The following is a 249,090-nucleotide window of genomic DNA, read 5'->3' on the forward strand; positions in this document are numbered from 1 at the left end:
ATGCTTGGCTGTAATGAGATTTTTTAATTGACAACACTAAAGAACTAAAAAATGGAGCAATTCCACTACCAATGGGCATTTTTCTGTATGTTAATTGCTTGTATGACCCCCATGTTGTGTGAATGAATGACCAACTTTCTGTTTGCAAGTCTAAACTCTTATCACATCACCAGCATAGCACTCTGGCTGTTTATAAGGTAATACTGTTATTTTTCCTTATATGCATCACCTTGACAAGTGCAAGGTGATGCCTATAGGGAAAAATAACTCATGCTGTAGTTACACAATGTTAGGTTACATATTAGGAGTTACCACCCAGGAAAAAGGTAAAGGCATCATAATGGATAATACATTGAAATTGTCGGCTCAGTGTGCTGCAGCAGTCAAAAAAGCAAACAGAATGATAGCAATTATTAGGGAGGGAATGGTGAATAAAACAGAGAATGTCATAATGCCTCTGTATCGCTTCATGGTGAGACCGCATCCAGAGTACTGTTTGCAATTCTGGTTGCTGCATCTCAAAAAAGATATAGTTGCACTGGAGAAGGTACAGAGAAAAGTGACCAAAATGATAAAGGGAATGGAATGGCTCCCCTATGAGAAAAGGCTGAAGAGGCTAGGGCTATTCAGCTTGAAGAAGAGATAGCTGAGGGGGGGGGGGGGGGGGATATGATAGATATGTATAAAATCGTGAGAGGACTAGAACTAATAAATGTGAATCGGTTATTTAGTCTTTCAAATAATAGAAGGACTAGGGAACTCTCCATGAAGTTAGCAAGTAGTACATTTAAAACAAATTGGAAAAATTCTTTTTCACTCAACGCACAATTAAACTCTGGAATTTGTTGCCAGAGGATGTGTTTAGCGCAGTTAGTGTAGCTGGGTTAAAAAAAGGGTTGGATAAGTTCTTGGAGGAGGAGTCATAAACTGCTATTAATCAAGCTGACTAAGGGAAAAACCACTGCCATTACTGGCATATGTAGCATGGGATGTATTTAATGTTTGGGTACTTGCCAGGTATTTGTAACCTGAATTGGCCACCGCTGGAGACAGGATGCTGGGTTTGATGGACCCTCGGTCTGATCCAGTATGGCAATTTCTTATGTTCTTAAGGATATTGATAATGAAAGCAGAGTTTTGAAGCTCAACTGATTTTAATATAGATGGAATTTTAAAAAGAAAATCAGTGGAGCAAAAAGATCTGATGTCAAGGAGTAACTTGGTATTTTCAGTAAATACTAAAAAATGACCCCTCCCCCTCCATAATAGATCTTATTACAGTGAAGAGGTAAAAATCTTTTAGATCTGTATTCATTGCACATTGTTATTGGATCAACATAAGAATTAACCAAAAAAAAATTGCACATAAACTTTCAGAACCCATGTAAATTCCTTCCTAAGAAGGTGATGCCACAATCATAAATCAGCAAACTAAAATGTGTTTTAATTTACTGCTTGAGTTATAAAGATGTATATTAGGTAGATATGGCAAAAATGCCTATAAAAATGACAGTGATTGACTATGCTATGTTTCTCTTCCTCTGTTTTCTTAAAATGATGGGACATGCTCTTAATATTTCAGCCACTCTGATTAGAATAAGTTTAGCTTTGACAAATGTGCTTCTTGGCTACAACTGGAATTACTGCTGCTACTCGCATGTGTCCTATTTTCTCACTTGGGACCTTATCAACTGCCAAAGGAAACACCTGTTCTTACCCCTGCTTTTCCGTTTTAAAATTTGGCAAAAGAAAAGATTCCTGCTCCAGCTTGGATATAAATCACTCCAGTCTGTAAAACCATTATTATTATTATTCCTGTTGCAATAAATATAAAGTAAGACACAAACTTACTAGGAGGACAGCTGTATACTATAAGAAGTGTGAATCAGTTAATTTCTTGGGTAATTCTCTGACTTGAACTTTTGCTATCATATTAATAAATAATAGTGTTGTAAAAGAAATAACCCATAACTGTTCATGGATAAATCTTTCATATAGATTAGATTTGACTGGGGTTTCAGCTTGTTCTAGAAAATTTCACTAAAACTTTGTAAAACATGGTACACTTTAAGGGGCACAATTCTGAATAGCCCATTGTGTTGCAAGGGTGTGCATTTACTTAATATGCATAAACCTTGTAGTTAATTTTCAAGGAAACACTACCCAAGCAGATTCCTTTCTAAAACTGCATACAAGACATGCATGCTAAAATCATTCATATACATTTGTACCTGGTATTTCAAGAGGTGTGCATGGAAAAATACATTTGTTTTGGTTTCCTGTTTCATTCAGTTTGTTTCTTTCATTCAGGATATGCATTGCATTTGTTTCCATTTAAGTCAGTTGGGAAAACAAGGCACTTTATTTTTGACTCTAACTTACCCCTAGATTTATCAAACTGCTATAAATATAGCAAAAATATAGCACCTGTGATTAAAAAAAAAGGGGGGCATGGTTAGGGAAATTTCTCAGCTCCCACATTGTGTAGCTATTTTTCGCATTGAGAGCAATGTTATTGTGTCGTGCGTTACATCAGCGCATTCCGCAATGCATCAACGCATCATTAGCCAAGGCAAAACCTACTAGCCACGTCTCATGTTGTTTTATGCAAATTGCTAAATATCTTTGTTATATATATATACCCACTTGCTGCAGCTGCTTCTTTGAGGGTCTGTCAAGGTATGGGTTAGAGGAGCGGAGGTGAATTGTGGTTCAGTGGATTAGGAGTTCTTATGGTGATTTCTGAGTGCGTTGTCCTGTTCTTCACTGTTTTTCCTTGTGTTTACCTTGACCTTTGTCTTTTGTCTGTGTGTGAAAATATTTGTTTATCATGTCTGTCTGTTTGTCTTTTTCATGGAGGAGGTATATGGAGGAGGAGAACAGGAGTGAGGAAGTGTGTGGAGGAGGTATGTGGAGGAGGAGTGAGGAGATGAATGTAGTGGAGGTTGTGGAGAAGACGGAGTGTGAGAGGCATGGGCAGAGAGGAGAGGAGAGGTGTGAGGAGAGGAGGGAGGAATTAGGGCAGGAATGCTAGGGGAAGGAGGAGTAGGAATAGGAGTAGGAACAGGGCCAGGAGTAGAGATAGGCAGGAGGGAAGGGATAGGAGGAGGCAGAAAGGGGAAGGGGATAGGCAGGTGAGGACAAAGGGAGGAGGATGGCAGGCTAGGGATTGAGAGAGGGGGATAGTAGAAGGGAGTTTGCAAGCCAGGGACAGGAGGCAGGGGGTGCAAGGGAGGGGAGATGGGAGATAGTTGTGGGAGTGAGAGAGAGAGGAAAGGGAGGACAACTCTCCAGAAGAGGAAATGGCACCCCATTCTGGTAGCCAGGCAGCAGGATGCCCTCAGGTGAGGGCTTTCAAATTCAGCATTGAGGACAATGAGATGATTATTGGTGGTGTTCTCAAGCATTATCCATTCCTGTTTGGAAACCATGCATCCAGCACCTCCAAGGCACCAAAGAGCCAGATCTGGTGCAACATTGCACAGGCAATATGCAGGCGGAGCAGTGTCAAGCGCTGTGCTGAGGAGGTGGCCCACAAGTACTGGGACATAAAGGCACAGTTAAAGATGAAGGCCAGCAGCCGCAACAAATACTTCTGGCAGACCGGCGGAGGAGCCCCGTGCCCAATAGTGCTTATGCCCATGGAAGAGCACCTCATCTGGTGGCTGGGACTGGACATGTTCGAGGGCATGGCTGAGCAGCTAGACACAATATAAACCAGAGCCGGTAAGTTCACCTCAACTGTTAATGGCAAGGGTGCTACATTTGTGCATAATGTGTTCACATTGTTTGAGATGCTAAGTGCACGTGTCATGGCAAATGTTCCATGTACGTACCTCTTAACTTTGGTACTTATGTTTTCTTCTTTGTTTCCACAGCTCTCACCCAGGCCTCTGCCAATCCCAGCCATCAAGCCCCAGGGACCCAGCAGTACAACTGCAATGTTAACTGCACCCTTGCTATGGATGCAGAGACCCAGTTTAGTGAGAAGGAGCAGCAGCAGCAGTATCAAAGCCCACTCCTGGATGTCCTTGTCATCTGCCTCCATGCTGTTGTGCTTCTTGGTCCTGGTTGTCTGCCTCCATGGCTCTTAGGCTGCCCCTTGAGTTCACTTTTTCAACATGGATTGTCTGGGTCTTCACTTGAACTCTGCTGCCTTGGCCCTTAGGCTGTCCCCTTGAGTTCACCCTTTCAACATGGACTATCTAGGGCCTTTGGGTTAATAGCACATAGTTGTTAGCTTTAACATTAGAGCTTTACTGTAGCTATTGGGGTGCCACTTCTGCTTTCTATATTCTTTGCTGTAATCAAGAATGTGCAAAAAGGATAAGATGCAAAGCCTATATATATAACGATGCCATATCTAACAATGTATATACAGGTCAATATGCAATGTGCTGTTCATTTAATTTACAATGTCATATGTTATTTACTATCTTGTCCTTGCAGAATGTGATTAGCAAAGATGTTGACTTACTTTGAATCTGTTGACTAGATTTGTTCAGTAATAAACTGGTCACAGGTTAGGTTAGAAATTTACATTTTCTAGTTGTGTCTTGTCATTGTGTGTTTTTTTCTCAAGAGTTGAGGTGGTCAAAGTTGTGGCCTCCATATGACCTTGCATACTAGCATGCCCTTGCACATTATATGTAGGCACTTATCTGACAGGAACAACCATATGGCCTACGCCATACAACTCAAAGTTTATTGTATGCTCCCAAGGAAGATGCAAGAGCTAAACCAGAAGCTCCTTACTGGAACTTCACTCTTTGTTCCTGTTGCCTCCTTCACTCAGCATACTAAGTATTGGGTACACGGGCCTGTATGTGAGAAACATATGGAGCTAGTGTTCAGCTCCATATGCTGTCAGATATAATTGGTGTCAAAATGTTTAGCTACAGGTGCAGTAGCTATGTCTTCACTCTGCGGGGGCCCAATTGGTGGTGAAGCTATGTGGCCTTCATAGTGCAGCTACAACAAATAAGTGTCCTCTTCCATTGTCAAGATATCTCACCTATGACCTTTCAATGGCCCTTCTCTTTGGCTCTGAGCCTGAATGCTCTCATTATATCACTCTTTTTTCAGTCCAAGGTTTTGTTCTTCAGTAGTAAGTTGAAAGGTGCAACTGCAGGGGCCAGGGCCGGAGAGTACATTCTTTTTTTGTTGTTGTTGTTGTTATTATGCATTTCAAAATAATTACAATAATACTTTGTACAGTAATATGAGGTATGCAACACTAGATACAGGTAATACGTAGAAATTAACAAATGGAAAAAAAAAATCAAGCATCCTCATATAATAGTAGGAAAATTGGGGGAACAAGAGAAAAATAAGTGAATAAATAACACCATGAAATTAAGAAAAAAATAGAATGAGAAGTTAAACACCAGTATCACTTTATAAGACCAGTCTATAAGAGTGACTATTGAGGGTGCAAATCCCGAAGTTGGGATGATTAAAAAATATATAATTAACATCTAGATACCTGATAGAACATTTACAGGGATATCGCAAAACAAATTGACCCATCTTAGACAATACATCAGAGCACATTGAAAGAAATTATTTTCGATGAAGTTGGGTAGCTCTAGTGAGATCAGGGTATATCCAGAGCTTTTGACCATAATATAATAAAGACCGATTATGAAAGAAAAATTGAAGGACATTATTTCAATCAGAGGAAAAAACAAATGACACAAGCAAAGTTCCTCATTGCAAAATATCTGTTGACTGCGAATTCTCAAGAATATTCGTAAGGTCCAAAGCAGTTTCCATTCCAAAGGCAGATTGCCACCAATGACTTCTTCAGCTTGAGGCAAATAGTATGCCTTAGTTATTACAGGCATCGCAGCATTAGGAATTTTCAAAATTTCAGAAATATAATTGCTAAACAAATCTGCAGAGGAAATCAGTTTAATACAAGAAAATTTAGAATTCTCAAATTAAGAGATTGCAAAGCATTTTCAATATTCTCAAGCTTCCTGGAGTATATCAAATCAGACTGAACCAAGTTTTCCTAAGAATTTTCAAGGGAAACAATCTGAATGTGTAATGCCAAAAGCTTAGTTTCCTGGGACAAAACCATATTTGAATTAAGTACAACTCGATTGTTGGTATCCAAGATAACCTTAGTTAATGAAGATATAGAAGTTTCTAAAGTCACTAAGGCATTCCATAAAACTTCTAGAGGGGGATTTACAGAGTCCAAGCTTACCAACTGGGATGTTCACCGCATCACCTCCACTCTGAAACACACCTTCCCCCAGACCATCAGAAGGGGCCAATGTCAGGGCAGAAGGCAAATGGTCAGCTGCTTTGAATGCCCCTGAACCAGGGGTATTCTCTTCAGCACTTAACAAAGCCATCTTTGCGGAGGAAAACAGAGGGCTTCCAGCCTCCTCCACAACTGCCCATGACAAAGTCGAGGATCCCCCAACTCACTTCCAGGAGAGCTGACGATATGTCTGGCGGTAGCAGCAGTCCATGGTGAGGGGGAGATGGAGTGGCCAGCGCACCCTGGCTAAGAGAGATCTCTTCAACCAGAAGGGGAGACTTCTGCTCACCGTCATCCTCTGCAATGGCCATAGCTACTGGGGTCAATGCAGGCATTGCGGCAAAGAACCCCTCAGTCCTGGGTTGGGATAAGTCCAGCGAGGGAGAACTAGTAATATTCTCCCTCAATTTGGCCTTCCACTTGGCGTGAGGAATTAGGGAAAGAAGCAATCCAAAAAGAGAGGTAAATGGAGAGAGAGAGGCTCCAAGTGCATGTCTCAGTTGGCGGCCATCTTGTCCTCTCAGAAAGTACATTATGAACCTGTCAAGCTTGTGTGGTGTAACTTTACCTTGGGTCCCCCTTACTTGTGTCAGTACAGTAAAAATGTTATGTGTTCTCAACCCTTTGTCTGTTTTACTCTACACCAAATAGGTCAGCAGTAGGGGTGTGAATCGTGTAATCGATCGTCTTAACGATCGATTTTGGCTGGGAGGGAGGGAAATCTGATCGTCGTGTTTTTTGTTTTTTTTTTTTTTAAATCGTTAAAAATCGTAAACCGGGGGAGGGCGGGAAAACCGGCACAGCAAAAAAACCCCTAAAACCCACCCCAAACCTTTAAAACAAATCCCCCACCCTCCCGAACCCCCCCAAAATGTTTTAAATTACCTGGGGTCCAGTGGGGGGGTCCCGGTGCGATCTCCCTCTCTCTGGCCATGGCTGCGTTAAGAGAAATGGCGCCGGTGGCCCTTTGCCCTTATCATGTGACAGGGCAAAGGTAGCACAGGCGCCATTTTGGTTCCTGGCTCCCGACGTCATGCGTGCAGGAGATCGCTCCCGGACCCCCGCTGGACCCCCAGGGACTTTTGGCCAGCTTGGGGGGGCCTCCTGACCCCCACAAGACTTGCCAAAAGTCCAGCGGGGGTCCGGGAGCGACCTCCTGCACGCGGGCCGTATTGCCAATCTTCAAAATGGCGCCGGCGCTACCTTTGCCCTCATTATGTCATACGGGCGACTATATCATGTACTCATCTGTAATATATATAAAGCTATCTTAGAGATACCCTTCAAAACATTTTCTTTTTAATAAACTTTAGATGGAGGCACCGAGAGGAGCGATAATTACTCGGTCAGTGTGTTGCTGAGTACTAGCAACTGGATCAAAACTTCTTGTATGCTGTGAAGCATAAATAGGTTTTAAAATCTGACTAAACTGCAACCTGAAAATACACATTTATAAAAGATTAGAGATGTGTATCGTGTGATCGATCGTCTTAACGATCGATTTCGGCTGGGGGGGGAGGGAATCGGATCGTCGCGGTTTTGTTTTTTAAAATATCGTGTAAATCGTAAATCGGGGGAGGGTGGGAAAACCGGCACACTAAAACATCCCTAAAACCCACCCCGACCCTTTAAAATAAATCCCCCACCCTCCTGAACCCCCCCAAAATGTCTTAAATTACCTGGGGTCCAGTGGGGGGGTCCCGTTGTGATCTTCCACTCTCGAGCCACGAGTGCGTTGATAGAAAATGGCGCCAGCGCTACCTTTGCCCTGTCATATGACAGGGCAAAGGTAGCGCCGGCGCCATTTTGGTTCCTGTCCCCGATGTCACGAGCGTAGAAGATCGCTCCCGGACCCCCGCTGGACCCCCAGGGACTTTTGGCCAGCTTGGGGGGGCCTCCTGACCCCCACAAGACTTGCCAAAAGTCCAGCGGGGGTCCGGGTACGACCTCCTGCACTCGGCGCCATTTTTCAAAATTTTGCAAAATGGCGCCGGCCATATGGCCAGCGCCATTTTTCATTACAGCAACACGATTCGAGTGCAGGAGGTCGTACCCGGACCCCCGCTGGACTTTTGGCAAGTCTTGTGGGGGTCAGGAGGCCCCCCCAAGCTGGCCAAAAGTCCCTGGGGGTCCAGCGGGGGTCCGGGAGCGATCTTCTACGCTCGTGATGTCGGGGACAGGAACCAAAATGGTGCCGGCGCTACCTTTGCCCTGACATATGACAGGGCAAAGGTAGCGCCGGCGCCATTTTCTATCAACGCACTAGTGGCTCGAGAGTGGAAGATCACAATGGGACCCCTCCACTGGACCCCAGGTAATTTAAGACATTTTGGGGGGGGTTCGGAAGGGTGGGGGATTTATTTTAAAGGGTCGGGGTGGGTTTTAGGGATGTTTTAGTGTGCCGGTTTTCCTGCCCTCCCCCTCCCCTCCCCCTCCCCCTGATTTACGATTTTTGACGATAAATCGGGGGAATTCCTATTAAATATCGCCTCTAACGATTTTTGACGATTTAAAATATATCGGACGATATTTTAAATCGTCAAAAAACAATTCACATCCCTATAAAAGATGTCTGTGTTGGGTGAAAATAATTCGTCTACTTACCTTGGAGCTCTTTTCCCATTCTGATTATTGCTCCCCAAAAGTTTCATCAGAATTGATAAGAAAACCCCAATTCTGCAGCCAAAAATAGGCTGCAAATACTTCCCCCATTGACTTTAATGGGAAAATGGAAAATGAATAAAACGAATCAAACGAATTGGTTTTTCCCCCATGAAACGAATGCAACAAATTTGGGTCCTGGCAAAATGAATAAGAATGGAAACAAATTTTTTCCTTCTGCACATCCCTATTGTTCCATACTTGGTTGAATCAAGCCAATCTGCATTTAAAATTTACACTAAGGAGCATCTACCTTTCTTAGATATAATGATTAGAAAAAATGCACATGGTCTACAGACTTCTTTATATAGAAAAGCAACAGATAGAAACAATCTGCTTCGTTTTGAAAGCCATCATCCCCACCGCTTCAAAGAAGGTTTACCTGTCGGCCACTTCTTCCACATTCAGTGAATCTGTTCTGATAAGAATGAATTTTATGATCAGTTATCTTCACTAAAGGAGAGACTTCACGAGAGAGGCTACTCATCATGCACCATCAATCAAGCATTTAAAAGAACCATTTACTCAGACCAACAGGAGCTATTACGTTACAGAGTCAAAACTCCAGTTCAAAATTGAATCTGTGTACTACAACACACTGAACTCACACAACAAATTCCCAAAATAATCCTTAAAAATTGGCAAGTGTTGAGTCCACATACTATCTTCCAAGACCCTCCAACATTTGCCTACTCAAGAGGCATCAACATCAAAAAGCATGTTGTGAGGGCTGCACTTCCTGAAAAAAACTCCATTCATATAGAAGGACAAACTACATGTGGCAAGTGTTTGTTATATGCCCAGGCATACCTTGGTATAGAATGGCAAGATCCATGCAGACAAATTGCAGACATAATGTCGATTGTGACATTGACATGTATTAAAGAAATTCATCGTTTTGAAGACTTCACATGGATCATCTTGGAACACATTACTCCACCATGGCAGGGGGGAGACAGAATAAGCATGCTTAATTTCAAAGAGAATCTATGGATTTTCCGTATACAGTCTATTTAACCTAAGGGTTTAAATGAGAAGATAGAGTGGTACTCCCTGATTTAGTATTCATACGTCCATCACTTCCGGATGCCTGTCTGTTTTGGCAGGGAAATTCCCTTTAAAAATGGCGATCATACAACGCGTTCTCCGTCAGGTACAATCAGAACATTGCACAGCAGCAGGTAGCTCATAACACAGTGCTTAAAAGAAGTAGACTATTTATTTTCACCCAACACAGACATCTTTTATTAATGTGTATTTTCAGGTTGCAGTTTAGTCAGAATTTAAAACCTATTTAAGCTTCACAGCATACAAGAAGTTTTGATCCAGTTCCTAGTACTCAGCAACACACTGACCGAGTAAGTCTCGCTCCTCTCGGAGCCTCCATCTGAAGTTTGTTAAAAAGAAAATGTTTTGAAGGGCATCTCTAAGATAGCTTTATGTATATTATAGATGAGTACATGATATAGTCCACATACTAAGATGCAGCAATCCGAGCGAGTTGTTCCCTGAAGAAGGAACACATCCTCTGAAATATTGCAGTGTTGGACAGTAGGGATGTGCAGCAGGGACGGATTCGTCCCATTCCGTATTCATATTCGTGGGGAGCAAATACATTGCATCCATTCTCGGGGGACCCCGATCCGTTCATTAATTACATATTTATTCGTTTCTCCCCCAAAAACCCATCCCATTTAATTAACTACAACCCCCACACTCCTGACCCCCCAAGACTTGCCAAAAGTCCCTGGTGGTCCAGCGGCAGTCCCAGAGCAATCTCCTGCACTTGGGCTTTCAGCTGCCAGCATTCAAAATGGCACCGATAGCCTTTGCCTTTACTACGTTACAGGGGCTACCAGTGCCATTGGTCGGCCCCTTCACATGGTAGGAGCACAAGATGGTGCCGGCCTGTGCAATGCACCTGCTGTATTCCAGAACATGATGAATGACATTCTGCGGGATTTGTTGTACAAGAGTGTCGTAGTGTACCTAAATGACATTCTGATATTTTCTCAGAATCTGTCTACTCATCTAAAAGACGTCAAGCAAGTTCTACTAAGACTCCGAGAACACCGACTCTACGCCAAGTTATCCAAGTGCGAATTCCATAAAGACTCTGTGCCTTTTCTTGGCTACATTATATTAGGGATGTGAATCGTTTTAGGACGATTAAAATTATCGTCCGATAATTTTAATATCGTCTTAAACCGTTATGGAACACAATACAATACAGATTCTAACGATTTATCATTATAAATCGTTAGAATCGTGAGCCGGCACACTAAAACCCCCTAAAACCCACCCCCGACCCTTTAAATTAAATCCCCCACCCTCCCGAACCCCCCCCAAATAACTTAAATAACCTGCGGGTCCAGCGGCGGTCCGGAACGGCAGCGGTCCGGAACGGGCTCCTGCTCCTGCATCTTGTCGTCTTCGGCCGGCGCCATTTTCCAAAATGGCGCCGAAAAATGGCGGCAGCCATAGACGAAAAAGATTGGACGGCAGGAGGTCCTTCCGGACCCCCGCTGGACTTTTGGCAAGTCTCGTGGGGGTCAGGAGGCCCCCCACAAGCTGGCCAAAAGTTCCTGGAGGTCCAGCGGGGGTCAGGGAGCGATTTCCCGCCGCGAATCGTTTTCGTACGGAAAATGGCGCCGGCAGGAGATCGACTGCAGGAGGTCGTTCAGCGAGGCGCCAGAACCCTCGCTGAACGACCTCCTGCAGTCGATCTCCTGCCGGCGCCATTTTCCGTACGAAAACGATTCGCGGCGGGAAATCGCTCCCTGACCCCCCGCTGGACCTCCAGGAACTTTTGGCCAGCTTGTGGGGGGCCTCCTGACCCCCACGAGACTTGCCAAAAGTCCAGCGGGGGTCCGGAAGGACCTCCTGCCGTCCAATCTTTTTCGTCTATGGCCGCCGCCATTTTTCGGCGCCATTTTGGAAAATGGCGCCGGCCGAAGACGACAAGATGCAGGAGCAGGAGCCCGTTCCGGACCGCTGCCGTTCCGGACCGCCGCTGGACCCGCAGGTTATTTAAGTTATTTGGGGGTGGGGGATTTAATTTAAAGGGTCGGGGGTGGGTTTTAGGGGGTTTTAATGTGCCGGTTTTTCGATTTTTCGATTTTTTAACGATTTTCACGATTTTTCACGATATTTTACCCCCCCAAACGGCAACAATACGATTCCCTCCCCCTCCCAGCCGAAATCGATCGTTAAGACGATCGAGGACACGATTCACATCCCTACATTATATCTCAAGATGGCTTCCAGATGGATCCCCAAAAATTAGAACGTATCAAGAATTGGTCCCAACCTACCAGCCTGAAGGCCCTGAGATGATTTTTGGGGTTCACCAATTACTATAGAAGCTTTATATAGAACTATTCTTCTTTAACTGTGCCCTTGACTGCTATGACCCGGAAAGGGGCCAATGCTTCTAAATGGTCTGCGGAGGCCATTTCCGCGTTTGAAGATTTAAAGACTTCCTTTTCCATGGAACCATGCTGGACCCCCAACAAGCCATTCATCATAGAGGTCGATGCCTCTGATGTCAGTGTGGGGGTTGTACTGAGCCAGACTGGAGACTCCAAGTCCTTACGTCCCTGCTCTTTCTTCTCACGACATTTCTCTCCGGCAGAGAAAAATTATGGGATCGGTGACAAAGAGCTCCTGGCTATTAAGTTGGCATTCAAGGAATGGCGGCCTTGGCTCGAAGGCATTCAACATCAAATTACCGTGTTTACGGACCATAAGAATCTAGAGTATCTCTGCCAAGCGCAACGTATTAACCATAGACAAGCTAGATGGTCCTTATTTTTCAAACGCTTTGACTTCGTGCTCAAATATCGCCCCAGAGACAAGAATACCAGAGCTGATGCCTTATCATGCTCCTTTTTCTCGGAGGATATTCCAGAAGAGCCGCAGCTCATAATTGACCCAAAGAAAGTTGTCCTAGCGCCTACTCATTCTGTGCCCACTGGTAAAACCATCGTGCAAAGCATCTCAGAAAGGACGTGCTCTATTGGGCGCACAATTCCAAGCTGGCTGTCCATCCTGGTCAACGCCGTACCCTGTTGAAACTACAGAAGTATTATTGGTGGCCAACTATGAAGGAAGATACACTCTCCTATATGGCTTCTTGTGCCAACTGTGCCAAGCACAAACCTACTTCTGGCCAACTGTAGGGGTTGCTGCAACCGCTTCCAGCTCTGGAACAGCCCTGGATGCATATCGCTACTGATTTTGTAGTTGATCTACCTCTTTCTGGAGGTATGAATACCATCTGGGTCACAGTCGACCGCTTCAGCAAGATGGCCCACTTCGTGGCACTACCTGGCTTACCCTCAGCCTTGGAACTTGCGAAGCTCTTCATAGTCCATATCTTTTGCCTCCACGGCCTACCAAAGCACATAATCTCGGATCAAGGATCTCAGTTCATGGCAAGATTCTGGAAGGCCCAGTGCAAACTCTTCGACATCGCTCTAGATTATACATCTGCCTATCATCCTCAATCTAATGGCCAAACAGAATGGATGAATAGGACCCTGAAACAGTTCATTCAGGCCTATGTGAGTTGCTGTCAGAATAACTGGGCCAAACTGTTACCATGGGCTGAATTCACCATTAATTCTCATCCAGCAACATCAACTGGATCAACACCATTTGAAGTGGTATATAGACGTTAACCATCACTGCCACTTCCACTGAAGCTCTCAGTGACGTCCCCATCAGCTCAATCCACTGCTGAAGAAATCCATCAGTTATGGACTCAGACAAAAGCAATGCTACTCAAAGCGAGTGATCGAGCCAAAAGGTTCTATGACACTCATCATTCCAATGCGCCTTTCTTTCAACCTGGTGACAAAGTCTGGCTATCCACTGAGCACCTTAGACTGAAGTTACCCTCCTCTCGATTTGCTCTTCTCTACGTTGGACCATTTCCAATCCTCCGACATCTTGGCAATGTTACCTACAGTCTGAAGTTACCACCTGGATTGAACATCCATAATGCTTTTCATGTTTCACTTCTGAAACCACTCATCATCAGTGAATTCTCTTCCAAATCTCAGGAACCATCTCCTATCAATGCAGAAAATGACCTAGAATACAAGGTCGAAGCCATTCTTGATGTCCGCAAATGAGGCAAAACCTGGGAATACCTTCTTTCATGGGAAGGTTTTGGCCCCGAAGAAAATTCTTGGGAGCCTCTGGCTAATATCCTTGACAAAGAGATGCTCCATCAGTTTCATCTCTCCCATCCTTGGAAACCAAGACCTGGTACCTGCAGAGGAGATCGCCCTTTGAAGGAGGGTACTGTTGCAACCGTCCCTTCCTGACGGCTTCACTCCACCTACCTTTCTTTCTTTGCACCTCCTCTCGCTATAGATGGACACCTGGCTGCCACGGCGTCTGTCTGCCGTCTCTCCGGCATCCCCGGACCGGCTTGGGCGCTGCCTCCCGCCATGCTCCACTGGTAATTTAGGACGCACACACCGCGTGGCCCTCACTCTTATTTCCTACTTGGGGCGAACCTCAGGGGCGTCCCCCTGTGATGATGTCACGCTGCCTGGATATTTAAAGCCTACGATGTTTGCTAGCCTTTGAGTTAGCAAGGGGAATCTTACGGATGGGATTCTCTCTCTGTACCCAGCTACTCTGCCTCTCCTTTAGGAGGTTCCGTGTTTGGTTTCAGCCGAATGGCACAGTCATAAGATCTGTGTGGAGGGAGGAAGTCAGCAGCTTCTTTGGAAAACATATCACTGAATGATTCGTATTGAGGCGGCAGTCCTGCCATCACTGGAGTTGTAGGCATGCAGAGAACAGGAGAAACTTCCTTGAGGTAACTGCCATGACAACCTGAGCCCCAGCGGGAGAGCTCCAAGGAGAACCAGTCGAATTGAGGCTGATGCAACTGCAACCAGGGTAACCCCAGAACTCTTAATGCTAACAGGGTACCTGCTCCTCGGGGGCCTCACTTGCTTTTCAGGTCGCTATCAGGAAACTGGTACTCGCTCCTCAAGGGCCCATGTTCCCTGACCCGCTGCCTGCTCCTACCTTCTCTTCTGCCTGGAAGGATTCGCTATCTTCAACACCAGTGAGTAGTACCATCTTCACCTCAGAGCTGTTCCCTGGAACCAGGTACTCGCTCCTCGAGGGCCTGCCTCCGTTTCAGCCCTAGTGCCATCTCCTACGTGGAACCGCTGTGTGAGTACATTACCTTCAAGCCTCTTAGCATTCAGGGATCAGGTACTCGCTCCTCGAGGGCCTGCTCTCCCTATCCTGGGGTTCTCCATACTGGGGCTTTGTGCATTTTTCACTGTACTCATTATTATCAGTTCTTTCCACTACAGCACTGCTACCGGAGGAGTCGCTGTTCCAGCGCCTGAGGGATACTAACCCATCTGGGCTACTGCTCACTACTGCCACCTCTGGTGGCTTCATCACATTGTCTAATAAAAGATCAATCTCTGTGTTTGTGTGTCCTAAGCTGAGCCTGACCTGTGGCCCCTCATGGGACTTCCCCCCATGGGTGTGGTCAGCTGCCACAGTGCCCAAGGGTCCACCCAAACCTCACTAATTATAACACAGTAGAAGGCTTGACAACACAAGTGGACTAGAAAGTGGACTTTAAGCAGATAAGTGTGATAGCTTTTTACACAAGCATTTAATGCATCTAAGAAATTCCAGTAGAGTGACTGATGATTATAAAGCCCTAGCGCTCATACAGAGCTTTCACAAAGAAAAGCCTTTGAAGCCTGTCATGCTATATGATGGTCACTCTATTAAAGAATGTTTAATGCTCTATATGGTTAATAGCAAAATATAATTACAGAGGACATTTTTTAGTTTCATGCTACTCCGGGTATTTTTGAATTGGTCCCAAACAGCAGCATCTGATTCTGTAGTCCTCTACACCATCTGCTCTTGGCCTGTGGCCATTCTGTACATATCACAACTCCCTTACTCCTCCTCAGTTGTTACATGGCAGAAGGCACCATGTTCCAGCAGCCTGCAACAAAACAGCAGTGCATAATGGCAAGTTAAATGCCAAAGGTTTAAAGATAAACCTGGCCCCTACATTGCACAACAGATTGATGCCACCACCTCTCTGTCTGCAGAGTAAAAAAAATTTAGCTACATATGCCTGATTTCAGTTAGGCATACCCTGCCAGCGTATACAGATGGTGAGTATGAGTCAAATGATGTGGCCTGCTGTTCCACCCTATAGGTCGACTGTACTTTTTATGATCTACAGAGAGGAGGCTAAAGAGGCCACTGTCCTAAAAAAGGGACCCTGAAATCTGAGTCGTGGCAGGCCTCATGCACCTGCAAACCCCCCCCCCCCCCCCCCCACACACACCCCACAGGTCTCAGCAACATGCTGCCACTTTATCCCTCCAGAAACCCAATTCTCCAGATAAGAACTTGAAACTATGACAGCATGGCTATCATTTAGGCATGGCCTTTACAAGGAACGACAATTACATGAGAACATTTAAGAAAATAAACAGAGGTACAGATTATCTGGTTACAGGTTATAAAATTAAGACAGAAAAATACTATGTACAAATTTAGGGTGGAAGGATAATTGGATACAATGATTTTGAGGGGGAAGAAGGGGGAGTGTTACGGGAGGAAGGGGGAGGAAGAGTAAGAAGGTTAGGAGAGGCTGAGGGGGGAGGACATAAGGTGCAGATTATGAGGGAGACACTCAAATGCAAAAATATCTCCTTTATATGTATCAAGGGCCATTGTAACTGAGATAAACCAGCTGACCTTGATCCTGAGCCCTTGCCGTTTGAAGTGCCGGCTGCTGACATCATCAACGGGCGACCGCGGACCCTTTAAATTTTGCGGCAGAGCAGTGCACTGCAGCTGCTGGCGCACCTCTTAAGCCGCGCTCGCCGAAGGGGTGTGTGGCTTTGTCCAGCTTCATCTGACTTCGGCTGCTTGGCTGGGTGAGACTGGCTCCTTTTTTTTTTTTTTTTTATTTTATTGATCCCTAGAACTTTGGTTTTATGGGTAAGCAAAGGAAAGCTAAGATCATCACCTCTTCTCCTGCTTCCCTTGGGAATATTGGTCCAATGGATACTCACATTGAGAGACTAGTTACACTGCCACAGGAAGACTGCATAGGGGGCACTTTGAGTGTCTCTTTGAGTCCTGGCAACGGCCCTATACCTCCTCCACCCTCAGGTATTACAGCTGCGGAGTCTTCCCCTGGATCTGAACCTTCTAATTTGAGTGGGGGTTTGCTTGAGTCTTATCTGGCGAACTCTCCTGCAATTGTCCATCCAGCTAATCATCTAGGGAGGGTATCTAGCGGGAGTCTCCCTGTGGACATTGGAAGGCTTCAAATGAATATTGAAGAACCACCCGATGTCACACTGAGGCCTGGATTCTCCATTCTCGCACAGAATGATGAATCCAGTGGTAACGGGGGGTGGGGGGGGGGGGGGCGAAGGGGGCGGTTCTGCAAAAGCCGGCAGCCATCGCACTACTACGGTGTTATCACTGCCGGCTTTCGCACCCAATAGTGCCACCGTGAAAGGTGGTGCTATTGGGCGTGCTACTGGCAATGATAACGTTGCTTACCTTATCGCCACCAGCGAAGATACCGCGGCGTCCGCCTCCTCACTGCTCTGACTCCTCCCCTCCCCATCACGACTCCGCTCCCAGCAAGCTATCGCATGCGAAAAGGGACTTAGAAAATGACCCCCTGAGTGATTTGTGGAGGATGCTATTGAAAGTGGACTCTAATGTATCTCAGGTTAATACTCATCTCTCTTCTTTGGTTAATATTAATAGATTATCAATTGAGGAACAAAGTAAAAAGATATATGAGCTAGAATCCTCTGTCGATGTTTTGTCTTCTAAAGTCCAGGGTAAGCAAAATATTGAAAATATGTATATTAGTGATAGTTTAGCATTACAGGCAGAAATTGAAAATATTGAGAATTTAATGAGATCAAAAAATCTGAGAATTAACTTCCCATTAATGAGATTATTGTCACCCTATGAGATGTTAAAAATTTTCTCCAAGAAATAATTTTATATGAAGAGAATAAGGTTCCCCTTGTTTCGAAAATTTTTTATTTTCCTAGTCAGTCTAGTAAAATGTCTGGTATACAAGGTGTGTTAATGAGAACAGCCCCGGCTTTTCTACTTTTTTAGAAGAGTCATTGGATGTTATCAATAAGAGGGCTACATTGTTTGTGTCCTTTTCCTTGGAAAGAGATAAAGAATTGGTCTGAGAAATTTTTTAAAAATAAAGACATATTTTGCGGATAGAAAATTAATATTTTTCCTGATGTCTCCAGACCTACTCAGGCCTGAAGGAGACATTTCCTGATCTTGAAGAGTAGAGTTTTGGCTATAGATGCGACTTTTTACTTAAAATTTCTTTGTAGATGTTTTATAACTTTTCACGGTAAGAAATTTATATTTTCTGATCCAACTCATCTTGAGTCCTTTTTGGTAGATGAATCTGAGATAAAAGTAATTCCTTCAGTAGCAACTAATTTAGGACCATAATTGATTTACTTCCTCTCTTCCTTTAGATATTTTCCTTAATTGTCCTCCATTTTTATTGGGTTCTTGTGAAGCAGTAAGTGTTGCGGTCCGGTCCGTGAAGCTCACATCTCGGTCCTTACCACGAGGTTTCTTGCTGGCTGGGAACAATGCAGAGTCGGGATCTGGGTGTCCCCGCGGGGGAGACACCATTGCTGGCCTGCCTCTAGGCGCGCGAGTGCGAATGCCCCGCGCTTTTCTAGACAGTTTCCCGCCGGAGGGTGGCTCCACCCCGAGTCCAACGTCAGACGCCGTGGCCTACTTAGGGTCACCGCGGACACCCGATCAGTGCCTTGCAACTGGGTTCCTTCGGTCCCCCGTTGCTCCGAGCTCCGGAGTCTGCCAGCATCTTGGTTCCTCCGTTCCTGCCTGCCTGCCTGCCGGTTCCTGTCTGTCTGCCTGCCTGCCTACAACTCAAGCCGGATTCCTGCCTACCAGCTCAAACCTGCCTGTCTACAGCTCAAGCTGGGTTCCTGCCAGCCAGCTCAAGCCTGTCTGCCTACAGCCCGAGCCGGTTTCCAGCCTGTCTACAGCCCTAGCCGGGTTCCAGCCTGTCTACATTCCTGCCTGCCTCAGCCAAGCCTGATACTCGCCTGCTTCTTCTCCATCGATCGCCTCGCCTAAGCCCCAGCGGTTGGGCCCCTACAGGCTCCTCCCGGGGGGGCTCCGACTTCCAGAGTGAATCTCCTAAGCCTCAGTGGCTGGACTCCAAAGGGCTCCTCCAGGGTGGGTACAAGCTTCCAGGGTGAAACCGCTTCGACCTACCTGCCTGAAGTCTGCCTCCCAGCCTGGTCAGTTGAGACCACTGAAGTTCTTCCCAAGTCTCCTGTAGGCCGGCCCAAGGGTCCACTAGCCCGTATCACAACAGTAAGTATATTGTTTGGATATTTTCCTTAAATTATGAGTATTGTACACATGTTTTCTTTTGTATTTCTTTGTGTATGTGAATAAAAAGCTAATAAAGAAAAAAAAATGGTTGACACTATTCTTAAAAACAAAATTACTGACCACATAGATAGTAGGAGGGATGCAGGGAAAAAAATTCATTTTTGTTTTTTGGTTTGTTTTCGTGAGGTTTGGTCCCCAAGAATTTACAATCTGTTGGCCTTATGATGATCCAGCTTCTCCAATGCAACTTGAAAACAATGTCTCCTATTATCAAGGAAGCTTGGCGAAAGCGATACATGCAGAGTCCAGACCAACAATATAACAACGTTTATTCAGTTCAAGCTCGCTCCATCTCAGAACTGATAGAAGAGCGAGTGGAGATAGCTCTTAATGAACCCACCCTGCAGTTCAAGGAGATGGTGAATAACCAAAATAGGAGTGGATGATTGAGGTACCTTAGGGGTACCTGGATGATATCCTAATTAAAAGTATCACTTTGTAGGAACACATAAGAGAAATTGAACCTGTTTGGCCCACTTCAGTAAAGCGCTCATTGTCCTCATGGGGAAAATTGACAGGCACATCCAGGAAAAAGTCTGAGAAAGCCACTCTACACATAAAATATCCTATGGGCACTGCCCTTCCAACCTTTGCTCAAGCCTCATGCTGCTATGCCAGTGCCCCTTCCACAGGAAGACCCCATGTATTTGGGCTGATGTTGCTGTCTCCCGAAGAAAATAACCAACTCAGACAACTAGGCCTCTGCTTATAGTGTACGGCTGAAGGCCATGTCTTGGCTCAGTGCCCGGGGAGAATGGGAACTTTACCACTTCCTGTCACTTTAAATGTGAAAGGGAGCCTTAGGACCCACATTAGGGTCCTGGGCCTCCCGTCTCATATTTACCACTTTCCCAAGAGGTGTAGATATTTTATCACAGTTGACCATCTTCTCAGTCTGCGCGATAAAATATTTACATAGGATTGCCTATGCACGAACTTCATAGCATGAATTAACATTATTCATGCATGCAAATTATATGCTAAGAAGATCATTGTGATAGGGGACGAGACCTGGGCAGGGAGATGCAAAAATCACATATCACATAGAAAATGTGATAACTGAGAGGGCTTAAAAGGAATATGGTACATTTTAATGCCCTCAGGGGCAATTCATTCAACCAGGACTTGAAATGGTCAATGTAGAAAATATCGCATTGGTTGTCTTTCAACTTGTCTTTCTGCTCGTCATTTTGGATTTAATATACACTGAACGCTTTTGACTCCATTGCTGGTATCACATAGCATCGCTATGTGGATAAGAGAAAATCTAATTGTTTCGGTGTGAAATCATCTACGCTGACAACCAATGCGATATTTTCTACATTGCCCATTTCAAGTCCTGGTTGAATGAATTGCCCCTGAGGCAGCTCTGTGCAAGGGAGCGAAACTCGGCCAGAGTCGGGCATTTTAATAAAGGGCTTGTTTTTATCCGATTCCCATTGTCGTCACTGTTACACAGCGCACTGGATCGGCTACCGCTTTGTTTCTTGGGTCCAACCTAGACCATGGCCTAGGGCACAGTAGTCAGGGGGGCATATATACAGCAGAAATAACAATCAAACATTTACATATTTTTCAGTATTATTTTGAAAAGGCCATATAAAATGCTGTTTTTTAAATTTACATCCATATACTTTAAATAAATTGAGTGGTACATTTACATTGCCCATTTCTACAGTTTGCGCTGTCTTGCTCAGCCACAGGCAAAAAGCATTTGCTATTTCTCTCTCACAAACTCAGCGTAAACCACGTGTTAAAGAAAAATTCCAGATTTGGCGTTACAATAGTGATTCCAAGTAATTCATTACGCTCATATTACTTGTCTTCTACATATCTACTGATAATAGGTATGTAAAATATATCGTTACTACTTTTATATACTGTTTTGTTAACTCAGGGCTGAAAGCCATAAGCAGAAAAAGTTGATGGGGCTGTTCGCCAAATTATAAGGGGGCTGCGATTTTTATTACAAAACATGAAACATACACAACTTATGGCTTGTTTATGCAGCATCATTTAATGTGGTGTAATGTAAGTTTGACACAAAATGCAAAACATTTCAATAAAAATTCTATAATGTCAGATGAGAATCGATGTAAATCTTCTGGATTTTATGTCAATTTTATTCTCTGTTTTTTGTATCGAATACACCATCTGGGTGAATAATTTGAACTAACTCCATGGTGAGACCGCACCTTGAATACTGTGTACAATTCTGGTCATCGCATCTCAAAAAAGATATAATTGTGATGGAGAAGGTACAGAGAAGGCTACCAAAATAATAAGGGGAATGGAACAGCTCCCCTATGAGGAAAGATTAAAGAGGTTAGGACTTTTCAGTTTGGAGAAGAGACAGCTGATGGGAGATATGATAGAGGTGTTTAAAATCATGAGAGGTCTAGATGTGAATCGGTTTTTTACTCTTTCGGATAATAGAAAGACTAGGGGGCACTCCATGAAGTTAGCATGTGGCACATTTAAAACTAATCGGAGAAAGTTCTTTTTCACTCAACACACAATTAAACTCTGGAACTTGTTGCCAGAAGATGTGGTTAGTGCAGTTAGTATAGCTGTGTTTAAAAAAGGATTGGATAAGTTCTTGGAGGAGAGGTCCATTACCTGCTATTAATTAAGTTGACTTAGTTTTTGGGTACTTGCCAGGTTCTTCTGGCCTGGATTGGCCACTGATGGAGGCAGGATGCTGTGCTTGATGGACCCTTGGTCTGACCCAGTATGGCATGTTCTTATGTTCTTATGTATGGGTTATATAGGCAGACGTCTGCATTTTGCGGGCTGGCCTGACCCGAACCTCGGGTCGGGTTCAAAATATTTCAGCGCGGGTCGGGTTGGACAGAAGAACTTCCACGGGGTGATGCGGATCTCGCGGGCTGAAATTTTTTTTACTGATTTTGGTCTGTTTTATTTTGCTTCTGGGTTCACTCATCGCAAGTTTAAATACGTTTCAAATAACTGGCTGGGAATAGTTACAGGAGATTTCATATTTACAGCCTGCTTCATGTTATGACTCTGAAAAAATATTGCCTTCATGATATATGAAAAGATGGTTTCTGTTTGTAGACGGCGACTATAGAGTGCCATTCATAACATCATGCTGACTATTCAAATCAGCCTAAAAATCAGAATCCTCAAAAGTCTCTAAAATGCTGGGTTCAGGAAACGTCGAAAAAGTATCCTGAACCGTATCCGGACATTTCAGTCCCGTAGAATCATCAAAATGTACGCACTGATGAACTACGCCTCAACTTTTGAGGGGGAGGGGGCGCAGAATTATGCTTTGGCCTAGGGTGTAGAAATGTGTAAATCCAGCCCTGGCCATCCTGATTTCTTTCCTTGACTCTTCCAGTTATTCATTCGTGTGTTCCTCTTTTTTAGATCCTATTTATTTTGTACTTTTTGAATGCCATTTTTATAACTTCTTTTAGTTTATCCCATTGTTCTTAATTAACTCCTCCCAGTACATTATTATAACTTCTTTTAGATTATCCCATTTAACTAAATCCTCCCAGTACCTCAAGGTACTTTTCCATTTTAGTAAAGTCTGTATTTTTGAAATCTAGGATTTGGAAGTTCATGTGACTTCTGTCCACCCTGGCCTTTATATCAAACCATACTTTCTGATGATCACTGGTGCTCAAGTGGGCACCTACACAGACGTTAGAGACACTGTATCATTTTGTGAGTACCAGGTCCAGTATCTCCCCACACCATTCATGGCTTCATCACATTTACAGAAGACTGTGTTTGGTGGTATTGTAAGATTGAAAGGAGACTAATGTGGCAGAGAAAAGAGACTGGATAGGTGCTATGGAGGGAAGCCAAGTTTTCTCACAATCCAGGCAATTTAGACACTTAAGTGAGAGTCATTAGGCTAATGTTTAGACTATGCATAGTTTGTCAAAAGCAGTGATTATTCCAAGATAATGAATTGAAAGCATGTACTTACCTAAAAGCCATCCATCTCTAATTTGGCTTCTCTCAAAAAGCTGATGTAGTCCTGACTGTGTGACAATGAAAGAATCATGGCATGAGCCGAGATATTTATCTACCACATCAATAAGACTTCTGGCAGTGAACAATACCTGCATGTTGAAGGAGTGCACAATTTTCCTGCTCCTCTGAGTGTACCTGATGGTCTGATTACAATGTCAGTACAATTAATTGCCACAAGACTGATGGGAAATGAGCTATTCCATAAAGTCTCTCATAGTTTACTGTTGGTGCTTTGTTTCTAGAGAAAAAGAAATATCTTCTAACAATAGCATCAATAAATCATTCAATACAGTGAGAAGTGGTTGACTGGCTGACCCCTGTGGTGTCCCCCCATAGTGGTCTAGAAACTGCCTGAAGATAGGAAGGCTATGACTGTGATGACCTTTTGTTGGATTCTCTAACACCCCCCACCCCTTAACTGCTGATAGAAAAGTAAAATAGTTTGTTTGTCAAATCTATATCTAATTAACTCTTGCTCACCAGTTAAACTCAATAGGAAAATTTTCAAAACCCCTAAAAACTACCCACCTTGCACTGTTACAAAATTTGATGATTTACATGTGTAAAAGCTGACAGGTGCTAAGGAAAATATGCAAGTTAAATTTCCTCTTGTAACTGATTAAAATTAGGAGCACAAATATGCGTGCATAGCAGATGTGCGCTATTTATCTGGATACATTTTGATTTATCCGGCTAAGTGGCAGCTATGCTGCCTCTTATCTGGATTTAGCTAGGGCTGGGGGGTGGGTTAGTTAGGGGAAGGGAGGGAAAGGTGGGGGGGATCGAAAAAAAAGTTCCCTCCAAGGCCGCTTCGATTTCGGAGTGGCCTTGGAGGGAACGGGGAAAGCCATCGGGGCTCCCCTTGGGCTCGGCACGCGCAAGGTGCACAAGTGTGTACCCCCTTGTGCACGCCGACCCCAGATTTTATAACATGCGCGTGGCAGCGCACACAGGTTATAAAATCGGGTGTACCTTTGTGCGCGCCAGGTAGCGCGCACAAATGTACCCCGCGCACGCTCCTTTAAAAATCTGGGCCTAAGTCTTTACTGAAGGATTTATCAATTAAACATTGATTCCTTTTACCTTTTATCAAATGTACAATATATAAAGCAGTTGCTTTAGAAATTCAAACTGGATACTTTCTCACAGTTTCTAAACTGGCACAGCAGATCAATCAATTGTAAACCTTCACATACATCACCAATAAACAAATCTTAATAGCTAACTAGCCCCATATTACGCAGGACCAAGTACCTGAACCTTTAACATAATTAGGAGTTAAAGTCTGTTTTTCTTAGCACACTGACAGTCAGTGACTGAAACTCAGTACGGTCTTTTTTTCTCTACATGGGCGGAGGTCTTTATGTCTTAGACAGCAATATCAGCTTCCCTAACTAACCCACCGCCCAGCCCTAGCTAAATCCAGATAAACCTTCAAACACTAGTTATCCAGCTCTCTTGCTTATCCAACAAAGTAGGACTTTTCTTTACTTATCCAGCTATCTTATTTAGCCGGGTAAGTCTTAAACAATGCTACTTAGCCAGATAAGTAGTATTTTTTGAGACTTTTCTATCTAACTGGTGGCTTCTGAGCTAGCTGGCTAAATACTTCTGAATATGGACTTCTACATACCTAGCTGTCTTTCAATTTCATCATATTCCAGTAAAGAATTTTTAACACACTATAGCAGAAACTGCAAACAAATACTGTAAAATTGGAGGAGCTACCTCTAGTCTGGACAAACTGGTGGACTAACTGGTCATGGAGTGGACGTGTGCCTGATATAAAATTTCCCAACTTGCACAGCTCATACCCCAGTGGGCATGGCTGTGTGCACCCAGTTGCAAAATATGGTACACATAGGCCCATATATGTGCGTACTTTATAAAATAGCTTCGTCCCTGGGTGCACACTGATGCACATTTAGCAGTGTGTGCCCGTGCTTCCCTTTGAAAGTTACTGTCATATTTTACAAGCATAACACTCAAAATAACATGTAGAGGCAAGCATTTTATAAAGTATCTGCATTATACCATTTTGCACAAGTAGTTGGAATCACCAATTCGCTGATACCTCCACCAGTTAACCCAGACCTCCCACCCAAAAATTGCAGACAACAGACTAGTCTGTTTTCAATTCTTAAAGTTAATTAGCAGGGATAAAAATGTACGATTAATTTGGTGATGTATGTGTGTATAGATCCTACAAAATAGCAACTACCATGAGCACCTCTGAACCCTGCCCCTGAATTCCCCTAGACTGCCCCCTTTTCTTCCATCATAAAATGTATGTGTGAAACTGAAAATACATATACCCTGCCAGCAACAGACACATCCTTGAAACCAGCATTGCCACTGCAGGAACTCAAGTAGAAGCTGTCTGCATTCTTGCCTTCTGACCAGAGATCTCTACATGAAAACACTGGGCTGCAGTAAACCTGTGTCGCTGCCTATCCTTGGCGACAAACCTACAGTTACAGAAGCTGATATTGCTGTCTAAGACATAAAGACCTCCGCCCATGTAGAGAAAAAAAGACCGTACTGAGTTTCAGTCACTGACTGTCAGTGTGCTAAGAAAAACAGACTTTAACTCCTAATTATGTTAAAGGTTCAGGTACTTGGTCCTGCGTAATATGGGGCTAGTTAGCTATTAAGATTTGTTTATTGGTGATGTATGTGAAGGTTTACAATTGATTGATCTGCTGTGCCAGTTTAGAAACTGTGAGAAAGTATCCAGTTTGAATTTCTAAAGCAACTGCTTTATATATTGTACATTTGATAAAAGGTAAAAGGAATCAATGTTTAATTGATAAATCCTTCAGTAAAGACTTAGGCCCAGATTTTTAAAGGAGCGTGCGCGGGGTACATTTGTGCGCGCTACCTGGTGCGCACAAATGTACACCCGATTTTATAACCTGTGTGCGCTGCCACGTGCATGTTATAAAATCTGGGGTCGGCGTGCACAAGGGGGTACACACTTGTGCACCTTGCGCGTGCCGAGCCCAAGGGGAGCCCCGATGGCTTTCCCCGTTCCCTCCAAGGCCGCTCCGAAATCGAAGCGGCCTTGGAGGGAACTTTTTTTTCGATCCCCCCCACCTTTCCCTCCCTTCCCCTAACTAACCCACCCCCCAGCCCTAGCTAAATCCCCCCCTACCTTATTTGACGGAGTTATGCCTGCAGAGGCAGGCATAACTTGCACGCATCGGTGCGCCATCCCCGGCACAGCCGCTGTGCCGGAGGACTCGGTCCCGCCCCCGGACCACCGCAATGCCCCCGGCCCCGCCCCCAGACCACCCCTTTTTCAAAGCCCCGGGACATACACATGTCCTATGCAAAATAGGCTCAGCGTGTGCAGGGGTAGGTTTTCAGGGGTTACACACGTATATTACACATGTAACCCTTTGAAAATCTACCCCTAAGAGGATAACTTTCAAACAACTTTGCATGGCCACATATATTCGCTTATATGGCCAAGCAGAGATCTAAGATAGTATTTTATAACCTACGCATATCATATACATGCTTGTTATAAAATATGCGTATGTCTACCCCCCAAGCATACGTACATATGTATGCTTACGTGTGAACATACGGAATGCATGGAAAGTGAATATTTCAATGTATTGAACATATGTACCTTTCCTACTAATTTAAAACAAAATATGTGCACATATATTTTATGTGCAAAAAAAAAAGGTTGGACTTGCTCACATAAAACTTGATTTACACATAGAAGTCAACATATTTTAAAACATGCACATGTAATATTATTTACCAGTTTTCCGATTCCTTTACTAGTTCACCCGGTCCTTCTCCGGATCATTGAGACCCTCCTGGTTCTTCAGCCTGAACTCCCTCCTGTTTACCCAGAGCTCCCATCCAGCCAATAGTACACCTTAAACAAGTCTGATTTCAATTATGCAAGATAATTAGCAGGTATAAAATTACATAAATTGCTAAATGTATGTGCATGTCATATAAAATAGCAACTTATTTAGATAACTGTTTGCCCTGCCCCTGAATGCTCCCAGATCACCTTTTTTTCACACATATATTTGCACATGAAATGTAAAGTACGCACATACTTTTGATGTTTATAAAATAGTGATTGTGCAAGTGCAAGCTACTTATTCACATACATACCAATTTTTACATGTGTATCTCTGAAAATGTACCCCTTACTGTATTTAGACAAATCAAAGAACAAATTCTTATTTAGAGGTCAATCCGGTAAATAATAAAATCCTAAGACTTTTTTTTTTGTAGGGCTTTGTAGTTTTCCCTGCAGTGTCCAACTCTCACAATCTGACCTCACCTTCACTTTCTCTTGATCATACAGCAATATATACACTGTAAACAAGCATATATACTCTTGCAATCAAACTTATCATTTATGTTCACACACAAATATACCTACAAGAAACGACACCACACTATGGGGCAGATTTTAAAAAGTTGCGCAAGCGCGTACTTTTGTTCGCGCAGCAGGCGTGAACAAAAGTACGCCTGATTTTATAAAATACGCGCGTAGCCGCGCGTATCTTATAAAATCTGGGGTCGGCGCGCGCAAGGCTGTGCAAAATCGGCAGTCTGCGCGCGCCGAGCCGCGCAGCCTGCCTCCGTTCCCTCCGAGGCCGCTCCGATTTCGGAGCGGCCTCGGAGGGAACTTTCCTTCGCCCTCCCTGCACCTTCCCCTACCTAACCCACCCCCCCGGCCCTATCTAACCCCCCCCCCCTTACCTTTGTCGGCAAAGTTACGCCTGCTTCCAGCAGGCGTAACTTTGCGCGTGTCGGCCGGCAGCCCTACTCCGTCCTCCGGTCCCGGGGGCTGGTCCGGAGGCCTCGACCACGCCCCCGGGCCGGCGCCACACCCCCGAAACGCCGCGTCAGTAGGCCCTGCCCCCGACACGCCCCCTTACAAAAGCCCCGGGACTTACACGCGTCCCGGGGCTTTACGTGCGCCGGCGCGCACGGGCCTTTGAACATCCGCCCCTATATATTTACTGAAAAAAATTAAAATGCATTGAAAATATGTAAAGAAACACATCTCAGATGTTCTTCCTTTTTGTCACTAATTTCCAGGGGATTGGTTCCTATTGGGGGCTTCAATGTTCATAAAAAGAGAGAAACAGAGAATATAATAGCAGATAAGAAACATAGTGCCAAGCTAGTCCGCCTAATTAAATTCCTATTGCAATGCCATAATTAATTGAACAATCACTTAAGAAAGCCCAAAATCATTCACTATCTACTGAGAAATAATAGTAAAGCCTAAACAGAAACTATATATATATATATATTGCACTTTTTAGTGTACATTACATTTTGAAATTTTATGGGGTAATTGTTTCTGTTTTGGCAATGCCATAATCTCCATTCGATATCTGGGGTTCCCTTATCTCTTTACTTCTGCACAATTAAGGCTCCCCGTTGCTTATCTCTTGCCTTCTTGAATTCTAGAACTACTTTTGTTTCTTTCCAAAACCTCCACTGAAAGACTTTTACATTCATCCACCACCATGGACGTGAAGAAATGCTTTCTAATGCTTCTTTTGAACCACATATCATGAACACTCATCCTGGAACTTTATTTCCAGTGGAACAGGTGGTATAATATTCATATCTCTGAGGCATTTGAATATAGTTGTCATATCCTTCCTCTCTCACTTCTCCTGAGGGTATACATATTTACTATTTAGGTCCTTAAAGGACCATTTTCAAAGTTTTTTTACATGAGCAGATGTAAAAGAAAAAATTGCCTTTTGAAAATTGTCTCTCATCAATGAACATACTTTTACCTGTGGGGAAAAGGAAGCATGGTTAGGGCAGTGGAGGAAAATTATGTGCGATGATTTCACATTGAAATTGCTTCACATTCCTTATGGTGCATTCTTTGATCCTGCTGCCAACAGTGTGCATACTTTTGGAAACTGAATGTACCAGTGGTCTTTCTCTCCCCCAACTGAAACATGTTATTTTTATTTATGTATTTTAAAGTTAGCTCACAGCTTTTCATTCGTAGCCCAAGGCAAGTTAAATTCAGGTACCAGAAGTATTTCCTCTTCCCCAGAGGACTTACAATCTATGGTTGTAGCTCAGGCAAAGGAAGGTGATACGACTAGCCCAAGGTTCAATGAGTGTTGGCACAATCTGAGCCCTGGATTTCCTGATTCTTGCATTAGGCTGCTCCTCCATACCCATGTCCTCAGGAATGCCTCATTTTTCCCCCTGCAGCTAAAAGTATGCTTGTTGTGGAACTCATGCATACTTTTAGGTGCATTTGAGGAGGGAAATTTTTAGTCGGGCCATTTTACCGAAATAAATATCTTTGAAAATTGCCTTTTTAAAAATTGTAGTCTTAGAAACCCTTTTAACAGAAACAAGGAACTAAGTATTAAAAAAAAAAAAAAAAGGAAACTTGGAAACATTGTCATGTGTTTACAATGGAGCTCCAATAAATCAGAATAAATGCTAGACAAAACCTAATTTCAGCAAATGTATTCCAAAGGTCACTGGACCCTGGACAGCATCCAGTTAGTTATCATATTTGTGGGAAAAGGCATGTTCAATAAACTATTCTGAATTGGAGATGAATCTCAACAGGAAAGAAAACCTACTAAAGTTACTTGCAGATTTGAGAAAAGGGTGTGCAAGGAAAAAAAATTATTTTCATTTTTTGGTCCATTTTCAGAAGGTTTTTTTCCACAAATTTCAGCTTATGGAATTTTTGATTCATTTCATTCGTGTGAAAGAAAACAAATCAAACATTAAAAAAACAATCCAAAACAGACAAAAAAATGAAAATGGAGCCTTCAAAGGCTTTCCAGCCCTCACTCTCAGCATGTATTTACCAGGTCAGGTGGGGATCTGCCAGAAAGGCCTAGGCCCAAGCCCATGTCACCACGACCTCAGCTTTGACAAAGCCAACACCTTGGCCTAGGTCAGAGGCCAGGCCCAGGACCAACAGTAGGGCCCAGCCTGGAGGTCAGGTCCCGACACCTGGGCTGACAGTGCAGTCTGGCCAAGAGGCCAGGTCCTGATGATGAACCTCAGCCTAGGTCAGGGCTCGGTCCCAGGCCCAATGCCATGACCAGGCCCAGAAGACAGGTCCTGATGCTGGGGCTTTGACCTGACCCAGGCCCAATGCTGAGGCCCGTCCTGGAAGCTGGATCACAATGCCTGAGCCTCAGCCTAGGCTAGAGCCCAGGAACAGATCCGATGCTGGGTCCAGATGCCTGGGCCTCAAACTAGACCAGGACCCGGGCCCAGTCCCGATAACGTTGCTTGGCCTGTAGACCAGGTCCATGTGTTGGGGCCTCAGCCTGGACCCTAGTCCAATGCCAAGGTATAGCCTGGATGCTGGGTCCTGATGCCTGGACCTCAGCCTAGGGTCAGGCCCAGGCCTTGGAGCAGTTTTGGTGAAGTCCTCCTCTTTTCTTCTTCATCTAATACAGTCCTCTGAAGTCACACTGGAGTTAATTAATTCTTCCACATTCACCCCATGTACAACACGAGTTGAAGAAGAAAAGAGGACCCAAATTGTTCAACCTAAGTCCCTTAGACAAAAAAATCCCAAAATGACCAAATCTTTTGCAGCAGCATTTATTTCTATTAGTCAGGATCTGAAATGAATCCAGACAACTTCAGAAGCTGCGATTTCAAAATTAATGAAACTTATTTATGTAACCCCAATGGAGGGTACTTAAAATATAACCAGTTGCTGGGAGTCCAAATCATTCATTGGTTCGATACTCTGCATCTCTCCTACTCTGAAATATATATGTGATCTATAAAGTCCCCATCCTTCCTCATAGTTCCTGGCCAAGGTTTGCCCCCACTCCTCCTAAATGTTTTCACACTGGCTAGGCTCCCTTAGATAATCAAAGCTTCTCCATTCACTAGGCATGTAATCTGACCTCAACAACCAAGTTGCAACCTGAAAGACAAATATACAAGGAACATTAATGGAGACTTGCTATGTGTTCTTAATGTGTTTTGGCAATGCAGGTAAGTCACCTGCTCATCCTTGCTGTTTTGTGGATGTAGTTTCTGTGGACTCAGGAAAGCAGCCAATACCAACTGAACCCAATGTTTCTGTAAGGTGCTGCTCCAGAGGTTTGAGGTGAAATGAGCAGACATGAATCCCTACTGTCTTCCTGAGATAGATTTGGAAGTTCTGTGGACTTTTCTTGAATGTGTCTTATGATATTTTGATAGTAATGTTTGGTGTGTGTGAGGGTCCTCTGGGTGATTTTGAGGCAGCTGACATCTGATGCTATTCTTGCCAAATGAGCTCATTGACCACCAGGGATTTCCTGGTGCAGTATCTCCCAAAGAGCACAGGTTTTTTGAATAGCTGCTCCAGGATCTTGCTGTTTTCTTGTTGATTGAAGTGAAACATCCATTGAGGTGATTGCTTCCCTGACTGTAGCACTTTGTCCAGCCTCTGACTTATTCCTCTAGCAGTTCCTCAGCAGTTTCCTCTTGGGATGTGAATCGGGCTTTGGACGATTGAAAATATCAGACGATATTTTCAAAATCGTCAGAAAGCGGGGGCTCCCCCAAAATGAAAAGAAAACCCCACGATATTGATTGTGGGGGTTCTCTTATCGTTTTGGGGGAGGGCGGGAAAAACGGCACACAAAAATAACCCCTAAACCCACCCCGACCCTTTAAAACTAATCCCTTAGCTTCCCCCACCCTCCCGACACCAGCAAAAACTTTTTACAGGTACCTGGTGGTCCAGTGGGGGTCCCTGGAGCGACCTCCCCCTCCCGGGCCGTCGGCTGCCACTAATCAAAATGGCACCGATGGCCTTTGCCCTTACCATGTGACAGGGTATCCGTGCCATTGGCCGGACCTTGTCACATGGTAGGAGCACTGGATGGCTGGCGCCATCTTGTGCTCCTACCATGTGACAGGGGCTGACCAATGGCACTGGTAGCCCCTGTGACATAGTAAGAGCAAAGGCTATCGGCGCCATTTTGAATACTGGCAGCCGACGGTCCAAGTGCAGGAGGTTGCTCCCGGACCCCTGCTGGACTTTTGGCAAGTCTTGTGGGGGTCAGAAGGGTCCCCCAAGACTTGCCAAAAGCCCCTGGTGGTCCAGCGGGGGTCCGGGAGCGATCTCCTGCACTCGGGCCATCGGCTGCCAGTAATCAAAATGGCACCGATAGCCTTTGCCCTTACTATGTCACAGGGGCTACCGGTGCCATTGGTCAGCCCCTGTCACATGGTAGGAGTACAAGATAGCGTGGGCCATCCAGTGCTCCTACCATGTGACAGTGTCCGGCCAATGGCACGGATACCCTGTCACATGGTAAGGGCAAAGGGCCATCGGCACCATTTTGATTAGTGGCAGCCGACAGCCCGGGAGGGGGAGGTCGCTCCAGGGACCCCCACTGGACCAGCAGGTACCTGTAAAAAGTTTTTTGGGGGGTCGGGAGGGTGGGGGAAGCTAAGGTATTAGTTTTAAAGGGTCAGGGTGGGTTTTTTGTTTATCGGCTCGGGCGCAGCCGTTAAACAAAACCGTGATCGGGCCCGATGAAAAAACCCCCACATGTGAATCGGAACCGGAATCTGAACCGGTTCCGGTTCCGATTCACATCTCTAGTTTCCTCCTTCTACCCCTTCTCTTCCTTTAACTCCTGAGACATTTGAAGTACTCGTGTTTGCTCTAATTGTTCTTCTCTGTTCTTCTTTCTCGTCCTCTTCTGAGGTCCATTAGTTCTGCTGTTTCTCACATTCAACACTGACAAACAGTCCCATGTGCTGGGCTTACGTTTATACTGTTTCAAAGCAAGTAGATGGAGCCAAACAAAATAAAGAATTGAACATGAGAGATATGGACAGTGAGAGTGTGTTGGAGGGTAGTTTAGAGAAAGAATATGTATACTGAGCCTGTGGGAGTGGAGAGATAGTTTGTACAGTAGGCGGCAGAGTAGAGAAAGTTAGAAGGTACTCAGAGGGTGGGGAGTGGAGAGAGAGAAAAGGTTCTGAGCATTTGGCAGAACGGAGTAAGAGAGAGGGTGCTCAGTGAATGAGTTTGGGCTGGAATGAAGGATTATGCAGACACTGTAGAGAGAAGGCAAAAATATTATGGTGATGCTGGTATGCTAGATGTGGAGGGGAAAGATGAGAATACTGTTGGAAGATCAAGAAAAGATGCTGGGCAGGAAGAGACAGAGGGAATGCTAGGTACTATGGGCAGGGGGCAAAGGGGGGATGCTGGGTAGAGGGTGAAGATCCAATGCCACCATATAAGGGAACACTGTGCTACAGCAATCACCAGTAGGTAAGTTTCATGTAACATGTAGTACAGAAAAGTTGCAGAGTTTTAAATATTTTGAGCAGTATTCCCCTAGAAGTACAATGTAAGAATGTCCCTTTCACCCTTCTGCCCTATCCTCTGATTAGACCCCTTTCACTCTGCCCTCCTCTGCTTTCCACTGTCTTTCCCCTCCCTCTACAGGGTCCACCCCTTGCACTCTATCTCTACCCCTAGCCCTCCACTCCTAGAGTTTGAACTGTCTCTCAAATAGACCCTCATACAAGATCCCTCTAGCCCTCTCATACACACACACACACACACACACACACACACACACACACACATATAAGCACACAACATCCCTCACTCACACATAGAGGCTTCCAGTCTCTTACTCACATACACATTCTTTCACACAGGCTCCCTCTCCCTCTCCCACCTACACACCCCCTCACGCTATCTTTCACTTAGACTCATGTGCTCTCATTCTTGGCTTCTCTGTCTTCAGCTTCAGGCAGGAAAGGCTCCACTCATGGACCATTGGGCTGCCAAGATCTTCGGCCATGAGCAGGATGGACTAAGCTCGCGGCATGCAGGGCCTCAATGATTTTCAGCTGCGAGTAGGATGGACTCTGTTCTCGGATCACCAGGCCTCCCTCGATCTTCAGCCATGATCAGGATGAGCTCCTCTCCTCTTGCGGCCCACCGAGCCTGCCCAAATTCTGCGTCAAACATAAGAATTCTGCGCAGGAGGGGAATTCTGCGCAAATTCTGCACTGTGCATTTGTGCAGAATTCCCCCAGAGGTAAAGCCTTTGGCATCATCTACTAAAATTTATTTTGAAACCTTGCCGTACTTTACATAACCTTCCTCATCTTCATTCAAGTTCCAAATTTGTACTGAAAGAATTGAAATTACATGGCGATCCTTTTGAGGATTTATGTCATTACTGGACTGGAAGTAATTTGGTTGAAATAATAATTAGCAGTATGTTAACGATGGAAAAACTATCTGGAGCAGGTTTTCAGATGCTCTTGCATCATATTCTGCAAGTCTGTTTCCTTTCATACGTCCCACAGACCGAACATCTGAAACTGATAGCCTCAGTGAAGTTCCCTAAGCCAGTGGTAGTCAGATCAGTCTCAACCAAGAACTGTTCTGGGGGAAGGCAGGAAACATACCCAGCAGGAAGGTGAAAAGGTTTCCCCACTGTGGACTGGTAGGGAGACAGACTATTACAGGCAAACAAGCTCATCATATTGCCTTAGACACATTAGCAGTGCAGCTGGATGAGACTCTCGCCCTTTCACAACAGAATCTATTTACTCTGTGGAAGATCTTGTACTTAATCAAAACTTTTCTGTGGCTTCAAGCCATATGACTCAGAGACTGTATCTCTTCTCCAAAGAACAGCCTCAGGGTCTGAAATCATATGATTAAGAAAGAAAAGCAAGGATTAGCATTCTTCTTTTCCAAACTAAGACAATTGTTTTGTCTGTATATACCATAAAACAGGAGTATTCTGTTGCTGTATTGGTCCCAGAAAGTATAGGAAACTTTCCAGGCTGTGATATCTTTTTTAATGGGCCAACATAAAACTAAAATAAAGCTTAAGCATTGGTTGGGATGGATAAGTTTATTATTGGGATTGCTGCACGTCAGCTTAGGCCAGGGGCTTGTTTTCTCCTGCGCTTCCATTTTCTTCCGCAACCAGCGACAAACCAACACCAGATGTTCTTTCCAATCCGAAAAGAGAGAATAGAACATGCAGTAGCCGAAGGTTAGGCCCAGGCAGATATTCCTATTGACAGGGCAGGTTGCTACCATTCCAAATGATACTGAGCAATTGCCATTTGATCTTCAGATTTCATCAAGGTTTCTGCAACAATATTTTTCATATCACAGCACCTGACATTATCTGGAAAAATCTCTATCGGAGGCAAACTACTGGGAAAAATTAAGATTTAAAATTTCAAAAGATATTGTTCTTCCATCTAAGGACATGTTATCAGCTTCACTGTTCATCCTGCTCCGAGGAAGAAACCTCCACAAGGGGTCCCTCTTCAGCTACTGCCATGGCCTCTGCTACCTCCTCCTTTTCTGTTTTTTTTTAGACTCACGCTCAATCATCGCATGCCATGGAGATCCAATTTGTGCCCCCCTGGAGCAAAGTTAATATTTAGGAGGAGAGGTGGGGCCCCTGCAGGGCCATCAATGCAATTTGGTGGGGGTGAGGTAGGAAATCGGGTCACAGGCCCCTTTTACTTCTTTTTTTGTTCTATATTTTAAAGCATTAGGTACCCAGATGTCTTATGAAGCTATCCGGATAAGTAGTAAGTTACTGGTTACACAAGGTTGGATACATTTAGACTGGCTCTGAAGCAGGTCTAAATTTATCTGGCTAATGTAGCCGGATACTGTTCAAAAGCTGCTAAGTTAGCTGGATAACTAAACCCCTCCTAGAAATGCCTCTGGAGTGCCTCTTTTTATCCAGCTAAATTATAGCTGGATAATGACCACTAATTTAGCCAGATAAGCGACTGAATATTGCAAAACTTGCCAATTAGATGAATAACTTGTAAGTTGTCCGTATAAAAGACTTTGAATATTGACTTCCCAAATTTTAGCATATATGCTAAAAATAGTCTTGCTGTGCACTAGGGATGTGAATCGTTTTTTGACAATTTAAAATATCGTCCGATATATTTTAAATCGTCAAAAATCGTTAGAGGCGATATACAATAGGAATTCCCCCGATTTATCGTCAAAAATCGTAAATCGGGGGAAGGGGGAGGGGAAGGGGGAGGGCGGGAAAACCGGCACACTAAAACAACCCTAAAACCCACCCCGACCCTTTAAAATAAATCCCCCACCCTCCCGAACCCCCCCCCCCCAAATGTCTTAAATTACCTGGGGTCCAGTGGGGGGGTCCCGCTGTGATCTTCCGCTCTCGGGCCACGGGTGCGTTAATAGAAATGGTGCCGGCGCCATTTTGGTTCCTGTCCCCCGACGTCACGAGCGCAGGAGATCGCTCCCGGACCCCCGCTGGACCCCCAGGGACTTTTGGCCAGCTTGGGGGGGCCTCCTGACCCCCACAAGACTTGCCAAAAGTCCAGCGGGGATCCGGAAGCGACCTCCTGCACTCGAATCGTATTTGCCGTATTGCAAAATGGCGCCGGCCATACGGCCAGCGCCATTTTGCAGTACGGCAATATGGCCATATGATTTACGATTTACACGATTTTAAACAAAACAAAACCGCAACAATCTGATTCCCTCCCCCCCAAGCCAAAATCGATCGTTAAGATGATCGATCACACGATTCACATCTCTACTGTGCACTAATAGCCTCTAAATAGGAGAGTATGAAGTAGTTTGAAATGTTTTGTGCCATTTTTTAAATAAAAGAAAAAAAAAACAAATGATAAGGTTTTTTTTTCATTTGTCATTTAACATACAGTATTTGCAAATAGCATACTAAAACCATTTTGTGTGTGCTGTTTGTGAATAGCATGTATCAACATTTTTTAGTGCATGCTATTTGAGAGCAGTATGTACTAACTAGGTATGTGCATTTGTTTAAAACAAATAAGGAATCCAAATTGAATCAGGCTGTTTTACTTCAGTTTGTGGAAAATAAATATAAATTGCTAGTGCCCAAAAATTAAAAAAAAATGTTTCTTTGTATTCCTATTCATTTCCCTATAAAGTCTATGGGACAAGCAAAACTGCAGGATGTTTTTTCTTCTGAAGGTAGCTAAGCAATTCATAGCAGGCAGAGGTGTCACATTTGACCCTAGACCAAGGATAGACAACTCTGATCCTTGAGAACCACAAGCCAATCAGGTTTTAAGATATCCATATTTAACATTCATGAAATACATTTCCATGCACTGCCTCCATTGTATGCAAATGAATCTCATGCATATTCACTGTGGATATCCTGAAAACTTGACTGCATGCAGCACTTGAAGACCAGTTGCCTACCCCTACCGTAGACTTACCAGAGCTGGGCAGGAAGGGAGAGGGAGCAAGCGAGGAAGCAGGACCAATAAAGGTCAACCATTGTTTGAACCAGCCTAGCCTAACTGGCATCTGCAGAGATTAACAGTGTCTTCTCTTTTGTTTTTCAGACTGAAAGTTAGATCAGATAGGCAGTACCATTCTGAGCTCTTTTGCTCTGGGTTGGAAGAGAGTAGGTGGATGGAGTTTGAGCTCTAAGAGTTGAAGAAAATTTTAGAAAAGAATGAGAATAGAATGAGACTAGGAGAAGTGAAAAGTTAGGTGGGCTCCAGCTCTGCGGTTTCCTTTCAGACGAATTAGATTAAGAGATTTTTTTGGTATTCCTGTAAGTGAGTCTACTTCTGAAAAAAAGTTGTATCGGGCTTCCAAATGGATGCCTCCCACCCCTCCTCATCCGTTGGTTCTAGCTTTTGAGTCCTTAGTGATGAGAGATTTGGATGTTATAGAAACAAGTGTAGAAAAACTTAAGTATAATTTGAGTATAGCTGAACATCGGGCTATTAAAGAATTGAAAACAGATCCCACCATAGTTATATCAGCAGCCGACAAGGGGGGTGCAGTAGTTGTGTTGGATTCAGTATGGTATAATCAGGAGGCCATGCAACAATTAGCAGATACATCCACTTACATTGAGTTAATAGGAGATCCCACAGATGAGTTGTCAGTTCGGGTTAAAGATTTGTTAGATACAGCTCTGCAAAGCCATGTTATTTCATGTCAAGAGTTTAATTGGCTATTCCAACCACATCCCACGGTTCCGTATTTTTATACGGTTCCAAAAATTCATAAATCTCTGAAACAACCACCTGGCAGGCCTATCGTGTCTGGTATTGGTTCTGCATTTGAACCCATTGCTAAATAAATTGATCGGTTACTTCAACCTATAGTCACACAAGGTCAGTCTTATGTTAGGGATTCTATGGATTTTTTGGGAAGTATGACTCAGGTACAAGTTCATTCCGTTCAGTGGTTAGTCACGGCTGACGTATCCTCCCTGTATACAAATATTCCTCAATCACAAACTTTATTAATAGTTCAAACATTGTTGAAAGAGGTTGCCATGTCCAGCAGAAAGTATCATTTGTTAATACAATTGGTAAAATTGGTGTTGACAGAGAGTTATTTTTGATTCAATAACATTTTTTATAGACAAGTTAGAGGCATTCCCATGGGTTCTCCATTAGCACCTACAGTAGCAGGATTATATGTGGCACAGTACGAAAATCAATATATATATCCCTCCAAATTTTTTGATTGTATCATGATTTGGAAGCAGTATATAGACGATTTGTTTTTTCTTTGGAAGGGGGATGAGAACTCTCTATTAGATTTTCAAACATATATGAACCAATGTGATGTTCATTTACAGTTCACTTTTGTTAGAGATACAACTTCTGTTGCTTTTTTGGATATAAAGGTGATTAAAGGTGATACTCATTTTGATACCTCGGTGTTCAGAAAGTCCACGGATAGAAATACGTTGCTTCATGCCACTAGCTTTCATCCTAGAAAGTTGAAAGAAAATATCCCGTGTGATCAGTTCTTAAGATATAGAAAACTGTGTTCTTCTGTTAAAGAATATAGATTTAAGGCCCAAGAACTCTCTGATAGGTTTGTGGAACGTGGTTATGATAAGCGACTTGTCAAGAAGGCGTTTAAGCGAGGTCTCTATGCAAATCGTGAAAACCTTTTGAGGGTCCAGCATAAAGAGAAAATTTCAAGAATAGTCTGTACACTTCCGTATTCCTCTAAGACTTCGGCCATTAAGCAAAGCATATTGAAACATTGGACAGTTATATCAGCTTTACCTAGTTTTTTGGAATTACCGATCTTTGCCACTAAGAAAGGTAAGAATTTAAGGGAGAGATTGAAAAGAAGAGATCCTTCAAGTGTTGAAGTTTTGACTCCCGGCCAGTTTCAATGTGGCCATTGTTCAGTGTGTTCAAATGTGTTACAAATACATCAGTATCAGTTCAAACCCTTTGCACGTCCATATGTATTGTCAGGACATTTCACTTGTTCAACAGAATGTGTCGTGTATGCCATTGTGTGCCCTTGCACATTGGTATATATTTGCCATACTAATAGGTCCATAAGACAAAGAATAGTGGAATATAAGAGCTGTGTGAGAACTAGAAAGAAATCACCCCCCCCAGCCCTATCTAAACCCCCCCTACCATTGTCAGCAGAGTTACGCCTGCCTGAAGCAGGCGTAACTCTGCGTGCACCAGCGGGCTGCTGGCGTGCCATCACCCGACCTGGGGGCTAGTCTGGAGGCCTCGGCCACGCCCCCGGGCCGGTGCCACACCCCCGGACCCACCCCAAACTGCCCCTTGACCTCAGACATGCCCCCAGACATGCCCCTCCCGCCCCTCCCGCCCCTTTTACGAAGCCCCAGGACTTGCGCACGTCCCGGGGCTATGCTCTCGCCGGCGCGCCCATGCCCTGCGTGCGTAAATCCGGCCAAATTTATGCGCACAGGGCTTTTAAAATCCGGCCCACTGTGTAAGCTGTGTGTGTAGACTCTGCCGATTGTGCGCATCCATACGTGCATATATATGTGCACAGTCAAGCACAAGGGCGGAACTTCCTGTTTTCCCCGCTCTGCTGCACTGCACAACTATTTTAATAGTGACCTAGGCTATTAGGGCCCCCTTCATGCAGGCTGACTTTTCAGGTATATTTTGGGTGCAGGTGACATCGCATCATTTCTATGTACAGTAATGGAGTGCAACGAGCCATGCTACCCACCTCAGATATCATTAGGAAACCTTTATGGGAGTCCCTGTTTTAGTTATAGTGCATACTCAATTTTTTCATCCTATTCCTTCCTGTACATTGAAGAGCTAAAGATGAAGGCCCGGTGGCTGCACCTTCATTCGAGAAAGTGTATGGACCAACTGCAGGCGCAGCGAGCTGGGGTTGGAGGTAAGTTCTTCTCTAGCCATATTCACATGGTCTGTATAGGTCCTGTTTCTATCAGCGCACACACATGGGCCTGTTGTTCTGCATAACCCTGTCTCTTCTTTCAGTTTACCAAAATCCTCGTTCACACATGCTCTCAGGATCACAGGCAGCACTATCATGAGGTATTCATTGAAAGGTACCCTCTAGCCTAGCAGGGAAACCTTCAGGTTTTTCACAACCACTTAAACATTTCTTTGCCTGCAAATGATATGGGCCCTATCCAACACAACTGGTATGTACAGCCTCGTGGTCCTAGATGCCTTGCTATTTAGACCACTACCCATCACTTCAAATCCTGTCACAAACACATAGTCCATTGCACATGCAAGGCAGCATCAAACAACATCCAGCTGAAATAGTTATTCTGAATGACCAAGGCTTTATCTATCAGTTAGGCACCACATTGTAGGATGTCATAGCCTCATACCTTGTCTTCATTCCATATAGCCTCATACCTGCTCCCCTCATTTAGTCTCAAGAGTAGACCAATGAGCTTCTCACTTTTGTGATTTTTTTTCCACAATCATCGGGAGTGACAGTCTGAATCCATCAGCTTCCATCCATCACCTTTCTCTATTCCAGTGGTTCCCAACCATTTTTGTTTTGCGGCACACTTGGCACAGGGTTCACTTTATTATGGCATATCAACCACATTCCCATCATCACTTTCTCTTCTCTTCCCTCTCCCCCCATCCCATTGACATCATCATTACCTTCCTTCTCCCCCCTCCCCTTGCACCTTCATCTTACTTTCCCTCCTCTAATCCCCTGCCATCATCACCTTCTTTATCCCTCTTCCCCCATCCCCAGCATCATAATAATTACCTCTCTTCCCTGACATCATTATATTTTTCCCTTCCCTCCCCCATCCCTAGCATCATCATCATCCCTTTCTCTATCCCTCCACTACTCTCCCCAATCCCTGCTATCATCATCACCTTCCCTTTCTCACATCTATCCCCCCTCACATTATCATCACCTTCCCTTTCCTTCTCCCCCATCATCACCTTCCCTCCCCCCACCCCATCATCATAACCTTCTCTCTCTCTATCCATCTCCTCTCCTCACCTATGGCATCATCATCATCATCACCACTTTTCCTTTCCCTCTACCCCTTCTCCCCCTTCTCCCCCACACCCTGGCATCATCACCTTTCCTATCCTTCCATTCATCTCTCCCATACTCAGGCATCATCATCACCTTCCCTCTCCCTCCACCTCCCATCATTCCCACCACCTCGTCTCCATCTCTTGCATCATCATCATCATCACCTTCTCTCTCCCTTCACCCCTCTCCCTTCACCCCCGGCATCATCACCTTCTCTCACAACCTCCTTGCCCCCAGAATCATCGTCACCTTCCCTTTCCCTTTCCCCCTCTTCCCCACTCCCTGGCATTATCATCACCATCTTCCTTCTCCTTCCATCGTTATCCTCCACCCCCAGGCATCATCATCACCTTCCACCACTTCTTCCCCCCAGCCATTCTCATCATCACCACATCTTCTCCTCAACCCCTTGCATCATCTCCTTCAGTCTGCCTTCACCTCGTTCCCTTACCCCTCTATCTGAACTCTCCCTTCACCCCCTGGCATCATCACTTTCCCTTCCCTTTCCCTCCATCCCCTAGTATAACTTCCTGACAACATTATCATCATTTTCCCTCTCCCTCTGGCATCATCGTCTTCCCTTTCTCCCATCTCCTCTCCTCCACCAACATCATTATCATAATTTTCTATTTCCCCACCCCCATCATCATCTTCTCTTCCCTTTCCCTCCCACCCCTGGCAACACCTTTCCTCAACCTTACTCCTTGGCATCATCATCACCTTCCCTCTCCCTAAACTCTCTTCCTCACTTCCTTGAAGCATCATCATCCCTCTCCCTCCACTCCTCTCCACAACCAATGGCATAATCAACTTCCCTGTCTCCCATCTCTTGACATCATCATCTTCCCTTCCCTCTCCACCACACCTGGTGGCACATTGAACTGTCTCTTTCCCTACCCCACCCCCAATCCTTGAACAGCAGAAGTTTGGGAACAGGCTTACCGAGTGCATGCTGTTTCTTACTCCTTTGCCAGCTTCCGTCTGCAATGTGAACTGCACAGGACCAGCAGGTCTGGCAAGACTACAAGGTACCATGCAGTTTCTACTGCAGAGGAGATCCAGTAGAGGGGAAAGCAGTAGGGGTGTGCATTCGGATTGACCGCATTAGTAAAACGCAACTCATATTTTTTTTTTACTTAAAAAATTGATTCGACATAAACGATCGGATTTCCCACATATCGAACATAGATATGTTCGATATATGGGAAATCGCGATTGTTGAGCCAAAATAAAAATATAAACCCCCTCACCCTCCTTAATCCCCCCCCCCCGACTTACCACAACTCCCTGGTGATGGAGCGAGGAGTGAGGACGCCATTTCTGCAATCCTTGGCGAGAAGCATGTGACGTCGGCGGCACATCGAGTGACGCCGGCGTCACGTGATTCCCGGCTCGTTCGCGCCGGACGGCTCGTTCGGCCCAAAAAGAACTTTTGGCCAGCTTGAGGGGGTCAGGAGGAGCTTGAGGGGGTCAGGAGGAGCTTGAGGGGGTCAGGAGGCCCCCCCAAGCTGGCCAAAAGTTCTTTTTGGGCCGAACGAGCCGTCCGGCGCGAACTTGCCGGGAATCACGTGACGTCGCGTCTGAGTGACGCGGCGCCACGTGATTCCCGGCGAGTTCGCGCCAGACGGCTCGTTCGGCCCAAAAAGAACTTTTGGCCAGCTTGGGGGGGTCAGGAGGCCCCCCCAAGCTGGCCAAAAGTTCTTTTTGGGCCGAACGAGCCGTCCGGCGCGAACGAGCCGGGAATCACGTGACGCCGCGTCACTCGACGTGCCACCGACGTCACATGCTTCTCGCCAAGGATTGCAGAAATGACGACCTCACTCCTCGCTCGATCACCAGGGAGTTGTGGTAAGTCTGGGGGGGGGATTAAGGAGGGTGAGGGGGTTAAAATTTTTTTTTTGCACATATGTACATATACCCAACTCATTGGATTTTTTTTATGTCCATATTGGCCGCAAGTGGGACCCCCTTTCGGACATAAAAAATATGAACATAAAATTTTGCTCTGCACATCCCTAGAAAGCAGGAGCATCTGCTGCTAAGCAGTGCTCTCTGCCACCCCCTGCTGGCCCTGTAGTTGTGCCACCCCCTGCTGCCACCCCCTGCTGGCCCTGTAGCTGGCCCTGCTGGCAGCAGGGGGTGGCCCTGCTGCCACCCCCTGCTGGCCCTGTAGTTGTGCCACCCCCTGCTGGCCCTGTAGTTGTGCCTTCTGGCCCTGCAGGCCAGAAGGCACAACTACACTTCAGCAGCAATGCACCGGTTGGGAAATGCTGCTCTAGTCTGCCATCATATAATCTGAACTCCTCACTTGGAATCCTTTTACCACATACAGAAAGATGTAGATCATCACTACCGTATAGTCTTTCATTGCTTGAAACATGTCCCAGCTACCAATATATCTGAAAACCTTTTACTCTGCACCAGATTTTGAGTTACAAATTGAAGTCAGAGATACAACTAAGCCCTTCCTCTCCCGTGCCGGAACAAGTAATACCTCTAAAAATGCTATGGTCTGTGCCAGGTGCCTAAGACCATCCCTTAAATTGTAGGATCGCCTATACTACTCTGACTTCATTTCCTTTTAGTTCATTGTTCTGCAAATGGACTATAACATCAGCATCAGAAGAACCCTTTTTTTTCCCTCTGATAATACCAAGAATCTGGTTTGTATTCCTTTTAGCTGAAGATCCCAGAAGGCATTTAACATTTTGTTTCCTCACAAATGCATCCCAAAATGAATGCCTTAAATAAGGAAGTATACTAGAAGAAGGAGATTTCTGCTATTATAAAATATTAGGGATGTGAATCGTTTTTTGACAATTTAAAATATCGTCTGATATATTTTAAATCGTTAAAAATCGTTAGAGGCGTGATACAATAGGAATTCCCCCGATTTATCGTCAAAAATCGTAAATCGGGGGAGGGGGGAGGGGAAATGGGGAGGGCAGGAAAACCGTCACACTAAAACAACCCTAAAACCCACCCCGACCCTTTAAAATAAATCCCCAACCCTCCCGAACCCCCCCAAAATGTTTTAAATTACCTGGGGTCCAGTGGAGGGTCCCGGTGTGATCTTCCACTCTCGGGCCACGGCTGTGTTAATAGAAATGGCGCCGGCGCTACCTTGCCCTGTCATATGACAGGGCAAAGGTAGCGCCGGCGCCGTTTTGGTTCCTGTCACCCGACGTCACGAGCGCAGGAGATCGCTCCCGGACCCCCGCTGGACCCCCAGGGACTTTTGGCCAGCTTGGGGGGGCCTCCTGACCCCCACAAGACTTGCCAAAAGTCCAGTGGGGGTCTGGGATCGACCTACTGCACTGGGGCCGTATTGCAAAATGGCGCCGGCAGGGCAAAGGTAGCGCCGGCGCCATTTCTATTAACGCAGCCCTGGCCCGAGAGTGGAAGATCACACCGGGACCCCCCCACTGGACCCCAGGTAATTTAAAACATTTTGGGGGGGTTCGGGAGGGTGGGGGATTTATTTTAAAGGGTCGGGGTGGGTTTTAGGGTTGTTTTAGTGTGCCGGTTTTCCCGCCCTCCCCCGATTTACGATTTAAACGATTTAAAAAAAAAACAAAACCGCGACGATCTGATTCCCTCCCCCCCCCAGCCAAAATCGATCGTTAAGACGATCGATGACACGATTCACATCTCTATAAAATATTTTGACAGTGCCTTGCCTTTGGCATTTTATATGCAGCCTGTGTCTCCTTTCAACTCTGATACCACTTCAGATGCCCTTTCTGGAGAATGATTTGTTTCTAAGGCCGTGAAGGTATTTTATATGAGTATCATTTGGGAGAGGGTGAAGTGCCCCTGTGTCAAAGGTTCTGTCCTATCAGAGCACACTTTAATCCATCTGTTCTTGGTTTTGAATCCTTTATGAAAGTAGGAACATATTTTCTGGATGTTGTGTAGTAGTGGAGTCATCAAATTTTAGCAAATTCTTCTTTATGCTGACGCAATTCTTTTTTCAGTGCAGAAAACTACATTCAGATTATGCAAGATCTAAGCTTTCAGATGATCTACCTTTAGACTACAGCCACCACAGTTATTGCACTGAATCAGTTATTGTTTCAATTTATTTCTATGTGGAACGCCTGTATTTTTTAAATTATAAATAAACAGAAATTCCAAATCACATTGATTATCAAGTGATTTATTTGAATATCTGATCTGTGCAGTTGCAAAACTATTAAAGAAAATCAGGAACTGGGGTAGGTTTGGGGTTGTGTGGGAGGGATTTAAGTAGCAAAAAAACCTTTAGATTGGACTAGCTTTTCTGTGTTCATTCAATCAAATACAGAGTCCCCTCAAAGGTTTATAGACGCCATCACATAAGTATAAGAAATAAATTACCCATAAACAAAAGAAGAAGTAAGAATAAAACAGGCAAGAACTGAGAGAAAACACATGTATTTTATCGATGAATTTAGGAAGCATACTTATTGATCATGCCTCCATTTCTTTTTCTGACTGATTATTCAACATTCTTATAAAGAATATATCTTCCAACTGTTATTGAACTGTAATTTATTTTTAATTCATTGTAATTGCTTGTATAGAATTATGTCCTGAGAGCCACTTTAATAAGACCAATAGTATTTCATCTATCTGTCGCCTACATTTTACTGCTCAGAATGAAAGTCTACACTGAAGCAACAAAATAATCAAATTCCTTAACTAAAATAATCCAGTTGCTTTAGATTTGGAAAAATTAAAATTGTAAACAGCATACATCAAATATTCAGGAAGTGTGGGAAGGAATCAAAAGATTTAACTTAAGAGATTGCTGGTACTTACATCAGTGGATTGAAAAAAGCTTACCACATTGGTCTTGCTGTAATTGGTGTAATAGCATAGATCCCACTCTGTGACTGTAATACAAGGCCATCTATCATCAGACTTGTCATGCACAAAGGCTGCAGCACTGCATTAATTAAGGCTTTTAGCTAAATGGGAGGATTTCCTTTCCTAGTATTTGATGTAGATTGGTTAAAGATGAAAGATTTAAAGGTTTAATTCAAAAACAATTCTTGTCTTTGACAACTTAATTGTGTTTGCAGAGAACTTTTAGGCCCCTTTTTACTTACCAGGTCATAATAAAAAGGCATCACATCTTAAGTTTACCAGGATGCTATGTGGATTAAAGGGGGTAGCCTGAGGAGGAGTTCTGGCATTCTTTTCCTGTTGTTTAAAGCAAAGAATGATTTCCCATCATTCTTATAATCGCCATTCTTTTCAGCGTGCACTTATAATAACATTGTACAATGCTTTTATATTTTAAAGCTAGTGTTCTTCCTGTTCCTAAAAATGTTCTACAAAAACAATAACTGGATTGTGGGGAAACAATTTAGGGCTAAGTTTAGGGTTGCAGATCAGATAATTTCATGACACAAAATGTACTATGAAACCATAAGTCCTGTCGTAATGCATGATTGTTTGGCACCTCTTTCCACAGTAGCTAGTCTCATATACAAGAGGCTGTTCTTTTAGTTTCCTTTTGCTGCTTTGGGCTTCTAGATCCATTGGAACCTGTCTGCATTGGACTATGATGCCATGAGCCAAGGATTTTATGTCCCCTCCCAACTTACTTGGTCCAGTCATTGCAGTAACAGTCCTAGGCCACTGGGTGTCACTTGCAGCATTTTCAGCCTTGGCTGGCCTGGGAGCAGAATCTGGGCCTAGAAAATGAACCTAGGTCTTCCAAATGGTAGTGTGCATCATCTGCCAGCTGCCACTAATCTATTGGGTCAACTCAGGAAGTGCTCATAACCAAATTTTTGAGAATAAAGATGCTGCTTCTTGATGAGATAGCAGCCTGCCACCAGATTATCAGCAATTTAAATGCAAAACTAAATTATATAAATCTAAAGTACTACTTATCTGGGTTATTGAAAGTACACATTTTGGGCTTTCAAAACAGGTCTGAAACAGAACATTGAAATAGTTAATGAAGACTTACCGAAGATATATTTCAGACTAGTTTTGTGCATTCACAAATGTAGTACTCATACTTATTTCTAAAGGACAGAATACCTGTGGCCATTTTCAGCAGCCTTTATTCTTGCAACGGATATACAAAATAGGAATTTTAAATAACTCCAACTTTTGTTAGCTTAGGCATCCATTCCCCCTGCAATATTTGCTCAGCAAGAATATTCCACTTCTATAAAAAATCTTTCAAGTCAACCCCAAAGTATGTTAAGAAGATGGGATATCTCTACTGATTGTTGAAAAATATCTGCTTAAGACTTCATTAGCTGTTTAACATTATAGGTCAATACTATGTTTTAATAATGATTAGCATAGACAAGTATTTAGTATATACATTCAACTGGAATTTACTTGCTTTGATTTTATTTGGTTTCTCCTTAAAGAAGCTGGACAAATGCTTTTGAAAACCAAAGTATTCTACAAAAATAAATTACTTCAGTCTGAAATCTTGACTCTTTCTAATATTGCATTTCATTTGGATTGCCTGTTTTGACAGAACAATGTTTTCCTAGAATACACAATGGCACAAGGCAATTATATGAAGGCCAAGAGATCAAGGATCTATTCAATAATAAACCATGTTTCTAAAGTTACATCTTTTCTAAGAGTTAAATTGTAAAATGAACTGGCAGACTACATTAAATAGCAATGTGTTAGTTGGCTAAATTAATGGGCAACAATAACCCATCTGTGTAAATAAACCAGTTTAAAGATCTTCTGGAACTTAAAATTTGAAAAATATCCTTTACAATGAGAATCTGGTCACTCTTGGCCTGCATGTGGTAACTGTCTTCATTTGTTCTTTTATACATTGGCTTAAGTAACTAAAAGATACCAGTTCCAGTGGGTATATTATTCACTGAAATAGCAGGCTTGAACTCTATCTTAACACATACCATGTCACCTTGAACAATTCACCACACTATGATTAGCCTTTCGGTAATAAACAGGGAGGTTTACATTGATTTTGTGCCCCAATCCCATATAAATTATTATTAAGATTTTGGATTTTCTAGTACATGTTGACCTCGCTGGGAGATTGACTAGGTTACCTGAGATCTGCAACAGCTAAGCTTAAAAATATAACTTTATGTAACTTTCCTCTATAATTATTCCTAGATATGTTGCTTTTCTTTACTGCTAATTTGAACCTATTTTTGAGTGGACAGGTGTGATGTTTCTTTCAATAGAGATTGGGGTTTTTCTGTTCTGTTGAAATTTGTATGTGTGGTTGTTTGAATTAAGTCTTTAAAAAAAAAAAAGCTCTTTTTTTTCTCCTATTGTTCCTCTTGGGTGTTGCTAGAAATTTAAACTGGAGGTTTCCAGTTAGTAGCAGAATTTCTAATACATGCTGACCTTGCTGGGAGATTGACCAGGTTACCTGAGATCTGCTACAGTTAAGCTTAAAAATATAAATTAATCTAACTGTTTAGTAATCTCATATATTATAAGGCATTTAAACCAAAGAATGGGGGTGGCAGGAAATGGCCAATGAAATTGGCATGTCACCCCCAAGCAATACAGGACATGGAAGGAGAAAATAACAAAATCAATCAGCCCAATAAAGCAGAAAAGGTGCCTAGGAATTGCTACAAATCAAGGGAGGAAAATTGGAAAGCTATGGGGGAGGCAGACTTGGGCATTGTTGCTGTTACAGAGACATGGTTCATGGATTCTCATGATTGGGATAGGGCCATACCAGCCTATAACGTTTTAAGGAAATACTGAGAAGACAGAAAAGGAGGAGGAGTAGCTCTTTATGTCAAAAACAATATCCAGGCTACTGAACTGCAAGGAATGTAGAGTAGGGAAGAATTATTATGGGCCATCCTAAAAAAAAGATGAGGATGCATCCATTTTTACTGTTGTGGTTTATTGGCCTCCAACTCTAATGGAAGAACTAGACAGATCTGGTCAAAGACATCCAAAAGATGGGAAAGAAGGGAAAAGTGCTGATTGTTGAAGACTTTAATATGCCAGACGTACACTGCAAAATCCCTTCCGTGGAATCGACCAGAAGTAGAAAGATGGTGGGTGGCCTGCAAGGAGCTCTATTCAAACAAATGGTAATGGAACCCATGAGGGAGGGAGTTATACTCAACCTAGTGCTCACTAATGGGGATAATGTTTCAAATGTCTGGGTAGGTGCCTACCTCAGCACCAATGATCATCAAAGAGTATGGTTTGACATTGCAAACACGATACAGAGAAGTCATACGAAGACTCGAGTTTTGACTTTCAAAAATACAGACTTTGTCAAAATGGGAACATACCTGGATATAAAACTAGAAAGCTGGGAGAAAATGGGAGAGGTGGAACAAACAGTGGATCAAACTAAAGGGAGCAATCACAAAAACAACAAATCTATATGTTAGAAAAGTAAACAAAAGTAAGAGAAATAAGAAACCAATCTGGTTCTCAAAGGAGGTGGTTGTTAAATATGTATGGTGGTGAATGTGTCCTATGGTCTTGCTTCTAAAACTTAGGTTTGGTTTTCTCAGTGGTTGCAGTCCCCCTGAGGAAGCAAACGCATGTGAAACAGGGGCCGCTTGTCGGGGTCAGACCACGTGAAAAAGAATCAATAACGAAGTCAAGAATGGATATTCCAAAGAGAAGAAACTTACATCAGGAGTCAGCTATAGAATGAATAAGCGCTATGCAATGTGTTAGTCTGGTATGTGATGTTCATGAGAAATAGGAAAAAGATATGGGGGTTGGGTACACATAGATTGTAAGTGGGCACATCCACAGGGAATGTAAGTAAAACATTGTATTGAAAGTGCATTGTAATATTGTATAGACTCGTTGGAGTCTTACATGCTGACTTCCATTGCACATTTGGATGATTTTAAGGTGTGAATGAGTGAGTGTGTGAGCTTATATTTTATGGACACATTTCCAAAACATTTTTGAAAATTTATGATAATAAAGCTGTATACTTTTCTCTTATGAATTGTTATATCTTTTGAATATATCCAGGTAAGTAGAAAGTTATCCAGCCATACAAGGCTGGATAATTTAAAAACCTAAACAGCTATATTCAAACATAGCTGTTTATGTTTTTAAGTTATTTGGCTAATGTAGCTGGATAACTTTAAGCAAGTATATTCTGTAGGACATTTATGAAGCTGAATATACAGGACATTTATGAAGCTGAATATACAGGACAGATATATATCCAGATAATTTGCCTACTAAATGGCCTACTGAATATGGGTCTCAAAGTATTTAGAATCCAATGGATTGTAGAATCTAAGGCACCATCATTTTATTAGAGGGAGATCATGTCAAACAAATCTGATTGCATTCTTTTATTGGACGACTAGAAAATTAGATAAAGGGCAAGTGCTGGATGTAATTTACCTAGATTTCAGAAAAACTTTTAACAGTATTCATCTATACAGGTTGCTCAATTTATTTTTGAACCTCCTATGTGGGAAGGTAAGATGGCAAACATGATTAAAAACTAGCTGATTCATAAGCAACATAAATTGAATTCACTCTTGAAGAAAGAAAGGTGATTAGTTGAGTGCCTCAGGGATTGGTCCTGAGGCCTTTCTGTTAAGTGTCTTTGTGAGTGATATTGCAGAGGACTTATGAGAACACTAGGGATGTGCATTCATTTAAAACAGTGGTTCTCAACCCTGTCCTGGGAACCCCCCCAGCCAGTCGGGTTTTCATGATATCCACAATGAATATGCATGAGAGAAAATTTGCATGTTATGGAGGCAGTGTATGCAAATTTTCTCTCATGCATATTCATTTTGGATATCATGAAAACCCGACTGGCTGGGGGAGTCCCCAGGACAGGGTTGAGAACCACTGATTTAAAATGAATGTAACATATGAAACAAATAGGTCCCTTTTGTTTCATTCATGAACAGAGATAATCCCCTGAATGAAGCATATTCTATTTGTTTAATTAATCTCATCCCCCATTCATTTCTATGGGCCATTGAAGTCTATGAGCCATAAATCAATGGGGAGCAGATGTCAGTTAATAATTACAAGTTAGCAGCCAGTTCTTCCCAGTGAGTCATATGTGAGGCTTTGATCTGTTATCAAGACCACAGTACAGAGAAACATATCACAGTGATCCAGCTTATCACTGCTCTCCAGATCGATTGACAATGAATGACACCAATCTTGAAGACTGAGCATGAGATGTATTGTGTATTTCCTCTGTAGTCACTGGCTTGAGAGGATGCTGTTACCTGCCATATGGAACTTGCTGCTACATGTCTACCTGCTATACCCCTTATTCCACTATAGGGGAATTGTTGCCTCATACCTACTTGCCATACCCCTAATATCTCCATTGGGGACTTGCTGCCATATGCCTACCTGTCATACACCAGAAAATCAAGAAATGGAAGACCCTGAGTTCAACTAAAGACTATGAAAAAAGTAGACAAAAAAACCGCAGTCAGAAAGAAGAAATATAGGCACAAGAAAAAAGATGCTGAGGAGAACTATTTTGATGTTCAGAATGTGATAAAATCTTCAATAGACAGAGATAACTCATGCAAAACCAGAAAATCAAGAAATGGAACAGCCTCAGTTCAGCTACAAAATATGGTAACAGCTTTTTAAAATACAACAAATCTTACAATTTGCCAGGAAAACCATATTGAATAGAAAGTGAAACCAATATATGTTCTGAATGTGAAATAGGATTAATTTAAAAAGCCCATTTCACAAGAAACCCATATAATTCCTCTGACTTGCAAGATCAAGCTCAAGTAGAGAATGTTATAAAAGCTTATGTCATAAAAATATTTATCACAGTACATTCTCTTCTACTAAATCTGACAAGTGGCAATTGCTTCAATAGAATGACTAACATCTCCTATGACACTCAGGCTTGCTTCCATCCCCAGACTTTAGCCCTTGGGGTTCATTCTGCCACTCTATGTTACTACCATAGCCCAGAACTTAGACCATGATGTGTTCCTGCCTCTCTGGGGAACTGCTTTGCACTTCTCATGTGTTGTGATATTTCAATGCCAGTCCTTGTGCTGCTTAACCCCTTTATCAGTGCCTTATCAGTACCTGCCACCTTTTCTGATTCATTCTCCCTTTATGGCCTTAGGATGATGATGCCACTTTTGGTGCCACTAGTGCTGCCTTTAAGGGTTTGTACCATTGTTGCTGGTGTCCTCTTTTGAAGACTTTGGATTTTCTTCCCATTGTAGGTGTCTGCTTTGTTTGCTATACTGGAGTGTTTTGTCCCAGAGCAAAAATGTGAAAAAAGTCAAAAGCTAAGTTTCTCCTACCATGACAACCTTTTTTATAGTTCTTCTTTTTCTTCTACTCCTCCACAATCCCAGCCTTATTCTTCTACCCTGCTTGTTTGTTGATTATATGGGATGGTTTGCCCACCAAAGCCCTCATTCAGAAGGAAGAAATACAGGCCCAAGAGAAAAGATGCAGAGGAGAAAGGAACCGTTTCAATGTTCAGAATGTGGCAATAGCTTCTATAGAATGTGTGTACTCATGCAAAGCCAGAACATCAAGAAATGAAACAGCCTAAGTTCAGCTACAGAACATGTGAAAAGCTTTCTTAATAAAGCAAATCTCACAGTTTACCAAGAAAACCGCACTGAGTAGAAACCTTTTGCATGTTCTGAATGTGATAAAAGTTTCATTCGGGAAGCCATTTCACAAGAAACCCATAATTTCACATAGTAGTAAGTTCAAGCTTAATTAGGAAATGAAATAGAAGCTCATATTGCAAAATTATACTGATGTCAAATGTTTGCCTTGCACTAAATATGACAAGTGGCTAGAACTTCCACAGGAAGACAGACATCTCTCATACCAATCTGCCTTGCTGCTAAACCCTCATGCTATACTTTAGGACTCTATGACACTTTACCTTGCTGCTATACCCAGACTTTATACTTTGGATTGCTTTCTATCACTTTGCCTTGCTGTCATTCCACAGACTTTTCATCTTGAGGTGTTCCTGCTATTCTGGGGCTACTTTGCACCTCTCATGTTGCTTTGGTCTTGTTACTATTCTGCTCATGGCTAGGGCTGTGAGCAGCCTCTCACCTTTCCACTGCCTGCTTTCCTGCGCTCCGCAGTGGTCAGAGCTGCTGTTGTTTGGTCTGCACGGCTGGAGGCCGCCGATGCCGTTGCTTTTCTCATGGCGGTCAGTGCCGCTGCTGTTCTGCCTATGTAGCCTGGAGGCTGCCGAAGCTGTCGCTCCTCTAGCGGCAGTCAGTGTCGCTGCTGCCATTCTACCTATGCAGCCTGGAGGCCGCCAACATCACCTTCTCCCCTGTTCATGGAGCCTCCGTTGTCAGGTTCCTCCTCGCGGGTTGGAGCCGCCCCCAGCCTCCTTTCCGCGGCCCGGAAGTTGCTGCTGCGCTGGGATCTGTTCCTGCGGCCTAGTGCCATTCCTGCTCCTCTTCGCAGCATGGACGTCGCTCTCCAGGGTTCTGCTCCTAGGCACGAGGCCGTGCCTCTCCTGCCTTTTTAAAGGGCCCAAGGTGGGAGTAGTCCTGCGGCCCCTCCTGATGATGTCATCCTGGTTAGCCCTATAAAAAGCATCCTTCTTCAGTTCTTCAATGCCTTTGCAAGGAGCCAGTCTGCTCCTGTTGGATTCGTGGACCCTTGGGCCGGTCGGAGCCAGAGGATGGATTGCTGAAGAAGATTGCAGCAGTGGCCCCGGCCAGGAGGCGGCAAGGACAGGCTGGTGGCTGGCCGAAGGTGGAACCCTGGGAGCCCTATGCGACCAAGGGCTTTGGCGAGGAAGCAGGAGATGGTGGCCCTGGCACTGTGGTGAGAAGAACTTCGCCCTGGAAGCCGATCCTCCCCCGAGAGGAGCTCGTAGGAGTTCGGCCGCTGGGACTTAGGAGATTCACCCTGGAAGCCGGAGTCCCCCCAGGAGGAGCCCGTAGGAACCCGGCCGCTGGGACTTAGGAGGACCCGCGGGGGCCTGGTCGGAAGAAGTCCAAAGTTGAGTGCCGAAGAGTCGTTGCTCGCCCGTCCAGAGTCGGGAACCAATGGATCACCGTAAGCCAGTCCAAGGTCAGAAGCCAGAGAATCAATGTAAGCCGGTCCGGGGTCAGAAGCCAGAGAATCAACGTAAGCCGGTCCGGGGTCAGAAGCCAGAGAATTACCGTAAGACAGTCCGAGGTCAGAAGCCAAGAGTAAACGCAAGCCAATCCGGAATCAGGAGCCAAGAAGAAGACAAGGAAGCAGGGACGCAGCAACTGGATACAGGAAAACCTGGGAAACTCGTTGCAAGGCCAAGTCTTGGTCCAGCTGCAGGGCTTAAGTACCCTGCAGCGTCTGATGTCATCAGGAGGCGTCCCCGAAGATTCCCGCGCTGGCCCCTTTAAATTCTGGGCCGAGACGCGCGCGCGCGCGCGTCTAGGGGGCGGGGCCTACCACCGCGAGGCGCCGGCTGCTCCGGCGCGGCAAAGAGGCAGCAGGAGAAGCAGTTGCAGGCCTGGGCGAGGTGGGGAGACGCCGGGCCTGCGGCAGCCGAGGTCCCCGGAGGCCCGGGGAGCGCGGGACCCGCGCGGACTGCCGATAAGGTGGGTGGCGATTCCGGGGGCGACCCGGAATCGCAACAGCTCCTGGACTTTTCTATGTTGCCAGTTTCTTCAAGGCATTCCGTTCCTTGTTGGGAATTCCCTTGTTATCTTCTTCTGTGTTCCTGGTCTCTTGTCGGATTCTGTGCCTCTGTCTCGTCAGTTCCTGATGTCATTGCCTTAAAGTCCCTGATGTTCCTGATGTCCTGTTCTCCAGATGTTCTGTCTCTCGGCGCCTCCTTGATGCTCTTGACTGAGTGTCCTAGGGGTCTGAGGTTCAGATGTCCTGTTGTTTCTAGATGTCCGGTTGTATCCAGATGTCCTGTCATATCCAGATGTTGATGCCTAGATGTTCTGTCCCTTGGCGTCTCATTGATGCTCTTGACTGAGTGTCCTAGGGGTCCGAGATCCAGATGTCCTGATGTTCCATGTCCAGAGGTGATGCTCTGCCTTCTTCAGTCAGCAGTGCTAACCTCCAGAAGACCCTTTTTTTTTAATGCCTAGTTCCGAGTATCCTGAGTCTTGAATCCTGTCCTGGTCATCAGAGTTCCTGGTACCTGCTTCCATCCATGCCTAAAGACTATGTCAGAGTCTGCTTCACCTTCAGCATGGTCCGCGACCAGCCACGAGCGGCTGTGTAGGGCGCGCTGCGATGCAGTACTCACCCAATACTTTCTCCATAATCCTGAACCTTGCCTGAAACCTCCAAGCAACCTGAATCCTTGTCTGAGTCTACTGAGTATTCTGAGCCCTTGTCTGAGTTCCTTGAGTATCCTGAGTCTACGTCCGTGTCCATTGAATATCCTGAGTCTTTGTGTGAGTCTTCTTGTTTCTGCCCTCAGCCTCTGTCCATCCTGTCGCATCTGCCGTACCGTGCGGCAGGTCTGAAAGGGGCTAAGTGGCTGGAGGGCTACTCCAGAGACCAGCATTACGTTGTTGGGTCTCTTTCGATGCGTTCTGCTTCAGCAGAGGCCAGGGCTCCTGATCTTTAGCCTGTCCACCCATGCTTGGACACATCTCACCTGCCTCGGCGCTTCCCCGGAGCCCCTCGTCATGCCGTGGTCCAAGGGCACACTACCTCTCCGGAATTCAGACCGCTTCCCAGTGCTCCCATAACAGGTCTGTTGATAGCACTCTTTGGGCTGCTTTATCTTTTTATCAATACCTTGAGATGTTTACCTACCACCTTTTTTTTTTTTAATTTAATTTTTATCATTTTCAACAAACCTACCTACCACCTTTTCTGCTTCATTCCCCCTTCATGGTGCCTTAGGATAGTAATATCATTCTTAGTGCCATTTTGTTTCTATCGCTGCCTTCTTTTGAAACCTTGGGGTGATCTTCCCACTCATGCTACTTTTTTGCTCATTTCACGGTGCCTTGGAGAGTTCCTGCCATTTCTGGTTCTCCTTTCCCCATTTATGGAGCATTAGGCTATTCATTGCAGAAGGGATAGAAGGTGAAGTTTGTCTATTTGCGGATGATACTAAGATCTGCAACAGAGTGGATATGCCGGAAGAAGTAGAGAGAATGAGTTGTGATTTAAGGAAGCTTGAACAGTGGTCAAAGATATGGCAGCTGGGATTCAATGCCAAGATGTGCGGAGTCATGCATCTAGGGTGCAGTAATCCAAAAGAGCTGTATGTGATGGGAAGTGAAGGACTGTTATGCATGGAGCAAGAGAGGACCTAGGGTGATAGTGTCTAGCGATCTGAAGACAGCGAAGCAATGTGACAAGGCGATAGCTAAATCCAGAAGAATGATTATCTGCACAGAGAGAAAAAAGGAGGTGATAATCCCCACAGTACTCCTTGGTGAGGCCTCACCTGGTGTACTGTGTTCAGATCTGGAGACCATATCTCAAAAGGAACAGAGACAGAATGGAGGTGGTTCAGAGAAGAGCGACCAAAATGGTGGGGGGTCTCTATCAATTGACTTATGACGAGAGGTTGAAGGACCTGACTTACCCAAGTCAGGGAATGAGCATTGTCCTTAGCAGGACCCATACTAGGGATGTGCAGAGAGACCGCATACGTTATATTTGGTATTCATATTCGTGGGGGGGGGGGGGGGGGCAGATACATTGCATTCAGCAAGGGGGGCCCCGATCCGTTAATGTGTTCCATTCTTATTTGTTTCCCGGCTAAAATTTAATTAACTACAACCCCCCACCCTCCTGACCCCCCAAGACTTGACAAAAGGACCCAGCGCGGGAACCCGGTCCGCGGTGCCTGGTGATGACATCATGTAGTCCCTGCATAAAAGGCAAGGTCCCCAGAACCTCGCCTTGGCAATCGGGTCGACACTCAGTGTAGCTAGTTTGCTTTTCCTTGTTCCTCTGCCTGATCCAGTCTCGTTCCAGTGTTCCTGTATTTCTGCGTTCCTGTTCATTCCAGTGCTCCTGCGTTCCTGTGTTCCCGTGGTCCTCCTCATGTTCCAGTGTCTCTCCTGTTTCCTGCCTTCGTTCCTCCTCTTGTCGTACCTCCTTGGACTGATTCACAGTACTGACCTCTGCCTGCCTCACTGCATTGACTGCTGCCTGGAACTGATCACTGCCTGCTTACTGACCACGTTGACCACTGCCTGCTCATTGTCCATGTTTGATCGCTGCTGGAACCGACCACTGCCTGCTTACTGACCACGTACGGACTGATCTCGGAACTGACCCTTGCTTTGGCTGACCATTCTCGGACTGATACCCTGGCTTTTTGACCCTTGCGCTACACTCGGATACTCTAGTCACTCCTGTGACAACTAGACCAGCCTGCTTGGACGCTATCGGTGGTCTACCTCCTACTAGACCCATAGGGACTGCCTACCTCGCCCGGAAGACCTTCATCTCCAGTGATCCAGATCCAAGTCTAGTGCATCCATTCCTCATCAGCCGCGCACCTTTGCTAGTGGTGGGCACACTTCTCCGCTACCTCTCTGGGAGACCCTCTGAGGACCACCTAAGTCCAGGCGGTCCGGGTACCCAAGGGCTCAACCTGCGGAAATCCTGGATTGCTATTGGCGAAGCTCCAGCTAGCCTCTGTCTCCTAGTGTGTTCCGCCTCCTGGTGGCAGGCGCTCTCTGGGTCCGACCAGAGAGCCATTCCAATCCTGCACCAGGCCAAAGGTCCACCTCCAGTGCAACAGATAGGGAGGATATGAGAGAAGCATTTAAATAACTTGAAGGTATGAATCAGGCACAAGAATCAAATCTTTTTCAGAGGAAAGAATGCTTTAGAACAAGATGTCATAGTATAAGATTCTTGGGGGTAGGCTCAGGCATAACATCCAAAAATATTTCTTCATGAAAATGATTGTGAAGACCAAGATGCCCCATGACCAAGATGGCATCATATCCAAGATGGTACCATAGAAGCGGTTGCACTCACAGACATCTCTGACTGTCTATTATGATTTTCCTTTATGTTTATTTCTCTAACTTGAAATAGAAAGAGGAAGAGAAGACAGGTATCCACGCTGTGACACTGATCTCTTCCATACTTGTCAGACCAATTTGGCTTGTTTGTGGTGTGGAACAGAGTGCTGTCATTGAGGAATCCCAGAGCAGAATTGTGTAGCAAGGGCATAATATCTTCCTCTGTTGAGTAAGCAACAGGCTGGGGGCTCTAAGCCTGAATTGTTGCAGATATCAGAAGATAGTTTGGATTTAACATCTTTTCTGGAAACCTTTGATAAGATCTTCACCAAGTCCTCAACTTTGATTACTGGCACTGGACCCTAATTCAAAACTGACTACTCAAACGGTTTTTTAAGCATCATAAATAATTGTTTCATCAGATGAAAATGAGAATATGTGGATAAGATGACTCAAAAAGAGAAGGCAGTTTTTGTAAATGAGGCCCAGTGTAACTCAGTTGGCTGCATTGTTTTTTTTCTCAAGTTTTCTTGAATTTATTTAAACTACAATAAATTTTTATTTTTTTAACCCTCTCTATTAATATTTTTTCTAAATGACAGGCTGGAACAACAGGGATAGACTCTGTCTGTAGTTTCTAAGATTCCATTTTGTCAGGACTCACTCCACCAAGGGCAGGTAGAGAGGTATTATACATGGGTAGGGGCACACTTCATGGAAGTCAAGCACTCTGGAGCAGGTGATTTTCTGCCTGAAGCAGCCTCTGTTCCCTGTGGGTTAGGCCCTTTGTTGCAGATGGCCACCAGGGCCTACCAGGTAAGCAACAGGAACCAATTACAAAGCAGGAATGAAGCAGAATCCAGAAATAAAGCAGTAACCAGACCAGATAAAGTGTATTCTCAAGAGTGAACTCCATGAAGATTGTTGCATCAGCATGCTAGGACTCCATATATCTAGTCTGGGACACTGCTGGCCCAATAGGGATAATCAGGAGGCAGGCCTAATTGTGCTTTGCTTGATAGTTCTTGCATGATTCTTGATCTACCAGAGTCCCTGTGGCTCCACTGCAGAATCCCTTGGCCATGAGGATTTGATCCTTGCTGCCCCTAACAGAATACCCTGCACCCTCCTGGAGCTCTCATTCTTGGTTTTTCAGGATGTGTTTGGGCTACTCATTCTTTGGCATGGATATTTTGGGCAAGTTCCCAACAGCAGTCTTCTGGGTCATAACCTTTCCAGTCTATCAATTAATGCAGGTGTCCTCAGATGAACAAGTAAATTGGCTAGAAGCTGTACCTTGAATGCCAATGATTTGTTCCCATATAAAAAATGTCCCATAAAGTTTTGCTCGAGTTTACTCAAGGGTCTCTTGTTCCTTATGTGCCTTGTAGAGACCCAGAGCTTGTTCTCTACTCTGAATTTTGGGGTTTCCCTGGTATCACCTCTCCATGAATCTTTTCTGTGACTTTTTACCCGTTCCAATTTGCATTAGACTTGCACATGTACATTCATTAAGACTTTTACTCACTGCACTCCTGCAGAGATCCTGGACTGCCAAGCTTCCTTTAAGTCAAAATGAGAATGGATGCAATAACTTGTAAAGAATGAGGAGGCCTTGGTTGCTGAGTAACTCTGCCCAATTTGTCTGGTGGAGATATTTCTCCAGAGTCTGATTTAGCCATACTGTCTGCCTGGTAGATTGCAAGTGGTAAACTAAAGGCAATTGGACATCCAAAAGCTTGGTTATCTCCCAGCAGAAGCATGCAACAAAGTGGGATCTGTGGTCAAAGATAATATGAGATGGCAGGCTGTGCAGATGCACCACTTCTCGAGTTAGTAGGTCTGCCATTTCATGGGAAGAGAGAACACCAATAGTGACTAGTAAATGGGTCATCTTGGTGAATGAATCCACCATCAGATTCATGGCTTCCCTTGTGATAATGGTAAATAGGTAATGAAGTCCATTAATACCCATTCCCATGGTCTTGAGGGTACTAGTAATGGCAAAAGTAATCCATGAGGGCAGTGACATGGTACCTTATTACAGACACATACTTCACAAGAAGTGACATCCTCTGTTACATCTTGGCTCCATTTTTGCCACAAGAACTTGTGGGCAACTAGTTCCTGGATCTTTGGGCAATTGGGATGACCTGCCAGTGTTAAGTCATAGTAACTTCAGAGGACCTCCCGGTGTGAAGTGTATTGTCAATTTTCCCTATAAAGTAAGGTTTCCTGCCAGCTCCATTCAGTGTCCTTTTCCCCATTTTCTAGTTCCTGTAGCCGGGTCTATGCAAACTCATCTTGGAACAGGTTGCCACATATTATCTCCATAAGATCAGGATTTCTGGTTCTGAGGATGAAGCCCTCCAGGTGGAGGATTGTGGTGTGAGATTCCATCTCCAAAGATTTTTATCTTTCTCTTCGAAGGAGGAAGGCATCTACCTATTTCTTAGAGCTTAGTTGGAATGTTAACATGAAGTCGATCTGAGAAAAGAAAAGAGACCACCTGGCTTGTATGGAATTCATGTTGTGCATAGTCTTAAGAAATTCTAATTTTTGGTGGTCTATAAAAATCTGGACTTGATGATGTGCCCCTGCCAGAAGGTGCTACCACTCCTCAAGGTGGTCTTTATGGCCAGGAGTTCCTTGTCATAGACATGATAGTTCTCCTCTGTGGCTGTGAGTTTATGAAAGTAGAAGGCACATGAGTGGAGGAAGATTTTAGGTTCTCTGTGGTGAGATAGTATGGCTCTGTTAGTTACCCTAGATGCTTCAGCCTCCACAATAAATGGTTGCTGTGGTTTCTGTGTGTTCCAGGACTGGGATAGTAGTGAAAGCCTTCTTTAAATGATCAAAAGTCAGTTGCTGTTCATGGGTCCACCTTGGACAATGGAGTGGCCAATTTGGAGAAGCCCTGGATAAAACACCAGTAAAAATGTTCAAACTCCAGGAAATGCATTTCCTGGACATTTTTCAAGACAGGTCATTGGGCCACTGAACTGATCTTGCCAGGATCCATCCATATTCGTTTGGGAGAAAGTATGTGCCCCAGGAATTCCTCTGATCACTTGTTGAATTTACATTTCTTGAGCTTGACATACAATTTACATTTGTAGAGATGGTACAGGACATAACAGACCTGCTGATCATGCTCTGCCAGTTCTTTGGAAAATATTAAGATGTCATCAACATATATGACAATGCTCTAAGTCAGCATATCACAGAATATTTGATTCACCAGATTTTGAAAAAGTAGCAGGAGCATTTCTCAGCATGAATATCATCACCAGATATGCAAAGTGGCCATACTATATTCAAAACACTGTTTTCCATTCATTCCTTTCCCTGATCTGGGCAAGATTATATGCTACCACAAATCAAGTTTGTTAAAAATGTGGGCCACCTGCAGGCATTCTAAGGGTTCATTATGAGGAACCGGCAAGGCAATTAATAACAGTTATGGCATTAAGGGCCTGATAGTCAATGCAAGGTCAGAGGGAACCATTCTTCATTGACATAAAGAAGATGAGCACCCCTGTTGGTGAGGTTGAATGTTGAAAAAATCCTTTCTGTAAGTTTTCCTTTAAGTATGCATGGAGGACCTTCAGTTCAGGCTTTGACAAATAGTAGATTCTCTCAAAAGGGATTTCTGCATCTGGTTGTAAGTTTATTGGGCATTCATATAGCCTTTATGGAGGAAGAATATCAGCCACCTGCCATATATCAGCAGCGGCAAGGCACCATAGAGCAAATGGGGTGGTGTTCTGCAGCACTTTCCCAGGGCAAGAGGCAGGAAGTTTCAAAGGTCCATGATAAGTGTGACGGGGTCACTATACCAGTCCGGGTAGGTAGAATAAAGCTAGGAACATAAACTCCCTGGAACCAAAGTTCTAGAAGGAGGGGGGGAGAGGATGGACAGCCAGGTGAAGTGGCTGGGGAATCCAGGCCCCTAGGTTCAGAGGAGGGACCAGGTAAAGGGGGAGAGGATGGACAGGCAGGGAAAGAGTATGAGGAAGAGTGGCAGTCTGACTGGGTAGAAAAACTGGAATGGGAGAAGGCAGAGAAGGTAAAACAGCTTCAAAAGGATCTAGAGGGGGTTTCTGAAGAAGCAACATAAGGTACTTCAGGTAAATGATTGCCCTGGATAACCAGCCCCTGCTGGTACTGGAGAACCTGGGCTTAAGGCATCTGCTACAAGTCTTAGCCCCCAAGTATAAAGTGTCTTCTAGACCTACATTTAGTGGGCAGGTTGCCCCCCACTGTACAATCAGTGTAGTAGTCACAGAGAAAGGCTGCTTGTTTCTGAAGCTCTATCTGAGCCAAAACATTTTTAAAAATAGATTTTCTAAAGAACGAGAAAAAAAATTTGGGCAAAGAGCTTTGTTCGTCACTGTTGCTGTCACCAAGTGTGAGAGAGAGACAGACAGAGGCACTGCAATTCTGACTGTTCAGTAGGCTAGGGTAGTGGAGCGAGAAGCAGTGACAGGGATGTGTGAAAGGGTCTCTCAGCTCACTCCTTACAGTGCAATGTTCTAATCTGCAACTGCTATTAGCTCCAGAGACAGACTGCAGTGAACAGCAGCCTGAGCCTTGCTTGTTTCTTCTCAGATCTTGTGTCTGGGTGTATATCTGTGTGTGATTTTTGCACATACTGTGAGAGATACTGTACTGTAATACAGTACAGTACAATACTGTAATATACTAAATAAATATATCTAGCCAGCAGACAGTGTGTGCCACTGCCAAGCTTTGTAACTCTGCTTGCTAAGCAGTGTATTACAATCTGTTAGCATGTTTGTATCTGTGACTCTCAGTATTACAATAGTATTGGTGAACATTACAACAGTTCATTAATAAATTATGCTGTGACATCAAAACCCATGTTTTTTTCTGCCTCAGCCCTCACTCTGTATCTTGGGGCCTTGATGCTACTTCTTGCTGTGTTGCTCTGCAGCTCCATTTGTAATTTTAAACACTGCTGCTGCTCCAAGCCTCTCTTGATACCTTTGGATGGTTCTATCTCTACTCCGGCTTTCTTCAAGGTTCTTTTCAAATTCCCTTATGGTACTTGCCAACTATTGGTCTTGAGATGGAAAATCAATGCTTTGCACACTTGCTACATCACTCATAAACCTTTGGGCTGTTCATGCCACTTTTGGTACCTCGGACATTTAATGCCATTCTTTTTCTTATATCATCCCATTGTTCCCACTCTTCTTGCTGCTTTCTTCTGCACCTTTCTTTTGTGATTTTGTCAGTGGGGTTCTGCCTCTTCTCCAGTTGTCTGAGGTTCTTTTCAAATTCCCTTATGGTACTTGCATCTATTGGTCTTATGAGACAATCCAGTTACCTTTAAAGGTTTCATGCCCTCTTGGACTTTTTCTTTAAACTCCCTTCCCATTCAGTTCTTAGTAAGTGACTATTGGTTTCATCCGATATTTAGCTTTTGAAGGATTTTATCACATAAAGGGGAAAACAAACTCCAAGCCTGAATCCCCAGAACCTTCCCCAAATTATGCCTAGGGAAACTATATCAGGCTTCCTCCAGAGATTTCCTCTGGCTTCTACTTGCCCAGGGATAGTAAGTTTCCCATTTGTAGCTTCAAGATATTTTGATTAGTTTTTTTGCCCTATATATATTTATGTATTATTTATTTATTTAAAGTTCTTATATTACACCCAATTACTACAGCTCTGAGTGGATTACAAATTAAAACACACATAACTGAATTAAACATGGGGCTAAAATAGTAAAATTAAAATAACATTAAACAAAGAACTAAAATAATACAAAACAACAATGAATAAAATGTAAAATCAGGACAAATTAAAACAGAATAAAATAAAAAAACAATGTAAAACAAAAAAATAATGACAACAGAAAACAGCTCATACCATTTAAACATTGGAGAAAGCCAAATTTTCAGCATTTTTTTAAAAGACTTGACACAAGTACACAGCCACAATGATTCAGATAAATTCCATAGCTTGGGTGCTTCAATAGAGAATGACCTCTCTCTTGTTTCACATAATTTGGCAGAATGGATATATGGTTCATGTACAGTATTTCAAGAAGGCTTCTTCGAAAAGATATAAGAACATAAGAACATAAGAAAATGCCATACTGGGTCAGACCAAGGGTCTATCAAGCCCAGCATCCTGTTTCCAACAGTGGCCAATCCAGGCCATAAGAACCTGGCAAGTACCCAAAAACTAAGTCTATTCCATGTAACCATTGCTAATGGCAGTGGCTATTCTCTAAGTGAACTTAATAGTAGGTCTGAGGCCTGAATTACACATCAAAACCTCTATAGCTCTCCTCCAGGAATTTATTTTGTCTTCTCCCTGCTCAGGAATAGTAAGATCCCCGACTTCTATCTTCTATCATTTGATTGGTTGTTTTCCCTAAATAGAAGCAGATGTAAGATCCAATTTGCACATCAAGACTCCAACAGGCCTCTTCCAGGGATTTTCTCGGGCTTCTACCTTACCAGGTCTTTGTATCAATTTGGTCGGTGCCCTTTGCTCTTCCTTTGGAGTCTTGGCATGTTCTAGCCACTGTGGGTAGCTACTTTGCACCTCTCATAGTGGGTTGGGTCTTCATGCCATGCTTTGTGCTACTTTGATTCTTTTTTGGTGCCTTTGGGGTTTTTCAGTCACTTTTGCTGCCTTGTTGCTCCTTCATGGTGCCTTAGGCTGTTCATGCCCTCTTGATTCTGCTTTACCCCTCTTTTGGTGCTTGGAGTATTTTTGCCACTATTGTTGGTGTCCTTTACCCCTCTTTTGGAGCTTTGGAATATTCTTGCCATTCTTGCTGTTGTTTTGTTCCTTTCATGATGCTTTGGAGTACTCCTGCCACTGTGGTACTGTTTTGCCCTTTTATGGTACTTTAGGCTATTCATGGCACTTTTGATGCTAGTTTGACACAGCCTTGATGTCTTGGATTGGTCTTCTCTCTTCTGATGATGTCTACCCACAAGATTCATTAGAATTTATTAGAAGACACAAATTTTGGAGATTAAAATAGGCTGCATTGATTCCTCCATTGACTATATTAGAAAATGAATGAATGGAACAAATAATTTTTTGTGTGATACAAACCTAATTAATTTTGGTAACCTATGAAACAAATTAAAGAACCAAAATAAAAAAGTTGTCTCTGCACATTCCTATAGTGTTTATTTGCAATGAGGCAGAAACTGAAGAAAGCAAATAGGAATACTTGCTTTACTAGTGAAAAACAGACCCCCAATAAAAATGAAAAAATAAGTTATTTAAAAGTGACATTTTTCGATCCTTGAAAACTCTCCTTCTTGAATCATCACAAGCCAAAACATCAGTTGGGTGCTCTGCAATATAGAAAGGGTAATTTTATAACTGTGTGTGGTAGGGTAAAATGTGAGTATACCTTTTATTACATCACTTTACCCCAAATTTTCTAAGTCAACTTATGCATATAAGTTTTCTTTGAAAATTCACACAGAAGTGCCCAAGTATGTGCATAAATCCACCTGCACAGAGTTACACCAGCTCTATCGAGAACATAACTTGTATAGATAAACGTATGGGCATACTTTTTTAACATTTAAAAGTATATGCCTCTTGGCAGTTCCGGTCAAAGTATGTGTGAAACTAGTAGGTTATTGTGAACTTTTATAGAGACTGAGCCTTGGATTATTTTAGTACAGCCATTTATGTGCATAAAACTGGGTTTTATGCATGTAAATGACTTTGAACATCACTCCCTTAAATGAGAAAATGATTGCAGTTGTTATTTTTGAGAGAAGGGGATGACTACATTGCCCGTGAGCGACAATATCATATGCAGTATACTGTACTAAATGTATAATTTATCAAATATCTAGGAGTCTGTTTTAAAGATACATTCTCTATAATTAAAACAGTTCATCCTGACTTCCTGTTCTGTGAATTCCTCCAAGAAGGATACATGGGTTTTCTTGAAAGCAGAGCCAAACGAAACATCCGGGCCTGCAGATGTTAGTAAATGGAACAAATGTCAAAAAAATATGGGCCCTGGGTTGAAAGTTTGTTGGTTTTAGTTTCAGAGGCAAACAGAAGTAATTAACTTTCAATCATCAGTTTAAGAAACCTAAGTTTAACATAAATCTGAAATTTAGCTTCCAAATCTATCTGATCAATAAGAAAAATTGTATTTATTCTCACTACATGAACCTTACTTAATGCCTTTAATTAGCCATTATTCCTTAATAGAATATTAAGCTAGAGCTGTGAGTACAGTAGATTGTGATGTGATACACTGAACAATTATTACAGAGAAAGAAAGTATTCCTAACATTTGGGAAAGAACAATCATCAGAACTATGTAGCGGGACCCCCAGATCGCTGGTATGCTAAATCTGAAGGGGGCTACAGGTTCCAGTGCCTTCTTGGATCACTCATTCTCTCAGACTTCTCCGTTTGTTTTCCCAGGATACTGGGCTCCTCTGGCAGGGTTCAGGTTTTCACCTCCGGGGTTCTTGGTGCAGTGATTAGTAGCACAACTCAGTCTAGAATTCACACGTATGGTTCAGTGAGTACTCACAGTGGATGATAGTAACAGAGGTCAAAGGCATCGTTAAATGAAGTATGGAATCCAATAGTGGTGTTCAACTGAAAAAAAAACTTTACTTTGACTTAAAAAGGCTGATCCAAGAAAGTAAGGCAAAAATCATAAATAGAAAAATAAAAATCAGAACCAGGAATACAATGGTTTCTTTGTCCATGGTGCAGTAGTTAGCCACTCTCCTTCCTGGAACTGGACCAGTCTCCACTATCCCTTTCCCACAGAGGGTGGGATGATTGTCCTCATTAACAAATATAAACAGGGGGCAACAACAACAACCCCCCTTCCAGGTCTTCCAAAAATAACTGTATCAAAAATATTCCTCCAAACAGTCCTCTTCAAAAGTCAGCAGCTTCACCAACTATTCATTGGCCATGGGTAAAAACCACAGCCAAATTCCATTGTCCCCAGCAAGAGGAAACTAACCTCACCAGGGGGAGATTGGCCTATTGGGACTTCGGGCATGCCCCGGTGGGCCGGTCACTCCAATCACATGGTTGGTGTTGGTCACAGCGGCCCCATGCCTGCGGAGTTGCTGTGCCCAACACCACCCTGCAGCAGCTCTTCTCTCTGCTCAAGGCACCTTTTCATTTTCATCAGATAGGCAGCATGGGCCTGGGACCTGCTCCCTGTGCTCCTTCCCTACGCAGCACCCACAGCAGAGGAAGTGACACTCTGGTCACTTCCTCTGTCTTCTATGTTGGTGCAGCATTGCTCTGCTGTGGACTGCCGGTAGGGACTGAAGACACTTGATGTGGGCTGCCGCAGGAGTGGGGCCAAAGCTGGGAGCTGCTCAACTGGAGGCTGCCACCAGGCCCCGCAGCCGTTTTATGTATTTTTTTTCAGTTCCCTGATGGCAGCAGTAAGTGGTTCCATGGGCCTGATCTCTCTACTCTCCTTTCCGCCCCTATCACCACCGTGGTTACGGGAAGTACTTCTGTTGCCTTCCTCACACCGGCTTTGCCCTGCCTCACCTGGTCTTGAGTTTCCTCAGCTGGATACATGAACCCACAAACCTCCTGGGGCTACCTCTCCGCAGGCTGAGCATTTCCCGTTTCTCCCAGTCATGACAGCTACCAAACCCTTGATGGACCCTTGGTCTGACCCAGCATGGCAATTTCTTATGCTCTTATGATGAGAGTGGATTAGGTAAATGAAAGAAGTGGATGAGAAAGAGAATGGAAAAGAATGGGAATGGGAATGGGGAAGAAAGGGAGGAGAATGGGCTTAGAGAGAGTGAGGGGAGTAGGGTGAGAGTAATTAAGCTAAGTGAAAGGAGGGTAAGAAAGGGAAGGGAAAAAGAAAGGGAAAAGGGGAGGGAAATTGGGTGAGAGGAGAGTGGGGTGGGGAGGGGAGGGGAGTAGGATGAGAGGAAAGTAAGGGGAGGAAGCAGTAGGCAATAGGATGAGAAAAAGGGGGATGAGAGGGAAGGGAGGTGAGTAAGGTGAGGAGGGAAAGGGTGAGAAGAGAGGGGATGACTGATGGGGAAAGCAAGAGTGAGGAGGGAAGGAAGTAAATTAAACTGGAAGGGAAAAAGAAGGGAGGGGTAAGAGTAAAAGTGAAGGGAGGGTAAGGATGATCCACACACATACACACACACACACATACACACACATATATCTCATGGGGGCAGATGCAAAGGAAGGTGAAGTCAGGGGGCAGGGTTCTCGGGGGGGGGGGGGGGGTGTCGGGTTGACAGGATTCCCAACTTCCATAAAATACAGAAATAGTTTTACTGACATGTTATCTGCTACATGTTACTGACATGTTATCTGCTACATCAATTACTCCTATACCAAAAAAAAAAAATCAAGATCCTTTAAACTTATCAAACTACCGTCCAATTGCCACTTTAACATCCATTGCTAAAATAATCGAATCCGTTGCGCTTTACCAAATTTCATCATACATTGAAGAAAATAACATTTTACACTGTAACCAACACGGATTCAGGAAAGGACATAGTACTGAATCTCTCCTCATATCTGCTTTTGACACCATTATAAGAGGATTTGATGCAAATGTAAATTACATTCTGGTAATGATAGATATATCTTCTGCCTTCGATACTTTAAATCATACTATACTCCTGTCTAATCTACAGCAAATTGGTATTTCAAACACAGCCCTACAATGGTTTACTTCCTTCCTACAAAACCGCCCACAGAGAATATCCCTAGGCAAAGCAAAATCCGACTGGTATACAACCAACACAAGTGTTCCACAAGGCTCATCATTATCTGCATTACTTTTCAATATTTATCTTTTACCCCTTTGTGGACTTCTAGATGGTTTAAATTTAAATTTCAAGCTTTACGCAGACGATATTCAATTCATCTTACTATTCACTGAATCATGGATCAAAACACTCTCGTTACTTCAAATCTATTTAGAAACAATAAAAACCTGGTTAGCTCATAACAGACTCAAACTGAATACAGCGAAAACAGAACTAGTCTACTTATCTACTGTCCCCGACTCCACCCAACGCCCTCCAAAAATATTCACTTTTGATGGACAATCCATACCCATAACAAACCATGCCAGAAATCTTGGTATAATAGTAGACTCTAAGTTATCTTTATCAAAACACATATCAGAAACTGTTAAAAAATCATTTTTCAAGACACACATGTTAAAAAAACTAAAACCACTTTTGCTATCATCAGATTTCCGAACTGTAGCACAAGCATTAATATTATCAAATTTGGACTACTGTAACGCACTTTACATTGGTCTTCCACTATCATCTTTACACCCACTTCAGCTCATTCAGAATGCGACTGCCAGACTGATCTTCAACCTTCCTAAAAGAGAACATATCTCCCCAGTACTGCAACATTTACACTGGCTTCCCATTACTCACCGTATAAAATACAAAATTCTAACCACTATCCACAACCTACTCTATAATCCCAACTCTGTATGGCTTTGCTCTATTCTACACATATATAAACCAACAAGACAACTCCGACCTACAGACAAATGTCTACTGGAAATTCCGTCAGTTAGATCTACCAGCTTAGCTCTAACAAGAAGAAGAGCCTTTTCAGTTTTTGGTCCATCTTTGTGGAACTCTATACCAGACAATATCCGAATGACACCTAACCGAAATGAATTTAAAAAGATGGTCAAAACCTTTTTATTTAATGATGCATACAATTACAGTACTATCACCTAAACGATTTTCCTGATTTATCCATATCTGTTTGATACCTGCTAACCAAGAATTACTTTATTTTGTTTATTTTATCATGTATGTGAATAATGTTTTATGTTTTATATTGTGTATGTAAACCTGTAAACCGCCTAGACGGACACGCAAGTGACCCCACGTGCGGTATATAAAAAACTTTTAAATAAAATAAATAAAATAAATAAATACATTCCTGGGAATCCTGTTTTTTCCCTTTCCCAATATTTGCAATTAATCTAAAAGACAAGATATTCCTCCCCTCCATGACCTACCTCCCCCACCCAATGAGCAAACTGAGCTGGCCCACCCCTGCCCCCCATCCACTCTTGCTTAGGAAACTCCAAGGCATTTCCCTCCCCCCCCCCCCACCACTTAATTCTCTTGATTATTAGAGACTTCCTATGTGGCCCTTGCCTTGAAAAATTTGGGGGGCCCTGCTCTAGATTATCATGAATTACACTGGTATGAAGGGAAAAATAATTGTAGATTATTTCACTTTTTTTCAGAGTACCAACCGTCGGAAAAAATGAGGTGAAAAAACTTCAACTTTTGTCTGTAGTCTTCAAGGCTTTCCTGAAATAATGTGCCTATACAAAGCAATATATCCTTTGCTATGCAAAGCTTTTCTACATCTGCACAGAATTTGGATGCAAAATAGCAGGGGTTGATTATCGGTTCCCTTATAAGGTAATACAACTAAGGGTAACCAAGATTAAATTGTAATCCTTGGTTCTGCTATCCTCATCTAAAATCATTTAAACCCTGCAAACTTCCTAGTGCTTGCTAAATTCAGGCTAGACATTTCTTGATTAAACTTCCGGCTTAGACACTGCTTCATTTTTTCCTACTTGAATTGTTCTAACCAAAAACCTTTATAGAGTGGGAATAATTGATTAAGAAGGCATTGCTTTGATTGGTGTGGTAACTGAATCATTTGAACTTAGTGCAACTGCTTCAACTCAAGCCAGACAATAATGAAGGTATAATGTGATAATGCTATGGAGTGGAACATGCGTTACTTTTTACAAAATAGCTGAATGGGAAACACCTTTCTGCTGGAAATTATGCTTGAATAAAGGGTTGTTTTTTTGTGATACAGGTTTCATCTGCGTTCTTGCACATTTATTTCTTTGAATCGTATACTTATTTGTACACTTCAGCAGCAACAAATTAATTCTCTGGAGAACAGAAGTGTAGTGAAGTGATGATGATAATGACCCTACAAATTCCAAAAGGTGTGGGCATTGGCCTAGCGGGTAGAGGAGGGAGCTGATAACTAAGGCCATGGAAAGGGAGGAGTTCTGGGTATGAATGAACTAAATGGGGGATTATGGCACAGTACGACTGATCTGTGGCTGGCTGGAGGACAGATTACAGTCTGGACTCCAGCATTTTCTTGCATAACTTTTATTATAATCATTAGTATTAACCTTCCAGAAAAAGCGTATACCATCTATGTGGCCATCATAATAGGCACTTCCGATACAATTTACCTTCCTTTGCCTTATATATAATCATCAGCCAGAGGTAAATAATTTTTAAACTTTTTTTCAAATTTTTAATTAGCTTCCCCTAGGAGCTTCAGGATGTTAATGTGCATCATGAAGCAACTGAGGACTTGCCTTAAGCCTCCAACCCTGAAATTGACTCCAAGTAAGCCCCCACCAAAGTGCTCATAAACACTGGTGGGGTTTCCATAGACCCTCTGTCCCCCTGCGACCCCTGATAGGGACAAAGGCCAGGTAGTGCCATTTTGCAAAATGGCCGCCTCTGGGCCTGAAGCATAGGGGTGCTCTGGCCCCCACTGGACCATCAATGCAACTTTTGTGAGTTGAGGGTGCCAGGAAGTGGGGGTTCTGGCTTCATGACACTGGATTTTTTGGTTGAAGGGTAGGATTGTGGGAGAGGGCTGGTGATGAGTTTAAAACAATTATTTTTTTAATATTTGGACTACGGGCTGCATCCAGGGGCAGTGGAGGAAGGTAAGACATAGGGATCTATGGAGTCTTCTGGGGTTTTTGAGCACTTTTAAAGGGGGGCTTACTTGAGGCCATAGGTTGCTTTAAGCGATGATGGTCCCACAATCCCAAGCCACCATAGGGATTCATTTACGACTGTGGGATTTTTCCTCACGGTATTTTAATGTGGGGAAAAAGAATGCATAAGTCACAAAGCATCAGGGTTATTTATTTACCGTGGCTTTGTGGCTCTCATGGTAGTTTTCCACAAGGAAAAAATACCACATGTTAATTAATGAGCCCTTTAGATTGTAAGCTCTCTTGGGTCAGGGAAATGCCTACAGAGCTTGAATGTAACTTGTCTTGAGCTACAAATGAAAAAGGAATGAGGTAAATAAACAAAAAAAAACAAACCCCTTTTTTTCTCTGCTGTTCCTGAAGAAGGGTCAGGATCCTCAAACTCAAAGGTCTAAGCACTGATGTGAATCCCTGGGTAAGAGGGATAAATGCATATCAGCACATGGCGGTAGTAGAGACCTCAGCTAGTATTGCTGAATTCCTTCCTGATCTGACTGAGAGCCAGCATTCTATCTTGCCCCCAGTGCATCTGAATGTGTGCCCGTCGGGCCATATTGATTGTTGCTGCTGTGACTACTTAATAATGGAAATTACCAATCTGTGATATTGCACTGTGACTGTATGTCTGGACATTTTGCAAGGTACCAGTCTGGGGAGTAAGAGCACCTTCAAGTTATTCTGAGCCAGTTTCTAAAGCAGGAGAGCTAACTTCACCTACAAAGGGGTCTGACCCATCCTTTTCAATGAAATAATTCACCCTCACCCCAGGACCACTACACCATGGGGTGGATTTTCAGAGCCCTGCTCGCCTAAATCCGCCCAAAACCGGGCGGATTTAGGCGAGCAGGGCCCTGTGCGCCGGTAGGCCTATTTTACATAGGCCTACCGGCGCGCGCAGAGCCCCGGGACTCGCGTAAGTCCCGGGGTTCTCCGAGGGAGGCGTGTCGGGGGGCAGGCCCGGTCGTCGCAGCGTTTCGGGGGCGTGTCGGCAGCGTTTTGGGGGCGGGTACGGGGGCGTGGCTACGGCCCGGGGCGGTACGGGGGCGTGGCCGCGCCCTCCGTACCCGCCCCCAGGTCGCGTCCCGGCGCGCAGGAGGCCCGCTGATGCGCGGGGATTTACGCCTCCCTCCGGAAGGCGTAAATCCCCCGACAAAGGTAAGGGGGGGGCTTAGACAGGACCGGGTGGGTGGGTTAGGTAGGGGAAGGGAGGGGAAGGTGAGGGGAGGGCAAAAGGAAGTTCCCTCCGAGGCCGCTCCGATTTCGGAGCGGCCTTGGAGGGAATGGGGGTAGGCTGCGCGGCTCGGCTATACAAAATCGATAGCCTTGCGCGCCGATCCAGGTTTTTAGCAGATACGCGCGGCTCCGCGTATCTACTAAAATCCAGCGTAGGCCTATTCACGGAGTATGAAAATCCGCCCCCATGTGTTCAACCAAGTCCACTGTAATTGGTACATACCTCCAAAATAGGGTTTCATCAAAATAAATACAAATTGAAAGATCCAAAATGCAGGTGCATGAACTAACCTATGTGTGCTTCTCAGCATTCTCAGGGTCTTTTTTAAAAATATATTTTCCCTTGATAACCGATGAATAACAGAGGTCTATTATCCTTTTCCTGATCAAGAAGGTATGTGAATGAAAGCCATAGAACCAGCTCCTCCCATCTTAGCCGGATCACCCCATGTATCAAGGATCTCCTATCTGAATATACTGCAACCTTCCAAAACAATTTGGCAAGTTTTACCTGATTCTGTGGTTCTTCACAGAATATTCTGTCATGAGGGCCACCAGCACTGCAAGAATACTGTGACTTGAGGGCCACCAGCACCATTTTTAAAGCACAGAGCATGTGGGCAGGAGCAAGTGGGCGTCACTCTTCCCCTTTGGACCTTGCAGACCTCCATGGATGAGGTAACTGGGGGCAGGAAAGCTCCCCAGCCCTGGCAATTTTATATAGGCTGGGAGAGGGGATCAAAAAGGCCCAGGGAAGCACTCATCCTAGCTAGGGGGTAAGCTTAAAACTCTGCAAGCAGATCAAATTGAAAAATCTACGAGGTTTGCTAGACAACATTTCTATGAAAAAGTTAATAAATCTGGGTGTCTTCCAGCAAGGACAGTAAAGCAGAAAGTATCAAATTTGATTATCAGTGGGGTTCAGGACCCAGCAGGGACCATGCATCATATACCTTCCGAGACTGCAAGTCTTTTACAGTTCCATTTTCAATCCCTATGTGCTGAAACTGGGAGGCTGGATAATACTCTTCTAAACACTATTTTTTTTTTTAACTCTGTGACTTTGCCTTGAATAGGGCTAAATGGTCAATTTTCTCCTTGGAGAAAAATGAGTAGTGGGGTGCCCCAGGGACCTGTGCTGGAACCACTGCTGTTTAACTTATTTGTAGGGATGTGAATCGTTTTTTGATGATTTAAAACAATCGTCAGATATATTTTAAATCATCAAAAATCGTTAGAGCCGCGATACAATAACAATTCCCCCGATTTATCGTCAAAAATCGTAAATCGGGGGATTTGCCCTCACTATGTCGACATAGTGAGGGCAAAGGTAGCGCCGGCGCCATTTTGAATATTGGCAATATGGCCCGAGTGCAGAAGGTCGCTCCCGGACCCCCGCTGGACTTTTGGCAAGTCTTGTGGGGGTCAGGAGGCCCCCCCCCCCCAAGCTGGCCAAAAGTCCCTGGGGGTCCAGCAGGGGTCCGGGAGCGACCTTCTGCACTCATGACGTCGGGTCACAGAAACCAAAATGGCGCCGGCGCTACCTTTGCCCTGTCACATGATAAGGGCAAAGGGCCACCGGCGCCATTTCTCTTAACGCAGCCGTGGCCAGAGAGCGGGAGATCGCACCGGGACACCCCCCCCCCCCCCACTGGACCCCAGGTAATTTAAAACATTTTGGGGGGGTTCGGGAGGGTGGAGGATTTATTTTAAAGGATTGGAGTGGGTTTTAGGGTTGTTTTGCTGTGCCAGTTTTCCCCCCCCTCCCCCCTCTCCCGATAAAACAATTTTTTAACCTAAAAAACTAAGACAATCAGATTCCCCCCCCCCCCCCCTCAGCCAAAATCGATCATTAAGATGATCGATCACACGATTCACATCCCTACTTATTTGTAAATGACTTAGAGATGGCAATAATGACGAGTGAGATGGTCAAATTTGCTGATGATTCAAAATTATTCAAAGTTGTTAAATCACAAGAGGACTGTGAGAAATCGCAAGAGAGCCTTGTGAGATTGGGAGACTGGGCATCCAAATGTCCATTTAATGTGGACAAGTGCAAAGTGATGCACATAGGGAAAAGGAACCCAAATTATAGTTACATGATGCAAGGTTCCACAGTGGCAGTGAGCACCCAGGAAAAGGAACTAGGTGGCATTGTGAATAATATGTTGAAGTCCTCTGCCCAGTTTGCAGCAGTGACCAAGAAAGCAAATAGAATGCTAAGAGTAATTAGGAAAGGAATAGAGATTGAGAATAAAACAGAGAATATCATAATGCCTCTGTATCACTCTATGTTGTGACCCCATCTTGAGTATTGAGTATTGTATGCAGTTCTGACCTCACATCTCAAATAAGATATAGAGGAATTAGAAAAGGTATAGACAAGGGCAAAAAAAATGATAAAGGGATGGAATGATTCCCTTATGATGAAAGGATAAAAAGGTTAGGACTCTTCAGCTTGGAGAAGAGACAACTGAGGAGAGATATGAAAGAGGTCAATAAAATAATGAGTGGCTTGGAACGGGTAAATGTGAATCAGTTGTTTACGCTTTTAAAAAGTACAAAGATTAAGAGACGTGCAATGAATTTACAAGGAGAAACATTTAAGACAAATAGGAATCTACTGAACTTATGAATCCTGTCAGGTTCTTGTGACCAGGATTGGCTTTTGTTGGAAACAGAATGCTGGGCTTGAATAGACCTTTGTTCTGTCCAGCATGACAAAACTTAGTTTCTTAATGCATGATTTTACAAAGCATTTACATGCTTAAGGGGTAATTTTCAAAAAGATTTACATAAAAATGGTTTTTATACATGTAAATGTACTTTACCTGTGTAAGTGGGCTTTTGAAAATTGCTACTATATATACCATTAATTTGTCAATAGGTTTTACACATGTAAGTGCATATTTCACACATAAATGGCTTTGAAAATTGCTACATTAGGATGTAATTTTCAAAGGCGTTTTACATGTAAATGTAACTTACTATCATAGCAATTTTTCAAAAGCCCATTCACATGCTTAAAGTGCACTTACATGTGTAAAACCTACTGATGATGCAATGGCATATATTATAGCAATTTTCAAAAGCCCACTTACTCGAGTAAAGTGCATTAACTTTTGTAAAACCCAATTTTAAGGGGACATTTCCAAAGAATTTACCTAATTGAAACTGGATTCTACAAATGTAAATGACCTTGACTCGTGTAAATGACCTTTATTCGTGTAAGTGGGCTTTTGAAAATTGCTACAATTATGCGATTGAATTATCCACAAAACTGCATTTTACATGGTTAAATGATTTTTGAAAATTACCCCTTTTGTTCTCATGTTCTTATGCCTTCTATCCCCCTGGAAATGCAGGAGGCTTTAGCAGCTTCTATTAGGGAAGTGGAAATCCTGCATGCCTTCAGGTTGCTGGTGTCTGGAAAAAGCCCGGGGCCTGATGGGTTCCAACTTGAGTTTTATAAGCAGTTTCAAGCAGAATATTTGTCTTTGTTGCATGAGTTATTTAATTCAGTGAGAACAGGCAATGCTATTTCTGGTTCCGCGCTGAATGCTCTGATTACCCTGATATATTAAAAGGGGAAAGATTCATTGAAATGCAATTCTTACAGTCCATTTCACTCAATAATTCTGATGTTAAATTTTTAGCCAAAGTTCTTCAGCAATGATTGGAAAACTTAATGATGATATTGTTAAATAAGGATTAGACTGGCTTTATTAAAGGCCAACTTTCAGTGAATAATGCAAGGCTCCTGTTAATATTTTGCATCTGGTAAAAAAAAAGTACAAGATTCCTGGTCTTATTCTGTCACTTGACACTGATAAGGCCTTCAATAGGATATCTTGGCAGTATATGTTTGCTGTTATGCAGCGCATGCCCTTTCCTGATTCTTTTTTTTAGCATGGATCAGGTTTCTTTATGTTAACCCAAGAACCAGAGTTATAGCTAATGACGTGTTGTCAGATTTTTTCCTATCCGCAAGGAAGCTAAGGAGGGCTGTCCCCTTTCACCATTATTATTTAACTTATCTTTAGGGAGACAGATGCTATCAGGGGCTTCCAATATAGTGATATTACAGAAAAGATTGCAAAGTTTGCAGATGATGTCTTTCTGTTTCTTAGCAAAAGCTTCCACACCGGCTCTACTCGAACTACTACTACAAGAGGATAATTTAGTATCTGGTTATACTGTCAAATAAGTCTCTGGTGGTGAAAATCGGCCCTGAAATTCCCATGTGTTTGGATGGCTTTATTGTAACTAACTCTGGGTTTAAGTATTTAGCTCTCCAGACTCCTATCAATTTCATAGAGCTCTATGATTGCAACTATCTGGAAATCATAAAGAGGCTGACATCAGAGCTTTTTAGCTGGAGGTCTCTCCCAGTTTCTTTTCTTGGTAGGTGTTATATGGTAAAGATGATGGTCCTGCTTCACGTGTTATATTTGTTTATGCATCTTCCTTGCAATGCCCCCCCATAAGGTTTTTCTACACTATGAGGGAGTATTACGTAATTTCTTTGGGGGTTACACTCACCACATATTAAATATTCTGTTCTTCAGCAGTCTGTGGACAGTGCTGGTCTAGGTATCCCAGATCTTTTTCTATATTATCTCTCAGGTAGGCTTGCAGTTGTACGGGGCTGGTTGTTACAGGATATTACTTTATTTCCTTGGCTAACATTAGAAGAAACTCAATCCCAGGGTCACCATCTGGCAGCACTGTTGAGCTGACCTCCCGGATCTCCAATTATTGCAAGGGTTGTCAGGACCAGCCTGATTATTTCCCATATTCTGAAGGTTTGGCACTTCACAAATAAATTGTTGCACAGGAATGTTACACTCTGCTGTCCTCTCTCCCCGTCCTGCATATTCCCTCTTTATCTCATTCTACCATGCTGTTGGATGTTGGTAGCTGGAGGGACAAAGGATTTCAGTTTTTGAGTCAGATTTGGAAAGGGACTTCCTATAAATCATTAGAAAATCTAAAATCTGAATTTGGTATTCCAGTTTATAATCATTTTCTTCATTTACAGTTAAGCAGGGATAGTTTCAAGTTACGAGGATAAAGAGATTTCTTATAGAACAAAGATGGTTTAGAAAAAATACTTTTACAACAGTTTTTAAAAAGTTCATTTCTCATATTTTGGTTACATGATTGAAGAGACAGTGGCTGGAGAAACCAGAGGTTCTTTGATTGAAAAATGGAATGCTGATCTCTCTTTGCGGCTTGATGCAGATGACTGGCGCTCTGTGTGCTGTTCTATTTTGAAATTTTCTATCTGTAACAAAAGTCATGAATTAATTTCTAAGTTATAGCATTGCACACAAAAATATCCCAAATATTTTTTTTTTAATTCAGTACGTCTAGTCCTCTGTCTTGGAGGGGTTGTAGGAGAGAGGTGTCTTATATTCACATGTGGGGGGAGTATAGATTTGTTGAGGGGTTCTGGTCTAAGATTCACAATTAGGTGCAAATGATTACTAACTAATCATTGTGCTTTTCTGCTCAGTTGTGTTTATTAAACAGATGGGAACAAGATGGGGGTTAGTTAAAATGCACACTCTCATTTCTCATATGCTGCAAGCTGCTCATCTAACTATAGCCCTTTTCTGGAAATCTATACCCTGTCCGAATCACTGGCAGTTGGTGGAGGATGCTACTATGGAAAGGATCACCTATCTTTTGAAAGAGAATGTCTCCTGCTATAATCAGATCTGGGAGCTCTACTGGACTTGGTGCAGATATACCATTTGAATCTGTATGATTTATATTTGGGGAAATCTATCCTGTTAGAGTGCATATATTACTAGGTTATTTGTATATTACTGTGCTCTCTTGAATATTCGACTGCCACAATGAATCTGTATCTGAGGTCTAATGGAATGCTATTATTGTTGTACCTTTTGTATTGAAAGCAAAAGAAAAAGTTTAAAAAGAAAAGAAAGGCCCAGCGAAACCTTGGCTGTGGCCAAGCTCAGCCCAACTAGGCCCAGTAGAGATGTGCAGCCAAAAAGTTTTCGTTGCATATGTGATATGTATTCGTGGGGGGTCAATTCCGTTTCATGCGGAAGTATGAAGAATTCCATAAGTTGTCGATCTGTAAATACGTTACTACGGCGAGTTAAATTAGTGTCCCAGCTAAAATTAAAATTAACTACAACCCCCCACCCTCCTGACACCCCCCCCCCAAGACTTACCAAAACTCCCTGGTGGTCCAGCGGTGGGGTCCGGGAACTCACTCACACCCTCGGTGCTAGTTTCATCATGGCGCCGATAGCCTTTGTCATAGGGGCTACCGGTGCCATTGGTCAGCCCCTGTCACATGGCCATCGGTGCCATCTTGTGCTCCTACCATGTGACAGGGGCTGACCAATGGCACCGGTAGCCCCTGTGACATAGTATGGGCAAAAGCTATCGCGCCATTTTGAGTCCTGGCATCGGATGGCAGGTCGCTCCAGGACCCCCGTTGGACCCACAGGGACTTTTGGCCAGCTTGGGGGGGCCTCCTGACCCCCACAAGACTTTCCAAAAGTCCAGCGGGGGTCCGGGAGCGACTTCGTGCATGCTGGCCGTCCACTGCCAATACTCAAAATGGCGCCGATCTCCTTTGCCCTCACTATGTCACACATAGTGAGGGCAAAGGCGATCGGCGCCATTTTGAGTATTGGCATCGGACGGCGATTTTGAAATAAAAAGGAACAGTTTGCTGGGATAGAAGAACAGTGCTGCTAGAGTTTCAGAACACTGAAAGTTAACAGTTTTCTGGCTCATAGAAGAGCACAGAAGAAAAAAAAATCTGAAAACTGCCTTTAAACCAGAGACTGGTCTGTGGGGCCTGGAGGCAGGGTTAGGTATTTTTCTTTACAGACTAAGGAGAAAAGCTCCTTTTGAAGTTAGGACTGCTACACTGTTTACTTAGTGTCAGTGTGACAGGATTTTTAAAAAACTTTTTTCCTTTAAAGAATTAAAAAAATAGGGAAAAGCAGTTATTCATTGTGGCTAGAACAGCGTGTGGCATTGGAAAAAAACTACCAGAGTTGTCTGTGAGTGCTGTGTGTGGGGGCAGGTTGTGTCCCTCTAGAAGTTAGCAAGTTGCTCTTCAGCAAGGCATGCAGCTGCCAGAATTCTGGGCAGTACAATTGAAAACTTGGTTGGGATCCAGTGGATGAACTGCAGTGCAGGTGAAAGAAGAAAAGGAAGTCACACAACTTAAAAGAAGTGCATAGCCATGTACTTATGTGTAATGGGAGTTCCCCAATCTCAAGACCTGGGTGAGAGGGAGAAACTGATACTGGAGATGTGGCAGTTGGAAAGGCCAGGCAGGCTAGTGGGGCTAGTGAAGTCACTCCCAGATGCCATAGATACCCAGAGAAAGGAATGGTTACAGATGTTATCAGAAATACAGGCATTGGCTGCAGAGATGGACCAATTAGTAAGTGAGATTTGGCAATCTGTTTTGAGAAACCGGTGGACGGTGTTATAATTGGAGATGCTGCTGGGAGCCAAGAAACAGGTGCCTTGGAAATCCCAAAGGGAGGGGCTGGATACCCCTGAAAAAAGTGTCATAGAGAGCTTGGAGGGAGTACAGCAACTGAGTGAGTCATCTGACTGTGGCTCAACACTTCAGAAAGACTTCATTCCAGAGATGGCTGAAAGCAGTGAAGGAGCTAAAGCCAACACAGATCCTGAATGACAAGAGCCCACAGAGAAGAACCCTGGAGAGGGCAACATAGACTGTCCAGAAGAGGACAGTACTGAGTGGCCTGTGAGAAGCAGTATCAAGTGAGGAAGGCAGCATGGAGGATCCTGAGAGAGGTGCTACCAAAGGGCCAGTTGAAGAGGCTACAGAGGCCATGGAGCCCCCAGTGAGAGGGACTATAAAGAAGCTAGATGGAGGCACTGCCATGGAGATCCCAGAAGGTGGGGCCATGGAAAGCCTGAAGAAAGAAAGTGTAGCGACCCCATTGAGAGATGCTATAGAGAAACTAGATGGAGATGCTGTTGTGGAGATCTCAGTCAGAGAAGCAGCTGAGAGCCCAAAAGAAGAGACCATAGAGAACCCCATGAATGGGAACATACATAACTAAGCGAGAGGGGCTACAGAGAAACCAATGAGTGGCATTGACGAGGAATCAGTGAGAGCTGTAGTAGGCACTGATCATGATGGTGCAGAGGAGGCATAAGTAATCACAGAGATGAGTGAAGAGTACTCACTACAAGTCCCACAGACAGTCCAAGGAGTCTCGCTAGGGTGGAAGTGGAACCTGGAGCTACAAATGGACTCAGATAAAGAACTGTGGGTAGACTCTGGGCAAAGGGTGCAGTGGGTGGTACAAATAGTACCTGGGATAACTCTAATGTATGGGGGTGAGCTTGAACCTAGATCCCTGTGCCCAAGTTTAGGTGGTGAGAGGGCAGATGAAGGGGAGTAGGGGGTGTGGTACTTCCCTGGATGGGATCCAGGGGGGAGTAGTAACACTCAGACCAATGGGTCCAAGCTGAGGGGGAGGTGGGTATGTGACAGATTGACCCTGTTTTCCCCCTTTTTATGTGTGCAGGACTAGGCTAGATGCCTGGTCCACCTTAAATCCCACAGATGGAGAGAGCTCTGTAAGCAGGACACTGTGGGGCAGGGGAGAATCTTGAGGGTGGGACCAGCTGGGGCAGGATAAGAGCTGGGTTCAGGAGACCCCTGTGTCTCCAGGAGATGCAGCTCCTGTAAATCTATTCTGACTAAACCCAAGGGAGTGGGACATGTACTGCAAAGGTAGGCAGTCATTCTTATTGTCGAAGAACTGTGAATAAAGTGAAAGCGCATTTGAAAGGTCTGGAGTCGGTGAGGCTTTCTATTCCAGCCAAGGTGATTTTCTCGGTCACCCTCACAAGGACTTTTGGAGATTAATGCTATTATTTTATAAACTGTGCAGTGGCAGCTGCACAGTTTATAAAACACCATGTAGTTCTGCTCCAAAAGTATGTGCGAATATTTACAATACAAGAAAATGCATAATTTATTTACCTATTTTATAAACATATGTGTATATATATTTTAGGTGTGTAAAATAATATAACACGTATATATAATGTTTAAAAAGGCAAATTTTTAAAAATGTCTCTTTTTAAACAAGTACATGCTGCAGATTTTTAAATGTGCTTCAAATATGTATAATGGTTTGTGATAAGATAATGATTATGTATGTTTTATGTTGTGAGCCACACAGATCAATGGCATTGGATGCTGCGGATTCTACATGTAAGAAAAAAATAAATAAATACATAAATAAATAAATAACCCTGATTTATATGTGGAGTCGGGTATTTTGTAAAGTATGTGCTCATGCCATTGTGAAAATACTTACTTGCGCATGTACTTGAAATCACCAGTTTGCCAATAAATCCACCAATTCAGCTAGACCCTCCAGACTTCACATTGAACCCCCCACCAGTTTGTTTTATTTATTTATTTATTTATTGAAAAAAAAATTATAATGCGCACTATCAACATTACTAGGTGGAGTTTGCTCAGACCTCCATCCCCAAAACCTCAGACAGCAGTCTGATTTCACTGGCACAAGTCAATTAGCAGGTGTAAAAGTTTATGAACAAGTTCAGTAATGTATGTGTGTATTTCTTACAAAATAGCAACTACTGCATGACCACCTGAACCCCACCCTGGAATGCCCATAGCCTGCCCTTTTTTTCCACTGATAAAACATAAGTGGAAAGTGGAAAGTACACATTTATATACTACTTACATGCAGGGCCAGCTTAAGGCAATCTGCTGCCTGAGGCGAAGGATGAAATGCCCTCCCCCCCCCCCCCCCCCCCCAATGGACAGTGCAGGTAAAATCACAGAGGGCCAGGGCAGGGGGAAGGCAATGGAAGGTAAAGTGACTTGCCCAAGGTCACAAGGAGTGGCAATAGGATTTGAACCCTGGCTTCTCTTACTTCCCTTGTTTGCAGCCCACTGATCTAACCACTGAGTTTTTGGGCCTGTTATTGTTTTGTTCAGTCTTCAGCATCCGCACTAAGGGGCGCCGGAGAAATGTTTAATAGGGCGGGGTGGCTTTTGGCTGCCCCACCTCCTGTGTTCCACTTTCATGCAACGAAACACTGCACGGAGCGGCAGTAGCCACAGAGGCATTCACGGAGTGGGATGCCAGTGGCCAGTGGTTGGTGTTCCACCTTCACGGAGCGGAAGGATGGAGGGCTGCCATCTCAAAAAACAAAAAAAAAACCAAACAAACAAACAAAACAGGGGTGGGTAAGGGGCAGGGGTGTGGCCTGCTGGTTGCGGCGGTTGCTACCCCTGATTGAGCTGGATGTTCACTAGGATGGCGCTGCTCTCTGCATTGGTGGAGGGGTGGAAGGGAATTGGGGCCGGAGGGTGCTGGAAGCCAATAGAGATGGGTGGGAGGGAGAAAAAGGGGGAAAAAAAAAATGGATAAACTGCGTAGCATGCTGGGCAGACTGGATGGGCCGTTGGTCTTCTTCTGCCGTCACTTCTATGTTTCTATGTTTCTATGTTTCTAGAGATAGAGCTCCTCCATTCCCTGTTGCTTGCCTCCCACCCTTCTCCAGGATCTGCCCCCCTGGGGGTGAGAGAGGTTGATGAGTCTGTGTGTGTGACACACTCTCTCTTAGGGCTTATACAAGGGTATTAGATGCCCTAAACAAACCTTACAGCCTTTCATTCCCCCTCCCCCTCCCCACATAATTAAAACTTATGCATTCTTTTCCATTTTAAAATGCATTAACTTCCCCAACCTAAACATGCAGTTTGCATATGGAAAATAGACATTCAAAATACAATCTTCTGAAGTAAAAATATCACTTACAGCATATATATTATATAGGCATACACTGCAAAAAAACCACGCTTTCAATAATAATAGTTTAATAGACTTAATAAACTACCTTTCTCATAGTAATAAAGGCGGTTTACAGGATCCCATATGGTATTAGGCCTATGGTAAAATGCACTGGGTGTGGACTTGGTCAACAGAAAGCCAGGAATAAACTGAGCTACAATTCTAATATAGTGAGCCTTCCATATCATAATTGTCAGCACTCAACCTATGAAAAAGCCATACTGCAAATATTACATCAGGCCCGAAATACCAATGCACCTCCTATTAGGAAAACAGATAAAACCCAGATTGTTGCAAATCCCTACACAGAAACTGCATACTAGCAAAATACATAATGCCTCAGTTACACAAGCAGAACACAGATAAACTCTCATGAAATACAGAATAAAGAGATCATAAACTATAAATTAAAGCGTGCAGACAAAAATTGAACTGGAAATCACAAGAAGCCAAACTCTGTGAGCACTGCAAGCACAATCAAGAAATATAAAACATTAAACATGCAATAAATCTGCTGATAAATTAGCCAATTAAAAGCATGTGTAAAAATGTTTAAAATATTACCAAACACTAATAAAATATTTCAAAACAGCAGATACATCACATTCAATAATTAAAACTAATAAGGTTAAAAAAAAAATCCCATTCTCCATACCTGGGAACTAGAATTCCAGTCCTCCTGAGATTGATGTAGATTGGAGGAAGGTGCACAAACTTTAACCTCTCTCACACACATATATACAGGTACTCTCATACATACACACATGTGCGCAGGCACTCTCCCTCATAGACACACACAGACACATTTACATATACAAAAGCCCGCTCATATATACACATACACATATACACACATACAACCTCTCATACACACAAACATACACACACAAACACCCGTCTCAATCAAGAAAACACTGATTGGTTAAACACTGCATTAAGACTACATATTCCCCAAAGAAATCTCAGATCAGCAAATAAAGCCTTGCTGACCATACCCTCTGTAAAGACAGCTAAACTGACACAAGTAAGGGAAAGAGCACTATCATTAGCCGGCCCTATATTATGGAACTCAATGCCACCCGAAATAAGATTAATGAGAGATCAAAAACTCTTCAAAAAAAGCTTAAAAACATGGCTTTTCAAAAAAGCTTTTCAAAGTGAGAATGGGGAATAGGTAGTACTAAGAAACAAGAAAAGGACTTATACACACAGGCAAAAGTCACCAGAGAACATATATGCGTTCTTTATTTTTATCACACTTAAGTATTAAGTTAAAGAATTACAGTATATCGCATATATGGATAGCCCATAAAGGGAATTTCAGTACTTATTACATATAGCTTAGAATATTTTGAATCATGTATCTGAACAAATTCGGCACCCTCTGGTTAAAGTACAAACTATTTCAAATGTATTCATGTGCCTATTTGTAAACCGTTGTGATGGTATATCACTAAACGACGGTATAGAAAAGTTTTTAAATAAATAAATACAAATAAATATATACACATAAACAAACCCCACCACCCTCTCATACACAACACACACACCCCCCACCACCCTCTCATACACAAGACACACACACAAGCAGGCTGCCTCACACACAACACACACACAAATTGCGCCTTTCCCCATTCTTCTGCCACTACTGACCTGTGCTCTGGCAGCGGCCCATGGCCTCCTTTCCTTTTCTTTGACTGCCACTGACTAGGGTTTTGGCGGCGGCTCGCGACCTTTTTTTCCCCTCTTGGCTGTCACTCTCCCGAGTTCCGTCAGTGACACTTGGGCTTCTCTTCACTTTCTTCGGCCGCCGCCAGCTTGGGCTCCAGCAGCGGCTCACACAGCCCGGCACTGCCATTTCTTCAGCCGCGTGGCTTGGGGTCCGACGGCGGCTCACGGCCCCACACGGCTTTCTTCTTGTCGCGGAAGGATGGCTCTGCCATGGCTCTGCAAGTTTCACTTTGGGCCGCAGCACCAACAGCCCCTCCTCTTCGGCCGGGAGCAATCGGCCCACCGGGAAAAACCTGATCTCCCGATAGGGTAATCCTCCTTCCCCCCCCCCCCCCCCATTTTCAAATTCTAAGAGCAGGCATAATAAAGTCAGGGTGATACGGTTGTGGCCGGAAGGTTTCAGGGGGCAATTTTGCTGCCTCAAAATCTTGCCGCCTGAAGCGGTCGCCTCCCCTTGCTTCATTAAAGAACCGCCCCTGCTTATATGAGTATATGCTATTTTTACACGCAAGCCCCTTTGAAAATCTACTCCAAAGAGCAAACTTCCCTGAAGCTGTGCATGAAGCCTCAAGGTGGCAGAGCTCTGGGTGCATGGGGCTACCGGACCCAGAAACATAAAAATGGACTGTCGTAAATAGGAATACATTACTTTCTTTCCTATACATCTTGTAATAATTTAGCAATGTTTATATATTCTGGTACCATATGGTTTCTTTTATCTGTTTGGTTCAGTTATCCTTTAAGCTGACCTCAGAGGAGTATTGGTGTGCTAGTTTTTGACTCAGGTCATGGATCCCAAGGTTGCTGGACGTAGGAGAATGGGCCGTTGATCTTTTCTCCATTGCAATACTGCCTGTAATTTTCTTGTGTATTCCTTTGCATTAACCTGCTTAATTTATTTTAACCTGATGAAAGGAATGTGTAGCTCTTGAAAGCTAGTCACAAAGGTATTAAGTTAGTCCAATAACAAGGTATCACTTACAGTTGTGTTGCTGTCCTTTTAGTTTTATCATGTATCAGTTTTACAATAAGCCTTCTAGCAGGGGTCCAAGTCTAAAGTCAGAGAAGAGGTGTTGAATGTGTGTCTTTGGATATCCTTGTGTGAGAGCAGGCAGAAATTGAAGGGAGACATAGAGAACGTGATCTGACTGGTATATCCAAATTAAGTACTTGGAGTCAAATGGATTATCTGCCTCATTAAAATATGCATTCAAGTAATTGTTTTTTTTTATAGATATGCATAATTTCTCCTCTGACTTCAGTCTCCTGTGCACAAGGGCAGAGGAAACACCTGGATTAAGCTCAAGGAGTGATGCAGTGTGTTGTAAGGGAAAAAAGTAAAAAATATTTGCCCATACTTCAATCATAGTACTGCCTCATTTAAGTGTCATCTTAAACACTTAGGGGCAGATTTTAAAAAACCTGCGCGTGTAAATCCGGCTGGATTTACGCGCGCAGGGGGGTTACGCGCACCAAGCCTATTTTGCATAGGCCCAGCGACGCGCACAAGCCCCGGGACGAGTGTATGTCCCGGGGCTTTGAAAAAGGGGTTGGAAGGGGGCAGGGGCATGGGTGGGGTGGTGGTCCAGGGGTAGTCTGGGGCGGTCCGAGGGTGGGACCGAGGCCTCCGGCACAGCAGCCACGGCTGTGCGTACATGTTATAAAATCGGGCGTAGATACTAAAATCTGGCCCTTAGAAACATGACAGAAGAAAAAGACCATATGGCCTATCTTGTCTGCTGATCCACACCAACAGCTCAGCCTACAATCCTTACCACTCCCTCAAAGATCTTCTGTGCTTGTCCCATACGTTCATGAATTCATATTACTACTGTCCATGTTTCCACTTCTACTGGGTGGTCGTTCCATGCATCTACCACCCTTTTTGTAAAGAAATATTTCTTTAGATTACTCATTCTACTCCCTTTTACCCTCATCCCATGATCCCTTTTATCAGAATCTCTTTTCTGTTAAAAGAGGCCTGCCTCTTGTGCATTGATACCATTGGTCTGTCTTTATCATAGTTCCTCTATCTAGCCTTTCCTCTAGGGTATACATGTTTAGATCTTCAAGTCTTTCCCCATCTACTTTATAATGAAGACCATCAACCATTTTAGTAGCAATTCTCTGGACCAACTCCATCCAGTTTTTATTGTTTTAAAGGTGCGATCTCCAGAACTGTTTACAGAATTCCAAATGAGGTTTTACTAGGTTCTTCTACAGGAACAGCATCAATGCTGATCATTCCTCTCTCTATGCACCCACGCATCTTTCTGGCTTTTGCCATTATCTTATTCACCAGTTTGGCCACCTTAAGTTCATCAGATGTGATAACCCCCAGATCTCGCTCTTGTTTAGAAGAATTTTACTCCCTATATTGTGTCTTTCCCTTGGGCTTTTGCAGTCTAAATGCATGATTCTGCATTTTTTAGCATTAAATCCTAGCTGATGGACTCTAAACCATTACTCAAGCTCTGCTAGATCACTCCTCATGTTTTCCACACCTTCCAGGGTGTCCACCCTGTTGGGGATTTTCCTATAGTCCTTCTGCAATATCACTTACAAAAATGTTCAACCAGTCCAAGGACTAATCTCAGTGATACAACATTAGTAATGCCCATCTCTTCAGAGTGAACTCCCTTTACTACTACCCTTTGTTACCTCATACTCAACCAATTTCTAATCAGTCAGTCACTTTAGGGTCTATGCCCAGTTTATTTATAAATCGTTTATGTGGAGCTTTGTCAAAGGCCTTACTGAAATCTAAGTACATTGCATTAAGCAGTCTCTCCTGATTGAAATCTCTGGTCACTCAGTGAAAGTAATTGATCAGATTTGTCTGACAAAACCTACCCCTGTCTAACCATGCTGCCTCAGATCTTATAATCCTTTGGATTCTGAAAACTATATTATCCTCTCTTTTAGAAGAATTCCATTAATTTACTCACCACAGAGATCAGATTAATCAGCCAGTAGCTCCCAGCCGCCTTGTTACTTCCATATTTGTGAAGAGGAACTCCATTCATCTGTTTCAAGTCTTCTGGAGCTACTCCTGGTTCTAAAGAAGCATTGAAAAGATCAGACAGTTGAGCTGCCAGAATTTTCCTAAGTTCCCTTATTAACCTCAAATGTTTCCTAACTAGAGATGTGCTTCGGTTTAAATTTTGTGTCGGGTTTCATTTCGGGGCCCCCCCCCCCCCCCACGGGAATTTCATTATTCTCACGGTTTGGGTTTTTTTTGGGGGGGGTTCTGATTTTCGGGTTAGTGCGTGCTAACTCCCCGATAGTGCGCGCTAACTATGCCATGTTAGTGCGCACTATTGGGGAGTTAGCACGCACTAATGGGAGTTAGCGCACTCTAACCCGAAAATGAATTTTTTTCTGAAATTTCAGAAAAAGTTCAATCGTTTTTTGGTTCCCCGGAACCATTCCGAATTAGGCAATTTTGTTGAAATTGCCTAATTCAGGAAAAATGATTGCACATCCCTAATCCTAACTGGTTCCATTGCTTTATCTACTTTAACTAGCCCCTCACATACATAATCTTCTGAAAATAATTCAAGGTTTATCTCATTTCCAATCCTATATGTTTCCTTCTTCTATGGTTCTATTCCTGGCATTTCCTCAGTGAACACTGAACAGTACACCAAACAGAAATATTTGTTAAACAATTCTACTTTTTTCTTGTCACTTTCTGTGTATTCTTCCCCTTCACTTCTGAGTCTCACAATGACATTTTGGCACTTTCTCCTATTACTAGTTTAAATAAAAAAGGTATTTCCCCCCCCATGTTATTGTATTAGATATTTTTCTTCCATTTGCATCTTCACTCTCCTAACTACTTTCCTATCTTCACTTAGCTTTCCCAGATATTGTCACTTGTCATCTTCTTTCTGCAATCTTTCATTGTTTATGAACAGTATCTTTTTTTTCTTACCTTTTCAGTTACTTTAAAAAATCAAAGCAGACTCTTATTTCTTAGCTTTTTTTTCCTTTCCTAACAGAAAGGTTGATTTCTCTTACATTCGGGCCAATACAGTAAAGTCCGCGGGAGAGCGGGCAAATACCCGCTCTCCTGGCGCGCGCACAGGCTACTCTCCTGTGCACGAGATTCAGTATTCAAATTAGGGCCGGCAGTAAAAATAGGTAAAAAGAGGTGCTAGGGACACTAGCGCGTCCCTAGCGCCTCTTTTTGGACAGGAGCGGCGGCTGTCAGTGGGTTTGACAGCCGACGCTCAATTTTGCTGGCGTCGGTTCTCAAACCCGCTGACAGCCAAGGGTTCAGAAACCGGACGCCGGCAAAATTGAGCATCCGTTTTTCAACCCGCAAGCCGCAGGCCAACTTCAAATTTTTTTTTTTTTAACTTTTTGTAACTTTCGGGACCTCCGACTTAATATCGCCATGATATTAAGTTGGAGGGTGCACAGAAAAGCAGTCTTTACTGCTTTTCTGTGCACTTTCCCAGTGCCCGGAGAAATTAGCGCCTTCCTTTGGGTAGGCACTAATTTCTGGAAGTAAAATGTGCGGCTTGGCTGCACATTTTCCTTTCTGAACCGTGCGGGAATGACTAATAGGCCCATCAACATGCATTTGCATGTTGCGGGCGCTATTAGGTTCGGGGGGGTTGGACACGCGTTTTCGACCCCTTACTGAATAAGGGGTAACGCTAGCGCGTCGAAAACACGTGTCCAATCGCGGGTTAACAGTGCGCTCCACCGGAGCACACTGTACTGTATTGGCCTGTATATCTCTTTTTAGTTTTGCCTACTGCTCTTTTATTTCCACTAGATTTTCTCATCCACCTAATGTTCAGTAAAAAATAAGGAAACAGTGTGGGGAGGGGGGAAGGGGAAAGCCTGCAGCAAGACAAATATAATTTTATTTTATTTTATTTATGAATCACTCTCCTAAGTAAGCCCAAACTGATATACTGTATGTCAAATAAAAACAATTTACACAGAACATAAGCACATAAGGTTTGCCATACCAAGTCAGACAATAGGTCCATCAAGCCCAGTATCCAGTTTCCAATAGTGGCCAATCCAGGTCACAAGTACCTGGCAGGATCCCAAAAGGTTCTTAGATTCTATGTTGCTCATCCCAGGGATAAGCAGTGGATTTCCCCAAGTCCACCTTAATAATGGTTTATGGTCTTTTCTTCCAGGAAATTGTCCAGACTTATTTTAAGCCCATCAATACTAACATCTTTCACTACATCCTCCGGCAATGAATTCCAGAGTTTAATTATGTGTTGAGTAAAAAAATATTTTCTCTTATTTGTCTTAAATGTATCACCTAGTAACTTCATTGAAAATCCCCTAGTCCTTTTAGAAAGAGTAAACAAACTATGTGCATTTACCCATTCCACTCCACTCATTATTTTATAGACCTTTGTCATATTTCCCCTCAACCATCTCTTCTCCAAGTTGAAGAGCCAAAACCTCTATACCCTTTCCCAAAGGGGAATTATTCCATCCCATTTATCATTTTTGTTGCTCTTCTCTGTATCTTTTCTAATTCTGCTGACTTTTATGAGATGCAGGGACCAGAACTGCATACAATACTAAAGCTGTGGTTGCACCATGGAGTGATACATAATCATCATAATAAACATACATAAGAATAGACAGTTTAAACCAGTGTTCTTCATTGCAAGGCCCAGGAGCCAATGATGGCTCCCACTGGCCCTAAATGGAGTTTCCTGACTCTTTTCCCCCTCAAATACTCTCTTACCACCTTCACTGGAAGCTTGCTGCTGGTGGAACCTGCTGAATATCTATTTTATTTTCTTCTGACACTGCACGGCTCTCAGTAAATTTAAGCCATTAAGTGTCCGAACTCCCACACTATTCTCAGTCTTGCAAGAACAATGTGGGAGTTCCATACAGGCTCAGTGAAGATCTCAATGACCTTCCCGGGTCATAAGGAACCAGGCTGTCTCTTAACTATTCAGGACTAATAGTGTTAATGACCTGAAAAGCCAATGTAAGTAATTTAAATTGGTAATGTTAAACTGTGGCAACCAATATAAATTCATTAATATTGGTGCTATATGATTTTTAAAATCCCATGATTTATGCAGTAGAAGCGGCATTTGGGCACACTCATGTTTGCCTCTTAAAATTTGGTGCACATGTGCACACGGCCAGGCTATTTTATAACATGAGCTCATATATGCGCACAATAGCCATGTCATTTGGTGTGAGCCAATGAATGGTTACTTTAAAATGAATGCACATCTGCCCAGTGAGTTAAACCAGAAGGAAATTGAAGGGCTGTGTGAGTGTGTGTTTGTGAGTGTGTGTGTGTTGGGGAAGGGGGATTCTCATTGGGAGCACCCGCTTAACATCAGTACCCGTGCTCTTGATGGTGGCAGCAGTTTAGCATGAAGGAAAGAGAAACAGCCAAGCTATTAAAAAAAAGCACCAGAACTGGAGAATAAGAAAAGTGGAGTTTCACAGCAGAGAGACAAATTGTGGTTGAAAAAGCAGGAGAAGATTGGTAGAGAATTGAGGATAAGCGGGAAAAGAGGGCTTTGTGGGATTAGAAGATAGACAGAGGCTAGGCTGCAGGATGGTAGAGCCATTGAGGGAAGGCCAGAGGTTGAAAAAGTGGAGAGAGACAGTCAAGCATAAGTTAAAGTAAAACCACACTTGGTAATGATAGAATGGGAAGTGGGAGGGACAGAGATAGCAAATGGAGTTAACAATTTCAAAAAGGAGAAGCGAAGAGACAAACAGGTGGCTGGAAAATGGAGGGGATATCTTAAAGTAATAGGGAAATACTGAAGAAGAAAAGAATAGAAGCAAGGAGGGAAAAAGAAATAGGCTGAAAGAGACATTAGGAGAAACTCGGACAGGAAAGACACGGACAAGAACCTCCAAGAAAAAACTGAGAGGCTTATATTCAAAGGCATTTAGACAAAACTAGTTATCCAGCTAAATGAATATTTGAGCAATTGTCTGACTAAATATTAGCCAGATATCTTACTATCCACCTATAATGTAGCTGGATAACTTAGGGGAATTCTGGGAGAGTTTCAGGGAGGAGTTATGTTAGCTGGCTAAGTTATCCGGCTCACTCCAATATTCAGAGTTAGTTGGATAACTTAGGGCAGGATTCATCATTCCTCGCGGAATGATGAATCCCACGAAAAAGGGGGCGGAGGGGCAAGGGGGGGCAGGCCTGCGAAAGGCCGCAGCCGTTCGCACCGTGGCAGTGCAATTTCGCGGCCGGCTTCAGCCTTTCATGCGAATAGCGTTACCATAAAAGGTGGTGCTATTCGCCAAGCTACTGCCAGCAAGAATGTTCCTCACATTATCGCCGGCAGCAGTGCTGCGGCCGACTCCTCCCCTCCCCGCCCCAACTCCTCCCCTCCCGGTCATTTACTTCCTAATGCGCGCGATAAACTTTAGAAAATAACCCCCTTAATTGGCTAAATCTAGTTGCACCAAAGCTATGTTAAAGTTAGCTGGATAAAGTCATCCAGCTAACTTTAAGACAGCCGGTTATATCCAATAGTGTGACTGCTAACTTTACTGTCTGGACAGTGATTGAATATGTATCCCTGAATGAGTACACAAAGAAAGACAAAAATAGTTAAAATAAAATTGATAAGATTGGAGACAAGAAAGAGGAACGAACAAATAAAATACCAAAAGAGAAGAATGAGATGAAGAGGAGAACAGGGAAAGAAAAAGAAAGGATTAAATATGAAATAAAAGTATAAATCAAAGCCAGAGACAAATGGGAAAATTATTTGTGTTGCTTGAAAAACAGTGTTAGGTAAAATAGAATGGCCAGCTTCCATCTGCTACTTTGAGGGACCTTATAAAATGCATTGAACTGGATCTTTTTTTTAGAGTAGGAAAAGGTATATATATATTTTTTATCAGAATATGAGAAAGATCTTGCAAATACAGGACAGTTGGTCACCCTGTATATCACTGGCTTTATCTAAATGTTTATGGGATTGTGTGCTATATGATGTTTAAAAGTATTCTCTTTATAGTTCAGAAAATTCCTATTGTTTATTATTTTCTTGGCACAGATTTGTCTAATCTCCTATAAATGACTTGTTTTCTGAGTTACTAGTCCTGTGTTTTTAGTTTTGACAGCTTTGCTATGAGTTACAGTGCTAATAAATCTCTTACATGACATATATGTGGAAAAGTTAATGGTTAACTGTGCATATGAAAAGTTATTCTTCAAAGAAATGTGTGCACTAATAAATTATTATTCTTTAATTATAAAGCCATGTGATGCAAAATCAAGCGTTTTTTTAGGCTTAAAACATAATAGAAATTGGCTTAGATTCTATTTCTAGTCATCTAAAACTGCAAAACTTTGAGAGCATAAGTAAGCCCCAGACTACTGACTTTTTACATTTGATCCCTTACTCCTTGTAGACTACAACTCCTTCTCCCTCCTTGCCCTCCAAAAATACTGAAGCCAGGCTTGACCAGAAAATACCGAATGAATTCCCTTCTCTCCCGCCACCCTCTAATATTGGATGGTCAAAATCCAAAAGTTCTCCAATACTATTGTTGACACCTAAATGTTTGCCAAACAAACTGTGCTGATGTCTTCCTTGGCACTGACAATCTAGTGCTGAATAGGCACAGGATGTCCATCAAACTGTTAGGAAAACAGACATCAAAATAAACAGTAACCCGAGACTACCAAGAGGCTGCTTGGCTTAGCAGAGTTCTGAGACCAGTAGTTCAACGGCTTCCTGTTTCAGGGACTGCTCACCTTTCAAACACAGAACATTTCTGGTTTCTCAGTTATTGGTTTGCAGTTTAAACAGCTGTGTTTTGACATGGGAATGTCAACAGATTCTTGCAAAAGATAAGATGACCTCCTGCAGATGTGTGACATTTGTAGACATAAGGCTCTTCTCATAAACAGTCAAGTTTAATTTGGATTGTTTATGAATTTGTCTGTTTTTGCAAATGAGAGCACCTTGCTAAATGAATGGAGGTCTATATTCAGATACTGGCTGGCTGGCTAGCTCGTGCAAGCTGAATATACCCAGCAGGATAACTTTACTTGGCTCCTCAGCAGTCCTAAATATCTGACTGTTAGTTGGATAATGCTGAAAATCCTTCCTGTCAATGATATCTGAGATCCCCTACCCATAAAATTCCAAAAGAAACAAAATAATCTATGCAGACACATAAGCTAGATTGGAAAACTATTTTGCTTTTATTATGCAAATACATTTAAATTATTTAAAATTCAAAATGATGCACATATATCATGTGACAGGGTTTACCTACCATATTATGATGGGAGGCCAACGTCATTTTAACTAGAGCGAGTGGGAGCTCAGAGTCCAGGAGACATTCCAGGCTCCACTAAACCACCAGACATGCTCAGTGGGTTCAGAGGGTAGTGAGGAGTAGTGTGCACCATCACTGTCAGGGGGGAGCAGTATTTGGATCTGAGGGGCTTTTTTTGACAAGGGAGTTGGGTTGAGGGTGGGATGTTGTGGCACAATTAATTTTTTTTACAATTTTATGCACTTGACAGCCAGATCTAGAAGTGGCAGGGGTGAGTGTGGATATCATAAGACCCTTGGGGGGCACTTTCACAGGTTGGGGAGGCTATTTCAAGCCATCATGGCCCTTTAAGAAGATGGCGGCCCCAAGCAAAGGGGATTACCATTGCATGACTTTTGTTTAATTTCCCTCTGGTATTTTTTCCCATGGAATTTTTCCACAGGGTAAAATATCACAGTTTCTCCTCTGAGGAAAAATATTGTGAGTTAGTAAACACTTCAGCACAGAGACACTACTTACTGCCCTTTCTGATACAATTATAAGGGGTTTTGACAAAGGTCAATGCTTCCTCCTTATCCTTCTTGACCTCTCAGCAGCCTTTGACACAGTCAACCATAATAGCTTAATAAGTAGATTATCTGAAATTGGTCTCATCGAAACAACCTTGAATTGGTTCAAATCCTTCCTAAGCAATAGATCCTTTCAGGTAAACATCAACAACACCAAATCTGAGCCAACCATCCTTGAGACAGGAGTCCCTCAAGATCTGCCTTGTCAGCCATACTGTTCAACATATATCTCCTGCCTTTATGCCAACTACTATCTAGTCTCAGCATCACCTACTTCATGTATGCTGACAACATACAACTACTAATTCTAGTCTCCGACACATTTGAAAATACCCTCAAACAATCAACCAACTACCTAAACTCATTAAACAACTACTAAACAATATGAAACTCTGCCTAAACATGGATAAGACGGAATACATACTTCTGGAACAGAAATCCACAATAAACAAAAACACCAACACTAATACCATCAACAATTCAACCTCCAAACTTAGTAATAGAGTAAGAGACCTTGGGATCTGGATCGACCCAGAACTAAACTTTAAAAAACACATTTCCACGAAAATAAAAGAAGGTTTCTGCAAACTACTAACTCTAAAACACCTTAAACCCCTCCTAAATCCACAAGACTTCAGAACTATCCTAAAATCACTGATATTCACATGTTTTGACTACTGCAACTCCCTTCTACTGGGCCTCCCCAAATCAACCATACATCCACTCCAAATACTGCAGAATGCAGCGGCAAGAATTCTAACTGCACAGAGAAAAACTGAGCACATCACACTGGCACTAAAAGCCCTCCACTGGCTACCTATCGAAAAAAAGAAGTGAGTTCAAAGTGCTTACTTTACTACACAAGTCAGTTTACAGAAAAGAAATTGAGTCGCTAAATGCTGTAATAACTTATACACCCCACAATACAATATAAGATCAACCAACAAAGCACTACTATCAATACCCAGAGCATTTTCACTAGCAGGACCCCGCCTTTGGAACACCCTGCCGGAAAACTTACGAAAACAAAACAACATAAGGCTCGTCAGAAAACTACTAAAGACTTGGCTCTTTGAACAAACATATAGAGAAGGTATAGAGTAATATACATCTCCACTACGCAATGCAAAGTCCCCTACATGCCCCAATTCTCTCAATACTATGTACATAGTTATTACCTGCCCGACGTAAACAGTTTTAATCTTATTACCAGTTATTAACCCCCTCTCAACTCCCCTACTTTAATTTATTGTCATAATGTAATCAGTTAATATATTCTCTGTTTAATTCCAGTTGTTGAAACCCCCTCTAACTCCCTGCCTTGCTTCTCGTTATAATGTAATCAGTTAATATGCTCTGTTTAATGTATTCTGTTGTTATCACTGTAAACCGTGGTGAAGGCTTGCTCCAAACTACTGTATATAAAAACCGTCAAATAAATAAATAAATAAATAGATAGTAACTGACCTAAGTTAGCTGGATAAATATCAGTTTTCACCATTCATTTGTTTATGTTTCCCATTCAATCTATGGCCCACTGAAAAGTGCTGCAATGAGACTAGTAAGTATAGCAACTAAGAAATTTCTGAGTGAGGTAGGGCTGAGGTGAGTGAAGAGGGCAAGTAGACAAGATGGAGGACCAAGGTGAAACTTACCTGCTCTTGACAGTATACCTTGGGGGCCTTGCTCCCACTCAGCCTTTCTGCCATTCTCCAGACTCTATACATTAGGGGTCTTAATGCCACTCTGCCTTGCTGCTATACCCCTTATGCTACACCTTGGTGGTCTTTCTGCCATTCTGCCTGGCTGCCATACCCCTGCTGTACCACAATGGAGTTCTTTCTGCCACTCTGCCTTGATGCCATACCAATGACTTTATATCTTGGGGGACTTTATGCTACAGTCTTGCTCCTATAATCCAGACACTACACCTCAGGGGTATTGCTGCCATATCTCAGACTCTATACCTTGGGTGTTCTTGCCACTCTGGGTGATTGCTTTGCACCTCTCATGGTGTTTGTGGTCTTCTTGCCACTCTTTGTGCAGCTTTGTTCCCCTGTCAGTGCCTGGTTTTTTTCTGCACCTTTGATGCTTTGCTCCCCCACCGTGCATGCTTTGTTCCACTTCATGTTGCCTTAGGATGCTCATGCCATTCTTGGTGCCATTTTGCCTCTCTTGTGCTGCTTTGGGGGTTCATGTTACTGTTATTGGTACACTCATTTGAAGCCATGGGGTATTTCTAACACTATTGCTATTTCTTTGCTCCTCTAATGGTCTCTTGGAGAATTCCTGCCATTGCTGGTACCCTTTTTCCCCTTTATGGTGCCTTAGGATATTCATGCCACTTATAGTGCCAGTTAGCCGCAATCTTGTTCCCTTGGAGTTTTCTTTTTCCTTCTGATGTTGTCTCACCCACAGTTCATTAGAATTGATTAGAAAACTCCAATTTTGAAGCTCAAAATAAGCTGTATGGCTTCCCCCATTGACTTTAATGGGACACCAATGAAATGAATAAACAAATTTTTTTTAAACTAATGAAACAATTTGAGATGACCTACAAAATGAATGAATGAATAAATTAATGAATGAAATAAAACACAAATTTTGCCTCAGCACATGCCTGAATGTATGAGAGACAGAGAGAGCCTACAGATGTGTGTGAAAGAGACATTGCCTGCATGTTTGTATGAGAGAGCCTGCATTACTGTATGAGAGAGAGTGAGCACCTGCATGTGTGTAAGAGAGAGAGAAAGCCTATGTGTGTGAAGGGGAGAGATAGAGGATAAAGATTGTGTGGCCCCCCCCTTCCCCCAAATCCACAACAATATCTGAGTGAGTGGAAATTAAAATATCCTGGTATTTCTGTCTTTATATTATGGTATGGAGAGCTGAAGATTCAATTCCTTTTTAAATTTTGAGATGTTATTTCATGTGTCTACTGTTTTGAAACATTTTATTGGTATTCAGCCTTCCTGTGACTGCTGTCCTGTCACTTTGCCTTTAGAGTCAGCTGAGGCTTGTCTCCAACTGCACCTGCCTGCTACTAGTTGCTGTATCTCCACGGACAACCTGCCGTGCTCCCCCCCCCCCCCCACGAGGGCTAGCCCCTCCCATCGGTGACATCATCTCTCCGTGTGGAGTTAAAGGAATGAGTGCTATGCCGGAGGTGTCTTGCACAGTCGTCGTGCTCCAAAGGGACTTGTCGTCCCTAGTGCGCCCCTTTGTGCACTCTTTGGGCACCCTTGTTGATAAACTGAGTGAGTGTCATAATGAAGGAGTTCACAATTGAGACAATTTTGAATAAAGGGAGATATGGATCCTTTTATAAGAACTCTACTATAAAAAAAACCTAATAAGGTCAGAAATATCAAACCCTTGTCTCTTGCCTTGAATTTGCATATGTTTTTTACTTCAATGCTATCTCTTTATTTAATGAATGCTCAATCGTTAGCAAAAAAAAAAATACCTATTATAAATGATTTGGTAGTTGATGCTTCTCCTGACGTTATTTACATTACTGAAACTTGGTTTAAGAGCACAGATTTAGTGTTAGATGTTAATCAACTTTCTCTTCCCAATTATAACGTAATCTCCATCCCTAGAGAGAAAAAGAAAGGAAGGGGCTTACTCTTATTAAGTAAAAAGAATCTAGATTTAATTCATCATATTGACATAACTTCCCCATTTGAAACTGGTGTATTTAAAAGTAAACAGCTTCAGATCTTTTTGATTTCTGCTCCTCCTGGCTCACTAGATCACAATTGCTTTCCTCTCATTGAAGCTTTGTCCGCTGCATTAGACCCTGGCATACCAACTCTGGTACTAGGAGATTTCAACTTATATGTGGATGCGAACCCACGATCAACTACTTGCGAAAACATTTTATCCTTGTTATCTATGCTTGGTTTTTCTGAAATGGTAGATCAATCCACACATAAAGCTGGCCATATATTAGATCTTATTTTCATTATTGATAAACTCATAAATATATCTTCTCCGTCGTGTGATCCAGTACTTTGGTCGGATCATTATTTAGTTAAAGTTTCTCTTTCAATTACTTTGATGTCAATAACTTCTCTTTTTGTTTTGACTATCATCGCCCATTTGCCATGGAAGATTTAGTTAATATACTACCCAATGTTATTTCATCTATTCAATATGGGCCGCATTTTCAAAAGGTTATGCGCGCCGAGCCTGTTTTCAAAAGGCCCGGCGACACGCATAAAGCCCCAGGACACGTGTAAGTCCAGGGGCTTTACAAAAGGGGCAGTTCAGGGTCGAGGCGTGGCCAGAGGCCTCTGCAACAGCTGCTGGGTGGGGGATCACGAGCCGGCAGTCGGCCGGCACGCGCAATTTACTTCAGCCCCAGGGCTGAAGTAAGTTTTAAAACAAAAAAAAAAGAAAGCAACAAAGGTAGGGGGGGAAAGGGTGAGGGAGGTAGGGGACGAGAAGGGAAGGTGGGGTGGGGGGGGTAAAGAAGTTCCCTCTGAGGCCGCTCCAATTTTGGAGCAGCCTGGGAGGGAACAGGGGAAGGCAGCGGGGCTCGGATAGGGCTCAGCGTGCACAAGGTGCACAATTGTGCTCTCCCGTTGTGCACATTGACCCCTGAGTTTTGTAACATGCTCGCGGCTGCGTGCGCATCTTATAAAATCGGGCATACATGAGCGCGCGCCAGGTAGCGCACGCACATGTAGGTCACACACGTATGTTTTAAAATCTGGCCCTTTGATTCTATTGAATCAGCCGTTAATTCCTTGATAGACTCCACTACTTTACTAGGAGAGCAATTAAACTCCATCATAAAAGAAGCAGTTAAGGTACGGGCGAATACAGAGAATCCCTGGTGTAATAGTGGGCTGAAAAATCTTAAAAGATTAATAAGATAGAAGGAAAGGGCCTGGAGAAGAAATCCCACCACTTAATCTATATCAAAATATAGATTAAAGATTTCTGAGGCAAAAAACAATTTTTATGGAAAGTTCATGAATATATTTTTAACCCAAAAATGTTGTTTAATTATGAGCATGACTTAATTAAACCTTGTCAGACATCCTCTCACATTTCTGTTAAAGAATGCAATGTATTCGCTATCTTTTTTAAGGATAAAATAACAAACTTAATTAATGATCTGACACCTCTGTCACAACAAAGAATTATATTCCCTTCTGCGCCAGATATCAAATGTTGCAAGTTTGAGATGGTATCTTCTACAGAAATTGAAAATCTTGTTAGGAAATTGAATCCGGCAATTCACCGGATTGATACAATCCCAGTTAAGAGTTTAAAAACTGTTTCATGTATTTCAGCCAGACCCATTGCTAATATTGTCAACTTATCTTTAGAAGAAGGAAAGTTCCCTGATATTTTAAAATGTGCTATTTGTTAAACCTATTAAAAAAAAAACCCCAAATCTTGATTCCTCCTGCTTAAATAATTTTAGACCTGTGTTTAACCTTCCATTTTTATCAAAAATAATTGAAAAAGTGGTTCAAAAACAATTATCTGATTTTTTAGATGAAAATCAAATTCTCTATCTGGCTCAGTTTGGTTTTTGGAAGTTTAACAGTCCCAAAACTCTTTTATTATCATTGACAGATCTGTTTTTAAGAGGTCTAGACCAAGGACAAAAATATCTTTTAATTATGTTAGATATTAGTGCTGTGTTTGATACAATGGACCATGATATTCTGTTACAATACTTTAAAGAAATTGGTTTGATTGATAAAACCTTCAATTGGTTTGAATCTTTTTTACAAAATCAGGGCCGGACGAGCTGGATTTATGCGCGTAGGAGCATTACGCGCACTGAGCCTATTTTACATAGGCCCGGCGATGCACACAAGATCCGGGACGCACGCATGGGGCTTGAAAAAAGGGGTGGGGTGTGGGCCTCTAGACTGGGGGATTGCCCGGAGGCAGGCGCAACTTGCAAAACAAAGGTATGGGGGGGTTTAAGTAGGGCTGGGGGCGGGTTAGGTAGGGGGGGAAGGGAGGGGAAAGTGGGGGCGCAGAAGGAAAGTTCCCTCTGAGGCTGCTCCGATTTTGGAGCAGCCTCGGAGGGAACAAGGAAAGCCATCGGGGTTCCCCTAGGGCTCGGCGCGCACATGGTGCACAAGTGTGCACCCCCTTGCGCGCACCGACCCCGGATTTTATAACATGAGCGCAGCTGCGCGCGCATGCTATAAAATCGGGCACAGATTTGTGTGCGCCGGGTTGCACACACAAATCTATGCCTGTGCGTAGGTATTAAAATCTGCCCCAAAGTGCGTGAGAGAGCCCTGTCCTTGGCCAGCCCTTCTATTTGGAATGACTTACCTAGTCATTCCAAACAGATGTATAACTTTACGTACCGCGGTATATAAGAATCTATAAATAAATAAATAAAATAAATAGTGAGCTGAGATTGGAATCAACCTTCTCAAGCTTTAAAGAGAAGCTAAAAACACACTTATTTAAACTTGCATTTTGAGACTGAGACAATGAATGAGAGTAAATTAATACATAAATGACATTGGAAGCTGTTTGGTCACCATTATTGATAGTACGATTGTGGATGTTAGAATATTGAATTTAATTAATTTTATGAAATATTTTTGAATTTTTTATTAAGTGAACCCCGATGACTTAGATTTTTTTTATTAAGTGAACCCCGATGACTTAGAATTGTAAACCGGTATGATTGTACCAGAATACCGGTATAGAAATTGAAATAAAAAAATAAAATAAATAAGCGACATTTTAAAATTATTAGATGTTTATGGCCTGTTTTGACATGAGGAAATCAGATACCCCATGGATCGGTTTTGAAAAAAATCCTCCGGGCTGATATTTTCCTAAACTCTGCCCTGATAAGGATCTATATTTTTCAAAATTCTTTAAAAATAAGGATATCACCTTTTGTGGACAGAAATTTTGTGTATTTCCTGATGTATCCCGAGCTACTCAAGCCCGAAGGAGACATTTCCTCTCTCTGAAAAGTAAAGCTTTAGCCTTGGGTGTTTCTTTCTTTTTAAAATTTCTGTGTAGATGCTTTATAACTTTTCATTCTAAAAAGTTTGTTTTCACAGACCCTTTGCATTTGGAGACCTTTATAGTGGACAAAGATGCTGTTTCTGCATCTCTTGCTTAGCTTTGAGGTTATCAACATGACTAGTTTTTTCAGATGTTAGACTCTTCCTTTCTCTGTTTGATTTCCTATAGATTTATTCTTTTCTTTGAGGTCCTCACCCATTTGATTATCTGTTATGGGTGCATATAGATATGATTATGATGTATTGCTGCCTATTTATAGAAATCTATTTTCCAGTTATTATATCCTGTTTTCCTTATTTTTCTTTATATTTAATGGAAAATGAATAAAAATATAATTGAAAAAAAAAAAAAGAAGTAGCCATACTAGGTCGGACTGAGGGTCCATCAAGCCCAGCATCCTGTTTCTATCGGTGACCAATCCAGGATACAAGTATCTGGCAAATAAACAAACATTAAATAGTAGGGATGTGAATCGTTTTTTGACGATTTAAAATATCGTCCGATATTTTTTAAATCGTCAATAATCGTTAAAGAGTGCGTTACAATAGAAATTCCCCTGATTTATCGTGGAAAAATTATTAATCGGGTTAGTGTCCACTAACGGGAGTTATTTGGGGGGAGGGCGGGAAAACCGGTACACCAAAACAACCTCTAAACCCACCCCGACCCTTTAAAACTAATCCTTTACCTTCCCCCACCCTCCCAACCCCCCCCCCCCCCCAAAATGTTTTACATGTACCTGGTGGTCCAGTGGAAGCCCCGGGACCGATCTCCCGCTCTCGGGCCGTCGGCTGCCACTAATAAAAATGGCGCCGATGGCCCGATAAAAAAAAAACCTGAAATAAAAAAATCCAAATTTTTTAAATTTTTGGGCATCAATAGAGATTTGCTTCATTTAAACAAACTGGCCTTTTCAGTTTTCATTCCTTATTTATTTATTTATTTGTTTATTTATTTTGAATTCTTATATACCGACATTCTTGTATAATTTACAAATCATATCGGTTTACAATACAACAGAACAATCACGACTAAGGCATTACATTAAAACATAGCGTCTAATAGAATATAAATATGAAAACATATGAACAATTCAAATAGAACGTAAAGGGAACCCTAAAGAACATTAGCACATTAAAATTTTAAAGCATTAATAGTAAACATTAGCATGATCCGTAAACCTTAACTTTAACACCTAAGTATAATAGTTCGGGTTACCTTGGCATAAAAGATGACACAGGGTGTGAAGAGAGGGACAAGGGAAAGGGTAGAGATAAGAGGGGAGGGGGGAAGAGAGGAAAGGGCTATTGGAGAGGAACAGGCTAAGGTAATTAAGGAAGGAGAGATCCTAGATCCCAATTATGTCCTGTTATGTCCTTTAACCGGTGTCAGAATGGTCTTGGGATTCCAGGAAGGCTTGTCTGAAAAGCCATGTTTTGAGGTGTTTCTTAAATGTTTGATGGCAAGGTTCTTGACGAAGCTCTGGTGGCAGAGAGTTCCAAAGGAATCCACAACCCTAGCATAGAATTGCTAATTATACTGGTTGATACATCCATGAAGCAATGTTAATGTTAATGCAATGTTAATACCGACAGACATTAACATGAAATAGGTGGGACAGTGGTCATTCCCATAGTCTTCCTCCCTCACCCAAAGAACACACATAACACCAAATTGGAATACAAACAGGCCGCAGTATATTGACAATATACACATAACCCAAACCTAAACCTAACACATTATCCTTTAAAATCATCATTCCTCCAACCTAGTATGCTACCACGTCCCAGTGACATACCATGCATGCCCCTCCTTCACATCACCTCACAGCAGCCGCCATTCACAGCTCCCTTGCCACATCCCAACCCAACAGCTCACGCAGCAACCCCCATTGTGTCTGTCTGACAAGTGTAGCAGCCCCCCAGCTACACCTGTCCTGTCATGACCTCCCCACTACCAACTGAAAAAATTAACAAGACCAAACATTAGGTTCAGGTTACCCAGCACAAAACAAGGCCACCTATGGGCCTTGTTCCCCCGCTGCAGCCCACTAAACAATAAACCTCTCCTAAGCCTCTTGGTTAGAATTATTATAAAGATCAAGTCCAATCTCTGAAAGATGCACACCATCTGACCTATACAAGCCCTCACAACCATCCCCCACCCACTTATGCTTGATCCTAAACCCCCCTTGCCTCTCCAACAAATCCCCAACCTGACATTTGACCTTTTAATACCCTTCTTCCAAAGAGGCTGTTCCCGTAGCTTAAAATGCAAAATAATATCCGACCATCCTAATCAAGTAGCAGGCATTAAATTCATCATGACACTCAGGTCCTTCCTATCTGTCCCCACATATTCCCTACAAGTCCAATCCCCCAAATCATTACCACCCTCTGGCGCCAAATAGGCCTTCCCCAAAGCCTTTACCATAGGCACCAACCAATCCATCGCATACCATGCTGTCCAAACCACCGCACTCTCTTCGCAGATGCTGCCAGTCCCAAATCTGCTCCATAAGGATGATGCACCACCCTGTAATATGCCCAATGTACAAATGAATTGCCCACAACCCAGACACATCCATAATCGATTCTACCCTCCTGTGACCCTGAAAAATAAAAAACAAAATATAAAACCACCCCACACCACCAACAATGCCAAACCCTGCTAACAGTCATGGCGAACATAAGATGCAAAAACTTTAGAATACTACCTTCCAATACCCTGAATTTGACCATCAGACAAACCTGCCTCTGCAGCATTAGTTATCGCACCAATTCTAAAAGAATGAGTCTTGTAAACACCAGTGTCACACCCCAAATGAACAATCACTGACCTCAAAACACTAGCAAACTGGTACTGGGACAAAGGAGACCCATCTTCATGCACCAAAAAATTTCCCTCCACAGCTGGCCTAATCCCCCCAAAAAAGCCTGGGCACACCAAACCAGACACATCCAAAAGTGCATCCCATGCAATAATCATGTGACCCTTCCCAGACCTTAGACCTGTGAATCTGCAAGGAAACCTGATCCCCAAAACTGACACATTGTACATCAACAATCCCCCAAGACCCTGACATGCCCAAGACTCCACAAACAACTCTCCAATACCAACACCCCAAAAAATACAAATGAAAATGCTACCCTAAATAATACCACATCATAATCTGACCAACAAATCTCTGACAAGCTCTGCGAGATTAATAATAATTCCCCATAACAAATTGGCCTCCACCTATCCTTCATCTAAATGGGCATCTAAATGGCAGATGAAATTTGATGTAGAAATTTAATGTGGACAAGTGCAAGTTGATGCATATAGGGAAAAATAATCCATGCTATAATTACACAATGTTAGGTTCCATATTAGGTGCTACTACCCAAGAAAGAGATCTAGGCGTCATAGTGGATAACACATTGAAATTGTCAGTTTAGTGTGCTGCGGCAGTCAAAAAAGCAAACAGAATGTTGGGAATTATTAGAAAGGGAATGGTGAATAAAACGGAAAATGGTGAATAAAACGGAAAATGTCATAATGCCTCTGTATCGCTCCATGGTGAGACTGCACCTTGAATATTGTGTACAATTCTGGTCGCCGCATCTCAAAAAAGATATAATTGCAATGGAGAAGCTACAGAGAAGGGCTACCAAAATGATAAAGGGAATGGAACAGCTCCCCTATCAGGAAAGACTAAAGAGGTTAGGACTTTTCAGCTTGGAGAAGAGACGGCTGAGGGGGGATATGATAGAGATGTTTAAAATCATGAGAGGTCTAGAATGGGTAGATGTGAATCGGTTTTTTACTCTTTCGGATAATAGAAAGACTAGGGGGCACTCCATGAAGTTAGCATGGGGCACTTTTAAAACTAATTGGAGAAAGTTCTTTTTCACTCAACGCACAATTAAATTCTGGAATTTGTTGCCAGAGGATGTGGTTAGTGCAGTTAGGGTAGCTGTGTTTAAAAAAAGGATTGGATAAGTTCTTGGAGGAGAAGTCCATTACCTGCTATTAATTCAGTTGACTTATATAATAACCACTGCTTTATTAGCAATGGTAACATGCAATAGACTTAGTTTTTGGGTACTTGCCAGGTTCTTATGGCCTGGATTGGCCACTGTTGGAAACAGGATGCTAGGCTTTATGGACCCTTGGTCTGACCCAGTATGGCATATTCTTATGTTCTTATGTTCACTACCCCTTTTTTACCCCACCCCAGAAAAATGCGCTTCACTGCAAAACCAAACATCATATTGCCCCAGTCAATAATTTTCTGAAACAATGAAAACCCCACTAAATGCATCCTTACTGATGCCAAAGAATAAGAATAACCTCTCTTTTTAGCCCATAAATATACTGCAACACTGCAGCTTCAGAAAAGGTCCCCCCACACCACCCACCCGCAGCCAAAACACTAGACACCACACTTCTGCCCCCATGTATGAAACCCAATTTCTTGGTGCAACAGAATTCCGAATCATGTCCCATGTTTCTTCCAGCCAAACTTCCAAAGATATTCTGTAACCTCTGCTCCAAACGCATCTGCCTGTGGAGCCCATCTGTGAAAATCTTCCCACTTAAAACAAGAAATAGCATCAGCAATTGAGTTATCCACATTAGGTACATGTCTTGCTGAACCAAAACATTCCAAGTCAGACATAACAATACAAATTCCCTCAAAAATGCTGACACCCTATGACATTTAGTCGACTGATGATTAATAACTTCCGCCACCCCACAATTGTCACACCAAAACACAACCTTTCTGTCCTGGAGGCGGTGACCCCACAACACCAAAGCCACCACAATGGGAAACACCTCCAGGAAAGTTATGTTCCTTGCAACACTGTTCTCCACCCACCACTGAAGCCATCTACTAGTGTATCATTCCTCCTGCTAGTACACCCCAAAACCACATGCCCCCGCCGCATCCAAATACAACTCCAAATTCCTATTGGACACCAACTCCTGCTGCATTATACATACCCTATTAAAGGATTCCAAAAATGTCTCCCCAAACTTCAACTCCTCCCTAACTCTCCTAGAAACCCGAATAAAATGATGTGGCCTCAATACCCCCATTGTAGCAGCAGACAAACACCTTATAAAAGCCCGCCCCATCAGAATCACCCTGCAGGCAAAATTCAATGATCCAATTAAAGACTGCAACAACTTTAACGTTACTTTTTTGGCTGCATCAACTAACCCCACCAATTCCCTTAATTCCTGCACTTTTTCAGCTGGTAACCTCAAGACCATAGCACCTGAGTCCAACTCAATCCCCAAAAAGGTATGCCTCCCCATCAGACCCTCAGTCTTGTCCATAGCAATGGGGATTCCAAATGCCCCAGCCAGCTCCATGAATCCCGCAAGCAAATCAGCACATACTGTCGACTACGCAGGACCCACAAACAAAAACTCATCCAAATAATGTAACTTGGACAAATTACCCGTGTACTGCACTACTACCCATTGAATAAATATACTAAAACTCTCAAAACTGCGCACACGAAACCGCACACTCCATTGGCAAACAACGATCAACAAAATATCTTCCCTGAAAGTAAAACCCAACAATGAAAACCAGCTGGGATGAATTGGCAACAAACAAAAATCTGATTCTATATCGGCTTTTACCAAAAGAGCCCCCTGCCCTGCACTCCTCACCACCGCCACAGCTTCATCAAAGGAAGCATAATGCACCGAACACCTGGACCTGGGAATAAAATCATTAACCGAAGACCCACAAGGAACTGATAAATTCATAATCAGCCTGAATTTATCCACCTCCTTCTTCGGAATAACTTATAAAGGAGACAAATGCATACGTTTAAAGAGTGATGACACAAATGGCCCAACTATATGCCCCAAACTCAATTCACAACCCAACTTGTCACTCACAGCTTTCACAAAGTGGTGAACCTATCTGGCATTCTTCATCCCACCCCTTCCCCCAGCCCAACGTAAAGAATCCGAAAACCCAACTTACCATCCAACGGCCTATCCACACTCTGATCAGGTCCACCTGAAACCAATGGCATCTTCGCACACTCCTCCTACTGAACCTCCTCCTGATGAGACTCCAGCCTGTCCTCCTCTGGCTGCTGACTCAGCTCCTCATGCTGAGATGTCCCAAGACCCGCCTCATCCACCACCGCAGCCACAGATACCAGGCAGGCACCAGAAGCAGCCCCCTGAAACCCCTCCACAACTGGCCCATCCCCAGCTGCATAATGATGGCTACCCTCTCCCACCCCAGATAGGCCCTCCCAAAGAGAAACACTCCCCATCTCACCCCATTAAGGAAAACTAGAAACACCCCAGAAAGGATCCTAGCCCCCAGGACCCCACCTATAAAAATTTCCCTTGCCCCAATCCACCTGATGCCCTCCCCGAGGAAAAATCCCCAAGGGTGGGCGCTTGCTACTTAGGCTCATATCCACCAGGAACAAACTCCCCTTCCCTTTACCACTCATAGACCCGTCCCTCAAGACACCTTTGCCGCCCCTCCTACCAGGCCCGGGTGGGGCCCAATCAGGAGGCGGCTCGACAGAGGCTGAATTCTCCACCTCTGCCCCCCAAACACCACGGGAAGACTCCAGGATCGCCGCAGGAAGAAAGTGGCCTACCTCTGCAGCCCTCCCCACCCTAGGGACAGAATGCGACGGTGGGCATGGGGCACCCCCTCACTGCCGACTGGCCAGCCGAAAGAGCTTGTGCAGCTGCAGGAGCCACTCGAGCTCTGGGGAACAACAGCAGGCTGAGGAGGGCTCCTGCAGCCCAGCGATGAAACACCATCACTCACTGTGGCCAAAACTTCATCCTCCACAGTGAACCCATGATCCTCAGGAAGTCGCGACTCTACTCTCCACTCCGCCATGCCATCAGCCTGACCAACTAAAATGGAAAAAACGGGGGAAAAAATTGAAACCTCCCTGGAATGAAAAAAACACCGGAAAAAACAGGAAACCGCTCCACAAACAACAAACAAGGCCTGAAAAAAGCCAGGAGGAAAAAATGGGGGAGAAAAGAGAACAAAACCGCCAAACTCAAAAACCCACAAGAAAAAACAGCCCCAGCAAACCAGACGTCGAGAGACCTTACAAGGAGCTCCCTCCACAGTTCTGGTAAGATCAAAAAGGCACCACGCAACTGACGCACACTACTCTAACCTCTTCTATTCCCATCAACCCCTGCTCCCCCAACCAATCCTGATGCCCTGTGGATATTTAAAAACTCTCACCACCCTCTCATCCTCTCTAACCAGCAAATCTTTCTTGCAATGACTGCCCTTCACCATGTTAATGGCGCCATGCGGGACCGGGCCCTCCTGCCTCATACTTATTACAGGTAATGAAGAAGTGAGGCTAGAGACGGGATTTCAAAAGGAAGATCCTGAAGGTAAAGATACACTGGTAGGTTACATAAGAAAGTGTGCGGTGAAGCTACTACAGTTGCATCAGAAAATTGCAAGATGGCATGTAAGGAGTTTAATATTAGCTATTTATTATGCACCTTCATCTTCTATACATACAATAGCAACTCTGATAATACTAATGATTGGTAAGCTCAGAAGAAGCATAAAATATACTAAAACATATTTTTTATACTACTGCTGCTTTCTAAATCATTTTTTAGATAATTTTGAATGTTTGTAATGGGTTTGATTTTCAAAGCAACTTACGTTCAGAAAGCCCTTTTTTATGCATGTATCAAAAAATGAGTGCAGCTTATGTGCTGTGCACATGATTATAATAATATGCCCCAAGTGTGTCAGCTGGTACCATCTGTGATGCCTAAAGCAGTGTCTGTGAGACTGTGACAAGTCAATAGGCAGCCAGAGGTGGTGCAAAACATTGGATAATTACTATTCCCTTTTAGGCATAGATATACTCTTTATATATATTATTGACAGCAATAGTCACAGAGGCCACATCTGTTAAACAGATTACAAAATTCTCCATTTATCATCACCGTTGCAATAAAAATGCCATCAATCGGGATAAAATCTCAATTTCTTTCTAGTTCCAGTTCATTGAGTTAATTGGGCTATTGACTAATAAATTGTGGGTGTGCCAGTCTTTTGTTAGTCATCCTTGTTCTTTCTCCTGGTAACCTCAAATTAAGTCACCCAGTGCCATATTACTGAATGGATCATGGGCAATAAATTAAGGAAGCAGCAGGCAACTTGAAAATAATATTTGGAGCTAGCCTAGAGACTTAGTGGCAGAGCTGTGCACTGAAATGTGGTTCCGTTCCCAAGTCGGTGGCCCTATTCCCTGGGCTGGCTGGGGTGGAGGGTGCTGTGGAGGTAGTGCAAATAGCTCTTGCTTATTCTGCAACTGCGACACCTAGTTCCTGGTTCTAGGGCCCATCATTGCAGGCTGCCAGAGGGAACCCTGGTGCTGGGCCCCATCTGAGGGCTGTCACTGCAGTGACTGGGCTGAGTGAGGAAGGAGGGGAGATAAAATAAGGGAAAATCCCCAGGTAGCTGTGACGGAAGACTCGTGGTGCCATAGCCCAACAAAGGCCAGTTCTGACTGAGCTGGAAATGGGCAGATTGGCCTATCGGGGCTTCGGGCATGCCCCAGTGGGCCAGCCAGACTAGTCGCATGAATGGTGTTGATCACAACGGCCCCATTCCTGCGGAGCTGCTGTGATCAACATCAGGCCCGCCACAGCATGGTTCTGGTAAAGGGGGGAGTCTCTCGAGGTTCTCTGCTCATTTCTGTTTTCTTGCTTATCCTGCAGCTAGGGCTGCGGTACCTGGGCCTACTTTCCCTGCAGCTGTAGCCACAACTCCATGAAGCTGCATTTTTTGTTTTTTGTTTTCCATTCCCCGTGGCATCACTGATGCTCTGTGGGACTGCTTCCCCCTCCCCTCACGTCCATGGTGGTGGGAAACACTTCCATGGCCTACCCCCATACCAACCCATTTCTCTCTGCTGTGGGAGGTAGCCAGCAGATCTCCCACTGCTGCTTTACCACAACTGAATGCCTCTCACTGATCTCTATCACCAGGCCCCCTTATGTTGGGACCACAGCAAAAAGTAACCCTCCCCCCCCCCCCCCCCCCCCCCCCCAAACCTGCACTGGGCCTTTCTGCCCATGTCCTCCCACACCAGAAGCATAGCAGATAACCTTGCCTGGATCATAAGAACATAAGAACATAAGAAATTGCCATGTAATGTAATTAAAATCATTTCTAAATATATTCAGAGGTGGCAGGGGAGAAGAGAGAGTGAGAGTTTGCGAGAGAGCATGCATGTGAAAGAGAAAGAGAGGGCGTGTGTGTGTGAGTGTGTGTGTGTGTGTGTGTGTGTGTATGAGTGTGAATATGTGCTGATTGGTTGGAAAGAGATTTTAATAATTATCCAGGAATCCAAGATATATATATGTGAGATATAACCAAACTTCAGGAGGGGGAGATGTGGTGGAGGAGGGGCAACCTATAGCATGGATGGAAGAGGGCCTGTAGCTCTGTTTGCTCACCCCTGATCTAAGTTGTGCTCTACTACTTAGTTATTTAAGAAAAATGTGAAATTTATTTTGGAGATTTTTTGGCTCAATTCTGTCAGGTTCCAGTTCACATGAGGTAGTTCTGAAGGGTCAGTTTGGCATGCTTTTAGGAACTGTTGAAATACATGTTGCAGAATAGCGCTCAAGGGAGTCAAACAGATACCCCATGGGCCGGTTTTGAAATAAATCCCCTGGGCTGATATTTTCCTGCAATTCACTCCTGATCATACAATATCAGAATAGCAGGTTCCTGATCCTCCCTGAATCAATCAAATATCTGTCTGAAAAGGCACTTCTTCAGCATAACTTTGAATGTCTTTGTACAGCTCATTTGATGCAATTCTTGGGGAATATTATTCCAAAGGACAGGAGCATCAATTGAAAAAGCCCCTTCGCTCATCTCACCAAGCCATGTCTGATGAATGGAAGGCACATGTAGGAGTCCTCTTTGTGAAGATCGTAAGGCTCGAGATAGATTATATACAGGGAGTAAGGCATGTGCCCACAGTAACAATTCCATTGCCATTGGTTACTGAAATAACAATAGAGGTTTGTATAGAATCCTCGAGGCAGTCGGTAGCCAATGAAGATCTCTCAATATTGAGGTGATATGGTCTCTCATTGGTCTAACAGTAATCATTCATGCTGCAACATTTTGTAATATTTGTAAAGCCTTTAGCATGTATTTTGGTAAACCAAGATATAAACCATTGTAGTAATTGAACAAAGGCAGGATTAAAGTCTGTACTGTACCATAGTGCGAAAATCATCAGCAATGGTTTCAGATTATGAAAAATACCCAATTTTTAAAAGCCGGATTGAACTACAGATTTAATTTGTGCATTGAAAGTCAGACTTTGATCTATTATAACTCTTAAACGTCAAAATTGCTCTCAAACTAACTATACTAGGAGCTACAGCATTGCTCTGATCCAGAGATATTCAAGCTTTAGCTAGAATAAATATATTTGGATCTGAGGTCTGACTCAAGTGACAAAGGATCCTATGAACTATAGTAAGCATTTTTCCCATAGATATAGTAAGAATTATTTTCACATGATTTTACCTGGGTAGCTAAGCAGTTAACTGGGTAAAATCTGTGGCTAAAAAATAAATAGCTCTCCCCCTCTGCAGCTCCTTTTAGCCATGTCTCAAAGGGCAAGGCCAGCAAGCGACATAGTGGGATTTAATTTTGAAAAGCCCATGTTCACTCTACAGCACTGACTTTGCACCTGCTGTAAAGTAGGGATACAGTCCATGGGTAGAGTATGAAAGTACCTGCAGTGCCAACCAACCCCTACATTTTCAAAGGGAAACTCTTAGTACATCAGCCCCTAAAAAGTGCAGATATCTGGGGCTGAATAGGTGTTTCTAGGAAGGTCCATAGGTGGAGCAAGGATGTGTCTATGGTGGCTCCTCCTCCTGCACCTCTAAAGATTTATTCCTGGCCTGATAAATATTTTTTGGAACACTCTAAACATCTCCTATATATCACTTTTTATGACAGCTAGTATTCATGAAATCCCAAATATCACCAGATATTCACCTTTAAAGACCAAAATTCAGTGAGTGAATTAAGCCATATGAGATTAATTGTCTCGAAGTTCTACAAAAACATGAACTAACCTTTTAATATCGATGTTAGATGAGTTTGTATAGCTATAATATAGCTTGAGCTGATTTGCTCCTTTCCCTTAGAGAAAACAAACTGTGAATAACAAAGAGTTTTGCACAAGTTATATTTGCTGAAGGCACACAAAATGTGTTGATAGAAAAATCTGACACAACATTCTCATTCAAAGTTTGACATCCCATACTTCCTCTTGATCTAGAGCAGGGGTGGGCAATTCCGGTCCTCGAGGGCCACAAACCAGTCTGGTTTTCAGGATATCCCTAATGAATATGCATGAGAGAGATTTGCATGCACTCTGCCTCAGTTGTATGCAAATCTATGTCATGCATATTCATTAGGATATCCTAAAACCTCGACAGGTTTATGGCCCTCGAGGACTGGAATTGCCCACCCCTGCTCTAGAGCAATCTGAAATACACTAAAATATAATGAATTTTCTAATTTCAGAAAAGTATAACTTAAGAACAAAAGAATTTGTCATACTGGTTCAGACTGAGGATTCATCAAGCCCAGTATCCTGTTTCCAACAGTGAGCAATCCAGGTTGCAAGTATCTGGCAAGTTCCCAAGCATTAAATAGATCCAATGTTACTAATGCTAGTAATAGCGGACTGGCTATTACCCAAGTCAACCTGATTAATAGCAGGAACTTATCCAAACCTTTTTTAAACCCAGCTACTCTAACCGCCCTAACCACATCCTCCAGCAATGAATTCCAGAGCATAATTGTGCATTGAGTGAAAAAGAATTTTCTCCAATTTGTTTTAAAGTGCTAGTTCCTATCTTTTTAGAATGCTTCCTGGTCCTTCTGTTATTTCAAAGAGAAAATAATAAATTCACATTTATCTGTTCTAGTCCTCTCATGATTTTATTGACCTCTATCAAATCTGTCTCTTCTCCCAGCTGAACAGCCCTAACCTCTTTAGCCTTTCCTCATAGGGGAGCAGTTCCATCCCCTTTATCATTTTGATCACCCTTCTCTGTACCTTTTCAGGTGCAACCAAATCTTTTTTGAGATCCAGCAACCACAACTGCACACAGTACTGAAGGTGCAGTATCACCATGAAGCAATACAGAGGCATTATGACATTCTACGATTTATTCACCATTCCCTTCCTAATAATTCCTAAAATTCTGCTGCTTTTTGACCGCCGCAGCACACTGAGCCAACAATTTCAATGTATTATCCACTAGGATGTCTAGATCTTTTTCCTGGGTAGTAACTTCTAATATGGACTCAAATATTGTGTAACTACAGCATGGATTATTTTACCTTTTATACATCACATTCAATTTGTTCACATTAAAATTCACTGCCATTTGGATACCCAGTCTTCCATTCTTGCAAGATCCTCCTGCAATTTATCACAACCTGCATGTGATTTAACTACTCTGAATAATTTTGAGTCATCTGCAAATTTATAAGGACATAAGATTTGCCATACTAAGTCAGACCAAAGGTCCATCAAGCCCAGTATCCTGTTTCCAATAGTGGCCAAGCCAGATCACAAGTACCTGGCAGGATCCCAAGAGGTAGATACATTCCAAGCTGCTTATCCCAAGAATAAAAGGTGGATTTCTGCAACTCTACCTTAATATAGTTAATGAATTTTTCCTCCAGGAACTTGTCCAAACCTTTTTTAAATGCAGCTACACTAATAGCTTTAACTGCATCCTATGGCAACGAATTCCAAAGTTTAATTTGTGTTCAGTAAAAAGATATTTTCTCTTATTAGTTTTAAATGTATTATTTGGTAACTTCATTGTGTGTCCCCTGGTCTTTGTACTTTTCAAAAGAGTAACAACTGATTAACGTTTACTCATTTCATTCTACTCATTATTTTATAGACCTCTATCATATCTCCCCTCAGCTGTCTCTTCTCCAAACAGAAGAGACCTAACCTCTTTAGCCTTTCATCATAGGAGAATTTTTCCATCCCCTTTATCATTTTGAACATCCTTCTCTGTACCTTTTCTATTTCTGCAATATCTTTCTTAAGATGTGGTGACTAGAAGTGTACACAATACTCAAGATGAGGTTGCACCATGGAGCGATACAAAGATATTATGGTATTCTCTGTTTTATTCTCCATTTCTTTCCTAATAATCCTTAGCATTCTATTTGCTTTCTTGATTGTAGCTGCAAACTGAGCAGATGATTTCAACATATTTTCAATGATGACACCTAAACCTTTTCCTGAGTGGTGAGTCCTAATGTGGAACCTTGCAACATGTAGCTATAATTTGGGTTACTCTTCCCTAAGTGCATCACTTTGCACTTGTCCATATTAAATTTTATTTGCCATTTGCATGCCCAGTTGCCCTGTTTTGCAATGTCCTCTTGTAATTTCTCACAATCCTCTTGTGATTTAACAACTTTGAATAATATTGTGTTATCGGCAAATTTGACCACCTCATTTGTTGTTCCCATTTTCAGGTCATTTATAAGTATATTTAAAAGCAGTAGTCCCAAAACAGAACCCTGGACACTCCACTTTTCACCTTTTTCCATTGGAAAAATTAACCATTTAGTCCTACTCTCTGTCTTCTATCTTTTAACCAGTTGGCAATCCACAATAGGATACTGCCCCCTATCCCATGACTTTTTAATTTCCTAAGATGTCTCATGAGAGACTTTGTCAAATGCTTTCTGGAAATCCAGATACTCAATATCAACTGGCTCATCTTTATCAGCATTATTATTTATGCCCTTAAACTGATGTAGAAAATTTGTGAGGCAAGACTTCCCTTGACTAAATCCATGTTGGCTTTGTCCCATTAAACTATGCCTATCTATATGTTCAACAATTTTGTTCTTTATGATAGTTTCTACCATTTTGCCTGCCATAGACATCAGACTCACTGGTCTGTAGTTCCTGGATCACCCCTTGATCCCTTTTTAAAAATTGGCATTGCATTGGTAACCCTCCATGTTTCAGGTACCCTACAGGTTTATAAAATCCAACAAAGTATAAGAAAACACTGGAGTGTATTATAGCTTCATCCAGATTTTCAAGATGTGCCTATATTTGCCTTTACAAGGGGAAGCAATATGTGCAATAAATTGGTACATTCTGTATTTGAAGACACTGATGTTATCTTTGTCACAGGGGTTACATATGGTCACCATCCCTGTGGGAGTTGTTCTGTATATGCGCAGTCTTTTAATGGTGATGTCCTTTGGCCCAACTTTCTAAGCATAAATTTACTTTCCTGTACGTACCCGGATCAGCCCAGACTGCTGGGTTAGGCATAACCAGGCAGACTGGGCTGATCCGTGGTACTGCAGGAATGAAAATTAGCAGATAAGAACCAATTTTCCTTTCTCAGACCACTTGTGCTTCATGTGGGGTTGTTTATAATTTATGGTGCACTTATCCACTTATTTAGGTTGGGAAAACCAGAAGAGTTTTGAGGACAAGGATGATAGAACATCATAGCTCTATCATGAGAGAGTGGATTTAGGCACCTTTATTTGCGCATTGCATGTCTCAACAACATTCATTTGTTAATTTCACATTTGCAGTATTAGAAAAGGTGTCCTTGGATAGACATGGGGGTGACTTAGATGCCCTTTTAATATGTAGAGAACAGCGATGGATTCAGAGATTAAATTATGTACATCCATTTGGTCTTAAAAAAGAAATTAAGTGGGATGCTTGCTGTTGATTCTTTTTTTTTTTTAACTTTATTTTTATCATATTTGAACAAAATCCAAGAAAAACAATTCTTGTTAAGAAAAGTGTAAATGACAAATAAATACATTATCTTGTATCACACACAGGAAAAAAAAAGAAATACACAAAAGTTCAGAAATATAGAGGGGAAGGATTCACAATTTAAAGGAAAAAGAAAAGCCTCACCAGCCTTTAAATATATCGCAGCTATTTACCCAAGGGAGCCCAAGAACATTAAGGAAAAATTCAAACACATAGATGTTATATACCAGGATGGCGTGACGTCAGTAAGGGGGAACGCCCCCGAGGTTCGCGCCAAGGGTTGCATAAAGACGTGGGTGGTGCAAGCACACCCTAATAGGTACCTGGGAGGACCATGGCGGGAGACAGAACCATACCCATTCCGGGGACGCCAGAGATGTCGGCTTGAAGACGCGGCAGTAGCCATCTTTCCTAGGTAAGCGGGAGGAGCCATGAATAAGGTGAGGCAAATGGGGCGAAGCTGTCTAGCAACACTATCTAAGGTCTAGTAAGCAGATAAGGTATAGCAAGGTAAATGGATATAGTAAGAAAGTAGGCAGTTGAGCCTTCTGGACTTCTTCTGCTGCAAGGGGTGCAGGGCCTCTGGAAGCTGGGGCTGTGGAGATTGAAGCCTGGATTGCTGCTGCGACATCTGGAGCCCTCTCTCGGGGGCTGCTGGGAACAGTATGCAGATGATCCCTGAAGCACTCCACTGTTTTACCTTTTTCCACTGAGAAAACTGACTATTTAATCCTACTCTGTTTCCTTTCTTTTAACCAGTTTGCAATCCACGAAAGGATATTGCCTCCTATCCCATGACTTTTTAGTTTTCGTAGAAGCCTCTCATGAGAGACTTTGTCAAACATCTTCTGAAAATCCAAATACACTACATCTACTGGTTCACTTTTTTTAACCCCTTCAAAATAATATAGCAGATTTGAAAGGCAAGACTTTGCTTGAGTAAATCCATACTGGTTGTGTTCCATTAAACCATGTCTTTCTATATGTTCTGTGATTTTGTTCTGTAACCTTTACCAAGGATTTTAGTCCCAAGGACACACAAACAAATGTATTTTCTTCAGGGCTGCTCTGGCTAGCAATTTACATCCCTGCTTAAACTCTCTATTCCATGGTGGATTCTTTTTCTTAGGGGAAGGTCTCGCTTATGGCCTAGCCCATGGAGTTTTGTTTTCGGTGTATGTATAATAGGGATGTGAATCGTTTTTTGACGATTTAAAACAATCATCAGATATATTTTAAATCATCAAAAATCCCCCGATTTATTGTCAAAAAATCGTAAATCGGGGCAAAAGTAGCGCCGGTGCCATTTTGAATATTGGCAATACGGCGTGAGTGCAGGAGGTCGCTCCCGGACCCCCGCTGGACTTTTGGCAAGTCTTGTGGGGGTCAGGAGGCCCCCCCAAGCTGTCCAAAAGTCCCTGGGGGTCCAGCGGGGGTCCGGGAGCGATCTCCTGCACTCGTGACGTCGGGTGTCAGGAACCAAAATGGTGCCAGCGCTACCTTTGCCCTGTCATATGGTAAGGGCAAAGGGCCACCGGCGCCATTTCTATTAACACAGCCGTGGCCCGAGAGCGGGAGATCACGGGAGATCGCGCCGGGACCCCCCCCCCCCCCCACTGGACCCCAGGTAATTCAAAACATTTTGGGGGGGTTCAGGAGGGTGGGGGATTTGTTTTAAAGGGTCGGGGTGGGTTTTAGGGTTGTTTTGGTGTGCCGGTTTTCCCGCCCTCCCCCGATTTACGATTTTTAATGATTTTTAAAAAAAACAAAACATGACGATCAGATTTCCCTCCCCCCCCAGCCAAAATCGATCGTTAAGATGATCGATCACACGATTCACATCCCTAGTTACAAGGCTTCCCAAAACAGATCCCACTGATCTCTAAAATGTCTGTGCTAAATAGGGTTGAGGTGGGAGGGACTGTTAGGGGGATGGAAAGCTCATAATATTAAGGCTTTATACAGGGAACTAGTGATATCTAGTGGCCAACATTTAGGGGTGTCACAGTTCTTTAGAACAGTTTCCACTATTTTTCCTGGCACAGGTCAGGCTCACCAGTCTTCAGTTTCCCAGATCAGCCCTGGAGCGCTTTTTAAATATTGGGATTACATTGGCCACCCTCCATACGTCAGGTACAATGGATGATTTTTATGATAGGTTACAAATGTTTACCAATATATCTGAAATTTCATTTTTTAGTTCTTTCAGAACACTGGGGTGTATACCATCCGGTCCAGGTAATTTGCTTGTCAATCTGACCCACTACATCTTCCAGGTTCACCGTGATCTGGTTCAATTCATCCAAATCATCACCCTTGAAAACCATCTCTGGAACCAGTATCTTTCCAGCATCATCATTAGTAAATATGGAAGCAAAGAATTAATTTAGTGTTTCCACAATGGCCTTATCTTGTTCAGCGAGGGTTCCGGCGCCTCGCTGAACAACCTCCTGCAGTCGATCTCCTGCCGGCGCCATTTTCCGTACGAAAATGATTCGCGGCGGGAAATCGCTCCCTGACCCCCGCTGGACCTCCAGGAACTTTTGGCCAGCTTGTGGGGGGCCTCCTGACCCCCACGAGACTTGCCAAAAGTCCAGCGGGGGTCCGGAAGGACCTCCTGCCGTCCAATCGTGTTCGTCTATGGCCGCCGCCATTTTTCGGCGCCATTTTGGAAAATGGCGCCGGCTGAAGACAACAAGATTCAGGAGCAGGAGCCCGTTCCGGACCGCTGCCGTTCCGGACCGCCGCTGGACCCGCAGGTTATTTAACTCATTTGGGGGGGTTTTGGGAGGGTGGGGGATTTAATTTAAAGGGTCGGGGGTGGGTTTTAGGGGGTTTTAGTGTGCCGGCTCACGATTCTAACGATTTATAACGATAAATCGTTAGAATCTCTATTGTATTGTGTTCCATAACGGTTTAAGACGATATTAAAATTATCGGACGATAATTTTAATCGTCCTAAAACGATTCACATCCCTAGCCTCTATGGCCAAATTCATTTCAAATTCTCTCTTCGCCTGTCTTATCAAAGTTTTACATTTAACTTGACAATGCATGTGTTTTTTCCTATTTTCTTCAGATGTATCCTTCTTCCATTTTTTGAAGGAAGTTTTTTTGGCTAAAATAGCCTCTTTCACTCACCTTTTAACCATGCTAGTAAAAGTTTAGCCTTCCTTTAACCTTTTTTTTTTTTTTTTTGAAACCTATTTTTATTAAGTTTCCGTGCCACAGTACAACGTAACAGTTCACACTTCATGATAGGCATAACAGTCATAACATTTACACCAGTGCATACTATGCATAGAAAAAAAAAACAAAAACAGCAAAGCTGAACAATACAATTCTGAACAATACAAATCCGTGTGATAGAAATATAGAACACAAGAACTGGCAACAATTTCGTACCCCATCCCCATCCCCACCACCCCTATCCCTTCCCCCCTTCCCTACCCCTTCCCGCTGATCATACCAGTATATAAGCACTAAGATTGATGTGTAAGGGTCAAGTCTGATAACAAAGGAAGATGGAATAATAACAAAAAATAAAAGAAGTAAGAATAATAATAATAATAACAGTAAGAGCAGCAAAGGCCAAATCAGTCCGCGTGACCGAATCAGCTGGCATGTGAGGGCAAACGTCAATAGTCCACGTATCAGGTCCGAGGCTTTGCAGGAGTAAGCGAGAAGTCAAGAGAAAATAATCTCCAGAAGTGTGAATACTGCAGAAATCACACTATAAAAACCCAAGCGACATCATACCATTGGGTCCAAAATCATACTGCTGGCTTTAGCATTTAGTGCCAATAAGTAGGGATTCCAAACCGCTAAAAAGTCTGAGTATTTTTTCTTCGATAAGGAAGTCTTTGCTGTCATGTGTTCATAAACCACCATCCTATGCAGTAACAGTCTCCAGTGCAATACAGTTGGTGGATCCGTACTTATCCATTGTGTCAGAATCGTTTTCTTGGCAAGTAACAACGTCTTGCGCAAAAACCAGGCCTGTGCCCTAGTAGGGGACCATGCAGACGCGGTGTCCATAACATGAAGAAGACATAATTTTGACTCATGTGGAATAGTTTGTGTCAGCAAATGACCCAGATATCCTAGAATTTTTGTCCAAAAAGCCTGAATTATTGCACACTCCCAGAAGTTATGAAAAAAGATGCCATGGCCGCTGGACATTTCAGACATGAAGTTGAAGAAGCAAGGTGCCACTTGAAAGCTACTTGGGGAGGAATGTAAATTCTTTGCATAACTTTGTATTGCGTTTCCTGAAGAAGCACATTCTCTGTGCTTTTTGGAATGAATTGAAAACATTTTGCCAAGTGTGCTACTGGGAGATCAACGGCCAAATCTCGTTGCCATAGGTCCGTGAGTTTTTGTAGACTTGATGCGGAGTCCAACTGTTGCAAGGCTTTTACTATCAATGCACAGGACACCTTTGTTGTTGGAGACGATTTCCTGAAGAAGCGTTGCAGAGGCTCATGAGCATGATCTGTAAGCGGCATGCCCGCCCAGTCTCGCAGTGCATGACGAATTTGCAAATAGCCGAAGAAACTAGAAGCCGAAATATGATAAGTAGACTGCAACTCTGCAAAGGAATAGAGGTGCGAACCCGTCGGAGCCAGCAGCTGTTGCACATGCGTTAAGCCCGCAGTTTTCCAGTGCTGAAAGGCAGAGTTTTCCCAACTTGGAGAAAAGGTGGGTAGACCCACAATTGTGGCCAGAGTCAAAGTTCTCCAGGATATCTGCAGAAATGAACAAAGTCTCTTCCATGCCGTACGGCAAGCTATTAGATAAGGAAAATTTCGAACACTTGCAGGTAAAGAGAATCTTGGTGCTACCAGTATATTCCCCAGGCTCCATGGCGCGCACCAGCTATTAAGCAGCTCCAGAGGTATGAGACCTTCAGTTGTTCCGACCCAGTTACTAATGTGGCAAAGCAAAATAGCAAGATTGTATTGGTGAAGGTTCAGACACTTAAGTCCCCCAACCGGTACAGGGTGCATCAAAGTGGTAAGCTTGATCCTTACTTTTTATTACGCCAAAGAAAACGGCATAACGTTGTATGAATTTCAGCAATATGTTGACGGCTTATCCAAAATGGTATCATGTGCAGAATGTACAACCATTTAGGCAGTTCAATTATCTTGAAAAGTTGTATCCGGCCAGTGAGGGAAAGTGGTAGCTCCTGCCATTCAAGTAACTTTTTCTTTGTATTCTTGAGCAAAGGTAAGATGTTAACAGCATATAACTCATTAATATCAATTGGTATGTGGACACCCATATACTTCATAGTAGATGTAACCCATCTTAGCGGGAAAATTCCCGGCCATTGACCATGCATACTACCAGTGACATCAATGGCCTCAGATTTATCCACATTGATTTTTAACCCAGAGAATATCCCAAATTGTTTCTGAAGGTTCATCATTTTTGTCAAGGAAGTAAATGGGTTGACCACAAATGCGAGAACATCATCTGCAAAGGCGGCGACTTTGAATTCAACCGTTCCAATTTTTACCCCGGCTATATCAGAGTTAGCATGTATGGCTCGTAACAGTGGGTCCAAGGAGAGTATGTAAAGCAGTGGGGATAAAGGACATCCCTGCCTGACTCCACGAAACAGTGGAAATGGGGCAGAGAGTAAGCCATTCGCCACTATAATAGATTGAGGGTGCTGATATAATTGCATAATATTTTGCAATATGGGACCTTGGAAACCAAATCTTTGTAAGACAGAAAACAAATATGGCCAGGCTACCCGGTCGAATGCTTTCTCCGCATCAAACCCCACGGCTAAAGCAGGTATGTTATGAGCCCTACAATGCGTCATAGCCGTCCATAAACTGAGGAGGTGCCGACTGGCTTTCTGGCCTTGCACAAAACCCACTTGGCTGTCAGAAATTAAACAAGGCAAAATGCCACTCATCCGGGTTGCTAAAATCCTGGCAAACAACTTAACATCGTAATTAAGTAACGATATAGGTCTATAGGATGCAGGATTTAAAGTGTCCTTGCCACCTTTTGGGAGCACCGTAATGTAGGACCTCATAGCTACCGGAGTGAAACCTTCCCGGGATACTACTGAAAAATAAGACTTAAGGGACTCCCCAATGGCACCCCCCAGAAGCTTATAATAATCAGCGTTTAGGCCATCTGGACCCATCGCCTTATGCACCTTACTAGACTTTATACCTTCCATAATTTCTTGAGTGGTAATCGGGGCATTTAAGAACTCTAACTGCTCTGTAGTCAAAGTAGGTATGGCCAAGTCTTTAAAGAAAGTGGGCTCCACTTTTCGGGCATGTTCCTGGGAGTCTGCTGCATATAATTGCTCGTAAAATTCTCGGAATACTTCACAAATGTTTGGTCCCTTGGTTTGTCTTATCCCACATTTATCTATGAGGGCAGCAACGAAAGCGTTACCCCTCTGAACCCGAACCTGATTTGCCAATAATTTCCCCATTTTATTCCCAAATCTATATAGTTTATGCGAATGGTATAATAAGTCTTGTTGCGTCCTACGATGAATAAAACTATTTAGAGTAAACAGTAAATCTCTATAGTCTTTCTTAGTTTGGGCCATAGGATGAGCTATGAGTCTACATTTCGCTTTTTGGACTGCAAGCCCCATGTCAATGAGTTGTTTATTCGCCTGCTTTTTTTGCCTTATAACATACGCAGTAATTTCCCCCCGCATCGTGGCCTTCCCCGCCTCCCAGAACAGTGATGGCTCCTCCTGGTGCTGCACATTATGCTTAAGATATTCCTGCCACTTATGGTTAAGATATGTTTGAAAAGCTGCATCCTCTGCAAGATGTGCCGGGAAGCGCCACTGAGGCTGCGTCCTCCGTGGTCCCCCCATGCCTACATCTACCCAAATCATCGCATGATCTGAGCATTCCGTTGCACCTATCTCCGCCCTTCCAATCTTGGAAAAACAAGGGGACGATACCAATATATAATCTATTCGTGACATAGACAGGTGAGCCCTTGCTACGTGGGTGAAATTAGTTACCTCTGGGTGGAGTATTCTCCAGGGGTCTAGCAATTGTAGTTGTTGACACAAAAACGGCAGACCCTTATGAGGGGAAGCCCGCACGCTTGGCCCCGGATTCGAACGATCCAAATGTGGATCCATCACCTGATTGAAATCACTAGCTAAGAATAATAATCCACGCTGATGCAGAGATATAAGTTGAACTAGATTAGTGAAAAATTTGTGTTGGTAAACATTCGGGGCATAGATACAACAGAAGGTGACCATTTGTCCAAAAAGGTGCCCAGTCACTATAACATAACGGCCCTCCGAGTCAGCAAGCACATTAGTATGTTCAAAAACCACATTCTTCCCTATCAAGATAGCCACTCCCACTTTCTTATGGAGCGCCGGGGAGTAATATACCTTACTAACCCAATCTCTGGATAATTTTTGACTCTCCGCATCTGAAAGATGCGTTTCTTGTAAAAACGCAATTTGCGACTTCTGCCTGCGTAGTGACTGCAAGACCTTTGCCCTTTTTACGGGTGAACTAATGCCTGCTACATTCCATGAAATGCAGCGAACTTGCTCAGCCATATCCTTGCACAGGTAAGTATAAAGGAAAACGCTGAACGACTGTACAAGTCCCCAACATGGTGCCCTCCTCCCAGCCTAGGAGGGACATATTAGGGCCTCTTATGTAATCCATCCAAACTAGCTGCTCCTCATCACATGCTCCACGGGTTTGACCTTCAACCATAGACCCATTCACATGAACCCTAGCGTAATACATTGCTATATCCCCTTCCCCTTCCCCACCTCCAACCCCCTCCCCACTGTCATTCACCACACACCCACGCATCTCCCCCGTAAAACGGAGGCTGAAGTTCACCTATGTACCTGTCCGGCTCCCCCGCCATAAGTAGACTAGCAACAGGAGTAAATACCCAAGGCAACTAACAATACATAAACCTTATGTAGAAGAGTAACAGACTCAATGTCCAATATAGAACTGAAAGCGTCATGGTGCCGTGTAATTTAGCTTCAAGGCACGTCCCCAAGTCCGGTAAGAAACTGTTTAGCTGCTACCACAGAGTCAAAACTTCGCCATGCCCCTCCATGTTCCAGCCGGAGCTTAGCAGGATATTGCAGCGTGAACTTGATTTTCCTATTAAACAGATCTGCACAAATAGGAGAAAACTCATGGCGTTTGAGGGACACTGCTGCAGAATAGTCTTGGAAAATCATTATTTTGTGACTTTCATATAGTAATCCTGTGCAACTCCTATAAGCCTGTAAAATTTCAGTTTTGTGACAGAAATTAAGGATTCGTGCAATTACCACTCTGGGTTTTGGGCCATCAGGTTTCTTGATCCCCAGACGGTGCGCTCTTTCAACTACCATCTTGCCAGCTAATGCTGACATGCCCAACTCTGGGAGCAGCCATGTTTCCAGTAATTTCGCCAGTTCTCGATCCGGGATTGATTCAGGTATCCCCACTAACCTTATATTATTCCTTCTTGACCTGTTTTCCAGGTCTTCTACCTTGTTTTCCAGGGTGGACACTTGTTTCAGTAAAGTTTCCTGCTTCTGCAGCAGATGCTGCGCTTCTGTCTCGACATTCGCTATCCTTTGCTGTGTATCTGCCACTTGTGTTTTAATCTGTTGCAGCGTTTCATTCCCGGAGTTGATTTTCTGCAGTAAGTCACAGAATCTAGGCTCCAAAGCGAGTACCACCGCTTGAGATACTTCCCCTACCAGATCCGCGGAGTTTACCGGTGCCTCTTGGCTGCTAGCGCACGGGCTCGGCGGCCCGGCGGCCATTTTGGAATCGGGTTGCTGGCCCGTAGTTTTTTCTTTCCTTTGCGGCTTTGCGGACATCCTGCGTTCGTTGCGGGAGAAAAACGACACTATCGTTTTCTGGGCTGGCCCCGAGCAGTCTGGCGTCACCACGGTGCGTTGCAGAGGCTCAAAAAATGGTGAGTTTCGGCGGGGGAACCGGGAGCGCGGTCTGCAAGCAGCCTACCCGCTCTTCAGGTCACATGGACTCCTACATGCATCTTCCTTCCACCTTTTTTAATGCATGGAATACATCTGGACTACACTTCTAAGATGGTATATTTTTAAACAATGTCCGTGCCTATTGTGATCTCTTTGCAGCTGCACCTTTCAGTTTTTTTCTATTTTCCTTCTTTTATCAAATTTTCCCTTTCAAAAATTTAGTGTTAGAGCTGTAGATTTACATATTATCCCCCTTCCAGTCATTAGTTCAAATTTGATCATGTTATGATCATTATTGCCATGTGGCCCCACCACTGTTACCTCTCTCACCAAATCCTGCATTCCACTAAAAATTAGGTCTATAATAGCTCCCTCTCTCGTCCGTTCCTGAGCTAATTGCTTTATGAAGCAGTCATTTATTCCATCCAGGAACGTTATGTCACTAGCATGTCCTAATATTACACTTACCCAGTCAATATTGGGGTAATTGAAATCTCCCATTATTACTGCACTGTCAAATTCATTAGCTTCTCTGATTTCTCTTAGCATTTCATCATCCTTCTCATTGTTTTGGTCAGATCGCTGGTAGTATACTTCTATCACTATACTCTTACCCAACACACACAAGATTTCTACCCATAAAGATTCTACTGAGCATTTATTGTCTTAAATGGTCTTTATCCTGTTGGACTCTATGCCCTTCTGGACATAAAGCACCAACCCCCCCCCCCCCCCCCCCCCCCCCCCCCCCCCCCCCCCCCCCCACCACCACCACCACCAAGTTGATCCTCCTAATCATTGTAAAATAATTTGTACCCTGGCATTTATTTATTTATTTTTAAAATGTATTTATTTATTTAGAAGAGTTTATATACCGAGGCATAGCAAGCTGCCTTCACTCTGGTTTACATACCGGAGTGAAGGCAGCCTTCACTCCGGTTTATATACCGAGGTATAGCAGTGTCCCATTGGTTATTCTCCTTTCTCAGGTCTCTGAGATGCCAAGTATGTCTATCTCATCATTCATGCTATACACTTAACTCTTCCATCTTAAGGGGTCATTTTTGTACCGTATCGCATGCGAAAAGGGACTTTTCGCATGCGATAGCTAGATCAAGGTGGAGTCAGCCCCGGAAGAGGAGGAGTTGGGGCATCGTTGGGGCGGATGTGGTGGAAACTTCGCTGGTGGCGAAAAGGTAAGAACCCTTTTCGCTGCCGGTAGCGTGCCCAATAGCACCAACTTTTACGATGGCGCTATTGGGTGCAAAAGCCGGCAGCGATAGCGGAGGTGCAATCGCGGAGGTGCGATCGTTGAGGTGCGATCACTGCTGGCTTTCGCAGGCCCTCCCCCCATTACCATCAGATTCTCTAAGGTCTGCGACCTTAGAAAATCCAGGCCTTAGTTCTTAGACATCTGGCAATGGCATACAGACATTTCAGTGTGTTTTTTGGTTGTATTAATAACCTGTTTTTCAGTTGATAAGGATAATTTGGCATTCTTTAGCTCAGGTGATGCTTTACTTATAGACAAATGGGCTACTTTTGCTTTTATTGGAACCTCTTTGTTGGGATGCCCTAACTCTCGTTTCATTAACATCCTTTGAAGATAGCTCCCTCCGAACCATGCACTGTTGAGTGACTTTCCCCCTTGTTCTAGTTTAAAAGCTGCTCTATCTCCTTTTTAAAAGTTAGTGCCAGCAACCTGGTTCCACTCTGGTTAAGATGGAGCCCATCCTTTTGGAAAAGACTCTCCCCTTCCCCAAAAGGTTGCTGAGTTCCTTACAAAACTGAATCCCTCTTCCCAGCACCATTGTCTCATCCATGCATTGAGACTCTGGAGCTCTGCCTGCATCTGAGAACCTGTACAAGGAAACTTTATGGCTCGTTTTTCCTAAGAAAAAGGAAGGGGCAGCTGGGGAGGGGTCCTAGTAGCATGCTATGCCATCACACTCCTGTGCTGTTGTGTCCTTGGAGGAGGACCCCCTTCAACCAGTGGAGAACAGCTTAACCTTGCAACACTCCTGCTGATAGTCAATTCTAGATATCCATAATGCTTCCTGAGACCCATTCTTTTTTTTTCTGTGAAAATATCCAAACAATAATACATTCTGCTGCAAGTTACAGTTTTTGGAACTAGACAAAATGGGAGTTTCAAGAAATGGGAGAAAAATCATTCCTTTAGCTACTAATTTTTTTTAATTTTTGCCCACAAATACTTCAACTGAAAAACCCTATAGATGCAAGTTGCAATCAGTTCATTCAGTTCAAGAGGAAGAACATGGTTGAGAGGAAAAGACATTTCATCTCCTTCTGAAATGGATGTGTGTTCCTCAAAAATAAAAGTTATTCTAGTATAGTTTATTGTCCAGATACTCTGTTTATAGAGAAATGTGAGGGCATGTTAAAGGGTGTTTCAGAAACACTGCCAGATCTCGCTGTAACCGAAAGCCATTTGTCAGTCACCAGTATTCCCTGGAAAAGACTAGCAAGAATAGATTATTATTAGAAATGTGATTCGGCCGAACCTTTTGGTTCGGCCTTCTTTATCGGCCCACCGTGGGAAATTTCATTTTCCCGTGGTTCAGGCCGATTTTATTTTGTCTGACCCCGAACCGATGCCCTAAACCCGCCCCAACCCTTCAGATTTAAAAAAAGCAAAAAAAACCCAAACAAACCCCAAACCCTACTCAACCTTCCAAACTTAATTAATTGCAACTCTCCACCCTCTCGACCCCCCAAGACTTGCCCGACCCCCCCCCCCCCAAGACTTACCGAAAGTCCCTGGTGGTCCAGCGGGGTCCCAGGAGCAATCTCCCCCTCTCGAGCCGTCGGCTGCCACTAATCAAAATGGCGCTGATGGCCCTTTGCCCTTACTGTGTGACAGAGCTATCGGTGCAATTGACCGGCCTCTGTCACATGGTAGGAGCAATGGACAGCCGGCGCCATCTTAAAAAATGGCACGGGCCATCCATTGCTCCTACCATGTGACAGGGGCCCAAAGAACTTACAAATAGTTTTATGGCCCCACCAATACAAGACACGCATACTGGGGTGGGGTTACATCTCTGAGACCAACGGGGTTTGCATATTATTATGGCAAGCCTTCACAAATCATATCTTCTGAGACTACTGCTATTGTATCATGACCCAGCCACGTTTATGAGAAAAACAGAAACAAGACTGATGCCTTGGAAAGATTTATTCACTATAACAGTACCCGCCGTGGCTACTCTTGACCGATTACCACTTTGCTTTTTGGGTCCAGCCACGTTTATGCCATGTTTGATTTTGTGTTGAGAATTCCACACAGCTATTCTCAAAACTAATTAGGCAATCTGAAAAAAATTGAATCTTTTACTGTTTAAGCTAATTTCCTTAACAATTAATCAGTTGATTTAAAGCAGCTAATCAGGGCTTTCTTTGCTGTAGGATGCCGAAATAGATTCTTTCAGCATTGTATATTTCCTATTGCAGGACAAGAAATGTATTTGCATTTGCTGGACTCACTCGCATTTTGAGTTTGTTTTTCTGTGAGGGAAGTAATTGGTGATTGCACAGAGGGAAATTTATGTTTCTCCTTTTGTTGTCAGTAAAATCTTCTAGCTGCTCTGAAAAGGCTGGCCAGACTAATTTACATCCAGGCTCTTTTCACTGCTCTTGTAGAGCCTGTTTGGCAGCCTTTTCGCTGCCAACCATGGCATGGCCGCAGGAAGAAGACGTGCAGCTGCTCACATCTCTGCACAATAGACAGGGCTGCCTACAGCCATTTTTTTGAATGATATCTCTGCTTGCAGTCCAATAATAACAGCAGGATCTCCACTGTGCACAGAACTGAATGTGAATCATTGAAAAATATCAGATACATGAGAGGAATCACTGCTGGGACAGCTGGGGGTTGGCAAAGCCTTTCCTGATTTTCCACCTGTCTCCAAACGTGGGTGCAGGGTGGCTGCTAAAGTTCTAGGTGCACCAGAAAATTGGCTACTGCTGTGTGGCTCAAAAACAAATTCACCACATGCTAATTATCTAAATGTGGGGGATAATAGTTTCGAAACACACAGCCTACGTACGAAAATGTGTTAACTTAATAACTTTCTCACAGCGACATAGTTGAGAGAAGATTAACAATATGGAGGGAGGGGGAGGGAAAAATAGGAAAGGGCAGTGGAAAAGGCTAGTGTGCTGACCTTGCATCACAACCTCAGTGTGCTATCTTCTTCAGCAACCTCCAACCTGTGCCTGCCCAACATAACAAGGTCACCCTGACACTGTTCTCCAGCTGTCATGTCAGAACAAGAAGCCTGCTTGGATCGCAACTCCCTACCTCTCTGCCAAGACAGCAACATGGTTGCTCAGAACTCAGGAAGCCCAACTGACACCACCACCTCTCCCCAGTCTTCCCTGATTCCCTGTACTCAGCTGCAGGCCCAAGAGGAGGTGCTTACCTCTTGTTGTCTTGTGCCACATTACCAAAACCATGGTGGCACAGCACCAGCTCACACTTTGACCATATGTGAACTAAAGTGTGAAGCGCTGAGCCAACCACATTTTAACAACAATGGGCAAGACAGCAAGAGATAAGCAGCACCTCTCCTCCTGTCAAAGGGAAGGGGAAAGCATGGGCCGAGGAGAGGTTGAGGGGTCTAGGTGGTCTTGTTGCAAATAGCTCATCTGATTTGTGAACTTCAGGGAGGGAAGGAGCTGAGATGGGGTAGGGCAGGGTTGTATTTAGATGTAATTATTTGCCTTTCCAAACCCTGCTGCTTTGTCTCTCACAGAGCCTTGAGATGTTGATGCCACTCTTCTTGCTGCATTACTCTGCAACTATGTTTTGGGGGTTTAACACCAGTGCTCCTGTTGTTCTGAGCCTTTTGTGTATTTCTGCTGCTGCTCTCTTCAAAATTCTTTTCAAATTCTTTTATTGTACTTACTGACTTGCCATGCTTTACACACTTGCTGCACCTCTCATTGTCTCTTGGGATGTTTATGTATTTGATGGTATCACATTGCCTCTCTTTTGGAGCCACGGGGTTTTGATAACACTCTTCTTCTTCCTGCCTTACTCTGCTCTTAATGTCTGAGGTAGGGATGTGCACTTGTTTTAACCAAATTAGCAAAATTCAACGAATAAGGGCCAATTTGTTTCATTCAGGTGGCCCTCATATAAATTGATCATCCTTCCCAATTAAATCCGAATTAAACAAATCTTATTCATTTAATTTGGTTAAAACTTCTGGTCGGGCCTTTGCCTAGGCCCGTAGTTAGGGCCTTGCCTAGGGCATAGGCTGAGGTCCAAAAAGGGACTATGGTCTAGGCCCAAGCATGATGCTGGCCAATGCTAGGGCCTCAGCCAAGACCCAAGAAAAGGCCCAAGTCCTCTCTGATCCATCAGATATCCAAAGTGTTATGTGGACCCAATGATAGAAAGACAGCCTTACCTGAGCCCAAGCCAAGGTTGGATGCCACCAAGGAACAGAAGGATGCAGATCCAACCAAAGTTGGAGTCAAAGCCACTGTCTCCACTGAATCCCAGTCTGAGGTTAGCGACAGGCAGGAAGTAGCAGAACCAAATCCAGTCCAGGTCAAGGGCGGACAGCAGGCAAGAAGAATCCAAAATCTAAACTGGGTCAAAGGCAGGCAGCAGGCAAGGAGAATCCAAGCCAATCCGGGTCATAGGCAGGCAGACAAGCAAGAGAAATCCGAAGTCCAGTCAAAGGCAGGGAGCAGGCAAGGAGAATCCAAGACAATCTGAGTCACAGGTGGGCAGGCAAGCAAGAGAAGTCCAAAGTCCAGTCCAGTTCATGGGCAAGCAGCAGACAAGAAGAATCCAAGGCAATCCGGGTAAGACAAAGGCAGAATCAGAAAAGAAACAGCACTAGCATAAGCAAGCCTGTAGCTGAGGCACGGCTTGTGCTGGAACGCCGGGTAGATATAACCAAAGTTTCCTGCACTACCGTGGTGAGCATCAGAAGGCACACCAACGTGCCGAGGGGGGCATAGTCAAAGTGCCACATGGGTTGGGCAGCATCTCGTGGGTGTGACGCCGCTGTTGCTTCGCACTGCTTCGGGGTTTTGATGAGGAAGTGTAAGCCCGATTCGCAGCGGTAACAGTACTTCCCCCGCAAGGCCCTCTCCCCTGTCTTTTATGTCTGGATTTGAGAGGGAAACATAAATGAAAGTCACGGATTAACTGAAGGGCCTGAATGTTGCTGGCTGGTTCCCATGAGTTCTTTTCTGGCCCATAGTTTTTCCATGAAATTAAATATTGAAGTGTCCGTCCCCTTTGTCTAACGTCCAAAATTTCCACAACTTCATATTGTGTATCCTCCTCCACTATCGTGGGTGACAGTTGCTTAGGTTTTCTAGACGGCCAAGACAAGACTGCTGGTTTGAGGAGGGATATGTGAAACACATCATGAATTCACAGAGTTGGAGGTAATCGCAACTTATATGTAACTTCCCTGAACCCTTTTTCAACTAGGAATGGTCCCACGAAATGAGGGGCAAACTTAAGGGAAGGCAAACGTAGTCTGAGGTTATGAGTGCTCAACCAGACCAGTTCTCCTCGGTGAAACTGAGGAACCAGTCTTCGTTTTTTATCTGCTTGCTTTTTTGCTTTGGTAGCTGCCTGCTGCAATAGGACCCGAACGTTTTTCCATAGTTTCTTTAAGTTTTGGGTAGCCAGATCTACTGCAGGGCAAGATGAAGATGCAGCAAGGGGTAAAGGTATTCGCAGATGACGTCCAAAGATCAGCTAGAAGGGGGACATCCCTGTAGCCTGAGTGATGTGGTTGTTGTGAGACATTTCTACCCAAGGAAGTAGCAAGGACCAGTTATCTTGTTGCTGGTTTATGTAACAATGCAAATAGGACTTACATGACTGGTTGGTCCATTCTGCCAATCCATTAGTCTGAGGTGATAAGCAGAAAAAAGTCAAGTTGCATTCCAAATGAAGCGATCAGTGAATTGGACCCCTCTATCTGATATGCTGGGGAAGCCCATGAATTTGAAAAATATGTTGGAGAAATAGACGAGCTAATTCAGGTGCTGTGGGTAAGCCAGGAAGAGGAAGGAAATGGGCCATTTTTGAAAATCGGTCGACCACGACCCAGACGGTATTGTTTCCATCAGATAGGGGTAAGTCTGTAATGAAATCAGTCGCAATATGAATCCATGGCTTGTCAGGTATGGGCAAGGGTTGTAACAAACCCCAGGGTCGCATTTGGAGACTTTTGTGTGCAGCGCACGTAGGCAGGACTCTACAAATCTCTTGGAATCTTCTTTCCACTGGGGCCACCAATAGTGACGATTAATGAGTTCCCTGGTGCATTGAAGTCCTGGATGGCCTGCCACATGAGAATCATGATCCCAATGTAGAACTCCCCCCCCCCCCCCCCCCGCCCTTAGATGTTTGGGAATGACAGTCTTACCAATTGGAACAGTAAAAGTAGTGTTGATCATAATCCGAGCAGGATCGATAATATGATGAGGTGGGTCTGGAGTGTCATCAGAGAGAAACTTCTTGATGGGGCATCCGCTTGTTGATTCTTCTCCACTGGACAAAAGAGTAATTTAAAGTTAAAACGGCTAAAAAATAAGGCCCATCGAGTTTGCCGAGGATTCAGGCACTGTGCATGCATGAGGTAAGCTAAATGTTTGTGGTCTATATAAATAGTGATCGAATATTTCGCCCCCTCCAATAAATGTCACCACTCCTCAAGTACTAACTTAATGGTCAAAAGTTCCCGATCACCAATGGCAACATTTTTTCTGCTAAAGAAAACTTTCTAAAACATATGCACAGGTAGCAAGATTCCCCGCCTCCAATCGTTGCAGAAGGATTGTACCAACTCCTAGGGCAGAGGCATCTACCTCTATAATAAAGGGTCTTGTTGGGTCTGGATGTCACAGACAGGGATCCTTAATGGCATCTGGGCCCCAGTTATGAACATTGGCCCCTTTTTTGGTCAGGGTGATGAGAGGGGCCACCAAAGTTGAGCAGCCAGAGATAAATTGTCCATAATAGTTTGAAAATCCCAAAAAATCGTTGTAAGGCTTTAAGGCCTACTGGTTGAGGCTAGTCCAGAATTGCTTTGAGCTTCTCTGGATCCATTTGTAACCCAGTCTGAGAAATAATGTGGCCCAGAAAGGGAAGTTCCTGCTTATGGAACAAACATTTCTCCAGTTTGGTGAATAGCTTATTTTCTCAGAAATGTTGAAGTACGTAGAGGAAGTGCTGGTCCAAGGACTTAGAAAAGATGAGGATGTTGTCCAAATAGACAATAATGTGTGAGTAAAGAAGATCCCGAAAAATATCATTAACCATGGCCTGAAAAATTGCTGGTGCATTGCATAAGCCAAAAGCATTACTAGATATCTATAATGTCCATCACGAGTATTAAAGGCCGTTTTCCCCTTGGCCCCTTCTCGAATTCGCATGAGATTATAGGCATCTCGAAGGTCTAACTTTTTAAAAATCTGTGCTCCTTTGAGTCGGTCAAGCAACTCGGTAATGAGGGGAATAGGTTAACAATTCTTCTGAGTGATGGCATTCAGACCACAATAATCAATGCAGGGATATAGAGAGACTTTTTTTTTTTTTTTTTTAAGCAAAAATGAACCTGGCCCCTGCTGGAGAAGAAGAAGGCCTGATAAAGCCCCAAGCCAGATTTTCTCGAATATATTGGTTCATGGACTGTGTTTCTGGTTCTGACATTGCATATACTCTGCCTCGGGAGGTGGAGGAGAGAGGGATCGCTGCTGGAGGGGTTTATTACCTGGAATTTAATTTCCTTTTTCTACGGAGCCCTTTCGAGTCGGAGGAACAGCTGCAGAATTGGACTTCCGCATCCTGACGTCAAGGAGGCGGGACTTACCTACGAATAAGAAGCAACGTCCAGCAGAGACCCGGTGAGGTGGAGGAGAGAGGGATCGCTGCTGGAGGGGTTTATTACCTGGAATTTAATTTCCTTTTTCTACAGAGCCCTTTCGAGTCGGAGGAACAGCTGCAGAATTGGACTTCCGCATCCTGACATCAAGGAGGTGGGACTTACCTACGAATAAGAAGCGACGTACTGCGGCATGTCGACGTCACTGGCACGTCGCCGAAGCCGCGCATGCCAAAGGGGCGCGCAACTTTGATTTCTTCAAACTGTTTTTGAAAGAAGTTACTTGACCGAAAGGAGCAGGACAAAAGTGAGTAACCCTCGAGATTTGGGTATTCCTTACCTGAAGCCTCCTCTTGTAAAGTTATCATTTAAATAGATTGAGTTTGGGCTAGGAAGAGGACTCTCTGGCAATATTGCCAATTTACCTTCTATAAATGCCTCATACAAAACGCAAGGCTAAAGTCAGGGAGATGTCTGAATCCTCCCCTGTACTCGAGCCTTCTCAACCTCAGATTCCATCCTTCTTCGCTCCTCTAGCAGGCTTAGAACCAGTGCATAAGGTCGCTGGAGGGGGCAGAGAGCAACTGTCATCCTCCCTGACTGAAACCACCTTAAGTCCCGGAGCCCCGAGCACTCCTCCTCCACCGCTGCAAATTACTTCGGATTCTTCAAATTTGCAAAATGATTACCTGCAAGATGGAGAAGGAAACTCAGTCCCGCTGGGGAATTTAGAATCTGGTTTGCAAGAAACTTCTTCATTAAATTTGGTAAAACCTGTGGAGATAACTACGGACACACTTTGGGACGCTATAAAAGCATTGGAGTTATCAGTGTTGAATTTGACAAAGATAACATTGGACTCGAATCAGAGATCTAGAAATATTGAAACCTCCTTGTCCCAGACGGATGTTAGAGTTCAACAGACAGAGAAAAGGCTAGAAAATTTGGAAGTATGGCAACAGAAGTTTGCTCATGCTGAGATAATATATGACAAAAAATTAGAACTTTTGGAAAACTCATTTAAGTACTTAAATCTCAGAATAATGAATTTTCCCAAATATGATATGATATTGCCGTATGACATGTTTAAAGAATATTTGGTAGAGATTTTAAAGATCCCACAATCTATCATTCCAATTGTATCTAAAATGTATTATGTAACACCTAAGAGGTTGATTACCCAAGCAAATAGTGAAGAGCAGAATTCCTTAAATGTAACCGAAGTAATTGAATCAAATGTAGATACAGTTATCACTAAGAGATCTGTTCTTTATGTGTCTTTTTCCTTTGCGACAGATAGGGACGTTGTCTTTAAATCCATTATGAGAAATAGACTGATTCCATTTCATGGAAGCAGGATCTGGATTTATCCCGATCTATCCAAGCAGTCTCAGGATAGTAGAAAGAAGTTTCTAGGTCTAAGATCTGAGATTGAGGCTAAAGGGGGAAAAATGTTGTTAAAATGTCCGTGCAAGTGCGAAATAACTCTTCAACAACAGAAGTTTATCTTTTTTGAAGTAACACAATTACGTGCATTCTTAGATTCACATCCCCAAGAGAGAGAGACTGTAGGCTGAAACAAAATAGAATATACCTTTTAAACTCAACATTTCAATTGTTCTTTTTCCTCTGGTATTGCTCCGAATACGGATAACCTTATGAGATATTACCTGTTATATATTGCACATGATCAATTAGACAGGATAAAAATTAGTTTTGCTTGTTGTAATATGAATTGATTTCAGACAGTCTAATGCTCATTGTTATTTTGTTTTATTGTTATTTTGAAATGCATAAATAAAAAATAATAAAAAAATAAAAATATGCGAAATCCTATCCAGTAGAGGTTGTACAGAAACTGAGGAAATAGTAAGGGGCGTTTTGAGTGGTTCTATAGGAATCTGATAGTAGTGGACCAATTGTTCCTCAATGAAGTTCTCTGCTGCACCAGTATCCAGGAAGGCCTGCAGGTGAATAGGGTTTTTGATGGTGGATACAGTCATGGGAACCAAGATCTGAGGAGAGGAGATTGCGTGACCTAGGGAGGCCGCTCCTCTCGGAGAGTTTCCTGGCTTTTGAGGGCAGTACTTGGCATAATGACCGGTTCCTGCACAGTAGAGATATAAATTCTGCTGTCGTCGTCACTGCCATTCCTTGGAAGAAATCCTGAATTGATCAATCTGCATTGGTTCTTCTAAGGAGATAAGGATTCAGATGGACTGAATCAAATCACGGTGAACCTAGAAGATGTGGTAGGCCTGATTGACAAACTGAAGAGTAGTAAATCACCTGGACCGGATGGTACACACCCCAGAGTTCTGAAGGAACTAAAATATGAAATTTCAGACCTATTAGTACAAATTTGTGACCTATCATTAAAATCATCCATTGTACCTGAAGACTGGAGGATAGCAAATGTAACCCCAATATTTAAAAAGGGCTCCAGGGGCGATCCGGGAAACTACAGACCGGTTAGCCTGACTTCAGTGCCAGGAAAAATAGTGGAAAGTGTTCTAAACATCAAAATCACAGAACATATAGAAAGACGTGGTTTAATGGAACAAAGTCAGCATGGCTTTACCCAGGGCAAGTCTTGCCTCACAAATCTGCTTCACTTTTTTGAAGGAGTTAATAAACATGTGGATAAAGGTGAACCGGTAGATGTAGTATACTTGGATTTTCAGAAGGCGTTTGACAAAGTTCCTCATGAGAGGCTTCTAGGAAAAGTAAAAAGTCATGGGATAGGTGGCGATGTCCTTTCGTGGATTGCAAACTGGCTAAAAGACAGGAAACAGAGAGTAGGATTAAATGGACAATTTTCTCAGTGGAAGAGAGTGGACAGTGGAGTGCCTCAGGGATCTTTATTGGGACCCTTACTTTTCAATATATTTATAAATGATCTGGAAAGAAATACGATGAGTGAGATAATCAAATTTGCAGATGACACAAAATTGTTCAGAGTAGTTAAATCACAAGCAGATTGTGATAAATTGCAGGAAGACCTTGTGAGACTGGAAAATTGGGCATCCAAATGGCAGATGAAATTTAATGTGGATAAGTACAAGGTGATGCATATAGGGAAAAATAACCCATGCTATAATTACACAATGTTGGGTTCCATATTAGGTGCTACAACCCAAGAAAGAGATCTAGGCGACATAGTGGATAACACATTGAAATCGTCAGTTCAGTGTGCTGCGGCAGTCAAAAAAGCAAACAGAATGTTGGGAATTATTAGAAAGGGAATGGTGAATAAAACGGAAAATGTCATAATGCCTCTGTATCACACCTTGAATGCTGTGTACAATTCTGGTCGCCGCATCTCAAAAAAGATGTAATTGCGATGGAGAAGGTACAGAGAAGGGCTACCAAAATGATAAGGAGAATGGAACAGCTCCCCTATGAGGAAAGACTAAAGAGGTTAGGACTTTTCAGCTTGGAGAAGAGACGGCTGAGGGGGGGATATGATAGAGATGTTTAAAATTATGAGAGGGCTAGAACGGGTAGATGTGAATCAGTTATTTATTCTTTCGGATAGTAGAAAGACTAGGGGGCACTCCATGAAGTTAGCATGGGGCACGTTTAAAACTAATCGGAGAAAGTTCTTTTTTACTCAACGCACAATTAAACTCTGGAATTTGTTGCCAGAGGATGTGGTTAGTGCAGTTAGTATAGCTGTGTTTAAAAAAGGATTGGATAAGTTCTTGGAGGAGAAGTCCATTACCTGTTATTAAGTTCACTTAGAGAATAACCACTGCCATTAGCAATGGTAACATGGAATAGACTTAGTTTTTGGGTACTTGCCAGGTTCTTATGGCCTGGATTGGCCACTGTTGGAAACAGGATGCTGGGCTTGATGGACCCTTGGTCTGACCCAGTATGGCATTTTCTTATGTTCTTTACCTCTTGTGGTTTGGAAGGAATGAGGGGACACTGAAATGATGATGCCAATCGAAGTGTATCCTTTCTCGCGAACATTCCTGAAACTGAAGTTCTAGGCGAATGGCTAGGCGGATAAGGTCCTCAAAGGAGTCTGGCGGGTCTCTAGCAGCTAACTCATCCTTTATGGAGTCTGAAAGTCCTTGACGGAAGATGGCAATAAAGCTCTCCTCACCCCATTGATGCTTGGCTGCCAGGGTGCGGAATTGAACCATCTTTTTGCCCACAGACCTGGATCCCTGACGGATTTGGAGCAAGTTTAAGGCTGCAGAGGTAGACTGGTAGTCAAATACCAAATGAAAATCCTTGAGGAAGTGGTCCCAATTATTTGGCAGTGAGTCATCACGATCCTATAGAGGGGAAGCCCATGCCAAGGCTGGGCCTTCTAAGAGGGAGAGGATGAAGGTAACCTTGGTTTTATCAGAGGCGAATAATGGAGCTTGTAATGAGAAGTGCATTTTGCATTGATTTATAAATCCATGGCAGATCTTTGGATCATCATTAAAGCAGGGAGGAGGAGGTAACCGCAGCACAGAACTGGGTGGTGGAGGGGTTGGTGGTACTAGAGGAGCTGCTACAGCCAAGGCATCTATAAAAGAGCTAACCTTTCTAAGACTCCCGTCACTTGATCCAGGACTCCCTATTGCTGTTGAACTAGAATGGCCTGCAAGGCTGTTAAATCTACTGGGTCCATGGCCTTGGCCATCTGTTACGTTATGTGGACCCAGTGATAGACAGACAGCCTTACTTTAGCCCAAGCCAAGGTCAGATGCCACCGAGGAACAGAAGGATGCAGATCCAACCAGAGTTGGAGTCAGAGCCACCATCTCCACCGAATCCCAATTCAAGGTTAGCGACAGGCAGAAGGTAGCAGAACCAAATCCAGTACAGGTCGTGTGAACAGTAGGTAAGAAGAGCCCAAAATCCAAACCAGGTCAAAGGCAGGCAGCAGGTAAGGAGAATCCAAGACAATCTGAGTCATAGGTGGGCAGGCAAGCAAGAGAACTCCAAAGTTCAGTCCAGTTCACGGGCAAGCAGCAGACAAGAAGAATCCAAGGCAATCCGGGTCAAGACAAAGGCAGAATCAGCAGAGAAACAGCACCAGCACAAGCAAGCCTGTAGCCAAGGCAAGGCTTGTGCTGGAACACTGGGTAGATATAGCCAAAGTTTCCCGCACTACCGTGGTGACCGCTGGGAAAGTTGCCGAGGGGTGATGTGCCGAGGGGAGCAGAACCAAAGTACTGCACGGGTCAGGCAGCGTCGCGCGGCTCTGACACCGCTGTTGCTTCGCGCTGCTTAAGGGTTTTGATGAGGAAGGGTAAGCCTGTTTCACAGTGGTAACACAAAGCCACAGCCAGAACAGGTCCCAAGGCCTAGTCCTCTGCCTAGGCCGGAGCCTGGACTCAGGCCTGATGCCAGAGCCCAGTCCAGAAGCCAGGTCCTGATGCCTGAGCCTTGTCCTTCACCACAGCTTGGATCCAGGCCTGACGCCAGGGCCCTGTATGGTGGCCAGGTTCCAATGCCTGGGCCTCAGCCTAGGCTGGAGCCTATACCCAGTCCCAAAGCTTGGGCCTGGCCAGGAGGTCAGGACCCAATGCCAGGGCCTCAGCCCAGGGTCAGACCCAGGCCTTGAGGCTAGAGCGTTGGCCAGTAGGTCCCCCTCTTGTCTTTGTACTTGACAAATAACGGTATCCACTGGGGACTTGCCAGTGGATACCGGTGCATCCTTCTCAATGGAGGGTGCCATTTTGCTCTTTGGCACTGTACAACATTGCTGTACAGCAAAATGATTCCCTCCACTGAGGAGGATGCATCAGAGTTAATTTACTCTGGCGTGTCCCCAGTGAATGCCAACATTTGCCAAAGAAGCATGGCAAGAAGAAGAACTATCAACCAGTGCTCTGGCCTCACGGCATTGTGCTGGGGCCTGAACCTGGCCTAGACCAAGGCCCAGGATTCAGGACTGGCTCTCCGGACTGGGCTCAGTTGTTTGGCCTGTGCTCGAGCTTTGGCCTAGGTCGAGGCCCAGGAGTTGCTACCTGGCTGAGACCAAAGCCCTGGTATCTGGCTTAGGCCCTGATATTGGGCCTAGGCTAAGGCATCAGAACCAGGTCTCCATGCCTCGGCCTTCCATAGAATCTAGGCCAAAATTTGCAGCAATCTACTGTGGCCTTACCCTACCTAAGGGTGAGGCTTCGGCCTCGCCAGCAATCCCCATTGGACCAGGTAAGTGGGGGCTGGGGGAGATTATGACTCTGGCATTTTTCCAGCTTGGAGGGATGGGTGGTGGGATGGGAGGCCTTGGGAGGCCCTGTTTCCTTTTTTTTTTTAATGTTCGATTTGGTTTTTTTTTAATGAAAGAAACAAATTAAACATTAAATGAAACAAAATTCATGGGGAAAAATCATCTGAAAAATGAAGCGAAAAACAAAACAAATTTGTTATCCCTGCACTCCCCTAGCCTGAGGCTGTTGTTACTAGGGATGTGAATCGTTTTTGAACGATTAAAATTATCGTCAGATAATTTTAAAATTGTCCAAAATCGTTAGAGTGCACGATACAATACAAATGCCCCCGATTTATCGTCAGGGGCATTTGTATTGTATCATTAAATAGGGCGCGGGAAAACCGGCTCACCAAAACAACCCTAAAACCCACCCCAATCCTTTAAAACAAATCCCCCCCAAAATTTTTAAATTACCTGGGGTCCAGTGGGGGGGTCCCGGCGCAATCTCCAGCTCTCTGGCCACGGCTGCGTTAAGAGAAATGGCGCCGGTGGCCCTTTGCCCTTATCATGTGACAGGGCAAAGGTAGCGCCGGCACCATTTTGGTTCCTGGCTCCCAACGTCACCCGTGCAAGAAATCGCTCCTGGACCCCCACTGGACCCCCAGGGACTTTTGGCCAGCTTGGGGGGGCCTCCTGACCCCCACAAGACTTGCCAAAAGTCCAGCGGGGGTCCGGGAGCGACCTCCTGCACGCGGGCCGTATTGCCAATATTCAAAATGGCGCCGGCGCTACCTTTGCCCTCACTATGTCATACGGGCCCGTATGACATAGTGAGGCCCGTATGACATAGTGAGTCCAGCGGGGGTCACGTATGACATATGTGACCCCCGCTGGACTTTTGGCAAGTCTTGTGGGGGTCAGGAGGCCCCCCCAAGCTGGCCAAAAGTCCCTGGGGGTCCAGCGGGGGTCCGGGAGCGATCTCCTGCACGCGTGACGTCAGGAGCCAGGAACCAAAATGGCGCCGGCGCTACCTTTGCCCTGTCACATGTTAAGGGCAAAAGGCCACCGGCGCCATTTCTCTTAACGCAGCCGTGGCCAGAGAGCTGGAGATCGCGCCGGGACCCCCCCACTGGACCCCAGGTAATTTAAAACATTTTGGGGGGGTTTGGGAGGGTGGGGTATATGTTCTAAAGGTTCGGGGTGGGTTTTAGGGTTGTTTTGGTGTGCCGGTTTTCCCGCCCTCCCCCGATTTACGATTTTTAACGATTTAAAAAACAAAACAAAACACGACGATCAGATTTCCCTCCCCCCCAGCCAAAATCGATCATTAAGACGATCGATCACACGATTCACACCCCTAGTTGTTACCATTGTAAACACTTTATTTTCTTTCAAAGGTAACTGCTGTGTGTGTGTGTGTGTCCATACTATTGAATGTTTTCTTTGTAAAACTAACTAAAATCCCCTAGTTTGCTATCATTCCACTTATTCTAAGCCTTGAGGCTTTGAAATCACTCTTCTTTCTACTTTGCTCTACACCTGTAGTTTGGGGTTTAACCAGGGCACCAGCTATTCACTGTTACCAGAGAAATTGTTCAATAAATGCTGGCGTGGCAGGCCTGGTAACTGACAATCATGCTTAATTACTGTGACTTTATGCTCCTATAAGTGGATGACATAACTACTTTTCTTTATCTAAGGTGAATTCTTTTTGCAGTGTCCACACAAGAAATAACTTGAAGATGAATAGGCGTGATGCAGTGTAGTGTAATATGAGACATTTGTAAATAAAGATTATTCAATTTCTTCGCTTAGATGCACTTTGACAACCAAGTGTTGTCTCTGTTCTCCATGCTGACATATCATTTCACAAAAACTGGAGTTCTCACAGAAGAAAACCTTGATGTTGCTTTGGTTCTTAAATTTCAGATACAAGGTAGATAAATTTTGCATTCCATAGTTACCGGTAAGTCTGTTCCAATATTTTTTCTGAAATCTAAACTGGATATTTCGCATGATGCCTACAAAAAATAGTCAAAGTTTCTAGGTTATCTATACCATTTTTATTGTTAAGTAGATTTCTTATATTTTTTTTCAGGCTGTAGTATCTTTTTATAAGACCAACATAAGAATTATCAAATGATGATTTATATCTGCTTTCAAACATACATAGGTCCCTGTAACTTTCTTGGAAATGTGTACACACAAAAGGGTTGACTCACTGACGCAAGCTATGGTTGCACATGAACTATAGCAGTTTAGCAAGCATTGCAGTCATCACACTGATCACGATGGGTCAATATTCAACAATATTGACTGGACAATTTATCCAGCTAAAGTTAGCCAAATGGCATGCCATTCAATATAGCTAGATAAAGCCCTAGTTAGATGAATATATTTATCCAGCTAGCTTTAGAACTGTTCTCTGGTACTACCAGATAAGTAATCTCTGGCTAACTCTAAATATCAGAGTTAGACAGATAACTTATCCAGCTAACTTAACTCCAGCCTGGAAAGCACTTAGAATGTGTCTAATTTATCTGGCTATCTTTTATCTTGTTAAACATTTAACCAAATAAAAGTTAGCCCATTATGTATTTATATAATATGCATACAATCCCCAATATCCACAAAATAGTCAGTGCAGATTTCAAGAATATATTCATAATAAAACAAGCAAATACATACTAAAAACATAAAAAACAAAACATAATAAAACATAAAAATAAAATACATAGAACTCTAATGTCCAACATATTTGTCAGACTTAATCAAAAGCCTTATAAAATAACATAGGTTTAAGGTTTAAGGTTTATGGTCATTTATATACCGTTGTCTCAGCATAGCCTTCTCGGTGGTTAACATTTCAATAAAATACATAAAAGCAATGAAATTACAATCATATCATAAAAGAATTGACAGCTAACATAATTAAAAGATCAGAAATTACAAAACACATTAGCTGTTAACATAAAGAGAAATTAAATTAAAGTATACTAAAATAGATATTAAATAAATAAAATACTAAAAGCACATATTTAGCATTGAGAAATAATAGTTAAAAAAGAAAATACTGTACATAGCCTTTATCTTCTCCCTAAATGATAATTAGTCTTATTTTGCAACTGTTGAGAACCATTCTTCCCTGGCAATTCCAATCCATGCTCCTACCAGCACCAATCGATCAGCATCCAATCCCCAGCATGCCAATCTATTAGCAACCACCCCAGCCCCTATATGCTTCTAACCACTCCTCTTCCTGATGCTCTTCCAACCACTCTCCTTCTCACCTGATACATCAGCAACAACTTCCTTTCCAGGAGTCAATTCAATCCACACTAAATCCCAATCTTCCTGGCCCCCCCTCCTCCTGGTTTACTCAAACCTTTTCTGACCACACTGACTCCCTTCATCTCAAGGGTCCCAGTTCCTGGCAAGAGGAGAGTTTATCACCTTCTTCAGTTTATGGCCACTTCTGGAATGGCAACACACTGTACCACTTCACACTTTGACCCACAAGGACATAGAAACTCAGAGCCAGTATAACTAGCTCTACTTATTGACCCAAATATGAGGTGAGTTAATGAAACATTTACTTTTGCTTTTGATAATTATTTAAATACCTTTTAAACTAACTGTATCATGACTGCTTGTGAGACATGCACAAGTGGAAAGCAGCTAGTGTTAAAAGTTTGATAATTGGCACTACTTATTACGGTTCTGGCCGCGAGCGCCGCGACCAGACCCTTACCTCCGTGTTCCTGGACCTGTTCCTGCTTCTGTTGGCCTAGTTCGCAGCCTGTTCGGCGGCGTCCCCGCAAGGGCCGCACCACCGGAAAGCCTCCCATGGACGCCCTGCCTCTAGACGTGCACGCGCCACTTGGGTGCTTTTCTAGGCCGTTTCCCGCCAGTGGTGACTCCACCCAGTTCCTGACGTCAGTCGCCGCGGCCTTGATAAGCCGGCCGCGGACACTCAGTCTTCGCCTTGCAACAGGCTACCAACCGGTTCCCTGTTGCTCTGTGCCCCGGAGTGAGCTCCCTTTGGAACTCGCTTCGTTCCTGCTTGCCTGCTACAGTACTTGCTTGGTTCCTGCTTGCCTGCTACCGTACCTGCCTGGTTCCAATACCCGAGTCTTGCCACAGTTCCTGCCTGGTTCCAGTATTCGAGTCTTGCCACAGTTCCTGCCTGGTTCCAGTATTTGAGTCTTGCTACAGTTCCTGTCTACTGTTCTAGTCTGGTTCCAGTTCTCAGTCCTGCTCATCAGCCTGCTCGCTCCAGTCTCAAGATCATCAGCTCGCCTAAGTCCCAGCGGCCGGGCTCCTACGGGCTCCTCCCGGGTGGACTTCGGCTTCCAAGGGTGAAGCCTCACCTAAGTCCCAGCGGCTGGGCTCCTACGGGCTCCTCCCGGGGGAGCACCAGCTTCCAGGGTGAAGAGCATCGCTACGTCCTGCCTGAACATCTGCCTCACGGCCTGTGGTGCACCAGAAACATTGAATACCTTTCCCAGTCTCTTGCAGGTCGGCCCAAGGGTCCACTAAATTGAGACTTCATAACAGATTGCAAGGCCATGGACTCGGCGGATGCACCTGCTCCCTCGGACCTGCCTGGAATGGCCCAGCAGATGCTACAGCACCAGAGCTGCATTGATACCCTGGCAGCTACAGTGGAATGGCTGTCCTCTCGCCTGGAGTCCCTGCCTCCTGCTGGCATGGTTCCCGAGGGACACAGCTCTTTTGTGACTCAGCTACCAGCATCCTCTCACTACGCTGGAGATTTAAGGACCTGCCGCAGCTTCCTGAACCAATGTTTCATTCGGTTCTCCCTGTTGCCTCGGCAGTTCCCCTCGGATGCGGTGAAAGTAGCTTATATCCTGTCCCTGCTTGACGGGAAAGCCTTAATATGGGCCTCTCCCCTTTGGGAATACAATGATCCCTCACTAATGGACTTACAACAGTTCATCTCGAACTTCCGACAGGCTTTTGATGAGCCAGCCCGAGTAGCTACGGCTACATCTGAACTACTACAGCTCCGTCAGGGGGCTCGCTCCTTGGCAGAATATGCTATGGAATTCCGGACTTTAGCCCAAGAGGTAGGTTGGCAGGATGGTAGTCTTAAAGCCATCTTCTTGGAGGGTCTATCCGGGTGCATAAAGGATGAGATGGCTGCCCGAGATCTGCCGGAGGACCTCAACGCCTTGATAGAGATGGCTGCCTGCATTGACCGCCGCCTACAACAATGGGCCAAAGAACAGCACTCCTCCCGCCACAGTCCTGCTTCTTTATCGGTGAGATCCGCGTCTTCTCCTAAGACTTCTCGTCCAGACGCTCCCACCTGCGAACCCATGCAGCTGGGACGGGCCCCACTCTCTGCTGAAGAGAGGCTACGTCACCATTCCTTGAAATTGTGCTTGTATTGTGGCCAGAAGGGCCATTTCTTGGCACGCTGCCAGGAGCGTGCGGAAAACGCCAAAGCCTAGGAGGTTGGGAGGAGCTCCTCTTAGGCTGTGCTACAGCTCCTCAATGTACCGTGCCTGTTACCCTGGAATACCCTGGAGGATCCATCGAGACGATCGCGTTCCTGGATTCTGGAGCCAGGGGTAATTTCATCCTGCAGGATTTAGTCTCCCAGTTGCAAATTCCTATGCATAGACGGGAGGTCCCGTTACGAATTACCTCCATCCAGGGGATGCTCCTTCCAGGACCTATCGTGATGTCCACGGCACCCATTACAGTCCGCACCGGGGCGATCCATTCGGAGGAGATAGCCTTCCTAGTGTTGGATAAGGCTGTCCACCCTGTGGTGCTAGGGTTGCCGTGGTTACAGAAGCACTCGCCCACGATTCAGTGGGATACTCTACAGATTGTCAAGTGAGGCCCTTTCTGTCTAGCCAACTGTATGAAGGTGCCTTAGGCTCCTGGACTTCCGTTGATGCACTCTGCCCTAGGTCCTCCAGCACCTTATGAGGACTTCACGGATGTTTTTTCCAAGACCAAGGCAGAGATCCTTCCGCAGCATCGCCCGTATGACTGCGCTATAGACCTGCTACCTGGAGCTATGCCCCCCCGAGGAAGGGTATACCCCTTGTCATTACCTGAAACCCAGGCCATGTCTGAGTATATTTCAGAGAATCTGGCCAAGGGCTTTATCCGCCCGTCCAAGTTGCCTGCAGGGGCAGGCTTCTTCTTTGTCAGCAAGAAGGACGGCTCGCTGAGACCGTGTATAGACTATCGAGGCCTAAATTCTATTACCAAGCGGGATCGTTACCCACTCCCACTAATCCCGGAGCTCCTTGATAGGCTCCAGGGATCGAAGATTTTTACAAAGTCGGACCTACGAGGTGCTTACAACTTAGTCAGAATTTGTCCCGGAGATGAGTGGAAAACTGCTTTTAATACCAGAGACAGGCCATTATGAATATCTTGTGATGCCTTTTGGCTTATGTAATGCTCCGGCGGTGTTCCAGCACCTTATGAATGAGGTGTTACGGGTCCTTCTGAACACCTGCGTAATTGTCTACCTCGACGATGTGCTAGTCTACTCCCAGGACCTCCCTTCACACCGTCAGCATGTCCTTCAAATGCTCCAAATACTTAGGGAGCATAGTCTGTACGCGAAACTGGAAAAATGTAGTTTCGAAAAGACGTCCCTGCTGTTCCTGGGCTACATAATCTCTGCAACAGGTTTCCAAATGGATCCTGAGAAAGTGGCGGCAATTAAGAATTGGCCCCGGCTGAGGAGTCTCAAAGCGTTGCAACGCTTCCTCGGCTTTTCCAATTTCTACCGTCACTTTATTCCCAACTACTTCCGTATTGTGGCTCCGTTGACTGCCCTCACCTGAAAGGGAGCCAACGTGGTGGATTGGCCTGTTTCCGCTTGCCAAGCCTTCAAGGCTCTCAAGGAAGCGTTCTTGTTGGACACCTGCCTTCATCATCCTGACCCTAGCCGGCCCTTTGTGGTGGAAGTCGATGCCTCCAATGTGGCTGTGGGGGCCATCCTGAGCCAGTACTCTGATTCTGGACAATTGCTACCCTGTTCATATTTCTCAAAGGAATTTTTGCCGGCAGAAAGCAACTACTTTATTGGCGATAAAGAGTTGCTAGCCGTGAAACTTGCCCTGAAGGAATGGAGACAATGGTTGGAGGGGGCCAACCATCCGGTTACGATTTACACCGACCATAAAAACTTAGCATTCTTGAAGCAAGCCTAGCGCCTGAACCCAAGGCAAGCCTGGTGGTTGCTGTTTTTTGATCACTTTAACTTTACCCTACGCTACCGACCTGGCTCTAAGAACGTTCAAGCCGACGCGCTCTCGCGCTCCTCTGAGGTTGAAGAAACTTCTGACACTCCCCAGACACTCCCCAGGATATCTTGGGAGCACACCTCACAGCAACTTCTGACACTCCCCAGTACATCTTGGGAGGACACCTCGCAGCAACCTTGGTGTCCTCCCAAGGAAAGACCTTCGTTCCACATCGCTTCCGGAGAGCAGTCCTCACTTGGGCACATGACTCCCTCACCGGGGGTCCTGCTGGCTGTAAAGGGGCCTTAGACCTGTTGAACCAATTCTACTGGTGGCCGACAGTGAGACAGGACATCCAAGCCTTTGTGGGCTCTTGCCCTACCTGCGCCATACAGAAGCCACTCATCGGGAGGCCCAGGGGCCTGTTGCAACCATTTCCCGTCCCAGTGGAGCCTTGGACACACATCTCCACCGACTTTGTCATGGACCTTCCCGTCTCAGGAGGTAATTCGGTCATTTGGGTGACTGTAGACCGATTCTCCAAGATGGCACACTTTGTCCCCTTGCCAAAATTGCCTTCTGCACCTGACTTGGCCAATCTCTTCGTTCAACATATCTTTAGACTTCACGGACTTCCACAGGACATCGAGGACCACAGTTTACTGCTCGATATTGGAAAGTACTTTGCAAACGCTTCAGTGTGCAACTTAGTCTTTCATCTGCGTTCCATCCCCAGAGTAATGGGCAAATGGAACGGACTAACCGAACATTATAGATCTTTCTCTGTTTGTTCGTGAATGAACAACAAGATAATTGGGCCAAGTTACTCCCGTGGGCGGAGTTCTTGCATAATAATCATACGCATGCCGCTACTGGAAGTTCACCTTTCCTCGTTGTCTATGGGAAGCAACTTCGACCGCCCTTGCCTTCACCTGAACCTAGTGCACTCCCGGCAGTGCAACTTTCAGCCCGCCAGCTTCTTTCCTTATGGACCTCTATCCAGGGAAAGCTCTGTAAAGCCACCCAGTCCGCCAAGAAATGGGCGGATAGGCATCGTCAGCCAGCGCCTATCTTCCTTCCAGGAGACCGCGTCTGGCTTAGTACTAAAAATCTACAGCTACGAATCCCGTCTCGAAGACTAGCCCCGAGATTCTGTGGGCCTTTCCAAGTTGCCGAACGAGTGGGAGCAGTCTCATACCGACTATGCCTATCCTCCTCCATGCGCATTCATGACGTGTTCCACATGTCATTGCTGAAGCCTCTTGTTTTGTCTAGATACCACTCCCGGGCTCTTGAACCATCAGATCCTTCAGTACCGGACGATATTACGTATCAAGTACGTGAAATCTTGGATGTACGGTTCCATCAATGACGATGGAAGTACTTGCTTGCTTGGGAGGGTTACGGACCGGAGGATAATTCGTGGGAACCTGCCCATAACATCCTCGACGAGGACTTATTACGGCAGTTCCATCTGGATCACCCAAGTAAACCTGGACTTGCTAAGAGGGGGCATAAGAGGGGAGGTACTGTTACAGTTTTGGCCGCGAGTGCCGCGACCAGACCCTTACCTCCATGTTCCTGGACCTGTTCCCGCTTCTGTTGGCCTAGTTCGCGGCCTGTTCGGCAGCGTCCCTGTAAGGGCCGCGCAACCGGGAAGCCTCCCGGAATGCCCTGCCTCTAGGCGCGCACACGCACCACTTGGGCGCTTTTCTAGGCCGTTTCCCGCCAGTGGTGACTCCGCCCAGTTCCTGACGTCAGTCGCCGTGGCCTTGATAAGCCGGCCGCAGACACTCAGTCTTCGCCTTGCAATGGGCTACCAACCGGTAGAGATGAGAATCGGAACCAGAATCGGTTCGGATTTCAGTTCCGAAGCGAGTTCCAAAGAGAGCTCACTCCGTGCCCCGGAGTGAGCTCTCTTTGGAACTCGCTTCGTTCCTGTTGCCTGCTACCGTACCTGCCTGGTTCCAGTACCCGAGTCTTGCCACAGTTCCTGCCTGGTTCCAATACCCGAGTCTTGCCACAGTTCCTGCATGGTTCCAATACCCAAAGTCTTGCCACAGTTCCTGCCTGGTTCCAGTACCCGAGTCTTGCCACAGTTCCTGCCTGTTCCAGTATTCGAGTCTTGCCACAGTTCCTGCATGGTTCCAGTATTTGAGTCTTGCTGCAGTTCCTGTCTACTGTTCTAGTCTGGTTCCAGTTCTCAGTCCTGCTCATCAGCCTGCCCGCTCCAGTCTCAAGATCATCAACTCGCCTAAGTCCCAGTGGCCGGGCTCCTACGGGCTCCTCCTGGGGGGGGGGCTTTGGCTTCCAAGGGTGAAGCCACCTAAGTCCCAGCGGCTGGGCTCCTACTGGCTCCTCCCGGGGAAGCACCAGCTTCCAGGGTGAAGAGCATCTCTACGTCCTGCCTGAACATCTGCCTCCCGCCCTGCAGTGCACCAGAGACATTGAATACCTTTCCCAGTCTCTTGCAGGTCGGCCCAAGGGTCCACTAAATTGAGACTTCATAACACTACTGTTCACAAGTTTCAAATTTATAAGAACATAAGAATTACCATACTGGGTCAGACCAAAACTCCATCAAGTCCAGTATTCTGTTTCCAACAGTGGCCAATCCAGTTCACAATACCTGGCAGGATCCTAAAATGTAAATAGATTCCATGCTGCTTATTCCAGGGATTAGCAAATAGATTTCCCCAAGTTCACCTTAATAATGGCTTATGGACTTTTCCTCCAGGAACTTGTTCAAATCTTTTTTTAAATGCAGCTTCATTAATAGCTTTCACTACATCCTCAGGCAATGAATTCCAGAGCTTAATTATGTACTGAGTAAAAAAATATTTCTCTTATTAGTTTTAAATGTATCATTTAGTAACTTCATTGTGTGTCTCCTAGTCTTTGTACTTTTTGAAAGAATGAACAACAGATTAACATTTACTTGTTTCATTTCACTCATTATTTTATAGACTTCAATCATTTCCCCCCCTCAGTTGTTTTTTCTCCAAGCTGAAGAGTCCTAACCTCTTTAGCTTTTCATTATAGGGGAATCATTCCATCCCTTTATCATTTTTGTCGCTCTTCTCTGTACCTTTTCTAATTCCATTATATCTTTTTTGAGATATGGTGGCCAAAACAGCACATGGTCAAACCATGGAGCGATAACAGAGGCATTATGATATTCTCTGTTTTATTCTCCATTCCTTTCCTAATAATTCCTATCACTTTATTGGCTGCTGTTGCACACTGAGTAAAAGATTTCAAAATATTATCAATGATGATGCCTAGATCCTTTTCCTGAATGATGACTCCTAATGTAGAACTTTGCATTGTGTAGCTATAATTTGGGTTACTCTTCCTTATGTGCATCATTTTACACTGGTCCACATTAAATTTAATGTCCTAGTTTTGCAAAGTCCTCTTGCAATTTCTCACAAGCCTCTTGTGATTTCAAAACTTTGAATAATTTTGTATCATCAGCAAATTTGATCACCTCACTCATTCCCATTTCCAGGTTGTTTATAAAGTAGTGGCCCCAGAACATATCCCTAGGGTACTCCACTATCAATCTTTCTCCATTGGGAAAATTTTCCATTTAGCCCTACTCTCTGTTTTTTGTCTTTTAACCAGTTCACAATCCACAATAGGCCACTGCCCCCTACCCCATGAGTATTTAATTTCCTAAGATATCTCTCATGAGGGACTTTGTCAAATGGTTTCTAGAAATCCAGCTACACCATATCAACTGACTCAACTTTATCCACATTTATTTATACCCTCAAAAAATGTAGCTGATTGCTGAGGCAAGACTTCCCTTGGCTAAATCCATGTTGGCTTTGTGCCATTAAACTATGCCTAATTATATGTTCAGCAATTTTGTTCTTTATGATAGTTTTTACAATTTTGCTTGGCACAGACATCAGACTCAATGGTCTGTAGTTTACTGGATCACCCCATGATCCCTTTTTAAAAATTGGCATACATTGGTACCCTCCATGTTTCACGTACCATAGACAATTTTAATGATAGTTTACAAATTTCCAATAGCAGGTCTGTAATTTCATTTTTTCAATTCTTTCAATACTCTGGAATATATATAATCTGGTCCAGGTGATTTGCCACTCTTTAGTTTGTCAATTTGCCCTAGTACATCTTCCAGGTTCACTGAGGTTTGTTTCATCACCTTTGAATATAATTTCTGGCATAGGTATCTCTCTTACATCTTTCTCAGTGAAGACTGAAGCAAAGAATTCATTTAGTCTGTCTGCTATGGCTTTTGTCATCCCTAAGTGCCTATTTTACCCCTTGAACATCTAATGGTCCAACTGATCTCTTGCAGGCTTTTTAATTCAAATGTACCTGCAAAAGTCTTTATTTTAAGTTTCTCAAATTCTGCTTGGCTTTCCTTATCAATGCTTTGCATCTAACTTGGCAGTACTTATGCTGTTTCCTGATTTCTTCATTCCGATCCCTTTTCAATTTCTTGAAAGATGTTCTTTTTGCTATTATAGCCTCTTTCATCTCACCTTTTAACCATGCCGGTAGTCATTTAGCCTTCCTTCCACCTTTTGTAATGCATTGAAAAATTCTGGTCTGTCCATGCCTCATCTAAACTCTTAACTTTTGCTGTTACTCCTTTCAGTTTTTTCCTAATCATTTTCCCCATTTTATCATAGTCACCTTTTTGAAGGTTAAATGCTGTCACAATAGATTTCTTTAGTGCCCTCTCTCCAGTTATTAAGTCAAATTTGTTCATGTTGTGGTCACTATTGCCAAGTGGCTTCAATATTGTCACCTCTCACACAAAATCCTGTGTTCCACTAAGGAGTAGGTCTAAAATAGTTTCCCCTCTTGTTGGTTCTTGTACCAGCTGCTCCATGAAGCAGTCATTTATTTCATCTAGCAAGTCTTGATGTGCCATCCACCCAGTCAATACTGGGTATTGAGGTAATTGAAATCACCCATTAGAAAAGAATCAGGAGAAACCATCAACTCAATAGCCCAGTCCCATAATATGTGAGTTCAATTTCTCCTATGTAGTAAAAATGCCTGGAGCTCAACACAAGCTCAGAGGAAGTACAGAACCTTGCCCTGTGAAACACCACAACTGAGTACTGTACAATTCAATTTCCCCGATCTGCCAAATAACCCAAAAATAAAGCAGCCGGCTATCCCAGGCCAACTGAGGCTCTGTGTGGCGCTGCAGTATTATTCTGTTTAGGGCGAATTCTGACTTAGAAGCATTCAGTCATAATTCTATAGATGGTAAGCGTTACCCCATCGACTTCTCACTTTATTCAAGTCCTTGGGTATGATATCCTATAGCCAATAAATTCACACATTTATTTCTTGGAAATGTATGGAATGTTTAGCACCCCTTTCTCTTAAGATCCAGGTCCCAGTGAAGATTCTAATTAGTTCTGGTATCCTCATGAAATCTTTCTTATAAATATTTCTTTAGAAATTTTCTTAATGAAAAGATATATTGCATAGCATTGAAGATTTTTTTGACATTAGAAGAACCTTCTATGCTACAACATATCTAATATAAAGCTACCCTCCAAGAATTATCAATTGTAAGTATGACCTCGGTTTGTGCACCAATAGTTTAAGATGCTCATTTTTCTTGAGTATGTATGCATTCATTCTCCTTGTCTGAATCATGTCAAGGTTGCCATCCATCAAACTGTCAATGTAAATAAAAACCCTTATCAGTTTTCCCAACCCTTTCTCTTCTATAGTTACAGCGAGGACACTAATTAATTTAAAGGTTGATCCAGAGTACATTGTGTCATTCCATGGTATATTATTACAGTAATTCTACCACTGAGAAAACTTTGTGATATGTTGTGACCTACAATACTATAAGCATTAATGTTGTGATCACCTGCAGGGATTCACATACCACAAGCAATTCCACTGATTTCAAAGTGAGTGCTCATACCAAGACTCACACATGATTGTTTTTAAAGAAGACAGTAGTGTATCACAAGTAGTGATCAACAAAGGAAGAATTTATGATCAATAGGACACAATGAAAATATCATACAATGAAAGAGAAAGCTGCAAATAATATCCCAACTTGCAGAAAATATTTTTGGAAATCAGATGAGAGTGAACATGAAACTCCATTTCAACTGAAAGATGCAAGAAGCTTGCAGTAGGTATCTTTGCTTGCATTGCCTCGGATTTCTGTAGGGCCAGTGTTGAGCTCGTCCTAAGCAGTGTTCATTCTGAAATTATGTGCTACATCACAACCTGATCATATCTAGTCAAACACACAAAGTATAGAAAATGATATGTATGTATGCAAACATAGTTTACCTACAGGAACAGAAGTTATATGAAAGAGGTAAATGTTTTTCAAGTGCTTTAGTTTCAGACATATCCACCAATGTATTTACTATTCACACCCCATTCTACTATTAGTTTTTAATTTGTTATACCCATTTTCAATTAGATTATTCATTATTGCATATATATATATTTGGGGTAAATAATCAAACCACCAAGGTCTTGAAAGTCCTGTGTATAATTTTAACACATGGTTTGATGCAATAATGAAAGCAAAAGTACAAATGTTCGTTTGGTTTCATTATTGCCCCCTGAAAAAGTACCAGCAGAGATTTGTGCATACTTTCTCTGTAAGTTTCTGTCATAAATAATACGGATAGTTTTGATTCTACAAAATTACATGTGTTGTTCCAACACCTGACCCAATGAATACGTCATAACAATGTGGGTGAAATTGAGGGTGGGCAATTATAAAAGCCCCTGTTTTACTCACCAGTGACTTTCATTAGTGCCCTCATTAAGCTTTGATCCTTAGAAATTACATCTCATAACCCCTCCAGAAAAGAGAGAAAATAAATACTCTAATTAAAACACTTTAATAAAAAAAAAGAATATCTATCTAGTTCATTTTTAAAACTCCACTTGCCTCTGTGGCAATGCTTCTCTGCTCACCTCTTTTCTTGTTAGGAACCATAACTGTGAGGAACTGCAGGATGATCTTACAAGACCAGGGAACTGGACATCTAATTACCAGATTAAATTCAATGTGGGCAAATGCAAAGTGATGCACATAGGGAAAATGTACTCTAACTGTGCGTACATAATGCTAGGTTTTATATTAGTAGTCACCACTTCCTTGGAATCATTGTGGTCAATCCTTTGAAATTCTCAGCTCAGTGTAACTGTGCAACAGTGATTTAAAAAGCAAATAGAGAGCACAATATTTAAAGCTATTTCTCAGGACAAATACTGTATCCCTTGTCCTGGCTTCTGACTGAAGATTGACATTGGGAAAAGGTAACATCTGGGGTGGGGAGTGGGGGAGAGGGAGGGAGGTACGAGGCATGACGGGTCAATCTTTAAACATAATGGGGCGGATTTTAAAAGGAGCGCGAATAGCCTACTTTTGTTTGCGCTCCAGGCGCAAACAAAAGTACGCTGGATTTTAGTAGATACGCGCGGAGCCGTGCGTATCTGCTAAAAACCTGGATCGGCGCGCGCAAGGCTATGGATTTTGTATAGCCGGCGCGCGCCGAGCCGCGCAGCCTACCCCCGTTCCCTCCAAGGCCGCTCCGAAATCGGAGCGGCCTCGGAGGGAATCCTCTAACACCCTCCCCTCACCTTCCCCTCCCTTCCTCTACCTAACCCACCCGCCCGGCCCTGTCTACACCCCCCCCTTACCTTTGTTGGGGAATTTACACCTCCCGGAGGGAGGCGTAAATCCCCGCGCGCCAGCGGGCCTCCTGCACGCCGGGCCGCGACCTGGGGGTGGGTACGGAGGGCGCGGCCACGCCCCCGGACCGCCCCGGGCCTTAGCCACGCCCCCGTACCGCCCCCAAAACGCTGCCGACACGCCCCGAAAACGCCGCGATGACCGGGACTGCCCCCGACACGCCCCGACACGCCCCCCTCGGAGAACCCCGGGACTTACGCGAGTCCCGGGGCTCTGCGCGCGCCGGTAGGCCTATGTAAAATAGGCTTCCCGGCGCGCAGGGCCCTGCTCGCCTAAATCCGCCCGGTTTTGGGCGGATTTAGGCGAGCAGGGCTCTTAAAATCCGCCCCAATATGGAACTGGGGAGTTGGCAGGAAGAAGGGGGGGCCAGCCCAGACCCCTTCCACATTTACATGCAAAATCTTCTCAGAGGAGTCTGAGAGGGGGAGAGAAGCTCATCTCAGCAGGGCCTATGCTTTGGAGCTTGGGTGATGGGCAGTGATTGGGTCACTTGGCTGCCAGGTGGCTCTTTGTTTTAACTGAGCAGTGTCACTTAACCAGCTAAATTCTTTTGAATATAGCCGGTTAAGGCTAATGTAGCTGGATAACTTTAATCAGGGATATTCAGCAGAACATTTATCCTGCTGAATATCCAGGATAACTTGTCTGGTTAAATTTAGCCAGATAAGTTATCCGTTTTATTTTTTAAATATTGGCCTCAAAGTCTTTTTAAACCAAGAAAGCCCTTTAAAAAAAAACAATCATATCTTTTTATCTTCAAACCCTTTTGATCTGGGTATGTTGTCATCATCTTCTTTAATAAAACTTCAAAGTCCATAGACCCTGTAAACAAACTGGAAAGACAGCCCAGATGCACCTAATCACAAGTGCAGCTTTATCCCACCTCTTCATGTTCAGCAGCCCTCAGGAGATTTTTACAACTGAGGCTGTCTGGACCTTTTTGGAAAGTTAAACCAATAGGCAAGTCACTTAGATTCCATCAGCCCCATGAGAAAAAGCAAACAAACAGAATAAAACAAAAGACAATAGAAAGACAAGGCAACTCTAACCCAGATCACTTGATCTTCTTGTCCTCTTCAAAAATAAACAGGAGCAAAAGTAGCCAATTTCTCCTTCTGGAACAGTCACATTTTTCTGATTCTTCAACTCCACTTGCCTCTGTGGCAACGCTTCTCTGCTCACCTCTTTTCTTGTTAGGAACCATAACTGTGAGGAATTGCAGGATGATCTTACAAGACCAAGGAACTGGACATCTAATTACCAGATTAAATTCAATGTGGGCAAATGCAAAGTGATGGTACTACAAGCAATGATATTTTACGGGAATAGACTATTGTAATCCGATGCTTCTTGGCCTACCAAAAGTCAAACTTTGCCCCATACAGAATACTGCGGCATGTATACTGACAGGCACAAGAAAGAGAGACCATATAACACCAGCTTTGAAGGGTTTGCACTGGTTGCCAATACAACAGAGAATAATCTTCAAAGTATTATGTATCATCCACAAAATTCTATACGGAGATATGACAGATTGGTTGAATACCACAATAAGACTACACGTACCGCAACGTGATCTGAGATCATCTAATAAGGGTCTACTCACAATTCCGAATACCAGATCAGCCCACTTATGTGAAGTAAGAGAGCGTGACATATCAATTGCGGGTCCTAAATATTGGAACAAGTTGCCACCAGAACTGAGATTACAGCCAGATAAGAGACAATTTCAGAAAGGACTAAAAACATGGCTGTTCCAGCAAGCGTATGCAGACGAGAAATTAGCATAGGAGCCTATATATTTTAATGTGTCTTAACTTTTTACTTATACTGTTTTTACTTTTTATCTTTTACTTTGGTAATTTTATAGTTTTAAAAATGTAGATATTTAGATGTTTATTATTTAGATAATATAATAATTGTATTTTCCATTTTTTCCACCTATTTTAAACACTATGATTAATTGTGAACCGCTGAGATGGATTCGTCCGTGCAACGGTATATAAAACTGTTTAAATAACATAAATAAATAATACTGCAGCAATGCGGACAGGCCTTTGCCATAACACTTCCACCCAGCAAAATCCTGATTACAAAGTATCTGTTAGATGACTCTCCAGTGTACAGCGTGACCAACACAGCTTGCTTTCATATATTGCAACCCCACCTCCACATGTCTAGCTGTTTAGCTAGGGTATCCTGCATCATGGGATAATCTTGTGGGTAAACCCTATAAATGTGGTCTTGATACAGGTGCTACAATATTTCTAGATTCAACTATTCATCCCATTTACACTTGATATAGTAAATCCAGGCAAACATATGGATAGTTATATCCCCACTGTTGTTCCACATACTGGTACAGCAACCTCTCCTCAGGGGACCAATTGATTACTGGCGAACCTGGCCAGCTCACCCCTGCCATAGACCACACTTGGCCTCTGGCTTCCCTTCATTTCTTCACAACTAAGGATCCTCTGTGTTTCTTCCATGCCTTGCTAAACTCTGTTTCTGTTTTTTGCGTTCACCACCTCCACTGGGAGACTGCCCCATGTTTCCACCACCTTTCATGAAAAGAACTATTTTCAAATATTTCTCCCAAATCAACCCCCTTTTGGCCTCATATCACAACTTATTGTTTTAGAATTTCCCTTTCACTGACAAATCTGAAAACAGATATATCACCTCGCTTTACCACTTTACTCCTGATGTTAGCCAGCTAGAACCTTTTGAAAATATGCCCCTTCAATGTTTTGATAGAATAGTACGATTCTCAATCCCTTATTTTCATTTTAAGAACTTTTGATATATCAAACATAGTGGAAACCGAAGAGGCATATTAACTGGTAACTATTTTCATGTGTCTTACATTTCACAAGATAATCAGTTTAATATTTCATACCATTTTCCATTCAAAATCCTTTCCATTAATTTAATAGTTTCTTACTAAATGTGCATGAACTGTGTGTGAAAAACATGAATACACTTAAAGATGAATTTTAAAAGCTGAAAGTGTGCCAAAATTGGAAGATACTTGCGCAACTAGCACATGCGCGTGTCCACCCGATATTATAACCAACCACATGCACGCACAAGTACCAGGAAGAAAGGGTGGAATGTAAGCGGAGCAATAGTGTTCTTGGTAACTTTAAAACAAGCTCACAGGCACCCATATACATATGTATATAGGTATGCGGCCAGATATGTGGCAATTTTATATCCTGACTCCTGAGCACACATATGCGTGCTCCTAATTTTAAGCTTGTCCATGTGCAAGTGAGTGAATTTTATAACAGATGTGCGTCCAGGCCATGACCAGTTTCACCAGTTCGTTCAACAGTTTGCCCAGTTTAGAGCTATTGTAGATCCTCCTTCCACCCCTGGTTCTTTAGCCTGCACTCCCCTCAGTTAACCCAGATGCTTCAAGCACTTCAGAGATACCTGGAAATAGTTGTATTATCCCGTGGCAGTTAATTGACCTGCACAATAGACACAGCCTGGAGTGTGTATATTGTGGGTGTATATTGTGTGCCCTGAAAATTGTTTTTTTCAGCAAGCCTTTTTAATTTTGCATGGTGCAGAAAAGCAGTATTTTTGCTCTTAAGCTGAGTCCTTGATGCGCGGCAACACTATATACCTGCTCCGGGGCAGGCATAACATTTTCTGTGTTAAAAAGTGCACATTGCGGGCACAGCGGTTTTTTGCATCAGGGTAATATCTAATAGCCTCATCTACATGGCATGTACATGTGATGAGTGCTATTAGATACACACTTATTTGGACGCATGTTTTGAATGTGCTAATCCCATTACTGCATTAGGAGTTATTCTACTGCGTCCAAAACATACGTCCAACCACACGTCAAGCTGTGCGCGTTAGGCCGAGCACACTATATTGCATCAACCTCTTCGAGAGATATGACCTAGGAGACCAAGTATGACTAATTAAGAAACCAAGAGAAAGACAGAGGCTTCCTGGCCAGACTGCAGCCAGGAAGGAAGGGCTATGAAGCTGCCAGGATGACAGAGCCCTAGAAATGACCAGGGAGGCTGAGAATTTACCAGACGGAGCTAGTAGAACCTGTTATCTACCATACAGGTAGGGAATATTCATGCCAGAGAGGTTGGGAAGTCAGCTATTCAGGGCTTTACAGGCTGCCAGTGGTGTTGCAGGAAACCTGGGAGAAAATATTGAAACAAATTGTTCTGGTACTGCCAGGGTTGAACTTCTTGTATTACTCTGTGAAGCATGAGACATGGAGAGAAGAAAGAGATATTTTTTCTAAGCTGTGGGATTTTCTGTTCGGAGCATTACGATATTATTCTGCATCTGTGCAGAAAGAATTAAAAGATTCAGAGCTTACTCCTTTCCTTGTTCTGTGGTGTTCTTTATGTGGGAGTGGCTAGGGGTCCATCAGAAGAGATTAGAGCACGGTATATGCTGCCAGACTAGACATGCTATCACAGGCATACCTTTGCTGGGTTTTAAAGAGAGTCATAGTCTGTGTTCCTCAAGTGGAAGACTGCCACTGCAATGGTTGGGGTGCATTTCAAAACTGCAAATCAGGAGTCCCCAAACTTTTGCAGAAAAGGGCCGCATATGATATTCCAAATAATGAAGAGGGCCGGGGTGTATGTTTGTGTGTGTGAGTGGAGGATCCCATCTAGAGTTTTCTGAGCTGGGGAAGGAGGGGAGACACATATTCAGTCTTCTCAATGATTTGAAATACTGGGTAAGGGGGGGGGGGGAGCGGCGGGGCTTCCAGAGGTGTAGCAGAAGACAGTGTCAATAATAATATTTTTAGATTTCTGTGAAGGTAGTAGCTGTACAACTCCCCCAGGAATTCTGCCTCCTGTCTTCCCTGCATCCACCCCTTCAAGTAGAGGTGGTGGTGGTGGGTGGGGGGGGAAATGGGGATGGCATGCTCCATCCTTCTCCTTTCTCTGCCTCCCCAACCACCATAGTGTATCCCCTTCCTCTGTTTCCTCAACCATCACAGTATCTCCCATTCCTTTGTCCCCCTCCCAACTACCATAGCATCACCCCTTCCTCTCTCCCCTGCAACCAGCACATCTCCCCTTTCTCTCTTTCCCAGCCGCCACAGCATTTCCCCTTCCTCTCCCCCTCCATCTTCCTACTCCTACCACTACTACTACTTCCTCTCTGTCTTCATTTATTTCTCTTTCCTTCACCTCCTCATCCCTTTCCCTTCCCCCAAGCATCCTCCACTTCATATTATGGTGACTTTATCTATGTGATGTACAACAGAACATACATAATATCCACTGCTTCATACCGTGGTAACTGCAGGCCAACCTTCACATTCTGCTGGGACCTGGGCCTCTCTTCCCACTTCTCCACCATTGCTCTGGCCTGGCCTCTCTTCAAAGCAGTTGCCTGCCAATGCCAGATCCTGGGTCTCACTCTCTGCCACTCAGGTCCGGACTTCTGTTCAATACAGCTGCCGATGCCTGGGCCTCTTTCTTCACCTCTTTATCATAGCTCAGGTCTGGGCCTCTTTCTTCAGGTCTGGGCCTCTTTCTTCACCTCTTTACCATAGCTCAGGTCTGGGCCTCTCCTCAGTACAGCTTCCATGCCCAGGCCTTTTCCTCCACATCTTTACCATCACTCAGCTCTGGGCCTCTTGCCCTACCTCTCTATCATCACAGAGGCCCGGGCCGCTCTTCAGCACAATTTCCAATACCTGTGCCTCTGTTCATATGTGGCCAGGCTCTCTCTAGATAGAACTCTGTGGCAGCGCATCCCCCTGTTAGCCCTGGGAACACACTGTGGGGAGCAGGAGCAGCAGGTCCTGCCTCCCTCCGGCCCATCATACAGCCTTTTTGCCTTTGCTGCCATCTGCATGAGGGGGAAAAAAAAAACATCCTCCATGGGCTGGATCCGAAGCAAAAATACGGTGGCTGGAAAAGCAAGCGTCGTGTTTGAGGACCTCCTGTTGTAAACTCCCCAGATGGCTGTAAATGAAGACCATTGGTGGCTCATACCTAGATTCCTTACCTCTTCTTAGTTTATTACAAATGAAAGTGAGAGGGATTAAGCCAGATTCCAAAGTACAAAGAGTAAGAAGAGGCTGCCAGGTAGAAACAAGAGAAATTCCTGAGTACTTTATAATAAAAGGAAATGACTGACTCTCGTTTCCTTCCTTTTTTCATAACCCTATCTTTTTCAATGTATTTATTCAAAAACAAACGTGATCTAAGACACTGTGACCGACTGTCATCAGAAAAGTTCATTCATTTTTCTGAGTTGCTGTTTCTGTAATAATGTATTGTGCTTGCCGTGTGAGTCCATTTGAATATGTAGCAATAAGGCTCAACTAACAAGCTGGAGGTGATATGTTAGTCTAGTAAAAAGGTGTCACCTACAACATCTTGTTGATCCTTTTGCTACATATTCTCTTTCCATAGAAAGGTTTGCAAGCTTTTTGCTAACTACCCTTTTTTTTTTGTGTATTCAGACATGGGGAAACTGCTGCTATACAACGACAATCCACTTCATTCATCTTGTGGTCCTCACAGTCAACTACAGTACATAAATAGTTGCCCTCTCATATAATAAGGAAACTGATGACTATACATGTTACAGTAACTTACAAAAAATGAACATAGCACAAACAGCTGGACAGTGGACTCAAGGAAGGAGAGTTTTGGAAGGGAGCATACTTGGATATAATAATAGGTGCATATCTGTTATTCCCAATAATGCATAAGAAACCCATGCATTTGTACACAATAGAAAAGAGACTTAACAATAAAGCCAAACAGAACACAACAGAACTAAGGAACAAGAAATCTGATATTTCAAAAACTGTTGCTAGTCCTCCTGCTTTAAATATGCATTGCAACATCAAAGCCCTGGCTTTAGTGTGCAAACAGGAAAAAGGATATGCCTTTGTTTCACCTAGCCTTATCAGAAACACCCAGGAAGCCAGGTTTCAGTCACTTAGAAGTGTGCAATTGAACAATGGGAAGTAATATGTCAACCTTTGCATTGAAGCAGATAACAAATCTTTCAGTTTCATGTGAGATTATATGCGATTTGAAAGGAAGTGAAGCCCAGCTGGGTGAGACAGACTGCAATCCAGTGAGACTTGGCATCAGGTTTGATGTGGTGAGGTGACAACATTATTAATAAGCATTATTCTTAAGACAGACAACAGAAAAGAAAGAAAAAATCTTTTGGTTGGAATCTCGTTTGTGAACAATCAAAAAACAAATTTGGAAAGTCTAGAGCTACAGATTTTAGTTAAGATTTTTTTTTACATATTTTCTTTCTTTTTATAAAGAAAATAACGTAGTCCACAGACCTTCGTGATACAATGTAATAATAAGCTGGGTGGGTAGGTGAGCTACTTATAATCAGTAGGGATGTGCAGACCAAAAGTTTATGTTCATAAGTCCATAAGTCGAATGTGGGGGTCAATTTCGGTCAATATGGACATATGGAGAATTCCATAAGTTGAGTCTATGTCCATACGTGCACCGATTCCCTAAATAAAAATTTAAACCCCTCACCCTCCTTAATCCCCCCCCAAGACTTACCAAAACTCCCTGGTGGTCTAGCGGGGAGTCAGGACGCCATTTCTGTACTCCTTTGCGAGGAGCACGTGACGTCGGCGTCACGTCGGAGTGACGCGGACGTCACGTGATTCCCCGCGCGTTCGCTCCGGGACCCTCGTTGGACCCAAAAGGAACTTTTGGCCAGCTTGGGGGGGGGGGGGGGGCCAAGCTGGCCAAAAGTTCCTTTTGGGTCCAACGAGGGTCCCGGAGCGAACGCGCGGGGAATCACGTGACGTCCGCGTCACTCCGACGTGACGCCGACGTCACGTGCTCCTCGCAAAGGGTACAGAAATGGCGTCCTGACTCCCCGCTAGACCACCAGGGAGTTTTGGTAAGTCTTGGGGGGGGATTAAGGAGGGTGAGGGGTTTAAATTTTTATTTAGGGAATCGGTGCACGTATAGACATAGACTCAACTTATGGAATTCTCCATATGTCCATATTGACCGAAATTGACCCCCCCTTTCGACTTATGGACTTATGAACATAAACTTTTGGTCTGCACATCCCTAACACTTATTCTGTTGTGCTATGTGGCGGGAAGGACGCCATAGACTCAAGTCTCTAATCAGTCTAATGCCACACTTAACCATGGCCAAAAAAATACCCAAATCCTTAAAAACAAGCCAGTTGTGCACATACCTTTACATCATATCAATATACTCAAGCCTGAATATAGAAACAGGGAATATGATTGCAGAGAAGGATCTCAACGCATACCTAGTCAGCCCAGTTTCCTACCATTTCAATAGACCACACTTGGTCTCCAGATTTCCCTTCACTTCTTCATAACTAAGGATCCTCTGTGCCTGTTCCAAGCTTTCTTTAATTATGTTATATATTTTTTGCCTCCACCACCTCCACTGGGAGGTCATCCCATGCATCCACCAAAACCTTCTATAAAGAAAACATTTCTAACTGTACTCCTATGTGTATCTCCTTTGAGTTTCTTATCAAGACCTCTTGTTCCAGAACTTTCTTTCCACTGAAAAATGCCTACTATTTATACCTTCTAGGCATTTGAATGTCTCTATCACATCCCCACCACCACTTCTTCCTCTCTTCTAGGGTGTACATACTGTATTTATTGCCTTTAATCTAATTTCATAGGGCTTTGGTGCAGGTTCTGTATCAGCTTATCAACCCTTCTCTGGACTGTCTCCACTCTGTTAATATCCTTTTGGAGAATCAACCTCCAAAATAAAGTACTTCAGTTGAGATCTCATCAATTATTTCAGCAAAGGCATTATTACTTCATTTTTCCTATGGGTTATATATGTCCCTATGCATCCTAGTGTAGCTCCCAGGAGTTCAATGAGGCTTTTTTCCATTGGGGAATTGGAGCTTCAAGGCCCTACTGGTGAACACAACTGTGGTTCAAAGCACCGAATTCAAATCAAGACACCAATTCAACTGTATGTTCATAAGGATTTCAATTATATTAAAGGAGATTACATACAGACCTTGTAACATCCACTTGATGCATAATCTTCAAATGAAATATCTTTTACAAGTTGCAGAGAACAATGCAGCTTAATCAGTTCTGGCCAGAATGGCAAGTTTTATAATGGTATAGTAGGATCATCATTTCCACTTCAAGCCCTGGAGAGCAATTCTTTCTTAATATGCCCCTGAATCTTCTGTATGTAATTGGCCCCTTACATTTCTAATCAGCAATGATTTGGATCAAAAGACAAACTATCTTGATGCAATTCATGGTGTGCTCTTAGATCAGTATCTGGATTCTGCTAGTAGACTATATCCATCATCTAGAATTATGTGGGAAATATTTGAAGGATACCACAGCCTTTTCCAACAAAGGGACTCACACTGCCCAGAGCAGATAATTGTCCAAAATTGTTGCAATAAAAATAATGGAAAAAGGCTTGAGATAGTTAATCACAGAACCCAAAATATATACATTTTCAGGGATGCACTGCACCAGAGAATGTACCATCTCTGATTTAGAGACTGAGTTTAAATATTGTGTGTAGAAATCAACAGGGACTCTAGTTTAATTTAGCATAATCATTTTACTATACTGCTTTTCCTATCAATAATCAAAGTGGTTTGCAATTAAAAACACAAATATATATACAAAAAACTTCAATGAAATGATACATTAATAAAATAACATAATATAACATTGCCATGCAATTAAAAAACACATACAATTTAGAACATCCCAGAAGAAATAAAACCCCTCAAGACATAATTTAATAATCAACTAAACAAAAAACTATCACTTTTACTTACTCAATATATATCTTAGGCTGTCAAGGAAACACCTCAAAAATTGTGTTTAGTGACTGAAAGACTTTAAACATCCAAGTCTTGATCACGTTCCTAAAGTTTAGGTAATTAGATTCCCTATGTAACTCTAGTGTCAGGACATTCCAGAGCAAAGGCCCTTGAAAGGGCCTTTGCTCATACATCTCATCTCATACATACTAGCCTAATCTCAACCAGATATGGGATCCTTAATAAAATCTTAGTGTCAAGTATATAGCTCTAACTCAAATGTATAGAATCCAATTAGCCAAATATTTTGGATGTCCTCTACATAGAGCTTTTCTTTTTTGTTGTTTAAATCTATTAAGAGGTAAACGAGTGTACAAATATACATAAAATGTGAAATATTAATGATGCTTGTGGTGTACATTGGAAAGATAAAACATTGATACGAAATAACAAACCTCTTAGTTTCCAAGAAAGAGAAAAAGAAAGAGAGGGGAGAGAAAGAAAAAAAAAAGAAAGAGAGAAGAAGAAGAAAAAAGGAACAAAGGAGAAACAGAGAAAGAGAGAGAAGAATAGAAGGGAAAGGGGAGAGACAGCCATAATATAAAACGGAGTAAAGGAAGAGAGCAATGCATTGTAAAGCGACTAATCCTCATACGCCACCTTAATCATGAAGAAAGTAAGATTGCATAATCATCCAATGGTTTCCACACCTGTTACCAGGACGCCATCCTATGAAATTTTATCGCCATTGCCTTTTTGTACTTGCTAAATAAACACACAGAGTTCCACCATAGGTGTTCAGAAAGCAGATCGCTATGTTTCCAATTGGACAGTATGTTGTGTAGTGCAACTAGAATCAAAAAATCTAATAATTTACCCTGAGCCATCGGGAGATGTACAGTAGGATCAGAACTCTTTAAAATAATTAAAGAGTAGGTTATAGGTTGTGTAAGGCATACAATTGCAGAAATGGTGTTCCAGATGTGTGCCCAAAAACGGGAAACATAAGGACAATAATATAGCATATGAGATAGCGTGCCTCTACATAGAGCTTTACATATTAGGCAAAGGATCTTAAATCTAATCCTATACAATATAAGCAGCCGATGTAAATTGTATAATACTTCGCTGAGGTATTTTGTACCAATTGCAACCTCTGACTGGTCACTCCCTTTTCACATTGTTTAGCAACCATGAGGTAATCAGCTATGATCACCCTGAGATCCCTAACCTATTTGGTGCGTATCAGTTACTGTCACTGACCCCATCAGGAGTTGCTTCCATGGATGTCTGAATCTCAAATGCATGACCACCATATACGTTTTGGCATTAAATTTTAGCTGCCAAATAGTTGACCATGCCCCTGGCTTTGATTACTCTTCATTATATCTACTCCATCAGCATCCACTCTGTTGCAGATCTTAGTATCATCTACAAAAAAGACATATTGGTCATATTAATCCCTATGCAATATTATTAATAAAAAGATTGAAAAATCCTAGCTACAGGACTAATCAGCGCATTACAAGGATTGCCCAACAAAAAAAGTGTAGAGATCCACAGCTGTGGTTGCCTCCTTGCTCTCCTTTGCTATTCTTGTCCTCTGTCTGCCTCAAGGCCTCTCCGGATTCTTCCTCTGTTTCAAGACCTCCTTCTTTTCCTTTCTTTTTTCTGTCCTCTCTACTTCCCCTTCCTCTCTCTCCTCTTGCTCCTCCTCTCTTTTGCTCTCTCGTCCCCATATTTCCTGTTCCTTATTTCTCTTTTTTACCAACTCCTCCTGCTTCAGCAGCCACATCTTCTGCACCTTGAAACCAACACTGCAGCCTGTTAGCTAAACCTTTGAAATGGCATGGACACTAAAAAGTAAACATCTGATCCAAGACAGGTGTTACATTTTAGGCCTTAGCAAGCAAATGCTATGTAGTGTTCGGAGAAGTGCCCACTAAGCCTATTTTCATTTACATAACTGTACATGCTAATTTTAGCATGTGTGTGTTACTATCTTCTATAGGTATGTGCACCACTTTTTTTTTTCTTTTGTTTGTGGTTCACTTCTTTTCATTTATTAGAAATAAAATGAATGGAAAAAAAATGAAATGAAAAGAAAAGAAGGGCACAGGTCCCACCTTCTCCATTGAAAAACCCTATTGCTGGCACTTTCAAAATGTAAACACTGAAGCCACCCAGGCTTTGCCCTACCCACCACTATCCCCAGACTTCTAGACCCATCTCATTCTATCTATGAGGTCTAGATGTCCATTTTGGGTTGGAGCAGTCCACAAGGCTGGTATTAAAGATGGCACCAGCAGGTGACAAAGCCCTAATGCGTGCGATAACTACTGCTTCGCAAATAAAAAATGTAAATTAGGGAAAGGGGAGAATTTTTGGCGGGGTTTAGGAAAATTTGGGTCCTGCAGCGGAATGATGATTCCAGGGGTCAGTTTTCAGAGATTTTGTAAATAAATTAGCTATTAAATTTGACGGAATTGCCACTCAAGTTAGCATCACTATTCATGTTTAACTTTTATCCTACGGAGGAAAGAAGGATATATGGCTTTTTCTTGAAGTCACAAAGTAAAAAGGAGGAAAGGGTAAAAAAATGTCATTAAGAGGGCAGATTTCAAACTGAATTGGGACAAAGTTCATTCATGGGTACTTTAAACCCGGAGGGGTCGATTTTTAAAGCAGCACCCCTGACCATGTACGCACAGCAACAAAATTGGGCCTCCCCCAGTTCCCTACCCCCCTACCTAAACTTCTTCCCTCTTCCCCTCTCCTCCCCACCCCATAAACCTAACCTAACATTCCCCAGATTTGTTATTTTATTATTACTGCTCCTCTGGAGCAGCAGTAATCTCCACGTGCCGGCCAGCACGCGCTTCCCCGGGACAGTGCTGAATGGCGCTGTGCCGGCCTGCCCCCCCCCCCCCCTGCCCAGACCCCGCCTACCGGCCAGCCCCTTTGGAGAGGCCCGGCACTTGTGCGTGTACTGGGTTTTTACGTGCGTGGCCAGGCCCATTATAAAATGCACGCTGCCCGCACTAGGCCCGGCCACGCCTGTAAACCCTGCTATTTGCATGCGTCGGCCTTTGAAATGTACTTGATAGGTTTTGCACCAGTTTTCAAAGTGAAAGTGCTCATGAACTTTTGCTTTCAAACTTGCCATTGTTACAAAAAAAGTTCCTATAATAGATCTGCCCCTGTTTTTTGGTGTGAGTACTTTTTTCATGGCAAATAGCATGCGTAGAGTTGAACATGCAAGCTGCATGCTTTTTTTTCCTCCCTGGAATTAAAGACACCAATGCACAGAATTTTAGTTGTATTAAGGAAGGGAATTTTGGACAACTGGTTAATGTGGGTAAAATGCCTTTTACCCACATAAATTATTTTAAAGATTGTCTTCCAAAAGCAAAGGAAAAAAATTTGTAAAGCAGAAATCAGACATCTGATATGGGCTTTCTCAAGTCTTGAAACACACAAATATATAGTTCCTTGTATTTCCTTTAATTTAGGAGACCTTATTGTGGCAGTATGTCAAATGTTGCAGCAACAAAGCTGAACTTGGAGGTTGGGACCTATTAACGCTAGAATTTTGGTTTCACCCTTATATGTCTGTGCATATTAAAGAATTAAGATCTGATCCCAGGTGGACTCTTTAAACATAACCAGATTTTGTCATTGCATACCTGGAAGAGAATTTTTACATATATTTTTGTAGTTTCCTATCTTGTGTCTGCTCATTCATAGCAAGGACCTGGTAATGCAATGTCTGACAATAAACTTTAAATAAATGCACACTGCTCTTTCACTGTCAGGGTAGAGGTCAGGACGTCTTCCATTGACTCCAACTGTGAACCTATTGATTTATTCCACATTATGGGTGAAGTTGGTGAACATATATCACTGGGAGCTCATAGAGGTGCAGATGCTGTGTCTGCTTTGGGGTAATATTTAAATAGTGTGCTAGAAAGGACATCTGGATGATTTAATTGCATATCAAATGAATTAACTAGTGCAGATGTCCCACCAGCTAATGAAATTATCCAGAAGTTTCACCCTTCACATACACATAAGCACCAATCAAACAATTATCCTTTCCACATGACCATAACAAAAGAAATCCAAGAAAATGGATGAAGCATGAAAGTGTAACCTCCTGGAACAGGAGTGTGAAATACAACAGCAGGATGCTGAGGAAGACCTTCTGAGAAAATGTATATTATTAGATTTAAGTCCTTAGTGGACTATGAGTTATTCACATGTTGTTATGGATTTGGAGCAAGGAAAATTATTTTATTTTTCTTTGTGTTTTCAACTTTTTCTTGCTGTAATACATATTTATTACTTTGTTGACATATGGATAAATGAATGTGCCTTCAAGGATTCATGTAACTCAGTCCAAGCCTTCAAAGAGCAGCTCTTTCTAGAGATATATGCATCATCATCACCATCATCATTTTTTATTTATTACATGCTTTTCCAGCATGCAAGAGAAAGTGAGGTTTGCCTTGCACTGGCAACAAAATTTTAACTTACAAAAGATTTACATTAGCTCTAATGAACACCTTACATGGTAACAAAAAAACTACGTTATGGAACTGTGTAACAAGCAGTTTAAAGTGAGTCGGAGGGAAGCTGAGGTATCACTTGGAGAGAACTGGTGTGGGAGCCATGAAGCTTTATTTGGAGGTGGAGTCTGACCGATGGGCATAGTTATGGACCAAAGGCTTCGACAAATAGCCAGGTTTTTAGATTCTTCCTGAAAGTGAGGAGGTCAGGTGCAAGTCTAATGTCCAGCGGTAATGAGTTCCAGAGAACAGGGGGATGATCCTCTGAAAGCCCTCTCTCTCATGCTGGAGAGCCACAATTCCTTGGGGGGCCAGCACTACCAGTCAAGTATAGGGCAATATGCACACAGTGGGCAGGAGCGGGTGTATAGAGAGAGTAAGTCTTTCAAGTAGCCTTTGATTGCTATGAAGGCCAATGTAGATTCTTTAGCAGTGGAATGATTCGTGCAAATTTGTTTGAATTGAGCAGGCACTACGCTGCAGCATTTTGTTTATGCTTGTGGTGATTTAGCTTTTTTTGGAAGTCCAGCATAAAAGAATTGCAGTAGTCAAAGTGGTAGAAAACACAGGCCTGGATGTCTGTAGTGAAGGCTGGGCTTTTGAATAATGGATGAAGATGGTGAAGTTTTCATAGTTGATAGAAGGTAGACTTTGTCACTGATATTACCTGGGCCTCACATGAGAGTCTGGAGTCAAGGACAAAGCCTAGGCCATAGATTTGGTGACTGACAGACACAATGGCTCCTTCTAAAATTACTCTTCAGTTGATATGAGTGTAATCAGTGTTATGATTTGTGGGTTTTGTGGGCCCTTGGCTCGAGGTGAGAGTTGGTACCACCTGTGGGGAGGAGCCCCACAGGTCCACACCGCCAGGAGGCGAGGTCTTGGCTTAGCAGAAGTTATGTGAGAGAGAGTCAGTGGGAATGTCCCGAGGAGCGGGGTGAGGAACTCAGCAAGGAGGGATCCCACATCAAGTAGGTTTGAGAAGTAGTACCTGGATGAAGACCTCCGAGAGGATAGCGCTAGGAAAGCCCGAGAAGCAGGAGGCATATGCAAGGAGCAAAGGAGGTCTTGCAAGGGCAACCCCAGGAGGGGGGAGCTGCATAGCAGGAGAGATACTGAAGTGATGACGAAGGGTATCCTGCGGAGCGGGGAAGCCTGAGTCGTGTCTTCAGGTGATAACGTAGTAGCCCCGAGAAGCGTAGAGGTTCTGCAATCATCGGCGTTGAATGTGTGCACAGCCCCGAGGAGCGGGGAAGTACGAACAGTCTCTGGAGTAAATGTAGGCACTGCCCCGAGGAGCGGGGAAGTACGAACAGTCTCTGGAGTAAATGTAGGCACTGCCCCGAGGAGCGGGGAAGTGCGGACAGTCTCTGGAGAAGAACGTAGGCACTGCCCCGAGGAGCGGAGAAGTACTGGCTGTCTCTGGAATAGAACGTGGGCACTGCCCTGAGGAGCGGAGAAGTACTGGCTGTCTCTGGATTAGAACGTGGGCACTACCCACCCTTCATATTGCTCAAAGTATAAGTGCTATTCCACAGCACTCGTAATTTTTCCTTCAGTCTGTAGAGGAGTTCCCAGGGGTGTGGTTATGTAGGGGGAGGCAACAATGTATGTAGTATCACATTTTTAAAACTATATCTGTTTTGTAACATGAAAAAAGTACTTGCAGAGAAAGTAGGTGCAAATCTCTTCTGTTACTTTTTTTCTGGGACAGCTTTCAAAGGGAATGTACGCTTATATTTTCCTTGGAAAATTGGTGCAAAGTCAATACTACCCATGGACTTTGTAACCATGCAGACATACTGTATATGAAAATTTCCCCTGAAAATATGCATTTTCAGTAGGGTACATAACTGGCAATGTGTGTGCTTATTGTTCAGCTCACACAAATCCAACCAACTTTCAAACAAAAAATACCCATGTAAGCTATTATATGGTTAAAGGTACACATATTAGTTACATGATGTTCAACAATGGTAAAGTGTAAAAATATTAGTGATATGTTTATTAGAGATATGCATGGAAATGTTTTTTGTTTCTTTTTTATTATCATTTAGATTTTGTTTATTTAATTTCATTTATTAAAAATGAACTGAACCTCAAAGCAAAAAGCAAAACAAAACAAAACTGAAAGGAAGGGGCCCTCCCCCTGCTGGAAAAAAAAATAGCACTGCCATTTAAAAACTGATAATCACGCCCCCCACTTCGGGCCTTCCTCTGTGTGCCCACCCTCTCCAGATGGTTCTTTTAAATTATCTGTTGGTTTCTCTCATGTTGAAATTGGGCAGATGGTGGGTCCCACTTTCGAAAGCGTGCTGGCTGGCCCTGACAATATTGCCATTTTGTTGTATTGCTGATGCGCTTTTGAAAATGGGACCCAGCAGAGCTGGAGCGACTGGGGATCAGTCCTGTCCCATTTTAATACTGGAAAAGCCCACAGATCAGGTAAGAGCCATCCAGGGAGATTGGGGGAATAGGGGAAGGTTGGAGGGGGATTCAGTTTTAGGGATGTGAATCGTTTTTTGATGATTTAAAATATCGTCCGATATATTTTAAATCGTCAAAAATCGTTAGGGCCACGATACAATACCAATTCCCCTGATTTATCGTCAAAAAATCGTAAATCGGGGGAAGGGGGAGGCCAGGAAAACCGGCACACTAAAACACCCTAAAACCCACCCCCGACCCTTTAAATTAAATCCCTCACCCTCCCGAACCCCCCCCCCCCAAATGCCTTAAATTACCTGGGGGTCCAGCGGCGGTCCGGAACGGTCTCCTGCAATTGAATCGTGTTGTCTTCAGCCGGCACCATTCTGCGCCGCCATTTTGCAAAATGGCGGCGCAAAATGGCGGCGGCCATAGACCAACACAATTCGACTGCAGGAGGTCGTTCCGGACCCCCGCTGAACTTTTGGCAAGTCTTGTGGGGGTCAGGAGGCCCCCCCAAGTTGGCCAAAAGTCCCTGGGGGTCCAGCGGGGGTCCGGGAGCGATTTTCTGCCGCGAATCGTTTTCCGTACGGAAAATGGCGCCTGCAGGAGATTGACTGCAGGAGGTTGTTCAGCGGGGTCCGGAACCCCGCGTCGGAGTGACGCGGACGTCACGTGATTCCCCGCGGGTTCGCTCCGGGACCCTCGTTGGACCCAAAAGGAACTTTTGGCCAGCTTGGAGGCCCCCCCCAAGCTGGCCAAAAGTTCCTTTTGGGTCCAACGAGGGTCCCGGAGCGAACCCGCGGGGAATCACGTGACGTCCGCGTCACTCCGACGTGACGCCGACGTCACGTGCTCCTCGCAAAGGAGTTCAGAAATGGCGTCCTGACTTCCCGCTCGACCATCAGGGAGTTTTGGTAAGTCTTGGGGGGGTATTAAGGAGGGTGAGGGGTTTAAATTTTTATTTAGGATCAACAATCGCGATTTCCAACTTATTCAACATAGCTATGTTGAATAAGTTGGAAATCCGATCGTTTTCGCCTCATCACTTTTTTAAGTTAAAAAACAAAAATAAGTTGCGTTTTACCTATAAGTTCAAAACGAATGCACACCCCTAACCCCTACCTAGCTACCTCAAACGTTTTGATTTTACTACTTACTGCCCCTCTGGAGCAGAAGTGTTTCCCATGTGCCAGCCAGCTGCCAATGTGCGCTTCCCCGGGATGGCGGCTAATGGCCGCTGACCCAGCCGGCCTCTGTCCCTCCCCACCCAAACCATGCCCCCAGCCCCCCGTTACTTCTGCGCGTAACGGGGGTTATGTGCATGGCCGGGCCCATTCTAAAATATGCACGGTACATGCAAGACCTGGCCACATGTCTAACTCCTTTAAAAATGTACTTGATAGGCTCCAATCAGGCCCCCAAAATAGATTCCCACTCCCTCCTATGAACACCTCTTTTTAATGCAGCTAAAAGTATGTGTTTCTTGAAAGTATCCAAGTGCTTTCAGGTGAATGAAAATCCACTAACATGGATTCAGCAAATCGATCCTTCTTACTCCCCAATTGTACATGCATAGATCCTGAAAATTGGAAAATAAGCCATGTCATTGATACATGTATGCATCCTCTATCTGTATTAACAAACCTTCAGGCAAATCAGCTAGCATTATCTATATGGTAGATGACTGATTACTGATGAGATTTTATATACAGTGTTCAATCAAAATTTTTTAAAACAAACCAAAATATCCTCTATAATATATTATTATTTTTATATTGAGAAAATTAGACCTCAGTACTGGAGAAGACAACATCAAAGATTGAATCCTGAACCAGTTGGTACAGTCACGGGTCTAAAAAAAACCTCTCTTTTTTATTGTTTTATGGGAGACTATCCTCTTTATCATGCTTCTTTTTATTTTATTAAATATTTAGGTAGTATATTTAGATAATGCCGAGCTGTGATTCAGCAAAGCCTGTATAGCCATATGGAATTCAACAAGAGAGGATTGCTTATAAAAATTGAGCAACATAAAATTGATTTTATGCCCTGACACAGCTACTTTGCAAAACATTGGCAACATAGTCGTATTTTTGAAATTTCTGAAAACAGATGCAACTTATAAGAAAGATAATGTACTTTATAGATACTTCTACAATGTTTGCAGCATTAGGAATACTTCCAGATTCAGTCTTTGATGTCTCCTCCAGTACTGAGGTTTTTTCCTCTCAACATAAAATTTGTAAAATATCATAGAAGATATATTGGTTTGTTTTAAAAAAATTTGATTGAACCCTCAATTTGAGATTGATCAGCAGAAGCAACTAATCTTAACAACAGTAGCCATTTTGTTGGATTGATATATAAGTAAACTAGTGATGCTCCCTGAGCGGTGCTCATAGATTTCGTATACATCCTGTTGAAAGCCTTGATGACTGGCATTACTGCTTATGAGTTTCAAACTCGTGCTAATTCAACGTTTTTTGTTTCTATATACATCTGACAACTGGATAAACTAAGCTTAGATTAACAAGATCAAACCTCTGTTTTTACAGACAAATTCTTTTATCCTAGTTTCATGGTAAATGTCACTTCCAAAAATGTCACAATTTAAAACCATAATAGATAAATGCAAAGTTAAGTAGTATATATTGCTGAGGGAATATATTTGAAGCAAATATAAAAAGAATGCATATTTGGGCTCCCCATGGAGGTGGTGCACTCGAGTCTGGGAGGAACTGAAGTATCTGCTTTCACAGTCTTGTATCCAAAATACAAAGATTCAGAACAACACATCAGTGTGAATTTCACTCTGTTTATGCTAACCAGTTAAGTTACACTGTTTTCTCAAGTATTGAAGTCTGTTGTTTTAAGACTGACAACTGAGGAGCAGAGGCTGAACAGAACCAGTGAAAACAAAGGATAAAGTATTGAAATAAAAGAAAAAATAGAATGAACTCAGACAGATAGCAGGGAGGTTGGGCACTCTGCACACTATGGAGCAGATTTTAAAAGGGTTACGCGCAGGGCCGGAGCCTCCAGGAGGCAGGCGCAACTTATAGGGTAAAGGTAAAGGGGGGGTTTAGGTAGGGCTGGGGGGCGGGTTAGGTAGGGGAAGGGAGGGGAAGGTGGGGGGGGGGACGGAAGGAAAGTTCCCTCCGAGGCCGCTCCGATTTTGGAGCGGCCTCGGAGGGAACGGAGGAAGGCTGCGCGGCTTGGCGCATGCAAGTTGCACAATTGTGCACCCCCTTGCGCACGCCGACCCTGGATTTTATAACATGCGCGTACCTTTTAAAATCCGGCCCTATGGGTGCATACTGGTGACCATGTACCCTCTGCACCTCTGACAGACATATTACACCTCATCTGGAAAGGCAAAAAAAAAAAAAAAAGATAATCACTGTGCATATGAACAATGCATCTACCACTTTCACTCTTAATGGTAGTAACTCAAACAGGTGCTACTGGGAAGACAGCTGGAACAACTGTGGGCTCCATACTCTACACACTTCCCTTTATCCACAATGGCCCTACAATGCATCTAGCAATAGTCAGTTGGCAGTATATCGGGGTATATTGGTAATAGCAGAAGATGGTCCCTTATGTGCCACTTTGCTGAATTTCAGCCTCTTGGGTGTGGGAGCAATTCTGTTTGGTGTTTCTTTTCTTAGGCTTTTAGCCTAGGGATTCCTAAACCTGTCCTGGGGACCCCACAGCCAGCAGGATATCTACAATGAATATGCATGAGATAAATTTGCAACCATGGAGACTCAGTATATACAAATTTATCTCATTGTGTGGATATCCTGAAAACCCGACTGGCCGTGGGGTCCCCAGGACAGGTTTAGGAAGCCCTCCTATAACCCATTGGACATGTGCTTCTCTAAAGTGTTACAACCCCCCTCCTCCCTCCCTCCGTCTCAGGCACTATTGGACAAAAATAACATCCAAAGAAAGATGAGAGAATGTTCTGCTGTTTGCCAGATAGTAAAAGATTCCCATGTGCTCCTTCATACATTAGATAGGGATTGTCATACAATAACGAAAATTCCACTCCTCCCTGGCAGCTCCTATATGGTTGAAGGGTGTTTTCATTTTACCTAACAAAGCCCATGAATTTGATTCCAGGCTGGTTTTAAAAATGTGTCTTAGCAAACCTGAAGGATTTCTAAATGTATATCACAGACTAAGGGGTAGATTTTAAAAGAAGCGCACGCGGCCTACATGTGCGCGCACTACCCGGCGTGCGCACATGTACCCCCGATTTTATAACATGCGCACACACATGTAGGCCACGCATGCAGGTGCATGCATGTTATAAAATCGGGGGTTGGCGCACGCAAGGGGGTGCACAATTATGCACCTTGCGCACGCCGTACCACGCTGCCTTCCCCCGTTCCCTCCCAGACCGCTCCAAAATCGGAGCGGCCTAGAAGGGAACGTCCCTTCCCCCTAACCTGACCTTCTCACCCCTTCCCCTAACCTTTCCCCCCTTGCCCTACTCTAACCCCCCCAAAACTTTTATTTTGCCTTTTGTGCCTGCCTCCAGGCAGGCGCAAGGTGCGAGCGCCGGCAGCCTGCCAGCACACGATCCTTCGATACAGCGGCAATGCTCGCTGTGTGGGAGGCCTCTGTCCACCCTGCCCCTTTTTGCAAGCCCTGGGAGTTAGACTCGTCCTGGGGCTTTACGCACGTCGCTGGGCTTTTATAAAACAGGCCCTGCGCGCGTAAGAGCGGTTACGCATGTAACCTTTTTAAAATCCGGCCTTAAATCTTTGTCTCTCTGTAACCTTATATAGCTTGCAGGCTCCCAGCACCACATGGAAGTGAAAGCATGGTTTTTAAAATGTGTTTTCCAGCATTAAAATTAACAAACCTATAAATTTGAGCAAAATAACCAAAAAGAAACACACTTTTGTTAGGGATGCACAATTTAGACACCCGATGCAATAAAGATGCCCAATGCAGTTTAAGTGCCAGAAATGCATATTTCTCCCTCGGCGTGCTCTTTTTTATACCTTTCCAATAGTAATACGATTTGAATAATGCATAGGCTGCACAGGGGACATGGCTGTGCGCGGGTTAGGAAAACAGGTGCTCAATTGCAGCGTATATTTTCTGTGCACATTTTATTTCATCGGCATGTAAAATGAACAAATTAAGCTGGTTAATGCTGAATGTCTTGCCATTGGGACTAAATTTGAAAACCCTGTCTCAGGCACACTCTGACCCAACACCATTTTTGTCCAGACAACCGTGCGTGCAGCAGTTTTGTCCAGATATATTTTAGTCAGATATAGAGGAGTGGATTTTTAACCAGTTAGATTTACAGTATGAGGTTAACAGCCAATTTTAATGACATAAAAACCTCTGAATACCAACCACAAGGTCTTTATCCCAGGAGCAATCTTTTATCTTTTTCTGATTCACCTCTAGAAATAAGATTCACATGAATGAAACTGTTTTCCTTGCAGCTAAGGGTGTGTTGACCATATCTCAGAGATTTCTCTATATGCATGCACAAAAGAAAACAGGTGAGAGTGAGAAGGATATGCATGATTGGTAAGGAAAGTCTCCTTTGGTTAGGTATCTAGGGAATATTAGTAAAACACAGGCAAAGGTGAGTGGCAGCATTGTTGAATTTAAAAGAGCCAACAAAAGGACATTTCCTCATTTGTAAACATACACACACACACACACACACACACACACACACACACACACACATACTCACTCCCAGGTTCATTAATAAAACAAATCGAGCACTTTGAATTTGACAGTAGCATTTCAACAGCCAGCAATGTCCTTGAATAATAATGTGAAAATTCCACATATCTAAAACTTCAACATATAGCCTCCTTCAAAATTAGTTTCAGAAGACAGCTTTCATATTAAAAAAACATGTAACAATATTTCTAGTAGGAAGCTATTTCTAGTGTGTTACGTTACTTTAGAAGGTGGTTGAAAGCTAGTAAAGAGGACTAAGCACATGAGCCTTATTCCTTTGTCTCTAAGGGGTAGATGTATTTAAAGTATGATAAGAACTATGTCACACAGTAAAGCCTTTATCTGAGAAAGGCCTCACCCTAGTTAGAACCATCTGAGACATGATTAATGGGGTTATTGCAGTTATGATAACAATTATCACAGCTGCTTATGTAGATATGATAATGGCAATGCAAATTTTATCACTTACACCAATTGAGAATGGTCTTGGATAAATGGTTCTGACTAAGCTTGTTTGCTCCCTTGTCACTAACAGGCTGGACTACTACAATTCACTTTTGATTAAGGTTATGCATTCATTTAAAATGAATGGCACATCTGAACCAAAAAAAATGGTAATTTTCAGTTTGTTCCAAATGACACAAACCGAAAATGGCCTTGACTGAAAATATCCCAAAATGTTATGTCACTTTGGCATCGATCTCAGAACCAGGGGTCATCTTTAAATGGATGCAACAGGACAGAATCAAGGGGGCAGGGGCGGATTGTAGGAAAATATCAGCCCGGGGGATTTTTTTGAAAACAGGCCCATGTGATTCACTGACTCACAAAAGCACACCAAGCTGACCCTTGAGAGATACATTATGTGACCTGGAACACAATTGCCTTAACTGTCAGACCTGAGCCGAAAAAAAATCTTCAACACAAATTTCAAATTTTTCATAAATAACCAAGAAGTAGAGCACATTCTAGACCAAGCATGAGCAGATTTGGTTGAGCAGCTTTTAAACTAAAACAAAGGGGAAAGCTGACGGTTGCTCAGCAGCGCATGGTTCGGAGAGAGGTATCTTCAAAGGATACTAATGATGCATTAGAATTAGGGCATCCCGACAGTGAGGTTCCAATAATAAGAAAAGTAGTACAAGTGCCTGTAACTAAAAACTCACCTGAGCTAAAAAATTCTAACTTATTCCTATCAATTAAAAAGCAGAATGAAAATACAAACAAAAAACAAACTTTGAAATGTTTGTATGCTAATGCCAGAAGTCTAAGAAGTAAGAAGGGAGAATTAGAATATATAGCAGTGAATGATGACATGGACTTAATTGGCATCTCAGAGACATGGTGGAAGGAGGATAACCTCCATGCTATACCAGGGTACAAATTATATCGCAATAACAGAGAGGAACACCCGGGAGGCGGTGTGGCGCTTTATGTCCGGGATGGCATAGAGTCCAACAGGATAAACATCCTGCATGAGACTAAATGCAAAATTGAATCTTTATGGGTAGAAATCCCTTGTGTGTCGGGGAAGACTATAATGATAGGAGTATACTACTGTCCACCTGGTCAAGATGGTGAGATGGACAGTGAAATGCTAAGAGAAATTAGGGAAGCTAACCAAATTGGTAGTGCGGTAATAATGGGAGACTTCAATTACCTCACAAAACACGTTGCAAACAAATTTGAAAATTTTATGTGCTTAGGAATTTATCTCACAATGTGGACCATCATACCACCCTTGGTTGGTTTAGGCAGTAAGCCACGCTTTCAACCATAACGGGTCATATTTAATCATCGGTCCGGAATAGTCTATTAAATTCCTTTTAGATTTCTTCAATTTTCTACTTTATTAAATTTACTTTTTTTATCGTTTTTTTGTCCATTTATAATAAAATGTTTTTAACGGAGTAAGAAGCGGAATTGCCTTACTTGTGCGGAGCGCCTCCGCGCTTCCGAGATAGTGCCTTCACTCACTTGTGCAGAGCGCCGCCGCGCTTTCAAGACTTCAATTTCAATGCTGCCGTGCTTAAAAAGCAGCAAATTCCGATCGAGGGTGCTCGTGTGACTTAGAGCTCCTGTAGTCCGACGTACGTTTCGCAGTTGTGCTGCTTCAGGGACTCTGTCCTAATCGGAAGGGTTAGGCTTAAGAAGTACACAAGGTTAGTTCCCGCCAAACTCTTTCAATATTTAAATGCCTTCGTATTTGCTTCCGTCTAATTCATTGCAATGCCGCGTTCAGTCGCCTAATGCTCTTACCGGCATTCTTACCGGCATGAATTAGACGGAAGCAAATACGAAGGCATTTAAATATTGAAAGAGTTTGGCGGGAACTAACCTTGTGTACTTCTTAAGCCTAACCCTTCCGATTAGGACAGAGTCCCTGAAGCAGCACAACTGCGAAACGTACGTCGGACTACAGGAGCTCTAAGTCACACGAGCACCCTCGATCGGAATTTGCTGCTTTTTAAGCGCGGCAGCATTGAAATTGAAGTCTTGAAAGCGCGGCGGCGCTCTGCACAAGTGAGTGAAGGCACTATCTCGGAAGCGCGGAGGCGCTCCGCACAAGTAAGGCAATTCCGCTTCTTACTCCGTTAAAAACATTTTATTATAAATGGACAAAAAAACGATAAAAAAAGTAAATTTAATAAAGTAGAAAATTGAAGAAATCTAAAAGGAATTTAATAGACTATTCCGGACCGATGATTAAATATGACCCGTTATGGTTGAAAGCGTGGCTTACTGCCTAAACCAACCAAGGGTGGTATGATGGTCCACATTGTGAGATAAATTCCTAAGCACATAAAATTTTCAAATTTGTTTGCAACGTGTTTTGTGAGACAAGTGTGTTTCGTTGCACATTTTTTCATTAACTGTTTCTGTATAGTAGACTTCAATTACCCCAATATTGAATGGGTAAATGTTACAACGGGACACGCTAGAGAGATAACGTTCCTGGATGGAATAAATGATAGCTTTATGGAGCAATTGGTTCAGGAACCGACAAGAGAGGGAGCAATTTTAGATCTAATTCTCAGTGGAGCACAGGACTTGGTGAGAGAGGTAACAGTGGTGGGGCCGCTTGGCAATAGTGATCATAATATGATCAAAATTGAATTAATGACTAGAAGAGGAACAGTATGCAAATCCACAGCTCTCGTGCTAAACTTTCAAAAGAGAAACATTGATAAAATGAGAAAAATTGTTAGAAAAAAACTGAAAGAAGCAGCTACAAAAGTAAAAAATGTGCAAGAGGCGTGGTCATTGTTAAAAAATACCATTCTAGAAGCACAGTCCAGATGTATTCCACACATTAAGAAAGGTGGAAAGAAGGCAAAACGATTACCGGCATGGTTAAAAGGGGAGGTGAAAGAAGCTATTTTAGCCAAAAGATCTTCGTTCAAAAACTGGAAGAAGGATCCAACAGAAGAAAATAGGATAATGCATAAACGTTGGCAAGTTAAATGTAAGACATTGATAAGACAGGCTAAGAGAGAATTTGAAAAGAAGTTGGCCGTAGAGGCAAAAACTCACAGTAAAAACATTTTTAAATATATCCGAAGCTGAAAGCCTGTGAGGGAGTCAGTTGGACCATTAGATGATCGAGGGGTTAAAGAGGCATTTAGAGAAGATAAGGCCATCGCGGAAAGATTAAATGATTTCTTTCCTTCGGTGTTTACTGAAGAGGATGTTGGGGAGGTACCCATACTGGAGAAGGTTTTCATGGGTAATGATTCAGATGGACTGAATCAAATCACGGTGAATCTAGAAGATGTGGTAGATCTGAGTGACAAACTGAAGAGTAGTAAATCACCTGGACTGGATGGTATACACCCCAGAGTTCTGAAGGAACTAAAAATTGAAATTTCAGACCTATTAGTAAAAATTTGTAACCTATCATTAAAATCATCCATTGTACCTGAAGACTGGAGGATAGCTAATGTAACACCAATATTTAAAAAGGGCTCCAGGGGCGATCCGGGAAACTACAGACCGGTTAGCCTGACTTCAGTGCCAGGAAAAATAGTGGAAAGTGTTCTAAACATCAAAATCACAGAATATATAGAAAGATATGGTTTAATGGAACAAAGTCAGCATGGCTTTACCCAAGGCAAGTCTTGCCTCACAAATCTGCTTCACTTTTTTGAAGGAGTTAATAAACATGTGAATAAAGATGAACCGGTAGATGTAGTATGCTTGGATTTTTAGAAGGCGTTTGACAAAGTTCCTCATGAGAGGCTTCTAGGAAAAGTAAAAAGTCATGGGATAGGTGGCGATGTCCTTTCGTGGATTGCAAACTGGCTAAAAGACAGGAAACAGAGAGTAGGATTAAATGGACAATTTTCTCAGTGGAAGGGAGTGGGCAGTGGAGTGCCTCAAGGATCTGTATAGGGACTCTTACTTTTCAATATATTTATAAATGATCTGGAAAGAAATACGAGTGAGATAATCAAATTTGCAGATGATACAAAATTGTTCAGAGTAGTTAAATCACAAGCAGATTGTGATAAATTGCAGGAAGACCTTGTGAGACTGGAAAATTGGGCATCAAAATGGCAGATGAAATTTAATGTGGATAAGTACAAGGTGATGCATATAGGAAAAATAACCCATGCTATAGTTACACAATGTTAGGTTCCATATTAGGTGCTACAACCCAAGAAAGAGATCTAGGTGTCATAGTGGATAACACATTGAAATTGTCGGTTCAGTGTGCTGCGGCAATCAAAAAAGCAAACAGAATGTTGGGAATGATTAGGAAGGGAATGGTGAATAAAACGGAAAATGTCATAATGCCTCTGTATCACTCCATGGTGATACCCCACCTTGAATACTGTGTACAATTCTGGTCGCCGCATCTCAAAAAAGATATAATTGCGATGGAGAAGGTACAGAGAAGGGCTACCAAAATGATAAGGGGAATGGAACAGCTCCCCTATGAGGAAAGACTAAAGAGGTTAGGCCTTTTCAGCTTGGAGAAGAGACGGCTGAGCGGGGATATGATAGAGGTGTTTAAAATCATGAGAGGTCTAGAACGGGTAGTTGTGAATCAGTTATTTATTATTTCGGATAATAGAAAGACTAGGGGGCACTCCATGAAGTTAGCATGTGGCACATTTAAAACTAATCACAGAAAGTTCTTTTTCACTCAACGCACAATTAAACTCTGGAATTTGTTGCCAGAAGATGTGGATAGTGCAGTTAGTATAGCTGTGTTTAAAAAAGGATTGGATAAGTTCTTGGAGGAGAAGTCCATTACCTGCTATTAAGTTGACTTAGATAATAACTACCGCTATTACTAGCAACGGTAACATGGAATAGACTTAGTTTTTGGGTACTTGCCAGGTTCTTATGGCCTGGATTGGCCACTGTTGGAAACAGGATGCTTGGCTTGATGGACCCTTGGTCTGACCCAGTATGGCATGTTCTTATGTTCTTATGTTCTTATCCTCCCCAAGTCTGGTTACATTTTTCCTGGTTGTTAAACCAATCAACTCTTGAATCAGTTGCTAAGTAGTGAGACAACCACACACTCTGTCTCTCTCAGACACACACACACATGCAGATTTTGTGATACATTTTATAGAAGAGATAGTTGTACATATATATATAAACACTTTATTGAGGCAGCTATTGGGAACAGAGTCCACTTCGTCAGATGCATGCAGCCTCTCAGCTCACCTCCTCAAGCCCTAAATTTTCATTCTCCCACTTTACCCATCAGTCCCCACTTACCTTTCCCCATCCCATCTCATCTCCCAGGCAGCATGCCTACTGTCCTGTACCCATCCTCCCTCCTCCAAGCCTCTTTCTCCTGCCAGTCCCCATTTTTCTCTCTCTATCTGGGGCTGTGCTCTCTCCCTCTTACACTACCCCTTAATCTCTTGAATCTCTTGCTCTACACCTTAATCCTCCTGGCTCTACATTTCCTCAGTCTCTCACCCCCCACCAGTCTTGAGTTCCCATGTTTCCTGACTCCCCACTCAGGGCTTCTCTCCCCTTCCCCTGTTTCCAATTTACCTTCACCCAGTCCTCAAATTCCTGCTTGAATCCCTCAATTACTCCAGCCTTTTTTTTGCAGATAATCTCAGTTTACCTACATGCAGGCACACTTTCTCTCACACACACATGCAAGCTCTTTCTTTCATACACAGGCAGGATCTCTCCTCTTCTCTCTCTCTCTCACACACACATACAGGCTCTTTCATATACACATAAAACATAGACTCATACACTTACAGAATCTCTCACACATACACACAATCTCTCTCTCATACACACACACACAGACACACACAAGCATGCTTTCCAACTTCTGCTTTCTCCTGGGCCTTGTCTTCAGCTGTTATGGAGTGGCTGCGCTCTCCTCACTACAGCAGGGGAAATGGGAGGAGGCCATTGCTTTTAGCGGCCCTGCAATTGTGCTGCAGCTGCTGTCTTCTTATGGCTCTGCTATTCCTGATTAGGGGGGGCTCTGCACAACTGTGCAGGCCTTGGTGAGTTGGGCACCATCGCGGCCCCACTGAGCTTTTCTTTCCCACCAAACCTTTATTCAGGCCATAGCAGGTTGGATTCTGTTGCGGCCCCGCCGAGCTCTGCTTCCCCACTGATCCTTTCTTCGGGCTGTGGCCCCATCGAACTCTGCTTCTCTGCCGAATCTTCTTTTGGGCCATGGCGGCCCCTCTTCTTTACTTTAGCCGCAGGCATTCTGAGCAGGAGCTTAAAAAAGTCATGTGACATGAACCTCCGGCCCACCGGGGGATGACCGGGGTGGATTGGCCCCGATAGGCCAATCCACCCCTGCAAGGGGGATTGTTCATTTCCCTTTCTTCTGGCAATTCTTCCATGGAAGGGGTAAGTGGGGGCTGGAGAACTCCCTGCTCCTACTGTTTCTGGAGAGCAGAAGCAAGGAGAGGTCCAGGAATGTCCTAACTGGGCTTGACTCAGCTAGCTAGGTAGGCCCAGACCCATGCATCTTGATGGGAGTGGCAGTGGTGGGTTGGAGATCCCTGGGAGGTCCTGGGAAAACTCCAGGAAGTCCAGGAAGTGACAGTGAGGGCCTGGCAAGGCCCCATTTCATTTTTAAGAGATGTTTATTTTAGTTTGGCAAACAGATCGAACAGAAATAAATATTACATTGAGCAAAAAAAAAAAAATGAAAAAACAAACCAAGTAAAAAATTTGGTCTACAAACTCCTACTTTTGATTGCCTTGCTAAAGAAACATTTAGTAAAGCTGCAGGTAATACAGAATTTGGTCAACTGCCTATTGCTAGGTTTATGTCCATGGGACCATGTTTGCCCAGGTTTAGAAATATTAGATTGGCTTCCCATAGAATTCAGGAATAAATTTAAGATTTTTTCACCGATTTTTAAAATTTTACATGATCAAGCATCCAGATATTTGATGAATCGGGTCCACCATTACTTCCCATCTAAAGAACTACTGTCTCTATTTAAAGTTTTCTACTCTCTGGCTACTGCAATAAAACTGGTGTCAACAAAATAACAGGACTCTTTCTCGCATATCTTTGAACCTATGGAATTCCTTAGACTGCTTGTTCAATGAAATTCATGAATACTGTAACTTTTGGAAAGTGATGAAGAGCACTCTTTATACACACATTCCTTTGACTATAATTAGTTAGAATTTAGTGGTGAATATGTTCTGAATCATCTAAGGACAGGAAATTGTGGTTGTTGAATTAGTACAATTGAATCAATCGCCTAGATGTTTCTATTTTTACCATATATTCTTGTTTTAATGTGATGTTAGTTATTTTAAACTAAAATATCTATAATCTTTTTTTGGCTGCAGTCTGACCTTATTGCTGGTTCCCTTCCAGGGCCTGAGAACTTTTCTTCAACCCCGGAGCCTCTCTGTTGAGAGACTCAAGGATTTCCTACATCAGCTGAGGTGGAGACCTGGTGACATTGGCCTTCCAGGGGGGGGGGGAGGGGGAGGGGGAGAGAGAGAGAGAAAGCACCTTACCATAGTACCTCCTCCCTACACAGGTATTTGTATCCCTATGGGAGGCCCACCTAGTAACTCTCTCTCTCTCTCTCACCAGGGTTATATGGAACTGGGATCCATGAAGATAAATACCTGGGGTTAAATGCAAAAGTTACCAATAAATATTAAGTTAAATCTTAATTTGAAATAAAGAACAAATAATTCATTGAACTGTAGTCAAGATCAGGATGACAAATCTCAAAGTTATGACAGTGGTGGGGGGGGGGGGATTTATTACAAGTGTCCTGTTATGAGAAAGGAGAATGATCGTCCAATACGGGAGAGAAGAACAAAAATCCATAAAGGAGTGAAGCTCATTGGAGTAGCCAAAATGTTTCAGTCTTTGTATCTGGTAACGATCATCAGATTAGGGAAATGCTTGGCTGAATAGCCACGTTTTGAGCTTTTTTTTTGAAGCTCACTGGGCAAGGTTCTTGACAGAGGTCAGGGAGGAGAGCATTCCATTGTGGGGGACCAGCAGTTGATAGAGCGCGTTTCCTTAAGGAGGTCTTGGCTGGGGGGGCGTAAAGAGTGCCTTTGTAGAAACTTCTAACAGGTCTGGACGAAGAGTGGGGCCGAAGGGGGATACTTAGATCCAGTGGGGAATGATTGTGAAAGGCTTTGTGAATTATCGTTAGGACTTTGTAGAGAATTCTGAATTTGATGGGTAGCCAATGAAGGTTTCGAAGGATAGGGGTAATGTGATCTCTTTTGTTGGTGTTGGTCAGAATCCTTGCAGCAGAGTTCTGTACCATCTGCAGGGGTCTGATGTTAACTGGGAGTCCGAGAAGGAGGGAGTTGCAATAGTCAATTTTTGAAAAGATGATGGATTGAAGTACCGTGCGGTAATCCTGAAAGTGGAGGAGGGGTCTCAACTTTTTTAGGACTTGTAATTTAAAGAAGCATTCCTTTGTGGTGTTGTTGACAAATATTTTAAGGTTTAGTTGGTTGTCCAGGATAACACCCAGGTCTCTCACTTGGTGGGAGAAACTTAATTGTGATGTGGGTGGAATGTGATGAGACTCCATTTTCCTAACTGGTGGCCTTGCCCAAGTTAGGAAAATGGACGCTCATAAAATTCAGCATACGTTTTCCTAAACCGCTGACAGCCACCTCTCTTGGGTGCCCGATGCCGAGGAGGTGCTAGGGATGCAAAATGTTCCCTAGCGCTTCCTTTTTACCATGGCAGCCCATTTAAATATTAAATTAGGCGCCTGGGAAAGATGGGTCAGTATGCATTAAGAGAGCAGGCGCTCAAACATGAATGCCCGTTTAATGCATGCCGATACTACATCAGCCTGAAAGTAAGTAGGTTCCTTTAGATGAAGATTATCATCTTGCTAGGGACAATCTCAGGAAATGTACTTTTAATTAAAATGGATGATCTGAAAGCCTAAATAAAATTAGTCACATTAAGAAATGTTTATAAGATAAGAATTGTGACAGGGTCTGTATCAGTCTGATTCTTCTTATATTTTTTCTGTTTTTAGCATCACTTCCCAAGTCAGCTTTCTAGCTACTAAATATATGTATTTTTTCCCAAACACCCATTCCCTCTCCCTCAAAGCATCACATTGACTTGCAATTGGTAGTTAAATTTCCTAGTGCAATCCATAAGAATTCAAGTCAGCATTTACTAGCCCATATTACCAAAAACCATAAGGTAAGTAAATGATCAATTTATTTTTTCACTTTATTTTTAAGGCAATTGAATTATGAATTATATATGCCTAACTGCTATAAGTCATATCAGTAAAAAAAAAGCATACTTGAACTGTTCTTTGAAGGATTTCTGCAAGGATACTGTAAACCCAATATTGTAAAAGATTTGGTCATTCTGTGATAGTACAAGTGTATAACTGATTTCTTAATATGTATTGATGCACCAAAGAATTTATTTTATTAGGCCATGGGGATGCTCCCTTAATTTACATGACTGCACAAGTTGTTAAAGGGTAATCAAATGCCAAACTGAACTAAGCCTAGGGTCTGCAGCAATTTGTTGTAGGTCTAATTGAGCCATACTTGAGAAATCTAGCAGGTTTCTGAGAAAATTGGAGGCTAGTAACACATTATACAAAGAAAGAGAAACTCATTATACAAAGTCATGTTAAAATTGGCATCAATTTAGAGGAAGCAGCTTTTCTCAGCTATGCTTATCTCACTGTTGTGGATACTTATGAAATGTGATAGTGTTGTGAAATTGGTGACAATTTTTTCTGCATTTGAGACATCTCCTAGATAACAGAAATATTTATTAGGTTTTCTTAGTTCAAACTAAGATTAATTGTGCAATAATGTGTCAGGACTCATTTCACCCCTGTGTAAGACATAAAAAAATGAATGCCCAAAAGTTATTTGACACCTCAAGACAAAAATAAATTTATTTATATCTTACATTTGGAAAAGGCTGTTGCGAGGCCCTGTGCATCTCGGAAAAGTCAACTAAACCCTACTTATTTGGAGTTTTAGGAAGAACCTGCTTTCTCTGGAGTATAATACATTAATTAGCTTCCTGTACTATTCCTGAGGCTCATCATTCCTTTATGGAATACAAAAGCTCTCGGATGACATCACTAACATCTGGAATAGAGCAGGGAAAGCTCACAGAGAATGGTCATGGAGTGACATCAATGCAAGTTGAAGGCATGAAGTCATAAGCTCTTGCTACACTTAAGTCACCACTTAGCCTCTTTTTTTAAAAATACTGTGAAACCCATGCAAGCAGCACAATAAGATTGCTGGTGGATGGGAATGCAGAATGTCTGGATTTAGGGGGAGAAGGACAATAGGATGAAAGGTACTATGTGTTTTCTACCACTCCTTCTCTTCTAATATGTTAGGATTCATGGGTTTCGTGGACCCTTGGCCTGAAGTGAGGGTTGATACAACCTGAGGGGAGGAGCCCCACAGGTCCTCATTGTCGGGAGGTGAGGTCAGCTGCAGCAGGGGACATGGTAGTAGTGGTAGAGAGATAGAAAGTTCAGCGTCACAGCCAGGTGATCGAGTACTCAGGCAGGACTGGAGATGCAAGTACCAGAGCAGGAGCCTCTGACAGAGGCTAGGCAGGCCCCGAGAAGTGCGAGACTCCGACAGAGGCTAGGCAGGCCCTGAGGAGCAGGAAGCGCAAGACAGGAACTTCTGGAGGGATACAAACAGAGACTGTCCCGAGGGGTGGGACAGTGTAATGAGAGAGGCTCTGGTATGATGACGTAGACTGACCCAAGGAGCGGAGAATCCCAAGTCGAATCTCCGAAGTAGTGACATCAGCTGCCCCAAGTTGGATTGAGAGAGCATGCAAACCCTTCCCAATGAGAGAAGCAGGGGGGAGGGAGTTTCTCTTAAAGGCAACACTCCCCTTAAAGGCAGGGCTCACAGGCTTTTATCATGGGTTACAAATAAGGATTGCACTAGAACATAGGCACTCCCCCAAGGAGCAGGGAAGCGCAGAGTATAGTCACTAGTGTAGAACATAGGCACTGCCCCGAGGAGCGGGGAAACGCAGAGTACAGTCACTGGTGAAGGCACTGCCCCGAGGAGTGAGGAAGCGCAGAATCAAGTCTCCAAGCAGTAAGATAGTTCGTGAGGCTACCCCGAGGAGCATGGAAGCCAGCAGGCAGGACCTCTGGAAGGCGCAAGGGCTACCCCGAGGAGCAGGGAAGCTTGGAAACAAGGTCTCCAACTGGAGCGTGGGCAGGCCCCTGAGGAGCGGGTACCCGAGCCAGAGTTCAGTGCCGCATGTAGATCCAAAGCAGGAACCACAGGTCTGAGGAGACAGGAGCAAGCACCAGTAGGTGAAGGAACTCATTGCAATAGGGATGTGCAGACAAAAAGTTTATGTTCATAAGTCCATAAGTCGAAAAGGGGGGTCAATTTCGGTCAATATGGACATATGGAGAATTCCATAAGTTGAGTCTATGTCCATACGTGCACCGGTTCCCTAAATAAAAATTTAAACCCCTCACCCTCCTTAATCCCCCCCCCAAGACTTACCAAAATTCCCTGGTGGTCCAGCGGGGAGTCAGGAAACCATTCCTCTATTCCTTTGCGCAGCCGTCACGGAGAGGGTGGTGGATGCCTGGAATGCCCTTCCGGAGGATGTGGTGAAGACCAGAACTGTGAAGGACTTCAAAGGGGCATGGGATAAACACTGTGGATCCATAAAGTCAAGAGGCCGCCAATGAAGAGTGGGTGACTCGCCAGAATGATGGCTACTGCCTGGAGACAATACCCTTACTAAATAAACATACACATGCTTACTGTGACTCTAACATCGCTCTAAGCTTCAGCAGGAAGAGGAAATGTGGAAAAAAGGATTCACACTCACAAAGAGGGGAGTAGCTGGCTTGTTACGGCGGTTACTACCCCAAATCAAATAAGCCTGATACTTCACTTTCAATGCATATACAGCATAGTTCTCTGCTTCAACGGCAGGGGAGAAGAAAAGAGGGTTCGCACTCACAAAGCGGGGAGTAGCTGGCTTGTTACGGCGGTTACTACCCCAAACCAAATGTGCCTGATACTTCACTTTCGATGCATATCCAGCATGGCTCTCTGCTTCAACAGCATGGGAGAAGACTGATACTTCACGCATATCCAGCATAGCTCTCTGCTTCAACGGCAGGGGAGAAAAAAAGAAAACTGATACTTCACGCATATCCAGCATAGCTCCCTGCTTCAACGGCAGGGGAGAAGAAAAACAACCAATAAGGGCTGTATAACATAGTCTGGGTAAAACAAATAAGCATGGGTGTAGCTTGCTTATTGGCAGGGGAGAAGCTTGCTTATTGGCAGGGGAGAAGAAAAACAACCGATAAGGGCTGTACAACATAGTCTGTGTAAAACAAATAAGCATGGGTGTAGCTTGCTTATTGCGGCGGCTACTACCCCTAACTAATCAAGCTAGATATTTCACTTGGATGCAGCTCCATCACTGCTCTCTACATTAAAGGTGGGGGTGGAAGGGAAATAGAACCAAGTGCTAAGAGAAACAGATAAGTATGAGAGAAAAAATGTGTGAAGCTTGCTGGGCAGACTGGATGGGCCATTTGGTCTTCTTCCGCCGTCATTTCTATGTTTCTATGTTTTTATGTTTCTATGTTTCTAAGTATACAGCAGTAGCAGCTAGTCCCAGCCGCAAGTTGACTCGGAGAGGAGAGCAGGGCAACACATGATGTGAGTTGAGTCGGTCACGGCCGTCTGCGACCGACGGTCATAACATAATAATTTGAGCATGCATCTGCCTCCCCAGCCTTTACCATTTATAATTGCTACTGCTCCAGATTTCCATCTCAATAGTGGACCTACGGCCTCTAAGTGTGGACCCATATTCTAGGACTGCTGTCCACTGCTCTCCCTTCTTTCCTTAATCTGTCTGCTTGACCACTTCACCACCACACAAAACCTTGTTCCCTCTAATCACTCCCATGACTTGAAACACAGAAAAACCCTACCTGGTGTTCTTCTTCACATTTCCCTCTGATGCCTTTTCTGGAATCTCCTTCCCCAGATGTACTATCCTTCTTTTTCACTTTCAACCTCATGGTCACCAGCAACAAAGAGAGCAGGGCCTGGTATGCTAGCTTGAAAAACTTGTAGGCCACCTACTCAGGATTAGCTGAAGTTGTGGCGCTGACATGTAGTAACTTCCTCCAAAGTTGCAGAGTAAGATGAATACTATCCCTTGGTGACTATGGTTTGTTCTTTGTCATTTGGAACTCTATAACCACATTCCTCTTCTGGGCCCACCTATGCAGAATGAGAGATGGAGAGGGGGAACCTGAGGGAAATGCTTGAAGAAGAACACCCCTTCTGCTCTACCTCTTAAGCATGAAAGGAAAATGTGTGAACTGCCATCATGGCTATTCCCCCACCAAAAAGCCATAGAAGTCAATATTCAAAGCCATTTAGAGGGATAACTCCAAGTTACCCATGCAACTCCAAGTTATCCATTTAAATGTTTACCTTTAATTATTGAAGTAACCCCATCCCTGTGTGCAATCCTAGCATGGGTGAGGTCATAAACATATTTGTTACCCTTAGGGGCTAGAACCTCTCTCTGGCTAGCTGTTCTGGCTCCCTCACTTCCCCAGGTGTGGATTTGTTGGATTGGGAGAAGAAAGGAGTCCTTTCAGTTCCCAATGTGATAGAGGTGGTTTCTTTATACATTCCCTGATGTATGTAGTTTCTCCTGATGTCTGATATTGTGAATAATTTACTTGTATATAATACTTGTATATAATTTTTATTGCTTATATCTAACCATATTATTACGCTTATATATTTGTACAGTATTTTCCATTTTGTTTCCCCCCTCTTCCCACCTCCCAGTTCCCTTATCAGTTTCATTGTAAAGCCCTGTCGGCCAGTTTTATGTTACATGGAAACCGATGTGATGTTTGCTTAACGAATGTCAGTATACAAAAATTTTAAATAAATAAATAAATCTTTATGTGGGTGCAGTGAGTGCAAAATAAATACTCTGGAGACAATTCGGTAGTGTCCAAAATAAAAGTCTTTACTGTTAACAATGATGATGATGAATGGCACAAAACTCAAACTGCAGCACCACAGAATTTTCTTCTGTCTCTTTCCTCTATCTGTATAGAACTCACTTGCATCGGAACAGGGAAAACTCACAGTCTCTTGGATTTATTAAGTGGAGCTCCCAGATGGGCAGAGTCTTTTAAGCCGGGCAAACCCCTTCCAAAACTAACAAAAATGTTACAGAGTCTATGGGCCTCATTTTCTAAAGTATCGTAGGCCTGCGATACTTTAGGGAATGAAGGGCGGGGGGCCGAAACGGGGGCGGGCCTGCGCTAGCCGGCAGCGATCGCACCGTCGCAGTGAGATCGCTGCCGGTTTCGCACCCAATAGCGCCACCATAGAAGGTGTAGCTATTGGGCGCGAACTCGGACGCGAAAAGGGCCTTACCTTTTCGTCATCCGCGGTGTCTTTGCGGAGTTGGCCCCGGTGATGCCCCGGCTCCTCCTCTTCCGGGGCCAACTCCGCCCCCATTTTGGTATCGCATGCGATAAGGGACATTTCGCGTGCAAAACGTCCCTTATCGCGTGCGATCTGATTAGAAAATGAGGCCCTATGGCACAGGGAGTAAAATGCTTTCTTTCTCTTCCCAGGATGTAAAACACCTGATGGGTGTTTCAAGTTGGTGAAATGTTCCTTTACTCATGGTTAGGAGATCTTCTGGATCTTCTTTTATTTTACACAGTCTCTTAAGTGCTCTTTGCAGGAGGATCCTTGATAAGTACATAAGAACATAAGATATGCCTTACTGAGTCAGACCAAGGGTCCATCAAGCCCAGTATCCTGTTTCTAACAATGGTCAATCCAAGTCACAAGTACCTGGCAAGTACCCAAACATTAAATAAATCTCAAGCTACTATTGCTTATTAATTAATAGCAGTTTATGGATTTTTCCTCTAGGAACTTATCCAAACCTTTTTTTAAACCCAGTTACACTAACATCCACCCACATCCTCTGGCAATGAATTCCAGAGCTCAACTATGCACTAAGTAAAAATGATTTTTCTTTGATTTGTTTTAAATGAGCTACTTGCTAAATTCATGGACTGCCCCCTAGTTCTTCTAATATCTGAGAGAGTAAATAACTGATTTATATTAACTTGCTCAAGTCCTTTCATGATTTTGTAGGCTTCCATCACATCCCCCCTCAGTCATCTCTTCTCCAAACTGAACCACCCTAACTTCCTTAGCCTTTTCTCATAGGGCAGCTATTCCATGCCCCTTATCATTTTATTTGCTGTTCCTTTATGGTAAGGAATCCATTATCTTGCTTCAAACAGGCAGGAAGGGGCAACCAAATTTCTTCCTGAATTTTCTAACAAAAAGCATGCTTACCCCCAAAAGGAACAGAATTAAAATAGCAGAGTTCCCTCCTCACAGCAGGTCAACACCACTTCAGGGGTCAGGGGTGTATCTTCCCTACCCTGCGACACCTACATGTGTGTAAGAGAAAGGAGAAAGTTTGTGAACCTTTCTTCCCACCGCTACTAATCCACGGCAATCTCAGGGTGACTGGAAATCAAACATTCTCAGAAATGAACATCCTGTTTTTCTCCAGTGGTGGCTACTGCTGCTTCTGTGGGGCCTGGGGTTGGGGCCTCACCACCATTACCTGTTCCATCTTCATCCTCATCTGAGGAGGATGATGACGATGAGGAGCTTTTATCTTTGAAGACAAAAGCAAATGTGTGTCATGTTGTGTGCTCACATGCTGCAGAGTATGATGCATAGGAGAAATTGCCTTTTGAAGAAGAGTGAAGGCAAAGGGCAACGTTGTTAGGTATGGGACAACTCTGTCATCAAAGTGCTGGCCTCCACATAGATAGGTGAATGGACATCCAGATAATTGATGTGAGCAGGATGTAAATTGATGGAGGAGGCTACTATGTGTTAGGGGTGAAAATAAGAAATGTGTGATAGGGTTGACAGTGATCACTAGAGGTGTACGGAGCAAGGCATGTAGAGTTGTGATGCTAAACATTGTTCTATTGGACCAAGGCCTTGTTGTTTACATGGAAATCCGTGTACTTGTAGGAATAGGAGTAAAGTCCCTGAAAGCATGCCAGCTAGGCTAGAATGTGTCTTTCCTAAACTCTTTCAAGATAATGGAGCCTATGACAGAGAGATGTGTGAAGGATGCTTACTGTAAGGTGAGGCTGAGACTCTATGTGGCAGAGCTGGGGGTGGTTAATGTGGTACTTGATGCAGAAAGGATATAGATAGAGCTAATTTACTATTTCCAATTGAGGACAGGTTAGGAAAATGGACACTCGTAAAATTGAGCATCTGTTTTCCTAACCCACTGACAGCCACCTCTCCTGGGCACCTGCTGCTAAGGAGGCGCTAGGGATGCACATTTATCCCTAGTGCCTCCTTTGTAGCATGATCCCTCATTTAAATATTCAATCGTACACCCAGGAGAGGGAGCTGGGTGCATGTTAGGAAAGTGGGCGCTCAACAGTGAGCATCCATTTTCTGCGCAGTTTTATTGAATCGGCCTGTATGTGCCTATGTGTATGTTATTGAGCACATGTGAGTGAGAAAGTATATATGAGACAGAGAGCATGGGTGTGATCGAGCAAGTATGCAAGTAAGAGAGAGTACATATGTGAGGGAGGACATATGTGAAGGTGCATGTGTATATGAATGCATGTGTGTGAGTTAGCATGTATGTATATGAGAAAGCATGGCAAACAATTTGGGGCAGATTTTATAAAACTACGCGCGCGTGTACTTTTGTTCGTGCACCAGACACAAACAAAAGTACGCCGGATTTCAATAGATACGCACGTAGCCGTTAAAATCCGAGGCCGGCGCGTGCAAGGCTGCCCAAAATCGGCAGCCTGCGCGCGCTGAGCCGTGAGCCTGCCTCTGTTCCCTCCGAGGCCACTCCGAAATCGGAGCGGCCTTGGAGGGAACTTTCCTTCCACCCCCCGCACCTTCCCCTCCCTTCCCCTACCTAACCCACCCACCTGGCCCTATCTAAACCCCCCTACCTTTAATCCAAAAGTTATGTCTGCCCAAGGCAGGCGCACCTTGCGCGCACCGGCTGCTGGCGCGCCATGTTCCAGTCCGGGGGCTGCCGGCATGCGCAAAGCCCCGGGACTTACGCGCGTCCCGGGGCTTTGCGCATGCCGGCTGCCTATGCAAGATAAGCTCGGCGTGCGCGGGGGGGTTTGGGGTAACCGTAACCATTTGAAAATCTACCCCTTTATGAGCAACAAGTTCCGTCACTCCTACTAATTCTTTTCAATCTCAGGCCCAAGGCATGTGGAAGTCAAAAGTTCCCAGGTATGGAGTATGGGGGATATTTTTTTACCCTTATTAGTTTTAATTATTGGGTGTTTGATGTGTTTGCCCTTTTGACATATTTTATTGGTCTTCAGAAAATTTTTAAAAATGTTGAGCTTTTAATGTTTGGATGCTATCCTATTCAATGGTTTTGAAATATTTATTCTTTTTTTATTTTATTTTTATTGATTTCACACAATATTACATTGAACCAATGCATATAGAAAAAATCAGAAAAGAAAAGAAAATTCACATATTTCACCAAACCAAAATTACAAAACAAAGGAAAATATTTTATCTGAATATTATAGGAACTCTCAGAGGGCATACTTTAAAGCAGATTATGCTAAACTTATTACTAAGAAAACAGCATCGATATTACACCTTTCTTCAATGACCAACTCCTTCTAGAGGTTCTCAGGAGTGGGAGTCCAGATACTGTCTCAGCTGTTCCTCCTCGATGAAAATATATCTATTATTTTGAAATGCAATTATACATCTACAAGGAAATCTAAGATAAAACTTAGCTCCTCTAGCAATTACTTCATTTTTCATCAGAAGAAAAGCTTTCCTTTTTTCCTGCATTTTTCTTGGGTTATCAGGAAACATCCTAATTTGCTTTCCATAAAATAATTGTTGTTGTTTTCGGAAATATAGTGGAAGGATCTTATCTCTGTCTACTTGCTGCACAAACAATACCAAAAGCGTGGCTCTCTCCTCTATCATTGTTTCAAAGGATTTCTCAATTATGTCGGATAAATTATCAGATGACTTTTCCTCCTGGTCTTTTTTATCCTGTTTAAAGGGCAGGTAAATTATTTTTTAAATCAGAGGTAATGATGTTTCTGAATAATCTAATATGTTTATTAGGTAGCTCTTAAAAAGATCTTTTGCTGACATTCATCTTGTCCGAGGAAAATTGAGAATTCTTAAATTTGTTTTCCTCAATTCATTCTCAAAGTAGTCAATCTTCTTTGACATAATCATATCTGATTTTATCAGGTTACATTGAACCTCTTTGACTTCTTTTACCTCTAATTCAGTCACTTTAACTTTAACTTCTATCTCAGTAATAGCCTTCTCTTGAAATTGTGCTTTACTTTGATTTCCTTTCACAAGTGCAGTCAAGTCCATTACAGCTCTATTCAACATTATTAACACTTTCCAGACTTCCTCTAATGTTATCTTAACTGGCATTTCCAGCGAAGAAGGGAGCTGAATTTGTATTTCTGGCTCCTTTTCTCCTGCCTCGAGAGGTCTCCTCACGCCATCTCCTTGCTGTTCCTCCTCAAACCGGGCCCTGGAGCCATGTTGTATCTGGCTCATCGAAGCACTCGGATCCAAACCGCTGCTTCTCTGGGCTACCGGTGTCCTCGGTGAAGGTTGTTCCAGCAGCAATCTAATCTGGGTTTCCCCCTCTCCCTCTAGGGGTCCCCATGGTGGCGTTGGTTTAGTTGGTGCTCCGGGGCTCAGGGATGTTTCTTCAGCCATAGCAGCCAGCAGCTGCTCTCTGCTGGTCTCACCTGCGGCCCCTGCTTCTGGCCCAGGGTGTAATGCTCTTCCAAAAGCTTGCTCAATCCTCGGCTGCCTCGTCGGACCCATAGGCGTAGAGGTAATATTTTCTCGTAGCTTTGCCTTGCGTTTAGTGTGTGGCATTTTCCGATTCACAAAGTTAATATTTCAAAGGAAATCACAATCACAAAGGTTTTTTTTTTTCCAGAGGATTCCTCGGAGCTGAGTAAGCTACAGGTCTCTATGCGGCGGCCATCTTGCCCTCCGAAATATTTATTCTTTTAATTAGGATTATTTTATTGTTAATGATTTTATTCTTGATTTTGATATTTTGAGGCAAGGTGATATTTCTGTTTTTTTCATTCTTATATTGCATTCAGATTCTGGCTTGTTGTGGTTTTGAGTTCAGTTTTTTTTGACAATACTTTTCAATTTATATTTTATGGTCCCTTTATTCTGTATTTGGTGCGTGTCTGTATGCTGCATGTGTGACCAGGTGAAGTATTCTGTTAGCGTGTAATTTATATATAGGGATTTATAGCAATTTGGCTTTTTCTGTTTCCCTAATAGGAGGTTTATTGATAAGAACATAAGAACATGCCATACTGGGACAGAGCAAGGGTCCATCAAGTCCAGCATCCTGTTTCCAAAAGTGGCCAATCCAGGCTACAAGTACCTGGCAAGCACCAAAACACTAAGTAGATCCCATGCTCCTGATGCCAATAATAGCAGTGGCTATTCTCTAAGACAACTTGATTAATAGCAGTTAATGGACTTCTCCTCCAAGAACTTATCCAAACCTTATTTAAACCTAGCTACACTAACTGCACTAACCACAACCTCTGGCAACAAATTCCAGAGCTTAATTGTGCATTGAGTGAAAAAGAATTTTCTCTGATTAGTTTTAAAAGTGCTACTTGCTAGCTTCATGGACTACCCCTAGTCCTTCTTTTATCCGAAAAAGTAAATAACCAATTCACATTTACCCGTTCTAGACCTCTCATGATTTTAAAGACCTCTATCATATCCCCCCCTCAGCCATCTCTTCTCCAAGCTGAACAGCCCTAACCTCTTTAGCCTTTCCTCATAGGGGAGCTGTTCCATCCCCTTTATCATTTTGGTCGCCCTTCTCTGTACCTCTCCATCGCATCTATATCTTTTTTGAGATGCAGCTGGCAGAATTGTACACAATACTCAAGGTGCAGTCTCACCATGGACCGAAACAGAGGCATTAAGACATTTTCTATTTTATTCACTATTCCCTTCCTAATAATTCCTAACATTGTTTGCTTTTTTGACTGCTGCAGCACACTGAGCCGACAATTTCAATGTATTATATACTATGACGCCTAGATCTTTTTCCTGGGTGCTAGCTCCTAATATGGAGCCTAACATTGTGTAAGTACAATATGGATTATTTTTCCCTATATGCATCACCTTGCATTTGTCCACATTAAATTTCATCTGCCATGGATGCCCAATCTTCCAGTCTCAAAAGATCCTCCTTCAGTTTATCACAATCCACTTGTGATTTAACTACTCTGAATAATTTTGTATCATCTGCAAATTTGATAACCTCATTTGTCGTATTCCTTTCCAGATCATTTATAAATATATTGAAAAGCACTGCCCAAGTTCAGATCCTTGAGGCACTCCACTGTTTACCCTTTTCCACTGAGAAAATTGACTATCTAATCCTATTCTCTGTTTCTTGTCTTTTAACTAGTTTGTAATCCACCAAAGGACACTACCTCTTATTCCATAACTTTTAGTTTCCTTAGAAGCCTCTCATGAGGGACTTTGTCAAACACCTTCTGAAAATCCAACTACATTACATCTACCAGTTCATCTTTATCCACATATTTATTAACCCCTTCAAAAAATGTAGCAGGTTTGTGAGGCAAGACTTCCCTTGCATAAATCCATGCTGCTTGTGTTCCAAAAACCATGTCATTCTATATGCTCTGTGATTTTGATCTTTAGAATAGTTTCCACTATTTTTCCTGCTACTGAAGTTAGGCTCACTGGTCTATAGTTTCCTGGATCACCCCTGGAGCCCATTTTAAATATTGGGGTTACATTGGCCCCCCTCCAGACTTCAGGTACAATGGATGATTTTAATGATAGGTTACAAATTTTAACTAATAGATCGGAAATTTCATTTTTTAGTTCCTTCAGTACCCTAGGATGCATACCATCTGGACCAGGTGATTTGGTGCTCTTTAGTTTGTAAATCTGCCCTATTATATCTTCCAGGTTCACAGTGGTTTGGTTCAGTTCATCTGAACCATCACACTTGAAGACCATCTCCAGAACCAGTATCTCTCCAACATCCTCATTAGTAAACACAGAAGCAAATAATTCATTCAGTCTTTCTGCAATGGCCTTATCTTTCCTAAGAGCCCCTTTAACCCCTCGGTCATCTAACAGTCCAACTGACTCCCTCACAGGTTTCTTGCTTTGGATATATATTCTAAAGTTTTTATTATGAGTTTTTGCCTCTACCGCCAACTTCATTTCAAATTCTCTCTTAGCCTGCCTTATCTACGTTTTACAATTTACTTTACAATGCTTATGATTTTTCCTATTTTCTTCAGATTGATACTTCTTCCAATTTTTGAAGGATTTTTTTTGGCTAAAATAGCCTCTTTCACTTCACCTTTTAACCATGCCAGTAATCGTTTTGCCTTCCTCCCACCTTTCTTAATGCATGGAATACATCTGAACTGCACTTCTAAGATTGTATTTTAAACAATGTACATGCCTGTTGTACACTTTTAACATTTGCAGCTGCACCTTTCAGTTTTTTTCTAACTATGGATAATTTAGAATTCTTTAGCGTAGATGATTTTTTACTTATAGTCACATGGGCTATGTTTGCTTTTATTGGAACCTCTCTGTTGGGATGCCCTGACTCTCCTGTTTCATTAGTATCCTTCAAAGATACATTCCTCCGAACCATGCATTGCTGAGTGACTGTCGGCTTTCCCCCTTGTTCTAGTTTAAAAGCTGCTATGGCCTGGATTTTCTAAAGTTGCAGACCTTAGAAAATCCAGCGATAATGGGGGGTGGGGTGGCGAAGCGGGGGGCTTCCACACCCAGTAGCGCCATCGTAAAAGGTGGTGCTATTGGGCGTGAAACTGGCGGCGAAACGGGCCCTTACCTTTTTGCCGTCAGCGACGTCTTCGCAGAGTCGGCCCCGGTGCCGCCACGACTCCTCCTCTTCCGGGGCCAACTCCGCCCCCATTTAGTGATCGCACTCGAAAAGTCCCTCTTCGCGTGCGATCGCTTTTGAAAATGACCCCCTATATCTCCTTTTTGAAAGTTAGTGCCAGCAGCCTGGATCCATTTTGGTTAAGGTGGAGCCTGTCCTTTTCGGAAAAGTCTCCCCCTTCCCCAAAAGGCTGTCCAGTTCCTTACAAAACTGAATCCCTCTTCCCTGCACCATTGTCTCATCCACGCCTAGAGACTCTGGAGCTCTGCCTGCCTCTGGGGATGTGCACGTGGAACAGCAGGTCCTTTCTACAGGATCACTTCCTGTTATACCAGGGTAATGCTCTCCAACTGGGAGACATTTCTGATGTTTTAAGGCTTGCTGTAATATTTGTAGTGTTGCCTTTTCATAGGTAAGATTGTTGTGGTTTGAGTGCTAGCAATTAGTGCTGTTATGATATCGAAGGTATGCTATATTGTAATTGTAAATCCATTTACTTACGGTTTTCTGAGGGTCAAGACCACACCCAACATGCCTTACAATAGGCCTAATACCACATGGGTTACAAGTTTCTTTTTTTACAGTTTTTTTGTTGGTACCACAGTAGTGCTTGTAAATATACATGTTGTTATTGATATTTTAACCTCAGAAAACTGTACGTTGAATATCCTTTTTCATGTAAAATATGTTATTATACATGCACATTCTTAAATGTATATGGGGAGGGCATAGCTGATGGACTGCATGGCTGTAAGGTTTGCCTAGGGCACCTAATACCCTTGCAATGGCCCTGCAATTAAAAACCCACATAGACAGTTTCTCAACACAGAGAAAAAACTTAATTCCAGATCCCAAATATGATCATTACTTTAAATCCCTGGTAAAGTATGAGCTTTCCAGGCCAGACTGCAAGCTTATTTTCAATTTTGAAAAAGCCACTCGTGCATTCAGCACGGATGCAAAGTATCTGCATACTTTGCTCATGCATTGAAGTAGGCACAAAGAATCACCAGAAAGTACATACAGAGACTTAAGTGGTCATATTTTGTCTCCCTCTATCTGTCTCCACCATTTTTCTTGTGTGGGAAAGAGTATGAGTGCCATAAAAAGTTTGGGAAGGAATAAACAAAATATGATTTTACATGTATAACTATGGGCCGGGTTTTAAAAGGGTTACGTGCGCCAGGCCTATTTTAAAAAGGCCCCGTGACACTCGTAAAACCCCAGGATGCCATAAGTCCTGGGGCTTGAAAAAAGGGGCAGGGAGGGGCGGGACGGGGCCAGAAGCCTCCGACAGAGAGGCTATTGCTGCTGTGTTGGAGGATCGCGTGCCGGCAGGTGCAAAAGGCAAAATACAAATTTTGGGGGGTGTTAGAGTCGGGCTAGGGGAGGAAAGGTTAGGGGAAGGGGTGGGAAGGTCAGGTCAGGGGGAATGGGGGATGGCAGCGTGGCTTGGTGCGCGCAAGGTGCACAATTGTGCACCCCCTTGCACACTTTGACCCCCGATTTTATAATTTGTGCACGCCTTTTATAATCTACCCTTATGTGTTTACATATATAAAACACTTTAATTGCTAATGTAAATGTAACCACTATTGTAGCAATTTTCAAAAGCTATTTACCCACATAAAGTGCACTTACGAGGGTAAATCCTATGGACTATTCAATGGCATATATTGTAGCAATTTTCCAAAGCCCACTTACACAGACAAAGTGCATTTACACATGTAAAACCCATTTTTAAGAATGTAAAAGCTTTTGAAAATCAAGTCCTTAATGTCATTATAAAACCATAAGGTCCATATTGAAATGGCTTGTCTGGATAAGTTTGGGACCTGGATGGACAAACCCCAGGATTTGAAAATGCCACTTCTTTGAATGCCTACAACTTGTCCAGGTAACTTTTCAGGCAGATAAATTGAGGGAATCCAAGGGTTTTCCAGGGTGGGGCTAAGTTAGCTGGATTATTTTAGTTGTGCTGCAAGGCTGTACTAAGTTAGCCAGATAAACTTACCCGCTAAATTAGGATTTAAGTGGGTATATTCAGCTCCACTGAATATCCACTTTAAGTTAATTGAAGAAAGATTGTCTGGTTAACTTAACTAGTCAACCCACAGCTCAACATGGACCTCCATGATACTCACAGATCATTTTTTGCCTCTAAAAACATGTTGAATGAATTTTCTTTTTAAAGTTATTTAAATTTCTAGCCATAACTGTCTCTCTCCACAGTTTCCCCACTCTTCAGAATTCCTAAATCTGAGTCTGGTACAATCTATTCCCCCTTAGTCTGAGTAGATGCTCCCTTGTTTTATTTACTGATTTCTTAGGTTACAAGATTCCCTGTGGGATCCATTGATATATTTTAATAATTGAATTAAATCACCTTGTATTTATCTTTTTATGAGAAGAAAAATCATCTAAGTTTTATAGACTTCCAGCACATGCAAACCCTTATGTTCACATTTTAAGAATCTCTTCAAACAGTTCAATGGCCATTTCCTTACAATATCTCATGTATACACACACAAGGTCACTCTTGGAAGTTTGCTTACTGAAGTAGGTCAGAGCTAACAGCCTTTGTCTGGCTTAGCCTTTTATTCTTAATCATAAATATGGATTTATGCTTACACAGGAGATTACACAAGACTGTCAAGCACATCCCAACCAGCACATCAAGAGAATAGTGCTGTGGGAGGCTACAAATTACCAAATCAAATGAACTGAAGAATATCTAAAAACTGACACAAAATGATAACTCTTATTTTGATGAGCAAATTGAAAATTGATTTATGCCAACTAAGGGAAGAAGAGTGGTTTAATAGTTAAAGCACTGGCCTGTGAATCAAGGGAAGCCCTGGGGATATGATCTCTCCCCTGCCCTAGCTCTTTATATGATCATAGGCAAGTCATTTTGTCTCCCCATGTCTCCTGGTTTTCTGGCTTATATGGTTTTCTCAGCAAACAAATTAATTTTTTATGTAGTCACTGAATATATTACATATGTGATATTTCCAAGATCATATTTGATAATACAAGTTAGGCATATATAGGCCAATACAATTATGCAACAAGTCATGCAGGCATAATAGGATTGCTACTACTATTTATCATTTCTAAAGCATTCCTAGACATAGGCAGTACTGTATAGATACAAATAAGAGACAGTCCCTGCTCCATGGGGCTTACAGTCTAGTCAAGACAAACACACACATGACAAACAAGAATCTGTGGGAAGTGTATTTATTTTAAAGAAATGCATAGGATTTAAAAGCAGCTTCAAAAAACTGAGTTTGCAAACTGGATTTAAATAAGAAATGAAATATCTGCGCAAGGACATTTTAGAATATTTGTAAAGCAATTTTTTGATTGCTTATATTGTGGTAATTTGTAATTCTTCCTATATATTGCTTTAACTAATCTCTTTCAGCTTTGTATTTTACTTTAATTCTATTTGGTCTACTCAGCTTTGTTTCTTTTATCCATAATGCAGATATCATCCTCTGCCACCCTTCACCACCTCTACTAAAAGCTGCTTCCCAGGAGCGTAAGTAGATTTCAGTTCTTACCAGTACTGACCACGTCCACTGGGAAGGCTGGATGGGACAATTGAGTCTTTGCCATCATTCACTCTAGGGTCATTCAGTTAGGATCATTCAGATAGGATCACTTTTGATCATAATTATCAGATCTATTCACAGTTGGATAATGTATGAACAGAAAGAGATTTCCATAGCAGCCAAGACACCCAATTCCAGGAGAGAGATTTTAGGCTAGTCCTGGCTCTGACAAACCCTATTCTGATAGATTTAGGACTACAAATACTATGATGCAGTGAAATGCACGTTCAAAGCAAAGCAAAGACTGGTCTAAACTTCCTGCAGAGGCTGGCAGCTCTGTATTTCATTTTCACTTGCTGCTCCAGGTTCCCATTGGCCCAGTGAGCCCTGAGCTGTGAACTGCAGAAAATGGAAATTGCTTTGAAAAAGGTCTTGTAAAACCAGGACTGGCTCAGCTGTTTCTCGAAGCATGAAGCATTAGTTTTGCAAAAATTATCCCTGCAACTCTTACTTTCCACCTTATTTATTGTAACCTTTTATATCTGGGCTTACCATAAAATAGTCTAAGGAAACTTCAAATGTTACAAAACTCTACAGCCCATCTTTTGACAGGTTTAAAATGGAGGAAACAAATTGCATTAGCTACCAGGTGAGTCCAGAAATATGTTTAATGCAATTGTCTTGAAATATAAAATATTGAATGGCATGGGTCTCCAATTTTTGTGAATTAAGGGGGTCATTTATCAAAGTGCTATATGGTGTTTTTGCATGTGAAAAACGCCTTTAACTCACAGTGTGATACAAATTAGGAAAAGGGGAGGGGTTTGGGACCAAGTGGGCTGGTATTGTGAAGCTATATTGCACAGCTTTAATGTGGAATTTAACTACACCTTTTTAATTTGTGTGATATGGCTTTATTGTACTTTGTGATGTTTTTGCAAACAGCATTTTAAGCTATCAGGCCCTCATATGAGAGAGAGAGAGAAAGAGAGAGAGAGAGAGAATCCTAGCTATAAGGAATACATAATAGGTATGTATTTATACCTCTATATGAGGTCCACCTAGTTACTCGAGGTGAGGTTTAGTTAGGAGTGTAGGTGTTAGGGGCCATTTTGACATTCAAAGAGAGACATACGAACAGAACGGTGCTCTCTTGTGAAGATTTGATGACCTTCAGAGTGAGGAAACTCAACCAAAGATGAGATTTGTGCAGTATTCTCTCAACCTAGCTTGATGTTACCCAGGTAGAGAGTCCATCAAGCTAGATTGAGAGAACATTGCACAAATCTCATCTTTGGTTGATTTCCCTCACTCTGAAGTTCATCAAATCTTCACAAGAGAGCACTGTTCTGTTCATATGTCTTACTTTGAATGTCAAAATGGCCCCTAACCCCTACTCTCCTAACTAAATCTCACCTCGAGTAACTAGGTGGGCCTCATATAGAGGAATAAATACCTAACTAGTGCAAAAAAGTTATATCAGTCTGTGCTAAGATACTGCACTTTGCAATAAACAGTCTACCATAAAACACACCCCTTTTCCTATCACATGTGATATTTAGTGCATTTTGATAAATCCAGGCCTAAGTTAACAAAATGTGAGCCATATTGATTTTTGCACTCACAAAATAACCTTTTAGATCTTATTTCTATTGGCAAAGATGAGGTTAGCTAAATTAACAAAGCAAACCTTCTCCTGTGTTCCATGTTAGTGGAATTCATTACCATGAGAAATATATTTATTTATTTAACTAGTTTGTAGTCTGCCAATCTGCAAATCTTGGTTGATTCCAATCTATGTAAACAATTCTACAAATAATCATCAAACAGATAATAAAACATTTTAAAAATTATAATAAAAAATAAAATACAAAAAGCAATTAAACATCACAAAAGGCATCAGTTTGTAAAAGCAAGAGTAAACAAATGTGTTTTGAAGTTTTCTGAAACAGAGTAGATTCTCCTTAGCCTGTCTCAAGGATAACTTTTCTTTAGAGATAGAAACATGGCTATTTTAGGTTGGACATCCCTGCTTTATAATTTCTGGATGTTTGATAGAAGGTTGTATTTTGAGGAGGGACTGGTAAATTTTACTGATGATAGAAGGTTTGATTTTAGGATGCGGGTTGGTAAAATGGTATTTTATGTATTGTATGTGTTTTACTTTACTTTGTGATTGTTTTACTTTAATTGTTTGCTTTATTGTTACTATCCAGTGTTTGTAAGCCATTTTTGATGTCTCTGCAGAAAAATGTAGTAAAAATAATGGAAATAAATAAATAAATAAATTCCACCATTCTTCTGTATTATATTTGTCAGATTTAACAAACCATAGAGCGTTCAGTTTTTAATTAGGCTGTGGTTTAACACTTCTGAAAAAACATCCAAAGTCTCAACTTGTGAAATAAAAACCATAACCTAAAGTGGCTTCTTGATGTGCAAGTAAAATCTGCAGTCAGCTGTAAGCAAGATGTATCAGGAAAGAAATAGTTAACAATATTGTGTTCAGAAGAACACTGGTTCAACAGCTCATGAAATACAATGAGACCCTTTGTAAACGCACACCCTACCATTGGTGATTTCATTTATATATATATAAGCCATCTTATTCCCTGAAAAACAAAACAAAAGAGCAAAGTTTCAGAGTTTGACATACAATACTAGAGGGAAGAGTATGACTTACTGGAAACAGAGATCCAATATTAATGGCCTTTGGTTGGTGTCTCTTTGGCCTATTGTTTCAATGCTTGGACAGTAGCAGTGCAAGTGGGAGGCAATTATGGGAGTGATCTGTAATTTAACCTCCAGTATGTGACTCCTCCATTTTAAGGCAAAGTGCCAATTTCATTAGATCTGGAGGGAAGACAAGAGACTCTTATTGAAAAACAGAAACTGCAAAAACAAAAAAAACAAAAAAAAAATCTGCCTGAAAGGATTGAAAAGATAAACCTTGCTCCCTTTCTCGTCTTCCATTTTACCTTCAGATCTGTGCATGTATGTGTGTAAATGCCACAAGAAGGAACTGGATTTTGCTGCAGATCAATGGCTTTTAGGATAAACCATGGGTGTATGATTTTTCCTTTGGAAACTGCATGGCAAAGGACAAGCTCAAGGCGACTGGCAAAAGTAAAGTTTAAAAGAGGTTTGGGCAAGTTCCTAGATGATAAGTCCATAGCACATTATTAGCCAGGCAGATTAAGAAAAACTATTGCTATCCCAGGGAGTGAGTTACAAGAATTAGATATAGTTTATGGTATCTGCCTGGTACTTGCAACCTGGATTGGCCACCATCAGAGACAGGGCACTCACTGGCCTCAATGGACCTTGTTCTGAATCATCATGGCATTTGTTATGCTCTTTTAAAACAAAAATCTGGGAAACTCCTGTGATGGTTCATAAAATATCTCTTGGAGAGTGTAACTTAAGTGGCCTTGTATCTGGAATGCTGTTGACATTATGAAAAACGAGTATTGGCCCTTAAATTGACCGACCCAGGGATGAAGCAGGATAAACATAGCAAAATACAAAGAATGAAAGACCCATCTAAGTTTTAGTCCTTAAGGGAGCCTTGGCTGCCTGCTTATTTCTTCTTCTCACTGACAGCGACAGCGTTAGCCTTTGGCCTTTGTAGGTAACAGATACATTTTTAAACAAAAGAAAAGCTGCTTCCTACTTTGAATGTTTGGCTTCTTCATAGTAGCTGGATAGACTGAAATGCCCTCTAGACTCCTGGGCATTTGAGTCTCCAGAATTGATTGGCTCTTAGGGTATCATGATGTAGGTACAAGGTAACCCTCCAGTCATGCAGGTCCATCTCTGTTTCTGACTTTTCCCCTTCAGTTCCCTCTCTTTTATATAGCCAGAATTTTGAGAGGGGTGGAGTTTGACCCTCTCAATTCCAGGAACTCCACTTCAGGTACCCTTACTTCTTTCATGCAATTTTATCCATGAGGCAATCCTGCATGCTCCTTGCTGGGGGCTGGGCCAGTAAACTTTCTGTAGTCCTCATCACAGAAATGCATAAATTAATAGCACAGGGCCAGCACCAAGATAAATAGTTGAGTAGTGAAAACTTTTATTTCCTAAAAACATTCAAAAGAAATATGTTGGTCTTTACAAAAAAACACAACATTTCATATTGTCACCAAAAAGTGATGTCCCCTGTGCCCAGATGGAAGAACATTGCCTTAATCATGATATTTGCATTTTTATTGATGGAAGTCACTATAGCTTTCCAAATCAAATTCATAATCCTAATGACTATAATATATTCTGAGATAAAATCCCATAATGTATTCATTTATTTTTATTTACTAAAACTCAATTACATGATTTTGGGTCATTTTCATAAAGATTTGCATTCTTAAAACTGAGTCTTATGTGTGTAAATGTACTTTATGTGAGTAAATGTGTTTTTGAAAATTGCTATGAAATATCTACTTTTACCCACATGAATTCTTCTGAAAATTATCCCCTTTGCATCCAAATATCAGAAGTTTATGCCTTTTATCAGGTTTATTTTAAATGTGTATATAAAATACTAAAATATTTCAAATTCCAATAACACATTTTTGAATTAAGACTAGAATCTTCTGAGATGCCAGAATCTTTCCTTTCCCAAAGGAATCTGCATTTTCTTCAGAGAAACTTCACACATGATCAGCCACTCCACAGCTCGAGTGCCATACAGCAGTAAATAAATAACACTCCAACATAATCCTGACATCGGTAAAGTCACAGCCCAGACTAAACCATAGGGAGGACAATGTCCAAAGGGCAAAGCCCACGGGAATTTTTACCCGCAGACTCTGCACCAGTTTTCAAAGGGAAACCTTTTTTCTTGAAAATTGCCTAAGAAACCGTACCTGCACAACTTTGCACCTGCTTTTTCCGTGGGTGCTTTTCCCCGTTTAAAGTTTATAAGCATATGCTTGAATCTCCAGAGCGTAAACCCCTCCCCTACCCAGTCTCCTGGAATTCCCCCTCACTGCCTCACTGCCGGTAAAGTTACATGTACAGTGGCACTCTGCGGCTATCTTTACCTGCATGTAGAGAGGGCAATTAAAAAAAAAAAAAACCACCTCTGCGGATAACAGGCTTTCGAATCTTGCCCTCTAATTGGCTACAAGCTGTGCAGCTACGTTTTAAAATAAAAAGCAAAAGCAGTTTTTCACTTTTCCCAAGTATTTTTGCCCAGACATTTCCAGGCTATGTTTATTGTTCATACTGGGTACAAGAACACCTCTTTAGAGAATCAGGAGAAATGTTTGCAGAACCCGATGTGTTATATATGTCTAAAAAAAAAAAAAAAAAAAAGTACGCAAATACTAAAACCAACATAGTGTTGCCACTTAATGCCTCTTTAATTTTTGGAACACGCAGCTCTCAAGAAATGAACCCTGTATGTTATTACCTTGAGGTCTGTCACTGATACCTTTTCAGTGCAGGTGTTCTAAGGGAGCAACCTGGTTATGACACAGAAGGAGCATTGTGAGTGGGGCACTTTGTAACCTATAAGTTGATACAAGATGATTTATTATTAAAAGTTATTAACTGATATTCAATTACAGAAACACAGCCTGAAATGACAAGGTCTTAGAGTAAACCATGTGGCCTGTAAAGCTGCAAGCACCTGCACAATAACAAGGGTGCTAGTTTTAAGTTTAATATATCCCTGTTCTGAAATAAGGAATCCATCCAGAGTGCTCCATAAAGTTTGAGCTATGCTCCACGGCTTTTTCTAATTACCTGCACATTTAGTTTTTCTTCACTTTTCCATAACAGGTCTCTAACATACCACATCTGGGTTGCACATCTGCTGTGCCTTGTCTGCTATCATATGTTGAATTGACTTTGATCGATGCTTCTTTGTTGCGGTTTACAAACAGTACGGTATAGGTTCTGAACTGTACAGCAAAGATCATGATACTCAGCATACTATGTGTAGAGAAGCCCTCGGGATCTCCATTAGATGGCCCTAATCTCAGACATGGGGTTAGGAGTTAGGAGAGGAGGGTACCATTTTTTACAGCACCCCCTGTGAGGTCTGTTGGAGTGATGAATAGATATGTTCATTAATTTCGAACAACTGCCAAAAATGCAGCAAATAAGGCCATTTTCAATGCATTCTGAATGGAATGAACCTTGCACCTGCTTTTTCTGAGGGTGATTTTCCTGGGTGAAATGTATATGGATATGATTGAAAACCCAAAGCACAAACCCCTCCCCAAGCCAGTCTCCAGGAATCCCCCCCCCCCCCCCCCCCCCCTCACTGTAGGTAAAGTTACAAGTAGAGTGGCACTCGGTTCACTCTGAATGAATGTAATGATCTGAAAATAGACTCCTAGGAAAAAACCTGAACATTTTGGAGTATTTTTGTATTTGAGGCTTTTTTTTTTTTTTAATAGGCCTCTTGCGGCCCTGGCAGGGCCTCCCTGGGCCAAACATCAGCCCTACCCAGCACTGGGGCCTGACTTGAACTGGCCCCACACTGAGATCTACCCAGTGGCAGGGCCTGCCCTGAACCAGCCTTGGGATGGGGCCTGGGCCAAGACCTGCTCTCTTCCCCCCCCCCCCCCCCCGCCCCTTTAAAACTTCCAAGGTTGGGGATCTCCCATCCTGGCCCCCACTTACAACCTTTTCAGGATATTTAAAAAATGGGCAGAAGAGATGCCCAGGGGCTCCTGCCCAGTCCATGACACTTTAAACATGACACCATCTGCCAGGAGGATGGCAGACAAGGTCGGTCTCGGGCCTGGATCAACGGGAGGTCACTACCATGACCCAAGCTGTAGACTAGCCTGAAAAAAAAGGTACTGAGAAGGTGGGAGGGTTAGGGTGGAGGGGAGGGGCCCCTGGAGAGTACAAATGTTTACAAAATAGGACCAGGAGTGGAGTGTGGGGGGAGAAAGGAGGGGAAGAGAATGGCCCCGGCACATATATTTATTTATTTATTTATTTAACAGTTTTTTATACCGACCTTCATAGTAAATTACCATATCGGATCAGTTTACAGTTTAACAAAGGGAAAAACTAGAGTAACAAATTCAAGTAAACGAAAGATAACAATAAGTAGGAATAAGTCAAAGTTACAATCAACAGGGGGAGAGAACTTGGAAGCTTGCAACAAGCTGGAAAGAAGATAGGCCGGTAAAAGAGATTTTACCATAGAGTGTACAAGTTAAAAACTTAAGGACGGTGCTTTAACCTGAATGTCTCAGAGTCCATTTATTTTCTTTGAGAAACGGAGTGCCAGACTGGGTAGGAATGAAGGCCAACTAGTGATTGTCTGGTGGTTCAGGGAAGGCTTGTTGAAAGAGCCAGGTTTTAAGTCTTTTTCTGAAAGATAAAAGGCATATATTTTCTAAATAATGACATGGATGGGGTCTTGGGGGTGAATGATTCAGCCTCAGCCTGGCAGGGTCGAGCCTTTTGAGCACAGGTGGGAGAGGTGAGGGGGGCTGTGTTAGGGCCAATAGGCCCACAATCTTTTTATTTTTCAGCCAGCCCCTCACCACTTAACCGGCTGTATTCTTTTGAATATAGCTGGTTAAGTCTAAAGCCATCCAGGAACTTCAAACCTCCTCTCAGGGATGTCTAGAGTTAGCCAAATATCTTTTCCAGCTAACTCCAAATATTGTGAGTGGGGCACTTTGGATAAGATATTCATCTAACTCAACCCCACCCCAGAAAGCCCACAGAATGCCCCTTGCTTATTTGGCTTAATCTTAGCCAGAGAAAGACTTATCTGCTAAATTTAGCTCGATAAGCAAGAGGAATATTCAAAACTAGCCATTTAGATGAAGTAACTTGTGAGTTATCTGTCTAAATGGCTTTGAATAGAGGCCTTATATAAAGTTGAAAATGGTTAGAGAATTACAATAATCAGGTTGAAAACAATCTTATAAGTCTAGAGACCTTCTCCCACAGGTTGTGGCTGAGGTTAGTGGGGTGCAAGGTATTAAATGTTTCTCTGTTGCAAGGTCTCTAGATGGCACCTAACAGGGTTTATTGTTTGAAGCCCTCTTCCCTACTGGGTCTCCTGTGCAGAAATGGGGTCCAAAACCCACCCAGCAAAGTCTCCTGTGGGTATGGAGGGAGGGGAAGCAGGGATAAAGTTAGGATAACTGTCCTGAGGAAGGCTGTTATCTGGAGAACCTCTGTTATAAACAATTCCTGAGATAAAAGGTTTAACAATTTTATTTTTACCAAAAAGAAACGGATTAGGAATTACAATAAACAATAAAAAATATTCAAGTTCTCTCAATAGGTGTCTGTGAAACAATATTTCACAGAAAATTCCTCTTTTTCTTCTTTTGCAGAAATCAACAATTAAACAAATATTTAGAATACAAATGCTTTTAAACTTTTCTTTTACATATAGCAGTAATAAACCAATATTAACAATTCTATTCTCTTTCTTCCAGAACCTCAAGCTGGATTCAACTCAGAGTCAGATAAGTATCACTTTTAATTTTACTCTAGCAGTGTATCCAAACAAATTTGTATTTTAAGTAATTGAGGCTTTGTGTGTTATATTTTCTCTTCCAGGCTCTGCTAAAACACAAAGAGAGAGTCCCTCTTATGGTAAATATTTTTGTCTTGCTTGGCTGTATATGTTTGTCTTTTCTGTGTTATCTGTCTTTTCTGTCACTTTCCTATGAGCTCAGTGATTTTTTATTAGTCTAACCAGACCTAGGTTCTGTCCTTCAGATGTGTGTCACACACTTATCTGTCGTCCCAAGGTCTTAGGTCTGAGCTCTGTCTGATGCTGTGCAATGGTCTCAGGTGCAGTCACGTCTCATGCAGCGATGGGTCCTGAGGACATTAGTGTTGGATCTTCCTCTGTCAGTGTCTGCCTCCAGGGGGGGTACCTACTACCTATCTATGCAAAACCAATAATAAAGACTGCTCCCTGGCACCTAGTACAGGTGTCCGGCAACTTGCTGGAACTAGTTAAATTAGCTATTGAAAGCAAAAGATAATCAAAAATTCCCTGCCTTTAATTTCTGGGGAACAGTATTCACTTTTTCAATCTGCACACTCCCCTCTATCTAGAACAGGTTCTATTAGACCGCATGCCTGTTTAACTTTATTACTATTAACTCCCCTGTTCATTTTGTCTTTACCTTCCAGGGCACAGGAATCACTCTAGGAACTGGAATCAAACATCTTTTATCCTCTTCTATTTCCAAATCTTCTCAGGAGCAAAGTAACAGCAGCGCTACTGGTTCCTTGAGCTATTCTCCTCTGGTGCAGGCTGGCTCTACCACAATTCTTACTGGAGGAACACAGAACTGGTTATTAGGGATGTGCATTCGTTTGCGACGAAATAGGAAATATAGACGATATTTCCTATTTCGTCGTGGTTCGGGGGTCCCCGAAAATTATAGGAAAACCCCAAGAAATTTCATGTGGTTTTCTTATTGTTTTTTTGGGGGGAGAGGGAGAAAGGTCTCATAAAGAAAAACAAACCCAAACTCACCCCAACCCTTCAGATTTAATTAATTACAATCTCCGTTCCCTCCGAGGCCGCTCCGATTTGGGAGCGGCCTCGGAGGGAACGGAGACAGGCTGTGCAGCTCGGCGCGCAAGGCTGCCCAAAATCGGCAGCCTTGCGCGCGCCGATCCAGGATTTTAGAAGCTACGCGCGTATCTTATAAAATCCAGCGTACTTTTGTTTGCGCCTGGTGCGCAAACAATAGTACGCGAAAGCGCTTTTTAAAAAAATCTACCCCCTAGGGAATAGGCCGAGGCCCATAGCAAGGCCTTGGCCTGAGGCAGAAGCTACAGCTAAGACCTGAACATAACACCAGGGTCTCAGCTGAGATCTGGGCCTGATGCCTGGGCTTTGGCCAAGACCTGAAAAAGTGTCCAAACTTACCTGCTTCATCAGGGATCCAGCATCGTAGCCAGGTCCAGGACCATCACAGGGTCCCTGTCCCAAGAGGCTGAGGAGCCTGTTCCTTGCAGTGGGGCTTGCTGCAGACCCCTGCAACTTCCTGCACCTCTTTTCTTTTTCTTTTAATTTATTTTTGTAAAGGGCACTGGAGCTTCATCTATACCAGCTGCCTCCCCGCAGGTTGATCTTTGGGTTCTAGTTTTTGGCAGAGCTTAGGTGGGTCATGAAGGCTAACAGGGGAACAAGAGTCCAAGGCCAGGTGGGGATCAGGCTAGGCAGCAGACAACGGATACCTGGAGACAAGCCAGAGGTCAGGGCAGGCAGCAGACAAGGCAAGGTCGGGTCCAAAGCAGAAGATCAGGTCCAGGCAGAAATCAAGGAATGGTCAAAGTCCAAGCAGAGGTCAGGATCCGGAAATCAAGCCAAAGAAAGTCATGACAGAGGACGAGGACAAAGACAACAAATTGGAAAAGGCTGGCGAAAAGGCAAGGAAGAGAGGGACTCAGGAACAGGAAAGTAACGAACAGGCAAGAACACAGAAACATTGGAACAGGACAAGAACACTGGAACAGGACAGGAACAATGGCATCACACACTGAAGACCAGAGGCTTATCAGGAGACCTGTCGCTGAGGTGACTTCTGCTCCTCAGGAGAAGCCTTAAATATGGGGAAGCCAGTGATGTCATTAAGGGTTGCTGCGGCTGATTTCACATTACTGGCTCTTTAAAAACGTTGGGCCGTCAGATGTGTGCCCACCTAAGGAGAGTCGGTTGTGTAGCAGGCTGATGGTGTTTCTGCCATGTGAGACCGACGGCAGCTTCCTGTACAGTGCTCAAGTGCTGGCAGCGTCGGGGTGAGTGAGGCAGCTCGCGGGGCCATCTCGCAAGCTGCTAAATGCAACAATTTTACTTCTTTTCTCACTTTTATTTTATTCCTTTTATTTATTAGTGTGCATGCTGCTTCTTCAGCCTGGCCAGGGGGCTGTCCCAGGAGCATGGGTGCTCCCTTGAGCAGGTAAAAAAAAATCTTTTAAAACTTTTTCAACCTGTCCGCATATGGTTTTTTTTAAAGGAGGCTTTCCAACTCGTATAGTACACATGGAAAGGACAATTTTCAAAGTGATTTACACAGATAAAAAGCAATTTACCTACATTGGTCGGAAAATTGCTTTCCCTCAATGATGCTAAAATCTGTGCACTGTTTCAGAACGCGGATGTTTTGCTGATTTAAGAGGAGGTGTTTCCAGGGGCATGTTTAGGATAGGGGAGGTAAAGTACATGCGTAGGTGGTATTTTGAAAGCTTCATGAGTTCTTTCCCAACTAAAATCTACCTGCAGAATAAGCAGGTACAAGTGTCCACACTTACTGTGTACCCTCAGCAAATCTCAATGCAAAAACAGACCTATACTTTTGCTTTGACAAATAGTTCAAAGTTCACAGGTAAGAAGTACATGCTGACCAAGTCGCAGTGGAGAATGTTTGAAAATTGTCCCCAAATCATTTTATCAAATAGAACTTACAGGAAGTAGAATTTAGTTTTATTCTGCATCTGAAACACTGTTTATTATTATTATTATTATTAATAATAATAATAATAATAATAATGCCTATTCAATGCATATCGTTGTGAAGAAAGTCAACAGCTGAACAACAATCATCTGCATGGAATACACTGATAATCCAGTTTTATGAATGCTAAATCCTTCACCTGGTAAACAGCTAATTAGATTGTGGCCAAATTTATTATTATTATTTTTTTTTTTTTTACCTTTCTTGAAAGAAAGCTGTGAAGCAAGCTTAAGGAGCCAATTTGTCTATTGCACAACCACGCGGATACAATCTAACATGCTATACAAAGAATAAAGTAATAATGGATCATAGTATTAGTTTACTTTGGCAAAATGCAAATAAGAAAATTCTGTGTATGCTAAGGTACTCACAAAACCCTTAATACTATCATAAGTGGAAATAAAATAGATCACTGCGTCTTTGTCTTTCAGGGTGCCAGTTTCAAACTGTCACACTAGGTCAGAGTTTGTGGGTCCTTTTTTTTAATCTTTGGACTTTACATCAGTTTGGAAAGAAATCTATGTGCATACTTTCACCTTGAAACTTCAAAGTATCTGTGGACATTGCCCCTGCTTTTCATACAGGTAGTTGAAAATGCAAATAGAGTTGAAAATGTAATTGGTGTGTGTTGTTTTCCTTCACTGACATAAACATGCTCCAGGAACACCACCCTTGTGGTGTTAAAAGTAACATGTATTGTGGATGATGGCACATACTTTGGCTACAATAAAATACGGCAATTATCAGATGGCCAATTTAGACAGGTAAATTGCTATTTTCCAGTGTGAATAGCTTTGAAAATAGCCCTTTCCGGTAAGAAAAGATATTTCTCATGTACCCTATGTGACTCAGAGAAGGGTTGTCTTCTTACATTATATTTAGAGATCAACAATTGATTTTTTTGCCCCCAAATTCCTAGGCAGCTGGCAATCACATTCAGAATATTCATGTATACTTCACAGACCACCTGTATATTCAGAGAATGATAGTACTTTCCATTACAGAAGAACTTTTCCCTTTCATGTGGTGTGGTCAACATAATCGGGTAGATTTTATAAATTTACGCGAGCGCGTACTTTTGTTTGTGCACCAGGCACGAACAAAAGTACGCTCGATTTTATAAGATACGCGCGTATCTTATAAAATCCGGGGTCGGCGCGCGCAAGGGGTGCACATTGGTGCAACTTGCACGCGCCGAGCTCGGCGGGCGCTGCCTATTCCCTCCGAGGCCGCTCCGAAATTGGAGCGGCCTCGGAGGGAACTTTCTTTCCACACCCCCCCCCGCACCTTCCCCTCCATTCCACTACCTAACCTACCCCCCCCCCCCGGCCCTATAAAGCAGGTGTAAATCTGCGCGCGCCAGCAGGCTGCTGGCGCGCCATCACCCGATCCAGAGGCCTCGACCACGCCCTGGGCGGGTGCCACACCCCAGTCCCGCCCCGAACCGCCCCCTGACCCCAGACATGCACTCGGACACGCCCCTCCCCGCCCCTTTACAAAGCCCCGGATTTACGCGTGTCCCGGGGCTGTACGCGCGCCGCGGCCTATGCACAAATAGGCGTGCCGGTGCGCGAGTGCCCTGCGCGCGTAAATCTGGCCGGATTTACGTGCGCAGGGCTTTTAAAATCCGGCCCAATATGTGTGCAATCTAGAATACCCATCACATCAGGTTTGCTGGCTATGGTGTTGAAAATTCCGTTAAAGCTTTCACCATTGAGGCCTCAGATTAGGACATTTGACACAGAGGCTGATATTGAAAGGATTTGTCCAGATGACTTTTTGAGTTAACCAAAGAAAAACCCAAGATTTGAATATTTCCCCCTGCCAACCCTAACAAAAATGTTGCTGAAAAGCGGTGGTGATGGAGATATTTCAGGAATCTGGTTAAATGTTAGCCAGTGAACACAGACATTGAGCACTAAGAATATGCATGGTTTTTAAACAAATGGCCACTGTGCCAGGCACCTCTAGCCACGCCCCCGCCCCCGATCAACCCCACCACCCTGGACCACCCTTTTCACTAAACTCTTGGGACTTACACGCATCCTGGGGGTTTACATGTGTGGCCGGGTCTTTGAAAATTGGCCCGGCGCATGTAAGGCCCACCTACGCGCGTAAACCCCTGGGTTTTACATGCGTAGGTGATTTAAAATCCAGCCCTAAGCTTGTGAAAGAAGTGATATATTTCCTCTCTAGCAGTTGGTAGAGAAGGATGTGTGTTTAGAAGCTCTTTCAGAATTTAAAAAAAGCTTAGAAACTTTTGGATTTGGCATTGGTTTTTGGCTGCTTTTGATCATCTCTTTTTGCATTAGTCTCACTCTCACTGTGCCAGAAAGAGAGGCAATGCACTGCTGCTGATTTTGATTTTTCTCTTCCCTGGGGAAGGGTCAGGTTGGGAGACAATGTGGAGGCAGTTTGTACGATACTAGTCTTGCTGCTGTCTTGCTCCCCTGATGGTGCCTTGGAAAACTCCTGTCACTGTTGGTACCGGTTTGTGCTTGGGCTCTTTATGCCACGATTGGTGCCACATTGACATAGTTTTGATGCATTGGCATGCCTTCACCCTTCAGATGATATCTATCCACCAGTTTCATTAAAACTGGTTAGAAAATCCTAATTTGGTAGCCCAAAATAGGCTGCATTGCCTCCCTCATTGACGGTAATGGCAAACAAATAAATGAAACAAATGAAAAATTATTTTTCTTTTGAAACTAATGAAACAAATTGAGGTGCCTTATGAAACAAATGAACAAACAAAAACAAACATGTTTTCTCTATACATCCCTCCGAAGTCTGGTTGGAAAAATACCTGTTCTAAAATTATCTAGATAATGTAATCTGGATAATATTATCTTTGTGTATTCAGTGGAACACTTGTTTGGGTATGTTCCATTGAATATCTGTGTTAAGTTATCCAGGTAACAACCCAGAAAACGTTCCTACTCACTGCTTCATTGAATATTGACCTCTCAGTTCCTATTTCATCTTTTCATAGCACTGTAGTAGCTGTCAAAAGCATCTGGATGTGAGTTGTCCCATTTTACCAACTGCAGGGACAAGAAAATGTAACAAGCTCATGAACCTGACAGGCCCAGGCATGGCATGAGACCCATCTGTCAGAGAATCAAGGTCATCCCTTCATATAAGGCCATAGTGGCCTCTGACCTAAAGCAGTACGTACAGATTACTTCATCCTTGGGAAAGTCTAGCAGGGGCCATGAGCCTGAATATCTGGGGAAGCACTTGCCTACTTGCTCTCAGCTGCTGTGAATGCGTATCCATCTGTCTGTCTCTCTCTGCCTCGCCTTCTCTTTTTTCCCTTCTCCTCCCTGCTGATCATCTCAGCTCTCTCTTCTCTTTCTCCTCTTCACTTCTTCTTCTCTATTCTCTCCGTATCCTTTGTCTCTCTCTCCTTTCATCTGTCTTCTTCTCTTTTCCCTGTTTGCTTTAGTATTTCCTGCTGCAACAGCCAAAATGCCTCCATTTTCCTCAACAAGTTGCCTCCAGCCAGCAAGTGACTTTTAAAGTGTTTGCAGTCAGTGTCTAACTTGTGGTCTGGGATGGGTGATACATTTTTAACTGTATCATGGTATTGTTAATTTAATTACCTCATGATTTAGTATTTACTATTTAGGGTGATACTTTGTGCAAGCTTATTATGTATTAATTTGCATTTCATTATGCTCATTAGCATGCACCTTGATGTTAGTTTATCATCTGCCCATAGAGAAAGTAGGCATTTCTAAGGGAAAAACTGTGCTTTACCCACTGAAATGGCCTATTATAAAATTGCCTTCCCAATAGGGAGGTAAATTAGAAAATGTCATGTATGCATATAAGTTTACCTGCTCTGAGCAGACGCATTTCCAGGGAGAGGTGTTGAGGAGGGGTTTGCACTTATATACATATTTTTGCATTAAAAAAAATATGCGCATACATTTTCTAAAACAAATTCTGCATACACAATAGCAAGTGTAATTGTGTGTTAACAAATTTGTTGGGATAATTTTCAACCAGTATACACTATTCACCAACCAACCTCGTTTCCTTAGTACAACAATTCTACAACAATTTTCAAAGCAAACTTTGAAGTATAAGTTTGCTTTGTTGATCGGTGCAACATTTGCATGTGTTTGTTGGCAAATTTATGTGGGTTGTTACAAAATTACCCACTAAAACATTAGCAGGTGTCCTAATGTGCATATAAAGGCTGCTATTCAAAGAAAGCTGAGTGCCTGATTCTGGTGCCTCACTTTTACCTTATGTTAGGAAAATTTTCAGTCAAACTTAGGGCTGGATTTACTAATACCGTGGGCCTCTTTGAATCCCGCGGTAACGGGGGGCGAAATGGGGGGCGGTCCTGCGATAGCTAGCAGCGATCACACCTCAGTGGTGTGATCGCTGCCGGTGTCACGCCAAATGACTACACCATAAAAGGTGTAGTTATTCGGCGCAAAACTGGCAGCGAAAAGACGCATACCTTCGCTATCGGTGAAGTCTTCACGGCGTCAGCCCTGATGCCGCCCCAACTCCTCTTCTTCCGGGGCTGACGGCACTCCAACTTTGCTCTGATCTTGGTATTGCATGCGATAAGGGACTTTTTGCATGTGAAACATTCCTTATTGCGTGCGATCTGCTTGGAAAATGACCCCCTTAGATTCCTAACTTTTAGGCTCAAAAGTTTCCTATTTTTTAATTTACATTTGGCTCATGCCTTTTCATTGGTAGCTCCAGAAGAGTTACATTCAACAATAGTTGGAATTTCCCTACCTCCGAGGGCTTACAAGTTTATACCTGAGGCGATGGAGAGCAATATTACTTGCCCAGAGTCACTAGAAGTGGCAGCAGGATTTGAATGCTGGCTTTCTTGGCACACATCCTGCTACTCTAACCACTAGACTACTCCAATAATAAAAATATACTATAGAAACAATAAACAATACTCTAACACATCACTAGAACTCAAGACATACTCTCACTAAGGAAGAGAGCAGTGGTGTCTTAATAATATGAATTAAATAAACATCAATTGTTAAACATCTAAATTCCAATCTCTACTCCTCCACCCAACACCCACTCATTAACTGAGCCAAAGCTCAAACATAGGTTAATCACCTGCTTCCCCACTCCATTTCAGGAAGTGGATGAAAACCTGGCTTTCCCACCAAGTCTTTAAAAGTCAAAATCATGATTACCTCTTTTAGTGGTTGACACCACTGACTGGCTAATTTCAATCCTTCTCTATCTGAGGACCTCACATTTGCTGCTGTGATATTTTTTATTTACTGAGTGTTGTCTGTTTATTCAAGTTCAACTCCCTCTTCGAGGACCTCCCAGAAGGCAGGGGCACACTGGAATCTCCAGGGCCACTTCTACTCCTGATTCTCTGTCTCCTCTCAGTTCACATCAGCACAGTTCACAGCAGACCACTAGAGTGCTGGGGTTGATCCCGGTGGTGAGGAGGATGAACACCCAGAGGCCTTGGTGGGGACCCAAACACAGTCTCTCATTTTCCTTTAATCTCTCTTGAGTCACAGTACTCAAAGTTGGGATTTCCTTGTTTTAGGGCACCTCTGAACTTGAATGAAGATGCTAGACTCTCTGGTTGGGTGTTCAACAAAAAATTACTGCAACCCAAACTACTTAAAGTCCAATTCACAACAGAAATTCTTCAATTTACCTTCACACAAAAATAAACAGTACTAAAGGAGGGTAGCCCTAGTAAGGACTGGGATCACCTATCTTTTTCTCTGATGACAAAATTTGGACTTCTGGGGGCAAAAAGTGCCAAAAGATGTTCAAAAAAATCCAAAATTTCTCTCCTAGCCAGTGGGCAGGAACTGGTGACAAAAATTCTTCCCAAAGCAAAATGGAACAAAATGTCTGCAAATACTTCTATCTTATTCCTTTGTCAGAACTCTGTCAGGTCTCTGCTCTCCCTTCTTAGCTTGGCAAAAGGAGTCACAGCACCTTCCTGACCTCACAAGGCAGGGGTAACAGGTTTCCTGATGCAGGAGCAGGATCCTGAAAAGAAAACTCTCAGAACTACAAGACAGATCATCTCAAAAACTCCTTGCCACTTTTTCTCCTCTACTCTGCACAGATACCTCCTTCCAGACTGTGGGATCCTGTACAAGAAAGAGGCCTCTTCCCTGGAACCAGGCTAGGTACCCAGAAATGAGAAAATCTCCAACACTCTCCCTCTGCTGACTCTAAATCAAAGAGCCAGAACGCAAATACTGCTTCCCCTGGTATCATGCTGGGGACCTAACAATGGGGCGCTCTCCAAAACATGTCTGCAGCTTAAAAGACTGGAAACTAATACCTCAACCACACCAACCCACATGCAGAGCTGCCTTTTATAGAAAACTGCTGACCAATCCAGACAAAGTTATGTGGAAGTGCCTGCAGGGATTATCTGCAAACTCTTTATAAATTCCAGATAGGGAGGAAACTAGTGACAATTTAGCTAGTGAAGGACCTAGAGGGTCTCTTACACAAGTTTAGACCTTTATTGTCTACTTGTTCTAGATCTAGACCTTTTTATGTTGCTACAACTAATTTAATAAGACCATCCTAGTTATTAGATCTTTGTTATACTGCTACCCCCACTATTTTTTAAACTGTTTTTTTTTTTTTTTTAGCTGTTATACCCTGCCTTGGTGAATTTCCTCTTCAGAAAGGTGGGTAATAAATAACAATAATAATAAGGACCAAATAACTATTTGGAGTGAAGAAATTGTAAGATGAAACTGAAAAAATGGTGCACTTCTTGTGTAAACTTTTAAAGCTTCTGGTACTTTCTACTGATTAAAAAAAGTAACAAAAAATAAAAGCCAAACAAGGAAGAGACTTGGGGAGTCATTATCTCTGATGTCCTCAAAGTAGCCATCAGCATGACAAAACAGTTAGGAAAGTGAATTGTACAGTTCTATACTAGTGTGCTTAAAGAGAAACATTACTGGTTGAAAGAGGCAAGAAATACTACTTCTCTGCAGATCTCTGGTAAAATCTCAACTTGAGAACTGTGTTCATTTCTGGAGACCACATTTATTAAAGGACATTGATTAGGTAGAGATGATTCAAAGGAGGGTCACCAATTGATGCACGGACACAGAGAGACCATAGGCGCTCAAAAAGAAAGGGAAATTGGATATATGATACTAAAGGTCAAATATGAAAATGTGGCAATTTGAATACTAGAATGAAAAGTTCAATAGCAAGGGATCATCATATGAAACTGAAGGGAGGTTGGGAAGCTGAAAAGAAATATGAGAAAATAGCTTTTCACTGAGAAGGTGATATACATCAGGAATGGACTTCAGTGGAGGTTATAGGAGCCAAAACGGTGGCAGAATTTAAGCATGCACAAAGGGATCTTAGCCGCAGAGGGATGGAGAAGACCATAGATTAAGTAAGAGCTGTGACAGCATAGTAGCCAGGTAAAATTGGGTGGGCCATTTTCCATGTTTCAATATAATCTCTTAAAAGTACCCAAAGAAACTCCAGAATGGCAATGGTTTGATGCCTGTTGAAAAAGCATGTAACAGAGACCAGGAATGTGCAAAGACATATGTTTGTTTCTTTTTGCTTTTCATTTCAATGGGGAAAGGTCCTTTCTTTTCATTTCATTGGTTGTTTAATTTATTTTCATTTATTTATAAAACAAACAGCAAATTAAAGTTTAAAAAAGCAAAACTAAAAAGAAAAGTAAATAATAATAAAAAAATGTCGGTTCTGCAGCCAAAGAACACCAACTCATTCCCAGGCCCCCCTCTCATCCCTCTCCTTGGCTGGCATCATTTTGTCCAGCAATAATTAACAATGGTGCCTGCCTCAGTCTGCCAGCACCATTTGAAATAGCTGTGTGGTAGGGCAGGAGCAACTGGGGACCATTCCAGCCCCATGAAGAAAGTTTCAAGAAAAAAGAAGGTAAGGAATGTTTTGGGTTGTTTTTGTTTTTGGTTTTTTTTGTGGCAATGGTGAAGGTCTTTTTTTAAGAAATGAAGATAAATGGAAAAAAAAAGTACAGTTTTCTCACATTTTGTTTTAAAACGATTCAGAAAAGTTTAACATTTCCATTTCATTTCAAATGTACATCCCTAACAGGGACTTTATAGAGAAAGAAAATGGAGACAGTGTAGGAGTACCCTGTCTTTGCCAACATAGCTCTGCCTGTTCATAAATCTACAGTTGTTTGCTTTGGATCTATTTACATTTCTGCCAGGACTTGTTCTGTTTGTTGATAAGTTTATCAAGTTACAATACCTATTATGCACATTCAAGAAACAACTTCCTTGGTGATGTTATTTAATACTGAATCTAAGCAGTTCTTAACTTCATCAACTCGTAGGATTTAGTACCTGAGAGCTTGGTTGCCCGATAAAATACATTCTTTACTTTCAGTTATGTCAAGTGAGTCCTAAATTTTACTAGGGGAGATTTTTCAGTTTTCACGATTTGACCATTTTACTTGTTGTAGATTACACTTTTTCAGGCCAAATATAGTACATGTAACCACCACCATCACCACCTTTGTTAACAGGATGTTGTTGAGCTTCTTTGTCACTTGGTGCAGTCTGAAATTGCACGGATTCGTGCTTTGGGGAGCAGGATTCACCTGCTAAATGCCAGGAGATCACAAAGAAATAAAAACAGTCCATTCCACATGTTTTGTTCCAACTGAAATACATTTTGTTTAAAATCCACACATATTTCCATTACATAGATGATTGCAGCAAAACAGTTCAGAAAAAAAATAGCCAAAAGAGAAAACTGTCCAAAAATCCACTACAGGCAATTTTCTCAGGTTGCTTCACTGCTAGGAGCCAGGAGATTGTTCCCCTGACTTTCTAAAAAGTCCTTTCTTCCTCAAAGCTCAGATGAAAAGCATGTAAATCCTTTTATTTCCTACCAGCAATCACTAGCTGTAGACTCTTGTAGACTTTCCCAGAACAATTCTTTTCTCTTGCTTCTAAGGAAGAATCTTCTACAACCGTCTGTGACTACTTGCAAGAGAGGAGCTCCTTTCCTACAGAGCTTCAGGACCCAAGGCCAAGCACAATCCCTTTTGTTGCTTCTCACAAGCTTCTGAAACAACATATCTATTACTACTCCAAACCAATACTCTGACTCCTCTCCAATGACTCATGGAATTGCCTTTTATATTACAATGGATTACCTACTCACCCAGTTGGAGAATGGACCCTTCTAACATTCATTTCCAACACTACCATTACCTCCACCTCTCCTTTCTAGAAGATTCCTGAATTTAAACCTTGTAACACCCAGCTGGCTGGAGCTTCACCAATAGCAACCCGGGGTTCCCTCAGGTTGAGCCCTTGGTTACCCGGGCCGCCTGGTCTTAAGTGGACCTCGCAGGGTCTCCTAGAGAGGAAGTTCAAAGGAGTGTCCACCATGAACAAGGGTGCATGGTCGGTGTTCAGATAAGGAGAACTGGAGGTCACAGGAGGCCAGAATAGAGTGTCCGAGTGTATTGCTAGAATCAAGGTCAGAGTCTATGTGCAGAATGGTCAGCCAGGCAGGGTCAGTAGCAAGGTCAGCCCAGATGTAGTGAAGTCAAGCATGATGTTGTTTTCCAGGCGGCAGATGAGAGTAGTCGGGGTTCCAGGCAGAGGTCAGGTCAGGCAGCGATCAAGGATAGTCGGAGTTCCAGGCAGAGGTCAGGGCAGGCAGAATCAAGGAGTAGTCAAGAACAAGCAGAGGTCAGTACCGTGAGATCAGTCCGAAGTATCCTACCAGGAATGGAGAGATGAAAGAGCAGGAGATGCTGGGACTGGAGACACAGGAGACGCTGGAACTGGAGACACAGGAGACACTGGAACAGAGATACTGGAACTGGAGACATAGGAAATGCAGGAAGGCAACTTGCTATCACAGAGTGATCGACCAGATTGCCAAGGCAAGGTCCTGGGGACAGGGCCTCGCTATTTATGCTGGGACTGAGTGACTCAGTGGGGTGCATCTCGGCTGGATTTCCCACGCTTGTCCCTTTAAAGGGGATGAAGTTGGCCGCTCGCGCGCCTAGGGGCGGGGCTGAGGATACACTGGACACAGAGCCCCGGCGGGAGCTCCGCTGTGAGGCCTGGGATGCCAAGAGAGCCTGAGAGCAACGAGTACAGCCGAGACTGGCAGAAGAAGTGAGACTGGAGCTTGTAGATGGCTGGGAGAGGTGACCAGGCCCGACCGCGGAGCGGCCATGGCTGGGAAGCACAACAATATTTAGGGCACACAGGAGGAGGAACCACTATAGAGACTCCACTAATATTCTACACTTTGCCCACAGATTATTCCTAACATACTACAGAAAGAATAAATTAATAATGAATCATGATGCTGACAAAATATATATTATATACCTTCTTTTATTCTTGTTTCCAGAAATGCTTAAACTCAAATAAATGAATTCCTGCCTGAGGCAAAAGTAACTCAATGCCTGAATGCTACCACACTTGTACAGCTCCCATTCATGCCTATGAGAGTGATGACATTTTAAAAATGTTCATACTTTGGGAATAAGAGGAAATCTAGCAGCAATTAATCCTCTTATTTAACTCTAGCCACAAATATCACACATATTATCACAAGTGTGAGCTTACTTTCTCTTTGAAACTTGGTGCAAAGACTGCAGATAAAATGTATTCATGGACTTTGCCTCATAGCAGACAGTTAGAAAATTGTCCCATTAAGAATATTTATAAAAGCTGAAATCTCTCCTTTGATATTAAACATGATAAGGTATCCAACAGCCATACATTAAAACCTACCACATTATAGATAGTGGAATTTATTTAAAAGCTATGGGATGGCACTGTTTGTTTAAGGCAGAGGTTTCCAAGCCTGTCCTGAGGGACCCAGAGCCAGTCGGGTTTTCAGGATATCCACAATGAATATGCATTGGGATAAAATTTGCAAGTTATAGAGGCAGTGCATGCAAATCTATCTCGTGCATATTCTTTGTGGATATCCTGAAAGTCTGACTTGCTGGGGGGTCCTGCAGGACAGGTTTGGGAACCACTGGTTTAATGGATTCAGGTAAGAGGGGAAAATTGTTTTCTCTTTTTGCTTGTCTTTATGTGTTAGTTGCTTCTGTTCAATTAATGTTTTTCACTGATCCTTTGCTGAGTGGATTCTATTGCAGAGCTTCCCATAACTGTCTTGGCAACCCTAAAGCCAGTTGAGTTTTCAGAATATCCACAATGAATAAGTATGAGATAAATTTGCCTGTAGTGGGGTTCAAATGTATGCAAATGTATCTCACACATATTCATTGTGGATATCCTGAAAACCCAACTGGCTGTGTGGTCCACAGGACAGGTTTGGGAAATCCTGTTCTACTCACTGCCTGTCTTAATCTGTAACAAGATGAAAAGCCAAGAGGTAGATACTCAAAAGCCATTTAGATGGATAACTTACTGGATCATTCATCAAAATGTGTTATGGTGTTATTGTGGGCGTTAGGGCCCTATTGCCTGCGATAACGCCATAATGCATGTGATATTTATCGCAACGTGTGGCGCAAAGGCAAAATTTTTAAATTTATTCAAAGGGGCAGGATTGGGGAGGGTTTTGGGTGAGATCAATGAAAAGAGGGCATTATCACATCATGCAATACCATAATGCACACTTTTTTTTTTTGTATAAATGTCTTCATTGTTTCAACAGATGAAGTTAACATAAGAACAACAGGCAGGAATCAACAGTTAGTTGCATCCCAACACACCCACCAAACCCTACTTCCCGCACTCTCTATTCCTCTGAACCCCATGAGCTTCAAAAAGGGGCAAAAACATAAACCCTAAGGGCCAGATTTTCAAAAGCATTTACTCGAGCAAAACTGGTTTTTGCTCGAGTAAATACACTTTACTCAAGTAAGTGGGCTTTTCAAAATTGCTACAATATATGCCATTGAATTGTCCATAGGATTTACTCAAGTAAGTGCACTTTACTCGAGTAAATGGCTTTTGAAAATTGCTACGATAGTTTGTCACATTTACATGCGTAACTCCTTTGAAAATGACCCCCTAAATGTGTCAAATACATTATCCGTTTGTAAATAACACAGAAACATCTGAAGAAGGAGCATACGTATATCGCTTCTGCAGAGAAACCGGTAATTGCTTGATAAAGGATTCCCATATCCTGGAAAAAGCAGATCTTTTTCCTCACAAAGTAGCAGTCCAGGTCCAATATTCTAAGCTCAAAATGTCCAACATTTCTGCAAGCCTAAAATCAAACGTCAGGACATTGCACTGGATCCACTTGTGTAAAATACATTTCCGAGCAATGCAAGTCCCTTTAGTCAAGAGTTTACACTCAAATTTACTACAGCTCACGTCATCAGAAAAGATTCCCAGAACACACAAAGAAGCTCTCACATGAATCGCAGTCCCCAGCAGGTCAGACAAATACTTTAGCATAGATACCCAGAAACTCCGAATCCGGGGACACTCTCAGAGCCCATTGACTCAAAGTGGCATGGTCACAGAGCACATTAAACATTCCAGAGAAGATATGTTTCATCTGATAAGCATGGTGAGGAGAGATAGTTACCCTATTTATCACTTGTAGATATTGCTCTTGTAACCCAACTGAGGATAGATTTTTGTAAAGGTCAGTTCGACCATATAAAAAATCATCCTCATCCAGCTCTAACCCTAAATCTGCATTCCACAATCCTGCTAGAACCACAAACATTTTGAAAATGGAATGCAGAACTGTGAAGACCAGAACTGTGAAGGACTTCAAAGGGGTGTGGGATAAACACTGTGGATCCATAAAGTCAAGAGGCCGCCAATGAAGAGTGGGTGACTCGCCAGAATGATGGCTACTGCCTGGACACAAGACCCTTATTCAATAAACATACACATGCTTACTGTGACTCCAACATCACTCTAAGCTTCAATAGCAAGAGGAAATGTGGAAAAAAGGATTTGCACTCACAAAGAGGGGAGTAGCTGGCTTGTTACGGCGGTTACTACCCCAAACCAAATGTGCCTGATACTTCACTTTTGATGCATATCCAGCATGGCTCTCTGCTTCAACAGCATGGGAGAAAGACTGATACATCACGCATTTCCAGCATAGCTCTCTGCTTCAACAGCAGGGGAAAAGAAAAACCGATGCTTCACGCATTTCCAGCATAGCTGCAACGGCAGCGAGAAGAAAAAAGGATTCGCAATCACAAAGTAGGGAGTAGCTGGCTTTTACGGCGGTTACTACCCCAAACCAAATGTGCCTGATACTTCACTTTCAATGCATATCCAGCATGGCTCTCTGCTTCAACGGCACGGGAGAAAGACTGATACATCACGCATTTCCAGCATAACTCTCTGCTTCAACGGCAGGAGAGAAGAAAAACTGATATGGTTATTCAAGCAAGCTTTTCCGGACACAACCTAATGACTCCCAAAACACCTTACCATTTGTATATAACATTTATTTTGTATACTACATTTAAATTGTACATTGTTTAACCATTTCTATCCTCTCTTCTCTTTTTCCTTCTCCAAGTTTGGCCTCCATTGTTAAATGTAACTGTACCTTCTCTCACCTCAGTTCTGGTTCTTTGTTTTTAAGTTCTATGTATTTATTGCACCCCCGTTCTATGTAAACCAGCAAGATATGTTTTCATGATTGCCGGTATATAAAAACTCTAAATAAATAAATAAATAAATAAAAAATAAATACTTCACACATATCCAGCATAGCTCTCTGCTTCTACGGCAGGGGAGAAAAAAAAACAAAAAAAACTGATACTTCACGCATATCCAGCATAGCTCCCTGCTTCAACAGCAGGGGAGAAGAAAAAACAACCAATAAGGGCTGTATAACATAGTCTGGGTAAAACAAATAAGCATGGGTGTAGCTTGCTTATTGCGGCGGTTACTACCCCTACTGCCCCTAACTAATCAAGCTTGATATTTCACTTAGATGCAGCTCCATCACTGCTCTCTACATTAATGGTGGGGGTGGAAGGGAAATAGAACCAAGAGCTAGGAGAAACAGATAAGTATGAGAGAAAAAATGTGTGAAGCTTGCTGGGCAGACTGGATGGGCCGTTTGGTCTTCTTCTGCCGTCATTTCTATACAAACCTACCAGAGATTGTTTCCTCCTCCGAAATATAAACAGCAATCTTTGAAAGGGCCCCAAGGAACAAGAGGCCTAACAACTTTGGTAATAAACTAACAATTTGTAAATATTGAAAAAGTTGCCAAGATTCAAAGCCAAAAAGCTCCTGACATCATGGGAAAGAATAAACCTGCTGATTTTAACTATACCTTTTTTTCTGAGAGTGAAAGAGAGAGTCCTTGTAAGGGTCCCATAGTACTCAACTCTTTATGCCACTATAGGAGGACCAGCTAGTAATTCGAGGTGAGGTTTTGGTGGTGGTCTAGGGTTTTGGGACCAGTTTTACATGCACAGTGAAATGTACAAACAGCACATTACACATCAGTGAAGATTTGACATGATCTGGAGTGAGGAAAGTCACACAAAGATGTGATTTCTACAATATTCTCTCGCCCTAGCTTGATAGTACCCTGGTAGAGAGTCCATCAAGCTAGGGCGAGAGAACAAATTTAGAAATCACATCTTTGTGTGACTTTCCTCACTCCAGATCATGTCAAATCTTCACTGATGTGTACTGTGCTGTTCGTGTGTATTATTGTGGATGTAAAACTGGTCCCAAAACGCTATACCACCACCAAAACCTCACCTCGAATTACTAGCTGGTCCTCCTATAATGGTATAAAGAGTTGACTACTAGATCAAGCCATCTTACTGGATAACACATTGAAATCATGGGTTCAGTGTACTACAGCAGTTAAAAAAAGCAAACAGAATGTTGGGAATTATTAGAAAGGGAATAGTGAATAAAATGGAAAATGTCATAATGTCTCTGTATCACTCCATGGTGAGACTGTACCTTAAATACTGTGTACAATTCTGGCCACTGCATCTCAAAAAGATATAGGTGTGATGGAGAAGGTACAGAGAAGGGTAAAGGGAATGGAACAGCTCCCCTATGAGGAAAGACTGAAGAGGTTAGGACTTTTCATCTTGGAAAAGAGAAGGCTGAGGGGGAATATGATAGAGGTGTTTAAAATCATGAGAGGACTAGAATGGGTTAATGTAAATCAGTTATTTACTAGGTGATACTCCATGAAGTCAGCATGTGGCACATTTAAAATTAATCGGAGAAAGTTATTTTTCACTCAACGCAGAGGATATGGTTAGTGCAGTTAGTGTAGCTGTGTTTAAAAAAGGATTGGATAAGTTCTTGGAGGAGAAGTCCATTACCTGCTATTAATTAAGTTGACTTAGAAAATAGCCACTGCTATTACTAGCAATGGTTACATGGAATAGACTTAGTTTTTGGGTACTTGCCAGGTACTTATGGCCTGGATTGGCCACTGTTGGAAACAGGATGCTGGGCTTGATGGACCCTTGGTCTGACCTAGTATGGCATGTTCTTATGCAAGGTTGATAAAGAGTCTCTTTCTCTCTTGCTCTTGCCCCAAAGTAAGAAATGCCCATCTGGGCAAAGTACAAATATTGTAGGATGTAATAAAGTACCTATGCAACACACTCATATAGCATTCAGTAATTCTTAAATTATCATAGCCACACCCCTTTTCCTTATCACAGGTGTTATTCCTGCAAACATTATTGCATTTTGATGAATCTAGGCCTTAGCTGGCTATGTCTGAATATTGACCTCCCTATACACTAAACAAAGTCTTATTTCACATTCCTGCTGCATCTTATTCTTGTGTATGTTGGAACAAGCCTACTCACTAACAGGTCATGAGCCCAGATATCAGTCATCAACCAACAAGGGCCCCGACTTTTATGCTCTGGGGAACTGATAAGCATGGGTATAATTTGCACAGAGCAGCAGAAGGCATGGGGTGGTTACTGCCTTTAACCAATAAGCCTTGATGCTTTTGATGCACCTGCAACATCGCTCTCTACTTCAATGGAGGGGGATGGGAGGTGGCGGGAAAGAGGAATTGGGATTCAGAGACAAACAAAACAAGCCATGACTTTTTTACAGTCTGGGGTATTGATACGCAGACATTAGAGAAAAAACACAGGACCGCTTCTATGGCCAGGTCCATAAGCAAAATATGTCAAGCAGCAATGACTGATACATGGGGGTAACCTGCAAGGCGCGGCAGATGCTACCATCCAGAAGCTTGGGCAGATTGGATGGATCATGTTGTCCTTTTCTAATGTCATTTTTATGTTTCTATGTTATGACAACTCAGGAAACAGCTCAGAATAATTCTGTTGAAAGACCTGGAAGGAGCACAAACTACTAGGAGACCACCAGATGAAGCCTATTGACTGTAGGTAAGAAAAACAAAAATCAAAATAATAGCCAGCAGGGCTTCAGTGGGCCGCTGAATAATGAAAACTATCAACTATGGAAGTTTAAAGGGGAAATGTTCCTTGCCAAAGCTGATCAGTGGGGGAGGGTATCACCACAGAAGCCAGCAATGAACCCAGTGGAGTGGGACTGAAAGAAGAGACAGGAAAGGGCAACCATAAGTTTATTAGTAGAATATGATCAATTAATCCATATGAGAAATGAAACTACAGCAAAGGGCATATGAAATGCATTGCAAAGGCCACATGAAAGAACCATCTTTAATAGTAAGCTATTTCTCCTGAGGAAGGTACTGCATATCAAATGAGGTTTAGCAAAGGAAACAAGATGCAAGCACAGCTATTTGGGATTGAAGAAAATATAAAAGATTTAATTTAAAAAATGCATAGGCTGCACTATCCCATGTCTTAGGCAGCTATCAAAAAGTACACACATAAAATACTTCAAATAAATCAATAAACAAATATGGCAAAACTTTAAAAACAAATCAAAAGACATTAAAATAGTGGTCGGTCAAAATAAACAGGCCATGGTTAGTGATATAAAAAACACATAAGTCAATCTATGCACATTCTTAATTAATAAAAAGCCTGATTAAATAAATGCATTTTTAACTGATTTTTAAATGTTTTCCTACAAACTGTTTCCGTAAGATAATTGGAAACTGATTCCACAATACAGCATCTGCCACGGAAAACAGTGAATCTGCAAGACGAATGGTTTTATGATTATGCGCATCAAGTAAACACTGTCCTGATCTCAGACTTCTGATTGAATAGTGTATTTTTAATAAGGAAGGATATTCATCATTTAAAGCATCACTTAAACCAACAGGCAGCTAATGCAGAGATTTTGAATCAGGGTGGTTATATGCTCAAATCTGGATGTACAAGTTAATAACCTTGCTGCCGAGTTCTGAATTATCTCTCTCTAGGGCTTTAATCGTAAATACAGACAGTCTCAAAAATAGAGAATTACAGTAATCAATGCAAGGAAGAATTAATGCAAAGGGAGAAATAAAGATGGTCATATAACTGCCTTATTTGTTTGTAACTTCCAGAATTATTCAGTGCATTCATCCATATCCTTGAGACAAGGCCTGAGATTAAATTGGTGTTAGAGTTTGTGGAATGAATTTCTGTGTAGAACGGAAGTTATGTGGGACTTGAATAGGAAAGTTGCACTGAAAACTACAGACATCAAAGTTCACTAGAAAGAACCATGAACATGTTTCTGGTGCAAGAAGTAGAGACACTTAAAGAAAGACTGTACCACATGGAAAGCAGAACAAGAACCAACTTCACAAGCACCCAGGCAAAAGGCTAAGGGGGGGGGGGGGGTGGAGCAACTCTGATCCTCAAGAGCCACAAACAGCTCTGCTTTTTAGGATATCCACAATCACATTGCATAGAATTTTATGCACTGCCTCCATTGTATGCAAATATAGCTCATGCATATTCATGGCATCATGGCTATCCTAAAAATCTGGCCTGCTTATGGCTTTTGGGAACTGGAGTTTGCCACACCAGGCTAAGACTATACTCACTAACACAGCAGCAGAAGGGTGGCGTGGATGTTTTAAAATAACACAAACTTACCACGAGTTACACAACCAATGATAAGCATGTTCACACAGCTGGCCTACGCAACTAAGAAAAGATCTACCTCACAGATGGAAGCAGCATTACTGCTTAAGGGCTTGGACAAGGACTCCTACATCGAAACAATACACACAGAGGTACATTAAGCATACCAGTGACATATGTGCTGTAAGTTCTTGATTTAGAAGAGGGACTCTTATCTGTCAAGCACCTGACAGTAAGGAAGGTCACCCTACAATTCAAAAGGGGGAAAGGCTTCTAACCATTGTCTTTGTGGATGAGCACCTGTATTGTCTGAACACAGTTAAGCAGCTGGTGAGACTCACTGCAAATAGGCAACACAATGACTACATTCATCTGTGGCATCTACGTTTGAGTTACAGATACTCGGAAAGTGTAAAATACTGCAGTAAATAAAGACTTAATACTATTAAAATTTCCAGTAACTATGAGGTGTGACTGTAATATCAGAGTAAAGCCACAAGACTAATTCTCCCAAGATGAGCCAGACCAGAGCCATGAAACCACTTGCTCATACACACTGGTGTTGGTGGTCCATTGAGGGTTCCCAAATCTACCAAGTGGGAGCAGGTACCTATTGACTTTTGTAGCTGATTTCTCAAGGTACACAGTCACATCTGTCATGAAAAACAAGGATAAAGAATTGGACAAACTACAGAATTATGTGATCATGGCAATCAACAGATTTCAATACAAGCCACTTGCACTTTGAACTGACAACGGAGGTGAGTTCATTAGTTGACGTCTTCCTGAGATTTCATGGACTCAAGCATCACACACCCATGCCATACATATCCAAGCAAAATGGATATGTATGGCACATGTATCCAAGCTGAAAGAAAAAAGGGGACCCTAGCTGTAATGATCAGATGTATGCTGACAGAATTTGCACTACCTGAAAAATACTGGGATGAAACAATAGTCACAATTGCATACCTGCAGAACAGACTTTATTCTAAAATAGTGGAGAAAACTAGGGATGTGAATCGTTTTTGACGATTTAAAATATCGTCCGAAATATTTTAAATCGTAAAAAACCGTTAGAGGCGATATACAATAGGAATTCCCCCGATTTATCGTCAAAAATCGTAAATCGGGGGAAGGGGGAGGGGAAGGGGGAGGGCGGGAAAACCGGCACACTAAAACAACCCTAAAACCCACCCCGACCCTTTAAAATAAATCCCCCACCCTCCCGAACCCCCCCAAAATGTCTTAAATTACCTGGGGTCCAGCGGGGGGGTCCCAGTGTGATCTTCCAGTCTCGGGCCACGGGTGCGTTAATAGAAATGGTGCCGCGCTACCTTTGCCCTGTCATATGACAGGGCAAAGGTAGCGCCGGCGCCAATTTGGTTCCTGTCCCCCGACGTCACGAGCGCAAGAGATCGCTCCCGGACCCCCACTGGACCCCCAGGGACTTTTGGCCAGCTTGGGGGGGTCTCCTGACCCCCACAAGACTTGCCAAAAGTCCAGCGGGGGTCCGGAAGCGACCTCCTGCACTCGAATCATAATGCCGTATTGCAAAATGGCGCCGGCCATACGGCCGTATGGCTGGCGCCATAATGGGCCAAAATGGGCTTGCTTGGCTCCTCTGACTGGGCCTGCAAAATAACAAAAGCTAAGCTCCTACCATAGTTCCCTGTGTTGAGCCCTTGAGCGTTTGCTCATACATTTTGAAGCATCACTCACAGGTTTTACATGGTTATTTACAAATAGCACATTTTTCTTTGTGTTATATACAGAAATGTAATGCTACTAATGGCACTCAAAAATTGTTGCTCACACAAACAAACATATGCACACATCTAGTCACTCCTTGGAGGGAACATTGCTCCTAACTATCTCCTATACTTGTGAAAACCAAAAGGGACTGTCTCCCAAGCTCTAGCCAGAGCACTGTTATAAAGTATCTCCAGGGGGATGGCCATTCCAGACCTCGCAGAAGGAGGGGCTGAATTTGAATGGAACTTCCCCACCCCTACAACCATCCTACATTAACTAGCTGACACCTAACACTCAGGTCTTACTTGTAGCGTGACCGTAAGGTCCACTACATTGTTTACTGATTATTTCCAAAAATTCAATTACTGTCCCACAAATATGCCACAAATGAAACTATACACTTGAACTATTTACATTGTCTCTCTTGTGGGTTGCTTATGTCCAACTCTCTAGCTCCTGAGAGGGAGCTTGCCACTGTCTCCTCATCTCTGCAAACAGCCCAGTAGATTGGGGAATTCTGGGGCACGCTCCATGCCATGAAAACATCCTACCTGAGTCCAAAGTTCAGTCTGATGCCCACAGCCTGTCTTCTGTTCCCTTTGGGGTGAAGATCCCAAGACTTGATGTTACAACCTCGGATGACCTCTCTGGAAGAGAAGCCTGATGTTCCAGTTCTGCTTACAGTCCTCTATTTCCTTCCATAAGTGTGCAGAGGAGTGGGAAAAAAAAAACCCTCCACACTAACAAAAAGGGGAAAAATCCAAATGTCTCTATCCAAAATATCTCATACTGAGTAGTGCTGTCACTTGTCTTGCTTCTAAGGAATAGAGGGGATGCTCACAGGTCTCCAGCCCCTGCTGTCCAGATTGAGGGGGGTTGCCCTTCTTCAAAGCACAGGGTGTTCCCCAGAACAAGAAAAACTATCCAAAAGCTGAAAAAAATCTACAAAAACCTCTCTCTTAAAAAAAGGGAGGCAGGCCCTCTCAGACAGGGCGGTTACTGATGAGGAATCTGCTTTAATGCAAGAAAAAAAACACCAAGCTAGGTTACTGGGCCCAAATCACCAGGAGAAAGTAAAAATAGCTCCTTACTCTTCAAAACCTAACTCAAAATGACCACACACTCTCTTCCTCTAACTCTGCCTTATGCCCTCGGATTAGCCAATCACAGGGCCTTATTTTCCAATATCGCATTGGGGGGCGTTACCAATGCAAATGAGGCTTCTTTCGTGCAGTGGGGAAACATCGTGTGCGGCGATGTTTTCGCCAAAACATTAGTGCCGCACACAATGTTTTCCCACTGCACGATGATTCTTTCATCAGGTGCACGATATTCAGTGAGGAGAGAGGAGAAGAGGAGGAGAGAGAGAGAGAGAGAGAGAGAGAGAGAGAGAGAGAGAGAGAGAGAGAGAACCTTACTATAGTGCCTATGCCCTACATAGGTATTTTAACCCCTATAGGAGGGCCACCTACTAACTCGGGGTGGGGATTAGGTATGAGCGTCGGGGGTTGGGGGCCACTTTCGCATTCCACATGAGACCTACGGACAGAACAGTGGTCTCTAGTGCAGATTTGCTGGCTGTCGGAGTGAGGACGCTCACTCCAAGAAGTGGTTTGGGCAACGTTCTCTCTACCTAGCTTGATGGACACTCTACCTGGGCAACAACATGCTAGGTGGAGAGAATGTTGGCCAAATCTCCGCTTGGAGTGAGCGTCCTCACTCCGACGGCCAGCAAATCTGCACTAGAGACCACTGTTCAGTCCGTAGGTCTCATGTGGAATGCGAAAGTGGCCCCCAACCCCCGACGCTCATACCTAATCCCCACCCCGAGTTAGTAGGTGGCCCTCCCATAGGGGTTAAAATACCTATGTAGGGCATAGGCACTATAGTAAGGTGCTCTCTCTTCTCTTCTCTCTTCTCCCTGAAACAGGCTGTCTGGGACTATCGTGGATGGCGGGTAATCCTTTTCAGGCCTGTAACGCAGTCCATAACGCGAGGTTGGAGTTGTAGTTATTAGCCGCGATAGCAGCCGCGCTAACACTGCGGCTGTTTCGCCGCACACGATACACAGGTTCCCGCTTTACATATGCTCCGCCCTGACTCCGCCCCCTGAATACCAAATGACTAATTTGCATTCGCAAATCGCGTTAACAGGATTTGCGAATTTATCGCACGCGGTAAAGTGCTTGGAAAATGAGCCCACAGTCAGCTCAGTGGAGAGATGTGAAGGAGAATGGAAAATCCTAATGCTGTTACTAGTCCTGATGGTATGGGACCTAGGGCTATCTAGTGGCTCACTGAAGGGCCAGTCATAAGAGGGTTGGAAGGTTTGGGAGAGATCGGAGGGGGAGGCATGGGAGGAATTTTCTTTCCTCCTCTAAAAAGGCTTGCCTTTTTTGTTTCTTTGACCTTTTTCTTTTTTTTCTTTTTTTTTCTTTTGTTTGTTGTTTCTTTCAGTTTACATCCTTTTAAATAAATGAAAAGAAATGAAATAACAAACTGAAAAAAAAGAAAAATAAACAAAATGAAAAAATGTATGTGCATACCCCTAGCACAGAAAAGGTAATCATCAGAAACAGTGTGACTTTTGCAGAAAACCCAAGTACTAACTCTGTGACTCTACAACAAGGGTAGGCAATTCCAGTGCTGGAGCGCACGAACAGGTCTGGATTTCAGGATATCCACGGTGAATATGTATGTATATATTTGCATACAATAGAGTTAGTGCAAGTACCTTATACATATTCATCATGGATATCCTGGAAACCAGACCTGTTTGTGGCATTCCAGCACTAGAATTATGTATTAAATAATTTTATAGTCCCTGCTCTACAAAAACCAAAAAAAGCAGAAAAAAACAAACTATTGTAAAAGAAGAATATTCTGTGAAACAAAACCTTAGCACAGAACCTGCTGAAAAACAGGGATAAGCCCAATCATCTGCAAATATTGACATCGGACACTCAGCCATCACAACAAAAGGCAAACCACTTCTCTGCCTGCCCTACAAAGTCAGTACCTGGAGGCCACCCAAGTCAACATCCTGGGAAGACATTTTGCATATCTGAAGAGGTGGCCAAGAAATGGAAAAAGCAGCAGAGCAGAGCAGAAGAAGCACAGCCCATGTAACTATGAACATCAAACCTGGATGCTCACTCAGATACCACTGAACAGAAAGACTATAGGATGTAAACGGCCATTTAAAATTAAGTATAAGACAGAAGGCAAAGTTGAGCAGTACAAGGCCCAACTTGTTGTAAAAGCAAGGACTAAGACAAGATATTTGCTCATTAAAAGGTGAAGTTTAAAAGCTGGATGCATGCCATAATCGGGAGATGGGCGAGCATCTAGTTCTAGCGCATGCTCACCCGATTTTATAAAGCGGGCAGATTAACGCATGAGTGCAGATGTGCAACTATCTTGCATCAGAAGAAAAAGAGGTGTGGTATGGGCACAGTGTGGGTGGGATGTGGGCATTCCAGGATGGGGCCAAGGGGTGTGCACATAAATACCTATGCACGCCCAAAACCAGTGCCGTATAACTTTAATTCTGCAATGGAGGAGGTATAAGTTAAAAAACCCCAAAATTTACAGTTATAGCATCCAGTGCAAAAATAATGATAACATTTCCATGCAAATGTGTCTTAAATTTAGAAACTACCAGATATGTCTTTTTGGAACCAGACCAATTGGAAATTTTCTTAAATTCAAAAAATGAGCTTAGGCCTGATCTGCCTACTAGTACCGGATAAATTAAGAAAGTCTGTCACTACTCTCTTCTTACTATTGTATGGACTAGGATAAGTAAACTTGCTCCTAATTTTCATATTTGTTCTCTCCAGATTACATAGTAAATTCAGGCAGAGTTTAATGAGGTAATTCAGTATTTGTTTTACCTTGGTTTTCAGGCCTATTGAAGGATTCAAGAAAACCATGCCTGGAGATCTTAAGCAAGGTTAGGAGGTGGTTCCTACCAGTTTACTAATTGGCTGGCTGGTGCTTCCCTCTGGGTTGTTTTGGGATTTTTAGATTTTTTGTGATAGGAGCCTTGTGAGACCCTGGGAACCACCTGGATTCAGGGCAGATGGAACCCTGTGTCTGGGGCTGCCCAGGTTAGGGAAGGCCGGCCCTTCTGCACCCTTAATGAGGAAGGAGTAATGGTGGTGACCCAAAGCAAGAAGTAACTCTGTTGTTAACTTCATTTTGGGGGAAAAGGAACTTGTTGGTTAAAGATCCAGAAAGCAGATTTCTCCTGACCTTTCCTGCTTAAAGATGAACAGTGAGAGCTGCAGGTTCCTGAGAGGATCCTTCCCATCGGGATCCAATTAAGAAAGAAAACAGGAAATGATCATTGCCTAACTGTGGGTAAGAAATCATTTGAGATCTCTGAGGAAACCCATCTGGAGTCTTCGCCTCTGGAGAGAGAGAGGATTTTCGGACTTTCTGTGCATTAGACTGGTTTACCCTTTTTGCCAGTTTTGGAAGGGGTTTTCCTGCCCAGTTAAGGCTACCCTGCCGACTTGGGAGCCAAGACCTGGAGTGTGAAAGATTCCCCCTTGCACAGAGAGAGGAAGCAGACTGTAACAAAAGAGCTCCTGTGGTGCTGAGGACTGATTTATTTGTGCCATATTTCACCTGCTTCATCTCCAGTAAAGTTTTTTTTTTTTTTTTGGACACTCAACCAGTGACTCCAGTGTATTATTTGGTACTTGCAGCACACCTTGGAGGAAAATTCATTTCACCTCTCCCAGGGAATCAAAAGTTATCAAAAGTCACCCCCATCACTCTGGGCCCTGAAAATTAAGTCTTTCCCCCCACCGACAAAGAATCCCAACCCTGGGGGAAAGAGGGACTGTGACAGAGCTAGTCAGGAGTGTTCCAGAGAGACTAACACATTCATTTATGACCCCATCGGAGCGCAGTCCACACCTGGCGATGGGGTTACACTACAACACTCAGAGCAATTAATTAGTGTAGCAGTGGGAAAGGGAATGCAGTTTAAACATCTGAGTGTGAAAACAGCATTCCTACATAGCGAAGTCAATGAAAAAATCTAGTGGAATAGTCACTAGGATTTAGAAATACAGTAAAACTAGATCATGTATGCAAACTACTAAAGCACGTGTGTGGATTCAAGAAAACTGCCAGAGTGTGGAACACAAAAATAAACAAAGGGCTCACATAAGGAAAGTTCACAAGAAGTAAGGCAGACTTGTCTGTATTTAAGATGGATTTTTTTATACTAAAATAAGTTGATCTGATGGTTTGAGCAAAAAGGGAATAACTGTGCAATAATTATGTTAGGATTGTGGACCCTTGTGCTGGGGTGAGGTTGACACCACCTTCAGGGGAGGCCCTGTAGGTTCTCTCTGCCAACTGGCAGAGCAGACGGTTCAGAGACTAACTGGAGCTTTGGGTTCCAGAGACCTGCAGGTCTTAGCAGGCAGTCTCTGGCTGCTGGCAAAAGAGAAGATCCAAGGTCAGGCTGAGGTTGGAGGTGGGAGGCAGGCAAAGGTACCGAGAATCCAAGCTACGGTCAGTGACAGGCGGCAGGCAAGGGTAATGAGAATCCAGGCTGAGGTCAATACCAGTAATCCGTCTGAGGTTAGAGAGTGTTGTAGGAAGGGTGAGGCAGAAGAGACAAAGGCAGGCTTGGCAAGACTGATGAGATGAAGACATGCTGGACAAGGCTGAAGAGATGAAGACAAGTTGGCCAAGGCTGAAGAGACAAAGGCTGGAACAGGCTGGAGAGACGAGACATGGCAGCAACTAGCACTTCAGGCTGAAGTCAACCCTTTGCTGAGGTGATGCTGCATTGCACAGCCGGGGTTTAAATACCCAGCCATGTGATATCATCCAAAGGCACTGGCAAGTGCTGTTGCCACCATGGGGCCTTTGTAGGTTGGCGCGTGCTGTGCACGACTAAGAAGAGGCCCCAGTGGTTGATGACAGCGGCATCCGGCCATGAAGAGGAAGGTGTCAGCAGGGCTGGGTAAGTGAGCTGGCTCCTAGGGCCACCTGCGACGAGCAAATGTAACAAATTAAAGCATTAAACCAATAACACAAAATAAATAAAATAAAAATTTAGAGTTTTGGGATGAAAGATGCAAAGGCAGTACACACCCTCTTGGAAATCAGCTACTTGAGAGACCAAAGATAAAGACATACATGCTACCAGACAGAAAGGCAGCAGGAACTTTTTATATACTGATACCATCACAAGACCAGAAATAGGGAACTTAAGCAGAAAGTAGGGGTGTGCATTTGTTTCCTACGTATTGGTAATCTGCAATGTATAGGGCTATATTTGTTGTATTCATGGGGAAGCGAAACATATCACGATTCCCCATGAATACAACAAATCTTCGCCGAATTATTTGGCCGTCTAAAGGAGCGAATTTAAACAAACCCCCCACCATCCTGACCCCCCCCAAGACTTACCAAAACTCCCTGGTGGTCCAGCGGGGGGTCCAGGAGCCATCTCCTGCACTCACCCTCGGCTGCCGGTATTCAAAATGGTGCCAATAGCCATTGCCCTTACTATGTCACAGGGGCTACCGGTGCCATTGGTCAGCCCCTGTCATATGGTAGGAGCACAAGATGGCGCCGGCCATCCATTGCTCCTACCATGTGACAGGGGCTGACCAATGGTACCGGTAGCCCCTGTGACATAGTAAGGGCAAAGGCTATTGGCGCCATTTTGAATACCGGCAGCCAAGGGTGTGAGTGCAGGAGATGGCTCCCGGACTCCCCGCTGGACCACCAGGGACTTTTGTCAAGTCTTGTGAGGGTCAGGAGGGTTCCCCAAGACTTGCCAAAAGTCCCTGGTGGTCCAGCGGGGGTCCGGGAGCAATCTCCTGCACTCGGGCCATCGGCTGCCAGTAATCAAAATGGCACTGATAGCTTTTGCCCTTACTATGTCACAGGGGCTACCGGTGCCATTGGTCAGCCCCTGTCATATGGTAGGAGCACAAGATGGTGCCGGCCATCCATTGCTCCTACCATGTGACCGGGGCCGGGCCGGTAGCCCCTGTGACATAGTAAGGTCAAAGGCTATTGGCGCCATTTTGAATACCGGCAGCCGAGGGCGTGAGTGTAGGAGATGGCTCCCGGACTCCCCGCTGGACCACCAGGGAATTTTGTTGTCTTGGGGGGGGGGGGGGGTCAGGAGGGTGGGGGGTTGTAGTTAATCCAATTTTAGCCGGGAAACAAATAAGAATTAACGCATGAACGTATCGGGGGCCCTCTTGCCGAATGCAATGTATCTGCCCCCCGACGAATACGAATCCCGAATGCAACATATGGCATCCCTCTGCACATCGCTAGCAGATAGGTCTCAGCACCAAGCTGAAAGAATTGCAGTGAAGTGAAAAGGGATATCTGCTATCTGTAGGAAACCGTACACCTTAAATTACTACTTCCAACAACTTGTAAATGCAACCTCACTGGATATGTATATACAAACTGGGTCGGACATCGTCCCCAACAGGAAGTCTACCAGCATTTACTTTTTTCTGCTTGGAGAAGATTATTAGTTGGTCAAACAGAAACACAAACTTCAGTAATGCTGACCAAGATGGCCACGCTTTGAGAAACAGGGAAGGGGCTCTTGTATATCTTGTTTTTATTTCTTTTTCAAGAATACCTCACATTAAGAGAAATGCTAAACCAAGGGCGATGCCCAGGCTTCTTTCAGCCTCAGATCGAGGGTTTCTTTTCCTCTCCACCAACATGTATGCCGGGTACAAGCGCCGTTGTGGACACCGACACTGAGTGAACGCCGGCGCTGCAGGCTGATGAAACGTCTGAGTCCTGGCGCACCTACCACACCTTCTCCTCCTTTTATCACAATGCTGGTAGAAGCGGAGCTGAGGCCAGTTAGCCCTGTATTTAATCGGGCACTCCAGTGCCTGGGGGAGCCGCTACCACGGCAGTTTCAGCGCATACCTTAGAGGTCTTATCGGAGAAGTTAAGTGGAGGAGTTTCCTCTACTCCCGTTCAAGGAATTACACCTGAATTTCCTCTGAGGCTGTCTTCTTCACTGGGAATTGGAGGAGACTCTTTGGAAAATAACACATTTCTGAGTGAAGGTGGTTCAGATTCCAGGATATTCTCAGTTCCTAAGGTAACTTTAGTTAAGCCAGCTGTTATTACAGTGGATGCTGTCTGAAATGCTTTAGTTGCATTAAAAGCCTCTATTTCCTCACTAACTAAGTTTCCTTGGACACTAATCAGCTTTACTGGCAATTGATAAATCAGTCGTTTTAGATGGGTCTAAAATTGAATGCTTGGACTCTTGAATTTCTACAGTAGAGACAATTCAACATGGTCTGGTTCAGTCAGACCTGATTCAGTCCAAGAAGCTAGAGAACACTGAGAATGTTTTGAGGTTAGAATTTTAGAGTTCTTAATTTTCCTGTGTTAAACTTATACCACAGTTGGATCTTTTCAAGAACTATATTTCTCGAGCTCTCAAGATTCCTACAGGAGATTATGCCAGCAATTATTAAAGCATATTATTTGCCACAGCAGGCGATGGGAATCGATGAAGATCAAGCACAAGATACATCCTTAAATCTAACTGATTTTCTTAAATCATCTCAGCAAATTGTTTCAAAAAGGGGAACTCTATTAGTCACCTTTGCTTTTTTGAATGATAGAAATGTAGTTTTAAAGTATTTCTTCCGTAATAGGTTACAGCCCTTTATGGTCAAAAATTATGGATATTTCCTGGTATTACCAGAGTAATCCAAGAACGCAGGAAGAAATTTCTTGATATGCAGTCTGAGGTTTTGTTCTTAGTAGCACAGTTTATATTGAGATCTCCATGTAAATGCTTTGGAAAGCATCTTAATGTTCATTACATTTACTTCGAACCTTCTCAACTGAGATTATTCCTGGATTCACACACCTAATTTAGGCCTGGATTTATCAAAATGCACTAAATATTACATGTGATAGGAAAAGGGGTGTGTTTTGTGATAATAGACAGTTTATCTCAATTTGTGCTAATACCTCTGTGAAGCACTATCTTAGTGCAAATTGTGATAAGTGCTAGAATTGTTGTATTTCCTACATACAACCACTGGGGGGGGGGGGGGGGACGACGACCATTTGGTAGTTACAAGCTCCTGGAGAGCCAGCCTAGCTATCAGGGAGAGAGGGAGAGAGAGAGAGAGAGAGAGACAGAGACAGTGCTCTCTTGTGAGTATTTGATTACCTTCGGAGTGAGGAAACTCACCCAAAGATGAGATTTGTGCAATGTTCTCTCAACCTAGCTTGATGGACTCTCTACCTGGGTAACATCAATGACCCCTTAGCTCTTTAGCAGTAGGCTTTAGATAAGATGGTGTTTGGTCTGTTTCTCTTTTTTCTTTTTTCTTTATTATAATGTTAATTTGCTCTTTTTTTTCTTGGTCTTAACTTTTTTCCACTATGATTTGTGAAAAAAGTATGAATATTCCTTTTTTTTTCTTTTCGATATAATATTATATCATTGTATGATATGACACCTTTTTTTTTCATCCCAGAACATCCTTTCCTCCTGTGCATTTATTTATTGGAGGTATTTAAATGTCTCCATCATACCTCCACTTCCCCTCCTTTTCTCCAGGAAATAAATATACATGTTTAGATCTTTACGTTTGTCCTCATATTAGGGATATGCAAGCCAAAGAAATTTGTTTAGTTGTTTTTTCTTTTATTTCAGGAAAATATTTCTTACATTTTTTTGATCTGTTTAATGTTTATTTTGGTTCAGTTTGTTTTCTGAAATAAAATAAACATTAAACCAAATAAATTCTCAAAACAGTTTTCCCTAAGCCTCCCTCCTGTCCCCCAAGAAGGGCCCAGGGCATTCATGAGCCCTTCTGACCCTTCTCTCACCCTGCAAAGAAAACAGGGCCCAGGCCCTCCAACCCCTTCCCATCCCAAAAAGGGTTTTCAAGGCTGGGGAGTTCCTCAGCTCCCATTGCCCTCCCATGGAGGTCCTCAAGGTGATAAAAGCAGAAACATTGTCCACTCACGTTTGTCCAACTCGCACTCCTTTAAAAATGGCACTGGAGCCCCTGGTATCTAATATGGATGCAAAGCAATGTAATTTGTGAAGTTGCTTGATTTCAAAAAGCTAAACTAGACCAGCAACATATATTGGAAGAAAATGTCCCCATTCTTCCAGGTATTTCTAAGCTACCCAGAATGGTGACTGTTGAGGAAGGATCCTGGCTTCAACGGACCATTGGTCTGACCTAGCATGACACTTCACTGCTTATGTTATTAAAACTTTTTATGCTACACCATAAAATTTAGGACTCTTGAGAAATAGCAAGAGAGGACATAAATTAAGATTCTTTTTACAGGAGAAGTAGAATGTATTTAACATTAAGAAATTAAAGTGAAGATACTGTGAACTATAAAGATACAAATGCTAAGAGAAAACTGCATTTCTGCCACACAACCCTGTTTTTGCTCTGCTGAATGCGAAAAATGTAAAAAGATTTATCCTGAGTACATTTAAACTGCTTGACATGATAAAATTTAAATAAATGTTCTCTTAAAATTTACACCTGCTGCCCTTCCCCATTGAGATACTATGATTCAGGAAACAAAACTCAGGGAACTAAAGTGAAATTAAATTTCAAGCTGTCTCTACTGTGTTGATGCTGCCTTACATTTTGCAATCCATTGGATCCAGAAACTTCACCATCCTCTATTTTAGCAGTGATTCCATTAATTTGCTTTCTACAGAAGTCAGACTAACCAGCCTGTAGTTCCCAGCGTCCTCCTTGTTTCAACTTTTGTGAAGAGGAAACACATGTGCCTGTTTCCAGTTCTCCGGAACTACTCCCGATTCTAAAGAAGCATTGAAAAGATCAGCCAGTGGAGCTGCCAGAACTAATATTTCCTTAATACTCTTAGATTTTTTTCTCTTCGACCCCCATCACTTTTTGCTTTAAGTTTAGCTAGCTCCTCAACAACACGCTTTTCCGGAAATTGATTGAGGTTTGCATCACTTCCAATCCTATTTGTATTGTATGTGGTCCTGCTTCTGGCCTTTCCACAATGAACCCAAACAGAAATATTTGCTAAGCAACCGCCAAGAAATCCTCACCCACTTTTCAGTATTCAGTAATTGTTTCCCCATTACCACAGAAAATTCAAAAGCCTAGAAAAAACTGGATTAGAGTGGGCTCAGGTAGGATAAGACATATGACCCAAAGACTCCCATTCTTCACAATTGTTCAGTCCACATGTTCCCCCCCCCCCCCCACACACACACACGCACACACATACACTCTTACACAGAGCCTGCAGGAACCCAAGAACAAATGGATTACAGTGGGCTCTGGGAGAGTAAGACCTGTGATGCAGAGACACACACTCTCTTAAGTGACACAAGTACAAAATGCCTTCTCTGTAGTAGATAATGAAGAAGCTCTAGTGATGGAGATTGACGTGGTATCTGAAAAGAAAAAAGAAACCCAATGCATGCAGAAATTCCATAAAACAATCAATAACCATAAGAAAAAGCTCATTGTGTTGGGTGACATCAGAAGCACTAATTTGGGAACTTTTGTTTTAGGGGAACACTGTAATTAAAAGCCTTCCAGGATCATTGGTTGGTAGAAATGCTATTCAGATAGTTAATGCAATCAAAGAAGAAAGTAAGGACTCTGAAATTGATATTATCATCCATCTGGGAACCAACGACCTTGCTAGAAACAGCATCCAAATGGTACAGAGAGATTTCCAGACTCTGGAGAAGCAGATTACTCACATGGTGAAAACTATTGCCTTTTCTGAAGTATTATCTGTTCATGGAAAGCAGAAAGAGAAGCTAGGCCATCTACATTACTTCAATGCATGGCTCAACACTTGGTGTAAGGAGCAAAGTTTTAGATATATTGGGGGCTGGGGCCAAGTATGGAGCTGTAAAAGGCTCATGTCAAAGATGGCATACATTTGTCTGTGGCAGAAAAAAGATCCTAAGTGATAA

The 249,090-nt window shown here is 43.1% G+C and overlaps 1 long non-coding RNA gene across 1 annotated transcript; it reads right to left on the reverse strand.

Annotated features, from left to right (window-relative positions):
• Positions 1–78,847: 78,847 nt before the first annotated feature.
• LOC115081942 lies at positions 78,848–238,180 on the reverse strand. The gene is made up of 3 exons (XR_003854038.1): positions 237,647–238,180; positions 89,353–89,462; positions 78,848–79,080 (listed from the first exon to the last, which is right to left on the reverse strand). It is a non-coding gene; the product is annotated as an uncharacterized LOC115081942 (long non-coding RNA).
• Between the last annotated feature and the right edge of the window lie 10,910 nt (positions 238,181–249,090).

This window comes from Rhinatrema bivittatum, unplaced genomic scaffold (genome assembly GCF_901001135.1).
Source record: "Rhinatrema bivittatum unplaced genomic scaffold, aRhiBiv1.1, whole genome shotgun sequence".
Taxonomy (NCBI): domain Eukaryota; kingdom Metazoa; phylum Chordata; class Amphibia; order Gymnophiona; family Rhinatrematidae; genus Rhinatrema; species Rhinatrema bivittatum.